This window comes from Anas platyrhynchos, chromosome 3 (genome assembly GCF_047663525.1).
Source record: "Anas platyrhynchos isolate ZD024472 breed Pekin duck chromosome 3, IASCAAS_PekinDuck_T2T, whole genome shotgun sequence".
In the NCBI taxonomy this organism is placed as follows: Eukaryota; Metazoa; Chordata; class Aves; order Anseriformes; family Anatidae; genus Anas; species Anas platyrhynchos.
This window is the reverse complement of record NC_092589.1, coordinates 27,466,670-27,715,955: the sequence shown is the minus strand read 5'-3', so window position 1 is coordinate 27,715,955 and position 249,286 is coordinate 27,466,670. Positions and strand designations below refer to the sequence as shown.

At 39.6% G+C, this 249,286-nt stretch overlaps 5 protein-coding genes and 1 long non-coding RNA gene across 17 annotated transcripts; 1 reads left to right on the top strand and 5 right to left on the bottom strand.

Moving 5' to 3' along the window:
• Positions 1-5,914: 5,914 nt before the first annotated feature.
• On the bottom strand, positions 5,915-66,335 carry MTR (5-methyltetrahydrofolate-homocysteine methyltransferase). 4 transcript variants are annotated; one of them, XM_038177013.2, is made up of 33 exons: positions 57,778-66,335; positions 47,788-47,999; positions 45,789-45,878; positions 44,838-44,907; positions 43,721-43,813; positions 43,523-43,629; positions 42,199-42,258; positions 41,739-41,833; positions 37,780-37,880; positions 37,382-37,443; positions 36,534-36,601; positions 35,403-35,479; positions 34,202-34,314; positions 33,012-33,152; positions 32,167-32,352; positions 31,420-31,599; positions 30,328-30,444; positions 30,072-30,212; positions 27,083-27,172; positions 26,275-26,427; positions 25,574-25,681; positions 20,999-21,099; positions 19,525-19,592; positions 18,552-18,672; positions 16,744-16,825; positions 15,895-15,993; positions 15,018-15,093; positions 13,077-13,232; positions 12,208-12,404; positions 9,639-9,839; positions 8,401-8,593; positions 7,484-7,596; positions 5,915-7,357 (listed from the first exon to the last, which is right to left on the bottom strand). In XM_038177013.2, the coding sequence occupies exons 2-33, from the start codon at positions 47,983-47,985 to the stop codon at positions 7,271-7,273; spliced, it is 3,744 nt and encodes a 1,247-aa protein (XP_038032941.2). In that variant the 5' UTR covers positions 47,986-47,999; positions 57,778-66,335; the 3' UTR covers positions 5,915-7,270. The 4 variants fall into 4 exon arrangements, with proteins under 4 accessions (XP_038032941.2, XP_027309568.3, XP_071891687.1 ...); XM_027453767.3 differs by lacking the exon at positions 57,778-66,335 and adding an exon at positions 52,420-52,657; XM_072035586.1 differs by lacking the exon at positions 57,778-66,335 and adding an exon at positions 52,214-52,343.
• Positions 66,336-67,439: 1,104 nt separating this feature from the next.
• Positions 67,440-134,653, bottom strand: ACTN2 (actinin alpha 2). Its single transcript, XM_005023594.6, has 21 exons — positions 134,203-134,653; positions 112,233-112,347; positions 111,302-111,421; positions 104,686-104,772; positions 103,521-103,608; positions 101,412-101,490; positions 97,955-98,036; positions 94,500-94,585; positions 92,949-93,041; positions 91,650-91,880; positions 90,409-90,556; positions 88,616-88,766; positions 82,914-83,022; positions 81,946-82,086; positions 81,400-81,582; positions 79,516-79,650; positions 78,881-79,060; positions 77,784-77,930; positions 70,397-70,462; positions 69,253-69,411; positions 67,440-67,855 (listed from the first exon to the last, which is right to left on the bottom strand). The coding sequence occupies exons 1-21, from the start codon at positions 134,335-134,337 to the stop codon at positions 67,697-67,699; spliced, it is 2,694 nt and encodes an 897-aa protein (XP_005023651.1). The 5' UTR covers positions 134,338-134,653; the 3' UTR covers positions 67,440-67,696.
• Positions 134,654-134,860: 207 nt separating this feature from the next.
• Positions 134,861-148,871, bottom strand: LOC106018338 (uncharacterized). 2 transcript variants are annotated; one of them, XR_011808123.1, is made up of 3 exons: positions 148,635-148,871; positions 147,362-147,524; positions 134,861-135,019 (listed from the first exon to the last, which is right to left on the bottom strand). It is a non-coding gene; the product is annotated as an uncharacterized lncRNA (long non-coding RNA). The 2 variants fall into 2 exon arrangements; XR_001192369.5 differs by having other exon boundaries at positions 147,362-147,465.
• Positions 148,872-148,883: 12 nt separating this feature from the next.
• Positions 148,884-186,455, top strand: HEATR1 (HEAT repeat containing 1). Of its 2 annotated transcripts, XM_038177009.2 has the most exons (45): positions 148,884-149,005; positions 149,147-149,315; positions 150,737-150,953; positions 151,913-152,054; positions 152,577-152,678; positions 153,262-153,402; positions 153,873-154,084; positions 155,293-155,426; positions 156,257-156,365; positions 156,740-156,850; positions 157,287-157,404; positions 158,578-158,685; positions 159,106-159,201; positions 160,295-160,383; positions 160,694-160,905; positions 161,178-161,299; positions 161,787-161,984; positions 163,174-163,360; positions 163,654-163,802; positions 165,917-166,109; positions 166,616-166,788; positions 167,616-167,783; positions 168,666-168,908; positions 169,634-169,765; positions 170,404-170,510; positions 171,514-171,657; positions 172,397-172,515; positions 172,807-172,928; positions 174,282-174,410; positions 174,857-175,087; positions 177,022-177,148; positions 177,989-178,155; positions 178,652-178,698; positions 179,152-179,275; positions 180,155-180,295; positions 180,510-180,799; positions 181,467-181,617; positions 181,931-182,089; positions 182,859-182,993; positions 183,209-183,313; positions 183,407-183,575; positions 184,308-184,462; positions 184,818-184,976; positions 185,718-185,826; positions 186,233-186,455. In XM_038177009.2, exons 2-45 carry the CDS (start codon positions 149,174-149,176, stop codon positions 186,319-186,321), a joined length of 6,477 nt encoding a protein of 2,158 aa, XP_038032937.2. In that variant the 5' UTR covers positions 148,884-149,005; positions 149,147-149,173; the 3' UTR covers positions 186,322-186,455. The 2 variants fall into 2 exon arrangements, with proteins under 2 accessions (XP_038032937.2, XP_038032938.2); XM_038177010.2 differs by lacking the exons at positions 148,884-149,005; positions 149,147-149,315; positions 150,737-150,953; ... (3 more) ...; positions 153,873-154,084; positions 155,293-155,426 and having other exon boundaries at positions 156,347-156,365; positions 156,754-156,850.
• A 725-nt stretch (positions 186,456-187,180) lies between these two features.
• LGALS8 (galectin 8) lies at positions 187,181-200,271 on the bottom strand. Of its 2 annotated transcripts, XM_027453768.3 has the most exons (10): positions 200,113-200,271; positions 197,758-197,895; positions 193,710-193,798; positions 192,785-192,995; positions 192,015-192,131; positions 190,596-190,652; positions 190,494-190,520; positions 189,350-189,438; positions 188,789-188,954; positions 187,181-188,437 (listed from the first exon to the last, which is right to left on the bottom strand). In XM_027453768.3, the coding sequence occupies exons 2-10, from the start codon at positions 197,797-197,799 to the stop codon at positions 188,288-188,290; spliced, it is 948 nt and encodes a 315-aa protein (XP_027309569.1). In that variant the 5' UTR covers positions 197,800-197,895; positions 200,113-200,271; the 3' UTR covers positions 187,181-188,287. The 2 variants fall into 2 exon arrangements, with proteins under 2 accessions (XP_027309569.1, XP_027309570.1); XM_027453769.3 differs by lacking the exon at positions 190,596-190,652.
• Positions 200,272-201,708: 1,437 nt separating this feature from the next.
• On the bottom strand, positions 201,709-227,166 carry EDARADD (EDAR associated via death domain). Of its 6 annotated transcripts, XM_072035587.1 has the most exons (7): positions 227,102-227,116; positions 226,972-227,006; positions 215,325-215,386; positions 213,543-213,582; positions 210,392-210,480; positions 207,325-207,370; positions 201,709-204,824 (listed from the first exon to the last, which is right to left on the bottom strand). In XM_072035587.1, exons 3-7 carry the CDS (start codon positions 215,325-215,327, stop codon positions 204,448-204,450), a joined length of 555 nt encoding a protein of 184 aa, XP_071891688.1. In that variant the 5' UTR covers positions 215,328-215,386; positions 226,972-227,006; positions 227,102-227,116; the 3' UTR covers positions 201,709-204,447. The 6 variants fall into 6 exon arrangements, with proteins under 6 accessions (XP_071891688.1, XP_038032947.1, XP_027309576.1 ...); XM_038177019.2 differs by having other exon boundaries at positions 215,325-215,383; positions 226,972-227,166; XM_027453775.3 differs by lacking the exons at positions 226,972-227,006; positions 227,102-227,116 and adding an exon at positions 224,209-224,335.
• Positions 227,167-249,286: the final 22,120 nt, after the last annotated feature.

The window sequence follows — 249,286 nt, the reverse complement described above, 5'->3', positions numbered from 1 at the left end:
ACGATGAGCAGACTGCCTAGTTGTAACAAAGTATACAGCCATTAAAAGTACCATGAGAAAATTAAATAACTTGCTTATAAGCAAGGCATATTTTACTTACAGATCAAGAGACAACAGTATAAAAGATGTGACAATACTGTGATTTTTCTGATATTCATAGAATTACATAAAATATATATTTAGGAGGAAATTTAGCAAAGAGAAGCTCCTTTTTCAAAAAGGCCAAGTGAAACTACGACAGCATACAGAAAGCATAATGCATCTTTCACATAAGTATCAAAGACGAAGTGCAAATATCTCACTAAAACAAATAGTGTTTTAAAATCACAAGAGGCTTGGAATCATTAAAATGTTTTTTGTAGCAATATGTTAACTGCTGGTATTTGCCTATCCTTGTCTGCTGAATCAGGCACCTTTACACGCTCAATCATTCAGACTGCAATACAGAATCAATACCCAGGCTGCTGATTTTGTTCAGCTATGTCCCTCAAATGTCCCTGAGATGGATGCTTACAATTGATCATACTGGACCCGTGACTGAAAAGCTCATCTCGTCTTGGCTTGATAGGGTACCATTTTCTGTCAGCCAAGTGTTTCAGAATGAAGCTAAAAATTACTTTCATAGTCCCAGCCATCTATCTCAATGAAGCTGAAGGAGGTTTAAAAGCACATTCTGTTAATCCTCAAGTGTTTTTGACATGATTTGAACACTGAATTTTCCCTCCAGATTATTGCATTAGGGCTGATCAAAGTTGTGTTTGAGCTAAGCAGCATTTTTTCCATGGACTTTAGTAGCAGCTGGATCAGACACTAGAACTGCTTCTAAGAGGCACTCACTTCAACTCCCAGGCAGTGATTATGACAGCAGACATATGCTAATCAAGAACTGAGAATAAAACAGTACCATAAAAACTCCTTTCACTCTACTCCCTCCTCCAACTTACTTGGAGCTGTAAGAAAATGCAGGCTAATTGAATCAGTTCATTGAGTGGTAAAAAATGCATCAGTAACTGGAGACTTTGTGAGGAAGAACAAGTATTTTAAAGCTCAAGAAATTGCAATGTTGATCTCCAGTGTGGTGCTTTAAAATCTTTTTGAAAAATAATGCTGGAAGTGCACATCAAAATCTTCAACAGAATCCATGTCAGACACTTCTTGGAGAATAACAAGAATATGGATGCGGCAGCAGGATTCTGTTGTGGGATAAACTATCAAAAGATGAGGCAAAGCATGAAAAAATGCTGCTGATCCAACAGCTGAAATTCTAAAATCTTATAGCCTTAGCTGACTGCTGCTTCCAGTTTTACAGCTTCTTCACCTAATGTTTAACTGAAGAAGTCAGCATTTAGTAAATACACAGTACACTCTTACATCATATTAAGTTCCCAGTGTCTTGCTTCAGTGCTTCTCAATTTATGTGTATAGACAGTACTGTAACAAATAAATTAAATTAATTCCTTTAAATTAATTCCTTTAGCTGCTCTGAGATTTGAGGAACAACATTTGAGGAAGAAGAACAAAATTTGATGAAGAAAGTTAAAATTAAAAAAAAAAAAAAAAATCAAATGCTTACATGTATTTCCTAAATGAAGTATGCAAAGATGATCACTGTTTTCTAAGCAGCAAACTTCTTGACTAATGAAGTTGTTCTGCAAAACCTTGGCTGAGTAACATTGTCAGATCAGGTGTTGATAATTAACTCTCATCTTGTGAGCCTTAGAGAATATATTTGCTATACAACAGTATTCTGAAGAAAGCCATCTCTTCAGTTACAGAAAAACTTATGAAAGCCAAAAATAGTAGTATAGTAATAGTAGCGAATAGCTACTGCAAAGCCTCGTTATAAAAGCCTGATTAAATGGAGAACCTTGTATCTAGCAAAGCATGAGCACTCCTAAGTAATGGTTTCTTGAAATAAAAACAGCTGAATACAGACAAGATTAAGACAACAGTTGAAAACACATCCTGATCAACGACAACAGCCACAGTATACAGTTTACCGATGTATCTCTAAAGAACAATTTACTAAGTAAATCTTGGCCATACAGTGCAGCTTTTTTTCCTCTTACCACCTGTACCACTACTGCCCTAATACAGGGAAAGATACATACGTATTTGTTCTCACAAGGTTGTAACAGAAACAAAAGTGTAGAAGGAGTCTACCAACCACAGAGAACTGACACCTTTTTAGACCTCACATTTTTACTCCACTTGTGAAGCTGTACCTAGATTTCCCCAGTTGATGGACAGATTGAAAGCAATGAAGTTGTCCACTTCCTGGGAAGAGAACACTTGGCAAGAACCTTGATGAAATTCAGCAACAAGAAAAAGTAATACGCTTTTTTTTTTTTAAAAAAAAAAAAAAAAAAAGGAAACACACATAGACAAGATATGCTGCTCACAGGACATCAGGGTGCTGAGTAACATCTTCACACCTGTATTGTGAGGTAGGAGAAGAGACAAAGAGTACAAACTAAGTACATGAAAATAATCAAATAAGAACAAAACATCCCATGAAGCTACACTCCCACACAGGAAAAAGAAAAAATGATCTGCAAACACCCTGAGTAAAGAAAACAACAAAAAATCCAAGATATATGGACATGTAGATCAGACCAATATTGCACTGAGGTCTACAAGCAGATACAGAGCTGATGCTCAATACTGCACTAAGATCTACAAGCAGATACAGAGCTGATGCAGAGTTTTAACATTTTTGAAATTCCTGGGAAAAGAAGGATGTTTGATTTTCCATGTACCACAACATTTTGCCAGACAGTGAACAGCAGCATTAGTTGAAAACAGTCAAAAACTTTCACCTAAGTAAGGATTCCAACAACTCCCAAGAGGTGGTTTTGTTGGTACTGGTGTGCTTGTTTGTTTTTTCATCTTTTTTCAACAGCTTGCATCTTACTCCTAGCAGTAAGTTGACTACAAGATAAGTATTGTTTCCTCCTTTTTCTCTCTCTCACACACACAAAAATGTAACTTATTAATCCTAAGCATGCATTAGATTAATGAAAACTTGTTAAGACTCTTCCTCAAATTGCATTTCTAGTATTCTGATAGTAGATATAAGGTATGGGCTATAGCCTTTATTTTCATTTAAAGTAAAATAAATACTGAGAACCTGTATTTTTAAGAAACATGTTTGCCATAACTCTGGCTCAACCTTCTATTCCCTATCTAGAGGAGTGCCTGTTCTTTTGAAATTAAATTATGCTCTGTGAATACTACCCCGCTAGCTTCTTTTGTTGCTTTGTTGTTTTGTTATAACATCAATAGATAAATAAATTCTTTTCACCTACCTTTTTAAAAAGCATTTGCTTATAATATCAACAGATAGATAAATAATTACCTGAAAAATTATCTGAAGAGTTCTCACCATTAAAATATTTTAAATGGCATTGGCTTTATTACTGTTGTGGATTTAAAAAAAAAAAAAAAAGTACTGGCAAAGAATGCAGTTAATATATTTTGGTTTTGCTACCTAGATGAAAGCAACCATGTAAATGAAGATGCAGCTAATATGTTGGAAATTGCATAACATCTTGTAGCCTTGCCCTTAGCCACTATAAATGGCTAACACACATAATACAAGGCCCCTGTAGGCACAGCTACTAGCCCCAATTATTATTTATATCCAGTGCTTGCCAGTCAGAAATTCCTCTTCCTGGGGCAGATAACCGGTTCAGACTTCAAAAGAGACTTATTTAAAACCTTTTACAATTCCATTTTGATGGAGCCTGCAGAGGACCCTGACTGAGAAAATACTGACATCCAGAGTAAGGGGGGTTGCTGGAGGGAAAAGCAGGAAAAGGATACTGATTTGACAACAAAGTAGAAAAGAACCGAGATAAGCCTGAACTTCCACACTGCCTCCGCGTACTTCATGCTCATTCTGTAGGAAGGGATGGCAGAGACCACCCTGGTGTGAGAACACACCCTGGTAGCCCGATCAGGAGCATTAGGGAGAGCCATACTGGTGCAATGGCAGTCAGGCAGCAATTCCTGAAAACAGGACCTTTAATTTCCCAGCTTCCAAGGTAGCTTCAGGTCAGCAAAGATAATTACTAGATTGCTTTTAAACATCCCAGTTCAAGCTGGATCAAAAATCCAAAATGCCAAGTTTGGTAATCTCAGCTGAGTTCTACTTGCACAGCTATTTTTATCAGGCATGTGGCATGGGCAAAAACCTCAGGATATTCAGCCATGGTGGTATTAATAGAACAAAAGAACATGGAGGCTTACTGCATTGGGTTTTCGGTTCTGTGTTTAGCTGGATGGTATACAAATTATGTGTGAAAGCAGGATAAACATGTTTTTATTCAGTTCACAGTATATTTCCATTTGAAAACTGGCACCTACACAGGCCTGACAATCAAATGAAATGACATTGCAGGGGGACTGAACAGGCTATGCCATGCCAAGGATATGATAATTGAGAGCATAGGAAAAATTTCTCTAGTGACTGAAAACATGTGCTGTGGCCTCTGTATGGAACAACGCTCCTGAAGTAATTAATGAAGCTATTTTTTTTCTTGCTCTTCAAATGCTTCTACAACACTATATCCATTTTTTTTATGACATGTTCATGCAAGTCAGCCAATGTTTCAAACAGTATTTCATAAAAGCCAGTCACAGGTATTAGTAAACTAGCCCCTTTCTGAAAAGCAAAACTTCTAAAAGTTAATATTCTGCCCTCAAAAGACTCACTACTACTCTCAGATTCTGGATACCACTTGTGTTTTAAGGACTTCAGACAAAAAATTAACTGAATACGTGAACCAAGGTTCACATTGTTTAACAAGGAAGCAGAAAACTCGAATTTCAACAGAAAGCAGTGGAAAATTCTCAAATACACAAAGTACCCTCACGCCCGCCCAGGTAAACTAAACTACAGAAACTGAAATCCAGTCTTCCCACAAGTAGCAGCAGCACTGAAATAGGTATCCATAATCTTACCATAGCTTTTCAATATAGTTTGATGTATGTGAACATCTTAACTGGTAGAACTATGAAACCTTTTCCTTTGTAATTTACCTTTGGTCTTCAGCTAAGACTGAAGATATGTCTTACTCAAAATGTCAAGTGACAATTTAAAGAAACCGTCCCAGTTAAAAACATTTGCACAACAACAAAGAATAATTATTCCAAATATTTTCTTAGAATGACACATTTTGCAGGCAAAGATAAAGATTTTACTCAGTGTATGACACCATGTGTGAAGGGACAAATTAACTGCATGCCATTTGAAACCCACTGCTTGTATGCAAGGTAACACACCACTGGGTTATACAGCAGTGCACCTATTTGCTCTGTCAGTTTAATTCCACTAAAGCTGTACTCACTCAGCTACCTGCAATTGATTTCAGGAAAACAAACAAACTCAAGCTGTACAAGTCAAACTCTGACCTCATTCACACATTCACAGTGTGAATTTCAGACTAATAAGGCACTCTTCTTCTAACTCTAAAGTGATAGAGAGGAGATATTCCAAACATAAAATTAAATGAACCAAAGGTACAAGTATGAAAAAGAAAGCAAAGAGTATTTCAGTTTTTACAGGCTACATACTTTAAGATCAGATTTTACTTTGTATTGCTTCTAGTATTTTGGCAGTCTAAAAGAGCATTCTACTGAGGAACAGCAATTCGGCAACAAGAATCAGCTGATGAACAGGACATATCTTAAACCCCATAATATGTAATGAGATTATTTTTCTTTTGTAAGTCATTAAAGGATAGGAGATTCTAAAGCATCTAACAACACACTTACTCAACTACTTTAAGCACCCTGTAAGAGCTTTTATACTTTTCGATTCTTAGTAAAATAATGCATATTAATTTTGGCTTTTTTTCAGATTACAGTCCATTCTATTGCCACTCAAAGAATTCAGAAAGGATAACACCACTGACAGCTTAACCTTTATTAAACTGTTGATACAAGATAATTCTTTTAGCATAAAGTCAGATGCCATTACAAAAATTATGTAACTATTAATGGATTACAGATAGAACATTGGTCTTTTCTTTACAATTAGAGACCAGAAAAACTGGATTTTCCTGACATAATATTTTAAGAAATTTGCATTTAAATAATACATGAGGCACTTTTAGGGGATTATGAACAGCTATGAACAATTAGCTCACTTAGATTTGGAAAATAAACCTACACTATTAACTGTTACTGATGGTAGTGTTGCTATTATTTGCTTTTAAAATCCAGGTTAAAATAAGCTTAAAGTTTGTACACTGGTCAGCTCCAAGCTTTCTGTCTCTCTGTTAATAGTAGCAGTTGTGCTTCTGTCATACTTTTCACATACAAAAGTTTAAATATTAATTAATCCTCACAATAAAACAGGGAGGAAGAAAGGTATTGTTACACTTTACACAGAAATGGACTAGAAATGGACTGTAGCCAGATGAAAGTAAGCATGAGTTTTCTAGGGGGACACATCTCATTTATGTTTTATCATAATACAGCATCCCTGATATTGTTCCACCACATTATATCTTTTGATAGTTTTAACTACAGTCATCATCACATAGTAAATTAAAGACCTGAGTTATTATTTAAAGAGAAAAACATTATGTACAAGCCCTAAATATGGAGCAGACAGTTGTTTATTTTTTTTTATAAAAAAGATCTGTTTGTACATTGGTTGTTCTTGGTCACTCAGTTTAAAATTTTTCCTGACTTCACAGAAAAAAAATTGCATCATATTTCTGTATGACCTTGACTTGCTAAAACACATTCAAATAACAGAAGACAAACTCTGTTCAACATGTCCACAGCCAATGGGACAAATACTAGGCCCTCATTTCAAAGCCTTCCTAAAGACAGGAGGGGTGTGCAACTTCCACATCTCACCCTATAACTAGTTGCTCAGCTAGAGTATTTGTGCAAAAAATACAAATAAAAGCATATTGCTATGATTAAGAGACCTGCAATGCATTCATGGTCCCAAGTACATGGCATACCTGAAATATATGTTCCTTGATCAAAAATTAGAAACAATCAGATGAAATACTGGATACTGGATGGCAGAAAACCTCTCAGTAGGATTTTCTTGTTGGATTTTAGTTCGTTTGGTTTGTTGGTTTGAGATTTTTTCTTTTCTTTTCTTTTTTTTTGATCAGACCAGTGACAAAAACAAACCATTTCCAACAAATACTAAGGGCAGCAATGTAAGGTAATAGATGCCACTTCATTATTCCTTCTAGCAAATGGACCATTAGAAGAAAATGCTTGCCGATGTCTCCCACAGTTATTCAGTATCATATCCCAGAATGGGTCCCAGCCATTTCTCCACCTCTGCCACGGACAATTTTTTTCTCAGTGCATAATCTTCAACCTGAGAAGAGACATGATGACAATTCATAAACTCCAGCTTTTACTGTTGACATAAAAAATTTGGATCATCTCATCACAAGTTGTTTTTGAATGCTATAACACTAGCATAATGGACAGTGCAAGTTACCTGATCTTTACATATCTTGCCAACAGCAAAATACTTGGATTTGGGATTGGAAAAGTAGAGGCCAGAAACTGCAGAAGCAGGTGTCATTGCTAGTGATTCAGTTAAACCAATTCCTGGAAAAGAGAATGAAAAAATGAAAGCATTCTTGTTCTCTGAACCAATAAGCTTGAATTCAAAGTCTTTTTTTTTGCTGGGCAACTTTAAGCAAAAACAAAAAAAAAGAAAACAAAAAACAAGAAGCTTTCAGATGAACTAAAATCATAAAACTATTTTTCATTTGTTATCTATTCCAAAGAAAATACATACAGCTTCAAATAAATTGCAGACTTTCATTACAGCATTACTGTAGAGCAACGGTATAGATTGTTTTCAAAAAAAAAAGTCTTGGACATTTTGGAAAATGGTTAACTAGAGCTTCTGAAGCACCAGAAAGTATTTTGGAATTGTGGAGCTAGAAGTGGAATGTCCAACACACAAAATATCAGAGAAAGACATATAATTTCTTTCTTTCTTACTTTTTTTTTTTTTTTTTAAAGTTACCATCTCAAGGTTTCTGTGGTCCAGGAAACAAATTGCTGAATTGGTTTTTATTTTATTTATATCTGGAATGTCTTCTTGCAGCCATAAGGATGGTAGAGTTTTTCTCTCAGTGTAGCAAAACTCTGTTTGCATGCAATCTGCTAATTAGGATTTTGCTAATTCCTTCAGCAAAAGCACTGGCAGTATTTTGAAATTTTTTTTCTTGAAAGAGGAAAAATAAAAACAACAATGAAAAGGCAAAGACAGCAATTCCCAGAACTACTTTAGTTCAATTTTTTATGCAGCTCTGCATACCCCAATTCATTGTTTTGTTGGCATTAAAATCATTAATTCACACAAATGCTGCTTAAGAATCTTATTAAGGTTGATCCAGTTACCTGTTGTTTCCTCGATGTTTGCAAGTTTCCACATGGTCAGTTTTTCTGTATGGTCAGGCTGGCTTGGATACCCAGGAGCAGGGCGAATTCCATCATATTTAATTCTGCGTAGGTCACAGAGATCTAGCTGCTCGGCACTACAGTAAGCCCAAAATTCCTTTCGAACCCTTTCATGAAGCTCCTCAGCAAATGCCTTGGGATATAGTGCAATTTTTATTATTTTTTTTAAGGGTCATCATAGCACAGTTGAGAAATTTGATTGCATTAAAATTCACATACAGTACTTATTTTTGTAATTCTGATGTTTTAATCTCTTATTGGTAGATGGCAGCGGTTTTTGATGATCCTCCTTTAAAATCCTATGTAAACAAAGAGGTAAGCTAGAGCAGTAACTAGAGAAGATAAAGTTAATTTAGTTATGGTACTGATACATCATTAGAGCACCAAAGACAATAGTCTTGATTATTTTTGGTATCTGCTCCAGGTCTAGCCGTGGAAGGCCACATCCTTCTGGCATCCGTGCTATTATCAGATGCAAATAAGGGCTACTGCTCTTTTTCAGCAGAGGATCTTCCTCCAACTGAAAGTAGGTGACAGTTGTTTTTTTGTTTGGTTGGTTTTGTTTTTTAATAAACCTACTTTTACAGCTAACACTACTTTGTCAGCAACAGTTGCCTTCAGGAGAAATTTCCACTTCAGTAAATATCTTTGGATGGCATCAAATAATAATTTCCACAACTCTTATGGGTTAAAATATACAACTAGAGCTAATCACATTTGCTCCAAAATTCCTGTAAATTTTATAGTGGTTACTGATGTGTGAACATGGAGGCAAGCAGATAGATGTAGCGTAGGACAAGGGACAGGACTGGTTGGTCTTACCTGGGTCAAAACTTGCATTCTCATGTAGATAAAGCAAGGTTTAAAAATAGTTTTAATAGTGTTGTTTTAAAATGTACTAAATTGTATTAAAATGTACTAAATTGTATTAAATCAAAACTCTCACACACAGCTCAGAGCTGCTTTTGCACTTGGTACATATGGACAGCAGACTCCCCACTGTCTCTGAAGAGGACTCACCTCTCAAGAGAGGTTCCGTAGAACCAGTTCACTTCCAGATTTAATGCAGAACATACATTAAAGGCAACAGTCTGAGCTTATGCTAAAACATGACACAGCAAGTTGTCAAACAAACTTTGTATACAGAAAATTTGCAAGAAAACGACAAAACCTCGTACCTCTGCCAACCGATCTCCAAGCGCCTTTACCATTATGATGTTGTACTCATCATCCTGTTTCCTATATTCATTGCACAACTCATCTACACCAAAGCAGGCCACAGCAAACAGGCCTAAGTAGTCACAAATGCCAGAATCCAGCGGTGCTATGAAATCAGAAAGACAGTAATACGGATCTGTGCAGGCAGAGTCTTTTTCAGCCTAAAATAAAAAGAGAAAATAATGCAATAAATCAGAACATTAAAAAAAAAAAGTGCACTCGATCTAAACCATCTTTTTTTCTTGATCTAAACCAAGACTATAGGGCTTGAGACGTTTCTGACAAACACCTATCTAGTCTTTGAGCCATGACAGCTTTCCTGTCCTTAAATTAGACAGAAAAAACATCTCTGTTCCTCTGAGGGTGTTTGGATCACTAAAAAAAAAACAAATGTCAAAGGAGAGAGATGCTGTGTTGAGCAGATATAGAGAGATGTTCTGGTTCTATTTACAGCTAGTGAGATTTAACAGCTTATTCTGCAATGTATTACAAAATAGGGAACAGTCTTGTGCCAGCCACTGGGGAAGAAGACAAATTTTCCATCTCTTACAGTCAGATTCTACATTTGTTAACAAAACTGCTGGTTGATAGTTTGCATCCCAATTATGCAAACTGCAGAATTCTTCAGCAACTCCCACTATGGAACGCCCATGAGAGTTTATAAACACTCACAGTTTCTTATCCTATAAACCATGTGCTCAGTAGTCCAGAAAAAAAAACATGTCTAGGTTTACGCTATCTACATACAAATTGAAACAAAATTCACCCATCATTACCAGTAAATTGAATCCCAAACAAGGTTCAAAGGGGTTTATAGGAAGTTAACACGGGGAGTAGAATATATTCCACTTGTAAATGTATCCAACTTACAAAGAAAGTTATTTCATGGCTATCACTTGGCTGAAAAATCCTCTCCTGGTTTTCTTATTCTGTGACACTGTTTCAGTGTTTAACAATGCTTTAAACTAATTTCCAACTGCAGTTTCATAAAAATTATAAATAAAAATACAAAAAAAAAAACAACAGAATTCCTGAAAAACAAAGATGTACGTTCAACAGTTTCTATAGATTACTAGATTACAGAAAGTACCATAAAACTGAAGAAATATTTTTCTGCCTATGTATATGACCTCTATATTAACATTAAGGTTCTTTTGTAATGATCATAGCTAAAGAAAACCCTAAACATATCTACAACTTTTAGGTTTTCATCACACGCTTAATGGTGCCAACATCATGGAGAGAACTCTGTGTTCTGAAAAGAAGGTTTTATATAACAAACAGAAGACAGTTATTCTCTTCTATTATGCTCTGGTGAAGCCTTTGCTGAATTACTATGTATGCTAGACTGAAAGACATGTAGCTAAAATAGAGTCCAAAAGAATGGTACCCACAATAATACTCTTAATCTTTGAGAAAAGCCTGACTAAATTGGGAACATATGAGGAAAAAAAGAATGAGGAAAATAACAGTGTTCCAATATGTAAAAAAAAAAAAAAAGGAAAAAAAAATCAAATAACACAGTCTTCTTGGGAAAGCATTGGGAAAAGGCCAGGAAAAGAAAGTGTAGTAAACTTGATTTACATGGGATATCAAAATGTTTAACTAGTTAGTAAGGCCCTGGAACAGCCCTCCTTGAACATTTGTGAAAACCGTTTATATAAATATCTGCCATAGGCTGTCTACTAGATCCACCTCCTTGCAATAGATTATCTATTCCAAAAGCTGGAATAAACTTAAAGCCATGTATTTCTTAGTACAATTTTGAAATATTGGCACAAGACTGTCCTCATAGAAGACTGTACTCCAGAAATTTAGGTATTTGTTAGATTTGTTTCTCCAATGTTTGATGACTGCGTACGTGAACTATAAAGACACCAAATTGGAATGTTCGGAAGAAGTAGTAGAATATGTTGAAAATGTTCGATCTATCAAAATAAATGCAAGCATATATATGATTTAAGCATAAACACTTAAAATAGTTATTCTTACAAGCAGAATTAGCAGTAAACTAATTCTAAACTGCCTCTTAATCGAGAGGAATTTTACGTAAGTTGCCAGAAACATTTATCTTCACTGAGCATTATTTTGCTAGTATTATAACTAAAGGTATTTTTAACCTTCAACACATCCAAGCAGAATGCCTCATTTAAAGCAGAATCCAGGGATATTATTAAAGAACTAAGGCTCATTAGATTCTAACTTAGTGCACAAAATTTGTGACGAAAACATACAGCACAGTGCTTTCAGATGGCTTAAGTATTAAAACGAGAACAGAAAACACACCATTACCTAAAGCTGTCAAATACATAAAACATTCTGTACCGCTGCAATACAAAATACTACAAATACTACAAGAACCTGGGTCATCACTAATAAAACCATGTTACTAGTGAAAGAAATGTCAGGATGACTGCAGACAGATTACAACACCTATTTTCTGCACAGATTTTATTAGGACGCTTGTGCTCTATTCTTGCAATTCAGAAAAAAAAAAGTCATTATTTAACAAGTGTTCTGTCATTGTACCTGTTGTCTCAGGCCATGAAATTTTGCTATCGGTTCCGAAGATCCCACTGCCTCTTCTACAGCATATAAATAGATATCATCTTGAACACTTTGAGCTGGCCAAAATCCAACCACACCCCTGGCTTGTAATTTCTTTTGATTGATCAACATTTTCAGCAGATTTTGAGCATCGTTATAAACTCTCTTTGCTTCTTCACCTATCAAAAAAAAAGAGAACCCTTTAGAAAAGACGTGCTTTCACAACCAGTTTAAACAGGTTTAAAAACTGCTGAAGATTGGTTCCTTTTCCAGGTAATTTTTTGATGACCGCAACAATGTGTCAGCTACAGCATAAACAATAGCAGTACAATTATGTGTATACCACTGTAAAAATATACATCTTAAAACAATTGTTTGAGCCAGCACCATTCCAGTAGAGGCAGAGGATGCAGAATGAAGTGAGCAACAGGGAAAATGTGTGTGCACCTCATTACCACAGTGCAGCCAATCCAGAACATTTATTTCTGTGTCACACCTGCAGTTTCATCACGTATTTCAACACCTACTAAAGTTCAGTATCAAAAAGAGACAGAGCCTTCTTGACATCTTCACCCTTAACAGGAACATGTGTTAATTGCTCTGTCACCATTTTCTGTCATTAAAATACTGCCCTGTATTTTGTAGGTGAATTCTAAATATGATTAAGCACTCTTTCTGCCTCACGTGCCAATATGCCAGTAAGTGTTGTTTTACACAAATGATTTCAGTGACATTTAAGTTTACATGTATTTTTACCACTCCTGTGTATATCAAACCATTCAGAATCTTAATGCAGCATGATAGGTCTGTTAAGATTATCTGCATGAAGTAAATGCAAATTCAATACTTACCTACAGTTTTATCATTAAAGACTTTAGGGAAACCCCGGTTGGGATACTTTCCCCTAAGTTGCCAGACATCAAAGAAAGGCTTCCAGTCAATGTATTCTACTAGCCTCTTCAGGTCATAATCTTCAAAGACTTTTGTACCAATGAATTTTGGTTTAACTGTAGGAATCAAAAGTACAATCTTTCATGAAGGAATTATTTAATATTGCTCTTATATGTGTAGCATAATTGATGCTGAGTAGCTTCCATCACTACAACTGAGCTCTTCCCAAGTAATTTTTAGTGCCCTATCCTTCCCAAGTCATACCATACTTTACAGTTATTACGTGGATTTTTTAAAAAGCATAAAAAGCCAAAACAAAAAATGCAAGGCCTTCTGTTCTTTCCTATAAATTAATCCTTACTCACTACTGGACTTCTTAGCATATTTCATCAGACAAAATACTCAATCTAAGACCATAACCAACCTATCCTCACCTACCAGATTTTATGGGCACATGCCATTCATAATTTTAAATCCCACTTTTTATACGCAAACATATTATGTCCTATGGTGTTGTAAATAGCTCTGTTGATTACTATGCAATTTGAAAGAGCTTTTGCAACCACCACACACTTGTTCAGATGCATAGACACAAGTGAAAGAGAGAGATGGATCTTTTATGATGTATCCACAAGCTTTGTACTTGTCTACGCTGTTCACTACTTCATAACGTGGCCTTTATCAAAACGAGCTACTGAAAATTAGCATCTTCTTGAGTCTTTGTACTGGTTTTCACTGGGATAAAGCTGATTTTCCTTGTAATGACCAATATGGTGCTATATTGTAGGTTTGTGACCAAAACAGTGTTGGCAACACATCCATGTTTTAGCTATTGCTGTACAGCACTTACAGGGCACCAAGGCCTTCTCTGTTTCTCACGCTGCCCTGCCAGAAAGTTGGCTGGGGTGCCCAAGAAGTTGGGAAGGACACAGCCAGGACAGCTGACCCTATATGACTAAACAAATTTTCCACAGTGTATGACATCAAGCTCAGTAATAAAAGTCGGGGTAATGAGGAAGGGGAGACATCCTGAATTATGGTGTTTGCAGTTGCAAGCAACTGTTCTATGTGATAAAACTCTACTTTCGTGGCAGTGGTTGAACATCTGCCTTCTGATGGGAAGCAGCAAATGAATTCTTTATTTGCTTTGCTTGCACACCATTTTTGCTTTACCTGTTAAATTGCCTTCATCTCAACCCACAAGTTTTCTCACTTTTATCCTTCAGATTCTCTTCCCCATCCCACTTGGTACAAGTGAGCAAGCAGCTGACTAGGTCTTAGCTGCCTACTAAGGGATTAACACACCCCTTGTAAACGAAGTGACAGAAAGCAGTCAACTGTTAATGCCACTACAGGATGCAACTTCTTGGGCAATGCCATTTGTAATTCTAGTGTTTAGTATTAAAAATAAAACTGGTAGAGAAACTGGTAGCGGGATGGACAGAAAATGATTTGTACCTCTTTTTCCTTTAAAATGTAAGGGGGAATTGAATACAAGTGCTGTGTCACAACTGGCATTGCCTGAGTGTGGTACATAATGTTTGCATATGAGCCAGTCCAACATTATTTTGGAAAGGGTGCATTAGATTCATATTTCATTGTATGGTATTATGGAAAATTCTGTTTTAGCTTTTTTTTTTTTTCCAACTTGTTATTAAGTCTTTTTGTTGGTTTTTTTTTTTGAATACTATGAAAAATATAAAGTTGAGACAGGACAGCAAGACTGAACAAAAAAAAATCTGCTCAAACAGACACAAGTTTATTCGAATTGTTACACTATTTCTAACACAGTGCTACTGAAGTCTGAAGTTTAATGAAGCTTTATCAATTTATGTATTATTCAACGTATATATAAAATAAATAAAAATTAAAGACACAGTAAAATCAACAACTAAACTGACCTGGTTTATGTCCTGATAACCAGTCATTATGGAAACCTTTTCTCCTAGCTTGCTGTAGAGACAAGTATCTTCTTTCCTGTATGAACATTAAGGTTACTTTTATAAAACCACTTACCTTTCGGACAAACTGTAACTATCATAGTGATCATACAGTTTTATTCAAAGATGTCTTCAGGTCAATTCTTACAAAAATGTATTTTCAGTTCCACCAACTCCCAGCTGAACTCACTGCAAACCTCACTGATCTCATCTTGGTTTACTGGTTCCCTATGCAAAAATGGTCTTAAACTTGCATGGACCAAGTGTTTCTGTTTCTTTACAAGACAACCTCAGAAGCATCAGACATGCTTCTACTAACAGCTTAATACTGTTAATTTGTGCCATCCATTTCTGCATTTCATTCCTTCCTTCTCTTCACTCTCCTAAAATTGCAGCCCCAGCTCTCTACTTTGACATTGCTCAGATCCCTAACCAAAACAACACAAACACAATAGGAAAATTTGGTAGTGAGAAATACTCAGAATACAGCATGGCATCACCAAAAGCAACCAGTGCTACTTCAGTTACCTTAGTGTATTTTCCTGTTTTAAGCTACTACCCTAGGAGCGCACCATTCTCCTTTAGACTGGTTAAACTGATGTGACTGCCAGCCCCAAGGAGATGTCCTAGATACCACTGACTGTCCATTGAGGACAATCCAGAATTTGCCAACTGTATGTTAGAGCCATGAAGAATTTTCCCTTACAGGCCAGAAAATTTTATTTCATAATCAACACAAGTATACCTCAAGGTCTTCATAAAGAGTTGAAACTCAGAGTTAGTAATAATACAAGTACTAGCCACTCCAAACAAGAAGCTAAATTAATTATATTTGTACCTTGAGAGACTCATAGTGTTCTTGTCTAATTTCTTCATATTCCTCTAATATTTCTTCAAAGAAATCATCTTTTACACTTTCATCTAAGAGCTGAGAGCACTGAAAAAAAGAAATGAGAATGCACTAAGTACATACTGTAAGATATTATAGTAATGACACAGTGAGAATTTCAGACTAAGCTATCTGTCTTTAATAATCTAGTTTCCATTAACCTTACACAATTACACTTGACAATACTAAATTGTCTTACCACTGAACTGCAAACTAGATTCAAAATATATTTAAGAGTATGATTATTAGCAAGAATAATGCCCTCCTACACAGTTAGCACTAGCAGAGCCCAGCATGAGGATACTCCAAGATCCTAGAGGCTGAAGTCAGAGAAATAACACAGCTTGCCCTACTTCTTTCCAGCATGTGTTTTCCCCACTAAGACTACTCATTTGTCTAATAGAAAGCATCTATTCCAAAAAACACCAGTCAGCCATTTCATAGTACTGTTTTCCTGTTGCCGTATCACTAACTGCAGCAATATACCCAAAACAGAGAGAACAGCAGATCACATCTAACTACACCACTCCTCATTTTAAAACATCTCAGAACTACAGTCAAGGACTCAGAGTGAATCATTCCACCATCACTAGAGAAATTGGCATGTAAATAAAGGTATCCAATGACAATAAGTGAATTAAGTTTGATGAGATAACCCAGCAGCAGCAAAAAATTTGCTGAAGTGACAGTAGTTTAGAAATTGGTCTTTGCAGTGCCTCTCCAGTTTTCTGCCATAATATCGAATCTTAAGAGGAAAGGATGAGAGGCGCAACAGAAAAGTAGGAAATTAGAACTTACAACCACAACACTCTTGGATGCATCCAGGACATGAATTACAGGTGCACTATATCGGGGGGCAATTTTAACAGCTGTGTGTGTTCTTAAATGAAAAAGAAAGAGATTGAGCATTTTACAACTGAATCAAAAACAAACAAAAAAATACAAAACGCACGGTGAAAAAAATCCTGACATAATGCATAATCCAGATCTTCAAAACAAGAAAGCATCCATCTGCTATGCAGGGATGATTAAGCACAGATTTTTAATAATAGGTATACAAACTCTTTACTTCAGAGTATCAGAATGCTTCATAAGTAATGTGCCAACTTACATTGTCTTGCCAGCTGACAAGTCATTAACTAGTTAGTCTGAATATCAAAAATTTCAAAGAGAATATTCCAAACTAAGCTAACAAAAACTGTAATTATATATATATATATATATATATATATATATATATATATATATATATCTTTTTTGCTTGTCTTTTCCCCTCCCACACCCTACCTTTTCGATCTGTGAATTAACGTTAATGTAATGCAGTGATGATTGCTTAAATTTCCATGATACTGTACTTCAGAACCAGAGGCTCTGTGTACTCACCTGAAGAAGGAATTCTGCCAGGTGTCAATAAATAGAATAAATTTGCAACTTCTAGGTCAGCCAATTCATTTGCATAAAAAACTCCCAATTAATTTAACATATACTCATATTCCAATCCTACTCATTGAAATACTCAGGATCATTTTTGTATAATAGTATTTATCTGTTCAAATTAAAGTTAGCAGTCCTGAACTGAGGCCTAAGTGCCTTTTTTTCCTTCAGGTGGTGTCAGATGTTTAAAACACTTGAACATCAAAGTTACTGATGACTATGCAACAGCTATGTAACCAACTGTCCTGGATTACCTTAATTTGTTGGTGCATTTCTGATCTTTAGTAAAAAAAAAAAGATACTGTATCTTTAACTTTGATAGGAGCAGACAAAAGAAACGGCATAGTCCTACAGTGGTACTGTATCCTTTTTTTTTCTTTTAATCTATTACCATAATAATACCATTACCATTATTTGTCAGCATTTGAATTTAACGATATAGTAATAACAGAAACATCATTATAGTAAGATAAGATGAAACTTCACTGTGTAGATTCTGTATTCAGAATCCAGCCTCTCTTTCAAAATCATCTAATTTTCCACCTTTCCAAGTATGTATGGTCTACTCATTACAAATGTCTTCCCATTTCAGAGAATAAATACAGATGTTTCTTCCTTACCAAGCTCTAACATACACAACCTTCAGAATGCACACAAAGTTAAACTTAAAACTGTGCAAGTAAAATTAAATATATATTACCAGTCCAATCTTCCATAAAGAATCCTTTTACTTGACGTATTTTGTAGAAGTTCTGTGCATCTGGGCATATGTACAAGTATATATTTATGCAGAGTTCGAATGAATAAAATTATTTCTGAATACAAGGTATGAATATATATAATAAAATTATTCCCATATCCAAAACAAAATTTCTGCTGCCAGCTACATTTATCTCTACAAATAAATTTTACAAAATTGTTTAACAATGTTAATTTGACAATAATTCTTAATCTGCAATGCCCTACAGACACGAAAATGATATGAAGAAAGGGCTTCCCTACGCCCTTCACTTAGAATAAAGTCCCAAACATTCACTCTCAAGTAAACACATACCAGTATACGTGTTGAGGGAAAAGGAGGGAAAAGGAAGGAAGAAATGGTCATAGGTTTCTCTGCCTAGTTAGCACTATTTTCATACACATTCCCCATCTTCCCAATGGATATATCTTACTTAGAAGTAGTTGCTCCTCCAATCAGCAAAGGAATCTTTATTGCCAATCTCTCCATTTCCTTGGCGACAAAAATCATTTCATCCAAAGAAGGGGTGATGAGACCAGACAGGCCAATTATATCTATTGCAAATTTACAAACATATACACAAAATGTTTAGTAAATCCATTCTAGCATTACATACAAATTATTACAGGAAGCATTTAATTTCTATCTTCACGCATCAGATAAAAAAAAAAGTGAAATAGAAAGCATGGTAATCTCTAACCTAGAAGCCAAGTTTTACTTAATTAGAAAGTAAAAGCTTTCTAAGAATGAAAGTTGATTCTGAATCCTCAGTTTAAGACATTTCTCAAACAGTCTTCACAGCTGCTGGACACCTACTGCTCTAGTTTCACAATAAATATACAATGCTTCTGATTAGCAAACTCTAAACCTCAGAAGATCAGCACAGAAATTATAACATTTGCTCTTCAAAACAGCAAATGCTTTCAAACTTCACCACCTCTGATCCATACAAATATTTTCCAAAATGCAATAGACTGTTTCACAGAAACTATAGCTTGGTTCAGAAAGAAAGTTCATTTTTTATTAGAACAATACATTTTGTTTTTCACACTCCTTGCTTTAGCAGGCTGAATGCCAAGTTCTTCTACTGATTTAAGATCCAACACAAAGTTAGTTAACCTTTCCAAGTTTCCATTTATCCATCTGTAAAACAAGTGCTAAAATATCTCTCCTGGAGTTGTCCTTTTAATGCAGATTTTCAGTTCCTTGGGCTAAGTTTCACAGAAGTGCTAAATACTAAATACTTGCTACTGTTAACACAAAAATTTTCATTTACTTTAAGGTAGTCTGACCAAACCACTGACAGCATAGAAATGCAATGAGTAGCCAAAAAAAAAAAAAAAAAAAAAAAGCAAGTGGGGTTTAAAATTAAATAAGCCAGGAGTACTAATGAAATCTCTCTATACCTGCTTTGTTCTCAACAGCAGCTCTCAATATCTTATCACATGGAGTCATGACTCCTAAATCAATAACTCTGTGAAAAGAAGTGAGATGACACAAGATTCTTTAAAAAAGTAGTCAAATAGTTCTGTTAAAGGGCAAACATATTGCTCTTACAATAAATGGCTAACCTAATATTGAAGTTAAAATTGAGATTGTGTTTCTCTCAAGACCTCGATTGGGAATTGCAATATAAGAAACACCTGTGGGTCTGGAAAAAATTTCAATACAGAGTTCCAGATGACACAGTTGATAAGAAAATTCAAGTGCAAGAGGGTGGTTTTGGTTTTGAGTAATTTTTTTTCATTTGAAGTCATTCAGGCAATACTAAAAGGTTTTGTGGATATCATACCTTATGTCAGGAACATAAACTGATTCACATCAAGTTTCTTTTGTCTTACTAAAGCCTGTATTTTATGAAATGAGACACTGCACTTCCCTTGCTAGTGCTCTATTCCTATTAGCCCTAGCCATTGTCAAGGTTGATTGGGTTTGTTTTTGTTTTTTTCCAAGTGAGCCATGCCAGCCTTCTGGCTTCATTCAGTCTCACTCATGACCATGGCGACAGAAAGCACCATGGCTTCAGTTCACTATGTTTAAAAAAAATAAAAGCTCAAGAAAGCAGATGAATGTACTACATATACACAACACTGGTACTGGCTTCAGCCATTTGTGTTTTTAAAACAAGAGACAATTTGGCTCTTTTTTAAAGAACAAGTTATAGACAAGTCAAAAACAAAACAAAATGAATGAGTGATAAGACAGTTCCAAAGCATTCAGTTCTGCACAACATTTGACAGACACTTGACAAAGGACTCATGGAAACGACCATTCATTCCAACACTGCTGTCAACCCTGCATTACGTATATTAGGACTTGAAAGCACTGACTTGTCTTGAAGTCCCAACTTTTGAAACACAGAATTAGGATTAGAATCTCATCTCTTAATTACGAAAACATACCACCGTGAGTTTAAAACCGTGTCGTTAACAAACAGCTTGAAAAACATACTAAGAGGTTCATCAGAACGTTACAAGACTTGCTTTTTCCCAACACACCGCAAAGCACACAGGCAGTCTTGCTTAATACAGTTATCCTGTGTGGTTTTTTCCAGGTATTAATCTTCTATGTTTAAGACATTAAACTTATATTTAACTAATATTACGTGCAAAAACTCATGCTCTGACCTATATTTCAGTTCAATTGTTTTCATCTCAGATGCCAGTTTATTAGGGCATTACAGAAAGACGTTATATTCCCTCTTGCCTCCACATTAGTAATAGGTGGTATGATCGGCATTTCCTACTACAACTAGGGTAACAGGCCAGTTCCCAGTAAATGCCCACCTCTATTATCACCACAGCTGCAGCCAGCCTAGTATATGAGTAAGTTAGCCTTAATACGGTTATGTTCCCAGCTACCTAGTTTTAGTCTCTTTACCTGAAGTTGTTGCAGCCCAGAACAACTCCCACAATGTTCTTGCCGATATCATGTACATCGCCTTTCACAGTTGCTAGTACTATTGTACCATTGTAAGGATCCTGAAAGTTGAGCAAATAGCACACAAGTTAAATTACTCAGAAGCCTCAGCATTCCCTAGGGATCAGCAGAGGTAATATATCCAATATTAAAAGCTATCTTAAAAGATGCAGGTAATAAAAATTCGCACAAGAAATACTCATGCAATTCAAGCGCACGCTATTTAAATACATTTAAAAAAAAAACAACAAAATCATGAAAAAAACACATCTGAATAGCACTCCGTGTAGTGCCATAACTGAACTCCTCTATTCCTCACCAATAAACAGTTTAAATATTTAGAACAATAGGGTAACGAAGGTTCACGATCACATGCCTGGTCATGCATCAAATGTAATCTTCCAATGCAACACTGAGAGGAATGACAGGAATTAGGAAAAGCAAAAGAGATTAATTTTTTATGCAACAAAAATAGCAAGGAACACATTTCAATGTGCTCATCAGGCTATTTTGGACTGCCCAAGCTGAACAAACAAGCTGGAAAAACAATCTTGAAGAAGGGAAGGTGCACCACCACAGACTGATCCTAGGTCAGACAGCATTCAGCCCTGACAAAGAGGCCCTGCCAGCAGCACAAAGGCCGATCTTCTCTACAGCAATTCTCCAGCAGGACAAGACCCTTCATGATAGGTTTTTAGTGGTGTCGTTAGTGTTGCCATTTGGAGCACCTCCATTTTATCACAATACCACATTTGAGTTGGTGCTTGATGAGACCCAAGTAACAGACTACTTGAATTGCACAGAATTTAATTCAAGTGGAAACCTGAGCACTTTCTGTTTTCAAACAACCACTTTTCCAGTCAGTATCTCATCTCCTTGGCAGATGGCAGAACTGGGGAAGAAGACTCTTCTACAAAGCATGTCATATTCATTGACACTATCAGGTAGCTCTCTACTTCATGACTCTACATTGCCTTCTGTAATTGCCATTTTCTGGGGGAAGAAATACCTTTACATATTACCAAGACTGATATCAGCATTTCCCATGGTCCTAATACATTTGTTAGGACCCTGGAAATTCTCACCAATGCTGCTGTTTACTAAACATTATTTACTATCCTCTGCCCAGTGTTCCTGTTTTACAAAAGACCAGGAAACCGAGAAAGCGAAAGGGATGCAAGTCAGCCATCCCTGTGCAATGAAAAATGTTGCATCTCAAAATAAATTTCTAGAATGTAAGAGAAAACTAGAAACATCAATGAAGGGCTAAGGGATGAAAAAAAGATCTGCCCCCAATAACAACTGATAATTTAACTATCAATTTATACATAAGCAAAAAAAAAAAGGGGGGGGGGGGGGGAGGATTTATACAGAAGAGGGAAAATGTGTGCTGAGCAGCAAACAACATGGGCCAGAGCACACAGTATTTTAAATAAACCCTATTTAGGGCACACTGTGATTTCAATTGTCTCAAGCAAGGAGGTCCTCAAGTTCTGGGCACACATCCAAAGGGCTTCTTTTTTTGATCTTGATAGAGATCCACAGCCACAGCTATTTATCCTCAAATGTAACTATCAACACTTCGCATTTTCTGGCAGTCTTGGACCAGAACTGTCTTGGAGGTTACAGTAGTCTGGGTAATATCAGACAGATCAGCTACCAGAGTCTGCAAATCATTTTCCTCTGACTCCACATCTAAATTTGGGGATAAATACAGCTGATTCTTCTCTCTCTCCAGTTTTCTCTGCAGTGACAAAAACATTCACAGAGGAAGACCAAACCCCTCCTCAACACAAGGTGGAGAAAGCAGAGGACAGAGGCCCTACTTTTTTCCCTCCTGCCCTCTTCAGGCTCACACAATACCTCACCATCATCTCTTGCTATATTTTTGAGGACCTCTCAGATTCCACTTCCCATTTTTTAGCCAGAGAACTAAGTACCACAGTAGGTCCTAATCCCCTGCCCATGGAGGCAATAGGGTAATGATTTTCACTGACTTCAAATATCCCCAGAACAAGCCAGAAGGTGCCAAGTACCAGCATTGTCATCTGCATTAAAATAAAGAACAGCACGAGCAGGAGAGAGATGACGCATAGAAAAGTGACTCATGACAGCAGAGAACAGATCTGCTTGATGTATTAGAGAGAAGACACCATCTTTACAACCAGAAAAGAGACTAGGCATTCTCCTTCCATTGAAAATAGTCAGGATTGATTATCAGGTCATTTTTCTTTATAAAATGCTAGTTGGATTCATTACATTCATGTTTGACAAGCATTCAGCAGATCCACAGCAAATGGGAAGATATACTGTAAAATGATTTTAACAGAGGAATTAGGAACCATTCAAAAATCCACAGAAAGAAAGACAAAGAAAACACATAAATATCCCCTATTCTCTAGACTCTGACTTTTTTTTTTTTTTGTGCTAAATACCAGATTATGATAAAAGGTATTGCCTCTGAGAACTCATGAACACAATGTGATGTTCCGCAGGACTAGAGAGGAGTTACTGCACACTAAACATAAATTTCATAGTCTGACAAAGTCGAGAGTGGAAGAAAAATATTTAACAATCAAAACTGAACCTATCACATAAATACAGTAAAGCAGAGATTAGTATTTGAAGAATGGATTTTGTTCATTTCTTCTGAACTCATTTCTACCACATACAATCTTGTTAGTACAGAAAAACAAGGGATGTCCTGTATCTTTGTGTTCCAATGCTCCTATCACATACTCCATTAATCAAATTTGGAAGAAATTACTTCAAGTATATGTACAGGTAGCTGATGAAACTTTTCTCACAGAGGAATTGCCACCAGTCGGTTGTCAAAAAGTAAACACCATAAAGAAATCTGAATCTGAAAATCGTTTGGTATTTTCAACAGCAACCTAAAATTACCTGCAATGTTATGCATTGGATAATATATGGATGGTATTAAGGGAGGGGAGAGACTATGTGGAAGAATAGAAGGATAGTAGGATTCAAGATCAACTTGACAAATTGAATAAGCATTTGAAAGCAGTAGGAATTCAGTAATAGGGCTGCCAAGCACAGCATATAGGAAAGAAAAAAAGAAAGAAAATGTAAAATGGGGAATAGTTGATAAAACAATGTAAATACAAGACTTATTACAGGACAAAAATGATCTTACAAGTCAATACGGAAACCAAAAGGCCCAGTGCTGCAGAATGTCAGATACTTGGACACTAATAAGGCCTCAGCTAGAACCAGGGCTGGCTGGATGCCCTCCTGAAGCTTCTCCATGTAGTAAGTCACTGGAAAAAGCTCTTAAATTTCAGAGGCAATATACTGTTATGCTTCAATACCATCACATTTTCTTCCTACCACAATCTAACTTAAGTATCTTTTCACTGAAATTTAAGCCCCATTTACTCCTGATAGAATGCAGAAAACTTTACCACTTTATTTTCTGCAGGTATGTCTAGAATATGAAAACTATATGGTATGTAAGTCTGAAGGCAAACAAATGCAACCAAACTCCCACACTTTCATTGCAGATTACATTGTCTACACTTCTGATCATTCTTAATGCTCTTTTCCGAGACCCTTTCATTAGTTCATGCATTTTCCTTGAGTACAACTTTCAAAATGGAATGCTGCTGACCCTTGTCCTATCAATGGGCTGAGTGCTGGATGGAGCGGAGAAATCACTGTGTATTACACACATTTATAAGTTCTAGGTTTTATGGGCTTTTTTTGTTTGTTTTGTTTCCCAGTCATAAGACACTGAAGATTTATATGCTATTCATAACAACCACAACCCTCTCTGGGAAGCTACTACCTACTCAGTTATGAACAGTCTTTTATTTGTGTCATTTGTATATTTCTGTTTCTATGTTATGTCTTGTGTATCTCCTGTACTGTAGTACAAGCGGTATTCAGAAACTGGGGGAAAAATTATGTATGAAAAGACCACTATATTCATATCCTGTTTTTCGTAAAACATTTGTCACCCACCACTTGGTCACAGCTACACATAAAATGAGAATACTATTCTATTATAACAAAAGGTCTTGCAACATATCTATTAAAAAAAAGAATTTGGTTTGTTTAGCTGGGAGAATGTTCAGGGGGAAGAGCTGGAAAAAGAGAAACACACTAAAAGGCTTTGAACATTCAAAAGTGAGTTCTAGAGTTTACCAAGGGCAAATGGCATCAGTTGGCATAATTTGCTACAATCCATGTTAAAAATGTTATAAATAAATAATACTACAATTAAATGTCTACAAAAGCACAAAAAGTTAAGTAACACCAGAATCAAGGGCCTACAAAAGCTTTTAGCATCATGAAACTTCTGACAACAGGTTAGGCACACACCAAGCAAAGTTTCACAAAACGCGTACTTCGTACATTTCAGACCAACTACAATATTAAGCCCAAATTGGCAGTTTCCATATGACTGGATCAACTTTTCAGCATAAAAGCTGAATAAATACCATTAGCAAAAAATAATTTCAATTTTTGTCACAGCATGTTACAAAAGAGTTACTGCATAAAGGACTGTCTTGCCTCTTGTTCTGTGCTGCCCTGTTCAGCTCTCTTTTCCTCTCTTTCTTTTTCCATATAGGGAATAAGGTGGCCAACTGCTTTCTTCATAACTCGAGCAGATTTTATCACCTGCACAGATAAACGGAGGAGGAAAGAAACAGCAATAAAGATCAGATATAGGAATAATCTAAAGTTCCTCATAGCTTTCTTTTAAACCCATTCAAACAATCAACAAAACTTAATTTGTAAACCCAGATCCCAGCTTTACGGGGCATTCTTTAGCAACAGACTGCTGGCCCTACTGGGCTAGTGGCCTACATACGACACTTGCTTTCACAATGCAGTCCTTTGGATCACTCACAACTGAATGAAAAGCTACTAACAGGCCCAGACTTAGAAGGTGCTACCCAGAGCAGCCTGATGGTAATCAAGTGAGTTTAGATTTTTTTTTTCTTCATTTGCTATTTTCATGCATCTAGATTTAAAACTACATTTCAAATAAAGCAAAAACACAGAGAGAAAGGAAAGAAATATATAAAACTATATAAAGAAATTCAAGTTCCAAAGTACAGAAGAAATGAGGCCACTTCCTAGCACTGTCAGAATCTTCACAATTCGAGAGCTGTATCTGAAAACGACAGACAACATAGAATGCTTTGGCTACATTTTGCAATGTTAGTTTTTGCCAAATCAGAAAGTACATCACGTCATGTTGTCTTTACCTGAGGCAGAAACATCTTCCCAGCACCAAAAAGATCACCAACAATTTTCATGCCATTCATCAAAGGTCCTTCAATTATATTTAGAGGCCTAGGATATTTTTCCTGATTTAATCTCGCTTCTTCTGTATCTGCAGTGACATACTTCTCAATGCCCTGGGGGGGGGGAAAGTAAAAGCTTTCATCTTTCTAAAAATACAACTTGTATTCTTATATTTAGTTGTCTTTATGCTGAAAAAAAATCACAATCAATATACACACAGATAACTTTAGATATTACTACTCTAAGAATACCTCTAATCTGTATTTAAAATAGGTTTTCTTGAGAAACAAAAAACCATAGTTTTACGGAACAAAGTTATTTAAATCAATAGTCCCCAGTATAAGTGGGTCTGTTTGTTTTTCAACTATGTCATAACAGAATTACGCATTTACACAAGGACAGCTCCCTCAGCACTAATGTTACCCAGTGCAATACCATTAAAAAACAAAATACAACACAAGAAAAAAAAAAACACCATACAATACACTGGAAAGTAAAAACAACATGAAGAAAATGTTCCACCAACACTACGAGAAAAAAATACTAAGGGTCAAAGACTTCATTCAGCTTAGGAAGCTTAAAGGAAAATCACCACAACTCTCTGTTAATATATTTAATTAATGTATTTAATTAGTAAAGTGTTCATTATTAATGTATTTTTAAAAAAGAATAGCAGCAGAGGAATTTTTAAGCCAAGGGTGTCTATTATAGTTTAAGAGCTGGAATTATACATCTGTTTGGGCAGGACAATTTTCTGCACAGATTCACCTTTATGAGAGCATATTCCAGCCTTTCCTCCACGGAGCTTTTGCGCCATTCATCAGTATGTATCACTTTCTTTCCTCCTTGGGCATGATTCTGAAAAGAAGAAGATAACCATAGGAGCTTGCCAACACAATTACAACTATGGGCTTTAGTTTCAGAAAAATTAAGATAATTAAGTACTGATTCACAAAATAATTTGAGATTATTCTAAAGGTTTTTGAGTGTGTTTTTTTTTATATATATACATGCAAATCACTTTGCAAACACATGCGATGTACTGCAGACACTTCATAGGTCTATATCACAGAGAGTACTTATTTCAGTTAAGACATAAACAAGAAAAAAGAGGGAGCAGTTCTAATAATTTTCACACTTAAAAATGATGAAATGACTAATCCTCAGGGTTTTACTTCTGGGAACATAATTTAAATTGATTTCTGGCCCACACACTACACTCGATTTTAAAATTCTAATTAATTTGGCGCTAATTCAGTTACTGCTGGAGTAGGTTATATTATTCCTTATCACAGATGTTTTCAGTCAGAAGGCCTATGGAACTACTGTTTGTCTTGCACACAGACAGGCTCAAACCCTCTCACATACTCTCTTTGCTGCATACTCCCCCATCTCCCTTCTCCTTTGCTATGAATGCAAAGGCCAAAAGACCTTCACAATGCAAGAAAGCTCACAAGCACCCACCCCAGGAAGGCTCATGGAAAAGTACACTATCCATTACTTGAACCACCACACTTCAGACAAGTCATTTATTTTTGTCCCTCAGTTATACCACGTAATCTAATGCCTTTCATTCCCAATGAACCTCCTATACCTTTGAGTACTCAACTGTACCTTTTAAAGATAAAGCTATGAGGAAAAAAGTCATGGAAACTAGATCTTACTCATTAGAACAGAAATCTGAACAAGTCTTCAATTATACGAATGTTAGCTAACTTCACAGCTTCTCATTACCATGCCTAACTCCACTTGTAGGTCTTGCTTGTAAAAAGACAATGAAAGAAGGAATGTGTTGACCACAGAGATGGTAGAGTTTATCTCTTCAGGTGCAATAAAAAGCCAACTGAACACATCCCTGAGCAACCTGCTCTTTCTGACTCTGCTCTGAGCAGGGGCATTGAACTAAAGGATCTCCAGAAGCCCCTTCCCACTTCAGCCCTTCTGTGAAAAGGTATGAAGTACTCCTGAACCTCTGGCCACAGTCTTCAGGAAGGGAACCATTCCAAACTGAAAAGAACCCATGGAACTATAAGGCAGTCAGTGCAGGGACCAGACCACAGTGGCAAACACTATATGCAGACCATTAAAAACAAGATGATTATATTGCATGCTGAGGATAAAAAAAAGACGAAAAAAAAAAAAAGGCTTTAGAAGTACAACTACCACTGCCATAAATGGGATGATGTTCAAGATTAAAAGACATATTCTATAGAGTGTGTATCTGCAAACTTCAGACAAAAATTTGTCTCCTAAATCCACAAAGATTAAGTTCTTCACTCTCCCAAAATACCTAGCATTCAAGCAACTGGCAAGGTACATTATTATCACCTGAAGGAACAAGGAGGGCACTTTAATAGAGGTGCAATACTTGAAATGGGACTGCACATTGTATGTTCCTTGTGCAGAATAAAATAAAAACAACTTATGAATTTACTGAATAATTAGTGCACTTTTGTAATAAAAGAAAGCCTTTAGGCAAAAGAACTTAGAGCCATTCCGTTTCACTAAATCAGAGAAAAATCTGAATAAATATTTTGAAATAGGCCTCCTTATGGAATACTATGCCTCATTAGCTGTAAGTGACCACCTATTTGGCCACTCAAATTTCTCCAGAGCTGAGATGAAACCCAGTCAGGATGCTTACTTTCAGTGAAACCCTGAAAGTTGCAGGTTTTGCTAGGATTTTAACTTTTAATAGAGCTTTTGAAAGTGTTCTGAATCAAGAGTCTCTTTTGAAAAGATTCCAATATTTGGAACATTAACAATGGCTACCCGAACTTCTAGACCTACGAGTCGATTCACATCTCAAATTTCATGCTCCACTTAGATTCACATTCTGCTTTCTGTGAAAACACTGCTTAAGTATTCCCTTTCTCTTGTAGTTCTTCTTCATGTAACTCTGTCTACCATAATGGTAAAACTCTTCTACAGACAAGATCTCTCACAGGTGAATTATGAGCACCATACAAAATAGCCTAAGCACAAGGGATAGGGAGAGTCTTCTAGCACTATTTTTCAACATGCTGCCCTTGTTCCTACATATCAGGCACCACCATAGCAGAAATACAGAAATAATACTACTACAAAATACAAAACAAGTGGATACTTGCACACTTAAACCTAAGAATCCATCTCACACTAAAGAGATTTTTGCTGCAGGTTCAGTTCAGAACAGGATTTAGCCAGTCATCTTATGGTTGATAACCTGGAAACCTTCAGGTGTGTATCCTGTGTCTTTTGCCACCACCACCGCAACAAGATTTCAAAAACATTTGACAGCAGATCCCCACTCTGACTTGAAATATGTAACCTGGAAGCCAGGAACTTCACCTTTTACATATACTCCAAGCAAGCTATCACCACGAGAGAGAGGGATCTACTTTTTGCCTCCCACAGCACAATTGCCTATTATGCTTCATCTCCAAGATTTGATTTGGTTGTTTGGGTTGGCCTATTCTCATTTTGTTTCTTTTACTTTTATTAAGAGAACCCCTATGCAACTTCTCCTGAAGCATCAGAACTCTGTTCCAGGATCTTCTGGGGCAGCTGCAAAACTGGACGGGTTCAATCCATTAGAGATCACATTTTATTCTGTATTAATAGCTAACTGCTTGTAGTATTATTAGTAACTTCCAACAGCCACCTTTAGATTGACACACGTGCATTTCATAGGCTGTTCCTCCCTATCATCAACAGGGAGGTGTTAAAGCCCAGGTGCTAAGCTAACAACTCTCCAAGTCTTAAAATTTGAAGTTACCTGAGCATAATGTAAAAGTTTCTCTGTCGCATCAGGATCTTTGTTCCAGATTAAATTCTCACATAGCTGTAGCAACTCCTTGTGGATATCATCATATACTGGCAGATTCCCAGCATTCACAATTCCCATGTCCATGCCATACTGGAAAAAACAAAACACAAAGACAACCACTATACAGGATCCCCTAAACAGGACTGTCAGATATGGCACTCCATTGGCCAAGCACAAACGTACAAAGGCCAAACACGTATCATACCTTAATTGCATGGTAAAGGAACACTCCATGCATTGCTTCACGAATGGCATCCATTCCTCGAAAGGAGAAAGACAGATTGGAAAGACCTCCACTTATCTTAGCTCCTGGCAGTGTTTCCTGTGAGGATTGCACACAAATTTTAGAAAAGGGCTTTCCAAAAAGAAAACTTAAGCAAAGCATTCAGCCCTGAGCAGTGATGAATTGGCTATACACCCTTTCTCTCCTTCTTATTCCACATCCTTCTAATTATTTAAATTCATGAAAAACAATTCAAAATTCTGTAGAAAAAGCTACAAATACAAGGAACGATGCATCCTAGATGTATGTAAACAACTACTATGGGTCCCATGGTCATTGGTCCTGTTCTAAACGTATAGGTCCTCCCCTCGCAGGATTCCAGATGTTCCCCCTGCAGATTCATTGTGGGCCTTCCATCCCCCAAATATGCCCCTCCTCTGGATACAGGAGCAACCTACCTGCCTGCTCCCATGACTCAGGAGCAGGCAGTAGCTGAGCTGCTAACCTCAAGAGTACATATTCCCATCCTAAAGTCCTGTGGTGATAAGATATCCAGTGCAGATGTTCAAGCCCCAGACTGCTACTAACAGAGCATCTCCAGATCAATTAAGTCGCCTTGTGAAATGCAACAGTACTACTTACTTAGCTGTATTCAGGTGATGCCCTTCATTGCTGCTCCTCCTTACAAGTATTTTAGCTAAATAAAAGGTCAGGTTATAGCACAAACCCAACCACAGTAACCAAAATTACGTTAATTTAAAAGGACAGCTTTCATAAGACTTCGAAGAGCTCCTTTTGGCCATAACACTGAATGTGACTGTTACCTCATTTAATTGATATAGTATATTTACATCAGAGTTAGCAGGTTGAAAAATATTTATACAACTACTCAAAGCTCTACTGGAAACACAGCAATACTGGGAAATGTCTGCACTTCAGAGGAAAAGTCCCCTTGATAATTTAAAAGGCCTATTATTTTACTGCAATGCTTTGTTGGTGGTGGTAGTCTTTGTTTGCTTTCCTTTTAAATAATCCCAATAAAATACTTGGAGTTAAAGTAAACTTACAACTCACTTTTATGACTTTAGTAGCATTGATAAAATTAATAGCATATAGGTTATGTTCTTCCATTCCAGTCCCTATGGTCAAAATATTAGGGTCGAATATTATATCATTTGGATTGAAGCACACTTTTTCCACAAGTAGGTGATAAGCTCTGGAACAGATTGCAATCTTGGTTTCTGTTTCTGTTGCCTGGTAAAGAAAAAGCATTCTGACGTGAAAGTTACACAAAAAATAAAGCCCCCAGAAATTATGTACAATTCCACCAAATCAAAACTGAGGAATCCCAGTCTGAACATCATGAATGATGAAAAAGATCATATGCAATAATTTTGTATTAAAAACACCACTTCCACCACACATGTACTCGGAGTTTTGATTCAACTCTAAAAATACTTTTGTTCCTCAACATTCCACCATCCTATGCAAAGTTTTAATATGCATTTTTTGAAAGAACTAAATGAATTCACAGAGGTTCCACTTACATGCAAAACTGTTTCTGGACTAAAAAAATATCTTTTATCAAGGAGGAAATAGTTCAACATGTCTGAATAGCAAGAGAGACACTCTCTTGTGCTAGCAGAGCTATACTTGGAGCAGAACTTGAATTCCTCACACATGAGAGCAGAACAAGGAATGATTACATATCAGGGTCAAAACTATTGCTAAGACTATATATAGACCTCTTTAAATCACCTGTGCCAATGAAACAAAGCATTACACTCTAGAAGAAAATGATCTCCTTTAACAAATGCTCACCTGACCCACTTCATCAAAAGCCATGACAACCACAGCTGCTCCATACAACTTAATTTTCCTTGCTTTCTCCAGAAAGTCTTCTTCACCTTCCTTCAGACTGATGCTGTTTACAATGCATTTTCCTTGGCAACACTTCAAACCTGCCTCAATCACTGAAAAATTTGAGGAATCAATGCATAATGGCACCTGTAAAGAACAGAGAAGTGAGCAGAGGGATACATACAAGTTATGAGTTAAACATTCCACATGTTGCTTGCCCACTTGGACATAAAAATGCAAACAACATTTAGCATTATTTATGAATAAAAAGCTTTCAGATGTTTTTCTGTAGATTCACTTTGCTTTAAACTCAAAACCTAGAACAAATTTAACTCAAAAGCTCCTATGGCAATTCCATTACATATCACAGAGACCTCTGTTTCTCCCCATACTATCTTGGATTTCTGGATGAGATGCTCACTTTCAGAGAATGCACTCTGCAGAACCATCTTTTAAAGACAGCCTATATCAACAGCAATTCTAAGTTTTGTCTTACTTAATACAGTTATGTACTGCCAATATACAGATATGGCTCATAACTGCTGCAAAAGGAACCTATATTCAGTTTTTCTAACCAATGAAAAAGAATAACAAAATTAGCTGAAATCAGTTACAGACTGTTAAAATCTCTGTTCCCTCCAACGGCCTTCTCTACTACAATACCTTTTCCCCATTAAGTAACATCTACATTTGCTTGTTAAGCATCTGAACTGGTTACTAAATAAATCAGTATCAAAATTTCTGAAAGGCAGTTTCCAACTCAATAAGGTGTTCCTTTTTGTGCTTTGGAAGGACTCAGTTACAACCTTTGCAATATCAGGTTCTGAAGAGATCAAGTTACAAAATCTGGTCATTGAGGCAGGACCATCCAGCATCCCATCATCCATATTGATGTCAAGAATCTGGGCCCCCATCTCCACTTGCATTTTGGCTACACTCAGGGCTTCCTAAAGAAGAGATTCAAAACAAACAAAAAAATCAGTCAGCAGAAAACATAGTCATTCTCACATAACATTTTACCTCTCCAAAATAACTGCGTAGCCCTACAAACCATCAAAATAAACATTTGAAAGTTCATAGGACAGTCCTTAAAAGCATATAGAAATGGTTCATGATGTATGGCAATGTACAAAAGTTGTTAGTACAGCACAACTGATAATTACTTTATTCACAAAAATATGACACCATAGATCTAGCATGACACTGATTTTTGACAGCTGGTCATACACATAAATAAAAGAGCTAAGATTTGCACAGTAACAAGGACTTGTGATTGCCATCATTACAGGAAAACAGTTTCTGTAATGGTATGAAATAAGGGTCTGGCGTCACAAGCTATGTGCTTTTATAACAGAGTACTTTATTTTTGGAAGTTGTTTGGTATTTTTTCCAGCTGCAGAATAATCACCAAGTACTAAGAAACTAAAGCTTTCCCTCCAGACCAAGTAATTATTTAACACCCATATCTGCTCACTTTCTCTTTTTTGTCCCTCTGTCAACTGACAAGACAAAAAAAAAGGTTTTAGTTGCTCATGGTTGCAAACAACCTGCCTCGCCTTTAAAGCTTTCTTTATTTGATAAGTCAATATAGGTCTTGCCTCATGACCTGCAAGTGTGGGTCCTCACAAAAGAGTCAGACTTCCTAACAAACAAAGGCTTTAATTTTGACTGCATCAACAGCAGAGTATGCTTCAGGACAGAATCTCAAGTAACTGAGAATCTCCTCCTAGATACAGCACAGATTAGGACAATTTCTAAACCACTATCCATTGTGTAACTTAATTTAAAATAAAAAGTCATGTTTCCTGTAACACCTATCAAAAAAGCCCTTGTGAAACTATAATTACACATTTATTAGGAGCTGTGAGAAAATAAGCTCTCTTTTTCTTACTCTTGTAGAATAGTGCTTTTTGCTAGCAAAACAAACTACTAACACAATGAAATGGAGCAATGAAAAAATAGCATTATCTGTTAAGATTATTGTTAAAAGGCATACTTCATAGTTGCCTGCCATGATGAGTTTAGCAAACTTCCTTGATCCTGCAACATTACAGCGTTCACCGATATTAACGAAGTTGGTATATGGCCCAATCCTGAATGGCTCCAGACCTTAAAAAGATTTTTTGAACATTTTTGTAAAAACAGAAAACAGAATAAAGCACTTTTAAAGTTGTGAAATAGAAGTCTCTATTACTTTATTACTCTACTTTAAGAATAGTGATTCTTCAGCACACCCAGTCGCTTGAGTAACTAGCAATGAGATGCAATGAAACAACTTCCAACACATGCCAAATGTTTTTATGCTTCCTCGGTAAGGGTCAATGATTGACCCAACTGGCAAAACATAACAACTAGATTTGTCCAACTAAAATGACACGAAGCTACAGTTCTCTACATATGTATGTGCAAGCACATACAAACCTTCTTCTCAATTTCCAACTATGTTATCTCATGACTACCACCACCAGAGAAAGAGCCCACTGACCTGACTAACAAACAAAGCATACCTGAGTTCTGAGAAACCAGCCAAGCAGGACCCTCAGGCAGCAGGCAACTCAGAGGCAAACGAACCTTATAGTAGAACAGAGTGGGCTACAGTATGAAATTATGAGTCAACCATGATTTAAATAGTGTATGCTAAACTGACTCAAGATAAGAAATACCAGCCAAAAAAGAAGGAACTGCTTTACTTGCAGACTTAAAGGAAGGCCTGACTTAATAACATACAGATCCAGACTTAGCTAAAACAAAAGATGTTCTAGATCTAGATGTGTTTCTGGAACACTATACCAGTACAACTGTATCCACACCTGAGGTAACGCAGGGCAGCTGTCTCAAAGCAGGTGAACAAACATCTCTTCCCAGCTCTGCCATCAATTGCAGTGAAATCACCTGATCCCTGTGCTTAACTCTCCCCCAGCGCAAAGTAAGGATAAAGATACTCAACCACTACAAAGTATTTGAGATTTGTTGAGTAAAATATGCTAGTTCTGTTATATTACACAAGATGTAAAAAAAGCGTTCCACTAATCCTTCAGCCAAACAAGATTTTGATAAACTTACACATTAATAAGCTTGCTGGATTCAGGTAGAACCAGAAACTCATAATACCATTCTGATCAGCAGAAAAGAGTAAATAAATTTATAACAGAAGACTGCGTGAGGTATAAAGCTCAACCTGTTACACTCTGTTTTACCTGATAGCAGCATATATCCTTCAGAGAGAGAAGGTGGAACACGAGGTTTACATGATCTCACAGCTTCAGCAATCTTCCTGTATTACAGAAAGAGCAAAGTAAAGAGGAAAGTTTTTGATCAAAATTAAATTACTCCGAACAAGATTCAAACGTAACATAGTAGACATACACCTACATAACCAATTTAGCCCCATAGCAGACAAGACTAGTTAGCACTTTGAGTGGCCAAAACCAAAACCATATTCCTAGAAGACTGTAGCTATTTGCAGGAACATACACGAATGAAGACTTATCAAATAGCGAATGCAAGATATTACGTAAATGGGATACTCGATGGATATGAGTACCAGTCCTCAGCCACACTGACTTACCATATTCCTAATTACCAAGCTGTGCAATTGCTGTTTGCAGCAAAAGAAAAAAACAAAGAGCAAGCATTGTTCTTTGCTGAGATGCTCTTCTCAGATGCTGGAATGACTCACAATGTTCGTGAGCTATTATCTTTCTCTTTGCTCCACTCACGAGTGACACATACTGTCCTCTCTACACGCTCACATACCACCTCTCCCCAGTTTGTATCACAATGAAAATAAACCATAAGGGCCCCTTCTCTTTTAAGCCTAGGTAAAAAAGGAAATTTTTTCCACTGACCTACTTCTACTGAGAAAGTTGCAAAACACTCCTTCAGGCCAGGACTAACAACAGCTGTATAGTGTTCCCAGATCTCTTGCTTAGACATTCCCCGAATGCACCTCCATACTTCTCTTTCTTCTACCATCAAAGGAAACTTTAAGTTTTACCTTGTTGCTAAGATTGCCAGAAAAGGGAAAAATGCAAAGAGTAAGGAAGCAGAGATGGCAAGTCTACTCTATCCAATGGTAAATAGGGAGAAATACTTCTGAAACAAACAATTTTGACAATATAACAGTATAGGCATAATCCTTGTTTGAACCAAGCCTCTACTTCAAGTTACACACAACTGTGAAAGCCGGGTTATTTCTACTCCATATGTTGCTGCTATTTTTGTTCCATCTTTTCAGAAAACTTTAAGATAAACCATGGAACATCGCTCCACAAAAGCAGCATATAATTTCCTTCCCAGTGCACTCTAAGTTTTAGCTCATTAGGTACCTGATATGTGCTGGTGTAGTACCACAACAACCTCCAACTACGTTGACCAAACCATCCAGTGCAAAACTCTGTAAAAGGGAGGGAAATAAAGTATTTCATTTTTTTAATAAAGCCACCTGAAATATATATTCTCTGTATGGTTAACAATTCAGGGCATCACAAGAAAAATAGTTTAAGAAGCAAGTACTATTTCTTCTCTTTAGGATTTGTTTTGAGATGTGGATACTTACCTAAGGCTGATCGGCAATTCCAAAACCTCATTTTGGGAAACTACATTTGAAACTGGCCTATTTTATACTAAAGCCCTAGATGAAAACCTGGATGAGTATCAAAGACCAGTCATACTGTAGTATAAAAGGGAATTAGCATCCAGCAGACACTGTGTTCTTGCTGATACAATACAACACCAGCCACACAGTTCTGTCTTGTACAGATCAAGTAGCACTTGGAAGAACACCTTGCACTGGAACACCACCAGCTTCAGCCATTCTACACAAACAACTCTAAAATCCCAGGGTCATAAAAACTGCTCAATTGTTTTATTTTATTTTTTTGGAACTATTTCCAAACAGGAAAATAACAATGTAAGAGTGTAAATTAGTAATATCCACAGATCAAGCTATAGAAAAGCTACCTAAGTGTAGGACACCAAAGTAAGGTTTTCAGAGTTTCTTAAGTAGCTTTTCCTAACGTGGTAACTCAAAAGCACTATCATTGAACATAATGTCTAAAACCAATCCAAATGACATGTAAAGCCACCTCAGCAAAAGAAACACAGTACTGTAACACATACAAGCAACGAGTTCCTGTATATGTCATGTGACACATTCACAAGAAATATTTCATACCTTTATGTGCTTGGCAGTCACTTCTGGAGTTTCATCATAACCACCAAAAGTATTAGGAAGACCTTGAAAAATAATTTTCCTTGTATTATGATTTGTTAAAGCCCACAAGAAGAGTTAAATTACATGAAAGTCAAAAAGTAGCTACATTTGGAAGAGGACTACAATGCCTCATCACCTTTGCAATCATTACTCAATACATTATTAATTACGCAAGAGAACATTCTGGGTTCACTGTCACAGAACACCAGTCACTTTCAGCAGTTTATAAAATGCTTAATCTCATGTTCATGTAGCAATAACCACCTTTTCAAGGTAGTTCAGCTCTTATTTCTGATGAGATGGAATGGTTATTATATTTCTTCTGCCCATAAGCATAGGAATACGCACACACAACACACCTGCATTAGGGTAACAGATGACATAGGCTTCTGTACATTTTCCAATTGTTTCAATGAATGGTCGCATTTCAACTGCTCCTAAAGCACAATTTAAGCCGATGCTGTAAAATATTTTTTAAGTTATTTTCAGATTAAAAACATCAGACAAAATGACACACAAAAAAACAGAAGAATCTTAGTGGTAGATAGATTAGTTAACTCCCACAGTTATCTGTAATACAATCAACCTGATCTCCCCTTTCTTTTATCACCATCAACAGAGCAAACCTGTGCTAAAGGATAACCCTCAGGGAGAAAAGTGCAAGGGGGACTGGACTGAACTGAATTGGGAGCAGAAAATCAAAATTTTGGTTCAAAATCCATGAGAAAATTCTGAAAAGCATTCTAAAAGCAACTGCAGCAACAACATAACTATTTCCTACATGCAAAAGAGAACACATGCAATGAGAATGACAGACTAAAAAGTAGCCTTGTTCTACAGGCAGAAGTAAGAAAAAGGTTAGAAGAGCAAGGATTACTTCAAGCCACTAACTCACGATTTTCGTTAAAAATTATACATAAATACGTCAACCTTGGAAGACACGGAACGCATTTCTCAAGACACCAAAAAGCAGCACTAAGTTTGGGCAACTGCTTTTGCTCAATATATCATCTCACACCGTTCTTTTCAGTGGTGCCCAGCGGGAGGATGAGAAACAATGGGCACAAACAGAAGCACAGGAAGTTCCATCTGAATGTGAGAGGGCACTTTACTGTGAGGGTGACAGAGCACTGGCACAGGCTACCCAGAGAGGTTCTGGAGTCTCCTCCTTTGGAAATATTCAAAACCCGCCTGGGTGTCATCCTGTGCAACGTGCACTGCTTGACCCTGCTTGGCAGGGGCATTGGACTAGGTGATCTTCAGAGGTCCCTTCCAACCTTGATCGTTCTGCGATTAGTGACCTAGACAGTACTATAACAGACGTCTTTCTGCATGAATAAACCTCTTACAATCTTACCACTATACAAGTTACAATCATGATTTCTTTCATTCAGCCACAGATAAGAAAAACGTAACTTCTACTTGAAATGTCTACATTGATTTTAAAAATGAAAATTTCCCTTCCACATAGCAGCACCTCGAGTACTGTGTTCAGTTTTGGGTCCCTCGCTACAAGAAGGACATGGAGGTGCTTGAGCAGGTCCAGAGAAGGGCGACGAAGCTGGTGAGGGGCCTGGAGAACAAGTCCTACGAGGAGCGGCTGAGGGAGCTGGGCTTGTTCAGCCTGGAGAAGAGGAGGCTCAGGGGCGACCTTATCGCTCTCTACAGATACCTTAAAGGAGGCTGTAGTGAGGTGGGGGTTGGCCTGTTCTCCCACGTGCCTGATGACAGGATGAGGAGGAATGGGCTAAAGTTGCGCCAGGGGAGTTTTAGGTTGGATCTTAGGAAGAACTTCTTTACCGAAAGGGTTGTTAGGCACTGGAACAGGCTGCCCAGGGAAGTGGTGGAGTCACCATCCCTGGAAGTCTTTAAAAGACGTTTAGATGTAGAGCTTAGGGATATGGTTTAGTGGGGACTGTTGGCGTTAGGTCAGAGGTTGGACTCGATGATCTTGAGGTCTCTTCCAACCTAGAAATTCTGTGATTCTGTGATTCTGTGATATAGGAGATCTTCCACATATGCCTCCTGATATCTCTGCACCGTTCTAAAACACGTCTTAGGAACACTGCAAAACTGAAAAGGTGTTCACAGTGCTGCTGGAAGATGTTTAAAAAAAAAAAAAAAAAAAAAAAAGATACCCCAGAAAGAGGAATAGACATTACTTCCCAACTAAGTGAGCCCAAGGCTGCCTCAGTGGTAGCTCAGGTAATGAAGTGTACACACGTCCACTCAGTTTTCCAGAGGTCAAAGCAATAAAGCCCTGCACAGGACTGGGAGCACAAAATCATTTTGACTTTTTCTGCCTCCAAGGAGCAGACAGGGGCTTGATAACTTCACAGGTAATAGCAGTAAATATTTGCAGCCTGATTCACTAGTGGGACAGAATGGCAAACGTTTGAAATCTGAAGGGCTCACAGCATGATCCAAAACCAGGGCCTTGAGTACCATACAGTCACATTTCTGCAACAAACAATACAGAAATTCTTTCTTCCAACAGCGTAAGTTTCTTTGGTCAGTTGTGGCCCTCAACCAGCCTGCCCATATGCTGTGACTACTGCCATAATGTAATAACCAGCACAACCTCATCTTGAGCACTGCCTCCCTCCCTGTCTCATTTCTTCACATAAGTCATGCATCCGATCCTGTGAAAGCTGAGACTGCAGAGTGCCCTTGGGACCTGAACAAACACAACACCAGGGCCCTGAACTCAAAATATGCCTTCTTAACACTACCACTGTAGAAGTAATCACAGATCTGAAATAATGCAAAGGAAACCCATTCCATATCTGAGCATCCTTTGCAGAAAGCTGCTGCGCACACATCCTGCAGCATTTACTAGGTACAGTTGACATATTTCTCAGCTACTACCATCAACTGGACGCAGAGTGCAGATGTTTTAGGTGGGCCCAAAACCAAACTGATTTAAGGACAACACACCACCCTAAACAGCACATACAAAACCCTAATGGAAACCAGGAAATGAGTATAACATTATCCCTAGGATACCACTACTGATCAGCTTTTTCCTCAACCCTGAAGTCACTGTATACCAATCTGGCAACAGAAGCAATTAAATGCAATCTGCTCCCACAACTAAGAGCCTTCTGCCACAGTGCTACGGAGTAGCCTTCGTGTACATGAGAAACAGGCCCTAAGCATTCAGACACATAAGATAGCTTTTATGAAATATGGTTTAATAAATTCTTAATTTCTGCTCCAGTGCCCTTCTCTCCTCTTCAGAGAGAAGAGAGTTACGAGCAAGCTTATCTGAGACAGACTCATGCCAAATACAGATCACTAGGCTGTAAGGCTGAGTGAAGGAGTCAACTACCACCCTGTTCCAAGAGGCTCCGTATGTTACTTCTGGAGCACCGTCTGGTCTGGGAAAGTGGAGCCTCAAGGGCAGTCAGAAAAGCTGTGAATGCAGTCTTCTGCTTTTGTATTACTGAGATGACAGATTGCACATTTTCACCAGAATTTTGTTGTAAAAACAAACAATGGCTCATCACAATGTGCATGTTAGCATGCACAGCTAACTGTGTATTAAATATTTTAAGTTAAAATATTTTAGGAAAAACATATATATTTCCAGTGTTATTTTTGTGCGAAGAAACAACCTGAAAGAAGTGGTGAAGAGGGAAGAGGAAATAAGGAGGAAGTAGAAAAGGGTACAGACACATAGAACAATAGAGGAATAGGGAATGGTATTCAAATTAACAGGCAAGACCTTGCACAATGACCAAAATCTGCTATAGTATGCATTTTCACATATCTTAATCTCATTTTTTTTCCTCCCTACTCTACAGAAAAGAACACAAGTAAACAGAGGCATCATGATCTCTCAAAATAACAACGCACATCTTTGAAAAAAAACACTCAGGAAACCTACGCAATTTGTAACAGCTCAGTAAAAAGAACACGGGGATGAAATCTTATTATTTGTTTGTTCAATTCACCCTGAAACATTTTGAGCTGACACTGCTTCCCTCTGAGAGATGTAAGCATACCAGGAATTAGGTCCTTGCAGAATCCGAGATAGTAAAAGATGTCAAACTACAGTTTCAGGTTTTTTTTAAAATGCTTTGTGATTTCAGGGCTATAGCAAACAAAACCCCAGAACTATTTTTATAGCTATGTTTTAAAAAACACATTTGGAAACATAATTTCTGCTAGGGGAACCATAACTGAACACATTAGCAATACATGTAACTAAACACAATCACAGTTAGTGTAACTTCCATTTTGCCATGAACAAGGGGTTAAAACAAAACAATCCCATTCTACAAATTACTTACTAGAGAAAGATACATTTCCTTACCAAAGTGGCTTACTGTGGGAAACACTAATGACAAATGCCTCTCCTGTCTGGCCTGAGAGGGTGCGCCCACTCTTATCTACAATGGTTCCAGAAACCTAAATATTAAATGAACGTGGAGAAAGGAACAGAATTAAATTAACAGTAAAAGCAAGAATTTAAAGGCTGAACTACTAAAAATCAAAACAAACGGACCTGTGGTACACTCAAAGCGATGAGACAAAACTCAAGCAGAGTTAGGCTTTAGTTTCAATAAGCTGAACACAGCTAAAGCTGATTTCATAAAGCTCTACACCTAAGCATTTCTCTACTCAAAATTGTGAAAAAAAATACTTTTCCAAAACATTGATTATTTTCATTTCAAGCTGAATTTCAAAAGGGCTTACTAAACTACCATCTCCATCGGGTTCACAATCTAGCTTAAGTATATGTAAAATATTAAATAATATATATATATACTTACAAATATGGGTCGGGGAGCATATTCTTCCTCAAACAACTTGTGGAGTGCAAAAAGAGCTGCCTACAGAAGTTAAAAAAAAAAAAAAAAAAAAAAAAAACAGCAGTTTTGGGGAGTTCTTTTTTATCTGGGTTTATTTTTATTTATTTTTATGGATGTTTATGCAAGTTGCTACCTCAAATTGCCTGCAAGATCTCACTACAGTCAAGATGTTTTCCTCTTACTTCTAATAGCTTCTAGATTTTCAAATGTGTTTTGGTAACAAATAGAAAAGTACCACCATGGGATAACCAAGTAAGACTTTTCTGAACTCCAAATCACATCAGCATGTACTTCTCCCTCCTGTCTGCCCCACAATCCCCATCCCAGACACAGTTATGTGTACTATACACGTTCACATCTCCTGCATCCGTCTAGACACACAGTGCAAAAAATTTTAACCACCACAAATTTTAACAGTAAGAACTGTTATCACAACCCTTGAAGGTCCTGAAAAATTCCTGCCTCCTTTGGGTAAGGATGTTGCATGTGAATATGAACTTTCCTCAGTACAATGTTAAGCCTATAAGATCCTAAAACAAAACTCCATGATGACTGATTAAATCTGCAAAGGATGAATCATGCCACCGCATGTGTTAATCAGCCTGTGGCAAAAGCTTGAAGAAATGCTATATGCAAATCCAGCCTGACTTTTCCACATAAAATTGCAAGACAGTTTTAAGTCCCCTAACAACTCCATCACTGCACTGAGCAATTTTGAGAAAAATAACAATGTTATCACAACCAGGTGAACTTTGGCATATTTCAATATTTTATGCCTCTTATTTTATCCTTCTAACCCTCTACTCCCAATTTTTCTTTTCTAAAGTTGATGACAAAGTGTTAGAGATCTCTCTAAATAAACACATTTTAACAGGACTGTCTCACAAGCCTTCCCACTCCCGCAATCAGATACACTGGACACTCCCTCCGGTGTGCACCAGAAGCATCCTTTGGACAGACATGCTTACACTGAAAATTAAAAACATCAGATGCATTTGGAGATGTTTTGCAATACAGCAGAGCTTCTGGGAATAAGAGGACAGCTGGCACAGACAGCCAGAGAGATATTAACAGTAAACACTAAAAGGCAAAAGGAAAACTCTGGAAAAGGCTGTTCGATAATTCAAACCATTTCCTTACTTTCTGCGTGTTAGCTGTTGACTGAACAGTCTTTTCACATATTTAATAAGCAGTAGCTAATATCTCTTTCAAATACAATGTTTAACTTGTTTAGGGTGGTATGCCAAATACTTATATAACTGATTTTTTTTTCTCGCAGTCTCACCTTGGCGTTGGCTGTATCAAATACGGTTTCTACTAACATGATATCAACTCCTCCATCCAACAGTCCTTTGGCTTGTTCTGTATAGGCTTCAACCAGTTCATCAAAAGCTATAAAACAGGAATGATATTAACTTCATGTGGAGCTCTCTCTTTCAATCTATCACCTAAGTTAAAGAACTTAATGGTTATCAATACTTACTTATGTTCCTGTAATCTGGTCTCTCCACAGAGGGTGACACAGAAAGTGTCCTGTTTGTTGGCCCCATGGATCCAGCAACATATCGCCTAATTCCTGTACCAACACGAGGTTGGGAGAAAAAAGAGGGAAAAAAAATATACCTTACTTCCAGTTTTACAATGACAGACAGCTTGATGTAAAAAAAAATAACAAACAAAAACCTCCAATGACACCAAGACATGCCTATCATTCAGGGATCAAGAGCTATCAAACTGTTCTCAAATTGGGAGTTTGATTACCACCTAAGATTACAGCACAGCTGACTTCTTTGTTTTAATTCTATATAACAAGATGTTCAATGCATACATATGAGACAGACAAACATCTATGAAAATGGCAATTGCAAGCTATTAACTCAATTTTTGAAAATAACCTTTGCCTCTGACATCAGAAGCTTCACTCAATTACTTTAAATGCATAGCATGGAATTATCCTGGCATTTTTCTCTAGATAAAATTAATATTTCAAATCTTACATTTTTACTGCATATGATGAATCACAACAGTAAGGTGTTCAACTGGACAGAAGAACTGCTAGCTCTAAATACATCTTAATATATTGGTAATAATGTACAGAGGACTTTGCTTGTCTTTGAAAGACAGCAGTAGAAATGAGCTATAATCCTTTCACATGAAGCCCTGAAGGGCTAAACATTTAGAGGTGATGGTCAGAAACTAAGCACTTTCCAGTGGTTCTTAAAGTTGAACCAGTTATACTAGGAGTAATTGGTAATCCGCATTCACATACAATCAGCTGTCCTAATTCTGTAGTACAAAGAGTTGAACCTTACAAACCTAAGTAACTTGTAAACTGCTGCATTTGTCTTCTCTAAAACAGATTTGGAAGATGTCTATCAGTTGCAGCATAAAACACCCAGGCACAGGATGGATGCAGAATGTGCTAAGGACCAGATCCTCGGAACATGCTGAGATTATCATGATATGAACAGTGATACAACATTGTTACTATGTCTAAAATGAAGGGTTTCCCTATCTGTAAGCTATGTCCATGCCTCTGGTTAGCAACATTCAAAGACTGTAGCACAACTGAACAAGAAATCAAAATAAAGACCGCTTACCTGTCTGAGAAGTTACATCATCTGCTGCTTTTCTAGCCACCTCTGCAGAGACTCTGTTTAATCGATATACCTAGAACAACATCAGAAAGTTACCAACAAACCCAGAGTTCAACACAGTGTAACACATCCTAAAAGAAACACAACACCTCCATTCCGAAGCCTGCAGTACACTCCGAAGGCTCCTAAGATGCACAAACACATACAAGTACTATTAGAAAGCCTCAAAAGGAACAGCTTTATACATCTCGGCAAAAGCATTACATGGCTGGTCTCATCCCACATATGCCTCAGCCTAAAGCTGCTAATCAGAACATTTAATTCTGTAAGGTACTAATTAAATCCTACTGAGTCAACAGAAGCTGGAGAACAGGACATTTTGAGGATAAAATTAACCTACTTTTAAACTCACTTTTTATTCTAGTAGCATATTTCCAAGTATTTTCTTTCACAAACCCCTCAAATTTTCCAAACACCACACAGCACAGAATAGGTATGATAAATGCAAACTTGAAAGCAATTCTACGTAACACCAGCACAATCCTATCCTGCTTGTGACAGACCTCCAGGCCATAAAGCCAACTACACAGATAGTAATGAGGACAAAAAAAAAAAAAAAAAAAAAAGCATTTCCTTTGTGGCTCTTGGTACATTGGAAGCACTGAAGCACAACAGAACTGAGAAGTTCTGTGAGTGTTCAGACAAAATCTAGGACAGACAATTATGGCCTGTGCTTCCATCAACAAGGGGTACGGCTGTCACACATAGCAAGCATAATTGTCTTCCTTCTATTGTCTGCTGCAGCAGAAATGAGCTATGACCCTATCACCTGGCTTGAGAGACAGAATGCAGTAAATAAACAGTCCCAAAAGACCCTGTGACTAAGTTAATCCTGTCTGCTAAGATGAAAATCTTTAATAACTTTTTAATGTGTAAATAGTTTAGAATTCTTACCAAATGCTCAAGGCCATAGTCAGCTTGTGCAACTCGGGTGCTGCTGAAAGTGTTCGTTTCAATGATGTCAGCACCTGACAGCAAGTATTCCTGCAAGACATAACAGAGAAAAAAAGATCTCCAAGACCTCCAGAAATGAGATTTGGAGTGCAGACAAAGGCAACCCAAATATTTTGTCTCACTCGGTTGAAGAAAATGTCACAAATCATCTCCTAATTCAAAGCACATCAGGTTCTGAAGTCCTTACTCAAAGTTTAAGGCACAGGATCAAAGCAATAGAAGCGTTCCATACAACCACCTTCTAGAGTTTTAGTGTCAGCCACACTTTCTATTAACAGGTGACATTTATTGAGTTCCTTCTGTCACTGACTTCAGCACTTGAAGCACATCCCAGATTTTGACACAGGGACATGGTAGGGAGTTGTCCAATTGGATCAGCAAGCAAGGGCTGCTGTGGACAGACTCAGAATAAGGCAGGAGTTAAACAACAACAGAGAATTACTAAACGTATATATTATAAAGGGAGCTGTATGGCACAAGAGCACACTAGGACAGAATGCAAGCTTAGAAGAATTATGCTTTGCACAGATCACATTTAAAGTTTAACTACTGGCCTAGATTCACAAAATAATCAAGTGTTCATCTCCAGTTTCCCACTGAAGTAAAGTGGAATCAATGCAAACTGAAATACTTTTGCATATTCTAGCCTGCATTTTATAACCTCTCTTAAGTGACACAAATATTATCCCTCCACACATTTGTGAAACACGCGCACATTTAAGGCATTAAAGAAGGTATACGGAAGTGGTTAGTGCCATTCTGAGTATTTGGCAGTCTTTATTTCAAAGCACTTAAAACTGGCCATTGTTGGACAGATGATAACAGGTTATCTCTGATTTGACTTAATGTATTCAATCTCAAGTCACATAACTATTAGTCCAATAATTCTGTAAAACTGAGCTGTTAAAACATCTTGTCAGATTAATAGTTCAAGCCCAGCAGCCTACATAAATTCTAAAGTTCACAATCACTACAGCTCAGTGGACAGTCTAGGGATTGCATTCCATCTACAAATATTTCTTCCTAAAATGCTTATAGGTGAAAGATGCTGATTTGTTTCAACTCATCTTTCTTAAAATCCAGTTAGTTAAAATCCATCCATTAACTGATGGTTAGAATATAAATATAAAAATTTAGAGTACATATGAAGTTTTACAAAAGTAAGCCAATTATTAGTCTAAGCAATGAAATACAAATCTTTTAAATAAATGACTGGGAAAATAAAAAAACACATATGTAAGGCTTCAACTGAATATCAACAAGTAGCAGTCTATTCTACTAATGTTCCCATTTTTACAGTTAAAACCTAGAAATATCTGGAACGCAATAACTAAAAGGTTTAAGTTTTGTTTTGCAAGATTTTGTTTATTTTTACATCTAATTGAAGTTATGAAAACAATAAAATCTGTTTACAAACTCCTCATGATCAACCCTAAACTGTTTTATTCTCTGGGCCACACATCAATGTTCTAGGGAATAAAACACAGAAGCATATATACTCATTAGGAAACATACTCATTCCCTAAGGGAAGGCAGCCTTCAGGCTGCCACATTTAACAGCTCTTCAATACGCAATTATAGAAACACACACCTAGAATTCAGATTTGTCCTACTTAGATGCATTGTAACTATTGGCTAAGGATGAAAAAAAGAATAAGGAAATAAGTCAGAATCTACAATTAATAGAAATGCAATGGGACATGTATCAAAAAGGAAATTAAAAGAACACTGCCTGGATGACATCAGAAACAAAGACATGAATGCTGTGCTTACGGAACCAGAACAGTCAAGTCTGTTCATTCTTATTCGCATGGCTACCTAGCATTTGCTTCCCTATCCCCAAAAGACTCAGGAGAGCCAGTAGTGCATGGAATAGAAGAGGGGAGCACAAAGACCAAATTCTCCTTCCTTTTGTCAAGAGACAGGCAGAACCACCTACCTTGTGTATGTCACAGATTATATCAGGCTGAGTTATGCTGAGAAGGTCGTTATTGCCTTTCAGAGGCTTGGAATGGTCTTTAAATTCATGCCCTCGGAAATCTTCTTCTGACAGGGCATGTTGCTGGATCATGGTACCCATGCCTCCATCCAAAATCATTATCCGCTCCTGCAGAACTGATTCAATTTCATCCTCCATGCTTTTCTGGGTATCTGCCATTAGAAAATAAACCCAATATTTAAGCAGCTTTGAAATTCTCCGTCTATACACTTGAGCAAGCTGAGATCTTCCTATTTAAGAAACAGAATAAAGTAACTAATCCTCTACTTAAATCAAACAGTAATTGGTTTACTTCACCTAGAGCTCCAACCACATAATGTCAGGTAACAGCTGCACCTGTCTAAACAGAACTAGACACAATTGGTCCTCTACCTAAGTAGTCACCTGCAGAAACAACAGTATCAGAAGTTCACAAGGACATACACAAAGCTCCTTATATGAACTACTTTCCAGCACTAACAAGTGTGATAATTTCCACTACAGTGACATGCAAACAACGATGCAGAACCGCCTCTTGGTACCAGACACTGTACTGCAAGTGGTACCCAAGTGCCAACCAGAAACTAGGGAACTCCATTTGCAAAAATCCTACTTTAATGACTTAATAAAGCAGAAGCAGACTGCTTTATAAACACACTGTGCACACAGCAATGATATGTAAAGAAATAAATCGAGCAAGCAAACTCAATTCTTCAGCTGAGTCACAAGTTCACTAAACAGCTATAGAACCTCTTCCTAGTTTTAGGATAGTAAATAATGATTTTGCACTTCTGCTAGTGACCAAATGCCAAGATACACCGCCAGGTAAGAGCCAGGCACTAGTCCCTTTTGTACAAAAGCAGCAAGATCTGCTCTGCAGCAACGCCAGAATAAAACTTACCAGGCAAATCACATGCTGATTATAAGATACCAGACAGGACATGTCTAACAATGACTGAAGTAGAAAACAATAGAAATTCCAGAGGTATTTTTAGTAACAAAGATGCAGTATTCTAGTGCCTTAAGATCTAAATGAAAGCCCAAGCCAAACAGAAAACAAAAATCCAAAACCATAATCCAAGATATTAAATGATAAAAGCCAACATATCTCCCTCTTGGAAAAGCAAGAGTACATAATCCTACTTTTCCTCTTTAGAGTGCATACACAATCATCTCTGACATATTAATATGAACATAGCAAAATAATTAAATACCTCCTCTTTTATCAAAACACCTGTCTACAAGAGTGGACCTCCAGTAATCTTTCTACAAGCATGCAGATGAGTGAGGTGGTATTCTTCATTTACCTTCAACTCAGCTAGTGCTTGCTCCCTGAGTAAATACCCGTTTTGCATTTTGGTTATACACTATTATTGTGAAAAAAAAAAAAATGAAGCACAAAAATGAACTTAAAAATCATTACAATTTACAGACAAAAGTATTTAATTATCATTGGGAACTTCTTATCTGATTTGACTTTTTGTTTCTGCATTCTTACCATGCCATGCAACTTGTTTTGACATCGTTATTATTAAAAAATAAAAATAAAATAAAAATAAAAATAAAAATAAAAAATAAAAATAAAAATAAAAATAAAAATAAAAATAAAAATAAAAATAAAAATAAAAATAAAAATAAAAATAAAAATAAAAATAAAAATAATGCTGTAGAGAAGATGAGGCCTAGGGTAAGGTGGTCAGGTATTACAAAGTTGTATTTATACCAACGCTCTGGAAGAACAGCTCTCAATCAGATTTAGCCTTCCAAACAAAAGAAGCCAAATAAAATTTCTAAATAAATTTTGCTCCACAACAAGTATGAAGCATTTGAAGGGAGATTAAAATAAAAAGGAAGAAAGTCACCCTCATTTCAAGTTGAGGGCTTTAGCATCAACAGGAAGGCTCAGCGGGTTCTTATACAAGAGCCTTAAACCTCCTCGTATTAAACCATCAAATTATTCACGAAAATAAAACCAATCCTTGAGCTAAAGCTTTTCAAAAGACCCAAATGCTAACCTTAAAGCATGCCTGCTCTGCAGACCGGCGTGAAGCATAACTCACAGGCTTTGAGCATACACACAGGCGAGAGCTGGCTCTAGCTCTAACGCAGCCCCGAGGTCACCACGTGGCACGGAGATCACCACAGCCAAGCCAGCAGCATCCTCTCACTACCGCTCCTGCTTCCCTCAGGCTTGTGACCCTTCTATTTACTCACTTTTCGCCCACGCTCACATCCGCACCCGGAAGCAAACATTCACTTACAGCCATCTGTTTGGTGTTAAACTCTGCACCTTGGGCAGCCTGCCTTGCTTTCTCTCCAGCTCACCTACTGGACGGGTGTCACCTCAAGGTCCCGTCCCACCCACAGCCACACAGCAGGTTTCTGCCTAACCTCCGCTCCCGAGGCCGCGGTGAGCCGTATCCTGAAGCAGCTTTCAGAATCTGTCCTTCTTCAGCAGCAGCTTGGTAAGGCTGCAGGAAATGGGGTGGGAATCATAAAGGTAGCTGCTAGTACCAGAAGCAGACTGCTGTATAAACACACTGTGCATCTCCATGTCCACCAAAATCCCTTTTCCTCATCCTTGCTAAGGGTAGCACGTGACTCTGCTTCCATGAGGAAGCCTACACCACTTTAAGGTATGCCCTGCCACACTGTCAATGCCGTTTTCGAGTTGGAAACAAAGACTGTAGACAAGTCCAGAGAACTCAGAAATCGGGCAGGCTCCATTCATAAAGCCATGCTAGAAGGCAATGAACTCTGTCCCTTGGAGAAAAGCAAGGCTGGGGACTGGGAGTCTGCAGTGCCAAACCAAGTACTGCCCTTCCCAGTCCACATTCGACTCCCTTAACTTCCCTCTCCAGAAGAAGCAGGATGCAAGAGTTTGCTACATAATACATGGAAAAAAAAAATGTTTGAAGAAATCCCTCAGCAGAGGAAATTAGGCCAGCTTTTTTTTTTTCTTCTGTTTACAAACTCTGTTCCTACCTCAACTTTTTAACAACAAAAGTTGATAAAAAAAATTAATTCATAAAGATCACTGGTGAGCCTTGGGAAACCAGGTCCCTCCTCCATTCAGATGAGTCCAGGAGAAAAATCATCTCCATAGCTCTAACAGAAATAGCAGCAATGCAACAGTGGTAACAGGGCCCAGGACAAATTAATTTTACACTCTACTGAAACAAAATATAGAAGATACAGAGCTCTTGGGCTGGGACTAGCTTAGCAGATCACACCAAGACAGAACAAAAGTGAACCCTTTTCGAAAGGGAATGCAGAATTAAAAAAAAAAAATCCTAATATCCTAATCCTTCTTCACTTCCCCAAAGTAAATGCTCTGGACTGAGATCATATGAGCAGGGGTATTACTAGCTGAGAAATGAGATCAGCTAAACCAAGTTCTAACATTTCTAAATGTTACAAGTAACTTGGCCCAGCACTCAAGATGCCCCTCTGTACAGCTGTCCAGCCTTACAGCCATTCAACAACCATAAACTCTACCATTTTCACTGTGGCAGCTCAACAGCTCAGAGGATGAAAACAAAAAGTATATCCATCTCCTTTTCCCAATCCAACCCACGTACAACCGTTAATGCATATAACGAGGGATAAATACGTGATCTCCTTCCCATACAAAACAGGACTTCAAAGCTTGCAATTTGATTTAAAAAAAAAAAAAAAAAAGTTTTCTGATGCTTGCATGCATTCTCAGGTTTATTTATTTATTTATTTTATTATTTTTATTTACGCGCTTCTGTTAAAAGTTTATTAGTACAAAATCATCTGGTCATATGAGGCCCTGGAAAGGAATAAAGGATTACAAACTGCTTCCAAAGCCTTTAATAAAGGATCAATCAAGCTTCAACAGTATTACACGCTGTATTTCACCACGTGCTTGTGAAAGAACACAAAACGAGGCACGACAAGGAGCGACTGGCACTCAAAACAGCCCACTTGCTGGGCTGGGCAGGCTCTGCCCCTCGCAGCAAGGGGGCCACTCCTCCTCGCACATGGCAGCCCAGCTCAGCAGCCTTGCCTGGCTCCAGCTGCAGGCACAACTTCCTCCATCACTCAGAAAAAAAAGAAATAGCGGGCAGTATGAAATCAAGCAGGCGTAGCAGCAACTATAAAGGATGCTCCTGCTATCAACGTGTCAGAGACAGCTGGTGATAGCCGTGTAATTTCTTGCTGTTTAATTAAACCTCGTGCGGCTGGGTGCTGCCTGGCAGCATGAGGAGTTTCAGGAAGCGCAGCAACAGGCGGGCCCTGGGCAGCACCCCCGCCACGCTGCGTTACCCTGCGGGTCCGAACAGAGCGGTACTGCACCTCAGGGACCGCGCTGCCCCTTCCCATACGTTCTGCGGTGTCGCGTCTCTTCAAGACCACTCACCCACGCCTCCCGCAGCTGAACGCTTTGATAACTGATAACGTGGCCGCCGAAACGCAGCCCAGCCCCAGGAGCAGCGTGCTCGGGCTCTGCGGCATGCCCTGCTGCTGATCGGGCCGGGGAGAGGCCCCCACCCACCTCGCCGCCACCGCTCCCCTCCCTCCTCCTCATCCTCCTGCCCCCCCCGCCCCGCCGCTCGCTGCCGTTACCCGGCGGCTCCGCGCCCGCCTGCCTGGGAGGCGCCATCTTGCCTCGGGGGCGGCCCCGCCGCCGCCCGGCGTCACCCCCCTGCTGCGCCAGCCCCGCCCCGAGCGGCCGCGGAGAGCGCGCGGCGCCGCCGTTATGGCCGTTGTGTTCGGCAGCCGGTCCGACGCCGGCCATGGCGTGAGAGTCACAGTGCAAAAGAATCACAGAACCGTGAGGGTTGGGAACGACCTCCGAGTGCATCTGGTCCAACCATCGCCAATCCCACCCCACTAACCATGTCCCTAAGCACTACATCCAACTTTTCCTTGAACACCCCTAGGGATGGTGACTCCACCACCTCCCTGGGCAACCCGTCCCAGTGCCTGACTGCTCTTTCTGAGAAGAAATGTCTCCTCATTGCCAACCTGAACCTCCCCTGGCGCAACTTGAGGCCATTCCCTCTAGTCCTGTCACTAGCTACCTGTGAGAAGAGGCAGGCCCCCAGCTCCTCACACCTTCCTTTCAGTTGCACAGAGCAATGCACCTGAGCCTCCTCCAGACTAAACAACCCCAGTTCCCTCAGCCAATCCTCACAGGACTTCAGATACTATGTGAAGATGCACAGGACACTTAATTCTGTGTTACTGGAAATAATTGAATTTGCTTCCCTCCTTCAGGCATCTGAGCCTTAGTTGCATGTAATAATTTTGAAGCCTTTTATTAGCTGAGAGTTATGTTGCTAAGCGTGCCATACTTAAAATGGACCCTGCATTTTCACTGGAAATTTTAAGGGAACTCAAAATTAATTAAGAGCCATTACTGTAGATGAATCCTCTAGGCTAAATGTTTACTCTTGAATTTTGGTTTGAGACAGAAAAGTAGTTGGTTACAACCCCTTTGAGTCCACTGTGATCTAGAAACCTATAATCAACTCTCACTTCAGCTGATACTGATGCAAGTATATATAAAAATGTATTTTATGATTAAATAATATGTCTAATTCAGCTTCAGAAGAAATACAGCCTACGAATCAACCAGAGTAATCCAACTTCTGTTGCAGAGGCCATGCTCTGGTTTTGAATGCAAGATGTCAATGGACAGCAGAGCTGGCCTCTTGGCGCACTGTTCCAGTGGTCAGCACAAGCTCTTGCTGCAAAAATATTTCCCAAAATTACAGTATATGTTGTTAATGATCTGGAAACTTACACACTTTGAAAGCCTAACATGAAAGGTGGAATACACTAAACATATGCAAAAGTCATTTAGTCCTAGAGACTGGTTAATTTTATCACTTTAACACCGAATTTGCATGTATTTTAGAGATGGGCAACATTTTAAGAACCATTCGTTAAGGGATATCAGTGCTGTGCATTTCCTTTTCAACTTTCTACAACTTCCAGCCTTTTTATCATGCCATACAAAGCTATGACTTTTTTCTCTGGCAACAATTCAGGTTAAAAAGCTCACTGTCTCCACAGTTGCTTTGTGGCGACAGATCTTTGCACCACAGATCAGCACGTCCTTGCGTGTGCTGATGCAGTTGTTTGTGTAACTGCGCTGCAAAGTAGGTCAGTGGAAAAAAAGAAGCTGAAGGTTTGAAGGTGCTTCTGAAAAGGATCATTTCACATTATCCCGTTTACTCTGCAGATTCACAACCAGTTGGAGCCAGTTGGACAGTGCGCTGCTGTGAAGAGGCGGTCCCAAATTCCACCCTGCTCCATCCTCATATTTCCATCCCTGTTCCTGTGCAGGCTCTAGCCCTCACCCAGAATTCTTCCTTAAAGGTCATTTTTCAGTGAAAACAGTTCTCTGGTCCAATTTGTCTGCAGCTGTATGGCCTCCAGAGCTGATGTAAGGTCAGTAGCAGGAAGAGAGGGCAGCAGCACCACAGCCTCAGATTGTTTTTAATTTGTTTTCGAAGCCTGAGCAACACAGACAACTGAGCGAACACAACCAAGGCAAGATATTCTCCAGAGGCTTGAGGAAAGAGCAGTGAGTGGCCAAGGGCAGTGATTACCGAGCCAGATTGCCCAACAAAGGAGCAGTAACAAGGAACTTTAGCCTTAATATGATTTACAGCATTTGTTAGGATATTTCGTGTCCCTTTTCTCAGCTTCATTTCAATGATTACTGTACGCACCAGTGTGAAGTACCTGCATGTGTCTGTATCTGCACACCTGCAGTTACAAAGATTTTTCTCAGCTGTTTCTCTGAGAAGTTCTAATATGCAGTGTGTTTGCAGGAAACCTTCAAAAACTTGCAGTAAGAATGCCCTTAAGCTTGAAGAGTGTTTTTCCTTTGTCTTATGGAATGTTTTTATTTTGTTTAATTAGGCTGTCAAAATACTGTTCCCTTTCTTACATTGAGAGTAACACCAAGAGTAATTTAGTCACTGGAATGATGGCATAAAGGAGAGGAGAACATCAAGGTGCAATCATTCCCATGCCTGAGAAACCTCGCATCCTATTCCAGTACATTCTTTTTGGGAGCTGGCCAGGAGCTCTGTGGGTGGTCAAATGAAACCTAAATTCTGTGTCTTCTTCTGAATTTATTGAGACTTGTAGTATTTGGTGGTAACCTATACACTGGTTTAGGAAGCTGCTTGTTCACCGGATGTGATCTAAGGAGTGCAGGGGCAACCATAATCCTAGCCATTATGTTCATTTTGCAAATTTAAGGATAGCAAAAACTAGATGTAACATTAAATGTTTGGTTTATAAAAGTGCTTAAGTTCTCAAATATTTTATCTTAAGTCAGTTCTGCACCAAAGCCCTAGTTTGCCTGATTTATTGGGATAAACTTTCAGCGTAGAAATACAAAATACAGTGTATGTCCTCCAAAAATAGCGTGCTACTGTAAAGTAAGCAACTTCTATGGATAGTCTGTAGAATACTTTTTTTCAAATGGGGAAACATTGTCACGTGCGTAGTGGTCACGTAGAAAATCCAGGTAATGAATAAGACTCAAATACAACAGCATAATACATAAAAATACATAACAGTTAGAACAGTTTGAGAGGTTGATGTATTTTGACAATCAGTAAGATTCATAAATCATCAGAGAAAAAATTTTGAAGCCATAGGTCAGGGTCCTAGAGCAAGTAGTAACATCATATAATCACGGCCTTTGTAGTGTCTTCTGAGAGCATGCTGATACCTGAAACATCACTTTTCCAGTCTGGCAAGTACATTCAAAATCTCCTTCATGTTACCTGTATTAAAAAGCCAAAATACTCTCCTAGCCATCCCAGCACCTATCTGCATGAAAGGAAATATTTTCACACATATCAATGATTAACTAAATGGAAAAGACTTGAAGTTACAATTACAAAGTTGTATTGCATCATGGCTTTTCACAAAAATTGCTTCCTATGCCATCTTGACACCAACAGTAGAAAAAAGGTAATGCTGTTGGGAGGTAGCACTCTTTAAGCATCTGTTTCGCACACAGTATCATACATGCAAGCATCTGTCAGCGTGCTGAGCATCCTGGTTTCTCACAGTTGTTAGAAGTAGTACTTCAATGAAGCTAACATCTTCCTGATTGCAACAGGATTGAGCTCAAAATTCAATATCCCTACCAAAATCCTTTATATTCTTATACTATTCTTATATTCTTTATTATTATTCTTATATTCTTTATATTCTTATTCTTATATTCTTATATAGATATACATGTATCCTTAGTAAAAATAAAATCTTTAAGTCAGGTCAAGTTTTGGTATTTCCAGTATACTTGAAGGTATTTTCAAATTACCATTTTCCCAACCTCATCCTGAACACAGCTAAACTCTTACTGATCTTTTAGAAACAAGCAGTGTTTGAAACAAAGCTTTTTTTTTTTTTTTTTTCCTCCAGTGCCAAGGATCTGATTCACCAGTTTGTTATTCTACTTACACACAGGTTTTCAAATTTTATACTTACCTTCTGTGTTGGTAAGATCAAACACTGATTCTCAGCATGCTCTTTTAGCATTTGAGCATGTATTTTAGATACCTCTATAATATTCATTAAAAAATATGCCTTTCATTCCTACATTATCTGCCTTTATTCCTATGACCTGTAGCTCCAATGAGCTATTCACATAATTAATTCTCATTTTAAAAAGTGGGATTATTTCTGTTAATAAAGAACAGTCATGCTTCACAGGATTATATCCAAGTGAAGCATTCAAACCAACATACAGAATTCAGAAAGCAAAACACGCTTAATCTGATTTCAGAGCACAGCTCTTGGCACTCTGTTCTGTAAAGTTACTTAAGACTTTTGCTATTTTGCTGCTGCTGGATTCGTGCCCTATTTTGGATGACTAAGTTACACTAGAGTTGTTTTTTATTTTTGGAATCTCCTCTGTGCTCAATAATTACAATTTCAATTTAATAATTAATTTCCTAGTCCCCACAACTTAGTGACTTTAGTGGCCCAAATAGAAATGATTTGCTGCATTTAGGTTAAGTTCTGATGTTAACATTCCTACTGCAAGATCAAAATATTACCAGAAATGAAAAGAAAGCCGATTGTTTCAAGACCAATTCTGTGCACACTACAAATGCCTATTAAATTTACACAGTTCAGAGGAATATCAACACATTTGTTCTGCTTACCATAGGACAGATTTTGGACTTCACTACTTTAAGAAAAGCACAAAGTCTCTATCACTCTGAAGACACTAGCATTCTGAATTGAATTGAATATAATCTTTTACATCTCTTTACAGAATCTGAGTTGATCAGGATGTATATAAATGCCTAAAAGGGCTGAAATGGAGGCATGAAGAGGACTGGGAGTTTAATAGGGGTGTAGCCTTACAGATTTTCCATGCTGCTGCGCAAAGCTGTGTTGACTGCTTTCAACTTGGTACAGGTTTCATATGATTATGAAATTTCGCAGCTATCTTAAAAGCTTCAGTATGCACCTTTCAGACATCCACATCAGGTCAATAGAAGAGAGAGACAGAACCACTGCAGGCTTACCAGCTGCCTCTTGCCAGCATGAAGGATGGGGGGAAAGGGCCAGCATGTACTTCGGGTCACATGCAACTAGATGCGTCACCTGCTGATCATTGAGCTTGGAGAGTTAGAAAGCATTTTGCTGTGGATGAGTGTGAGATTCTCAGCTTCTTTTTCCCCATTAGCATGGCCTGGTGAAGTCAGAACTGCACTGGCCCTGCCCAGTGCAGGATGAGACTTGCCCTGGATCGTTCTGGGCTGCTTATGGAAATGGGTTTCTGAAGGTAACTGCTGTTCCCTTACTTCCTAACAGAGCTTCCTCCCAACATTGCCAGACACCCTCAAACTACATGGCTAGCACAAGCCATTTATGAAGCCTTCCACTGAACAGACAGAGAGTATCTCAGGAGCCAGTCTGGGCTGCAGGACTCACCCTGTGAAGGGGAACTTCAAGGTCTTGGCGCCAGGGTAGGTTCAGCTGTAGACAGAAGCTGCAGTCACAGTTGCGGGTGGCAGCCAGCAGAGGTTAACTAAAGCCCTGTGTGCTCCAATGTCCAGTTAGCATCATGTCCGAGGGAGCAGGCACTCGCTGTGCTGCTTCCCTGTGCTGCACTGAAGTGATCACAGAAAATGGAGCAGGTTACAAGGGTTAATTGCTGAGCAGATGCAGGCTGTCAGGTAGCTCTGTGACAAGGTGCATGAGTAGAAAGCAAGTGAGTGTCAGGGAACAGGCAAGCAGGCTGCTCTGTCAGGGGAGGCAAGCCAGGAGCCAAGGGTGAGGGCAAGGCAAGCAGGAGCTGTAACCTCACAGGCAAGGACAAGGTCCTGCAGTACCCAAACAAAAAAGAAGCAGGTCCAGTGACCCTAGCAGGTTCAGCCAACAATCCAGTGAGCACGAGAGTGCCAGTCTGTAGTCATGAGACAGGGCCGAGGTCAAGCCAGGAAGTCTCAAAGACAAACAAGACACTGCATACACACAACATGGCTTAAGCAAGGAGCAAGGATGAGGACCTGAGCTTAAATACATGTCCAGGGCATGCATTTACCTCCAGCAGGCAGGAGGTAGAAGCCTGAGGTGTGGCTGTTCAGGGCAGCTGGAGCCTGCTAGTGTATTTAGGGCCAAACAGACTAGCATGGACATAGAGGCCCAAGCACTTGAGGGGGGCTAAGCACAAGCCCCAGGTGTACTCTGCTGCCTGTGCACCATAGATGGGATCACACTCAACCTGACAAGCGTGGTAGTTTGTGTTCAACAGCTTGAGATCATTGAAAATGCTTCTAATAAGGGGGACTGTGGGAAAGTTTGGCCACGTAGGAAAGACAACATGGGAAAGTTTGGCCGCATAGGAATGACAATGGAACAATAATAGCCAAGTAATGCGGCCACATGCATTCTGCACTGGTAGAGCAGACAAAGCACGGTGGGGCAGAAAGAAGGGACATCTGCATGCCATAAAAGATATGAGTGGCATTACAGAGCATTAGGAAGTGCTCCCAGCTCTCGGTCATGGCTCCATTTGAGTGAGAGCACAGCCTCTATTAATGTAGTTTTCTTTCATTGAACATCAAGCTTTTAAATATTTTCTGCAAGGGAATCCTGTGTAAAATACTTAGAAAGACCAGTGCCCTACTTGGCTTCCTCTGACTTAGGCAGACAAACAATCCTGCATGTTATCAACTGTTAAAAAAAGCACGTTTGTAGTCAATTCTCTTTAAAGGACTTTGAAACTGCACAGTTTATTCAATTGTTTTGAAGTCTAATTTGTTAGGTTTCAACATTTTATCCCTTTGTGAAAACTGCTTATGATCACAGACATAACAGTGACATTTGCTTTACCCTTTCTACAGGGGATCAGGATATCCTCTTACATCAAGGTGGTTTGATGCAATGCTATCCCCGTTCATCCCATGTGTTCAATTAACTCTAGGTAGGAGAGCAGAAACAGAGAGGAGAGCAGGAAGCTCATGAGGTCAGGATCAGGAAGATGAGTGACAAGGATTTGAGTCCCAGACATGAGCTAGAAAACAAGTTTAAGAAACCAGTTCTAGAAATATGAACCATTCTAAAGAACTGCTTTTGCTGGAAATACTAACAATGAATAAATATATATTTTAAAAATCAAAATCATAAATGAAAGAAATGAAGGAATACTCACTGGTAACATTTGTTCTAAATTGAATCCAAGCTTCAAAAATTAAATTGGGAGAAACAAGAAGCCTCTTGCATCTGCAAGCAGTAACCACAGCATGAACAAGTGACACTGACAGGGAACACTGCTCTAGGGCAAGACCTTCCTTTGTTATTTGATTGGTGATATGAATTTACATTAAAACAGGTGTGAGGGAGCAGCCAAGCACATACACTTGTCACCCTAAAGGCCTAATATTTACACCCGGTGGTTACGTACACCAGTCAGGTCTTGTTCTCTGGCTAGTTTTCCATGTGGCTGTAAAAGTTTTTTTTCTGTGGCCTGTGGTCTACAATAATTGCCTTTGATTTTTTTTTTCTTGACATCTCTTTTTGTCTGGTAAAACTAGAAGATTTACTTATGCATTTTAACACTTGAAAAGACTGCAATGTATTAAGCAGCCTAAGATCCCCTGACAACTCCTCATAAGTCTCTGTTAGCACTGTGACATCCCATCTAGCATTTCCTTTGTACATTTCCTGACTGTTCTTTAAAATAGGAGCAGTCTTTATACACTGTACAGCACCCCGTGTAATAGAGTTGCTGTTGATGACTTGAGCTCCTAAGTACCATCAGAGGACTACAAGAGAAAGTAGATCTGAGACTGCCCACAGTCTCACTGGGTTTTCTAGCACATGAAAATATTTTGTATTTCCCTCCCCTTCTCCCTTCTGTATGCACTTCTACTTGTATGCAGGCAAGTATATTGGGAGCATGTAGAGCCATCAGCAAGGTATAAGGAGGGTACAAACTGGCAGGTAGCATGAATCAGGCTCAATTCTCCTCCCCCCCTCTTTGCTGTGGAGAGCTAAACTACCTGCAAGCACCTGGATTTTGGTGTCAGAAAGTGCTGGTGGAATAGTTTCTGGCTTATGTCTTCATTTTCCACACGGTGCACTGATGTCTTTCCATCTATAGCTGGTGGCTGGCGAGGCATACTGACATTCCTGGCCAATGAAGGGTGTAATTTAGAGAGTACAGCAGTAGCAGATAAACCTAAGGATACTTTATAAAACCAAAGGGAATATTACCTCATTTATTGCCTTGGAACAAAACAAGAATGGCTGTGTTCTGATCAAGTAGAAATAAAGTGCCTCCCTTCAAAATCAGATTCAAGGAAACCTTGAGATCATTAAACTAGATTTAAGTTAATGTCTCCAGTCAGGAACATTTAAGCTCTAAAGGACAGCTGTTGGAAGTGGGGAAAGGGTGTTCAGAAAAAGTCTGGTGGCTGGGTTAGAAAGGAAAGCTCTCTGCAAATAGACAGTAAAAGCTTGCAGGAAGAATGATGCCTTTTCAGAAAAGGCAAACAACTGGCCTCTGATAAGGACAATCCTGTCTGTAGAGTAACACAGCAGTTAAATGCCACCATATAGAAAGTGGAAATTACTCTGAGTTAGGTGTTGACGTGAGGAGCTATTCAAAAGGATGCTGGCAAAATATTTATTCCTCTATAGCTATCCCAGTCAATTGTCCTCTGCAAATAGACACTGGGCCATCCATGTTCTTGCTCTGGCTTGGAGAAGCAATGTTTCTTATGAAAAGTCCAAGCTCCCAAATAAGAAGAGCCAAAGGGCAGTCAGCTGGGATCAGTCATAAAGGAATGTTTTTAGTTGTTCTTCCTGAAATAAAATGAGAAAGCAAGTTTCTTATTATTGATGGAAGAAAATGTCTGACATAAGCATAATCAATATATTTAATTTGGAGTGTTCACAAGGCCAGTGGGAGTGGATGACAGAAATGTAGATCGTTATGGGGAAGAATGAAAACTATAAAAAATGTTTTTTCATTAATTTCTTTTTACATTTGTGTTTTCCACAAGTATAAGTTTAACTTCTTACAAATGCATGTGCAACTATATTCAAATGAAAAATGGGAAAAAAAAAAAAAGAAATATAACACATGCTAAATAACATAACAATACCTGTATATTTATATATACATACATATATATATATATAACTATTAATGTTTCAGCCACGTCTTCCACAAGTCACTTCAGATAATTACACAGTTTTTGTTTCCAAGAGGCTGGACTGTTTTCTGGCCTTTACAGGTGCTCTCCAGCTTGCTGTGGAAATTAGGCTTTGTCACTTTCAGTTAGCAAATAACAAAGCTAAAAGTTATAACTGCCATGGACTGTTGTCTCTAGAAGATGAACAACCAACAGCAAGACTGTTATGCAACATGCTGCATGATATTAAATTCTGTATCTTTGGTTTAATCACAGTGTTAGTAGATAGGACCTCAGGCATTTCATGTCTGACAGCACTGTGTGTGTTACACCTACTCATGATGGTCACGCAGGCATACACCAGTCACCATGGGGTGTCTGGTTTTCAGTTAAATAATCAGGCTTGACTGGGCTAGGTTTCTGTGTTTTTTGATGGTGATGGTGGTGGGTTTTATCTCACAGGAGATAGGATTTCCTCTCTCTTGGATTATGTGAAGAAAACAGGATTATAAATTCTGACAGCGTAAATGTAATGAGATAAGTGAAAGCAAAGACTTTGAGGAAGAGTTTGTAAAAGATAAAAGCACAAACAGTAAACCTTTACTCCTTTTTTTTTTTTTTTCTAAAGAAACATATCCAATAGCCTGCTGAGAATTTATAGGAATAGCAGGTCCTCCTGAGAGAAAATATAGAAGAGTTCTCAGAGAAGATACTACTATAGCAGAAAACCAGAATAAATCTTTCCCATCAGTGTGTACTGTTCCACAAGTTCCTGACCCACAAATTACTGCTGGGAGAGTGCTCTGGGCACACATGGCACTGGGTTGCCTTGCTTCTACACACTTCCATTGTGCCTGCTATCAGTAACTGATGGAGCCAGGATAATAGTCTGAACAAGCTGTTTGATACAGTCATGCTATGTTTGATTGGTTTGGGTTTGGTTGGTTTTTAATGGTATTAATTTGACCTGCCTATATTAATGGCTAAGTTCCAGCCAAGGCAAGACTTGCTGGCAATTTATGCAAACATTTTTTTCCTGTGTTGTTGCCAGCAGACTAGCGAAAACCTGAGAGAGAACACCCTGAGTGTGGTGCCACTAGAGTTCCTCTATACCTGAGCTCCTGACACAAGGAGCATTTACTCAGTTTGAAGGCTGAAGCTAGGGAAAGCACATTTGAGAACCACTCCTCCTGAGGAAAGCACTTGAGAGCATCTTTCAATTTAAGCATTAAAAGATATCTTGTTGGGAAGAAAGTTTCCATGAATTGGGGCCAGATAGAACAGCCAGGTTTTTAAAACAAAACAGAGAAGAGTAAGCAGATGAGGGATGGAGGGGTGTTAAAATAGCCTCAGGACAGTCATCCAATATATTTCATTTCCAAGTAATTGAAGTAATACACCAATAATCAAGTTTGTGCAACACACTATTACAGATGCTAATGAAATTTCCAAAAGCCTAGCAAATTGGCAATTTATTTTGAAGATTGGAATATGAAATCCTAGTCAAGCTCACATGTGGAAATGACTGGACTTGTCTGTTAATGTAGTTATCCTGCTTTATGAGGGAAATGAGTGGTATTCCTAGTACTGTATCAATATTTGCTGTGTACACATAAACATTCATTTGTTGGAATAATAAAGAACTTCTAGTGAAAGCATGTGGTTGGGTCCCTAATTCCACAGGACTACAATCACTTCAAGATAATGTAAATACAGACTGCTGTTGGAAGGGATAATCTCTCCTTCTTAGTACACTGAATATATTCCTAGCCAGCACAGTAACCAGAACAGGGAACTGTTCTATTTATAAATAAATGGGATCATGGAAAAAGTGGAGATTGACTTGTCCTTTGTGGTGGCAGCCCACACCTTGGCTTAAAATTAGAAAGGAATCACATGTTTTAAAAAGAGAGAGCAAAATAAAATGAAATCCAGTTTAGGACAATCAGCTTTTCTATATTAAAATATTTGGTCTGAAACAAGTTGATTCCTATCAGAATATGCCAACAGCTGTCTGTGGCACAGACTTTATCCCGATGTAGCAGCTCCACAGATAAATTCCTTCATGAAACAGAAGGTAGACTGACACACAAGCAAGCAAGCGCACAGGTTGTTAAACATAAAACCTGGGGAAGAGGGCATGGGGAAGGAACAGATATTTCAGTTATTCTGAAACCTAGTGAATGTTTACAAAGAGAGAAACACCTTAGAGACCAGTAAGGTTAAAACAACACTAGCAATGGTCATACTGTAAAATTATAGGAGGTTTTGCATATTTGAGTATTTTTGGCATCTCAGGGGATATTTTTCTGTTTCTGAGTTTTTGGGGTGCTTTTTGTGCACTGTCCTGACATGTTCATACCACAACAGTGCTACCTCCTCTGGCACTCTCTCCAGAAGTAGCCAATGGGAAGATTTTTCATATATAAAATCCGACAAAATACAATTATCCAGACTGCTTAGTTTTCCCTGGTTAGAAATATGTTCATCAGGAATTGAAAGCCAAGGCATATTGTACTGAACTTTTACTGTGACAAACTTACAGCTGCTTCAAAGTCATTTTCTATTAGAACACAACCTGAGAGCCAGATCTTTTATTTAATCATTCTTACTTTGTGCTTAAGATATGGAAATGATACACATGCCTTCTTGTCTGACTGAGCTCATCCTTATTTCTAAGTATTTGTCATACAGATGATTCCCAGCATTCAGTGTCTATATTGAACCTTCATTGACTTTGTTCCTTACTTCTTTTGAAGAATGACCTCAGGTGTGTTCCTGTCTTCAAAGTCTAGAACTCCATCCTGCACCAAGATGTACAGTCCCACTGAAGAAGATGAGGATTTGGATTTGGCAAAGTTAAGCCATGAATGTTCTTCAAAGCAGTGTCACCTGATAGCTAAGTAATTAGCTCTCATCTAAGTATTACTGGAGATGTTTGTAAAAGCACAGCAAAAAATGCTGACACCACTATCATTGTTGGAGGCATGCTCGTAAGGCACTGTTCATGTACTAGCAACTATCAAGCATCTACTGCCTTACAGAATTACTCCAAACTACAAGTCATTTAAGCTGAACAAACAAACAAACAAACAAAAAAAAACCACCTGTGCTTACCATCCAAATCCAACTGCTAATATAAAGCATTTTCCTCCTTTGTCAAGAACGCTGCTGTTTCGGATAACTTCTACAGACACCAGGAACAACCTGAATGAAAGAGTATGGCCTTCTCCAAGAATGGAGTATGTTCTGATGGAAATACAAGCCACTAGCTGCTGCTCTCATTTAAGCCTTTTGTGGCCAGGAGGTAAGAAATAAACTTCTGGAAACTCTATTTATGAAGAAAGAAGGTATGAAGATAGCACAGAGCTGACAACACTGTTCTCAACCTGCATCAGCATCTTTGTGAAGAACAGAAAAACTGACTGAAGATGATCACTGGAAAATCAAGATAATTCTGGCAGGAAGATATTCAAAAATCTGTTGTATCTATCTTAAGTCACACAAGACTTCAGTTTTACAGTCATTAAAGCAACTTAAAACCTTATTTTCTTTCTGAATTTTACCTTAGCCTATAACCTTCATTCACATGATTGTCAAAATAATGCTGTACCTTCTCCTACTGAACCTTGATCTGACGCCCATGACTGGTGTATTCATTACCTTGGGCCCAATTACTACATGTTGTCATAAAAAAACTAGTTTGCTGCCAGAATGGAGTAGACAGAAAACATAATTGAAACCACTGATTTCCAATGTTAACAGACTGGTTATACAGACAAAATGCAAGTGCCAGTTACTAAAAATTGAGCCTTAGAGGAAAATGAAATGTCTCTAGCATGCCCATTGCCCTACAATTTGATCACAGAATATTTTAAGGACCTTTAAACACTGCTTCAGGATAAAATAACGCAGTTTATTTATTTATCTAGTTACCCTAGAAATAGGTGATGCTGGCAGAAAGAACTTGATGATTGTTTTTTGGTTTTATTTTTACATGAAATAAATTAATAAATATGGAATAACATTTTAGGCAAGTACGGATGGATAATTAATCCTTTCAGATGTCTGCCACTGGTTTTGTTTTTGCTCTAGAAATTAGAAACCTGATATGGGAATGGAAAAAGTACTTTACAGAAGTCTTCTTCTCATGGTGCTAAGAACATTATCTCTCACCCACTTTGATCAACAGAACATTTAGCTAAAGGATGAGTTTCAAAGTCTTTTTTATATTATCAGAAATAGGAAGGATATCACAATCAGACTCCTACCAGTAAAATTTAGCAGTTAGAGAGCATAAATGGCACCCAAAAGGATTGTGAAATGTAAACTGTCTTTGTGCCAATTTTTAGCATAATCTCGCCTGTAGCACTGAGATTTTGCTTTTGTGCTCTGCTTTCAAGTTCAGTGTCTTTCTTCTGGTTGCATTAAACTGTAACAATGAGAGATATAGAGATTTATTTAATAGGATTCAGCCTGCCCAGCAGTCATTTGGCTGGAAGTGAAATTGGTACACAAGGTGGAGGAGGAGAGTTATTTGTTGCCCATCTCCTCTGGGATTGTTTTGAAATTGCTCACACCACACGCACCTCACCTTGCAGGAAGCAAAGACCAATGAAAGCGTTATTGTGTACTTAACACCTGCTTTTTTGTGTAAGAGGAAAAAGAGAGATACAGAAAGGTTAAGGCCAACATTTTCAAAAGTATTAGTGTCCACATCTCATTGAAAACAATCTAAACTAAGAGTCTGATACGCTCTGGGCATGTGCCAGGTGACTCAAGTGGAAACACTGTCCCATTCACTCTGAGCTCCATGTCGCTTCATGAGGCTATACCTGCCCCTCCAGCACATAGCACCTGTTGTTCATGCAAACATAATGTACAGAAATGCATGACATTTTTTGAACTTTCCATAGACAAACCTCCTTTAATGTTCAGATATATTTCAAATTCTTAGAGGGAAACACTAGATGATTGTCAATGACAGAAGTCTCATAAGATTTTGAAAAGCAGACTTTATTTAATAGGCACATCGTTGCTTTAATAGCACTGGGCTGCAGAGCTCACTTCACCATTTGTAAATGGTTTTCTTTGATTACATTGCATTTCCTCAGTGACAGTAGGCTCAAGTAAAAAAGTTACTGCTTTTTTATTTTATTTCTCAAGATGGAAAAAAAAAAAACAGTAGAACAAACAGTTCCCAGACCAATACAGACCAAACTGCCTGTGAACCAGCAGAAGTCAAGACAAATTGTAATTTGAGCACGGAACAGTTAAAGCTGCAAGACAACCATGCTACATTTGCTCAGATAGGATTTTGCATTATTCAGGATGGAGATGAATGTTGCCCACTAATGTAACAAGGGACTGGCTTTCTTATACTGAGAAACAAACATTGTCCAACACAGACAAGAAAGAGGGTTTCAAAACAAAACAGTTCACATAAAATTAGCTTCCTTGTTATTTCTGATTATAAAAGTTGTACTCCCTCATCTGTAAAAGTTAAAGGCTTAAAAGTACTGCTAACATAACTCTAAACCTGCAATTTAATCAGCTTTTCAGCTTTTTTTCCCCTACATTACAATTCTTTGTGATATTGGAAAACCATCTCTAAGAGACAAAGGCATAGCATTCTGGATTGTTTTAGTAATTAAGTAGTTTACTTCTTTGATATATTTCTTCCCTGAAAAACTTCATTTTAATATGTTATTAAATTTCACCAGCAGAAGCATATAAAATCAGAAATCATAACAGGAAAATAGCATTGCTCTATGAAAGAAAAAAGCATGACTTTAACATAGTTTTATGAACATCGTAAAAGAAGCACAAAGGGCATTGAAACATTCTGAAAATGGAGAAATATTTTGTGAGTCTAAATAATTGGAAGTTTCAATGTTCTTAGGCCTTACATTCTATCTTCTTAAGGGATATTTCCAAAGTCAGTATCTTGCCTTTTTTTTTTTTTTTTTTTTTTTTAATATTTTCTAGCATTGTATAGGACAGACAACCTAAAACCAACAATGCAGTAATCTAGCGTGCTGCACACATTAATATACACTAGTTGCTTTAGTAATAGCACTTTACACTGAAGATACCTACTGCATTTGTAAAACTCATTTTTAAATCAGCTTGTCAAACCTTTTAAGAAGCAATCTGGGCAATCAGGTGGGTATTTTTTGTGTTTACTATGAATACAGCCAATTACAGAATCAGAGGTCACTCTCTCCATACAGTGCTGATGAAAATGAGGTGTAATCCAGAGCCCCAGGAACAGAACCTGGGCCAGTGTATGGAGGCATTCTCTTGATGCAGTACTGAGCCTGCTCAGGAGGCAGCTCTCGACGTAACTCATCTGCGAGGATGTAAGGCTGTGAGGGGGGAAACGATTGACAAATTCAGTATGTATTCTTCAAAGACATAAAATACATTCATTTTCTGTAACTGCAGCTAATACACTTGGATGTCCTGCTCATTTTCCTGAAAACAAATGTTCCCCTTGATAAACTCGACCCTTAATAATGAAGGAGATAATCCTACACCAACAAACTGATTAGGTTAAAATTCAGTCTCAGGATATGTACCTGTGCGTGTTAGTGACTGATCACTGTGCAGCAGTGGGTAGACGGCTACTGCTACAGGAGTTCATCCATGGGTAGCTAGTTCAATATCCCTAGAGTGCCTTACTGCCCCTCCTGCAGTGACAGGGCAGACACACTGTCAGCTAGATCCTGGTAGCTTCAGCATCCTAATATATTTATAATGAAAGATGCACTATTGCTATTAATGGCTTGCATTTGTGATATGAAGAATACACTCTGAAAACACTAATAGACTTGGCATTGTTTAAAATAGCAACATAAAGAAAATTGTATTTTCCTGAGACCTTGGCTTTCATCTTCCACATGAATTCCTACTGAGAACACGTCTGGAATTCAAAATGAGGTCCACAGTAACTGTGATGACTACTGCAAACATGTCCTGAGTTCAGAATGTGGTCCTTAATAACTGAGATCACAAAATCAATACAAACAGTCAGAATGAGAAAATCAATAGAGCGAGCTTGGGCAAATAGACCCGTACTGCTGTGATCTCTTCTTTCTCAATAGCACAGGATTGGTTTCCTGGCAGATGAGGCCCTGACTCCTCCAGAGGCTACTGTGTTGCCATTGTCCTCCCTTTCGTCTTCTTAACACAGCTCACTCACCAGTGGATCTGGCTGTTGGGAGGAGACAATTCCAAACTCAGGAGCTTCCTCCATGTACCCGTGGAGGAACAGAGGAAGCTTCCTCCTAGGATGGGGCAATGCCACATTGCATCACCCTGTTGCATGAGATGTCAGGTCACGACCTGGCTCACAACTGGGTGTAAGCTTGTGCAATTGACCCAGGCTGTGTTCCAGAGGGCCAAATTCTGCACTGAAACATCCAGACAACATCATGAAAGGCAGAATGAGTTTCCCTTTAATGAAGGCTGCTGTGTGGAAACAGCTTGATGTACAATATATCCAATATATGGACAAACTGTTTGCCTAAGATTTCATTCTCTAAGATGTCTATTTTTGTTATCTCTGTGTGACAATACAAGCCTTGAATTCTGCACACATTTCAGCTAAGAGTGTTGGTTCCATACGAGAAAAAAGGCAAGTGCCTTCTCTGAACTCTTATGAACTCAAAACAAAGCTTCATAATTACTGAAAAGCTTGTATAAGACTTTCAGTAAACAGGAGAGCTATTTAATCCTTACAGCCAGCAGCACAATGACTGACCTTATCTGAAGCCAGGATTCTGAAGGAAGCTATCACTTGCTCAGCTGTGTCTGTATCTGCCGTTTCTCTGGTCATGAAGTCAATGAAGGACTGGAAAGTAACAGTTCCTTGTCCATTGGGGTCAACCAGAGACATGATCCGGGCAAACTCAGCTTCACCCTTTCAGAGAATTAAAAAATAATAAAAAAAAAAAAAAAAAAGAAAAAGGTCACTGTAATATCAGTCTCTGAAATCCCATGAAGCCCATGTCCGCATGCCCAGTAGGGACCAGTGGTCATAGTCTTTAAAGCATTTTACTGACTTAGGAACACAAATGTCATAGTCAGTGAAATATGGGATCTTAAATGACTACCTCTCTTTTGTAGAACAGCCATGGTGCCTCTGAAAAAGATATTCTTTGTCCTAAATACATAGCACATACCTTTAAATTAGCTTTCTGTAACTTCCCCCCTGTGCCATTCTCTCTCAGTGCCTGTTAACCTTGTTTTAACCCTTCATTTTTCACCACCTCCTAAAACAAATAATAACCCCCTGATAATTTAGGTAGTGCACAGGAACGTGGAAAAATACCCCAAGAAGGTACATGCAGACTCACTAAACAAAGAACTGAGGGAAACAATTCTAAAAATGTCATGCCAAATACAGGAGAGTTCAACTTTGGCTGATTTTTTTTTTCCCCCACTAAAAAGAATAAACTGGTACGTATGGATGAAGGGATTTTTTATTTTTATTTTTTTGAAAAATGAGGGAAAAGAGTGCAACACTGAAACCTAGTTCATGAGAATAATAAGAGTGAAAAACATCAAACTTGTCCTTCCTCATGTAGATAAAAAATTTGATTTTACATAGAAAAGAAAGAAAAAATAAAGATTTAATGACTGTTAAATTCAACTTTGAAAATTTCCTTATTATTCAAAGAGCAATACAGCTGACCATAGAATATGGTTCTCAAGTGTCTAGTTTTACTTTTAACTTCCTTTTTAACCATGTGAAAACACAGAAAAAGCAAACAAACAAGGAACTAATATCTCTAGTGTAAATTATATTATTAGTATTCTGCCAGTCTAAATAAGGTTTAGTGTTGCTGGGTTAATGTCACAAGCTGTAAGCAAAATCAATTGCCATTGTTTCGTAAAATTCATACCAAATCATAACCCATTGAAATCAGGCAAGCTCTGAAATCATCGTGGTCCATCAGTCCATTCTTCCTCTATTGACCAAAACAATGTAAGGAACATAGGAAGGAAAGGTGTGAAGCATCCAAGGTCATTTTCAGTGATGATGAGTATAGACCATTGGGAAATTGGATCCAGTGTATGAACAGTATTCATTGATATTGCCCAAGCAGATCACCAGAATCATCAGCAGTTTTAGAGGAGGAAGAAGTAGCTAACATATTACACACAGGAAACAGACATTTTCACCACAAGGTGAAAGGTCAGGGGAGAGAGAAGGGAGAGGACAAAAATACAGAGGAGACAACCAGAGAAGACAAAGAAAAGAGCAAGGAGAAAAGTTTGTTACTAAACTAGTCAAAATGAGGAGATGCACAAGCTGCCTCCCTGATACACAAAGTCTTTTCAATTTTCTGCAAAGGACAGTGTAGTGACTAGAAGCATAGTTAAAAACAGACAAAATAGAGTATCACTGACTATTTAAAACACTCCACCTCCAAGGTACATGATAAGAGCTGCCTGCTGATATATAGGAAATAAATACATGGATTTTCCGTCTTCCGACTATTCTTCAAGCTCTAGACTACAACAAAGAGATGAGCGCACTGACTTAAAGGACGGCACTTGCAAAACTTAGAAGAAAGTCACCGGAAGACCTTGTATAGAAGGAGGTTGCTTATTTTACAGGCAACCACATGTGTCATTCCTGGCTCAGAGGTGAATAAACAGTAAAAGGCATGACAGTAATAAGGTAAAGAAATTTGTCCTCTGTTTTGTGGTATAATACAGTGGCTGCGAGAAGACTGATCATTCTGAACAAGGAGAGAGCAGTAGAGAGCTTGTGTTGAGTCTGAGGAAAGGAAAATGAGAAGTCTGGGTGCAAGAAGCATAGAAGTTTCCCACAGTTGTCTCATCAAGTGAAAGAAGCAACCTGAAAAATCTTTGAAAAATGCACAGTCCAAGAACTGTGGTTCCAAGGTATGCTGAGAGTCCTTCTAATCCAGCTGCCTTCCCAGGGGCAGAATCTTTTTACAGCATTGTGCTGAATACACTGGTGTTTAACTCCACAATTGGTAATTATTATATTGGCCTATCTGAAAACAAAACAATATCAGTTTCCTCTACCTGCAGATCATTTCCAACCTGTCCTAGACTGATGAGGCAGGCTTTAAATTCATCAGAGTGTAGATTGCCAGATTCATCCTAGCATCCCATCAAGGTCATGCATTTGGAAGGTGAAAGGAAAAAGGAAGAAATCACAGATCAGGTTAGTTGGTTAGTAAAGAACATTCCACTCTTTTATGAATAACCATATGTTTATACAAATTCATGGAAACATAACGTCAACTTATTGCAATGAATTACCTAAAATGTGTACAACGTTTTTAGTTTCATGCTTTAGTTTTTCACTTGGTACAAGAGGTCCTTATTTCAACTACAGTGTTCACAAATCCCTCTACAGGCGCTTTTTAACATTTATGCTGATACGATGGTTTTTATTCTGTTGTACTACCATTTGCTATCTCCTTTTTATATTGCTGTACAACAGTGTATCCAAGATTCAGTAAACAGATCACTGAATCTGTGCAAACACTTTTTCCCTGCGCAATCACTGTTACTTCTCTCTTGATCTGATAATATTACGTAACAACTGAACATGTGTTTCAAATGAAAGAGAGAACTACAAAACAATTGACTTTTCCCTAGATCCAAAAGAAATTATACATCTTATTTTCTGTTCTTTAATGATCTGTACAGTATACAGATCTATATATAAAAATTAATATAACAAGTATAATTCTAGCTCCTAATTCCATCACCACAAATTCTGTCATTGCTTTGAACCAATTAATTTTTCTATTTTGCAGGTCAAGAAATTTACACTAATTCTTAAAAACAGACTGGTTCTTCTCTTCCTTGTTGCTCATACAAAATGTGCCCTATCTGCCATGTACTTCAGATTGAGTTACCATGTGTATAACTACAGAGATGTTCCCAAGCTGAAAAATTTTGCCTTTATTGATTTGACAGATTGACAGCTTGCAGAAGATCCAAGGTTTTCTGTCTGCTTTTTACAGGGAGCGGGTTTGCCTGGTGGATGAATAACTTACTTTTGAAAATTTCTGTGTAGTTATGCATAACTGAAATTTTAAGAGTTTTAACAAATGCACTGAGCCTATTTAACCAATGAATAGGATTAAGTGATGGTTAACTTCATGACACCATGCATTTTTGACATATCATGCTGTGATTATACTGACTCCCTCTACATCAATCCCCACCAGCTCCACGAAGGGAAGATGAAAAATAACAGTGAGAAGTCAGTGATGAGAGATAAAGCAAAGCTACACATTTGGAACAGCATTTAGTTGAAAGCCACAACCACAGTGATTTTTCTTTTAACATCTCTATTTTATGGGATGATTCGTGCTATAAAGCATTCAAAATGTCTTGTTTTATCATTTGCTGAAAATGTTAATCTATGCTGACTTGAAACTCTGCAAACCCATCCTGAGGACAGGCAATGGGAGCAAGTCACACCAGGAGTGAAGTCAGCTCATTTTATCTTCTTTCTAAAGCCATAGAAATTACTGCGTAACTACCAACAAAATAATATAAAAATGGGGACTAAGAGCCAACTCCTGTTCCTCTTCCTCTCCCTCCCCCCCCCCCCCCCCCCCGGATTTGGTAGGGGAATATTAGATATTTAAGTACACTGGGGGTGTTCACCATATGTGTAAGCATCCTAACCAGCCATACATGGCAGCTGTAGTCATGCAACAAGTAGAAGAGGGCAGCCAGGAGTGAAAGGGAGGCTAGCATATCTACCAAAGCAACCATTTTCTCCAGGAATGCGGTAGTTGCACTGAAGCTCACATACAGCATCTGCCTTTGGGATTCCCCAATAGAAGTAGTCATGCCATGTGCAGGCTCTCACTTTCTTGTAGCTAATTTGTTTTAATCTTTATCATCTACAGCATAAAAAATAAACATCTTTGCCAAATACTGGAGTTGCATCAGATACAACGATATTTTGCAATTAAGTCATAAATCAAATCCATGTAATGGCTTGCTCAATGGAAAATGGTTCTTTGCATTGTTTACACACCAGCACTGAAATTATTTTTTTTAAGCATATAAATAATTGGCTCATTTATCTTTTCCTACAGATATTAAGCAAAACACTGAAACCTTCATTATTAGTCTCCAGAAAACTTTTCCTTCCCCTATATGACTTTTATGTGGACTTATATAAAAAAGTGTGCTTCTGAGTCAAAGAAATACATTCTTAAATATGTGCCTTGGTTTCCTGAGTGCTAATTGACATGATCATAGGGTTCATTTACTAGGGTGCTGTTGTTTTTCTGTTAGTGAAATATATCGTGGCAGGATGCTCTTGTTCTGCATGCAAAGCTCCTTCTTAAAACCTGTAGTTTGCACAAAAATCAACAATAGCATACATTAACATCCAGTAGGATATCGCTTGCAAAGCAGCTGCAGATCTTTTATCCCATACTTCATGATCTTACTTAGAATGTACCAAATATACTGAATCTGAAAAAGGAATCTGTATGAAAAGATTTGAAAACCAGTGACTGGCAACATGTCTATGTCAATGTCCCAATTTGCCTGCATACCATAATGCAGCTATTCACCATTTTAAACACTTCTAAACTGCTATGATTCAGACATGGTGTCCCATTTTCTCTTTTTTCCTCTATGCAATCACAGTGAGGAAGGAAATATACCAGCTTTGCTAAAGATTTACATTTATACCTACAACTAGGCTGTGCCTTCAGGCATAGCCTCCAGCAAGGAATAGTGGGTAAGGAGCAACATCCTCAGGAATAATGTCTTGGGTACCAGCATGCATACATGTCTGTTGGGAAGAGAAGCCCCTAGTAGGCTGCCCCTTGCCCCAAAAGAAATAGTGTATTTACCACCTCCCTTTAACAAGGATGACTTGTAATGCTTTTTGTGTTAGCATGGATGTGCTGGTGGATGCACTGAAAGAAATGCAAACTCTTCCCGCCCTTGTAATTCTTATATGCACTTATATCCACTTACTCAGTGCAATTTGGGAGTCTGAGCCATGTAGCCTCAAACAAAAGCTTGGAAAGTACGGAATAGTTTTCTTTCAAATATTTAAGGTGGAGAAGCCATTTAAAATAATAACTTAGCTCTCTTTCAAAGACCTAACAATGGTAGAATTAAGCTTCATAATTGATTACAAACTATACTTTTATGTATGTGTGTTTATATATATATGTGAGTGTGTGTGTGAGTGTGTGTGTGTGTGTGTGTGTATACACACATGCAAATATATATTATTCCTGGAGTGGAAGAAAGTTGTTAGGTTTATGTGTACCAAGACACATTCTTTAAAACGGAGAAGGGAGCTACTCTGCACATTAGTACTCTACTGACATCCTCAACATACCCTAAGAGTTAAACATTAAGATGTTTCTTAAACTGAAGAAATACCACAGAAGTCAGAGCTATAGCAGGCATAAATGATTCTGTTGTGCTTATGCATTTAAAGCCTACTGGTCAAGGGCAGCATTAATTTTTCAAATCTTTTTTGGCTATTCATCACTGTGAATTGCAGACTAATTCTTCCAGTGTATTTTTTATACTATGTCAGGCATTCAGGAATGCTCCTATGAGCAACAGAATTATTACATATATTGCTAAATGATTTTTTCCTTCTTACATGAAGAAGTCAGTACTTTTATGTTAGTGCCTATGTTCAGATGATCCAGTTTCCTCTTCATTTCTATTTAAGATAATCAAGACCATAAAAGAATACATTACTGCCCTCTCTATCTAACTTTCAAATTTAGAGTCTTCATTATTTAGTGTAGCCAGAAGTATCCCTGAAGCACCCTGGGTTGTCTTTGTTCACTGATGCTAAACATTCAAGTGTGCAAGGACAGGGAAGATATAAAAATGAAAAACAAGCCTGCCTCTCTCAAACATTTTTGTTCAATGTCTCCTTCTAGTCTGTGTAGATCAAGTCACATCTGCCCTTTAAATTCCAGTGTAATTTAATCAGTATAAGCTTCTGTTTTATCAGTGTTTCTGCTATCTGTCCCCTGCAGAAAGCCTGGCTTGAGAGCTGAGTGGTTTTAGATCTTACTGTTTTCCTTTCTTAAACTTGCATTATGCTTCTAAGAATGTAATTGCTGTACTGTGACTATACTGAAGTCCTCCTGGACTGATTTCCTATCTCTGATGGAAGGAGTGTGCTAAAGGGGGTATTTGCAAAATTGTTTTTCTCTTAATGTGATCCTTCCAGGCCTATTTTTAAGGCCTTTGAATTATATCTGATATTGGGACAGGTAGGGTGTGCAGATAAACTTGCAGTCCAGGCCCAGGATGTTGAGGTCCTAGAAGCTACTGGAGAATCCATCTCCTTTCACTTCTGACTCAGCTGCAACAGAAGCAAGGGCAGAAGGAGCACTGCCTTATATACTGCATTATATACTATGCATTATATAGAAGGAGCACTCATTATAACCTAAAGAAGTGGGCAGACACGGGTAGGCAATGATCTAGGAGCTGAGAGGCCCTTCTGTGTTGTACGTTATTGTCATGGCCCATCTCCAGCCTGCCTGTGGCTATGTGACACACAGGCCCTTCCAATGCCTTTGCTCTATTGGACCCTTTGGTATCTCAAAGTCCGTCTATTTCTGCAAAGCCTGAAGATCCCTAACACTAGGGCTGGTTGCTGTAGGAATTAGTGTCTTCCTTCAAGACCTTCTGGGGCACCAAGAGATGCCAAGAGTGGCTCCTCATTGACTGAACCAGCCTTGCTGCCAGCATGGCAGACAACTTACCTATGAACTACAAAGATATAAGAATGCTAGAAATGGCTATCCAGCGTAACATATACTAGGATTCAGTCACCTCACTTCCTTATCTTTAGGAAGCTGTCGTATCTTAACTACTCTGAAATACTTCCATGTAATTTATCCAAGCCTAGATAAATTCACTTTTAATAGCTCTAACTGCTCAGTCATCTGCTCTTGTCCATTGGAAAAGCCATTTAGTATGCTACTTCCCAAGCCAAGGAAGTTCTCTCTGCTTCTGTAGTGGTATCTTCTGCTTCCTCAGCAAATACAAAAAGGAATTATGCTGCAGTAGAATAACATTATACGGAAAGTAACATTTTCCATAAAATCTCTTCCTGATTCCTGTGTAGCTAGCCTTTTCTATACTTGTGTGTTCCTTCAAAAAACAGAGGCTTGGGAATTCTGCTTTTCATCCTAAACAGTTAAGTATATTCTAAAGAATACTTAGCAAACTATAACTGTCAGCATCCAATACGCATGAAGTATAATTCCAGGTATGGGTAACCATTCTGGATACAGTTGGACAAACAAGAGGTTAGTGAAATCAAGTAGCACTTTGGTAGAGCCTGAAATAATTTGAAAGAGCTGACACACAAAATAACAGAATAGAAATTAGGGGATAAGCAGAGTCTGATAACTACAGGAATTTATATTGAGATAAAGACAACAGCCTAGTCCTGCACTGCGGTAATCCGTTTGTTTTTTTTTTTGTCAGAATTTGAAACGTGAATTCAGTTTTGAAGGTGGGTACCTGTGAGTAGAGAGCCAGCAGATCTAATTCATGTACAGATGGTTCTCCAACCAGGAATGTGAAAACCCTCTCTGCATGTATATTGCTACTGTTTCTATAAGTAGATCTTTTTAATCCTCTATCCATGAGTACTACATAAATCATGGAAGGAGCTAAGTTTTTTCACAGAAGTGTCTTAATTCCTACTTTCTTATTCACCTCTGATTAAATAAATGAAATGCACAACCTGTTACTTCCCACTTACAGCCAGGAAAATAAAGGGTTTTCTTTGACAGCTATCTGTGCCCTAACTGTATTCCCCACAAATACACTTCTACAGCGACAAATTGCAATTCAAAGAAGAAAACATACTGTAATCAAGATTACAGCTATATTTAATGAGGTGGAAGCCATTGGCAAGTGCATACAACGTGCTGCACTGCCTTAAAATAAAAGGGCACATTATTTTCCATAACAGTGCATCCAGTCTTGCCTGTTATTTGAACAGATACTCAACAATACTACCAGAACTATAATTTTGCATTACATTTAAAGAGTATAAATCAATCTTTAAAGTGTCTATACAATGCTATAATTTCATAAGGCTGTAAATTATTTGTTAACTGATCTTTACTGCTGTTTTTCTTTAAAAAAAAAAAACTACTTTTACTGCATTCACAGATTTTTAAGAGGCTTACATATGGAATGGAAAGAAACTTGCTTTTGGGAACAATGACTATTGCTAAATGAGAAAAAGCAGGAGTACTGTACCCTGTCAAAATGATTGAATGATGCTCTGAAGTCATTCATTTGTTCTTGGGTGATACCCTTGGCATCTCTTGTGAGGATCTGAGTCTCAACCTCATTGATAGTTCGAGCAATGGTGGTAAGTAGGAGCTCCCATCCAACACGGATGTGCTACAATAGAGAGAATATGGGTTTATTAAAGAATAAAATATATTGTTCTAATGCTATGAAAAGTACACTAAGCAAAACAAAACAACAACAAAAAAAAAAAACAGCTCTAAATATTTCTGTGATACCTTTTACATACCACTAACTGTACATTACAACCAAGGACCATTAAAAATAAAAATGGCCTTCAGGAAAATATGGAACTGGTTTCTAAATAGGTACTTCTTTACTAAAAGTGCGTTTATTCTGGACTACAAGACTTGGACTTTGTTATTTTCCATAACCTGAGTTGGTCTGAGGTAGGTATTCAAACAGCACTGTTTCCAATATTACCAGTTTCAGCTATATTACTACATTCTGTAAATTAGTAAACTCACAGGTCACTTTACAAATATGAAAAGTTTTCTTTAAAACCGAGGAGTCTCCCATGTGTTCAACACTTGTCATTCTACACATCATCAGCATTGGGACCTTCACTGACAATCTGTAAATTCTCAAACCCTTCATGAGTTTGTCATAAAGAGAACATTGCTTTGTCATAGAAAAACAAAATGTAAAAACTACAACAAAAAACCTTCTGGTGTTTATCTGAAGAAAAACAAGACAAGTCATGATGAGCTAAATTTTAATTTTTAACTTTTTGCTTACATTAACTTAGAAGAGAAATCAAGCCAATAAGCCTTTATGTTTCACCTTTCTTAGGCCTAGGAAGGGCTCTTGGAAATATCTTATGCCTCAGTCATGGAAACAGCTCTCACTCAGCACTAGGCCATTCTCAGCCTAGTATGGGCAAGTGACAAAAAAACAGTGTTTTTTAAAATAAGTCTAATAAGATCATCAGAAAGTCTGCCAAATTCCATCCTCCATTATAGTCTCTTCAAATCAAGGAAGGCAGTTATATGATAGAAGAGGCCAAAATGAACTAACAAGTACAAAACGGAGTAAATGCCTACCTCCATAGTATAGTTGGTGTGCTTATTGTCAAACACCAAGGCTTCTTGTATAAGCTGATGATCTCCTTCCAGTTTGTCAATGTTGTGTTTATAGTTAATGATATTTTGTTCATATTGCTTCAGCTGATTCATCTGGTCCTCCAAAGGCCCTGTCATTTCAATAGAGCTGCGGGCAATTTCCTATCAAAAGAAAGAGAGACATCCCCCACCCCACAAAATATAAGTTTCAGATTTTCTGATTTGACTCACATTCATGCAAGTACATAATATTATCAGACTAAGAAGCAATAGTAATAAAACCTTCATACAAAGATGATAAACTTTACTTTTTCTTCTGAAATGTGCTACATTTATTTCTGAAATCAGTACTGAAGTTCCAGTGATCCCACTATCTTTGTTTTAAGAGCAGAAGCAAAATAGTTGGTAAGTGACAAATTTTTCAAAGCTACATGTCCTACTAACCATTAGGATACCACTTGTACAACCTTACGCTATCAAAAAACATCTTAACAGGTGCTAAATTGTTTGTGCTGGTAAACTGTCATGGAGATTGCTGATGTCCTGTGCATACAACAAAGACAATAAATGATATAACACTTTATTCATCAGCTTTTGCATGAGCATCTGACGCTCACCTCCATCTTGGTCTGGATCCATGGCCCAATGACATTGGCCTGAGCAGCAAACTGGCGACGTAGGCGCTCGTTGGCATGCTGGCGGGCTAATTCCTCCTGCAAGGATTGATCCCTCTGAGGCACCAGCTGCTTCACCTGTTACAATGGGAAAGCACTAAGTGTGAGTAGGCATGATTGAGTCCTTTTAAAACAAACGAGTTTACAGTTATTAATTTTTCTTATTAGTCTGAAGGTTGGTATCAAGATAAGCCAGAAAAATGATTACTGTTCTATTTACCCATTCTGTGCTAGTATAAGAAATTGCTACTATGGTCTTGGGCAGCATGACCAGAGAGACTAGCACACAGGGAGGAGAAATTCTCACCTCTGACTGGATTCAAGTTCAAGGCGATCATTTAACTTGAACTGTCACTAGAGCGGTTATTTTGATTTTTTCTGTAAACAGAGGTACTATTCAATTTCTATGTAATAGCTCTAAGAATAATCAGTGAAAAATATTTCATTCAAGCAGAGCCATTAGGATAGGTTAACACAACACATGCTCTGTCCCTCATGTATACCTGAAGGCATCTAATACACTGCAAATGCTTTTTTGGCTTATACTGGATTTCCCTGGGACATTCTGAATTCAGTCAATACCGCTGTTTTTTATAACCCACTGAGACTGTGTCCTTGTCCATGTAAGCTTATGTAATTGGTAAATTCATATATTCTAAACATTCATTCACCTTCAGCATATTATTTGTCTTTATTCCAAAGAAAATAAAGCTTAAGTGATTGCTGTAAGAGCCTCTCTTTAATCCCTCTCCAGTGTTTTTAAGGTAACAGCCAATTTCAATCTAGCTGGACAGAACATGGTCCCAAAGAAGCTAGATTTACAACTTTTGTGAGAAGCAGGAGCTGAATAGAAAAGACAGTGCTTATACTGAGAAAATGAAATGCAATTTCTGTTCTTCTGGAGGGCACACACTGGCCAGCCACCAGCTCTGTAAAAGCAACGTGTGCTTTTCTTGCCTCACCAAGAAGCCAAAATAAGTCATAGGTAATACTGAGTGATGGGAGCAGGGGATATTGTGAAATGAGCCTACCAAACATGAGAGAGCGTAAGATACTGTAGAAAGTTCCAAAGAATTTTAGAGTGGAGTAGTAATTAAAGTAGTAATTAAAAGGGCATAGTAGAGGGACACAGAGAATATGAACAGTCACATGCCAGTAGGAAAATATAAGTGGCACCAGAGGAGGAGTGAGGTATAGGATACAATTTATAGAAAGACAGATTAATTAACATTACTGATCACAGAGAAAGGATTTTATTTAAATACAGATCCAGACTGTGACAATTTCAAAATGAAACCTCTTAAAGTTCTGTTGTTGACTTAGAACAGAATAGAAATGGTCTCCAGAACTGGGCTCTTGTTCTCAGTGTAAGTATATGCCCATATGATTGAAGAAAAGAACTGTAATTCTGTGTCATAATTAATACAAAATCAGTGAAATATTTTGAAATATTTTATATTATGAAAGCTAACATAACCTTCTACTACTTCTTCCATCTCAACATCAGCTTTTCAAACGATCTATTCATTTTACTGTATCTAATAGATGCAAATTGTGTTTAATTGCATTTAATATGCTCCTAGTGTATTAGATAACCTAATTTTATGCTACCACCTCTTTCTGCTCTCCATATTATTAAATACATTTATGAAGAAATTTTTAATTTGTGCCAGTTCCACCAGTTTTTAACCAGTGATTGGCTCATTCTGGCATCTGATGAGCTAGGAAAAAAAATACAGATCTATTGTTAAGTTCTCTGAATATCCTCAGGATTCATAAACCAAAATACTATGTTACAATGTCCTTTATGCATTTAGTATACATTACCTTTTCCCACTTCGTACGAATCTCTTCCACAGTAACAGTGCTGTAAGGATTGCTTGCACTTATTCTCATGCTGTAACTCTGAATAACTTTTTCAACTTCATTCTGGATTGACAGTATGGCCTGTCTTTCACCATCTGCCTCTGGCAAAGTAGCTTTAAATTGATCATGTGCAGAGATTAAACTCTAAAATCAGAAACAGAGAGGGAGAGCATGAAAATAGTAATGTTTCTTCCAACATCAGGAGGATCTGCTGTAAATAAGCACAGCTCTTCCTCCAACTACCAAACACCCTGTCTGCATGTATCTGTAGATACATAATAGATACATTCATGAAAAAGCCTTCATTGACTTTATCAAGACTATTGTTTCTTTCATGATCTCAAGAGTGCTTTCATACCAATCAAGAAAGAACTTATAGTACAGCAGATGTCGCCTATCACAAAGAAAATGTCCAGACAGAATATTTTTGTTCTACTCTCCAAGAAAGAAAAACTTCCTTTCCTGCCTTTCCTATGACTGTAAGCCACAAACTAGACAATCATTTACCTGTATTTCCTCTATGCTATGAACAATAAACATGTCCTGTAGGTCTTCCATAGCACCTTCCATCCAGTTGTTGAAAGGAGCAGCTCTTTTGGCAAACTCCAGGTGAAGCTGATCAATTGTTTCAAGCAATTTCTCCGTCCTCTGTATAGGTTGGGAAAGATACATTCCTTTGTTACTAGAGCCAAGACCTAACTCTACACACACACACACACTCGCAAAGTCATGTCTCATCTTTTCAAAAGCAATTGATTATATCATTGACTGATTTCACCACTTATTTGAAAGTAATAGAACTAATTACATTAAAGATACTTTTCATATCAAACATTTAAAAGGGATGTATGCCTTTCAAGAGTAACATTAGATGACTTGTTTTTTCCCACCACTACTATTTTAAGTATTTTGTTACTGGACTCTATCTGCAAATCCATTAAAATCTGCTGATCTTGCTTTAGTAATTTCTTGTAAATATAGAAAGAAAGAGTTAGACATAGGTTTTCCACCTTTCCATGCATATGTGTGACTTCCCTTTTCTTAAGCAAAAAGGCTTTGGAAATACATGTATCTATTAGTGCTTTCAAATACCCACTACCAAAAAATTCACTGAGTGCTGATCACTATCCCATGTCTCACCTGATGAAGCTCCAAAAAGCATGAAAAGGTAAGTGCCTAATGTGTTTTGTTATCCTTGCTGGACATCAAATTCCCAAAGAGTGGTACTATAAACGACATGCCATTTGTTGCTGCTTTAGAACTGTCCTTGTCAGCTAAGCACTGTCAGATATGGTCTGAGCAATTCAAATTTATTTGGAAATGAAAACACAGCAAATTGAAATGGAGATCTGATGAAAGGGTTTACTGCGGTTTGGATTACAAAATGGATGCTCAGTGGTACTGTGTCCAGGTCACAAACAAATGGTTCCTTCCCCCACTCCCTCAGCTGAACTCCTAATCGTTATTTGGCTTACCTCCAGTGCCTCTCTCCGTTTCTGAGTAAGTGTTCCCAAGCTGTCCCATTGGTCACATATCTTTTGGCATCGATCATTGACACTTGCAGCATCATGGTAGTCCAGTTCACTAAGAAAGAATAAAGACAAAAGTCTGTGCAACTTTCTGAGAGACAAGAGGAGTTGCAATGTGCAGTCTTCCACTGGCCCTCAGTAATTTAACCCTCTTTTTTTGCAATATTTCTCCTCCAGGTAAGCAACTGATGCAGTATAGACAAGCGTGATCTAGACATTCAGTATTTCAAGAAGCACAGCATGGAAACAGGATTGACTTCCTTTGTTGTGAGAAAAATCAATTATCCATTTGTGATGTCCAGGTATTAAAGACAATTAAGGTTTGTAACGATCATTGTTTCAGCTTTTCTTGTTGCACAAGCACCTTGATCTCCTGAAGACCAGAATATTTCAGACTGAGGCTTTATCAAGTTCCTTGATACGTTTCAGGAACTTTATCAAGTTCCTGAAGATTGGAATGGTGTTAAGCTAAATGGCTTGAAATATATTAGTTTCATCTGAAAAAAATCCATACTAATACACTGTGAAATAATTTAACTGACAAACAGACTTCAGGTTGCATTCAAGGCATAATTCATCTCTAACATGGGCTACCCAGACATGGGGCACTGGGAACAGTTTTCATCCTTCTCTCCAGAAACTCCTCAAAGAGTTACACCCTAGAAATGGATGGTTCAGAACACAGGAATATCCAGACACAGGTATACTAGCAGTGCAAATCAGTTCACCCAAAAGGAATGTAGCAGTTAGCATTGCTCTTTCACCAGTTTAATATGCTTGTATTATCCTGACAGAAAATGACTTACTATACTGCCTGGAGTAACTTTTTAAGCCCTGTCCTGAGATTCTGCACCTAGTCTGTTTCAAACTGAGTTTTGGATCTCAATGACAGATAACCCCCTTGGTTCTGCTGCAGCCATAATAAAATGCATGTGTTTGGCACTTCAGAAGTTCACTTTTATCAGCCTATCATCATTCACTGAATTTAGCTCTTGGCTGCTCCTTGAGGACATTTTGCACAGTACTGAGCATTGCAGAGATTGTGATTATGTGACAGCATGGCAATATGAAGCTAAGATTTACTCTGAGGCTTGAACAAGACATTAAATGCAGATATAATTTGTTCCCTCCTTTTGAACATCTTTCTCTAGGCAATTGGCAAGAGGAATGTACAGATCACTTCCCTCCAGTAACTTTGGGAATCACAGAGGACAAAATGAGAACAGAGGTAGTTTTCCTCTGTGAAGATACACTGTAGGCCAGGGCCAGCACATCCTTCCTCCTCTAAGTTCAGTAGGAACAATATGCTTAGGGATAAAGCTGAGAAATATCTAAACCATTCTGTTTAAAAGAGGCTTCACATGTGCTGCTATCAATTGACATTGAAACTAAAAAATGGTAAAACAAGTAAAAATAAAATGCCATAAGAAAAAAAAAAAAAGACAAGGAAAGAAGAAGAAGAAAAACTAAAATTGTAAAGTAGAAGAAATGTTATGTATAAGGAGAAAGCTGCCAGAAAACCATAAAACACAATAACTCCTTAATTTGAAAACTTGATTCTTTCTTCCTTTGGAGCAAGCCTTTTTGTTACCCTTCAAGGGATGCAACAAAAGCCATCTATTTGTTAAGAAATTTTAAGTCAGGTGCATGGAGATTTGGATGAAACAGGCTAAGACATATTTATTGCTAAGACTTTTTGGCTGGACCTAATTTTTTTGCATTATAGAATATTGAGACTATTAGATGATATTCCTGTGTGAACTGTGAGCTCATTGGTAACACACTAAGTGGATGGGATGTGGAGATTTGTATTCTGGTCTCTTCTGGCATACTTAACCTAATATACCAGAATATGGACAAGATGTTTTTCTTGATACTCCCAGTCACATTACTGAGAGTACAGCAAGTTTTATTTTTGCTTCAATGGATCACTTAACTCCTTTTGTCGATTAGGATAAGGGCAGGTGTCCTTCCATGCAAGTGAGGGACTGATTGTACCAGCTCTGTTCAAAGTCCTGGAAGGTAATGTGCAACGTTCCTCCACCAGCTCTGCCAGGGAGGTTCAGTCATTCCCCATAAGATCTCTCCTATCCTATTTCTTCCTGGGATATGTGCTGTGGACAAATAGGTAGGAGAATAACATTATCAAAACAACTTTTAAAAAGGGCACCAGCGGGTAAAAAAAAAATCATAAGCTACATAATGCCACTGAGTGGCATTAGTCAGTTTAGCTCCACTGCCTTTCTGGGCATGCTGTAGTTTACTTCCAATAAGTGTATTATTATATGCATCAAAAAACACTGTTCTGTTTGAAGCAGGAGCAGAGGAAGAAATAACTTATAGAAGATTGTTTACATGGAAATATGACACAGGCTTCCATTTCTTGTCATGTTAATTTTTGTGTCTCTTTCAACACCGAAGGTATGAAGAGACTGGATTTCATATTCTGTAAAAAGAAGTTTTGCTTATCAAGCATAAACAAAGCACTGCTGCACGTGTTACAGAACTACTGAAAACGGTCATTTCTATTTGTTCAGTAATTTGAAATCTACAGTGTTTGGAATTTAAAAATCCTGAAGCTGTTCTTATTTATCTTACAACTAATTCAGTCTTATATTTAATGAATTCAAAATTTAGTCAGATTTTGTCCTGATCCAGAGAAGCATTTATGTATGAGCTCACTTCAGGAATAGTGATAGTGTCACAAAAATAACCTGCTGAGCAACACGCTTTAGCACTGCTTTAGAACCAGGCTCATGTTAATCATGTACGTAAGCACAATTTGAGCCCAGGTTTCCAGAAGCAAAAAGATACTCCAAATCAGTATGCACTCCAGACAGTGGTCCTCTTGGCTGAAAATAAGTTGCTATACTAGAAGTCCTGGATATGCAAGAAACTGCATTCCAAAAATTTTATCTTGATGATTGAAAATGTTGAAACAAGCACACAGGACCATAAGTGAATTCAGCACTTCGTATTTTAGCTTATTCCAGTTCTGTTTAGCATTCGTTATGTCATAAATGGGAAATCCCATTTTAGAAATCCCTGACTCTTTTTCCAGTTTCATATTGAGTGCCAACCAACTCATGTCATGCTTCACTGCCAGGGATTTCCATGTCTATACCGTCTAGAATACAACAGTCCTGCAGCAGCTTCCTGGCTGCAATCTCCTGCTTGTATAGGCACAAATGCTTTATCACACCAATCAACAATCTTTTAGCAACTTTAGCTCATGGTGGACTTTGTTGCTGCCGCAGGAAATACCGGACAGGAAACTGTAACTGGTACAGTTCAAGGTCACACAGCAATTGTTCTACTTGGAAATAGCGATGTTAGACAGCCATGAGATGTCTAAAACAAAACATGGAGGTGTCCTGACTTGGAATTTAGGCACGGATGATGAGGATTCCTCATCAGTGGATCCAGTGAACAACAACAAAAAAAAAAGATACCCACATTGACTTCAATAAGCTTTGGATCATGTGCCAATGAATCTTTCTTAGCATTCAAACACTGCTTAATCTTTCAATGAAAAAATATGACTGGAGAAAGAAAAAAGTGTTTTGCTCCTTCATTTCAATGGCTGTCTGAAGAACTACGGATAAATACTTAAAATCAACACTTAAATAGAAGCTTCCCATTTGCTTGCAGCTAATAATAAAATGTGACATTTGTAACCTTTCATGCACTGCTCTCCAGGGGCACTAAGACTTACTGAGCTATTGAGTCTCAGTGAAAAAACAGGCACTGATAGCCCCATTGTACAGATAACAGGAGAAGTCCAAGTAGAGCATCTCTAAAAGCAATGGGTTTTCAGCACCTTTGCCGTCCAGGCCACAAATATCTTGTTTAACTTCACACAGCAAATTACTGAAACAACTGAGAGGAGACAACCCTAAAATAGACAGGATACAGTGTTCACTGGCCTCAACAGAGGTAAAGGACACAGGGTTCAAAATGCTAGTAAGCAGATGCTGTGCTATGTATACTACATTCCCAAGGTTTCTTAACACTTGCAAAGTTGATGCTGAATTAACAATGATTAGGCATTTCTCCAGTGCAGAAGGACATTAAATTCTGTAGTATAGAAAGAACAAATAACTACAACAGAGATCAGGGTGTGTCAGAAGGTGTTTCATAAACTGACATACTCAGTGAAATCAGCATCTTCTGCGTTTTTCAGACTTCTTTCATACTAAAAGACAGCATTTCCTCTATCCCCTGTACTTATTTTTCCTCCCTTAAACAATCTTGAAAAATAACTTTTTTTTCCTCTAAATCCATTTTAATTATGCATTTAGTGAAAGTGCTGCTGCTACCAGGTATGAACTACATTTTTAGATAGCACTTCAATTTTTTAATTGTTAATGAATGCGGAGCTGTTTATTAGTTACGGTCCTTTACAAAATAAAAAGAGGACATGCTTTTAACACTTGCTTTTTGAGTAGTAGATGTTTTGCCTGTTCAAGAAGTCGAGAAACTGAAACTTGGAGGCTTGAAGCCAAGAGCAGGAATCTGGGAATTTTGATGCTGGCTCCTCTTTCAACAGCTAACGCACATGTGTTCCCGTTGGCTTTGCATTTTTATACTGTGGGTGAGCAATGAATTTAATTATGTTCCAAACGCTGAGATAGGAGTAGTGCCACTGTTTTACAGTACAAAACTACTGCAATTAACTGCGTAAGATCATAAAAATCGAATGTACACATGTTGGTGTATACACCAAAATGACTTTACCAGAACAGGGACATCTGTATATAACATTACAGTACTGTCAGTATGGGCAGATCTTTGCTGACAAAACTGCTTCACTTAGGTGCATTAACAGCCTTCCCGCAAAGAAAAGCAAACTCTACCAGTAAAGATGGAGTCTAGCCAGAGTAACTACACCAACATTCAAGACTTCTGTTGCCATAAGGGTGTCTGTCAGGCAGGCCCCTTGCCTACCTAGCTGATGTCAACAATAATTAAATGTGTTGTTCTCAGTTTTATGTTTTCTTGGGACACAGTATGCTGAGTGTGCAAGTATTAGTCCTGTAGCTAAGCTGCTGGAACTGTGGGTGAAAACTGCACTTGTACAGAAGAGGTTGTGTGCTTGGTTGCTTGTATGATGCTGGAGTATACTAGAATAACGAATCTTCAGAAAATTCAGTGTATGACCCACTACTACTGCTATATAAAAGATAATTTAGGGATGTGAAGCCTTTTTAAAGGACAGATATACCTATGGGAAAATATCAGATCTCAACATGAAGATGCCCGATTGGTAATTTAGGTAAAACGAAATTATTTTCTAAGCTAAAAAACTCAACCAGTACCTCTCAGCAAACCATATGAACTGCAAAATAGACACCTCCAGCATTCCCATCAACACACAATGGACTCATCAGCAGAGCTAATGCTAAAAAATTACTGTTAAGTCAATTTCAAAATGACTGTTTTCAAATACTTTAGTCAGTTGAATATCTATATTTGGCTGGGGGTACGGGAGAGATGAGGGAAAGGTCTCAGGGACCGGCACAGATAATATACTTATGAAGCTATCTCTGGAATTCTTACGTTGGTACCTATGACACTATCAAATTCATTGGAAAGAGTTTATCGCAAAGTTAAATGTCAGCAGCTGCAAGCCTTTAAATGGAACATACTTCAGCTCCTGGGCAATGGCAGCGATCTGTTCCACCCTGTCCTGGTGAGCAGCCAAATCACTCTCAAAAGCTTCATGTTTCCTTAACATGGCACGGACTTCTGTCAGAGAAGCAGATTCATAATCCTTCTGAAGTAAGATCTGCTCTTTGCCTGAAAGAGAAAATTAAAATATTAGTGTTTCTTTGTTTTGTTTTTTTTGAAAGAATTTATTGGTTAGAACAGTTGCAAATTTAGTCAACTTTTTTCACTGAGGATCATCAAAATTACATGTATAAGATGAAATCCCAGCCCAACAGAAATAAGTGGCAACTCTTCAGCAGAATGGTGTTAATTAGGAATTAATATTTTTAAAGATCTCTCAGTAATTCCTTGATTCTTGCACAGGATGATTATACTTATCTAAAATAGTTAGTATTACATTACTCAAGAAACTGTCATAAAATGGTATATTAGCAAAAAAAAAAAAAAAAAAAAAAAAAGGGCTCTAAACAGTTCTGATAAGTCTTTTAAAGCACGTTACTGACCTATGAAACCAAAAATCACACTGCTATGTTCAGCTTCACTCTTACCAATGAAATGTTACTCTTTTTTGTGTTCTGCTTTCAATGCATTATTTGTTTCAGCACTTTCCAACCAAAATTAAGATGCGTGGCTGTCTTTCGAATCAATTATTGAATTTTAAATGGAAAATGCCAGCCTAGTTACAAAAAGCTAGAAAAACTGAAATACTGGTCTCCAGTAGCTCCTGGATTGGACAACTGAATCTATACAGCCTCTACAATTGTAGCTCACCACACAAAATTACACAGCTCTGCAGATTCTAGAGCCAGAAGGAGCGGCTGTTTCACATGCTACATACCAGCTTATGTGAAGTTTTCCCTGTATAACAACCATAACATGTCACCATGAGTAGATGATCAGAAAATAGGCTCTCAGGGCTGACAAGCACTATAGTTTCCTTTCTAGTATCTGCTTGGTAGCAGACACTGTTGTGTATGCTTCCAGCAACTGTGTTATTGGATGGACTCTGTTTTACTTTCACAGTGTGTGTGAAAAGATTCCGGCTGGAAGAAGTCAGAAGCATGGCAGAAGCAGGAAAACTGTTGTCAGGGCAAACAACAGGATGGTAGAGTATATCTACGTGTAATGGGTTTCACAGAGCTTTACACGGGTGTTATAAAATAGATGGTACTGTAGCTGTTACAACTACACGTAACATTAGGCTACCGTTAAAAAACAGAACTATAAACAGGGTGTAATCTGGGGTATGGAACAAAGCAAAAATGAGTCCATTATCATGTAGTTCATGTGGGCTATTCAAAACCATCATGATGGTCAAATGATGACCAACTCATAATAACTCTTATTAATTTCACATTTAACAAGCCATAGATAACAATTTATTTTTGAGTTTAAACTGGAAAACTGAATTTCTGTCCTCACTGCAATCCTGTCTGAATCACTGGTGCACAAATACAAAGGAATGCATTAACAGTTCCGGCCTTGATTCAACTCTGGATATTTTTGTTAAGTTTGACTGTTTACCTTGGTGGAAAATAACATGATTTTTATATTCACATTTCATTAGCAACATGCCTACAAGTTAGGACCATGACTGAATGTAACACAACCTGAAATTTTGTCTGTTATTATTTTAGTTTTCTAAACTAAAACTTATAAAAAACTTAAAACACAAAAACCTATGCCAGTTTTTAGCTGGCAAATATTCAGCATTGACAGTTCAACCTTGAACATTAAAATATCAAAAATGTTAAAAACCGTATCTGCTCACCATATGCCCATTGTTCATGAGTGGAAGCCTTCTGTCTAAATTTCTCAGCCAAGTGTTCAAGTCTTTCCAGTCTTCGTATTTCATTCAGCAGCCACTCTTCATAGCCTTTCTCAGCTTGTTCAAGTCTCTGCCAAGCGCCGGCAATATCCTGTACAGAGAATACATGGGAGGGATAGAATGAAACTATTATATTTCTAAGCAAATTTCCAGATTTCTGATTCGCTCACAATTTTGCTCCAAAAAGAGAAGTTTCTATGTCCAGATTTTGCCAAATCACGGAATCATAGAAAATATTAGTTGTCAGGCAGCTCTGGAAATCAAGTTTTCCAAACAACTGCTCCTCACAAAGCATCCTGGTCAAGTAGGTCCATGGAAGGACCCTCTATACAAATGGCTTTCAAGTATAACTATTTGTCTTTGTGACACATTGCTTTTACCTTCCATTTTACAAAGTACTTGTCCTTTTATGAGGTACATAATCTGTTTTGTTATTGTCAGCTTCTGAGAGCAAAGCACATTTATTTTGATAACAATTAGTATCATGAGGATTTGATACATATTTTATTTGGAATACAAATTCGTTTCATTTTCTGTGGTGCACAAAGTTCTTTGAGCTTTCTTAGAAACCCAAAGGCATGAGTAGGAAACTGAAGTGACAGGCCCCTTATTTTCTGAGTAAGGGGTGTGGACAATGGCAGTCAATCTTTGCAGGTCATGCAACATCTGTTTATTGAATCTGACCAACCAAAACACAGTGTTAGAACACAGTACATGAACAGGTTTGCTGTATTCCACAGGAAAAATTCTGACCCACAGTCAGACTATTCTTGTCTTCACAGGCATTAGAAAAATATAAAATTGAATTTTAAAAAGTATAAAAAATCTGAAATGTTTATTAGGCAATAGCTGTTTCTGTAAGTCTCATACGAAAAATATCTGTGAAACCAGAGTGTGTTTTGTTTAAGTAAACAAATATTCTCACAGAAAGCTCTGTATTGCTCCTTGTCTCAAGACAATTTGCTACCAGCATAAGTCTTCAAAGAGTGAGGAGGAGCATACTTAAGGGAAAGGATGATTTCAGAATGAAAGGGAATGTGTTAAAGAGTGGTTTGATATTGAGAAAGTGGAATAAACTGAAGTTGCTGAGGATGACTTAAAATAGCAATTCAACCTTCATATTGAAATTTTTGTGAGAATATTGATAAAAAGGAGAATGGAATATTAATGCCTTTTTTACTTACTGAAACCATTTTTCCCTCTGATGGCATGAAAGCTGGTCGATTGCTGATTCTCAATTTTGTCTGCAGGGTGTTGAAGTTGATCTCCAGTTGACATTTCTCTTGGACTTTGGGAGGTTTGTGTTTGCGGCGGTAGTCCCGGAAATCTTCTAATTTCTTCTGCATTGCCTGCATTGTTTTTTCTGGAGTCCTGTTTTCCAGCCAAGGAATTGTCCGGCGAATCCATTCTAAAAGCTTTCAAACCAACACAAACAATTGAAATAAAGGTAATGGAAGAGCAACCAAAACAAGATAAAATTGAACGCACAAATCTCAATTGTGTTTGCTCCATCTTATTATTATTGGGTTCAGTTGGTATCAGTGCCTTAATGGCAAGTCACAAGGTTTTCAAAACTGAACAATATTGTGAGATAACTTCTTAAAAACAAAACAAACTCCAAACCTAAATTTTCTCAGATATTATAAATATTCCTGGAAAGCCCTGATTTTCACAAATATGAACATGCATGTAAGATGACTCTAGCTAATTAGGACCCATGTTAGGCAACATCCCTGGCCACTTTCAAAAAGGTATTAATTGGTCTTGATGTCTCAAGTAGTCACAGTTGAGAATGGAGATTAGGATAGATGCCAGTCCAGCAACTCAGGTCATATAAAAATCTTTACACAGAATTCCGTTAGTACCCATCTAGCACTACTGTCTTTGTGTCTACGATCTCAGTATGTTTTGCAGGTTGTGCATTTGTAAAGACAAAGAGGCTCTCACGTGCACATTAGATATCTGCATTTTTGACTCAACAAATTCGCCATATACCAAGAAAAGATAAGGAAGACCTGATTCAAAAAGTCTGCAGTATACTTTGTGAAGCAAAGCCATTTCACCTATGTTTTGAAAAAACAACAAATTTCTGGTAATAGTCAGGAACAATGCAAGCAGTGTGCCCCTTTGTTTATTAATCTGCTACCTGTGTTCACGGGTACTTTGTGAATACCCTGAGACACCCTGTCCAAACGCAGCTTTCAGCACACATTCAGCAGGCTTGTTCAGAATAAGAGGATCCTGTGTTTTCTATATGTGGTCAAGAATGAGCTACCCTTGGAGATTACAGAGACAGCAAGTCTAGTTCTAAGGCAGTCTGATGAAAAGTCCTCAGAACACCCCCTTCTGGGCACAGTAACAAGAGTGAATGACTTGCTAGAGGTTATACAGTAAGTCTGTGGCAAAGGAGTGACCTGACCCTTTCAGCTTTCAGTATTTCATGAATAAAATTATCGCCAAGTTACAGACAAAGCAGTCTTTACCTCACTTGCTAGTCTCTCATACTCTTCCATCAACCTCTCATTTTCTTGATTCACGGCAAGCACCTTACAGATCCGGTTTGCTGCAGTCTCAGCCTATAAAACAGAGCAAATAAACAGGATGTACTCATAAACATTCTGAGAAAGGTACAAGTTTGGAGAAAGAAAGAGAATGTGTCTGCTGCAAATAAAAGTCACGTTGTTTTATAGTTGTTGATTTGTGCTCCTAGGTTACTCAGATACACCTTTACCCTCCTGTTCTCACAGATTCCAATGGCCTCAGTGAGGCATAGATTGGCACAGAAGTCACTTTGTCAAACAATTAAACCTTACAAGGGGTAATTTCACAATGCCATTATAGTTTTCTAATAAATCTTTTATTTTCAAAAGCAATTTAGCCCATTCTTAAAGTTATCTTATTAGGTTAATTCTTTTAATCACGCTCAAAAGGTATTAGGTTTGTTAGCCACACTGTAAAGATACTCCTGTGATTCAGGAGTATGGTCCTAAACCATCTGTATCTGCACATCACATGCACACATATTCTTGAAAATATATACAGCTTAACCACTCATAGCAAATCTTTTCTTGGATCCCGCCAAACTTATTTGTGAAGGCACTGTAGCTCTGCATGTTTAAAATTGATATTAATAGTTTGACATGATAGATTTATATGTCCCTACAAATGTGAGTCTGAAACACACCCAGTCAACTAAAAATTCATGTTACAGATAGTATTTGGAACTCCCTCTTTTGCATTAATAGCAAAACTTGCACACCCAGAAGGAAGAGTGCACAACAGCATAGCTGTGTTGTGATAAGCTGTATGGGGCCTACTAGGTGGGAAGGAAAATTGAATTCTGAGGATGAAGGAAAAATCAACTACTTTAAGACGTTTTTTCTTCCCCACAAAAGTTGGGTTCTGTCCATTTAGAGGCTTGAAATGTAAGAAGCAAAGCAGTAGAAAGTGCCTTGTTTATGAGAATACCATCCTGTGTGACAGATCTCCTGCTGATGTTCTTGCCTCTTATACTAATACTTTGATCCACAAATAATTCTGCTGGTTTCTATGGGAGCCAGGTGCAAATACTACTTTGGACGACTTCTGTGCCTCTCTACATCTTTAAGCAACTTTGAAAATTCAGCCCTAAATTGCCAGTCAGCATTAGTAGTGTCTAGAATCACCTCAATCTCCAGAAGTCATTGCTCTTTTATGCAGCAAAAGCATAAGGTGTTGTTGTAGCAACAAACAATTCTTTTTCACAATATCTTCAAATACAATTTTTCTGAAATAGTCTTTACAATCACCAAATAGACACCCAACATTAGAATCATTAAGTCCTATTACAATAAACAAGTTCAACTTGCTACAACATTTAACTAAAATAGGTTCAAGTGTTGATTAAAAACAAGTATTAGTACTCAAGTAATACTTGCAATTGTTAATTAAAACAGCAAAGTACTAAATTAGTGTTTGCTTGTTTTGTAATATAAACTAGCAGAAATGTGAAACAATCAAAAACACAGCAACCTGAAGGGACAGTTGATTAATACCTGCTCTGCTCCAGCAAAAGCATGGTAGAAGCAGGACACATATGTCATGATAGCTCTCTCATCGGGTTTGGGAGTGTTCACAATATCTACAAGGTCGGGGAGAAATGAAAATAAAAAAAAAAAAAAAAGAGATACGAGGAGTAGAAAACAGGATAAATAAATAAAAGCACAACATAGTTGTCACTGCGATTGTTTTTTTGTCCATGTTTTCTTGTCTCTGTACTCTAGGAACTATATAAAGCTGAAATAAATAGTGTTAGATTGATGGGTGTTGACAGAAAAAAAAAATCCATACACTAGAAATTCCACATAAGCTCTTACAAAGATGTGAATTTTTTCTAATAAGTCTGATCTTGCACTGTCATGAAGAGAATTACTTTAGTTTTAAACAGACTACCTGTATAAGAACTAGCATGCAAATCTCTGATGATTTAGAATTCATTTTTTTTGATTAGCACACAGGAAAGGCGCTTTTTTTTTTTTTTTTGATTAACACACAAGAATGGCAGGCTAGATTTTGATCTGAGGAGATTCTCTGGAAGTTGCACATGTATCAATTTTAAATTTTAACATTATATATCAATAATCTTTATATTACTAATGCCTAAAGTATGTCCATTTCTATGATCTGCCTTGCTTTTTCTACTATTACTTCTTTTCATTAGAACGTGATTTCAGAGCTCTTCTGAGATGTCTGTGTATTTTACTGCTTTGCACAGTAGAAATGTTGTATGTCACTGATTGTACTTACCATTAAGCATTTAACATTTAAAAAAAACAATCCTGAAAGCATAAGAGAAGGATTCATTTTCTGAGCATCTGTTTTGACAATTTTGACAACTGTAACAGGAATAATATCCAGCAGGGAGAAAAAGATGGTATTCTGCTATTAAAACTGCTTTTTCACTGTGAGCTAGATTTCATCTTGCATTTTAAAGGTACTTCTAATCAATACAAAAAAGTTCAATCAAAGGACATTCAATCATGTCCTACCAAGATCAGTAACCAGTTGTCAAAAACCTACTGGATATTATTAATAAACACACAAAAAGATGAGACAGGAAGTTTTGCGTCTACAAAACAAGTGGAAAGACTACTACTACTGGCTCTACAGAGACAGTGCCTCGAAGAGAAAATCAGGCAACAGGAAATGAGCTCAGCTCTAAGATGCTGTTCTAGTAACTAGTGAGGAAAAGATCAGAAGAGGAAAAACTGCTGAAAGAAACAACAACACAGAAGGTGAAGGATGAGATCTGATCCATCTACAACCTCACCTTCTGAGCACCAGCAAATGCATGGTAGTAACAGGAAACATAAGTCATAATGGTTCTTTCATCAGGTCTGGTTGTGTTTACTACATCTGTGTAGAGAGAAGAGGGTTTACTGCTCAGCAATTCTCATAAGGTACTTCCATCAGTTTATGCTGATGATGTCACCTCAGTGCTGCAAGGATTAAAAATAAATATACCACCATTCAGTTTGCATCAGTTTACTGGTATCAGTGCAAAGATACATAAGCTTTAGGTATCAAAAATGGAGAAGATAATAGTCTCCCAAAATGGTAAAACATCTTAAGATGGAGACTGTACAGAAAGGTATTACCATGTTCTGGTTGATAGAAACTTCCAGAGCTGATGGTGCGGCTGGCAGATCTACTGGGTTCAGTTTTACTGTTAGTCCAGAACAACTTCATCTAAATCACTACAATCAATCCGAGTTAAACACAGCCACTGACAATCACAAAGTAAGAGTATATACTGCTTATATTAGCAGAAAGTCCTTTTGATTGTCAGAGTACTGACGAATACTGGAAAACTGTAGAACTCCTGTAGTCCAGAAATACATTTTGTGCTAAGAATAGTTTGGACAGTAACAGTTCTGCAATCCCTGAGCCAGTCCATTTTGTTAATAGTAGAAATCACAGAACAGTTTGACTTGGTTGACTGATAACTTTGACCCTACTACAGCAGGAAAGATTAAAAGTATAGAGAGGGTATGATTGAAGTGCAAGTGTATTGTAAACAGATCTTTCTGAATACTTGACAGACAAAAGCAGAAAAAGTTGTTTTCATAGCAGTCATGGTTGAGTGATGAATAACGCTAGTGCAAGCTACAAAGATGCCTGCCAACATGGGAGTGGGAAGATATTGGTGTGAAAAGACCTGGGAATTAGATGATGACTTTTAATATTAAAAGTGAGATTTTCTAACTTCAGGACCAATATATTTACTGATTTTGAATCTCCATGACATAGTTCTGAACAAAACTTGGCATTTCCACTGAAAACACAAGAAAAAAAAAAAAAAGTGATGGCAAATATACAGAGTGTGTTAGAAGAAGCAAGATTTCATTCCCCCTCTCCTGCTAAGACAAGAATAGAAAGATGAGGGCTAGAATATGCATGAAATCTTAAGGCAGGGGGGAGGTTTCTTACATGGTATATGAAGAGAAAAATGAGTGAAAGAAGAACGATATATGTTCAATAGTGAGGAGAAAGCATCTCTGTTTATTCCTTGCACAATGTTTCATAGTAAGATAATTAAATGGTGCTTGAAAGGGTAATTGCAATTCAAAAAATTGAAACAGTTAGTTTTGAAACATGAAGGTGAAACCAAGAAAAACATTCAATTAAGAGGATACAACTTGGATTTTCAAAATCATCCTGTATTGGTCTAACCTTCCTACCAAAGACTTCAAGGGAAGTGGACAAGATGAGTTTGCATGCTTTGGATAGCCATTGCTCTACTGATGTGCCACCAGACGTGAGTCTGTATATGTGGAGAAGAATACCTTGAACTAGGGTATGTAAATTCCAGTATTTTGGCATCAGTTCTGCCTATTGTACAAAAGGTTGGTTATCTTGAAGAAATATTTCCTTCTGATTTGTGAACAGACTCTGAAGATTATTGGAAAAACCAAACACGAAATCATTTGTTAAAATGGATCCCTGCAAAAGGTTTATAATTAAACAAACAGAATGCTTCCCTCAACCTAGCTCTTTCATAAACGGCATGTTATTAGTAGTGTATTTTGAATTGTACTTCTATTTCTTTGTGGCCCTCTCATTTTAACATTTAAAAAAGTGAACATGCTTTAAGCTGCTAACAGATGTATTTTACTTTATTAAACTTAATTTTTAACTTCTTATAGGCAAAGATTATCTTTCGATCATCTATTTGAACTTCAGTTGTCATACTGGGGCCATGTGCTAAGGTTAGGGTCCAAAGTGATAGCAAATACGAACAGTAACAAAGAATAAGGAATGAAGATAGAGCAGAATTATCCAATACATGGGAAACAAGAAGGAAAAATTGTTTAAAAACAAAGTGGAAAGAAGTTACTCCATGACAATTCATGTGGAAGGAATGCTGAAAATTTGCTAGACACAAAACAACAGAATTTTTACTGTCTCCTGATGATGAGTGATACAAACTTCAGTATAATATGACTCTCACCTTCTGCATCCAACATCTTTGGGATATCCAAATGTTTTTCAGCGATTTCCATGGCAAGGTTGATATTTCCTATGGGGTCATCCTGAATTAAAGAAGAAAATATTACTAGTCAAAAATGTATTTTTTTCTTTGAAGCAAGACTACTACAGTAGGTACATTAAACTTACTCTGATTTTCCCAACTATAAACTGGAGTCACATCTACTGTTCTTCAAATAGCAGTGGGGTATGTGAACTTTCGGTATACCTAGTGCTCTACTTTCAAATAAAAACAATAAGCCACTAGGACTCTGCTGCAAACACATTCGGGGGGGGGGGAGGGAACATAGATAAAATATGCAGTGTACACTCATAAAAGGCTAATTCTGAATGAAGTACTGCAGTAATACATACAGTCAAGGCCACTGATTCAGTAGGCTATAGACCATTCATTACAAAGTTAGTCCTGCACACTTTTATACTTAGTAAACCTTATATTACAGTGATATGAATTCACTGAGCTAACAAGTTCTCTGTTTGTTGGGTGAATGCATGAGGAGAGGAAAGCACAGGCACAGTTAACCAGAAGGCTCAAAACCTCCCACTTTTGACTTGGAGAGCCAAATATGTAAGACTTCTGTTTGGTGAAATTTAGAGCTGGTGAAAATTAAGAGTTTCCTCTTGTTTTGAGATTTTGGATTTTGTTTTTTTGAAGGAAAAAAAAAAGGCAGCAGTATACAAAATTCAGACAAACAGCGCATATTTCATTTCATATGCCATAGACAGCTGTTGCTGACAATGGAAGAGCATGTCAGATTAGGGCTGCTCTTAAATCAGCCTTCTAATATCAGCTTGCAATGAAAACGCCCTATGGGAAATGGCTGTTTGTGCCATTAATGCTTCTTATTTTCAAGTATTCACAAACTGCTAAATGATGGTAGCCATCACGAACAAAGCCAATGCATACAGAGACTGCCCACGAAAACAGGGTAGAAGAGAAAAGTTGGAGAAGCAAGAGGGGACTGAAAAAAGTTACCAGGTTTTCTCCAGGGAACTTCCAGGGCTTCTGTTTGAATGCAAAGACATGCTCCGACATGCTCATTGTCTCAGACATGCTTCTTTTGTTACTTTGAAATGAACTTAGTAAGATTACTCACTACGGAATGAGAGCAAGTACTTAAGTTTCACAGAAGACTGTTCTCCACATGCATATATAGGTAAGGTATCATAAGTATTAATACCCTTACAATTTGGTTAAAATAGAATACAAAGTCTCTAAACTTAAGTTCTCACTTTATCATCATTTAGCAGTTTTGTGCATTGTTGACAGTAAGAGGAACTTAAAACGTGGACAATACCTAAAATCCATTAATTTATTTTTGCTACCATTACACCATGTGTAATATAACATTTACTAAATGTGTACACAAAACCTCCTACTTAAATTAAATGGGAGAAAAATATACTAAATCTAAGCAAGATCTAGTGACTTGGTTAAATCACTTTGCTTACAAATGAGTGATGTGGACTTCCTATTTGTTTGCTTGGTACTAAGTCCATAAGTAACAGTGCTCCACTGGTAAACGATTTTATTTAAATCAGTATTTAAATAGGCATTATTTACAACATCTTCTGGAGATCCCCATCACCCGTCCTTTTAAACAAAACTACAAGCCACAGTAACTAAAAATGTCTGCTACAGCTAGAGAAATACCTCATCTAACTTGTCATAGTCAAGAAGATCAGGCCTGTGTCTATGAATAAGGGCGCTGAAAGCAAGGCCATCTTTCCAGCTACAAATTCACACAGAGCACATTGGTGAGAAAAAGAAAAGACACCATGCATGAGATAAGAAATCAAGAAACAAGACACCAAGACAGCTGTTAATGTAACCAAAATGAATAGTCAATCAAACACAGACAGGTCAGAAAAGCATGATCTATTTTAAGACTTTTCTACATGTGCTTTACGTGCCACAGCTCAGCCTCAATTTGAAACCTGACCTGTTCTATTTTGGAAACCTCTAAGAGGGAAATAGTAATGCTGAAGCATATCTGCTTACGTGCTATTCCCTTCTCTTAGTGCTCATGTATAGACTGGTTATACCATGAAGGTTTTTTTTTTGCGTGTGTGTGTGTGTGAGTATATATACATGTATATATATTTTTTATTAGTGTGCCACTTTTCAAAGTGCAAACTCAATTAGACTAACTTCTGTTTGGGCCATACTTGAGCACACAGACAGGTATGTTAGTTATTCTGTCAATCTGTTCATCCATAGGAAAGGCTGTATATAGAGAATAACCTGGTGTTGACAGTTCGTATTTTGTCCTTTTGTTCATATCTGCAGATGTCTTAACAACAGCCTAAATTAGTTGGTTTAGGAATAAGTTTATTTAGTTTTCATCACAACTTGGGGGTCTCCAGTATAAATTTAACATATATACAAAGCAAAGGTTTCAAATCTTCTCATTTCATTCTGTCATCTTTTTCTTTACCACAGGCTTTTTGATAACAACCGATTCCACTAGTAAAATCAATTTGTAATGGAGGGGAATGGAATGGAAAATACTGTCCATGATTTACCAATCTCTCTCATCAATGAAAAGTTGTCACTCAACAAATTAAAACCATGGTTACTTGATTAAGTTTCACTGGGGTTTATGAGAGACCTCAAGATACATTCATTCCAGAGGAATAAAAAATGCACGGTATGCATGTGTTGAGAGAGAGATGAAACATTCCACTTTCCTTCCAGGTTTTATTCTTCAGTAACAGTTAACGGTAGCCAGAAATTCTAAGATTGTTCATGTTCCGCATTACTTTCCCTGAAATCCAAGCAGCGGGTATCTTTTAGAACACATACATTTTACCAGGTACAAAAATGGTTTTGTAATCCCCATGTGGTGCCACCTAAGGAAGTTACGACATCAATTTGATTGGCACTTGACTGCAAGTATAGGTAGAAATATAATGAAATACCAAAGTAAGAATTGGTAAATATTTTCTATGTAAGCCTAATAATTACATACTCCTAATTACCAAGGACAGTCTTTGTTCTAAAAAATATTAGGATTAATAATCTTGTCATTGTTTACTGTTCTGCGGTCTATGTAGTCCTTTACACCAGACATAAAACAGGATGGACCGTTTTATGTCTATGTATTGTTTGTGAATGGAGAATTCCATTGCATCTGATTTTACATCCATATTGTGCAGCATAAAAGACTTCATCAACTGCCTGGCTGCTGAGGAATGGGTTATTTGCAATTAAATGCTTAAGTCATTATAGTAGGAAGGAAAGGACACAGGGCAGTCACAGGATCCTTTCCTCCACATAACATTTTTTGGAGGGAGCACAGAAAGCCTGTTAGAATTAGTATGCACTCCTCAGCTTGTCTTATAGAAAACATGCTAAGCAAACCACAAGTGGACCAAATCACTGCAGGACAGCATGCTGTACCATCCAGACTGATGACCTTATTTAGCTTGGAGTAGTCAATAAGATCAGGTCGGTGTCTGTGGATAAGTGCACATAATCCAAGGCCATCTTTCCAGCTTTACAACAAAAAATAGAATGGAAAAGAAGTCGTTAATAAAGTCATGGCATTTTATAGTTTGGTTCTTGCTCAAGGCTTAAAATCAAGCAGGAACCCTCCTGTTAAATCCTGACAATTATGTTCTGTCAACTTTCATCCCTCTAAGCTTTTGTTACTATACTCTTTCTCCTGTAGTATGTAACTTATTCTAAGGTACATACATGTTTAAAGATTCCATAATACTTTCTAGGCAATGTACATTATGTACAACAGACCCTGATTTGAATTGCTTAATTTGTGCAATGCTCCAGGATAGCTTGAATCATACATTCAAGAAAGTGCATGATTTCCTATCATTCCATGTTTGTGAAAAAAAATAAAAGAATAAGCCTGCAATACTTGAATTTACTTAAGTAATTGACTTTTTCTTTGTTATTTCAGACAATTCTAATGACACAACTACATCATGCTCATAGAAGTATGAAGTCACAAATCAGCTTAGTTTACTTAGAACACTTCATACATACGACAGGTCAGACCTGAGCTCTGACACTTGAGTGTGACTTCTTGTCTTCTACCTTTCAAGGCAAGAACAGGAAACAAATGGATCTGTGAATGTCATCTATTTGAAAAGATTATGATAGGTTCCTTTCAGCCAGAATCAATTATTCTTAAAGATACTTTATGAAAACAGATCACTGGGTTTGAGGTCATATCCTGTGCAGTAATTGTATGATAATAAGGGTGTTAGACTGTTAGAATCCCTGTCATTGAGATGTCTGGGTAAATCATTCAAATAACAGAACCATCTCCAATAAAAAATGTAACTGAGCAGAATTTATATATATTGTGTAATATTCATTCAGAATGTAAAACTGAATCAAAATGAACACCAAAATAGCAAGAAGCATTTTCCATAAGGTGTAGACTAAAATGGTCTGGACAGCCCATTTTAAAGTAGATCTATAAAAGCCAATAAACCCTAACATCAATCAAAGTATTTCTGTTCAAGATGTTTTTTTCCATACCATGTATCAGAACCAGCATATGTATTGATAAACATTAAAATTCTGACACTGAGATTTATACTATTCCCTGTGTCCATATAAACCTGTCCTGAAATACACCAGCTACACTATATATATGCTATATTTAAGGAAAGTAACACATTACAAACTTCAGGTCACTTAAAGGCAAGAGACTGTAAGTCAAACAGTTCTTTTTATCTGTATGTGTGAACTGCATCTTCTCTACCACTATATGTGCTTTAGGTGTTTCACATAAAGAATGAATTCAGAACATCAAAACATTGCAATACAGAGCTCCTGTAAGTACTACAAGGGCTTCAGGGAAGGCAAAATCCCATGGCTGAACAGTGCAAATGGCAAGTCATGTAGTTTAATGAGATTGATCACCCACAGAGCTATAGGAACTAGCTGGGAGAAATGCCAAAAGCGGGCAGCCTGCATATGGCCTAGAGCATCCTTTATAGGTCTTACTAAAGGCACAGAACCACAGGGCAAGAGCTTCACTAAATTTTCCAGCTTAGGTAATGATCCTGATTCTGAAAATGAGCATGTTTAAAGTGCTACTGTGGTGTACGGAGTATATTTTTGGCCCTTTATTTATAATTATGTTACAAAATAATAAAGACTGATTCATCATAGTGAGATATCTGCAAGCTTAACACATTGGTATTTTGCCAAGAACAGTCTATAACTACAGTGCCTCTCAACTGAAAGCAATTTTTTGCCAAGTCCCTATGCTTAGATATCCCCATATACCAAGGACCTCTAATAGTATTATATATTAATTCTGTGTGGAGTAGCAATTTTTTTCTTTTAAGTAGCAACTACGTAAACAATGGTAAATAATGCAGAAGACTAACCCAAGTAAGACTCTGAAGACAGATCATAAGAATTTGAAAAAAGCCTAGGTTAGCAGTGAAGAGGGAAATTCTGCTGTCAAATCTACCTACACAACTGTGGGAAAAATTTTGATCTAACATACTTTAGAAAGCTTCTACCCTGTGAAATAATGGAAGTTTACCTAAGATGGAAGTTCTGAATGTTCACATTTCTGTAAGGAGCAGTTTTTCTTTGACACCACAGCAGCAGGCCTTCCTTGGCAGAGGTCTCTGTAAGACACCAGGGAGTTAAAACGAAAAATGTTAAAAGTGCTCAAGTAATTCTTTTCTTGTCATCTTAAATGTGGTCAGCCATCTGAAACTGGTTAGCATAAGCTAACATTTAATCCTAAAAGATAGCCATGAAAGTGAAGTAATGGGGCTCCATTAGGACACAGACATCAGCTCAACTGGAACAACTCAGATGTAGTTCCATTCTGCACATTTTTATCCGGGACATTAGAAGTTTAAGAAATTACATTAGTGGGACAACAGAATGTATACTTGGGGAATAATACTGAATACAAATGAAACAGAACTAAACATAAAAGATTTTGTTGGTGCTTACATGGAATACACTTGTGGTCTCAGTCCATTTGCTTATTGGGAGGTATAAATGCTGAAGAAATGCCTTCATTATTTGCACCCTGTAGGCATCCGAGTGCCTAAGTAAAGGACTGAAAAGATCAAAAAGACCAAACCACTAGGTCCACAGTTAATGTTTCACAGATTATGGGCAGGACAGCATGAAAATCTTGATTTGGCTCTATTGTTGTTGCAAATTGAGATTAGTTCCTAGAATTCTAGACTTTTCTCAGCCTAGACTAGATTTAAAGAGTATTGTAACTGCAATGCACTTTTTGAAGCCAGTATCCAAGCGAAAATTAAGGAAAAAAAATCTGAAGCAGTGAGAAAAGAGAAGTGATAGAAAGAAGAGGCATGTAAACAGATAATATTTAGGAAGAAGGATAGAAACGGAAAGACTAGAAAAGTATGTTGGAAATAGGACAACCATACAGGGTACATCATAGTTTCAGGCTACTGATACTCAGGAGCACAGTCATGTTTCTATCTCTATAACTGAAGGACATGCCTAGAACTTCTCCGTTTATAAAGCTGGCTTGAGGTCTCTGTCAGGAATTAGATTTTCCCTCCAGAAATGGATTTTGGCACAAGGTAGTGAACTTGCAGTATTGCTTTCTGTGAAAAAATTACTTCTTAATACATTCATCTCACTTGTATACAATCTACATAAAAATGTCTTTAAACAAATTTCTTAATTACTTAACATAGTTGAATTACTCTTACCTTCCACTGAAATATCCTGAATAGCAAAGCGAAGGATGATAGTCCAGATCATACCCAGTGTCATTTTCACATTGCCATCAACAATTTCTAAGGTGAAAAAATACATAACAGTATTTTTAAGAGAAAACAGAAAACACATTCTAACCATATATTTGTATAAACAATACATTGTATCTAATAAATACATTACATTTCTACAATAACTTGTTATTTACAATAATTCATTATTTACACAGAGTTTACTTGGGTTCATTTTTCAACAAATTGATGCTTCTGCTACCCAGGCAGTAGAACTGAAGATTACTGAGATTAAGGTCTGTTTAGCTCTTCCATGCTAAAAGGCTATTCTCCAGCTAGTTGTTAACTGTCTCAAAAATTTACCTTCTGGACTGACTTTTGTTGACATTGCCTGAGGGAAACTATATATTTAAAGTTTGAATAATATCAGCCTTGCTGCTCCCAAATATGAAAGGATTGGGGAAAAAATGCTTTTATACTAAATTGTAAGAAACTACAGGATATTAGCAGTTTTAAGTTGGAATTGAGAATTTATCAAGGAGATGTAGGAATTTTTAAATGACTTGGAAATCTACAACAGGTTACTTTTTTATTTTTTTCTTTCTTTTTTTTTTTTTTTTAAATAAATCAACATTCAAAAGTCCCTTTTCCCTTTTGAGAGTTCCACACTTGGTGCCAACATGGGCTAGATATGAAGAACAGCTCAAGACACAGCACTTCCTGAGACTAAGCAACATGGCTTCCCGCCAAGCAGTTCAAAAACATGACCAAGAGGTTGTACATGTCCTACAGCTTTGATGCCTGTGCATGTTTATGCATCATTAATACAGAACGAGGTTTTTCACCTCTGGGTTTTCAATTCATTTCAAGACTGCTTGAGTCTACGTACAACACAAAGTGCCATATACTTCACATATACAGGCAAGCCTCTTCCAAAGCCAATTCAGTGCTCCTACATTGTCTGTAATACTAGCAGTGATACCGCTTCAACACCAGAAAATATACTGCCAGAGGACTTGGGTGTTGTGATAAAGTTAAAACAATCTGCAAAGTAGGGTGAGAGATTCAGAAGAACATGGTAAGACTATAAAGAAGGTCCAGCACTAGAAGGGGAGGAGGTGGGAGGATGAGAGAGGGGAACTGCAGGCTGCCTTTCCAGTCACCTCACACCAAATGAGCAGCGGGACAGGGAAGGCACCAGCTGCTCTCCCACTTGAAAGTCACCTCCAGCCCCCCTCAAGAAATGGAGCAGCTGTGGCTGCCTGTGGGCCCACTGGTGTTCTCCTGGGGAGAACAGAAAGGGAGGGAGCAGAAAGAATTTCCTCAATTTAACATCAAATGCCAAAGGAGGTGCCAGCAGGAAATGGATTCACTCTGCTACTTTAAAGTTGCCTGAATCCAGGGGCAACTTTTACAGAACAAGGCAGCTGCTAGCCCCAGGACTTGAGATACATGCTAATTTGCAGTAGTATGCGACACAAGCTGTCATTTGAACCTATGGAATTAACAAGTGTGGTAGGAGGTATCTCACCCGTTGCTACTCTATACTAACATTGTGAGTGTGATAACCCAACTTTATAGATGAATGGCTATTTTTCTGCATTCCCCTTTGTATTCTACGTCCATTTTACATAATTCTTACCTCACTTTGTCTTCCATGCATTATTACTATCTCATTTGTCCTGAAATACCTGAAGTGTCTTTAAATCCCACAACTTACATTTTTCAGCTAAAGACCACCAAGTGGCAATTAGGGCATGTAGCTACTTCTTTCCCCTCTCATCTTCACAGTCATGTATTTCATTGCATTTTGATCAGCTGTAGATGTCTCAGAAGTATATACAGTACAGAAGAATTTTTTGAAATGTAAAATAGATGAATTTAAATACTCAGTAGGCATTGCTGATTGTCAGACAATCAATTCATGGATTTGCATAATCACTACATTGTTGTTTTGATATACATATCCAAATTTACATACACAAAGTAAAAAAAAACAAGAGAGGGAACTTTCAATGTTGTGCATGAAGAGAGTTTTCAAGCTCTTTGCCAGCTTTGATCTGTCATCATCTACCACTAAAATAAGATTAAAAAAAAAAAGTATAGAAGACAAGGAAAAATATCTAAACAGAAGGAAAACAAAGTTTCTAAATGCTGAAAAATATCAGTGGTGAAAAATTCCTGATTCATTCCTATGATTTTCCTCTACAGGCCAATAGAAGATTTCTTGATTATTTTTTTTGATCATTTCTGTTTGATCTAGCAGAAATACATGTATAGTTCCTACATGTCACATAGGCAAAGCTACAGCTGACCTATGAAAACAGGAAAGAAGAGAAGAGGACAAAGATGACACAGTAAAAAACTACCAAGGGATAAAACTAAGCAAATAAATGTGGCAAGGTCCCAGTGTTTTGACTGTGATTTTATTTTTTTTTAATTCTTCTTTGCTGTTAGGGTGTACTTTATTTATTTATTTATTTGTTCTAACATTTTTGTAGCAGATTTACAGATCATTTGGTCTTCAGTATCTCTCCCCCTCCCCAAAAAAGCAAGCCAGAACTGTTTCCTCCTAACAGCATATTTATCTTGTATGGTATTCCATATCTTAGCTCTTTGCATTCAGGATGCGATTACCTTGCAAATGGAGTCATTGCATTTTTATTTATTGGGAAAACATCTAACTCGTGGACTATGAATGGCTCATAAGGATTACTTTCATGTCTTTAGCTTTAGCTTCTTGACTCTCTAGCCCCATTTCTATCACCAATGGAGAGTGATGCTCTTCCACAGTACTGATCAGAGTAGTTAAATTGGGCTTCTGCTCCGTATCACAGTTAAAGGTGGTCACCTCTCCCTGTCCATTTCACAAACTACCCAAGGAAGTCAGCCTTCAGAACACTAACAATGGCTTGTAAAGAATATTACTGGTGCCTTAAAAATATTAAATTGAACTTTGTGCTGATGTCCCTCAGGAATCACTATTTCATCTTTGTTTTGAGGCCCCATTTTAAATGGCAGTTGGACCCTTTGAGACTACATGCTCTTCACCACACAGTATTTCAGATAATAACACGTGATCTTGACCAGGTTTAGATACAAAACTTTCATGCTTTGCAAATTAAAAAGTATTCCAAGTACCCATGTAACTCAGAGAATGCCAAAACAGATGGGTGCAAAAAAGCCCACATGGCCCATTCTAACACATACAGACAGAAAATTAAGGGGTTAAGGATGTTGATAACAATACACTCTTAGGAAGCCTGCGCTCTCCCTCCTTGCTGGCATACATTTCCATCTTCATATGATAACGACTATCCAGTCAACAATGCTGAAAAATGCAACAAAATTAAGAAGAGGTGAAGCGTGTTTTAAATCCCTATCAGGTTACTGTTCCAGGCCCCAGGACTGCTACAATAACAGTTGTCAGCCCAAGTGGTGTTAGGGTAGGGCTGAGAAGTGTGGGAGGAGGTATGCAGGACAAAGGGGCACAGGGACTTTTTAAACAGGTACTGGTGCCAGAGGTCCTACACTGTGAAATTATATCCAGTCAAAGTAATATTACATCGCTGCATCAGCACAGCGTTATGCCTTAGATAACTGTAATAGAGGGAATGTGGTAAACTTAACAGGGCACTAAGCATGTCTGGGCATAGCTGGACTTCTGTTCAGCCTGTTTAGAGTAGGAGGGGAAGGCACACGAATCTATCTGCTCCTGCCCACATGGATGTAATCTAATGTGTGTTAGTAGCCATACTTGAGATAGTGCTATGTCTTACAATGACAGGTTCCTCTATGCTTGTAAACTATGATAGTAACTGGGTATTTTCTCCCGTGCTTCCATCCAAGATTTTAAAATATTTTTTAAACACTAATGAAGGAAGGTTTACTCCTAATCCCCTCATTTTACAGATCAAGAATTCCAGAAACAGACAATAAAAGCCTGCAGCCCAGCCAAGAACACCCCCTTAATCTTCTCACTTACTATGGCCTGTGGTTATATGCAGCAAGCAATATTGAGGGCATGGATGGGCATCACCTTCCAGCAACAGGCTGAGCACCTGTAATAGATTACTGCCTCTTGTCACTGCCTCCCTTCCAGAGGGAATTACTTATTTTGACAGAGCATCTAAGTTCACTGCAGTTGCTGCCAAGGGGAGCAGCAGAGTTAGCTTAAACTGTTTTAATGACCGATCTGAGATACCCCAGGTGTTTTGCCTTCAGATGATACAAGAAGTGCTCACAAGCTGCCCTCTACTCTGAACGCCCTGCCAGTGATAAACAGCAATAAACAGAGCAAAATGAGGGAGATGGAAGTGCAGAGGGTTGGCCTGCTCCTTTCAGCAGCAGGTATGACCTGTTGTATCTCAGCTTAAATGCTCCAACCTTGCCTGAGGAACCTAGGAGTGAAAACACTTGCCCATTCTGCAAATTGAGATCAGAAAGAATGACCTCTCTGTCCCACAAGATCCTCCTTTTGCTACACTCTTGTTTTCTGACAGAAAGGGTTGGAGTCCCAGCATGACAGCACAGTAACTACCATTCATTTGCTCGAGACTGTGTACTCTCAGTATTTCTGCACCAGCTATCAGACAGGCTCCCATACGTTTGATCTTCATTTCCACACACAAACTGTCTCTCCAGTACCCTCTGCTGTCTGCCTAATGCCATGTCGCTCTCAGAATACCCTTTAATTGCAGAGGGTTTCAGGGCAGTGGCATATTTTTCCATCCTGCTTCATTTAATTGAGCAAAGGGCCCAGCTGCCCCTCATTGTCTGTACAACTGATGGAGGGGCAGGGAACTCTGAGACTCAGTAGAGCTCTTCTGAGATCTGAAGTGCCTTTGGGACTCGCCTTATCTCCTGTCCCCTGTACTAATTTCTGCTGGGACACAGTCAATTTTCTGTATTTGTGATGAAAATAGTGTTAATAACACACCGATGTTTTAGTTGTTGCAGATCAGCGCTTACACAGAATCAAGGTCTTCTCTGATCCTCACACTGCCCAGGAAGCAAGTAGGCTGAGGATGCACAAGAAGCTGGGAGGAGACACAGCCAGGACAGCTGACCCCAACTGACCAAAGGGATATTCTACACCATGTGGTATCATGCTCAGCAATAAAAGCTAGGGGGAAAAGCAGAGGAAGGGAGGACATTCAGAGTTATGGTGTTTGTCTTCCCAACTAACTGTTATGAGTGATGAAGTCCTGATTTCCTGGAAATGGCTAAACATCTGCCTGCCGATGGGAATTAGGGAATTAATTCCTTGTTTTGCTTTGCTTTCACATGCAGCTTTTACTTTACCTTTTAAACTGTCTTTATCGCACCTCACAAATTTTCTCACTGTTATCTTTCTTATTCCCTTTCCCATCCCACTAGTTGGGAGTGAATGACTGTGGGGCTTGGCTACCTACAGGGTTTAAACCACAACACCCACTAATAATATATTCCAAAAAAAAAAGAAAAGAAAGGTCCCCGTTATGTGCCTATAGATAGAAGGATGGATTTGGACTCAGATGGCCCACCCACTTCAGTCTCATATGAATTAAGAGTGAGTCCAAACATGTTCTGCCCAGAGAACATTGATTTCTTTTGGAGTTTGGAGTTCTAGATCTAGAGCCATAATGTATTTGGTGAATTATACCTGAGGAAGCAACTAGACTAGGTTAAACTGCTGTAGAATCACCAAACACTGATGGTTTTTTTTTTTCCGTTATTTCTACAGATACCCCTATCCCATCTAATAAACCCTCCTCCAGCCACAGTTACAATCAGCTTCCTAAGATGAAGGTTTGAAAGCCAGAATAAGCCTGGGGAAAACAGACAGCAGGAAGAAAAGGCTCATAAATTTATCTAAAAAGGCCTAGAAATGTGAATAGAACACAGCTCGTGCTTCTCACTGTGATACTGAGGTTACAGCCAGTGTTTTGCTCTAAGGTCACATAAGAGGTTGCCCCCAGAATGGACAGAAAATAATTGAAGCTATGAAGTCAACAGTAGTTGAATATTGTGCTAGCCCCATCACTCTTTTATATTGCAATGGATGTTCAAAGCATTGTACAAATATCTCAATAAACCAGATAGTTCTAGACAGACTTTTGTCCTTTTTATACCATCATTTGAATCTCATGGGAAACATAGGTTTACTTGCAGTGAGAGCCTTTCTTTTGCTCAGTCTACATTTATCAGCATTTAATTAGCCAAATACATGTTTTTATTTTACTGCCTGAAAAACTGAACAACAACAACAAAGTAATAACCTTATTAAATAACATCCCAACCCACTTTCTTCATGTGTTCAGTCTCTCCCCAGCTGGCATAATTTCTTTTGATCACTCCCTTAACTCTGCATCTGAATGTTAGAAGCACAGCTGCCATGCGCAGTCAGTCTCATAACAAAATGGAGGTAGGTCCAAGCCACCTGGCAGTGATATCAGCCTTCGTCTTGTCTGAAAAATATCTCTTAAAGGTAAAAAAAGATCCCAGATTGGATAAAGCATATCCTAGAATCCAACCTGATTTCTAACATTTATTTTTAATACCTAGAACTTAAGTCAGGTGTACCATCTCTGAGGTTGTAATAAGCTCTGATACATACCTTCTGCACCAATTGACACCAGTTTCACTCCTTTGCTAGCGATATAATCCAGAGCTTTGTTGACGTTAGCAATTTTATGGAAGCGCATCTTCCCTCTGTCCGGTTTCGGTAGTCTTTCCCCTACAGGATAACAAATTTATTATGTTTATTGTTTTATACACCTGACTACACACACTCAAGTATCATAACACAAGAGTGAATGTGCCCTGTACACTGTCTAAAAGTTAGCATTTATTTTAGCAGGTATTTTTCCGAAAGAATGTCAAATGGCTTTGAACAAAACCCTGAAGGGAAAATTCAAATATCAAAGCACCTTACTTACATCTTTCTGATAAAATAGTAAAACCAGAGTAAAATTTTTATGCTTGGCCTAAATAACTGGAAGATCTGTGAGTGCTTCCTGCTTCTAGACTTGTGGTTCACTGCTATTGTCCACTTTAGAGTACCTGAATATTAAGAAGGTGGGATATTCTCATCACCATTACCTGCTGAACTGTAATGAGAAGCTGGATTCAGGGGCATTTGGGGTGTACTTTGGGGACCGCCCCTCTGAACAACAGAGAAAAAAAAAGTAAAGCAAAACTTTTATACAAAAAGTGAAATAAAGTAGATCTGTAACCTACTTTACTTGTTAGAGGACTGAGACTAGGTCCTCACAGTTTATGGTTGGTCCAACAGCACTGTGATATAAGTGATACACTGATACACTGTGAAGCCCTAGAACACAAGCACAGAACCCTAGAGCAGAAAACTTGGTAGATAAGGAAAAAGCAGAGTTATTTTTTTACTCCCTTTTGTTTTAGTGTGTCTCATCTCTCATTTTTAAACCCACTTATAGTTTATGTTCACTATTATAAATTGTTAACAAATACTGTTCTTTTAAGAATGTTTCAGTTAGCATGCTATAAATACATAGCAAACTTTAACCAACCTGAGATAACTTCCAAGAGCAGCATCAGTTTGAGGCCATTCCTGAAGTCCTCCTCAATGTTCTCAATCTGTGTGCCTGCTTTCCTGAGGTGGGAATTGCACCAGGCTGTAAATGTCTGTAATAGCAATTAAACAAACAAACAAACTTATCAACATGGCTTTTTCCCCAAAAAACTTCTAAGCCATCTGAGCAAATGCTGCATCAGTGACTGCCACAGCTGCCTAACAAATGTGGATGCTCTTTTTTGAAACAGACAGATGAAGATACTTAAGTTCATAGAGTAAAAATGGTCATAAATGCAACCATGAGCATTTCTCTCCCAGTGGAGAACAACCAAGTCTGCTTTTACTTGTAAAGATGAAAAGCAGAAGTAAATTAATTGATCTACAAAGATCGTATGCACATAAACTTTTGCATGAATGAAATCATAACAGGGATCATTATAAAATTTAGTAGTTAAAATTCATCTGTTTTCAAATATTTGTTATACCTCAACCTTCTGGAAAATTCTCCTTGCTTTTCAGTGAGTGTTAAAAGATATAAAGCAAGTTCATATTTACTAGGTATTTAACTCTAGGTATAAAATAAGGCCACACATTTTAGTGTTAGACTTCAGATACTTAAAACTGTCAGATATTTGGAATTCCCTTTCTTTTGCTATTTCAAATGTGTAATAGTTTTAAGATCTTTTAATGTAACAAGTTTAACAACTAAAATATATCCTAAATCCTCATTTTCATTGTAAAATTTCCTTTGGCTTTCTTTTTTCTCCCCTGCTGCTTAGATTATTTAACTTTTCATCTCTCAATGACAGAACAGGAAAGGACAACAGATGAAGGCATAAACTTTTCTTGGATCTATGTCATGTAAATATTGGACAAATTTCATACTTTCAGAAGATACAGATTGAATTTTCAGAAATGGTCTGTTCTTAAAAATGCAACATTCTGTCAGAGAATCAAATTTTGATTGTTGTAGGCTTTGATTCAATTTATGTAAAGAATTCCTGCATTTTGCTCGTCTTTGTCTCAGAGCTCCTGAAGTGATAAAGAACAGCTTGCAGGACATTTGAATTATTCTGGTACCTGCAGCTTAATCTCTGAATATTTTTTTCTTCAGTATCCTTATCTTTACGCCACTTAGAGGATCAGTTGTGACCAAAATGCAGATTTTTTCCCCCAGTGTGATGGAAAATATGGTCACTTTGTGTGGCACTGAGTTATGGACATAATACAGAGCATACTGGGGATGTGGCCAATCGTAACAGAGGTGTGGCTGCAGAGTGCCATTTCAAAATATCCCCAGTAAGCCTTTTGGGATCACCATGACAGAAGAATGAACACAACTGCACATCTAACTGCAGGAGGGAAAGAATTGATTGTCACAGTTGGTGCAGAAAAATAAGTGTATTTATCAGAAGCTAAAAGTTGAAAGAAGCACTTCCTCTCATCCTAGAAAACAGCAGCAAACTTTCTTTTTAACTTCATTGAACTTTGCTTTTTTTTTTTTTTTTTTATCAACTTTTCCTGTCCAACTGAAAGAAAGAAGCAAGAAGCTCTATGGATCTGGGGAAATTGTGCAGTGAAATAGCAAATTCTAGATACTGAAAAAAAGAGGAGAGAGAAGACTACTGGAAGTGGTTCTACGCAGTGGTCCTGTTGACCTGCAGAGGATGAGTTGCAGGCAGTGGCATAAGAAAGTAGCTCTGTGTGCAGACATAGATAAGTTCAGCTGCAGCATCTCTGCAAATAAAACTATTTTAATAAAGGGATGTTAGCTTGAAAAGCAGCCATTCAGGAAGAAAAAACATAGCTCATTTTAAAATAACTAGCTTCCCTGAACTCATGGGAGACCCGAAACTGAAGCGTGCTATGCATCACAACAGAGATACTAGGCACTTCCACCCTCAGGGCTGGATATGACGGAGTCTTAGGATGGTATTCAGTTTGGATCATTATAGGGCTAGGATCTAGTTTCTAAGACTAATTTGTCTGCCTTGAGCTGTATCTTGTTCTACTGATACGTATCTAAAAGGCTTAACACCCTAAGTCATTTGCAAATACTATAAATTATAACAAGCATTCTTTGAAGGAACAATATTATTGTAATATGTGAAAAAGAGCTGAAAGCACTCAAGGGCAAATGTACATGAGCTTTAAACAATAATTTGGCAATAAATATTAGAAAGCTGAACCAGTAAATGAATGAGCCTTTCATGAATTGCTTAAGTGATGGACATGCACTTATCCGCAGATGCTATTGCCATTTGTAGAACCGTTCCAAGCACACAATGCTAAACTGAATGGGGAATTTGGAAGAAAACCACAGGCGTTTCCATCTCTTCTTTGAGACTTTTATAGTGAACATTTTGAACTTGTACCACTCAAGTAAATGAGTTTTCCCTGTTTTTCATTTCATTCAGAGTTTAATGGCAATGATCCCACCAGTTAAGTGGTCTTAAAATATGAATCTGATTCCTACTGTGAAAGACTTAATTCACACTTTCTTAAGAAGAAATGGAATCAGGCAATTCTTAGCTCATATATGGATATATAAATACATGCATAAAAGCAAAGTAGAATCTTGTCCACCTCTAATCTCACTGCAGTCTTTTGCTACTTTGTACTTTGCTACTATAGCAGTCAATTCAACTTCCTGGATTCCACACTGATAGATACAGAACACAAGTTTTATACAAAAATCCCAAGGTTTTCCCATAATTTAAATACTTTCTCTTGAAGATAGACATTTTTATGGCACTGAATTTGCTGAGAGACAAAGAGAGTTACAAAAGCTCACTGAATCTTGATGGAAAAACTAGAAACATCCTTGATGTTCCAGCACTCAGTGCTGCTCTCTAATCACCAGATAATTCTTCCCCTCTGATCTGCACACCTTCTTTCCTCAATATTGTTAATTTTATGAAGACACTAAGCAACCAACGTTGCTATGATACAAATAAGATGCTACTATTGCTGAGTCAAGTTAATCTCAAAAAAGTTTGATGTCAGTCACTTGATTTATGGGCTGCCTTTTTATATCTGCAGGTTATTTACAATTATTTCCAGCAATATTGGCGTTTACCATTGGAACTGCAGCATTCTGACTGATAAACTTGGAGTTACCTGCCATGCCTCCATTCATGAGGAAAATTAAGTTCTGCTGAAGCACTCTACTCTGCATGGATTCTTTATTTAGATTTTTTGTGTTTAGGTAGTCTAAATTTTATCTTCTATATGTAGAATAAGAGTTTTAGATCTTCTATCTAAAAGACAGTTTCTCCTGGTTTTCTGTTTTATCAATGCATTTCTGTTCATGAAATGTTGCTATCACTTTCTGAGAGCTGTCTTGTGCCTCACACAAAGTGTAACTGCAGGACATACTCCTCCGAATGTAGCTTCATAATTTGGGGCCTTCCAAATTGGCTTACTTTCCTAGGACTAAACATGGTTATAGGAATGCTACTTTAGGAACTGTATACTATTTGTTTCAGTGGACTCACTGATATGTTAAAGCTAATGCAAAATTTCACTTGTAAATTTTAACACTTTCCACAACTCACATTTTATTTAACACCCCATCCTTCCATTCTCATTGTGATACCACTTGTTCAAAGCCTAAATTCTCACTGCTTGGTTTTAACTAAACATTTCTATTAATAGCCATTATGAAACAATTCAAAGCACGTGTAAGTTCTGGAGATCAAGATACAGCCAGCATACAGTACCATGTAAATTTGTAATCCACTGGGATTTAAAAGCTATTAAATGACTTAGACAAAGCAAATTCCTTTTTCTGGTGAACTGTACAGCACATTTCAGAGTATCAGATTGCTCAGAGAAATAAGGCAGGACTGAAGGCACCAAGTTGAATACCAAGAGTGATAAGTACCTAGAAAGCTAGACATTTCTTTTTAGAATTTATTTACCATAGGTGACTCTACAAAAGACACAACAAATAAACAAACCCTCTCCTTTCCACATCTATTACTACTAGAGAAATTTGGCTGACATTCTTGGATAAATGCATCGGAGGTAGAGAGGCAGGAAGGCAAATAATGTGCAGTCCCCCAGGTACATTTCTCTTAATGCACTATAACTCTGTCATGGGTATATTTTGGAAAAGCTAACTCCAGAAAATGGAGTACAGTTTATGTTCTATGCCCAACTATCCTCACTGTGAAGACCACCAATATCATGTTCTCCATAATCTGGATTCATAGAACTCTGACTGTAAGAATGTATTTGAGAAAAACAAACTCACCTGTTAATTTCCTCAGGCCACTTAATTTTACGAGCCCTTGACAACTAGAATTGTAATCAAGGACAATTGATTGTCCTTGATAGCCCTAAGATGTCCCAAGATAGCCCTAATTAACTATCAGTTGGCTGCAGCTAATGACAAGAAATAACAGGACATGCCTGCTCTGCAATACAACTATTTGCTATACATGTACAATGAAGGACATGCTTTGACAGAAAAAGTGATACCTCTGAAAGCTCAACAGTCCTACACTCCTGAGAAAGTCCACGTGCTTTCTATGTGGGCATAATGGCAATTACTTTTGATACTGCTTCAAAGACAGGAAATCAGGAAGATACTATTACAAGTTTCATATGTGCCAGTGATAAAGATTACTGAATAAAAGATATTGATTATTGGATAAAGAATATTGAGCCAGCACTATTTACCACCCTCTCCAGTACTGTTACCCATGAGTGGTGCATAAGACAGCATATGCTGAAAGTAAAAGGTAAATTTCTAGCTCAGCACTGACTGTGAGTCTAAAATGTACATCACCAAAACAACCATATAACTTTCATGGGGATGTGCACAGGAGGTACCCTCCACAAGTTCAGGAAGATTTATTTACTTGCACTCAAAAGAGAAATTGCTAAGTGAATCTGGCCCAAAAAAAGGGTTGGAGGCTCACGTCATATTTAGTACACACATCTCATAACAAAGCTTAATACTACCTTTCACTCTTTCTAACTCAAATAAATTTGTCTGCTCTAATATTTACATGTTTTAAAACTAATAATGATTTCTTCATGTCTGCTTGTCTGACTCCTACCAGAAAGGCTACCGGCCTGAATAAGTCATCTGGGTTTTGTGTGTCTAGCCTTTCTGCAACACCTTCATAAGAATATATAGAAAAATCCAACCTATGAAACTTCTGAAAAAGACTGAATCAACGGGAAACGTAATAATTCCTGTATCTGTTAAATGAAGAAGAAGCACGACTCATTTTAAGGGAACCTTAAATTCTAATACCCAAAGCAGGAGACCACATCTGGCAAAAATTAATTTCAATTGTAAGCATTCAATATATCTGTGTGTATATACGTGTGTACGTGTGCTGTCCTGTATTATCTCAGTCTAACAGGGTTGTTTCTTAAAACTCTTTTCTACAGCCCTTGTCCTAGAGTATTTTTCCTCTCTTCTTGCACTAGCTGGGGGGCTTCATTACTTCCAGCCTAAATGGGATGCAGTGATTCACCCTGTAGTTATATGGAACATTACTGTCCTCTGAGTACATGGCAAGGGTGTTAAAGACAGCTCTGTCAGAACATTCCCTCAGACAAGACTGAGGTTTCCCCTTGAAGAACTGCCCATCTGTCTGTCACTCATGTTTTAAAATGTAAGTCATGATCCTGCAACATGATCTCCTAGCTCCTGTGTCCACACGGCATTCTAATGACTTCAGGATCAGGGATCCCTGGGCTTGGGATAGTCTGTGCTGGCCCTCATTCTGTTAACTATTTAATTCTGTTCCCAAAAGAGGAAAATGAAGGTGCAAAACAGCAGAAAATCATACAGCCTTGATACACCGGCTTGATGTAAACCAATGACTACATATGGCATCTGCTTTATGTTCCTAAAACATCTAGAACAGCTGCGCTATTTATATTTAGTGCACAAGTATATTTTTATGAACTGAAAATAAAATCTTACCTCTTTCTTGGTTTGAATTACTATTAACTGTCCCCTTATTTTTATTTCCCACTGCAACAGAAGCCCAAATGCATTGGTGCATGTTAGTAAAATAACCAGAGTGACTACAACAGGAGAGATGGTTCACCAAACTTGTCAATCACAGTACTCTTGGTAGGTAAAGTGTGGTTTTAGCACTAAACACACCAGAGCACAGCAACAACCTAAATGAAGTACAGTGAAGAACGACATCAAGGATAAGGTGGGGGAAATGTTTAGCGTGTTCCAAAAGTTCATTAAAAGGAAACCCTCAAACCATAGGTGGTATGTCATAGCCAAATTCCCAGAAACAATAGAGAGCATATCATGGAGCCATTTCACAAAGGAAGTTAGTAGAAGCTCCACCACTAGGCGCCCAAATCTGAAGTTGGGGAAAGCCCTCCCTGCTTCAGCACCTCCCTTTGTACAGCTGAACAGATGGCACCAGAGATTATATGCTGGTGTACTCTCCACTACCAGTGGATCAGCTCCAGATACTAAAAGGGACATCACCCCAGCTCCTTGATTTTCTCATTCATAGCAGACATTGTCAAAGGGATGCCTTCATCACACAGAAGACAGCGCAAGACATGAGGGTATTCTTCAGCATTTTGTTTGCATGGAACAGCCTGGGGAAACCTCAGTCCTTACAAAGCAGGTGGCCTAATCCTGTGTGAGTCTAGGGTTTCCTGTAAAATATGTGACCCCCTCCCAGCACTGAATGACTGCATGTCTGTTTTACAGTGCTTGTTATTAAAAAATAAAAACAAATAAACAAACAGAGCAAGTAAATATCCCTTCAAGAATAATTTGGCAAGGCTGAACCTTGAGAAACATTAAGAAGATTGAACTTTTTGTTACAAAGAGATACTACATCTTTCTTGCAGAGGGGACAAGAGAAAGGTTAAGTCGCCCCAGTGGTACAAACAGAAGAAAACTCATGAGGTACAAGATGTAAGGGAAATTCAGTATGGGTTGCTGCATGCACTGTCCTCATATCATCCTTTCTTCTGAATGGAAAACCAGGAAGGATGAAAGTAAAGAAGACGAGGTTTCATGAGGCCTCTGCAGGAGGCAAAACAGCTAAAATATTCCAAGGTTTAATAGGAACAGGCAGAAAATACCTTCACTAGATTACCTGAGATGGCTGGAAAAGACAGAGCTTTGAGGCACATAAGCCTTAACATGCGAGACAGAAGCATTAGTCTTAAACATGAGAATTTAGATAAGTCTTCAGAGAATTCATGATTTCACCAGACCGTTGGTATAATGCTACTGATGCTCTATTTCCTGCAGGAAGCTCCTTCCTTTTTAATTGCTGTTGATGAAACCATTTATTTAAGTTTTACAGCAGGAGGCACCTAAATGTTCCAAGCATGTGACTTTTCAAACTACACACAACACCATAGAGTTGCCCACTTGTGTATTTTTATTTTTAGCGAGTCTGAGAGAAGTTTACTACTACTAGTGGTGAGTAATGGCTCACTATTAATCTGTCATGAACCATTACTCTTCCATGCTTTATTTGCTCATTTAGATGACAGAAGAGAGCGTATGCTTATGATGTTTGAATATGACAGCAAAATGCTGGGTCTGTTAGCATGCCTTACGACATGACTACAGTTCAAACTAATCAACAAATACATGAAATGAATTGAAGAAATCTGGATGCAGATTAACAAGAGGTCTGAAGTAGTCCTCCAGTAATAATAAGTGCAAAAACCAGGGTGGAGAACTACTGGCAGGACAGTAACATTGAAGAAAATGATCTGGGAATAAAAGCGGATCGCTACCAGACCGGATTCAAAAGTGTCACAATGTTACAAAAGGCAAATGCAATACTGGAATGTCTAAACAGGGGAATGGTGTATCAATATATTATATTTAGGTTTATATGTATTTAGGTTTCCAACCTAAATGATTCTATGATTCTTTTGATATCTGCAGTATTTCTTCCACTCTGTTCAGTGCTGGAGAGGGATTAGCTAGAATACTGTCCCCTCTTTTGGGCACAAAACTCAAGAAGAACATGGACCAGTTGGAGAGAAGCCACCAAACAGTCATGAAAGTCATCAAATTGTAGAAAGCCTAACATATGAGAAATATAGAACCATTGGGACAGTTTAATCATGATAAGTTTGTAATGAGACTAATACTTGTCTCAACCATTTACAAAATCACAACAGATAGAAGATCAGTTCTCTATGTTCACTGAAGGTAGCAAGGAGCTATGAGCTTAAACAAGAATGAGGAACATTTAGATCACTTTTTAACTCTATGAGCAGTAAAGCACTGGAAGAGATTGGCTGGGGAAACGTGTAATCCTTCTTCTTGGAGATCAACAAGAACAAGTTGAATAAATGTGTCAAGAACAGTATGAGCATATTTGCTTCTGTCTGAAAGTGAAGGAATGGACTAAATGCCTTCTCAAATTCTCCCAGTCATATTTTCTATGGTGTTCATGGAAGATTCCCATCGTAACTGACATCTACACTACAGCCTTGAAAAGAAATAATTGGCAAGACTATTTTTCCTTCCAGATCCTGTGGTAGAGAGGCCCTAAAACTTATATATACACATTACCCAAAGACTGCAATATAACTCATTCAGCAGAAGATTTGACAGTTAGCTGTAAACCTTGTTTCTGTCAGGGTGTTCTTTCTGCCGTGATCCTCCCTTCCCTCTCCTATTTTATGACCCCGTAATTTCCCTTAGGAAAGAGAAATAGAACACTAGGGAAGCTTTGCCAGGGATATTGGAGGAAAAGACAGTAGAAGGATGAAGACAGAGGATAATAAAGAAACAAAGCTGAAGAAATGTAACAGGACAGCAAGAAAGTAGATTCAAATTCAGTAGGCAGGAGAGTGTTCACAGAAAGTTAAACACAATGCAAATTAAAATGAAAGTGGATGCATTGGCATGTTCTATGTCATTGCAAACGTGTACATATATTTCTCAAGATCTGTATTTTTAATCCTGGGGAATATATTTTGACACTTGTGCTTTCTTCCCAGCCTTGCCACACCCTTTAAGTCATTTAAGACAGGAATTTTTAAAAACATGTATTGGTCTAAATAGAAAGTGTTATATGATCCATGATTCCTCATGTGGGACCAAAAGCCACTTAACAGCAATAGGAACAGATGTTAGCCATACCTGGATACTTTTAAGTATCCCACATCTGCATTCAAGGATAAAAAATTCACTGTAGTTTTTGAGGTGCTCAAATACTACCCTGAAAAAAAAGCCCAATAAAGAAATAATAGAAAATTTAGAAAGTTGAAAAAGCTACAAATGTCTTGTAAAGAACTGTGAGTTAAGCAAGATCAGAACCTATCGCGAACACATGGAGAACAACACAAAATATTTACCAACAACTTCAGCATCTGTTCTCAGTCATCCAAATTTAATTATATATTAAAAAAAAAAATCAAAGCCAGCTGTTTTGCATAAACTAATTACCTGCTACTGTAAATCTAGTTGCATGCCAGATATTTTTCCCTCCTTAAACTCAGTGAATTATGAAATGTACCGGCTGTTTAGGTATGGAGAAAATAAAACGCCCAGGGAACCGTTAAGAATAGCAATGACTGTGAATAACCTCAAAGATGCAATTTGAGAACTCATTTTTACAAATAGAAATTGTTTTATCTTTCACCTCTAGAACGAAAAGTCACTGCCCAAAACTGGTCACTAATAAGACCAGTTTTGGACATCCCTTATGAAGCTGCCATTTCTGGTGGTATAAGTGATGGGGACACCTGTCTGCTTGAGAGCTAAACTGGGACTACAACTCATCTCATAGACACTATGCATGTGTTAGCAACCTTGTCACTTATTCACCTGGCCTGGTTTCAAAACAGTGACCTAAAAGTGAAAGGTTCCCCCCAGCCATGCAATTGCAACCAATAAATTAAAAGTCCATCTTCAGGACAAGACTATTTTTCATCATGTGTTGGGGTGTAGGAGCTAATAGAATATTGTATGTAGACAGCTTTGCAATACTGAAAGACTTTTAATTAATGTTTTCACCACCTTGCTAAGTAGTGACAAAGGGCAGGGGTTTTACAGGCAGCTTTCTCTTGGAGGGGAATAACTGTTTTTGCAGTTCAGTTTGTTTATTCACATCATATGCATGAATCTTTTAAAAAAAGAAAGATGGTCACAAATTCTATTCAGGTGACACCCTCTTTGATAAGCCTTTGTCCACAAGTCACATCCTACTGTCCTATAGCAGCTTTATATAATTTATTCTTGCTAGATAGCCTAAGAGGGAGCAAATCCCTTTCTGTTTTGCAATGATCTTAGCTTTCCATCTTCCCTCCTACTTCATTAACAATATGTATCATGTAATTTACAGTTACATACTACTTTCCTAATGACTCTGTTCTCTCTGCCTTCTATGTAAAGCAACAGCTTTGTTAGTATAAGATAATATCTCCTGTTGACCCTTGTCAAATGGAATTAATACCTCAGTATTTTTTGGATTACATACCATTATTTGATGCATTAAAATGCTCGAGGTACAAGATTAGCACTACAGAATAGAAAATAAATGGTATAATCTGTGAAGATCTCAAATTACTAACAGATATCTGAGTTACACTGTTCCCATATTAAGTTGCTTTCTCTAATCAGAGTGAAATGAAAGTCAGTGAGTAAAGACACTGAAAAATTCAGCGTTTCAGTCCTTATTCATCCAAAGCTTTTCGTACTTCTTTCAAGTAGTCAAACCTCTGTATGCCTCTGTCCAAAATCCTTACATGACAGTAAAGGTAAAATGTAAACATCCCCACAGACTGAGAGTTCCAATTGCAGCATTAAGAGGGCTCTGTTCACCCCTAATACTGGTCGTGCAATGTCTTACAGTCCTACGTACATTTTGAAAATTTAAAATACTGTAGTAAGTGAAAGAACTTTTACTTCACAAGCCTCAAAAATCAAATCCCATTGAAATAATAGCTGTGAAGCAAGCACATTCTGAACCACAGAATTAAGCAAGAGTAAAACAAGACAAAAAAGCACAAAAGGACTAATGGAACAGCACAAGTGGAAATTTTTGTATAATCTACTTTTGGCTAGTGGATTTATTTTTTTTTTCATATATTGATATTGTATTTCCATTGGAGAAAAAAATTACATACGTGATCTCTTTCAGTAGGCCGTACTGTTCTAGCATTTAATAATCAACAAAACATGGTAATTTTTTTTATATGCAACACTACCGCATTTTTCACCTCAAAATGTCCCCTAATGAAATTAGTAGAAATAGAGAAGCATTACCCATAAAGATCTATGCCTTGATAAAGACATGGTACTCACACTCAGCCTGACCAGGAGTGTTCAGAATCCCAGCTGAACCTGAGGACAGTATTTTTCTGTAATTTTGTAGTCTAACCTTAGAGCATGCAAGCCAGTCCCTGTTCCAATACACTGCACTTTGCAGAGCTTGAATTTACACTATAAAAACAAGTAATTCTACATTGCAAGTTGGAGTAGTACAGCTATACTAGCTAGTATCTTACACAGTACTCGTGATCACAAAGTGCTTTACACCATGAAGCTCTTTGCAACCCATAGCTCCAAACAAACCAGTTCAGAATCAACTGTCAAAGCACTCTATCTCTCAGTACACTGCAACATGCTGAGTGCAGCAAAGAAATATTGTACCACTTTTTTATAAAAGCTTTAATAGACTATCACCCATGCAATAAAGATTGCAACTTTGAATTTATATAAAAATATATATTTATATCTCAAAAACTGCTGTCCATCAGGAGAAAAGGAATTCACAGTGAAAATGCCAACAGGCTTGAAGGGAAGTGTTTCAGCAATGATAAAAAGGTTGAAGACAGCCAATTTTCTGGGGTTTATCTCCCCCTATATTCTTTTTCCAACTGTATGACTGGTCGCATCTTTGCTATCAGAGAATAAAAGCATAATCTCTGTTACATTTGCCACTACCGGCAAATTTAAAAAATGGAATATAGGTAATCCAAAAAGCGTCACAACTACTGTGATGGATCTGCAAGGGACAAAACTACAGGCGAAGCACATGCCTTTTATATTGCTTGAAGCTTTCTCTGAAGTATATTAAGCAATGAAAACACATCACCACTGCCCTATCAGTGCAAACGAGCCTTCTTATGAGACTGTATTTCCCATTCTCCATTCAAGTCTCAGGTCCTTCTTCTACCATCTGTGCCCTATAGTCCTCCCAGTTTCTTAAAGATTTCCTGAACTGTCACAGATAGTGCTGGCTAACATTTTTATTTCATTAGACACATATTTAAATGATCAAACGCAATCTAGAATGAGATGAAAGAAACATTCTCACATTATAGTATGGAAGGAAGTAAAGGTACGTCCTCTGGAAATAGAAGGATTAATTAAAGTAGGCTAATCCAGGATTTAGTTGACTGGATTTCCAAATGTCTTTCCCTTGCTTTCTCTGTTGATTTTCTTCACTATGCTATCTTTATCCATTAATTATATACCATGTTGCCAGGTGAGTAAGTAAATCATAAATAAATCCATCAGAAATTGGTCAACACAGTCAATTTGAGGGGGATGAAAGTATGTTCTTATACAATTTATCAGCTTTCTTTAGAGCATTTCCATAAACACAAAAATGTCTTCTGTATTTTTGATGAAATTAAAACAGATTCTGAAAGGTTTTCAATTGCACACACATCTTTGTTTTAAGGCCCTGACACCAAAATAGGATGGAGAAAAGTCACAGTCAGACCCCAAGATATTTACACAGTAAATTATGTCTCTGCACTGTCTTATGTGGCAGAGTTGAAGACCACCAGAATGAATTTCACTTTTAGCCTACACTAAAGTCTCAGTTGACACTCTTACAGAGGAAGAAAAACCTCGTGCTTTAATTCCCAATTACACAATGAAAAGCTCCTCTCTAGCCTGTGTGCCAAGTTACTAGACACTAGAACCACACTGGGACTTGTGCTTGGTCATGGAAGTGAAGGTCACAGGCTACAGGAAAGCAAGCAACCTTCAGCCTCACATAGTGTTTAGTTTGTTTTTTAATACCTATGCCAGCTACATGATATGTGCATGATACATAATACATGTATATACATGTATGGCTATAACTGCTTGTGAGGCTGCCCTGCAAACTACATTACTGAAATGATTTGTCTTTAAAAAGTGGTGAGAACCAGGGGAATAGGGTTACTTCAAATTATTTCAATGATATAGCAGGATATAGAAGATCATTGCACCAACAAACAGAAGAGACTTTAAGTCCACAGAAAAGAGTAGTGTCAAGGGTGGACAGCTGCTTCACCAAAGAAAATGCATGGTGGAACTACACCCCAGAGTACAGCTGGAAACAGATTTGGACTACAGATATTGTTCGTAAACTAAAGAACCTCATTTAGGTGAAACAACACCCCAAAGCTACACAATCATGTATGTAATTTTTTATTTGCATTTAATGCAACAGAGTACCAGTTTTCTTTTAGTCTCATATGCACGCATGCAATGTCGTAATTCTTGCTGCAGCGAAAAGCAAATTTGCAACCGAGATTACATGTGAGTTTTAAAAAAATAAATCCCTTAAGGCTAAGCCTTTCTGGGAGTGCCAAAATAGCGGAATGACTTTCAGAGGTGCAAAATAAGACTGCAGTTCCTTCTGACGTCATTGGAAATGCCTGGGTGTTCAACACCTATAAAAATATGAGCGTTTCCTTAGATGCTTAAGGAGTAATCACGGGTGTTATTTTTAGACTAGGGTAGTCACTTTCTGCAGGCTCCTGCTATGGTAGTGGAGAGAAGCAACAATGTTCTAGCAAGCAGTTCAGAGTAGAAGCCATGTGCTCTGAGTTAGGTTCTGCTAGTCATTATCAATGTAATGGATGGCTGGACTGCTTTTGCTTACAGTTTCTGTGGGTTTTGTTTGTTTGTTTGATGCATTTGTTTTTTTAAAGAAAGAAACACAACGGGTATTACATTTCAAGTTGAAGAGATTCTGACAGTTAAGAGCAGGTGGGAAGAAGCATTTGAAGTAAACAGAATATCTTATTCACACATAGTACAATTAACACTTAATACTTTACTTCTTTAAAGCCTCCACACAAGTAATACAACCTTATTTTGGAGATATATGGACCAAGCGATATGCCCTTATAACTCAGAAGCAGGGAAAATTGGGAGTGGCAGCACCCATTTTTGCACTAAGAACATAAAATCAGGACTACTTTTGTCACCTGGGTACATGTGTGGGAATTCAAGGTCCAAATGTATAAACAAAATAACCATCATTAGGTAGACAACTGGTAGCTTCTGCTTCCCCCTGGATAGGCCCTCTGAAGAATGAAATGTATTTCTACAAGCTACTATTTCAAGTAAGCACTTTCATAAAAGGTGAACATTGTATTTCAAAGTCTTCCACCTCTACTTTTGTTCCAGCATTTACAATAACAGAGGAAAATCGTTATTGCAATAGCACCTGCCCTGTTATCCTCTCACACCAGTGGTTTGAGGATTACGAGGACCACGCTATCTCAGTTTGTATTGAAGAGGTACTTGTAGTGCCTGCAGGAAGAGCTCCTAAAGAACATGTATGGAAACAGTCACAGAGGATTATCATTACTTCATATTTGCAGGTTAAATGATGTGGAAAGAACTGACTTCTATTCTTTAAAGATATGTCTAATTTTATTAGATAGAAAAAAGAGCATTGTATAGCACTGGTGAAGATTATGATCACCTCCATGCTTCAGTCTCTCAACATGTGGTATATTTAAATCCACCAAATCCAGTAATATTACAAGAACAAATGTCACACACTGTTATGAGAGTGAAATGGAGTGCCCAATGTGAGTACATTTTCCTACTGGTATCAGCTGAAAGGAAAAATATATAGCCACGTAAGACATATTCACTCAGCAATATTTCACTACTCACAACAGAGGAACAGCACGTCAGTTATACATTGTTCATCTGGGCATTAAGAGCTCAGAAAATATTTTATTCAGCAGTAAAACTATCCAAAATGACTCAACTTTGCCAACTATATAAACGCTTTTATATTTGTTTGCTTGCAAGTACATAAAATAACGTTCAGGTGGGACCTCTTTTTACTTGGACAAAGCTAAGCAGCACAAATTCTTACCTAATTCTATATCACTTTCACAAGTGAAACATCACCGATAATGTCCACCTGCATTTAGATGCATATTCAAATGCATTCTCCCATGAGCAGGCTCTGTAGTATGATTTCTGAAACGCTACCAATATCTATATAGTTCTCACAAGTAAAGAAAATCCTGTTGTTCAGCCTCACTGAAATTAAATCAGTGCAATACAGAAATGACTACCTAAACATCAGTACACAGGTCTGAATTTGTGCAACAGTGATTAAATTTACGTTAGGCATTTGGTACCTGATTTTTCCATTGCTGTGATGAAACCCCTTTGTCTTACTTGTAAGACAGTGGACATGCTCTGGTGGAGGATTTTGAACTGTATTGCCCCATTGGCAAACAGCAGACAAAGTTCAGCTTGCAAAGCTGTCTTAGTTTGAGGGCTGAGAACCCTCAGTGTCTTCCTAGCAAATACCTCCTGTATCTCACACAGCTCTCCAATGACCTAAACACAGATCCAGAGCAAAAGATGCAGACCTTCCTCCTCCAAGAGATTATTGCAAAGTCCACCGCTTAACACACAGCTTTCCTCTAGCCCTTAAGCACCTTGGTTGCAGCTTATGGAAACCCACTTAGATCCACACTTTCTTCCAATCCTTATTGTCTTACTAATAGGATCAGGGTATCTGCAGACATTTCACCATACAAATTTCAGGGGAAGCTGCGCTGCATATCTGAGTGTATGTAGGAAGGTGGTAGGATTTGTTTCATGTTAAAAAATGTTTCTTATCAGACAGGAAAAGAGTTGGGGTTGCTCAGCCTAGAGAAGAGAAGGCGTTGGGGAGACCTTATAAAAGCCCTCCCCTACAACACAGATGGAGAAGGACCAGGGACCGTAGAGATAGGACAAGGGGGAATGGCTTCAAAATGAAAAAGGGTAGATTTAGATTAGAATAAATTCTTTAGAAATAGGAATAAATAGATTAAATAGGAATAAATTCTTTACTATACTTTACTATGAGGGTAATACTTTATACTATACTTTACTATGAGGGTGGTAAGGCCCTGGAACAGGCTGCCCAGAGAAGCTCTGTGTGCCCCATCCCTGGAAGTGTTTAAGGCCAGATTGACTGGGGCTTTGGGCAACCTGCTCTGGTGGGAGGTGTCCCTGCCCATGGCACAAGGTTGGAACCAGGTGATCTTTAAGGTCCCTTCCAACTCAAACCATTCAGTGGTTCTGTTCTTCTACGACTTCTTTTCAGAACCATACAGTTCTGTTTCTGGCAGATATAGACAAATGGGTGTCAACACTGAGGAGGCTGTTTGAGTTTAAATAGAAAAAAATGGAGTAATATTTTGATTCCTCACGTTTGGTATTGATAAAGAAACCCTTCCCATTCTAAAAATCTACCTCCATAATCATTTCTTAATATGTGAATTTCATAATAGCTTTACTTGCATTTTCCTTCATATATAAGCACCACCTTATTCAAGTCCCTCTCAGCTGCATGCTTCATTGATAGTTTGCAAGATCGAATATGAAGCACCTTGACAAAATATGATCATTCCACTATCCTTTCAGCATGCTCTTCTCAAACACCATTCCATGCAAGTAACATCAGCAAGAGGAATTTAACATGTTACTATTTTAACTAGCACTAATCTCTAAGAGGCCAATCATACAGAGCAAGGGGTAAACTCATCCTATATTTCTACACAGAGTCCGTCTACCCTCATTGCAACTCTCCATAGGACTAGAGACACTGAAAATTTGTATCCTTCTGTTGCATCAGTGCCAAATATTGTGGGCAATTATAACTGTAGGATATGCTGAAAAAATCAAGACACACTGATAGCAAAAATGGAGTCTGTCCATTGACTACCAAGTTGTGAGTCAGACCCCATATGGGGCCATCTACCACTGAGAAGGTCACTTAAAGAGCGCCCAGGATTTAAAAGGAGACAACAAATGTTCTGTGCACGTGTGTGTTCTTAATATTAGAGTTTTGGGCACTCGTTTAAAAAGAAAGTTCTTGATGCAAATGGAGGAGAAGCATTTGGCCTTGGAGTGCTGAAATAGTGTTACAAAAAGGCATACACTCTGCACCTATACTGGCAAATAGCATTTGGAAACACTTCATACTTCTACAGAAGACAGCTAAAATGCTGACTGAATACTAAGAAAAAATAAAGTAGTCTAAAAAGGCAAAATTGTTTGCTATTCTAACTTTAAGTATCAATAGAAAATTCTGCATTTCAACCTGCAGAAATTGTAAGACACCTACATCACGTTAATTCTTTGGAAAAAAGTTAAGGAAAGCAGAGAACTGCAGGATTGGACTCAGCATATCGTCTTTTATCCACAAAATAAAACTCTGCTTCCAACACCAGTACACGGTAGATATTCTTCCAAACAAATGAAATCTGCAGCTGAAATTAGTTCTGAAGCTACTCAATCCAGTGTCCCAGTCTTCCTAATAAATATTCAACTGGGATTCCACACAGGTAAAAAGTGCCACCTCACTGAAAAACCTCAAAAGATGGACTATGTCTATGACTATGTGCTATGAAACTTTAATCCCAAGGCTAATTATTTGAGGAAAGAATTTAGTACAGTCTGAAAAAAAATAAAAAATAAAAAAAAATATAAAAAACACTGATTATTTCCATAGAATCTAAAAAAAAAAAAAAAATCCAGGCTGGATTACCCTCTACACACTGTAGATATTGCCATATTCTCCATGGCAATTATTTCAGCCCAGAGCCTGTAAATCCATGAGGAGTGGTTCTAGAGTACTGAACTTTCCTAGTGGCATCCAGCCTCTCCTGCCAATGTTTTTATGCCTCACATTTCTTTTTCATTCATTCAAGCTTGATCATTTCTCTCCTATTCCTGTTTGAAGAATGAAAACATTTGCCTCTACTAGTTATCCGTCTTCTCATTCACCAGTAGACTTTCCTTCAGGAAGAGGTTTCTGATAAGAAACGTATTTAGATTCCATCCATAGAAGACCACATAGACTTCAGAGTGAATCCGGGACACTGACTGTAACTCTATTTATAGACACTGAAGTCAGACTGAACACAAGGTCAATTTCTCTTTGAGGCTACAGTGAACCTCTCTAATCAGCTGAACTTAATGAAGTTGTGCCAACACAAGGCAAAGAAGCATTTTGTCCATAATACATAGTCCTGGGTCTCTTCTTCCAAAGAATTTGCCATAGTTGTGGCTTCTAAATGCATACAGATATATATATATATAGGTGGGGTTTTTTTGGTGTGTTTTTTTTTTGGGGGGGGAGTTGGTGGTTTTTTTCAAGGAGAACAGGAGTTGTATTGCCAGCCAAAGGAGGTAAAGCAGGTAAATCCTTATAGGTCACACTGAAAATGTAAATGAAAGAAAAAGTACTGTTTAACAACCACTCACTAGTTGGCAGCTCAGACATGCTGCAAACAATACAGTATATTTGCATTTTAAGTACAGTTGTTCTAGGTTTCCAAAGCTAAGGGATATTGTATTTCCCTATGTTAAAGTTATACTGAAATACAGGTTAGTGACAATTAAAAGGGTTGCAGAATTTGTCACTTTTTTTTTTTTTTTTTTTTTTTTGCAAAGTAAGAGAGAAATATAACATGGAGAGAAGAAAGAACATTTTAAGTCTTCCACTAGGAGATAACAGTATTTTTAATTCCAGTCCAGCACAGTAGGGACTGAAAGACCAGTCTGACATACCATAAAGCCAACTACTTCTATCAGTTGTTTAGAAATCACTACTCTTGTCCTCTTTTTTTAACCAGTAGGAAAGCTGGTTAAAAAGGCGTAAGGAGGTTAACTGACTTAGTCTAAGGTTACAGAGTCAAGAAGACCATCCCACCACCTCTGGCCAGTCATACTTAACTTTCTGATTTCTGTGTAGTACTGAAGAAACAAGGGGCCACTAGCAAAGATTTTTCCACTGCTGTTTATGCACACATGGCCAGTGGAAGTGTACTGGGTCAAGCAGTAGGCTTCAGAAGTTTCCAGTCTCATAGTTTCCATCCACATGCTCAAAAGGCTGTAGTTCTCTAATTAGTTCCTACTGAAGGTAGCACATCCATCCAAAACACAATGAAGACAAACTACTTTTTTTGTTTAGTCTTTCATTAAAATTTGCTATCTAAAGTTTCCAACCATATGATCTTAATTTTTTAGTAATAGCGTCTAATGCAGCAAATGGTCAAATTGCTGTATTATCTTCATTTCTTGATTTGACACAGGCTAATTATTACCCTAACCAAAGTATTTTATTTGGTGTTAACATTCAGAGAGACAAAGCTAAGCTACTAGTGAGCCTTCTTTCATATAAGTATACTTCATATTTATTCTGACACCTGCAGCCACCAAGGAGACTGGATTACAGCAGACCATAATACTTTATGAACCATGGTTATAATTAGGTGTCACATCCATTGTAATCCTATGGACGTCATCATGTGTTACCAGCATCTGTTGACAGATCTCATACCAGGCATATCACTGAAATGGCAAGTCTGGAGAGGGCAGCCCACAATAGAAACAATGGCATTTATTTTTGGTGTGTTCCAAGACTGTCTAATAGAAAATATACGCTGCCAACTGCCAGGGCTCCACTGAGATCACTTTTCTATATTATATTACCAGTTTGAACAGAGATCAGTGCCCATGTATCTGCAATCTTTTCCCAATAAATAAGATAATAAAGAACATAATTTCTGCAACTGTCTTTAGAAAAAGAAGCCTTGAAATCTTAAAAAGTTTATCAGGACCTTTACATGAGACTACTTATTTTTCACATCATAGTAAATTCAGACTCCTTTCAAAGGCAAGGAATGAGGATCCCCCTCCTAAATTTTACTTATACGTGGCAACAATTATTAAAAACAAGCACTGGGGACAAGCAACATAAAGCAGCAAAGGCACTATCTCTCTCTCTATTCTATGAAGGAAAGCTTTCATTTGTCAATGGGGAAAGGAGACTTTCTGCTGAAGCACTGCGTTTGGAGAAATGGAGACAAAGACTTTGCAGTAGGGTCTTATATCAACTACTCCCTGCTCTTCTGTAAAAGTCAAGAGATTTACTGCAAACAAAAGAAAGCCTACAGAATTCAAATTCTCTTATTATTTATCTGCATTCTAGGAAAATTACATTAGAATACTGACTACCCTGTAACCTGTCCATTATTTATTTTGAAAATGCAGCATTCTCTGAAACGCTGGACAATTGAATCCTCATTACATATAATCACAATGCGTTACTGCTGAGCAATTTCAAAAGATTAAAACTGACATCACTTTCATCCTCAGTTATAAAATATAAAAATAAATACAAATTCACCATCTAAAGAGTGTAAAAGTAAAATGGACATCACTGTTGATGTATAATAATTGGTGAGGAGTTGCAACAGCTGGTAGATCAAGAAAAATGAACTTCAACCTAGCCCTGAACTTTTCACACTATACTTGTACACCAGAATCTAAATAGGTGTGAATACAGGAAAATGAAATGCACAAACTCAAAGCAGGAGGAAAGCTGCAAGTGAAAGCTGAGAGGAAAATATTGGCTCTGCCAATTTTAATGGAAAAGCAAACACATTGGCAACCAACAATTCTAACAGCTCTTACTTCTATGGTCATATAGAATCCATGACTGTAACAGTGGGACATATTGTCTTCACATATAATTTTTGCAACTGTATTTTCTTGATTTCTGGATTTGACATGGGCTAAATATTACTGTAACCAAATTCCACAGAACTTTTTAACTTCTACTTAAATTTCTGGAGTGAGCTGCTCACCTATAGCAAAAACACATACCACCTTAGTTCAGAGCTCTGTTTCGCTCTCTCCCTCCCTCCCTTTTTTTCTTTCTTGCAACCAGCGGATAACCTTTTAATCCCAGATCTGTCAACTGTGACTTCAACATCACCTTTCACATTAGAAAGTACTAAATCCTTTATTGTATTTCACATCTCTCTTCCACGTGCTGTTTAAAACTCAGTCTCCTGAAATTAGATCTTTCTGAAATTACTGGAGTATCAAACCATTGACAAGAATATTGATAGAGTTATAATCTGTGCCTATGCTCAGAAATAGGGCATAGGTAGTGCTTGGTGACATAATAGTTTTCCTATACCTAAAAGATGAGAAGTCTTTCTTCTACAATAATGTATTCCAAGGAGTTTACAGATCTGTTTTTTACCCAGAAAGTGAATGGCATGTGATTAACCTAGCCCATTAAATACACTTATCCATACCTATCCTGAATAAATTTCTAGGCAATATCTTCTTTGTAAGATAAGTCAGTTGCATTCAAGAGTAAGTTCTAATAGGAGCTGAGCAGCCAGATCACAGTTTTGAAAGTGATCTCTCAGTCTCTCTCAGAAATACTACAAGAAAACTTCTATTTGCACAAATTTGAACAATTTCATGAAGCACGCTGGCTACAATTGCAATTTACTCTTTTTGAGAAGCAATCAGGCACATACATCAATTCAGAAACTGCTTTCTGAAAGGAAGACCCAGGAAGTACAGTTAAAAATCACTGGAATCTCTATCAACAACTAATATGTAAATGTAGAGGTACTGACAAAATATTGCTAGTACAGTGTTAAAAAGACACGTCTGACTCTTGTTAATCAGTGTCATCTTACACGTTTCAATTCCGAATCCAAAAATGGTGTGCTTTTTCCTCAAAATATGATATAATATATAACATATATGCTTTATACAATGGAAAATACACACTCTCTTCTAAAATAAGAAGCCCTTACTGCACAACCCTGCAATTCCAAATGTAGCATGGCTACATGAGAGGCCATAACTCCACAGAGATGCACATATACAGACACACACGACTTTATTTCCAGACCTTCCTTTGCTGTTTCTCCCATGCTGGGTCCAGGAGCAGGTCCCTGTCCCATTCTTCTTCTTGGGTCATGTACTCATCTTCTTCATAGTTGTAGGTATACTGCATGTTTGTTTCTATCTGGTTCATGCTGTTCATTCTACCCAGGGATCAGCTCCAACTGCTGTGGCTTCTACTACAGTTAAATACAGATATATTAAAGTTTAGTTTAGTCGCTGATGGGTTGTAGGCAGCAGTGTTGATTTTTTTTTTCTTTCTTTTCCAAGGAGACAGGGTGTGAATAGCGATGAGTCTTGCCGAGAGCAGAGGCTGAAACTGCCAGGTAGGCACTGACCGGTGGTGCCCTTCCTTCCTTCCTCCCTTCCCTCTTTCTCCCTCTCCTCCTTCCCTTCCCTCCCTCGCTCTCTGTGCTGCAGCTCCCTGCGGCTGACCCCCCGGAGAAGCCCGGCGCTGCCCATGGCCGCGGGTTATTATCGCCGCGGGGCTGTCACATGGCCCCGCCGGCTGCCCCCCCCCCCTCCCTCCTCCCTCCCGCAGGCACCGAGGGGGCAGCGAGAGGGGAGGGCGGGCCGGGGAGCTCGCCAGCGAAAGCGCTCTGACCAAAAAGATACCGCCCGCCCGCCTGCCTAAGGAGAGTTTTTTAAAATCTACTTACTTGTATTTCTTGTATGTGTGGTTTGTTAACGTAGCACAACGTGGTTTGTCATCCGTCCGTGGGGACCCTTCGGTCACTTGTCACTGTCCTCTTCAGATTAAGGGCACCAGAGCCAACGCAGAAAAGGACACCCGGGAGATGAGACAATGGCACTGGAGAGCAGGTCTGGAGTTCAAGGAGAAAGCATGCATCACAACTGAGAAAAGCAACGTGGCTTCTTTTTTTTTTTTTTTTTTTTTTTTTTTGTCCAGGAAACATGCCTGGTGCACCTCAAAAGCAGACACCTAGAAGGGCACAGCAAGGTCTGGTCTGCAGAACCACTGACTTTAAAATGTGTGACAGCAACCACACACCTGGGCTTTGCACAAGGTGAAATCTGACAAGATAGCACTGGGATCAGGCATATTGGCAACCATATTCCCTATCTCCTGTGTCATTTTATGTCAGTTGTCCTAGCGACAATGTTTCCCCAGGAACTGGCAAGTTTATTGTGTTCAGCTAGGCTGTCAGTAATGCCTGCACCCATCGGCCAAGGTCATCCGCCCTACGGGTGTCCATACCGGATACAATTTCAACCTTACAAAGAAAAAATGCTCACCAAAGCTGAGCTTTCAGAAGCCATGGCTAAGCCAGACACGAGAGAGAACTGTGTTCAGTAAAAGCAACTACATGTGCCTAAACCGATGTGAATGAATAATCAGGATAAGTAACAGCTAGAGAGCCTATGTCCTACACTCAATTCTACTAATTAAAGCTCTGCTTTCTGCCTGGTTGCCTTCTATCCTGCAAGTCCATGACATATAGATGACCACACATACAGTTCATATCTACCCATCAGTTCAAAAAAAAAAATCATAAATGTAACACGAGGATGGAAAATTTGAATTCAGAAGAGGTTTCTAGCACAAATGTTTCATGCAGTCAAATCAAGCTTAGCTTCCTAAATTTGATCGACCTACCACAAGATAAATAGTCTAAAAATGAAAACCCAGGTCTAAGAAGCAAAATCAGAAACACATGCTTTTCACCTGCTCAATACAAATATTCTCAGGGTTGCTATAGTATTTCCATTTAAAATGATACAAATGGTGATGAATGCTGAGCACAGATGAACACTTTCTTAGGAAGCTCTCAGCCCATGTCTAAAATAGTGATTATAGGCACATAATTATGCCTATGCTGATGTAATTTGTGTGTTTTATTCACTTCCTGGCCCTCATCATATAACATTGGTCAGACTGCCTGGGTCATGAAATAAAAACTGAGGCATTGTGATGACAATATCTGATGACACTGCAGATTAATGCTGGAATCAGATCCATGCCTAGATTTCTAGAAATCAAAGGAAAATCTACCCTCATTTTCTAAGATTTTGAAAGAAGGATGTATTTTTTTTTCTTAAATTATAACTGAATTTGCTCAAAATTGGTCACTGCTGAAACATTATGTCCATTTTTTCATGTTTCATGTAATTAGGAACTAACACACAGAACCACAGAATCTCTATGACATTCTAAGAGAACAAAAAAACAGAAAAAAAAAAAAACACTCAAGTTGATTCCAAACAGGAATAAACTCATTTTTTTATGTGAGGAGCAAATATTTCAAAATCCACTTTTTATGTTATGTTAGTTCAATTTAGATGAAAAAATATTTCAGAATGAAAGAAGTTAACATTTTTTCATATTGAAAATGTCAAAACAATGGGCTTCAACCTTACCAATGTGCATTTTGAGAGAGAAGAGCTTTTTAACTGTGAAACAGGAAGCTAAATGTAACATCCTGATTTTAAAAGAACTGTCTATTTTGATGGTATCTGACCTGTTTTAGGTTCTCTAAATAACTGCTTACTGACCCTTAATCAGACAGCATGAGTAGGCAGGGAAGATATTTATAGATGAAGCATTAGGAGGAGTATCTGGTATTTTGTTTACTACTTTAATTTAATTTTATAAACGAACTGTGCAGATGGTAATGAGAAGCATATGAATGGAGGGCTATAGTGGAAAGAGAGCCAAAATGGAATTGTGACGACAAATCTGAAGTGCAAAGAGAGCTGACTCTTCCAGATCACCTAGAAAAAAGGAAAGCTGAGCCCAGCAGAGCAGTATGAGTCAAGCAGACATGGAGGGGCAGCAGTGTGCTCAATCAGCTTATTCCCACATCAGAGGTAGGTTAAGACTAACCCCACTAAAGCTGGCAGAGTAGCACAGCTAGAAACTGTGTGTCCTTAAGAAGAGAGGAAATAAAATGAAAACTGAAATATACAAGCTGAGCAGAAGTCCTAAGAAGAGAAAGAGGAAGAAACAAGGTGACCCACATACATATAGAACTTTAAGCTGATCTCGCAGGTGTATTTGAGCAAGAAATAACACTGAATATTTACAATATTTTAAGACAAAAAGAATATTCACGTTTTTCAAACATATTAAAAGAAATAATGTGGTTCTGGAAGATCAAAAGAAATAGTGCAGAATAGTCAACTTTTTATCTTTTATTTGACAAGAGGTATGCAATTGTAGTTCATGCTAACATAAATGTCAGTAAAGGCTTACCCACGAGAATGCTTAACCCCCAAACAATACCATGACCACAAGATATGATTTGCACTTTCCACATAAGAGGAGCACCAAGAAAGCCAGAACTTTCCAAATAGGAGCAGCAGGTCTGTGAGTGAACTCATTCGGTATTTCTTATCACAGTTCCAGCTTACCAAGGATCTTTGAAACTAATATAATCTAAGCAAAAGCCTCCTGGCACATATTGCTTTGAGCTCCTTGAGAAACACAGGGCTTTTCTAACTACCTTTAGTTAGCACTGTTCTCACTTCTGTGTCAGCCTTTATCACCTTTTTTAATTGAACAGAAATTATCTCATGGTTTATTTTTAACACCCATTTGCTCCCCAAAAACCTGTCATATCATTCTTTCAAGAAATCACCCCTCCATATCTTCACTGTTCATCAGACTTCTGATTCCTTTGACCTATTTCTTATTCTTTCCTCTTGAACTCTCAGAAAATCCAACTTTTTAATAGAACTTCAAAAATGCTGAAAATTTCAGTGATGTTTCTCCAGATTATTCTTCTATTTGAACTTGGAGATTTAGAATAAGAAATAAGCCAGATTTCTCTACTTAAATAATCATCTGTGAAATAATCAGCTGATGTGGAAGTGATCACCATTAGTCTTCACTTTTAACATTTCTGTATAGGAACACAACAGACCACCATCTGCCAAAATTGTCTCAGAAAGGCCACAGGAAAATAAAGGACCTTATGAGAGCTCCATAAATCAGCAGACTTTAAGCAATCACCTTTCCATATGCACAGCTTGTTCATCTGTGAAAAAGAACAGGAGGATGATTTTTCAGGGAAGAAGTCAATGAAACCAAAAAATTCAAAGTGACTGTTCGCTTACTTAAACTGCTAACAGAAGCTTAAGAGGGATCAAAAAGCTCTTTTATTTTCAAAGCATGCCATAACTCTCTCAGAATGTCACTTTGCTTGCAGCAGGTATCCATTACTTTAAAGCTTAACCAGAAAATGTACTGCAGACCATTAAGATTGGGCCAAAATGTTGGATTCTGTTAAAAATGATGTATGAATTTCCCAAATAAATCTAAACAGAAAAGGACAAGTGTTATAAGATGTGTTTATTTATGGGAGTTTGGGAGAAACAAGCCTTTTTTTCTCCATTGCAATAAACACAAGCCTCTTTCATTTCAGAAAAAAAAAAAAAAAAAAAAAAAGTTACTGTTCATTCACGTGTCTTTACATATTTAATTTAAATTCACTTCCTGTTCCTGGAATGAACGCATACAGAAGGAAGGGAGGGAAGAGAGCAAAGAAACATACATACAGGAACCAAAATTCTGATTCTGCCTGAGTTAAGGCAAAGCAGCACTGTGAGCACAGAGTGTATTAGCTCTCCCACATCTTGCACCAAGAGACACAGGCTTTGACTCTGAAAAAATCCAATATTAACTACACAAACAGTAAGTATGTACTATATAAATGTATTTTAAAAGTATGCTCCTTCAAGTGACAGGTTTGGAAACACAAATGGAGAAAGAGATAAAAAATGCATTGCTGACTTCATAGAAACAACTGCCATCGTCAAAAGATCTCAACGTGCTTCATCAACTATATATAGAAACAACTTACTCTGCCCCTGAAATTCAGCCATGGATGAAGTGTAGCAAGAAGCATTTATAGGACAGACAAATACTACCAAAGCATAGCTTGGGCTTCAGGACTATGGAGAAAATGCTGACTACACTGAGATCACTGGCTGTTGCCAACCCTTTGTGCAGAAGGAAAATCACGGGACTGAGACACTGGGTGATCCACACCAACTGAAGATGCCCTATGTAACCTTCAGCAAGTCACTTCAAGTAAATTTTTCCTAAAAAGCTAGGTGTTGACCCATTAGACTGTTCTCAGTGATATAAAGAGAAACAAGCTTATTGTGCTGCACCCTTCCATCTCTAAAACATAGTCAAAGTTTCCTTTGGTTTTCAATGTCCACCTAGAACAGAGATTGTTTGGAGCAGAGGCCTTCTATCTCTAAAAGCCTTGATCAGCCCACAGAATAATTAAAATTACAGCGTGCTTTACCTACTCCACCTCCATCTCTGTCTCACAGGTCTGTGTGTAGCCTGCAAACATGCCTGGCAGTATACTAGTACGCCAGGCTTGCTCAGGCATTCAGGGTCCCTCATACTCTGGAGGGGATGTCCCTATCATTCCTAGGGCCATGCCTGCAGCCTTGTAGTCTGCAGAGCAGATGGTCCTGGTTCTCAGGAAACACTAGGTTAGCAGGAAACATTTAAAATCTGGTCTCTGCCACAGTATCACTACACTAGTATGCAGTAATGTGCTACATAATAGCAATCATAAACTAAGATGTGAGCACAGAAAGATACAGCAGGGCAGTGGGCAAACCCTCTAGCAATGGCTGCTGCCACACTGCACTTACTCAAGATCACACCTTTTGAGAATAAGAGCCCTCAGCCCTTAAATTCCCACACATCTCTATTAAATACTTCAGAAAACAACATGATACCTGAACTTCCTAATCTTTTCAGCTTGCTTCTTGAGGACACATCTGTTGTTTAATGGTTCTTGTCTGAATAGGTGCAACTCATAGAAACAGAATAAATTGTGAGCTACAAAATCATAAGTTTTGACAGACTGTTTGCAAAGATTAAAAAATGTAACATCATATGAAAAACTGGGAAATGTATATGGCAATTTATAAGCACACTGCAGCCAGCCTGTTAGCAGACTGAAGTTGTAGAGCAATATGCAGTTACAACGTAATACACACGGTAACAGGTGGGGAAACTACAAATAGTGCTGGCATAGGATTGGAAAAAATGGTGAAACAGAGCCAGGATTTTAAAAATGGTTCAGTGATGAGAGTGTAAGGAGCAGGACTGTGAGTATAGCATGGCCTATTACAAACCCTCAGAAGAGCCGTCATGTGTTCTCAGAACCCTGGCTGTGCTTCTGTTTTATGTTGGCTTAGCCTTATCACACAAAGATACAAAGCAAGGAAGAAACTGGGGGCCTAAGGCAATGCTAAAGCCCGCAACTGGCTACACAGTTTGTACTTCATGAATAGAAACAGCTGGAAAAAAAATTAGTCAGCCTGTGTGACCCATGACTGATTTACTTCAGACTTTTTTTTTTCTTTTTTTTTAATCTTTTTTCTAAACGTAACATTATTCAGCAATAGTTTTGGTCACAGTAAGAAAGGAGAACACAGATGTATGCATGAGATAAGGAATACAGAGACAACATGCCTTTATTTATCTAAAAACAAAGGCTGTTAACTAAGTCAGAGTTTCCAGACAACAGTTATCTAGGGGGCACAGAGAAGACCTGGCAGGTTTTAAATCACTGAGGTATGAGGTAGAGATTATGGGCACAGGATATGGGCACTAGATATCAGACATTGCTGTGTTCTAATCTCAGCATTTGTGCAGATTCACTGAATGACCTTAGAGAAGTTTAATTCTCTGTGCCCTCATTTCTCCTTCCAGATACACCAACATAATTTTATTAACATCTATGAAATTAAAATAATACACTCAAGAAGACAACTTGTTCGAACAAATTGCTAGTCTGTAAAAATTAGTACTAACTACTTATTGTTCATTCTACAGGAGTGACACAAAGGTCAGTAAAAGGGGAAAATTCAGCCCTGTATAAGGCAACATTGGACTCAACCTGAATTACTGTCAAACAGAGACAACACAGTCTTTTTGCAACACACATTGTGCAAGTTTTTCTTTTCCAGAACTCGTCCTGGCATCCTGTCCAACAAAGCTTTTCTCTGACACTTAAGGTATATTAAGAATCAGCACGGAGAAAATGAGCAGTGTTCCTGCTGTGCCTGACGTTAAAGCAAGGCCTGTGTTTTCCAATTCCTGTTCCGAAGACAATTGTTCTTTTTCCAGCTATGATCTCTCTCACTAACTTTGGCCATATTCTCATCTCAGGAGCAATGGGTATCAGTTTTGGACAACATACTTTCCAGTACAAGACTGGTTGTTCTTGAAATCTACCAGCAACAATCCACTCATGCTGATGACTCTTGTCTATTCTCAATGTCTGGATGAGGATGAGTCACTTGTTTCTTTGGCTCATCTCTCTCCCTGTGAAAGTTCAGGTCACCGTATGTAAAGAAAAAGTATTTGCATGCTTCTTCACTTTGAAGACAGTTCATTTATAGGATAAATGTAGCAGAGTTGTGGTAATATGTGATCTAGATCTCTGTTGTGCCCTGTAGTTAGATCTAAAATAGCTGTTAACTTCCTGAACTTCTTAACTGAACTGAAACTGCTTTTTTTCCCAACTCAGATGCTGTTCTGGGTATTTTCCCAGTTCATATGATAATAGTTAATACAGGCAGAGTCAGAAACTAGAACAAAGATGAGCCCTATAGGCTGTAAGGCTCCACACGTATTTGTAGTACGAATTCTGGAATACGTTGTTTTAGTTGAGAAAGGCTGAACACATCTTCCTCTGGCCTCTTTACCCCTGATGAAAGCATTCAGCAAAAAGCTGATTTTGCAGTTCATGGATGGATTGAACTGCATGGATCAAAGTTCATCCATGAAACAGATGTATTCAAATATACCTCGGGCTTCTGTAGGGGAAACCACTGAGTCGTGAATGAGCTTCTAGAACACCAAGAAACTTTTTCATTCATTCCTCATGGCTCAGCAACCCCCCTTATACCTCCTTCATAGGTCACCCTGCTACACAGATGATCTATGGAAAATGAGACTGGTGGGACAAAACAAGCCCTGTAAACCCAGGGGCTGATTTTGTACTGGTAAGTAGTGGAAGTCAGGAGTCATAGAATGCACTTTCAATTGCAGGAGAAAACGTTTAAAGCAATGCATAATGGAAATACCAGGCAAATGTAGGACTCTACAACTGGGAGCATGTACCTCACTTTTCTTTCTGTAGACCAATAATTATAACAATAAAGTGTAAGGATACATATGAAAATTGAATACCCTATGGATTTAGAATACTCAAAGTAGAAATACAGTGATAACCAGAGATGAAAATAATTTATTTTATATTTGGGAAACATGCTTCAACTGCATGCAACAGACCTCTACTGAATAAAAAAAGAGAAATCATAATGCTGTGGAACTCTGCTTATGCAACACAGTAAACAAAGCAGTATTTCTGGAGAAAAGGAGTTTGTGACTATGCAATTAAAGCTTGCATTGTGAAACTTACAAAGCGGATGAATTAAGATTGCTTAGAAAACTTCAATTCTGCCATAGCCCACAATTAATTGACTTGTAATCTTATTTATTTATTTTTAGTTTGTTTTAAGACATCTGTTCTATAACTGATTATAAATACTTTATAAATTAAGAAATTAAAAATAAATTCTGAATTGGAAGACAGCTCATACAAAATGTTAACAAAAGTAATAAAGGTTTCCAGTGCACCTTGACAATAATAAAACCATTACAGCTTCTGCTCAAGAAACATTATGTTCCACACACTAAAAGATAAAAGCTTTCTGTTTACATTCCTCAAAGGCAGGGGAAGTTAATCCAGATTCACTACAACAGGCCAACAACAAGAGTTGTTCTGTTTCTTTGCATCTTAGACCTGTCTGTTGTGGATTCACACACAACAGTCTTGAAATCTTTTACATTGACACAGACAGACTAGACACATTTGGAAGTTGAAATTAGTCATAAATTGTTTAAAATGCTTTGCTCCCCCTCTATAGACTGAAGCAAGGCACATACATCACCGAACTGTTGCAATTAGTAGGTATTACAAACCAAAAGGGTCCTATCACAGGTAAAGTATGAAGGTAAGATTCTGAAGTAGAACCTCTTCTATACAGTATTTGAGAGCATCACAGCAGGAACTGCTTTGTCTCTGGTTGCCAGGCTTAATTCAAAGAGGTGTATCAGCAACAGTGTCAGAATCACCTGATTCTCAGAGCCACACACTCCCCTTCACTAGATGTTCAATGCCAGGCTGTCTTCCTACCCCCTAAGTGCCTCTCAAGCTTTCTGCAGAAATAGTACCCTCCTCTCAGTGTGTCCAAGGAATCACCTCTGATGTCACTGGATCTCCAAGTCTCTCTCAAGTAGTTCCTCTGCAAAGAGCTCTCTTCAGTGGAATACACAATACACGCAGAATGCTAGAGAGCAAGAAACGCACTGGAGAAAACACTCATAGAATCATAGAATCATAGAATATCCTGAGTTGGAAGGGACCCTTAAGGATCATCAAGTCCAACTCTTGACACCGCACAGGTCTACCCAAAAGTTCAGACCATGTGACTAAGTGCACAGTCCAATCTCTTCTTAAATTCAGTCAGGCTCGGTGCAGTGACCACTTCCCTGGGGAGCCTGTTCCAGTGTGCAACCACCCTCTCTGTGAAGAACTTCCTCCTGATGTCAAGCCTAAACTTCCCCTGCTTCAGCTTAACCCCGTTCCCGCGGGTCCTGTCGCTAGTGTTAATGGAGAAAAGGTCTCCTGCCTCTCGACACCCCCTTACGAGGAAGTTGTAGACTGCGATAAGGTCTCCCCTCAGCCTCCTCTTCTCCAGGCTGAACAGGCCCAGTGCCCTCAGCCGTTCCTCGTAACTGACATAACCTTCCACCAGTAACAGTTACTAGCTGTTATCAAGAACATTTCTATTTGTCAAGTCTATTTTGTGGAAGGGAGCACCAAGGCTTTACATCATCTCAAGACAACAAGGCCACTATTTTAGGTCTGACAGCATGGCATCTCTAGCAAGTTCCCAGATTTAGAGATCTAGGCTTATCAGTAAAACTCGGTTGCATGCCCTTGCCACCTAAATCAAATGCACTATTTTTTCAAAGAACAGTTAGTTTTCTCTCCACCAGGGATCCCCAAAGCACATAATAGCATGAACAGTTTCCAAGGCACAATGAAAGCAAATATAAAACCCAAACATATTTTAAAACTGTACTGAAATGCAATGAAATTTTAAGGTTTTTTTGTTTTTGTTTTTTTTTTTTGTGATTGTGATATACTTTGTATAATGCAGTATCACAAGAACACACTTTTTAATATTCCTTAGATACTATAGTATTAATCTCTCTCATATATATATATTCATGCATATGTTTAAAGGAAGTTGTTCAGTTGTTCCCAGTGTTCATAATGCCACTGAGCTAGGCATTACATGAACACGTAATTCATTCCTATGTAAAGAGATGTAAAATAAATTTTAGAAAATAAATAAAAAACATGTAATTGAATATAAGCACACAGCAAAATCAGCAGATGCATCTTCCACCTTCTGCCATTGAACATGAATCATATTGGCTTTTGACATTATCATCTAAAATTGCAAGCTCATTCTAGTTTAAACCACATATTCCACCAGGTATGAAAAAGGCATGACTGGCAGTGACTGAGGTAAATGAAGAAATGAAAGTGGCACTAGCTTCAAGGGCCAGCCTGAGAACAGGCTTAAAGGTATTTAGTGTGTCTGGACAGGAACAACACCATTTCTCCTTCAGGGAGAAAGATGTGATTCATCTCAGCATTTTAAAAAAATAAAACCACACAACCAAAAGAACAGCAACTGGCTGGCCTGCCAAGTAAATAGCAATTTGAACAGCTGCAGGTCAGGAATGGGTAGCTGCACCATATGAGATCTGCTGTTATTCCTACACTTGCCATTTGCTTGAATAACAGAGGCAACAGAGAGAGGAGATAGCCAGACAGCATACTGCAGTAAGAAAAGCACTCTGCATTAAGAAGCATGCTTCTTATCGATCACATTTTCCTTCTTCCAACCTTCAGTTAAGTTTCTCTTTCATCATTTATAGCTCTGCTATGAAAGATGAGGCACGTCTAGTACCCAGCAGTCCCCTTATTGCCTATTACATCCAAGTCCCAAAAAGCCACACTCCCATTACCAAGTTTTCCTGACACATTAAACACCACAACTCACAAGTACCACAGAGTAGCTCCATGGCACCTACTCTCTCCGTAGATTGTCTAGCAAAGGCATCTTTTCATAACAGTAAGCAGCTAATGTATACACAAAGAATACCTTTTCTCAGCCTAATAAATATCAAATCATGGCAAAGAACTATCATAGTCACAGCAATCATGAGAGGCAGTTGCCTATTTTTCACTGCAACAATTGAGCGTTCATTGAAATCCAACTTTGTGATTTTTTTACAATACACAAATACCAAAAATATAATAATCCACCGGTAGTTCAGCAATAGAAGAATTTTCCTTTTTTTTTTTTTTTTGTGATCTCTACTATCCCTGATGTTTTAGGAATAAACTAGGTCTATCATGTATGAATACAGAGTTATGAAGACAGCCCTTGCCTACTGTTTTCAAGCCAATGCTTTCTCTGCATGTGCCTAGCTGAAGCACCTTTTTTTTTTTATTATGATTATTTATTTATGGTTTATTTCTTCTTCTCTAGAATAAATATTTAAAAGCTTCCTTTACAATAATTTTTGATTAGAAGCACAGAGTTTGTAGTACCGTGTCATAAAACCTTTAATACAGTAAAGTCCCCAAAATAGCCCCTTCTCCACCCCATCCAGAGGGTTTCTATTTATTTTTAGATCTGGAATGCAGCTACACATGAGAATTTATGGCTGGGGGAAGCTGCAATAGATTTTCCAAGAAAAGCCAGGGAAACACGATACTGACTGCCACAGTGGTCAGTAAGTCGATGATGTGCTTGATATAGTGCCTAGCAAGCAAGTTTCTCCCAGCCATTCAGTTCAACTGAAAAATTATTTTCCTTTCAGTCCTGTTTCACCTATTAGTACTGCCATTTTCTGCAACCTCAAGCACCATTGAATTATGCTTGTTTCTGCCTCCAGTTCCACCCGCTGCACTCTTGTAGAACTCCACTGTCCTCATGAGTTACTCCTGAGTTTCCCTAAAGTAAGCATAAAAGGTAAGTCTGTAGCTGAGGAGTAGAAGATAGGGAAGATAAATCTCAACTTTCTAGTTTTATGTATTTGCATTCCTAGATGGTACAGTAACTCCAATCTCTTTGTTTCTAACAAAAGCCAAGCCAAGAGAATAATGGACTCAAGGCCTATCAGGGTATACGCTGCAGAAAGGCACTGTCTGATCATTGCATAACAAAGTCCAGATGCGAAGGGTGACTGCTGCATTTTTACAGAGAGCAGAAAGAAATTAAAATAGAGAAAAATAAATTACTAGAGCCCTAAAGTATGCAATAAAGCACTGTTCTTCCCTTCTTCCTGACAATTACAGGAACTCCATAAAATCAGAGACCACAGATCTGCCTATAAATGATAATCTCCAAAAAGGAGCAGATATGTATATGAATTTAGAACAAAGATGTACATTGGCTCAGAGTAGCAAGTTTAACTGCACAGCCTCCAAAATCACAAAACATTAGCACACCTCCTGAAACCCACAGCAAAACAAAAGGCATCTCCTGACAACAAGCTTACATTGGCTTAGAAAATATCCAATCCACTTCTAGAATATGGATTCATTTACAGCTCTGCATACATATACCCCCACTGACCACACACATTTGTTAACACCTACTTCTGCTTCAAAAGCTGGAGAACTCGATACTTACTGTAAGGACATTAAAGACTCCTGTGACTACTCTAGAAAAGTTTTAATATTACTTCATCATGTTGTAATCAGATTGTATTTTGGATGTCAAGTATTTTCACATTCCCTATTACCAATGGCATGGGGAAATGTCAGTAAACTTACCAAGATTATTAGCAAGCAATAGCAAAGTGGATGAACAGTGGCTCTCTTCCAACTCCTTCAAAACCGTTTTAATAAATGATCCAAAATCATGGTGGATCATCAGATTACAGGAGATGGTGTAAGAAGGAAAAAGAATCATCTTAGGAAATGAATTAATAAACTCTTGAGAATAATACAAACACGGGCCAAGCCCATAACTTTGCATGTCAACTGTACAGGTGATACTCAATTCCTTACCTTCATTTTGATACATTACTATTGTATTCTACTGAACAGTTCTTGTTTTGCATCAGAAGTGATTCTCTTCTCCACTTTCGCTCAAACTCCTCCCTGTCTGTGGCCTACATAAGAAACCAAACCAGCTGATGCATTCTAGGAGCGCACCTAGCAGGAAGTTAGCCTACAGGGCAGAACAAGATCCAGTCGGCGTAAAACCTCTGAAATGTATATAGTGTGGACAGCAGTTCCTCAGCACCATTTCTCTCCACAATTTTCTTTCTACTGGGATGCATTACTTACTGAGGTAGATATAGCTCTCTCTGCATCATTTTTTTCCCAAATATAAATTAGTATGTGAAAATTTATGTTCTAAGACTCAAAAACCTTCAGCAGACAATCCAATGTGTGCCAAACTCGGCTTAAAAGCAACCATCAACAGAGACAACCCTAGCTGCAGTATGGCCACAAGAATTCCACCTACACAGAGTAGCAATGTGACAATGCAGGCACTGGGAATCTGAAGGGACTGGATGAAACAGGCTTGATTTTAAGTTCAGAAAAGCATCACTTTGCAGTTCAGTGTACATCTCCAGAGCTTAATGCACATAAATAGAAATTGGAACAAGTCTCTGAGATAGTCAGCTTCACCACTGAGGAATTACAGTGCTAGCTAAGCATAGCTCTTAACAGGCATTCTGTTCTTGTATTTTTCCTATGGAACAGGTTTTTGAAATTAAATCAAAACCAAGTATTTTTCCTTCTCTAGAAAGATACTTCTTGCAGCTCTCTACAAGAAGAATACAGTGGGATAGGAAATCTGGAAACCTGAACACAGTTCAGTATTTGCAACTTCCAGTTTATCTCTCTGGCTAGTTATTAGCAATTATTTTGCTATATAATGACTGATTTTAATTAGGTAACTATAATATAGTACTTTTTTTAGAAACTGGTTTCTGGCCTTTGGAAAGTCTACATATTTTAATAACATTTGATATTTTTAGATATAGAAACATGCATATTTGTAGCAGTTAGAACTATACTAAAAATAAGGTTGCAAAAGGCTTCATGAAGGAAAAAAGATGCACAAAAGTCATGGGGAATTTGAACAAGTGCAATAAATTGGCATCTTGGTTTGCTTCACCCGTAGCAAGCTCATTTGCTAGATGGTCAGAATCTAGGCATTAGAACAATCAGAAAAATAGGAGTAATCCTCTAAATCAGTACAATCCTCCAAATACCTTAACGCTGTTTTAATCGCAGTGGTATCAACCTTTAACAGCTAAGCAATTACCTTTACAACCAAATACCGTTAGAAGTAACACAAAAATACGCAGTTAATACCCTCTCACTGACAAAGCACCAGCAAATATAACCAGGCACAAAACCAGATATCCAACTTCGTTTCCTCTCCCTGCTCCTACAAAGGTGTTCATACATTTAATCTAATAAAAGCATACAGTCTTGCTGAAATCACTAGACACTTGTAATGGATAAATTTAAGCACGTCAATAATTCTCTGCAAAGCTAAACCTACACCCACGGGTCACCCCCTCCCGTGGCCAGGCGGGCGGGGGGCGGGGCTTCCTCTTCCGCTGCCGCCGCTGGTTCCGGGTTAGCGGCGCGCGGTGCTGCGCACGTGGGGGCCCGGCGGCGCGCGGCCAGGTGGGCGCGGGGCGGCGGGACCGGGCTGGGGGGGGGGGGGGGGGGGGAAAAGGGGGCGGCGTCTCCATGGTAACCGCGGCCGTTACGGGGCCGTTACGGGGCCGTTACGAGCCGCGGCCTGCCGCCGTTGCTTCCCGTTAGGTGTCCGCGGAGGGGAGCGGCCTCGCCATGACGTCCCTGGCCGAGCAGCTGCGGCGGCTCGCCCTGCCGCAGAGCGACCCCAGCCTCCTGAGCCGCGCCGAGGCGGCGTCGCTGCTGTTCGACTGCAAGGAGGCGGCTGCCGTCGACAGGGACACCTTCTTCGCCATCGGTGAGCTGGGGGCTTCGCGCGGCCGTCGTGGTAAAATTCGGTTATCCGGGCGGGCGGTGAGGGCGTGTCCTGAGCCACGGAGGTGCCGAAGGAGTCGCTCAGGGTGTAGCTCAGGTGGTCAGTGTAGGGGGATGCTTGGAGCAGGTGGTGTTGAGGGGCTTTTCCAACCGTAATGGCTCTGTGATCCTCCAGGTAGCAGCAGAATTGCAGGATGGGTCGTGCTGGAGCACGTCTCAGGGCCCACGAGGTGACTGGGGACAGTCAGCGTGGCGGTACCACAGATCAGACACACCTGCCTGGTGCGATTGCCTGCTGTGGTGGTACAGCAAGGAGCGAGCGGTGCACGCCATTTATCTAGCCTTAGCAAGAGCTGTGGTGTCACAGGTACACCTGGTGGCTTGAGGGGCATGATATCCCTCTTCACTCAGTGCTTGTTAGGTGACTTCTATAAGACTGTCCAGTTTTGCCTCCATCCCCAGCATAAGATGTTCGTCAAACTTGGGTGAGTTCATTGCAGAGGACACAAGGTACTAAAGGGCTGGAGAACTTGCCTGAAAAGGGGAGGAAGGATGATGTGGGTTAAGTGTAGAGAAGAGAAGACTTTCATGGGTCTGCTTGCAGCCTGCAAATACCTATCAGGAGATGTTAATAAGATGGGTCATGTTCTTCAGAGAAATGCATGGCAGGAGAACAGGAGACAGTAAGTGTAAGTTACAACAGCAGAGATTCAGTGTGGGCGTATCGAAAAGCCTTTTCATCACATCCAGCAGTTTAACAGGAGACTGCCCTCCATCCTTCTGAAAATCACAACTGGATAATTCCATGGGCTACCTGGACTGATAACGGAGCTAGTATTGCTTTGAGCAGGGTGTTAGACTAGAGATCTCCCAAGGTCCCTTGCAACCTGAATTAATCTATGATTTCATGAAAATGTACTGACACCCTACTCTTTGGTAACATTATGACCTGTCCTTATGTAAGAGGATAGCAGTCCTAATGAAAAGTTTTAACTCTTAGTTATCCTCAAAGTAGTCGGACTACTGACCTAGATGATCGTAGGTCATCGTAGGTCCCTTCCAATTGGAATTACTGTCATCCTATCCTGTCCTTCCATTGTGCATCTCAGAGTCTGGCTCCATCTCCTTGATAACCTATGCTATGCCATTAAGTAGATGCTGACAGCAGTAAGATTTCCTTTTGGTGATCTCATCTCATTTCAACCCAGTTCTCAGCCTTTACTTTGTATGTCATTTTGTAGTCCTCAGACCATCGTCATGGTCCTCTGCTGGATTCACATTTGTACATCAGTGTTTTCCTTTAAGTGAAGAGCTCAAAATTGTACCCAGTGCCAGTGAGGACGTAGCTGGATAGGACTGGTGATTACAGCTGTTGCATTTAAAGCATTTTTTTTTTCCCTGCAGGATGCACTGGATTAGAAGAGTTGATGGGGATCGATCCTTCTTTTGAAGTGTTCCAGTCCAGCTTGTTTAGTCCCATGTCCAAAGGCCTGGAACGCAGCGTTCAGAGTAAAGCAGTAAATCAGCAGCTGAATCAGAATATTTCATTGTTCCTCATTCACCTGTCCCCCTACTTTATGCTTAAGCCAGCACAAAAGTGCCTTGAATGGCTTATTCACAGGTAATCCACTGAATATCATACATGTATAGATAAGGCTTCTAGAAATGCAAGAAATTTCTTTCCTTATAAGAATAATTTTTATAATTATACCAAGTCTTTCTGGAACAAAGGTTGAAAGGTTAAAATTATATATTTATATTTATAAAGATATCAATTTGGGCTTAGATTTTATGGGGCTGTGCATTATATGTACCAATTAGATTTTGGTCTTTTGAGAAATTTCTCTGAAAAATTTCAGTATACCATGATGATCTGTATAAATGTAATTATTTGTTTGCCAGGATTTCACTAAATTTGTACAGCTCTAACCATCTTACAGAGGACCTGGAGAGGCTTTTCTGTAATATGTTTTGAGATAATGTGCTGTGTAAAATAGCAAACTGTCAATATAAACTGTGAACTGTAAAACATGCCCTTGTTTTATAACAAGAGCTAAGTAGCCTTATTACAAGGTAATGTAAGAAGGTGTGAAGAAAAAATGAACCAAGTATTTTCAATAAGTGCTCTTGTCCTTATATAAATTGACCTATCCAGATACAGAAAGTGTAATGTTTCATATCATGAAACAGTGAGTGGGCAGTTGCTGTTGATACAACATTTTAATCGTGATTTCTTTTTAATATATTGTACAGAAATTTGTACTACATTATTGTAGATTTTGATTTAATATTAACAGTCTGTACAAAAGAAACTAAAGTTCTAGTTTATGTCAACTAGGGACCTAAAATCATTGAGTGAGAGGTAAAAAATTGTTCCTTTCCTGTCTTCCTACATATGGCTAGTGGCCTTTTGTTGGATTCTGGATGGGAAGCGGACCATATGTCTGCCTCAGTGTGATAGTCTTCTCTGGTCTTGCTTAAGAGGAAGCAAACCAGGTGTTCTGAGAAGAACATGGCTGAGTCTTTGTTTTGACCTTCAAGTAAATTTTTAACTGTATGTATTTATTTGTTTCTACTTAGATTTCACATCCACCTCTACAATCAAGATAGTTTGATTGGTTGTGTTCTGCCATATCATGAGACTAAACTATTTGTGAGAGTTATTCAGCTTTTAAATATAAAAAGCCCAACTCATAAATGGCACTGGCTGGATCCAATAAGGGTAAAGTACTTAACAGATGCAAGTTGGGAGCAACATGAGGAACTTTATTAATAATATCCTGACTCTGTTAGTAGATCTCTGAATATGGTCCACCTGTTCGTGTGGTTGCTTGTAGGATTGTACAGAAAGATCTAATTGCAAGAATGGAGCTTGAACTCCCACCTGTTGTTTCTGCTGTCTTTCTTTAAATACAACGATAAAAAGCTTCAATCATAATTACTTTTGTTTTGACAAAGTTAGTGTCAAAGTGTGTGCTTTTAAGGTCTAAGTATTTGCAACTGCTAGGAAGTATGTAAATTACTAAAATATTTGTTTATTTTAATATACATTATATGTAATGCTATTCAGCATCTGTCTTAATGTAAAAATTCCAGAGGTGTATGGGTTTCTATTACTTATTTTCAATTTCAATGGTGTTAACCAACTGGTAGGCTTAATTTAAAGAGGTAAATGCTAATATTTACTTTGGGAGCTTTGCTTTACCCTAGAGTGTGCTAATTTTACTCTCTTCACCATGGAAAGAAACCTGGCGTCCCGCTGGCAAGGGGTACTCTCATTACACACTGCTACAAAGACCTGGATTTCATGGATTTCATCTGCAGACTGGTGGCAAAATCAGTGAAGGTTGTTTTTTTCATTCTAGAACGTTAGTGTTGTCACTTGTTTGTTCCCATCTTTGTGTATGTACAGTATTATGCCATTTACTAATATTTTGATTCATATATCATATAGTAAAAGGACTCATTTACTGGCAAGCCATATGAACATGTCTTATTATTTACAGAGATTATAATTTGTAAAAATTCAGGTGAGAAGTAGCAGAGAACCACTAAGCCAGGACAAAACAGTTTGGCACTACTGTATTACTTAAAGATACTGTGCTGTTTAAAAGTACTTCATTGTCTTAATTGCTTTTATAAACTCATTTGTCCTACTGGTTTGTAACTTTGAATTTTGATATCTCTTTTGGGGATTGTCATGGATGTTTTAAATGTATGCTTTCAAATATTAATGAGAATTTAAAAGGGGAAGGGGACAGTAAACTCTGGCAAAGTTATCTGCTGGGGGAGGTGATGCCTTTGGTTGCATCAGCAGGAGTTAGTGGAACTTGCATGCTGGATTTCTGAGATCTTACTCTTTTTTGGGAAACGATATGAGTGTTTCCACTTTTTCAGATATCTCAACAACTTGATCTTCTCTTATCCAGGTCTTTTCCGAGTTACCTGGCAACTCTGCTCAGTTGAGAGTTCTTCTTGCATTTTATGCTTCCACCATAGTATCAGCTCTTGGAGCCGCAGAGAATATAACAGACAGCATGGTCTCCATGCTGCTCCCTTATATCCAAAAGGTACCTGAAGTTTTATTTTCCTACTTGTGTGATGAACTGTACTGTGTTCTGCCATCATGCTTTCTGCAGCTAACTGTTGGGAGGGTTTGAAGCATTAGGCACATGAAGGTTCATGACTAATAATGCTTTCTCATGCCTTTAAAGAGCACTTTTAAGAACTTTATTTCCTGCTCTGCATGAAGAATGAAACTGTGAGAAATAGATACACAATTTGACTGAGCCTCTTTGGTTTAGAAACTTAGTGTGCTAAACAATGAGGAAATGGAGTTAGAGTAATCAACCTGCTTTAGTATTACCTCTTTGCGCCAGCATGTGGGATCACTGCTCTGTTAAAAAGCAGAGAAGTTAACACCTAGAGAAAAAATATAGTGTAATTGTATGGATGTCAGGATGAAAATGATATGTATGTTAATTTACTTTTTTTTTTTAATTTGCCTATGTCAAAATTACAACTTTTTCTCTTTTCCTAGGGCTTGAAATCCTCTATACAGGATTACAGAGCTGCAACATACATGATAATCTGCCAGATGACAGTAAAAGTGACAGTGGAGACCTCTTTGGTGCATTCCTTGATGTTGCAGATAAGCAAAACATTATCTAAAGTGCCCTCATTAGCCAGGGAAGGGGTAGCATGTTTGAACCTACTTCTACAAACTCAGAAAGGAGACAATCTTGGGAAAAAGTAAGTCTACATGAACTGAGTTTCCTCCTTTTAAAAGCTCAAGCTGCACTTTGATAGTATGAATGTTTTCATCCTTCTCATTAAAAGGAAACCTCTCTATCAGAATTGTTGATAGTGTGTCAAAGGGTTCAGAGGTTTATTTGGCTTGCTTTGAAAATTTTTGTGGCCGCTACAGCTGAGGAGTCTCAGTCGTACGAGTTTGTCATCATTTGGTCCCCCTCCTGCCACTTTCCTCAGTAAGGGATTGCTGTCCATGTGCAAAACTGAAGCCTGTCAGAAAGAGACTTCCTTGAAGGTGGGAGTCTTGGAAAAGAAATTAGCATAATAATGGTAGTGCAAATTTGGAGTTATTTAAAGAGCTTGGAAAAAAAGTAGTTTTGCCCCTTCCATGGAAGAACTTTTAAGTTCATATCATTTTACAGCTGAAGTGCTTCTATAGCACTACTGCTTTGGTCCTAGAAGTCTTGTATTCTTCTGGATGTCCATGTGGTATTTCATTTCTTTCAGTCTTGTTTGCTCTGTAACAGTTGGTGCTGTTGCATGCAGCTGAACATGGTGATTGGAATCCTGCATGCTACAAGGAGTTTGGTTGCTGGTAGAAAAATTAACATGGGTATTCCAGTAGAATAAGTCTCTACTGGGATAAACACAGCAATTACCTTCCAGATATTTGGAAGCAGTCTTTGAAGAGGAAAACAGCTGAAAAACAAAGGTGCAGGAAACTAAGAACAGGCATGCTTCCTGTATCATGCTGCATCCAGGCAGGTGGATATAAAGGGAGACAAGATGAGAGGAACTTATTAGTAGGAAGCAATTTACTTCTCTCTGAGGATCTCCTGTCATTAATCTTGTACTTCTCTTCCCTTCTTTTCACTCTATGCAATGTGAGGATCTCTCTTCATGCAATCTATACAATTACTTTATCTCGTACAACCAACTTCTCAAAAGCATAGAGATATTCACTGTGCCTTTGCAGCAGCTGTGCTCAGTGTGACTGGCAACTCTGTTTTCTTCTTGGGCGTTAAATGCGCCAGTAGAACTGGCAACAAGAAAGTGGTATCCTTTCAGTCTTTGCAGCATTTACTTATATTGAGGCTGTTACCCAGTACTGAAAATTGAATCCTTAGGATGTTTTGCAAGTATTGGTAACCCAGATGAGCTTACGTTTGTTTTTTTTGTTCCTTTTTTTTCCCTGTTCTGTTGTGCAGGCCGTTTAATTATCTGTGCGACAACCCAGAACTGGTAACACTTTTGCAAGGCCTTTCAGAAGGCTATGATATCTCTCCTCTTCTGCGTTACTTGTTGCCTCACCTTGTTTGCAGTATCATGAAATATGATGCAGGTAAGTTGGCACATATATTTAAAACTTCGAGTCTTATAGACAGCGAGCTATGCTAAATGTCTTAGCTGTGCTGTTTTCATTTTGTTTCTGCTCTTAAAACTGTACCAATACACATGAAGATGTGGTTGAGCTTCAGTGTGTGTTGCTTTTTGTTTTTCAATGTTCTATGGAGGATGCTATTTTAGGCATTGTTATACCTATGTCACTTTGATTTAGATGTTGATTTTCAATATGCAGCAGTAACTTAATTTTGATACACTACATTTCTTACTCTTAGAGAAGTACTGTAATATTGCAAAGTCCATGATTCGAGTCCATACATAAATCAATTTTAGGTAGATTACATGTAATGCATATGTAGTTTAAGTGGTAGGGATCTGTGTTTACCCAGTAAATTAAATGTGCCTGGAAATGTTCGTGGATAATGAGGCTGACTGGTATGCAGCAGTCTGTGTCTGTACCATCAAGTCTGCTTGTGCTGCGGACTGTTTTAACTGCCAAATCATGGTTGGGAAAGCTCTTTAGTTGAAAGCGTCAAGATTGACACCAAGGAGTGCTCTAGCAAGTTGCGGTAGTGGTAGCAGATCTGGAACACTCCATAGCATACTTGAATTTATTGACAGCAATGCAGCCTTTGGCACTTCAATGACGTTGGTGTAACACATTGCTGGAAGCACACTGAGAGTGTTTGTGGGTTATCAGTGAACATCGTTGTCTTCAAGTTGTGTGCTTGGCTCATCAGATGATGCTGCCTAGCTACTAGTTTTAGTCAGGATGGGAGGTTATGTTCAAGCTATTGTTCATCTGCTATTATTACTCATTCTTCTTAGAGGAACAAGAAGAATCTGAGGAGAGAGAGGATCATATTTACATCAGACATCTTGAAGCTATTCTTCAGACTATACCACTGGAAAAGGATTTAGATCACCTATTGGCTTCGTGAGTTAACATAGATCTGTTTTTGTTTTTTCTGCAGTACTTCAGTCATTTCTGGTTTAATAACAATGAATTGCTGACAATCCTGACAATACTGTTACCATTATATGAGCATCCCTTTTAGTGTCATGTTTATTTGGGTTTACAAATTAACTCCAAACTTAGGTATTGAAACTGAAATGTTCACTAATCCGAAAGAGTCACAATTTTAGCACTTGTGGGAATATTTATGGGACAGAGTGAAACATAAGGCCAGGAGCAAATCTGCAATAAGTAATGCATATTAATTCTATCCTGTTCAGCAGTATGTTTTATAACATTTATGAAAACTGGTTTGACCTAAAAATGGTGGCTTTTTCTTTTATTTGTAATTTTAGCAAATTTCTTGAAGGGTTTATCTCCTATGGTTCAGAGATTGAATCTAATCCCACAAAAATGGATGCAATCAATCAAAAGCTGCTTCCTCTTATCAGACTTCTTGAGAGAAAGTAAGTTCCATTTTCCTTTGACATATATACAGCCTGTAGGCTGATGAGGTCAGCTATGATCTTGGTTTATTGCGTGTCATAACCACAATAATCTTGCTGAAAAAATACAGTAGAAGTAACTGACTCTTAATTTTTGTCTAAATTTTATTTTGCTGATCTAACTTTGTTTTGTCAATACTGTCATACCTGGGCACGGGCCTACTGGCTTTGCATGGCTTCTTGCTGTTTAACGTTACCTTTTCTGCTCATTATTTACCCTAGTGGGCTGCATGTCATCTGAGTTAAGACATAAAGACTGATGGCCTTTGCAAAGCTTCTTCAAATACCTGTTCAGAAAAGTGCATTCAGCTTCCTTGTATTTCCTTGTATTTCTCTCGGAAATACTTGCTCTTCTATAATGCTCTGTGGAAAATGTTGGAGTTTTGTCTGTTGGCAGGTATCCTAAAGCATTAGATGCTGTGTTGGAGGAGCATCTGGAAGGTGCTACAGATCAAGCTGACCAAAATCTTTTTCATCAATTTATTTCTCTGTCACAAAGCTGTGGCAAATACAAGGTAGGTAGAAGCTTAATTCCTGATCCTAGTTCTTACCTGGTTATACTAACAGAAGGTTGATGTGCCAAAGGTCTGCTCTCTATTCCTTCCTCTCCCTCTACCCCCTCCACCCCCCCCCCCCCAAAAAAAAAAAAAAGAAACACTTAAGTGCAACGATGAGTTGATTAAAAATGTGCTAAAACCAGAAGCTATCAGATCTTTTAAGTTCATGTTTATTATGAGCAGTCACGGGTGTGAGTTTTTCTCATCATTAAAATTTACATGCTTCCACCTGCACATGATTGCTCTTATGGTAACTTTTTTCCTTATGAACATGGCCAGTGCACAGAGTGTACTGTTTGATAACAATGTGGTGCTGCCCAGCAAGGTCTGATCTTACTTAAAGAGCTTGTCAGTGCCATGCAAGTCTGTTTGGGGTAAGCTGACAAACATTAACAGAGTTAAGAGAAGGCTGTTGTGTTGTTTTTATGAATGCTACAGTCAGTAAGGTGGAAGAATATAGCGTTCAGAGTTCTGCACAGTTTCTGAAGAGTAAGTCAAACTCAGAGAAACAGAATAAGCACTAGTGCGACAAATTAGTTTAAGGATTTTTTGAGTTATTTTATATCACTAAGAGATGGTTAGTATTGTGAGAGAGACTGAAATCACTTAGGAAAAGATGGTAACCTATATAATGAAGAACTTTTTGAATTTTTGTACTGATTTCCTGAAGGCATGGATTCTGTGACTGAGTAGCAAGTGAGTTAAGAGAGGAACAGAAAAAAGGCATGCAGAATGAAGCCATGTGACTTTCTTCTAGCCTTTAATGTTCAAAAGATAAGTGCAGGCAATTGTACTGGCAGGGGTACCTTTTTAACAGTTTCTATCTGTGGTCTGTCACATTGACATTGTCACCAGAGCTTTCTCAGAATCCTTAGATAAGTGTAATGTTTTTCTAGGACAGAAAGGTATCTGTGCTTTACTGTACTTTTCAAGTTGTGTTCCAAAAACTGTCTGCCAAAGTGAGGAAGAACAAATTTGAAACTGTTATACAACATCTTTGTCCTGCTGTTGACACTTTTTTGGTCAAGGTTTCTCATCTGAAAAAATGCTGAAAGAATCTCTTCCAGTACCCTGACATATACTTAAAGTATTTTTAACATGTGGTGAGTGACTCTGAAATCTGTATTTCAGTTTCTGGAAGACTCTGATACCTCCCTTCTGCTTAGTTTGAATCATCCTCAGCCAGCTGTACGAGTCCTGGCTCTTCAGCATTTGAAAGATGTTATCAAAACATCAAAGGTTTGTGTCCTGAATCTCTCACTTACAGAATGTACTTAGCATATGAAATCTTCTAAAAGCTGTTTGACAGAAATATCATTTGAAGATAAGTGATACGTAAAACTATTCAGAAATGTCATTCTGACAGTTTTTCATAGTGATTTCAGAAGGCTCCTGTCAGCATTGCAGCATTGTCCCTTGTTCTGGAGTCTGGATGTAGTTCTTTTTTACTAAGCTGCTTGTAGACTAAAACCAAATCTAGGTTAATGGTTATTTTTATTTTTACTTTTATTATTGAAAGTTAGACTGTTATTTGTGGTTCAATTTCAATAATGTTACCACTTGTACTAGGATTCAAATATTTCATTATAGCCTATAAATTGTGCTAACAACCTTTTTTTTTTTTTTTGTTCCGTTTCTTTTTTCTCTGATTTTCTTCAGGAAGGCTTTGATCAGTCTTTCATAGAAGAATCAATTTTTGAGCGCCTCAAGGATGACAACAGAGATGTCGTGATGTCTGCTTTCAGTGCTTTGGAGGTAGGTGTATTTATTTTGATAAGTCAGGTGAGGTTTTTATCTGGTTCTGAATATGTGTCTGGAATGTATTCTTTTTAATTGCTTTTCTACTTATCTCTTTGGTATATAGCTTTTGTCCTTTATTGTTCTTCTTATACTCCTCTCTTTGTTGTATGGTTTTGTTGGCTTTTGTCCTTTAACAGGATGAAGTAGCACAAATTAGGAGTCTATTGTTTACCTATCACAGGTACCCCTCTTCTGCAACTTTCTGTTTCCTCATCTTTCCCAAAGTGTCTGTAGTTAGCCTGATTTTATTTATGTTGTTTAGTAGATACTAAAGCATATTTTAAGCTTTGATTATAAAGTGTGCCTTCTGATTATCCTGTATATATCTCTGTAAAAATGATAGCCATGTAATCTGCCTTTTGTGTGGAAAATGGTGCAATGACAAGTCATTACACTAGTGAGAAGTGCTCAGCTGAGTTTTTCCATATGGGAGTCATTTGATCAGTTCATAGTAGCCAAGTTCTAAACGCCAGCTCGGGTTTATTGGATGGGACTCTGGTATGCATTGTACTGATTGTTTCCAACTAGGGTAACAGTCTGTCTTCATTGCTTCTGCTAGTAGTAGTGGAGAATATTATTAGCAGTAATATAATTGGTCTTGTGTGTTCATTCATTCTCAATCACTAAAAGATAGCAATCGAAGCATTTGAGTGATTATCTTTAAACTTCAGTGTCTTTTGTTGATGTGCCTTTTATTTTTGTAATACAGATGCTGCATAAAGTGAAAGCAATTGTTACTCAATTACCAAGTGTTTTGCTTTTTGTGTGTTTATCGGTTTTACAAAGTATTTCTGCATTCAATAAATTCCTTGTACTTTAGATTTCAAGAGAGCACGCTGGGCAGTCTTATAACATTTGTTTACCCCAATGATATTTTTATTGTGTAATCATCAACAAAATGATGATTATTTAGTTATTATTAAGAGTTCAATTAGTGTTGTTTGATCCATGTTTCTTCTTGATATAATAAATACATTTTCCACTGTGAAGAGTAATTTATTTTTTTATCTTATTATACTTACATTTCTCTCTCTTGATTAATTTCCAGATTTTCAGGAAACAAGTCAATCCAGAAGTAGTGGTATCAAGTCTTTTGAATATTTTCCAGAGAGCTGATCTCTCAAAGGATGGAAAGTGGTATGTTTCTGTCTTTTTTTTCAGACTACTTTGTCTCTGCATAAATGAAATTCAAAAGTAACTTCCAATAATACTTTAAAAACTATTTTTTCACTTTAAATACTTTTTCTTAGGTTGTATATATATGCTGAGTTATAAGAGAAATTTTCATTATTTGTGTACCATTTCTGGTGAGTTCCCTATTTGTTCTCAATGCTACTTGAATTCTGGAGGGAAAAAAGTAAACCATGGAAAATGGAGAAAAAAACAAAGACATGTAGCAGACATGCTAGAGCAATGATTTATCAAGATCACTTTTTTTCTTTTTTAGGTACAAGGTTCTGGAGCGAGCAGTAGAGATTTTAGTCAAAGAAGAGGTTTTGAAAGAGAAAAAGGAACTACTGGATGAAGTGGTAATGCAGTTGTTACCGTTTATGGTAATCACTAATGCCAATTCAAAATCTTCAGAATGGAAAATGGCCATTTGTCTGTCAGAATCTGATCTCTGCTCCTTACACCCTTTACTGAAAGGCTGGCCAGAAGGTAATGTATTAATTGTACCTAATTTGATGACAATAAGTTATGACAATGTAGCACTTCATGCTTACTGAACCTTAACAGTAATCGAGAGAGTGGCTGTCATTAATAAGCTATTATACTAAGAGCACAAATAAAATTGTTTAAAAAGCTCTTTGAAAGAATAAAGTTGTATAGTATTTTACCGACTGTTTATAAATATTACTGAGCAGCCAGTGAGATTTGTATACCTGTGTTCTCTGATTTACTCTTTTTTTTTTTTTTTTCCATTGGAATAGCTCTTCAAGCAGCAATTAAGTCTAGCAAGCCTGCAGAACTGATTGGAGCGATTAACAAGGAAATGATTCTGTTGTTTTCTAAAAACATGACTTCAGGGGACCCTTCCTTATTATTGCAAACAGTATGTGCGCCACGTTTCTCTAACCTTAATTTCCAAGTGGTAATTAGTAAAGATGTTCAACTTCATATGTGTTGTTCATAGTATTATTATGTCATTATCAAGCTGCTACGGAAAGTATGCATATTGCATCTAAGAAAAAAAAAAACAGTACAAGAGAGATAAAAGACATTTCTGTTTTAATATAAGGAAAAGAAGAAGTGAAGCCATTACCTATTTGTAGAAATTATTGTTGTAACCAAATTGCAGGAATTTTAGGTTTCCTGGAACAAAAAAAAATAAATAAAAGTACCTATGGATAGTTCATCGACACAGATGCGTGTGTGTTCCTAGGTTCCAAAGGGTACCATTACAGCAGACAGTAATGTGTTACCAATGATAGCAAGTAATAAGGATTTAATTAGACATGCAAATAAACGCTATATAGTCATAGCTAAGTCTCACTATCTCACAGACTTTTTGTTGTTTTTCATGCCCTTCCATTTCCAAGGTTGATGATCTGATACTTGTTGCTGAAAAAGAATCTGACAACGTGAAACAGAAAGTAACTGCTCATATAATTGGTTCTGTGCTTGTTCAGTGCTGCTGCGGTTCACAGATGAAGGAAAGTTATTTTTCAGTGGCTATCAGAGTCTTCCGATTCTTGGATGAAAAAATACGAAATCTCAAAGCTTGTCATCCTGCAGAGGTGAGATATAAACAGTTAGGAGAGGGCATTTTCTTTGTAATGGAGAAATGTCTTCCATCAGAGGAACAGGCAGCTTACAAGCCTTGAGGAGGACTGAAAATCTTACCTTTGTTTCTTTTCAAAGCCGTGTAGTTGGCAACAGTAATCAAAGTTGCCGTTAAGAATTTCTCTTTTATTTTACCGCTCTGGTGAGTCTATGTTAAAAAAAATTAAGAACTGCAGTGCTTTAGCCTAACACCCCACCAAGTAATTCAGTGTTGTCAGTACTTTGAGCTTGGCACCAAGTTTGGGGCATTTTTGCCAGCTACCTTGTGGCATCATGTGTTATTGTTGAGCTTAGGAATGCCATATTTTTCAGTTGTTGAGTAAAAAGTTTGGTGACTTGTTCAATATGGGAAAGAAGGACATACAGCTGAGTATAAAAAAGAGCTTATATTAATTTCAGCTTCATCCAAGTCTTTGGAACAATATTGAAAGTGTTGCTCCTTGGTATATTGCACAGCTCCATAAGCAGTTGTATTGACATTTGTTGGGAGATGTCACAGGTACAAGGAGGAGCCATCAGGCAGGAATGATGTTCAGAAGAGTATTTCTGCATCTTTCTGCTTTTTTTGTTTTGCTTTATTTTTAAGCATATTTCCCATATAGGTTTGTTGTTCTTATTGTTGTTTGTTTATTTAACAACATTAAGAGTTCATTTTTTTTCTTGTGTAAGAAACCTAGGTGAGCAGGGCTGTATTTACTTGTGTGCACCTCCTCGCATACATCTGTAGCAATACATGGTAATTGGCTATTCTTACCTCAGATGATTCCATCAAAGGGTTTTTATATATAAAAGTATCTGAAAGATATGGATTATGTTTCCTAAACAGAGCTAGATGAAAGGATGAAACTGAACGTCCACAGAATGCTCTAACTCTTCATCTCTTTGAAGAAATATTTTAGGTGGAATTTTATTGTACCCTTTTGTTACTTTGCTTATGTATACTCTTAATCATGGCTTTAAGAGCAATTATAAATTTTTAAACTGCAGATGCAAGTTTAAATGTAAAATGAGAATTGTAATTCACTTCATAATGATACCTGTTTTGAGGTTAGGAATGTAATATTGCTGAACTTTAGTGCTAGATTCTGTCTTCAATTGGATGAGATTATGACACTGTATGTTTCAATAAATTTTTGTTCACAGGAAACTCCCTCAAATTGGTCTATTGAAACAACACAGGAAAGTTTGGGGCTTGTTATGGACTTGTTAACTGCATATATAGAAAAGCTCGATAATGACCAGACTGTTGATGCAGAGGAGTCTGCTATGTTTGTGTTTTTATTGAAAAGTTTTATTCATCACCTAAAACCTCCTCCATCCTTTCCAAAAGGTGGGTGTTAATGTTTTGAATTTAATCTATTATACAACAATTTGAAGTTAAGGAAAGCGGGGAGTTTTCGTGTGTTTGTTTGCATGCTTTAGAGGTTTTTGGAAACAAGCAAACCTTGCTGTCCTAATCTTCTTCCACTGTTGATATTGTGTGGAGATCTGTAAAGATGTCTTGTGACCATGAAATCAGTAAAATGTATTGCCTTACTTCAAATAAAGGTGTTTATTTTCTTTTTGTTCCTGAAGTTTTTCATATGTATCCACTGTGACTGATTTATAACTTTTTTTTCTTAGAACAAACTTGGTGGAATCCTGAATCTTTGAATCAAGATTGCCAAAACTACCTGCACCTCCTTTTGGGGCTATTTGACCTTCTTGTCTGTGGAGCTAGTGAGGGAGGCAATGTTGTTCAGTACAGAGCATTGATGAATCTCTTACTTAAGGTATTATTTTCATACTTATTTTCTTAATTATTGTTCTGAGTTACTATTCATCTGCTAACGAGCAAGCTCCTCAGCAGAGCAACATTTCACAGGAAGAGTAATGAAAAACTTGGAAGTACAGGAAATATATGGAAGAATTCTCAAAATACTCACCTAAGCATCCGTTCACACAAGTCTTTGTTTGGGCTTTTCTGTGCATGTGAACGGAATGACAGATTATTAGCTGTATTTTTGTTCTCTTCAAAAGGTGGCTATTTTTTTGCACCGCTCTACTGTGTGTCATATTAGTTGGGCCAGGGGAGTTTTAGGTTAGATGTTAGGAAGAACTTCTTTACTGAAAGGGTTGTTAGGCACTGGAACAGGCTGCCCAGGGAGGTGGTGGAGTCACCATCCCTGGAAGTCTTCAAAAGACGTTTAGATGTAGAGCTTAGGGATATGGTTTAGTGGGGACTGTTACTGTTGGGTTAGAGGTTGGACTCGATGATCTTGAGGTCTCTTCCAACCTAGAAATTCTGTGATTCTGTGAAATATTATGCAGAAATACAAAATTTTAGAGAAAGGTGAGAAAAACTGAGTATTGATCATGGAATACTGGTTGTGCCTCTGCTAGTGCTATGAGCAAACATGAGGTTAAGCTTCAACTGGTTAGTTGACGTTAACTGAATATGGTAGGAAACTAGAGTAAAAATCAATAAACGTTGAGGCAAATCAATAAAAGTTGAGGCAAAGCTAGAGCTTCTGGCACTACCTGGGAGCAAAGCAAACGGTTACTCTGAAATTTGTTAGCTTTTAAGATAAAAAAATTAAAGAACTTCTGGAACACAGTGCATGTTTAGAAGAGAGATGAATGAAAAGGTGGTAGGAGAGACTACAGAAAGTTTGTGGGATGAGGTTAGTGATGTCTTTAGTACTTTTAGTAATAATTTGCTTCTTTCATTTCTGAAGTACTGCTTATCTCTGATTTTGAGGGTGTTTAGTTTGAAAAAGATAAGAATTATTAATTATTTTTGCCTGCTCCAGAGTAGTTAATATAACTAGAAGCTAGATCTTGGTGGAATCCTAGAAAAGAGAGTAGGGTAGAGTATATCATAAGCTCTCTCATTTGTTCCTGCAAGCTGTGTTCAGTCTTCAGGATGCTGAGTGGGCACTCCTGTTTGATGAATAGAGATCTCTTAGGATTCTGAAGAGCATTTTACAGACAGAAAAAGTGCTACCTTTTGCCAGACCGTATGGTAAATAAGTGATTGTTAATTGATTTGGGAGACTATTAGAAGATAATGTAACTGCTTCAAAATCAGAAATTATCCTCGTTGAACTTCAGACAGGAGCAAGGCTGAGATAATTGGATGTAGATGTGTGAAAAACTGAATTGAATCTTGTGGAGCAACTACTTGTTGAAGAGGTAGGGGGATGGAGACAGGAGTGGGGAGATTATCTGGCCTGTATCTGAGATGGTCAGTGATCCGTGTGTGATTCAGGGTTTGTTTATTTTGGTTTGTGCTCTATTATTGTAAGGTCTATACATCAAATCCAGGACAAATTCTAAAAAGAACATTTAGTGTGAATATTCAACACAGAAAGCTGTGCCACACAGTGAAGTTAAATGCTCAGTCCTAAGACAGTAGCTGATAGAATTCTGAAAAATCTTTCAGTTTATACAACTGATGAAAAAGCCAGGCATTACTTCCTTAGAGCACTTCTAATATAAACATGACTGCCACTCAAAAGAGAAGATGAAAGTTCTTAACTTTGCTCTATTTTGCATGTAACTATTTTCATGCTCAGTTAACACATTATAAAAATGTTCATACGGATGTGGATTTGGTCTGCAATGAAGGAAACATAGACTTTATTTGTGTACCTATAGACTACGTGTTGTCTGTTCAACTAAATAAGCAGTTTGTCAAGAAAATGGACTTTTTTACATATGCAAGTATTGTCATCAGAATAAGCTCGGTAATGTTTTCTTCCCAAAAGAACACTGTTTCTGACTCTAGTTTTCTCCTGTGTGCTTCTTTGGTTTGGGTGGTTTATCTGATGTGAGTAGTAGTTTGCCAAATCAAGGCTGTCCTGACCAACTGTTCTTTTTTTTTTCTCTTTTATTTACATGTAAGGTACATGTAAAGGATTCAGAAGTTCTCTTCAAATTCTTTTCAATTTTATGGACGTACAGCTTTAACCTTTCAAATCATCTGAATTATGAAGTCAATGCAATGCTGCAGACTCGAGCTTTATATATTGGCTATGCAGTGCTTGTATCTCAGACATACCAAAAGAAGAAACAGCTACTATCACCACCATCTCCAGGTGAAGTAAAATCTATTCATCTCTTAACTTGAGGTTTAATGACAGTATGTTTTAATTTCATATCATTTTTCTCTATTTCATACCATGGAGGGGTATCTCTAATAATTTATGTTTAGCTGTACTAGGCTGAGATAGATCTTCTTGCTGATTCACTGCTGCAGTTGGTAGCCCAATTTTGGAAGCAGTTGAAACAGCTTTTATTGTTGTACTTTTTTTTTTTTTTTTTAATCTTAAAGGTGTTAAAAACCAAGGTCCTATGCTGAATAAGTCAGTTATAGCACCTTTCTTTCTGTGCATTATAAACATGTGGAAGGGCAACAGTGAAGGAATTCAGAGTCACAAATATGTGAGGTTCATGTTGTCTTTGTGTAGTCTAGATGTTTATAGTGAAAAGAGATGACTTTTAAATTCTAAATTAATTTTGATGCCTCCTCAGGACATATACAGTAAAATTCTGACCATGGAATTCTGTTGTCTTTTCCTCCTTTCCCTCACTCTTTTTACAGTGGTGATATCTCTGCTCATTAATTTGGGTAGTCCTGTGAGCGAAGTTCGAAGGGCTGCTCTCAATTGCTTCCGCTCCTTGAGCGGGGTGAAGGACTCTTTATTTCACCCTATTTTTCAGCATCTGGTGCAAAAGACAGAAGAGATCATATCTGACCCTGCATACATAACACAGGTATTTGTGCTGTTAAGGTGTGCTTTGATACAAGTTCTGTTAGCTGCTGTGAGCTGTGATGTAAGGTAATTGGGTTAGGGAGTACTTAAATAAACCGGACATGCTTATGTCCATGGGGCCAGATGGGTTGACCCACAGTGCTGAGGGAGCTGGCTCATGGCACAGCAAGGCCATTCTTAATTATCATAAGAAGAAAAAAAAAAAAGGTCACAGCAATTAGGAGATGTTCCCCAAACCTGAAAGCAAGCAAATATCACTCCTATCTTCAGGAAGTGTGAGAAGGATGAGGCAGAAAACTACAGAATGGTCAGCCTCACATCGGTCCCTAGGAAGGTGGTGGGGAGCAGCGAGCATTGATTTATGAAGGGGGAAATAGTGTTTGACCAACCTGATAGCCTTTTATGATAAAGAGAAGAGCTTTGTAGACAAAGAGAAAACAGTGGATGTTTACCTTGACTTTAGAAAGGCTTTTGACACTGTCCCACGTAACATTCTCATAGACAAGGGAGGTACACTGAAAAATGGCTGAACAGCCAGCATGGGATGTTGTGATCTGTGGCACAATGTCCCCTGGGAGGCAGGTCCCTAGCAGGATTCCCCAGCTGTCAATACTGGGACCAGTACTGTTCAGTGCCATCATTAATGATCTGGATGATTGAACAGAGTGTACCCACAGCAAATCTGAGATACCAACTCATGGTTTATTTGCAGGTAAAGAATTCAGTTTATATCTGGATTGCATTATTACAAAAGCATTGAATAAATGTTGTTTTAAGGCACTTTTACTGTAGGGAAAGAACTTTATTTTCACTTTGTTACTGAACTAGATCATGGCAACCCTATTTGAGGAGCTTGAGACACAACCAAAACAGAAATCCCAGAAGAAAAAAATGTCAGAAGCTTTGGAAAGCATACTTGATTGTGTACAAAACCCTCTTTGCCCATCATATGTCGCAAGAAGCTTAATGAAAATTCTTCACGAAGTCCATGGTGAGGTGAGTCCAGCCATTATAGTTTTACACTTGTTCTGTCAGTATTGCACTTAAATGAAAAGCAGAAATCATGTCATTTAATAGTAATGCTGTTAAGTAACTTCATAATTTAGAGATTGTTAAGCATTAAGTTTACACTTCGATAGTAAGCAGTCATGCTGCAAAATATGATTTAATGAAACACAAAATATTTTCATACTCCATCCAGGAATGTATGGGATATTGCGCTGGAGTTGTTAAGGAAACTCCTTAAGGTTACTGAAAAGCTTCAGAAGAAGGTTCTTCCAGAAGAAATTGATTGTCTTGGCTAGGTATCTGTGAATAGAGTTTTCTGTACAGAATTGTAACATAATAGGAAGTACTGCTTATTTAAGTAGTTTTATATGTACATATTAACCTCATTTTATCCTAGTATACTCAGAATTCCTATTCTCTGAGTGATGGAAAATACGTGAGTTTATTGTTCAAAAAATGAATGAAGTTAAGAGTTTTTGTGTTTTTTTCAGTTGTATGTTTCTTGAAAGGATTGTACGTTGTATAGAGGATGAGTGTTCTTGCCCTGTGCTCAGGTTTTGTAGGAGACAGTAGTCATAAATAATTTTATTTTTTTTAAAAAAAAAAAGCCTTCCTTACTTTAAAAACATGAAATACTACCTATCCATCAATGGAGAAATAGAACAGTAGCTGATGAGGAGGTACTTGTGGTAACATGACAGTAAGTCTTGTATTTTTCTTCTTTAATAGCTGTTGCATAAAGTATAGTGGGAAATGTGGTACTAGCGAGGGAACAGATGTTGCAGTAAAATGAAGCTGCACTACTGGAAGCTTGTTAAAACAAGAATGAATAAAAAGCAAACTGTTCTTACAAATTTTCTCTGTTTGCAGATGATTCTTTCTCACCTCTTGCCTGCACTAGACCGGTTGCTTGAGAAGGTCTCAAAGGAACCTGAGACAATGTTAAAAGATGAAGCTGTTTTCCTGCATCTCATACTTGGGAAGTTTAATGAACATTCAGCAACTCTCTTGTGCAAGAATCAGCAGAGTTTGGATTTATTTATTAAAAGTCTACATGCCGCCAAGAAAATCTATGAAGAAATTCCACCTTTCCAAATTACAGCACTTGGGCAGGTATGGTTTTCTAAAAGATTTTTAATTTGTTTTTGTGCTTACAGCAAATAGCAATGTGTAGAATTGTGTATGAAAGGAGTCCGTAGTTTTTGCCTTTCCTTTCATTACAATTTTTCAAGGTCTCCACAGAATCTTTGAAACAGCTAAACAGGCTACAAACCTCTCTTAAACTTCTTAAACTTCCCGGAAGGAGAAGTCGCTGCTTGCTTCTTATCATTGTATTTGCATGCAGGTAGATACCTGTGTGATTGCCTGCAGGTACTGCTGTTCCACTGTTCTTTTCTTTGTTAGTTGTTCAGGATCTTTACTTTCTGCTTTTCTTCTGAGGAAAATATGTTAAGAAAATACGGTAGGTGACAAATAGTTTCATTTGAAGAAGGCTACAAATTCATGCTTTCTAATAGTCCAATACTTTAAAATTAAATAAATAAATAAAAGTCTAGCAACAGGAGGTATGCTCTCACCATCAGGCAAGGCATTTAGAAAAATTTTAGCAACCAATATGTCTGATGGCTATTTCAGAAGTATGTTCTTTATATCTAAGGATTTTAGCTGTATCCAAATATCTAGTTAGTATGTACATTTTTACTATGTATGTTCATGTACATTTGTATGTTTGTCTGGGTGTGTCATACATAATCTGACATATACCCAATGTCAATTTCTTGTGATTTTATTACCTTCTTAGAGTAAACATCTCTCTCCTTTCTTTTTCCCCTTTGTAGATTACTAAACCATTCTTTGCAGCTGTGTCAGATGGGATGGTGCAACAGAAGCTATTAAAAGCATTGTTTGACTTACTGCTAAACTGTAAGAACCCACTTTGTGCTCAGACAATTAGCAGTGTGTTTAAAGGGGTAAGTGGCAAACTCCAGAACACAGAAATATGTTCAAATGTTTTGCAGTGGTAGCATGCTGCTACACTGATTATTTATGTTCATTGTTTGTAAGTAAGGAATTAGAAACTATTTGTCATATAGTTGCGTTAGTGGCATAAAAAGTTAAATGGCTGCACCTTCTAAAAGAAGGTGTTTCTGTAGAAGCTATGCATCAGTTATTTGTTATTCTGTTAATGAATTCAGTAAAGGTCATTTCTTTCTGCTACACTGGTTTCGATTTTCTGGGTAAAAACTGTTTTTGTTTTGTTTTTTTTAAACTGTTATTAGAAGACTTTTCCTGAAATACAAAAACTGTTTTTGTTTTGTTTTTTTAAACTGTTATTAGAAGACTTTTCCTGAAATACATTCATTGTAGCTGTCATATAGCAATTTATTATTTTACTTGCACTTGAAATCACTTCCTCATTTTATTTGCTGCAAGAAGTACATTTAGGACAGGCATTCAGAAATTAAGCTGATAAGACTTAAATAGATGGATTGTACACCCATATGTGCATGAAAGGGATGTGTTTAAAAAAAAAAACAGCTGGAAGGGTCATAGATGTGTGGCGTGACACATTGTTCATGTATAATTGAAGTATTGTTTTTTGTTTCAGATTTCAGTGTGTGCTGAGCAGATTGTCACAGAACTCGAGCCACCTGAGAAAACCAGAAATCTGACCACCGTTCAGCAAACTAGAAGGCAGAAAATGCAGCAACAGAAGTAAAATAACTAGAAATATAAAAATATTTTCTGTACAGTTTGAAAACACCTTTCATTTAGTACATTTCATAATTGGTATTGAAAGCACGACTATCTTTTTCTTAATTTTCTGTGTTTTAAAATAACTGAGCTATTTTCAGCAGCAGAAAACCAACCCATGTTGCTGTTTTAGAACAGATTAGTCCTAATTAAAAAAAAAAAAATCCTCTTATAGAACTTCTGATGTTGGCATTTGCTTTTGGTTTTGTAGGTATTAAACTTTATTGGTAAAAAAAAAAAAAAATCATATGGACAGATTACTGTACATATGGCTAACCTAACGATGTACTTCCAAGTGTTGCTGTTAGTCAGCTGAAATAAGGCATTTTCTTTTAGTTAAAATGGAAATACAACTGAATTTTCAAGTCTTCATCTTGTTTCTTCTCCCTGTTCTCATAAGGAAGAAGCTGTTACATACACTGTACTTTTTTTTTTTTTTTTAATCATCAGCTGTTGGACACTGTTGAAACAGACCTTTTTTAATGACTCATTAGATTGATCCATCAGAGTTTATGTACACACATACGCAGACATGCGTCCACTGCCCTCATACTCAGTGGTTAGACAAATAGTAGTTCAGAAGGTGCAAGTTTCCTGAATGACAAGCAGATCAGAATTTTGGCAATTATTTAATAATAGTCGTTTGTTTTTTTTCCTCACAGCGGTCTGCTTCGTCATGTAGACATCGTATACACAGAAGTTGTGCTATGCTTGCTTATTTTTTCGAGTTCAGTCTGGTTTTAATTTAATTGTTTAAAATGTTTTGCTGTTTCAATCAAAAGTCCACGTATTGCCACCTCCCAGGAGAAGCAGTAAAGGATATTATTTGAAAGAAATACTTTTTTTTTCTTTTTTACTTACATATCTGTTCCCTGAAACACTGTAATATTTACTGTAGTATTTTATTTGCAATTGTATATCCTGATCGTATATCCTGATTATATGTCCTGTCTTACCTTTCTAGAAAGCCACAAGATGCAGAATTGGCACCAGAAACAAGCCACTTCAGCTGGCAGAGGGTTATGCTCATTCTGGAATTACTGCAGCATAAGAAGAAACTTAAACGTCCACAGGCACTTGTGCCTGCACTTTTTAACCTGCTGAGCCGGTAATTTTGCCTCTCTAAAACATGAGTCTTTGAGCACGCTCTTCTGCATCAGATATTGTAAAGCATTAAAATGTGGGCTGCTTTCTCTCTGCTTCATTTCCAGGTTCTGTAGCTTGTTTTTTTGTTTTTTCCTCTACTTCTTTTAGGTAAATCAGATATATATCAGATATATATATATATATATATTTGTATCAGGTTTATAAATCTGATATAATTAGATTTATATCAGATATAAATAGAAAGGGAATGGGAGGTAAAACAATGTGGTGAGCTCCTTGAGATGGTTATCTGTTATCTAGCTTTTTATGTGAAGACTTTGTTTCTCAGGTTCTTGGGAGTGTTAAGAAGGATGACACCTGTGATAAAACTGACACAAATGACAGGACTTATCTTTTGTAGAACTATTATAAAATACTTTGAGCTTTAAAATTCCTCCCAAAACATTGTAGAACTGCCTTCAGCCACTGGAACTGAGAGAAGTATTGTTCTTCACGTCAGCCCTATATCCAGGCAGTTACTAAAGGTTGTTTTGTGTGTTGTTCGTTTGTTTGTTTTTGCTTATGTCTTTGTGTAGACTGGCAATCATATGTCAGGGAATCATCTGATACTCCTTATAGCACTTTGATAAATGTCTTTTATTAGACAAACTGATGTGTTTGAAACCAAAAAAGAAGAGAGACTTATAAAGGAAAGCATTTACCTTCTTTTTCAATCTCTAAATTTCTTCCTGAATGTATAGGTGTCTGGAACCTCAGGCATCAGAAGAAGAAAATATGGAATATACAAAGCAGTTGATCCTCAGCTGCCTGCTAAACGTCTGTCAGAAATTGTCTTCAGATGGTAGCAAAGTACCAGCAGGTAAAAATTGCAGACTTATTTCTTGGTACTCTCACCAGTACAGTCTCTAGCTTTTTTCTTTTTTGAGTCTGCATTGTGTTGTAGAGAGATAGCTTACCCCGTAGTGGCTCGTCCTACTAATTGTGGGATTTTGTTGTTGTTTGTGTGTTGGTTTTTTGTTTTGTTTTGTTTTGTTTTTTTGTTAGATCCTTTAGGTATGGTCTGCAAATTGAAGCCATTGGTTGAGTGTACTCAAGTTTGTTCCTACATAATTTACCATTAGGGTGTATATTAACTTTTTTTTGCTTGCAGATGTCCTTGATAAAGAAAAATTCAATGTGGAACTGATAGTTCAGTGCATCAGGGTATCTAAAATGCCCCAGACACATCATCATGCACTGCTTCTCCTTGGTGCTGTTGCTGGCATGTTTCCTGTAAGTAGTGCCTGAAGATACAGAGCTTTTCTATTGGAAGAACTTTCCTAAAAGGAGCAAGAGGCAAAATTTACAAGTTTTCTGATGTTTTAGGGTCTTCTACTTCGTTTTAAAACAAACTTCTGTATTGATAGTTTGGTCATGTATCATTTATGAGTTGCAATGAAGAGGGTTAGAAATGGAAAGAGCTTTCTAACAACAGCTCTGCCTCACCTTTACATTCTCTGTTCTGGTTCTGGTACGTTATTTCTTCTTTCTCTTCCTTTTCTATGAAGGAGAGAGCATCCAACCTAGTAATACATATATTCTTATAAGTTTGTATCTCATACAATGAGAAATGTACTTGATGATGCAACCAGGTTTGCTCTGATTTTAATTGACCATAAGCAGGTCTTCTCTTCTATGGATTGAAATTTGACAGTACTCTTTGAAGTACAATTCTTTTGCTCTGGAATTGTGAAAGCAGCAAAATGTACACAAATGTATCAAACTTAATTTGCATCTTTATCTTTACCTGAGTGCTTTCTCCACACATTTGGAGTGCTACTTTTTCCCCCAGAGTCAAAAGAGATGTTCTTGACAAACTTTTGGAGGGTTTGAGTTCAGCTTTTTTATTTTGGTGATTGTTTTTCTTTGTCACCATCTTACTACTATCACCTACTATAGAGCTAAGCCTTTATTACACATTAATATTCACTGTGGCAGGATTTTCAATTTCAGTATAAAGACAAATACTTGGTAAAAGTCTTATCTTTCTCTTTATATCTATAACACTGCTTTAGGTCACTAAACCTAAATGACAAACGTAGCCATATCTGGGACAAAATCTAGGAATCTAATTCTTGAGCTAAGTGACACCACTAATTCAGCACTCTCAAAGTAATATTGTGATTACAATCTAGCCAAAAAAGGCCAAAATGTTAATATCAGCACTGCTGCTTTCTATTGTATCACTGTACATGTTTCAGAAATATAAAGCAGGGGGGCTGTGTAAGAGCTGGAAATCTCCCAAAGGCTGGTTTTGCTTGTCATACTACTGTAGCACTGGGTTGAAGAGTGCAGAGCATATGATGAAACTCAACTGTCAGTTTCCACTCTTCAGTTATTTGCTTGGAAGTCAATCTCATTCTCTAAATAGTATTTAGAACTGTAACAATAACATATAGTGTCCCTTAAGACTACTTGATATGTTAAAAATAAGTTTAGTGGCAATTTTGGGAACATAGCAATGATTCTCATTTCCTTATATAGGAATCTAGTGATGTTTGTGGCAGTGAGAGATGCCTTAAGGTACAATGTACTGCGCAACTCTGTTTGAAAATCAAACTTATCTCATCTGTCTTTTTATTCCAGGATAAAGTTCTCCATAACATTATGCCCATTTTTACATTCATGGGAGCAAACGTCTTGCGTCTGGATGATACTTACACATTTCAAGTAATAAATAAGACAGTGCAGATGGTTATTCCTGCTCTTATACAGGTAAATTTGTCTATACAATGAAAAGCAGTAGAGTAAATGGTTTGGAATATTGGTAATAGAATATGTTTGTATCCAATTCTAGGATTACTTTTAAGTAGCTAGATAATAAATGATATGTAATACATATGTTAACAAACTACTCATCCAATCGACTGAATTTATCAAAACTACTGCTTTTTTTAATCGTACAAGCAACTGCACTTCGTAAAAGGTTTAGGAAGACAGTGCCACAGCTGTACCTAAAGAGGATCTAAAACATACTTTGTGTTCTAGTTTTTCACCATAGAGACAGCAGGCAAGTTCAATACTATAACAAAATTTCTTTCAGTTTATACTTGTGGCAATACTGGTATCAGACAAACAGCACTTTCTCTCACCTGCTGGATTTACAGGAAAGAACTTGTTTGTGATAATCTGTTTGAACTGCTGTACCTGTACTTAAATAGGCTGAAGACAGCGACTTGTCAGAGTCCTCGGGAAGTGTGGAAGAGGTGGTGATAAAAATCATTCGTGTGTTTGTGGATGCCTTGCCCCATGTGCCGGAGCACCGCCGCCTGCCCATCCTGACCCAGCTGATAACCACAGTGGGAGGAGACAGGTTCCTCTGGGTTCTCCTGGTGTTGCTATTTGAGCAGTACGTCACCAAAACTGTGACTGCGACATCAAGCACAGACAAGGTTAGACTAGTGGGGTTGACCTTTTCCTCAAAGACCAATCTCCTCCTTTCTGTTCATAGTCATTCCTTTAAGAAGGTGCAAGATAAGGCCTTATTTTACTCTAAAAGAAGTAGTGAGCTCTGAGCTTGTACTTGAGCAGAACCTGATGGTGATGTTGACTACATTTTGCGTGGCAGATACAAAATATTTTTGTCCTTGAGCCTGGACATACTGTCAGATCATATTGTACGGCAGTACTTGACTTGAAAAGCTGATAGTCAAATTATGTAGTTCTTTAAAAAAACATTTAACTGTGTTGAAACATAATTTTGGTCTTCCAATTATCAAGGTAAGAATTCTCTTATGCCAGAAATATGTAGAAGTTGTTGCTTTAGTGTTGGCAGGCCCTGGCATTAGGTGAAAACATTGCTTATAGGTAAAACAAAAGGGATTACTAAAAGAACACAGGTGAGAAGATATGGTCTTTGCTATAATCTCTTGCTCGAGCTGCAGAAATCAGTGTTTCTATGCCTGCCTTGTAAAGCACTAGGAGCCCTGTGGTCAACTGAGTCAGCATGGTGAGCTGGAGGCTTTGGTTGGTTTAGGGCTGTGCCTTTGGACAAGCGCCAGAGCAGATCCAAGGAAAGCAGCAATTTAGGTTCAGCCCTCTTGGCAAATAGCAGTCATGGGGGCACAGTTCTGGGCCAGAAGGCAAGCATGTCCCATGCAGCCTCCTTGCAGCAGTGAGTAACAGACAGGTTTCACCCTGGCCAGGAGCCTGGAGCAGCCTCCTAGCAGCTGAGGCGCCTTGCTTCTTCATTGGGCTTCATTTTCTAGTTACAGCCTTTCAGTCAAGTCTAAAATCATTCAAGGCCTTTCTTTGTGAGTATTCCTGTATATAATGATTTCTCATTACAATCAGGATTGACATGTAATGCTGTTTTGTGAGGTTGAGCCCCAAACGCTACGCTGTTTCTAGGTGGCTCCAGTCTTCTAAGTTAGCTGCCAGGAAGTTCTCTGATGTTTGTGCTGGAAGCCCTTTGTCTTTGGATCCATTTTACTTTTGTATGTCTGTCTAAAGTTTGGATGTGATTTAAAGTTTAAGTGGTATATATCATTTTCACCACTTGATAAGATGAGGGGCAATGGCCCCAAGTTGCACCAGGGGAGGTTTAGGTTGGATATTAGGAAAAATTTCTTTACTGAAAGAAATTGTTGTGCAGCATTGGAACAGGCTGCCTAGGGAATTGGTTGAGTCACCATCCCCAGAGGTCTTCAGGGAACATGTAGATGTAGAACTTAGTAGCATGGCTTACTGGTGGACTTGTCAGTACTAGGTTAAAGCTTGGACTAGATGATCTTAGAGGTCTTTTCCAACTTGCATGATTCTATGTATGGAAAGATAATCCCCCCCAAACTCTTCACAAATTACTGCTTTTCTGATTGATTAGAGGACATTTTTTATGTTAAATGTATGAAAGCTGCTAAAAATGTGGGAAAGAGCTAATTTCATGATACGGATAAGTATTTTTGAGCACTCTTACTTTTGTCTTATTTGACAAACTTAGTATGGGATACCTCTCAGGTGTGCCAGTCCTGGCCATCCTGTAGGATATCTTGAGTTATTCTTTTCATCAGGGTATGAAATGGCTAGAGACACCCCTAATGAAATATGGATTATTTCACCATTACATCACTAGCTGAGGTTTAGGGCAAATAGCCTGTGCCAGAAGGTGAGGTTATTCCTGATGCTGTTTAGTAGATGGAGTGAGATGATATTTTCTCTCCCCACCCTCAGGAACTCTTAGATTCTCTCTGAGGCTTGCTGCTGTTGCCCCAGTGCTAACCCTGGCAGTATGCAGCCCCCCATGGCATGTTCACAAACTGACTGAGGAGTTTGAGGTCTTATTTTAATTCTTGAAATAAACGTTTCTCTCCTTTTAAACTATAAACAGGATGCTGTGCTGGAAGCAGACACAGAATTTTGGATTTCCATCTGTTGCGAATTTAATATACATTCACAGTTCCAGAGCATGATGAAAATAATCCACTACTTGACAGAGCTGCCAGAGAACAAAGAAGGTAACTGCAAAACAGAACAGCAAAAGTACATGAACCTCCCTTTACTCCTCTAGAAAGAAACTAGGGGATACAGAATTGCCCTAATGATTTATTCCCCCCTGCCTTTTATAAAATGGTTAAGATATGTGATTACTTCTTTTTTGATGTACATTAATTATAGATTGGAGTGCTTAGAATCAAACAGCACTCCTCATTTAGAAGGTCCATTGAATCATTTAATTGAAATAAATAGCAGATGAGATGACAGGGACTATCTGTTGGGGGAGTTGTTTGTATTTTGTTTGCTTTTGTTTTTTAAGGTTTCTTTTTTTTTTTTTCTTCTACATTGTAGTGAAGCATTAACTAATTAATATGTTTTAATACTTTTCCAGTCTGTTATTTCAAAGAGCATTGAGAAGGAGGGTGTGGCTGGTTGTTTCTTTTCAAGAAAGGACTAGGTGGATTTGGTGTTTGAATAAATTTTCTTAGCCAGGAAGAGCCTGGTAGTGACAGTGAAAGCACTTCTTCCAAATATGTCACACAGTGTCTGTGGTCCTTCCTCTCAAGTCTTTCATGTTTGTAGCCAGTGTGCTATAGCTTTAGCTTCATGAAGATTCTTAACATAAAAACTGATCAGAAGCAAGGGCAGTGAAATGGCACTGCTGTTTTTGAGGCTATTGAAACAGAAAAATTCTTTGGTTTTTTGGTTGGTTTTTTTTGGAACTTTGACATTATTTTGGATACAGCAGAATGATTGTCCTCGATAGCCACTTGACTGTAATTACACTTTTTCTGTAATCAGAAATCAAATGTCTTTTTTTCACGTCTGCAAATTATTTGTTTTGGGAATGTTTTCAACAGATGATCCTGGCCCAAAAAAATCAAGAACGTGCAAGACAAAGCTGAAAAATCAGGATGGGCAGCTTTTTAATGTGGAGTCTCACTCAGGCAAACAACTTCGACATTTCAAGTTCTTGTCAGTCTCCTTCATGTCACAACTTTTAACTTCTCAGAGTTTGGTGAAAAAGGTAATTACACTTAAACTGATCAGATTAAGTAACTGTGCCATATGTAATAGATGAGGTTTAATTTGCTTTTTAGTATGATTTTATACTCAAAGAGGATGAAAGAATGTGCCATCCAGTGTATCTTGCTGACACCTTTATTTACACAGCTTTGAAACCTTCTAGTAATGTTGATTATTTTATAATAGTGCCTTTCCAGATAGACTTAGTTTGTGCAATTGATGGTTAGGTAAAAAAGAGAAATTCAGGTCCCAGTGAATTCCCACTGGCTGTTAACTCCAAAAAAAAAAAATAATAATAATGTTAAAAATCTGGCTGTGGATCTAGCTGGAAGTGGTTTCCAATATTTTTGACTGAACATCATCCACCAATATAAAATGTTCGTTTGCTACTGTGACTGTACTGCATAAGAGTCTCAGATTTTCTTCTATAACAATGCTAAATTGCAAATGTGAGGAAAATTTTCACAGTTAGCATTTTTATTCTCTTTCTAAACCAGATAGTTGAATGTGAAGAAACAGAAGAGCTACAGAAGTTGGAACAGAGGTATGCTTTATATCTGCTCCACTCCTATTTCTAGCCTTTATTGTAACCGGGAAATATTTTTTTTTGTAAGTGTAGTCCCATCAGAGTATTTTTTTTTTTCCCAGATGTTTTCCAAGGATACTTTTAATATCCTCAGCAATGAGCAGTATTTATTATATGCAAGTTACTTTTTTTACTTGGTCATAAATATGTTGCTGTTATGATGAAATCTTTAAAATTATTCTAGATTTTTTAGCAAAATATATTGCTTCAATTGTGGGGAAATATATATATATAAGTGTGTGTGTGTGTGTGTGTGTGTGTATATATATGTATATATATAATCTCTCTAGTAGGTGTTTCATTTTCCTTTTTTGTTGCTGTTTTGTTTGTGAAATGCTATGCATTGTAGGAACCAAGTTAACTACTTTAGTGTCCTTGTTACGTACTAAAAGATTCTTGCTTCCTGTCTAGGCTACTAGAAGACGTTCTTCACTATATAAACACTGTGGCATCCTCAGTGGAAGGAAATGCAGACAAGCCAACAGCCAAATTTTGGAGGGTTCTTCTTGGCAAGTCCTATGAAATGATGGATAAAGTAGGTCTCATTGGCACTCTTGTTAGCAGTGGTACATTCCTGCTTTATTTATTAATGCAATCAATAACCAATGTAGGATTTATTTTTTTTCTGAATTATTCTTTATTGATTAATTAATCTTTATTAATTATTCTTTACCTGCTGCCTCTTTGTTTGAGTTCTTCTAGCACTTTCAACAACTACATCTAACAGCTTAGACAGAACAAGCAGAAAAAAAAAGTCTGAAATGCTTTTTTCCTCTCATGTGTGTTCTACCATGTAGTGGAGAACAGTGGCTTTTGGCAGCATTGCTCCATGTTAAATCATTTTATGAGTTCACTAATGCTTATGGAGCTGCTATGTATTTCTATATGGAATTTAGATGGAGAAAAATCGTTATGATTTTCTTTCTGATCTTTTTCTGATCAGAAGTGTACTTGCAGAATTGGATTGACTGTCTAGTAACATCAGTGGTGCTGTGAATCATAAGTCTTTTCAGTCTCTGTATGGACAGGTGGTATTATTTCTTTTGCCTGTGAAGCACATTCCAGTTTTCATGTTGTTTTTGCACAAGGCACCATTGTAAGTATTTTAAGGGAAGGAAGGATAACTAACCAGTGTAGACATGAGAAAAATGAAATTGCTGAGAAAATACTGAAACTAGTGGGTATTGGTTGGTTAGCAGCCAGCAAACATACATTAAGTACTATAACTGGAACCTCCTTTGGATTTTTTTGCCTGCCTCAGATACAGCATGGCTGGCCTATCCTCTCTTCTTTGATCCTGAAACCCATGGGGAAAGCTGAGAGGAGTTCTGCCTGTCTTTATGGTGTTGTTAATGCTGTGTTTTGTGGTGGTGTTAAGCCTTTATGGTGTTGTTTTATTTGTGATCTCTTGCAGGTCAACGCCTTATTGCCAACAGAAACCTTCATCCCTGTAATTAGGGGACTCATGACAAATCAGCTGCCATCTGTGAGACGTAAAGCAATGGATCTTTTGAACAATAAGGTACAGCAGCGCACGAGGTGGCAGAAGAGCCAGGTGAGGCTAAGTCATTAAACTCCGTTCTTTAGTAGAAATAAAGAGAGAGATTGATGTAGAAGTGGTTTGCTCTGTGTAGGAATGTCAAGTATCAGTGTCCTCTGTCAGGCAGCTTTTGAGAGAGGTGGTTAGATGTAGGCTGCCTGCCCAGTTACCTTGCAGAGTCTGGGTTTCTAATTGTGTCCTTCAAGCGTTTGTTCTTTTGTCCTCCCAGATCCGGCAGCTCTTGGAGCTAGTTCCTGAGCTCATCGCAATTGTGCAGTGCAAAAGAAAGGAAGAGGAGGAGGAGCAAGCCATCAACAGGCAAACTGCTTTGTTCAGCCTCAAACTACTCTGCAAAGGTTTTGGCACAGAAAATCCCATGCCATTTGTACCCGTTCTGAAAACTGCCATTGATCTGATTTCTTCAGAGAAGGAGGAAAAGAATGTGATGGGAAGTGCTTTCCTCTGCATAGCTGAGGTCACCTGTACGCTGAAGGCCCAAGCAATCCCTCAGCTCCCAAGGTATCGTTGGATTCTTTTTGATAGAATCAGCAGCAGGAGAAAGTAATTATAATGAAAGGCATTACTGAAAGAAGGAATGCTGATGAAGGCTAAGTGGGCAGTCTGACCATTTTTTTTTTGTGTGTGTAGACAAGAATCGAGGTGTTTGTAGTGCTTCAAGTGCTATAGAACTGAGAAGCTAGTCGGCAAATTGCAGGAGACTTTTATAATTGGTACAGGTCATTATGGAACTGTGCGCTGCCCTGAAGGGAGATGTAGTCCTTATGGCTATAGAAAGTCAGACTTTTTTTCTTTTTACTGTAGAGTAGATTGTAGTTAAAAACATGAGAACCAGTACAGTTGGAAACACAGCATGATGCATTCTTCTATTCTGCCTATTCAGAAAGAATTCATGTATCTAACCTGTTGCTTTTAAGACTGTTTTATCTAATTACAAATATAAATTTCTTATCGTCATTAAATCTTTCATCTAAATCTGTTCTTCATTATCCCTGGAAAAAAAATACAGCAGAGAAGCCCAGAATACTGAGTTTTCCCAAGTACACATGTAAAAATTCATGTGAAAATAGTCCCTGCAGGCCTAAAGGCAGGATTTTATGTGACTCGAAATGTTCCTCCAAATAATCGGTGGTTTCACCTCTCCATATTTTTGCTTGCTTATTCACAGGCTGATGCCAGCACTATTGAAGACTTTAAAAAATAAGAAGGAGCTCATCTCCAATGAGATTTACTTGTTAAGTGCCGTGACTGCTCTGCTGAAGGTTGCAGAAACATTACCACACTTCCTTAGTCCTTATCTCATGGATTGTTTGCTGCAGGTGAGCCATCTGACTCCTGCAGATACGAAGGACTCCTACAGAATCTGCCCAGTGCAACAGCCCTAGTAGGGCAATTCTGACCTTCTGCCACTGATGTGGGCGTTTTTTCAGGGTTTGCTCTTCTGAAGACAGTGAAGCTCTGCACACAGACATCCTACTGTAATGTGTCCCAAGTGGTACAAACAGCAAAATTCCAGTCTGACATTTGTAACAGACAACTATTGTAAAATTTATAATAATAATAATAATTCTTGAGTTAGGCAACTAAAACAACTTAAAGAACTTACTTTTTTTTTTCTGGATTTCCTGATAGGTTGTCCGCCTGGAGAGGATTGTGGTTGAATTTGGTCCTTCTTCCCAGATAAATGTACGCGTAACATCATTGAAAAGTATCCTAGCTACAAAGCTTGCTCCCAGAATACTCGTGCCTGCAGTTACTAAGTGCTACAGTGAAGTGGCAAATAACCGAAAGGTGAGAATTGTTTCATTCATTTGCATTGTAACTACAAATACGCTTTTCTTTTGTGGTGGGTTGACCCTGTCTGGCAGGTAAGCCCCCAACCGGTCACTTGCTCACCTTCCTGTTGTGGGATGGGGGAAAAAATTGAAAGTGAGAAGAAAAAAAAAAAAAGGGGGGTTAAAAATAAAAAAATAAAGGAGGTTAATAGAGAAGGAAGAAAAAAAAAGCAGTACAGAAACAGTCACTTGCCCCCAGCAGAGAGATGTCTGGTCAGTCTCCAAGAAATGGCTGCCTTGGAGAAACTCTCCCCTCGTTTTATTGCTGAGTGTGATGTTACATGGTACGAAATACTGTTTTGGTCAGTTTGGGTCAACTGACCCAGCTGTGTCCCCTCCCAGCCTCTTGCCCACCTCCACCCTATTTACTAGGGCAGCGGAGTGAGAAACAGAGAACATCTTGACACTGTACAATCACTGTTTAGCAACAGCTAAAACACTGGTGCATTATCAGCACTTTTTTGATCACAAATCTAAAACACAGCATCATATGGACTGCTGTCCATTAACTCCATCCCAGCCATGACCAGTACAATCTTCAACTATCTATGTTTTCTTTTATACTGCAAAAGTGAGTCAGGAAAACGTACAGGAAAAAGTTCAGTTATTCTCTAGTATTTTCACAAGTAAATGTGAGAAGTGCAAAATCAGGTTCCCTTGTCAAGTTTCTCAGTTACTGTCAGTGTCACGGTTGTCTTTGTCTTGCTTTGCTTTTGTTCTGGCAGAACTGTGTGGGTCCCCTGATGAACATCCTGAAGGAGCACATTGTCGTTATGGAGAAGGATCACCTCATCTCCCATCAGTCTGAGCTGACAGCATTTTTCATGACAGCCCTGGACTTCCGCACAGAGCATGCCCAGGTAGCGTGTTTAGGGCAACAAACAGGCGGCTCAACTTCTCATGCTAATTCTATCAGTTATTTTTTGGGTATCAAATATTCTGTCCTGAAATTGTTCAAGGGGGTAGAAAATATTATGGTTAGGTACTTAGCCTGAAACAGAGAGAACTAAAACTTGCTTTGGAAGCTCAGATTCTTACATTTCAAATTTAGAATCACGTTTTTTAATTTTTACAGGATGATTTGGAGGAAGTTGGTAAGACAGAGACATACATTATTGACTGTCTAATAAGTATGGTTATGAAACTTTCTGAGGCTTCCTTCAGACCCCTCTTCTTCAAGGTAAGAAATTTAATGGTAATTCATCTGCATCAGCATCTTTGTATTCTCCAGTGCGCACACACAGGAACGAGCTAATTTGCATTTCACTTTCAGCTCTTTGATTGGTCCAAAACAGAGAGTACCCTAAAAGATAGGCTCCTGACATTCCATCGGTTAGCAGACTGCATTGCAGACAAGCTCAAGGGTCTCTTCACCCTGTTTGCTGGTCACTTAGTGAAGCCATTTGCTGAGACACTGAACCAGCTCAATGTTTCAAAAACTGGTAAGTTTTAAGTTACTAACTACAGAGAAGCGTTGACAGGCTAATTACAACTGCTGAAAGTTTCATCTTACAGCAATGTATTTCACAGCACATACCCCTCACTGCTCTCTCTCTTCTTTCTCTCATAAATAAGACATCTTTCTTATTCTGATGGAACCAAGGGATAATTTCCATCCATAGGCTCTGGACTGCCAGTACAAAGCTGAGACCACATGAAAACTTCCAGTGTCAGTCCTTGTGAGTTCCATGAGACTGAAATTGTGTGGAAAGAAGGTGACTTGCTTCTGGCAGTTGCCTGTCCTTACATATTTTTTTCATTCACTGACTTACCTTATGTGCCAACCTACTACTACCTGATGCATTCAGACTCTGCTTTCTTGGCAAAAACAGATACTACTTCTTTTGTATGGGAACTACTTCCCTATTGTATTTGTAGTGAGCTGCACAAATTCTTCATAGCCACAGGGATAGCCGTGAACTTTCTGATAGCCTGTGACTATTCCCTTTTATCCCCAGCTGATTGTGAATTGCAGCAGCGTACTGGCTAGGGCATTAGCTAAAAGTCAGATAACATACAGCATCTACTTTATTACTCTGGCTGATAACTACATAATTGATGTGCAGTACATCCCTCAGCTGTATTCACAACTAACAGCATTTCTAGCTTTTGGAGAAGTTGAGTATTTCCCATTTTTATAAACTTTGTGTTTTTCCTCCTGTATTGATACACAGATGAAGCTTTCTTTGATTCTGAGAACAGCACCGAAAAGAGCTGCTTACTGTTGCAGTTTACCATGGACTGTCTGCATAAGCTCTTCCTGTATGACACCCAGAAGTTCCTGAGTAAGGAAAGAGCAGAAACCTTGATGATGCCTCTGGTTGATCAGGTATTGACAAACATAGAAAAGCAATTCATATCAAATATTTTTTCCATATGAGGATTTATTTTAAAACTATCAATCCTCTCCTTTCACAGAAAGGGGAGAATTAATTCATTCTTTCAGCTACAGACAGTATTAACTGCTTCACCTGACACTTTAGTTTACTTATTCTTTTATCATCTTTCTAAACTTCTTTACTCCACAAGGTTCATGCACATTACTCAACTCGTGCAGACCACTGCCCTCCCACTAATGCTCTTTGACCCATCTCCTGAGTACCTGAAAGCCTATGCTAGAAGCAGCATTTTTGGCTGGGTTTATCTGATCCTGGATCTGTCTGACAAGCATTTTGTTTCCACAGCTAGAAAATATGCTTGGAGGAGATGAGAAGTTCCAGGAAAGAGTGACAGCACACCTGGTACCCTGCCTAGCGCAGTTTTCAGTGGCTATGGCAGATGATTCTCTTTGGAAACCACTGAACTACCACATCCTGCTGAAAATGAGGCATACCTCTTCTAAGGTTGGGAGTTAATACAATCTGAACTGTTTTTTCTTTGTTGCATTAGAAAATGTTAAGTGTCCCAAAAACAGAAGTGGATTAGCCAACTCACTGTTAAAATACTAGCTTCTAAAGTTAGGCTACTAGACCACTGATGTTTTACTACTCTACCACCAAGTTCCCGAGATGCATCAGTCTGTTTTTCCTCTAAGCCATTAATTTTCTACAAGTAGATGTCTTCCATACTGTCGATTTTATTTTTGTGTTTGTTTTAGATTTGGTAGCTGTTTGAATAAGAGCTAACCTGCTTGTAGGTAAAGAAAAGGGTGCTTTAGAAAGTGTAAGATAGTTACTTATCAAACTTCAGACCTATTTAATGTATAGAGCTTTGTCATGACCTATTTGACTGGTTACAAGTATTCAGGGGGAGTATATTTTTAAAGTAACTTAATATCTGGATTAAGGTAGAGTAAAATATAAAAAAAAGTTAGTTGCAAGAAGCAGGTTATGTTGCTAGCAGTTAGCTGATAGAACAGTCTTTAAATTCCCTTTCCAATGCCACTCTGTTCCACTGTTTCAGCAGGACTTAACCCAGTACGAGTAAAAAAAAAAAAAAAAAAAAAAAAAAACTCCCCCTGAACATTTTGCTTCAGTAAGGAAAGCTAGTTTAAAAGTTACGCGTGTTTTAGGAGATAGAAAGAAGTTTGGGACATTTGACTGTTTCCTTACACAGACTCTTTTGTTTTTCTTCTTTTGTTTTAGGTCCGCTTTGCAGCTCTGCTTGCTTTGCTAGAAGTTGCAGAGAAACTCAAGGAGAACTACCTGGTCCTGCTACCAGAATCTATTCCATTCTTAGCTGAGCTTATGGAAGGTAATACTCTAAAATGGTCTTAGTGAAGGCAGACAAATGCCTATAAGCTAAAAGAACAAAGGCCACATAATTCAAAGATTCAGACAATATAATTGTTATAAATAATAAGAATTCATGTATGATAGCTTCAGCTGTGCAGGATGGAAACTGAAATGGGTTGTATCCAAATCCCTCCTAATGTTCACCTAAATGATGGTAGCTTCTTTACTGTTCCATCCTGTGCGCACCCTCCCAGGCTGCATATTTTAGATCAGTGGTACAGTATAAATAACTTGTGTAAGTCCTGAGTTGATGACAAAGGATTTTTGAACAATAATTTCATACCTGGCATTTGAAGACAGTTCCAGCCTTGAGGATATCTTTGTAATAACTATTTATTTACTTCCTGCTTTGTTTCTTTTTCTAGATGAATGTGAAGAAGTTGAACAACAGTGTCAGAAAACAATTCAGCAACTGGAAGTCATTTTGGGAGAACCACTCCAAAGCTACTTCTAAGTTTATCCCCTTTGTACTCATATGTTGTCTGAATTGCTTTAACTACATCCATGCCATGCATTACAGGCAAATTGTCATACTAATTTTTATCAGATTTAAGATCTTAATTTTTTTTATTAAAAATATTGTGTAAATCTGGCTTTATCATTTCTGGATCAGCTGGAAACTGGGGTTCACTTTATGCCATCACTTGATGGCATAAAACTTTCCTTAACTTGCTTTTCTCTGAACATTACAAATGAAGCGAGCTAAACTCAAGTTCTGATAGCTGAGCACAGAGTGACAACATGAAAGACTGCCCACTAACCCTGCTGTGCTGGGTTTCTGCAGTTCCTGTCTTAGTATAGAGGGTGTGCTGCTACAACATAAACGTGATACTTACTGGATGCATGCACAGCAATCCTGAGAATGTGTTTTTCTGTTATTTTTATGCACGTGAGAAATGAAGTCATTAAAGATTCTGAAAAGGAAGTAGCTACAAGACAGTCTTGAAAGAAGACAACTATATTCAGGTCAAACAATGTCCACATGAGAACACCTTGCTCAGCTTTTAGGTAAAGGCAAGGATGCCCAGATGGTAAAATTGCCATAACAAAGTAGGAGCTGCCTCCAGGCTCCTCTGTTAAAAAGAATCAGCCAACTGCATTTATCGTTAGGAGATATGCACAGCACAACAGCAACATGCCGTACGCGTGGCACCACCAAGGCCTAGGCCTACCTGGCTTAACTGCAGTTCGCTAACTCCTTAATGGGGAAATGGTCCTCTAATCAGGTTCACCTTGGAGATACTTACTATTCTGCAAGTATGATGAGACAAAATAGGCCAAAAAAAAGCAACTTAGCTACACTTAGAGAAAAGCATGGTTCATAAACATGTTTATTTATGCTTTTTATACGTTTAACATGGTAGTTAAACAGGCTTTTAGGGTACATCTTATCCTTGAAACTGCTTTGCTCTTTTAGCAGCTGTTAAGGTAAATAGGAACAGCCCTTGGGCATGTAGTAACAGCCAGTAGCAACTTATTTTTAAAAAAATAAGAGTACATAAAAATTAAGACTGACAGTTGTAAAGAAAACTGATGGAATACAAACGACTTTTTTCAAATAGCATTTGAATACAAGACCGAAAAACAACTCATTCACTATTCTACTGACCAGAAGCCAAGTCTCAGCTCAGCTGAAACCATGCCTGGAATACCTGGGTTCACATGTTTTAAAACGGAAGCTAGACACATCTGCTTCAGTCCCTGAGCAATCTCATCACAGCTGGGAGCCAGTTCAGATCAAATAAACTTTCAAAAGTTCTCCCAATCAGAACTAGCTAAATCGCTTCCATTTGTTTTACTTTGGAGAACTAAAAGCTAGAAGTACTGCCAAATGTTTGATTTAAGCCATCTATAAGCAGGAGTTGACATAACTGTGAGTGTCACAGAAGGTATGACTGCAGCAGCAGCCTAAGTAGAATCAATTTCCTCCTTGCCTCTCATGAGAACTGATGGCTCAACTGTCTGCTTATCACTAATATAAATTAAGAAGCAGAACAGAGTACTTCATAATTCTATTTTCTATGACTGATCAATATCCCTTTAGGGGTGGATAATCATATCTTCATATCCTACTTCACTCTAGTTTCTACTTTACTTAATGTATATTATTAAGGAATGACTAGTAGTAGTTAATCATACTGAGCACAATTGTTAAGACAGTATGATGCAGTATTTTCATATTGCTAGGTTCAGTAATACATGTGATTTATCTGAGCACACTGATTTAACTTGCCAAGATACTGTAAACTATTGGAGGAGTTAGTTAATCTCACAGCAGCTCTGGTACTCACCCAACTCAAGAGAGGCTGATACAGAAGCCCACATAGATAAAGGCAGGCTCAGCACAAGTCAGCACCAGTTTGTACTTGACAGAAAAGCTGTCACTGGAATATATTTAATCCTTTTAGTACTAATTAGAACTACCAGCTCCTCACATCTAACAATTGAACATCTCCTGTGACTTCCAGCAGGTCGATCTTTTCCAGTTGTTTAAAACGATGCTTGTATTCCAGAATGTGAACGCCATTAACAGCAACTTTGAACTGGTGGGCATCACAGAATATGATCAGCTGAAAAAAGAGAAGAGGAACAGTTAAGTTCCTAGCTTGAACTTGGGTGAGCCCTGCTTCTGTTACAAAAAGTCCTTTGTGCAAAAGGAGCATTTTAAAAAAACGTGGAACTTCATCCTACGCTGAAATCTTGCAACTACTTATAAGAAAACAGGAATAGACGGCTGTCATTAAAACCAAGTCAGATCTTTGCTTCCTATGGTCCTATTTAACCCTAACATTCTCAAAACGTGGAAATGCAAGAACGGCACTCTTACTTAAACAGTATTAGCAACATAACATTTAAGCGCTAACACAAACTCTTGTTTTGGCAGAATTCTAAGTCTGATGCTGTGTTTCAGTTAATCTTACCTCAAAATACATCCCTGGACTGAAAGGGAAATTGGTAACTTCCTTTTCTTCTTCTCCCCAGCTGTCACAAAGGTAAGAGTTTCTCACAAAAACTTTATTCTTCATTCGGGGATTCAGATGTAGTGCTATGTCCTTTGACTCACTTGATTTCAGATTTATTGCAAAGCTGGAAGATATTTTTTAAAACTTTACTACTCCAACAGTTTATAAACATGATCAAGTATTCCGTGCTATTTACCAAGACTTTAGCCAATTGTGGTTGCAAGCCATGCACAATGGAAATCCAGAACAGACATGCAACCTTGTGAAGGATGCAGATTAAGCAGGAAAGACAATCAGGTTTTATCTTGATTTTTCTCAGTGGAGCTGTTCAAAAGAACAGCCCTTTCTAAAACAGCATCCTGCGGGTTCCTAAGAAAACCACACTAGTTTCAGATGATTCCAGATGCTAAGTTGCGAGTAAGGATACACTGAGGCAATGGAAAAGCCTACAAATTCTCAAAAGCAGCTCAGTTAATAGCAAAATAAAACAAAACAAAATAAAAAATCACTAACACTTACCTCTTTGGGTTTTTATTCATTTCTCCTTTAATAGCAATGGTGCATCCCGGACGAAGTGCAGAATCAAGTTTCCCAATGTAAGGAACACCCTATACAAGTTCATCAGCAGTGAAAAACTTGACTGTGATTTACTTTTTTCAACATACAAGCTGAGCTTTATTATGGCAAGAAGAAATTTGGCCTACAGTTTCCAGTTTGCACTCACAGCTCAGCTTTTTTCTACCAATACAATCTGGGATAGTGAATCTGGGTGATAGTGAATCCCAATACAATCTGGGATACAGTTTCAACTGTAGTGAAAAGGTTATATGGAGATGAACGTATCAATGTCATTTTTTTTTTTTTTTTAACTAGAAACTTGGGTTCAAAATAAGCAGTATTTACTGCTATTTCTGCCACTATACATGCCTTAATCCAGAGTCATGCCACTTGTAAGCACCAAAAGTGTCTTGAGGAAACCTAAGCTTGATCTGGCACCACACACTCCACTGTACAACTTAATGCATTTGAGAGTTGCCAACTGGTTTGAGTAAATGTATTATAAGCAGCATGAAACTCTGCACTGATTTAAATTTGCATCACACAGTCGTTCAGGTACAGACACACTGACCTCTCCTCTCCGATAGCTTGTTATGCTTTAAAAAATAAGACTCACACTAGATGAAGTACACACAGTGTAAGCATGGCTCCATCACCATGAGGAAGACATAGCCAGACAAGTTCTAAGATACACCCATTAACATAAGGCCACCTGGCTTAATACAACTGCAGAATGCTTTTAACACAAGCTTGTTTTGCAGGTAAAGTCATGAAAACTAAGCATGCTTATTTGAACAAATAAGCATCACATCTTATTTTGATGTGATTTGGTCCTTTAAAGCTTCAGGTACCCCACTTTTTATTCCTCTGTTCATGGCTGTGGATGCCGTGTTTATCTCTTTGGGTTTTCTGTATCCCTTAACAAATAGCCTCATGTTTACTAGCAGCAGGAAAGAGGATTGATCTCTACAAAACCTCACTGCTGATCATTTCCCAGTAGATTCTCAAGTCCTATGTACTGTGCATATTTTTTCCTCAATAACTGAGAAGTTTTTATTTCTTTTTTTTTTTCCACATTTGCTGTAAGTCTACCTGAGATACTTACAAATTGTGAACCATCTGGCATCTCCCCCTAGAAAAGAAAACAAACATAATTAACTAGTTTTTCAGACAACCGGGAGACTCAGTCTTCTACAAACATACGTACATTTTCTGTGCTTATCTTTGTTATTCCTAGAGATGATGGCTGTGAGCCTTGTACAGACTGCAGAAAAAGAGATATTTAGAGATATAAAGAGATATTTAGATGTCATTGCTAGCACCACAGAACATAAAGGTGTGTTAGAAACGTAACAGATCTGTGCTGCTTTGAAGTGTAAATTGTTAACATGGAAACCTAGGGCTATGGTGAAGAAAAAGACAGCCAAACCCCTACAAACCAAGGAAAAGTCCTGAAAATCAATTGCTGAAAGACAAATTGAGTTTTCCAAACACTACCTCATTACAGTTTGAATCTTTATCTTACAGTTGGAGCACTCTTAACCCTTAGCATCTGAGGACATCCACTCAGCTTTCCTCACCAGGGTAAGAGCATCAGCAGGGCAGGTCACCCAGAGATGGGGCAGAGGGGGAGCTTAGGATTCTAGGCAGCCGCCTGCATCCCTGTCCCTTCCTGCTGTGTACCGTATGAACAACATGGCCATGCGCAGATAAAATTCCTGCCTCGCTCTGGCAGACTGTATCTTCATCTTGTTTATTTCAATATAACCTCCCTCTTCCTCCTCAGATAACCTCCCTCTTCCTCCTCAGAAGAGTACACACTGGAAGTAAAGACAAAAAAAGAAACAACCACCCTACTCCCCTCCTTTCTTCCCCAGAGGATTCAGCATCTGCAACCAGAGACTAAAGCAAGTCTCCTTTGTTTTGTGTTTGGGACAGAAATCAACCTATGGCACCTCCTTGCCCCCAAGCAATTCCTGAAGTCAGTCCTCCACAACAGGACTCAGATAGCTTTGAAGCACCATTCCTCCAGCAACATATCCAAGGCCAAGTGACAGGGCCCATAAAAAGTCTGTACACATGCTTTACAAACAATCAGTAAGTAGACACATCTTTAAAGCTTGGACCCTATTTAGTCCAGGCCCAGATCTCCACCTTCCTTCAAAACAGTTTATTAGTCTGCTGCTCTGAGTCCAACCTGATGTTTAGCAGCAGGAGACCCGAGCTTTGCCCACAGCGTAGTGATGACTGAGCAGAGGAGACAGAATATAGTACAGAAGCAGGTAGGCTGCCTCAGTGACTGGCAGGAAGGAAGAAGAGTCAAGGGACAAGAGAAGGGACAAGTCATTTGCGTTCTGTACCTCCCTGGTTATTTACCACCTTTCATTTCTGCTCTCTCACCCTTTCACATCAGAAGGCTCTCACCCTCTGCATGGGGAGAAAACAAACTGTTCAATTCCTCTCTATTGGTTTACTTTCTCCAGCAGAGCTAGGAGCTGAGAGGAAGGAGTGGGGAGGAAGTGTCTTGTTACCGAAGTTAGACTGTGTAGATGCCTTTTTTTTTTTAATTGTAGTTTAGCAAGACAAAGAAATGGAATCTTGACAGCCAGCTGTCTATAAAACTTACGTTAGAAACAAACTCTATACTTTTGATGTGCACTTTGCCATATATTCCCAGAGTATCTATTCTTTGAAGGCTAATTCTGTGGTTGTAGAGCAGCAAGTGCTTCTTGTTTACAGTCACCTAAAGAGACGGAAAAAAATAGGAAAATGACATTAAACACCATCCATGTATCAAACTGTATGCATGCAGCTGGTTTACGGTGCTTTGTTACAGGAGCTGGGAATGTCCTGGAAACTTCAGAGCAACTAAGTTCAGATCATCTACATGTATGAATCAGCTTCTTTCCATTACTGTGAGGGAGATGTATTTGATTTATTTACCTTTCACACCCTTTTTTTTTATTATTCTCTGACTGCTTATGAATGTGGTTTTACCAACCTAACAGAATCTGTTATTGCAGTCTAACAGAGCAAGAGAAGTACATCGCACTTGTTTCCTCCAAGAGGGAGGAAATACTGTCCTACACTACTCACAAAACAGGTTTACTGTTACGGTCAGCCCTTGCAGTTAAGAATGGGAAGGTGGAATAGCCATAAGCTGTGCCAGACAGTTACTTGTCTACTCATGCAGCTTTGAAGGGAACCATACAAAATGAGAGGTCTGATCTTCTTATCACCTATTTAAAAAAGCTTGTAATCTTTTGTGTAATCAGACTGTACCAACCAAACAGAAACTACGACTTCCAATTATACTGTATGTATGCAAAATGCCTCACATTTATTGGTCTGACAACTGGCCAATAAGGCCCCTTGAGTTGAACAACGCAAACTCACCTGGAATTTATCCTTTAAAATCATGATGGCAACCTCAAATGACTTCCCTTTTTCAAAAGGCATCTCATAGGTGATCTCTTCCCAGCCCCATTTTTCCCTCTCCAGTGTGTTGCAAACAATGCAGCCAGACCTTTTGAAGCGAGGGTTGAAATGAAAGGCCACATCAGCTCGAGGCTTTATACTACTGCCACACTGTAAATCCACCTGGAACCTAAACATAAAAAATAAGACAAACCACACTCAGCTCAGTCTGTCAAGAAATGACCTACAAGTTCAATACACTTGTGTTTTACTGCTGAACCCCAGAGCATGCAGATGGAATGAGCTATTGGATAAGGAAAAAAATATATTCATCCAACTTCTGTGTATTTATGAAAAGTTTTCACAATTTGCAATGAATTACAGTATTTACTCAATGCTTATCAATCATATCACTTGAGCTCCCCACTTACTACCTTCACCACCTTCCCTCCCATCTTCTTCAGCACAATAACTGAATGCACCTTGGGCCACATCAGGAAGTCAGGGAACAGAACCTAGATACTTGGTATGAGCACTAGTTCACACCTCCTCACCCCAGGTGTAAGCTAATTCCTTCAAGTGAGACATTTAGTTATCACTTTTGTTAGTCTCAGGTAACCTCCTCAGATAAACAGATATATGCTATGACAAGGAAAAAATGCCAAAGCAGGCAAAGCAAAAACAGAGGAAAGAGGATCAGCAGAAAGCAAAAATCAGTTTATCCTCCAGTGTTCATCGCAGAACTTTCATTAATCACTTAATTCGCTGTATTCACTGTGACACAATCACAAGGATTTAAGTGAAGCCTTTGTTTACTATCCCAAATAGGTTCCCTAGAAACAGTTTGTTCATTACATGCTTGTTCACCTGGTGACATTTCAAGAAGTGATACTGTAGTTACTACCTGTCTGCATCATCAGGAACGCTCCCATGTATCACAATCAGCTCTCCAGGTACGAGGCCACCAAGAATTGTCCCAACATACGGAATGACCTAGAAGAAGGAAAAAAAAGATAGAAATAACATTTTGTGATGGAGGCAAAATATATAGCTTTTAAAATCATATTCTAATATTCAATTAAGTGGTGCACTAGCATATTAAAAGAAAGACAACTAGCACCTCATTTAAAAGAAACGCTAGAAATGCATTAAATACCTGCCACAACAGAAAGATAAAAAACAGATTTTCATCATTGCAGACCAAGCTTCTCAGATAAAATTAAAATAAATAGTTACAGCCTTCATTCTAGCTCTAAAAAGAATAATGACAATATTTTATTGCCTCACTTTTAATAAGAGGAGATTCACTTCAAACCAGGCCATTGCCAAGTGAATGACAACAGTCAGCCCTTTGCTGGTAGCCGGAGGAACCTTCCACTAGATTTTAACACCAAACTAGAGCAGCCATCTTTTTGCTCGTTCTTACTCCCTTGTGAAAAACAGCGATGGGGGAAAAAAAAAAAAAAAAAAAAAAAAAAAAAAAAGCAACTATGGCAGAGAGCAGAGTTGCATCTGAATACGAACAGCACAACATACACTACAAAATATCCTAATGAGCTGGGAACAGCAAGGTGCACTGAACTAGCTCTGCTCAGGGGTCATAGTCTTTAGGATACCAGCAGCACACAGTCTATCTCAAAGCCTACCCTATTTCCTCATCCTTATCAATAGCTTGGGAAGGTCACACGTGTACATTATGCTGAACTGAAATGGCAACATGGTAGTAGTTGTTAAACCAGTTATGGGGACACGTCAGCTAAAATAAAAGCCTCAAACACCCCAAAATGGCTCCACAGCGAAGGTTTAGACATGCTGACGGGAGCCCTACCTTGACCACCAGCTGGAGCACCCAGAATTTATGGGAGGAAAGGGAGCACCATGACAGAAAACCGTGGAAGATGACAGGAGACTTTTCTGAGAGGAAAGCTCTAAGACTGCATTCTTTCCATCCAAAAGGACACATTTAATAGAAAAGAATGTTGACCACCCATTCTTGAGAAGCTCAGACATGGAATCTGCATGGCCATAATAGAGCAGTTCCTGGGTGTAATACTACAGGCTTAACGAGGTTCTGTCATCATAGGACATGCCTGTCATTTCTTCATGTTTCAAGATTCTTGCCAATTTTTCCTCACCCGTTAAGAGCAATGCCTGCAATACCACAGGATCTATCATCATCCCAGTGTTCTTACAAACCTCCCAAAGTTTCCTTTGAAGCCAACTGGACAACATCAACACAGTTTGGGATGTCTCAAAGATCAAGTTGCTTCCAAAATCTGGCAGTTTTCATAAATGAGACAACAGATTACAGAGAAGAGGGCTGTGATAACACAACTTTCATCCACCTCGCTGGGTAGCTGACAGCTGTCCCATCAGACAGGGCATCACATTTCTTGCCAGATGGATTTGTGGAATAATTGCTGGAGGTGACTTGTTGAGACTGTGTGTCCACATCCTAAGAGAAGGTTCAGCACTGAGGAAAATTCCAGGGTGGGGTGCAGCAGATATGCGAAGAATCTGTTCCATGATGCTCCCCCTGGCAACACAGCCTGCAACCTTAGGCATTGGCAATGCCAGGGGAGCTTGGCGTGCTGACTCTGAGAGAAACAGCAAGGAGGCTGGAGTGGAGTGAAGAAAGACACCATGGCCAGGCTCTCTGCTGTCACCACAGGGAGGGGGAACTGGATGGTACGATGGAACTGACAGATTGCACAGCCAACCCTGAGCTGAACTGATAACCAAATCACGTCCTCTGGGTGACCTTTGCTCATTATAATCCTATTATAGTGCCAAAACACACTTCCATCCCAAAGGTTACCTGCCTCCAAGGTGCAACCACCTCTCACTAAGCATATGCTCTGAATCTCCCTAAGACTATAACATTAAAGCAAAAGAGAAAATTTTATACCAATCACAACGTAGACACATGTGACTAGTGTCACTCAAGCTCCACCTACAAGTAAGAAAATGGCATAAAAATGGCTTGAGAGGAACAATGTTAGGGAAGACAGCATCACAGACAAGTCAGGAGGACATCGCTGACCTCTGGGATCAGTTGATGGGCTGAACCTCTCTTCCTCACCCCGCAGGGATGCCTAGTTGGTAATACCCTCAGTTATACTCAGTGCTTCCCCAGATAACCTAACACTCTCTATGGAGTTGTTTCACAAGTTACCTTATATGTAGTTGGTTGCGTTACTCACATCCTTGGTATTTGCATGTGCTTTGCAAACTGTGTATTTATCACCTGCAATCCAAAAGAACCTGTACTCCTGTTGCTTCAATAAATGCCACCAGTCATTAATCTACCAGACTGAAGGTGTAACGTGCTATTTTGGCATCCATGATCATGGTAATTCAGCATACTGAATGTCACCAGGCTTATAGTGCTGAATTGGGCATCACTCAGAATCTAAGCCCAGCCATCCCCAGCCCCTCTGATATCTGAGTGCAAGCTGGAATGTGAAGGGGTTTAGGTCCTGTCAAACTTCTTTACTTGTTAATGCAACAGGGTTGAGTAAAAGGCATAAAGGGGAAAGCAGGATTTTCTGGATGATTCAAAACAGTCCATTAGTGAAGAAATACACCTAAGATAAGAATTCATTAAAAAAGCTCTTCGGTTTTGCAACTTAAGGAATGATTTGTTCAAACAGTGAAATAGTCACAGCGCTACTAAGCGCATCTGGTGGCTTCACACAGGTACACATTCAGCCAAACAGCACGTCTGAAGCTAGAGCTCAGTGAGCATCACACATGCAACAGCTCACACAGTCCATCAGTGACAGAACCAGCCAGTTAAAGAGACTTTGTACAAACAGCAAAGTAGTATGACCCATATATATGAAGAACAGACAATTAGGTCCTGTTTCAAGTTTGCTGTTATGGGCACAGTCCATTTTGTTGATCTCCCCGCTTGCACTACAAACCCCTTCCCACTTCTTTCCCTTCAGCTTGTTCAGAAGAAGCAGAGGAGGTTTGGAGACACCTTGGTGTCTCTAGCTCAACGCCTTCCTCAAAGCAAGGTCAGCTAGAGAGGGCTGCTCAGGACCTTGCCCAAAGGCTGTCCGGAGATCATCTGCACAATCTGTCCCACCTCTGTCTCCACATTCCAATCCCAAATGATCACTCTTATTTCCATCCTAGGCTCTTGACCACTAAGCCCTAGTTTTATCCCTCTGAATTCTCCAGCCTGGTCTTGTTACCCACTACACTCATCAGTCCCCTGGCAGGCATCCAGTTCTGATGAAGTCTTCCTCTTTTCCTTACACTTAGAATTTCACCTATACACTTCCTAAACCTCCTCTTCACACCTCCTTTCCACCTCCGCCAAAATCCCCATCTGTAACTTCCATCCTCCCCTTGCTTTTGCAATTCAGTCCTTCCAGAGTGATCATGATGAACTAGTTCATCTGGACTTGATGATGACCTTTTACAACATAAGTGATTGTGTGATTCTTGTAAGGAAGGCTGAATCTACGCCCCCATCATCCGTTAAGTCTGTCCACTTTGCAAGCAACGAGCAAGCAGCAGGACTGAACAATCAGACACTCTGAGGGCACTGGACTGTATCAATGACAAGCTATAACAGACATGGAAGTTCTGTGCAGGTGTGTGGTACAGTACTCTCCACAGAGATTCTTTGCAGACTTTGGTATTTCTGACAGAACATTAAAATGCTATCTCCTGTAGACTCAAAAGAACTACATTTTTAAAGAGACAGTGAAAAGTATGCTGGCTTGATGCCACTGTCCCAGAGCATGAGAATACTAGAGAAATACGAGAGAATATCAGAGCCGTCCCTGAGGTTCTTCCTCAAATACCTGAGCAACACCAACAGCTCTCAGTAACACACCTCACTGTACAAAAGAGCAGGAGCGTTTGCTAACTACTGGCATAAAACAGCAAAATCCCATTTCCTGAGGGAGAAGTTGTTGACATAGTTGCAGAGTTACCGGGTTAATGATTGTCTTCTGCGGCCCATCCAAGGACATCATCTTCCCTCCTCCAGTTTAAGTCTGTCAGTCCTGCGGCAATCACTGTCAGAGTGTATTTAGAGGTCCGCTGATCTGGCTGCACCAAAGCAGGAATCCCTTTGAAAAGCCAAAACTTTTAATTAGAAAGAAACAAAGTGACACTACAGGAAGTAAAACCCTCCAAGGTATAATGTTAAAATCTATAAAGAAAAATGCAACTGTATTTCCAAGAAATTTGATGGAGTTTCCAAATATCAAAGTTAGAAGCTTTGTTAAAGACAAAACATGCTACCCTAGGAAGGGACAGTGCACATAAATACACGTTTTTATCAGCTGCTTCCTGATCATGTATATTGAGGCAGAACCCCACGTAAATACCATTATTGCACAGGGCAACACTGATAACTCAGTGACCGTCAACTGTCCGTTTGCAGCTGACACCTGCCTGTAGACTGCGAAAAGACACAAAGCACAAACACATTTTCCTGAAGTAAACAGCCATTTCTCTTTCTTTTACCAATTCCTGTGCTATTCCCAGGTTGCTCAAGGGCAACCAGCCCTAGTGGCTGAACTGGCTTTTTCCAGTTTTATCTTACATACAGATAAGAGATACCAGCCAAAGACACAGCAGGGAAGCACAGAGTGTTTTCTGCTTCTTCCTCCAACACACACAATCCCTGAACTCCACAAATAACTACAGAAGTCTACAAAACCTGCATTAAATGCACAGAACTAATAAGGAAAAAAAAAAAAAAAAAAAAAAAACATTTTATGAGTATATCCAGCTACACTGTAATTTCTTCATCAAGTCTTCTAACAAAGTGACCAAAATTCATGGGCCAATTCCAAAACTGCTAGGCAATTATTTCTTGCATATTCTGGAGAAATACCTTATGGTAGCAAGCCAACTGGGTGGTGAAAAGTGGCAGGCAAAAAAAAAAAGACAAAGGAGATGTTTTTAGTATTGTCGTTGTGTGAAAATTGCTAGCCACATAAAAAGTAAATAAAAAGTCTGTGCTCTATTCCACAGAGACCTGGGATGAACCTTCTGCAATGATTCAGCAGCGCAGACCACTGCAACATCTGGCTAATCCTGTGGGAGACTTGGGCCAGTAATTCTCCTTATGATCAGGGTCTAGAGTGCATTTAGGAGAACACAAGGTGTTATACGCCCAGCGTACACCATGCAAATGTTTTTGCACCTTTTGATATGCCCCATGGGATACCATCGTCAATTCACAACAGGAATGTGCCAAGGCAGGCAACTTCCAATATTTTAGTTTTTAAAATTAGGAACTCAGGATCACAATAAGCAAGAATTCTGACTACAGCATTGACAAGTCTAATAGCAGACCAGAGAAACAAAACCCAGACCTACAGTCCTGCGCCCTGCAGCCTGCGTACCAAGCTTCCCCTGGTGCGTGACTGCGATCGGCACCTTACCAAACGAGGGTATGGGACAGGACCATATCTAGGATCTAGCAGGACACGCCTGAGCTCTTCTGCCCACCCTTTTTGCTCCTGGCAGACCAGGGGCACTGTGGCAAAGCAATTTGTTTGTATGTTTTATGGAAAGGGTCGCAGTAATGAGGGGAGTCAGGCTGCGTTTGGCCACGCAGGTTTTGGGTAAGGAAGCACAGGGCTCTGCTGTAACTTTCTGTTGCAGAACCGCTGTCAGCGAACGTGAGGGGGTCTGATTTTTTGAGCTGTCCTTTGGGGATCCAGGAGTTGGACTCGATGGTCCTTGTGGGTCCCTTCCAAGTTGGGTATGCTGTAATGCTATGATGCCAAATTTTAAGTCTGCAACACTAAGATACGGTTCCTCAACTACGTGTTAAGAATCGAAACAGCTGTGTATTACTGCCCTGATACCTCACACGCTGCACAGTTCAGGAAAAGGAAATAAATAAATAAATAAATAAGAAACAGCAAGGGCGGCAGCTTTTACGCTATCGCTCTATGACCCACAGAAAACGCCTTCCTCTAGAGAAGCCCGTGGGGACTTGATAACTGGGGCTGGATCCCGTCCTACAGCAGACATGGCTTCCGGAGGGGAGGGGGGCAAAGAAGCGAGCAGGGCACCGCCGGGCGGCTGCGGGCAGCGAAACCCAACCCAGCCGCGCCCCGCGCCGCCGTCCCCGGGCTGCAGCCCCCGGAGCCGCGGGGCGACCCGCAGCAGCCGCCCCGGCACCCAAACCCCAAACCCCGGCCGCTTCCGCCTCGGGGAGCCCCGGCGAGCCCCGTCCCCACCACCACGGCCGGACAGACGGACAAACAGACGGACAGACGCGGGGGGAACCCCAGCCCTCAGCCCACCCCTGGCGCCCGACTCACCCGGCGCCTAGCAGCGAGCTGACGCCACCGCGCTGCCACCGGCCGCGGCCGCCATTTCGCGCCCGCCCCGCGGAGTCACCGCCCCAACGGCCCGGCCCAACGGCTTTAACGCCTTCCGCCCGCTCCCAGCGCCCGGCCGCGGCGGGGCGGGGGCGGCTGTGAGGGCGGCGGTCAGGTGGGTGCTCGGGCACGACAGCCGTGCCGCGGCACAGCCACCTGCTGGGAGGGCACATCGGGCTGTCAAGATATGAAGGACTCGTTCATAAAGGGCTCCTGTAAAAGATGGCTTGGGGAAAGGCGCCTTTCAGTCACACGGGGCTCCGAGGGAAGACCGAGAACCAGTGGCTGTAATCGCTAGCAAAAAGCCTGCTATTAAAGCCTGCTGTTATTACTGTCCAGAACTGACGCCTTACAAGCTGTCTGAAATGTTGTGAATTCACTTCTCCTTCAAGGGCGGAAGGCCATGATATGCTGTAAAAAAAATACAGTAGTAGGCTGATCTTTAAATTAGTATAAACACCATGAATTTGCTTTGACCTTGCTTACACAACTCTGTTGTGAGTTAACTTTCAACTCTGTCTGACCACACGTCAATAGCATTACCCTCAGGTACACTACCATAAGGCCCAATTTACATTTTTTCCACTTGCTTACAGCTTGTCTTGCATCTGTGGGAGGCAGTCAGCCTGAGACAGGGAAAAAGGTCTCTGGCACTCAGTTCCCAGCCTGCTGCTCAGTAGCACTTCAGGAATAAGCGAGTTTTGAGTTTCTGTACAAATGCTTCCATGCAGGTGCCCTGGGCCACACTGACTACCCTGCCCTTTATAGTGGGCTTCTAAAGGACAGCCCCAAACTCGTAAAAGGCAGCTGGATACTGTCAGTCCGATTTTTCAGGGATGCCCCATATATAGTTGGCCTCACAGCAAAACTAAATGCTCCTGGAGCAGAGGACTGTAGCAATGCTGCTGAAGAACAGTCAGTAAGCTCTCTCTTAGATAAAGCTGCAGAAACTAAGGACTATAGTAGTTTGGACATCTTCATGAAGCTAAAATGGGTGGAAAAGTCCACTGATTATCCTGCAGGCACAGAGATGGCAGCCAAAAAATGGCAATCCCTGAAAGAACAGCAGGTCTAACATGGGAATAGAAGAAATATAATGGAACAAAACTGATAGTCTAGCAGAACTTTTACGATGCCCACGTGATTCTCTAACCTTTGTTATCAGATTAATTATTAACTCAGGAAGAGTCCACCCAGTGTAGGTTCTACACCTCTGTGTAGTTCATAACTCTATTACGAGTTTTCTAGATAAATGGCATTGTTCATCGTCTTATCACAATATATTCTTCTTTTTCCCATATGAAAAATAAGTGCATCTTCCTTTCTTCAACAGCACTATCTGCTGCAATCATTGGTGCTCTAAGAAGCTATGGATCTTGCATATGAGATATTCTTATACAGCACAACTAATTGACAATTAGTTGTTCTAAGTAGTAGATAGTTAAGGCAGTTGTTCTAAGTAGTTCCAAGGTGGCTGGTGAGAAGGAAAACAGCTGTTTTCCTAGCTGCAAGGAATAAAAACAAATACAGTAAAACTGAAAATGGATAATCTATATTTCTTCTAAATATAGTGTACATTAAATCAGAAGATATAAGAATACTTAAATTGAACACTTAGAACCTGGTATCTTGTAAATAGATACAGAACTAAAATAAAAAAATGTGTACACCTCAACTCATGCCATACAAAAAGGAAAAAAATATTTCAAGTATACAAATTAGTAATCCAGTGTGTAATGAAGATTAAGGCTAACATTTTCAACCTTCAGTGCTGAATTTACATGGAAACCACATATGAACTCTCAAAAGCAGCTTTGTTTTTATGACGAATCGTTGGAACTGATATTGATTTTTCAAGAGCTTCAGGGGATAAGAATTCTTTTCCATTAAACAACAGTGTTTCTTCAAAACCTTAAAAATCTTAGCCAGAAAACAGGAAAAGGGGTATTTCAGCAGGACTTTTTGATTCAGAAATGCCACTGCATCGTTTTGTGTTCCCATTGTGAGTCGTCATGTGAGGGCTCCAGCCAGGCTTCTTGCTGGACTGGATTTACCACAGCAAAGCATACTGCACTACCACACACGTACAGCTATGGTGTGTTACAGTAGAGAAAAGCTGTTGGAACACATACCAGCACTCATCACTCAGAAGAACAACTTAACACACAGACACACGATCCTCAATCATGCATGTGGTAGGCCCAAGCTATGGGGATTATGCTGGACAAGCTGCACATGAGCTATTTGCACGTACACAGTGGATGCCTCTGTATGAGCTGAAAATAGCAGAGAGCCCAGCCACAGCAATACCCCTCAAAGCTGATTCCAAAGCCCCTAACTAAAGATAGAAAATGAGATACAAAAGTTTGAGTTCACAGACCTCTATCAGGAAACCTCTGTTCACAGAAGAAGAATGTGAGATATTTGAACTGCAGCTCCTACATGAATGAGCAATACAACTTCCGCCTTAAAGTATGACTAGAAAACTTACTGTTCTGAAGAGCTGCAGCTTTTCTGAGGGAAGATTTTAAAAAGTTGATAAAATTCCAGTCTTCTACAAGGTTTAAAAAATAATAAATAATCAAACCTCAAATTTAGGGCACTTACTTCACTTTGAAACTACACCTTCAGTTTCCTGAACTCATTGCAATAAAGCTAATTCGTATCATCCCCAGCACTAGCGCCTGAAATTGAAAATGTTAGTCTTTACATTTAGCTCTGCTGTAACCACATCCCTCACTATCTACAGTATAATATTAGCATAGGTCCCTTTTCACTCTCTTATAGAAATTCAAAATGCAACCTTACTTAGACTTCCCTTGGCTTTGCTACCAATTCTTAATTGGTCATTTCTACTTGAGAGAAGTAAGCAGTGCATCAACCTGTACCTCCCTCATTCTAGTTTTGCCCAACATCTTGAAACACTGTTCACCATTGCTTTGGTATCTACACCTATGAAAATATTAGTATTGTCTACTTTATACAACCTATGATATAACTGATTTTTCAGGAGTTTTTTTTTTTTTTTAAAAAAAAGACATTAGAAAACAGAAGAACAGTAGGAAGACAAAACAGTTTCTAAAAATATTTTGAATGTAAACAGTGTAATTCAGAGTATCAAAATCCCTTGAGATACATCAGTCTAAACCCAGAGTGCTTTAATAACCATCCACATAGGCTGTAGGTGAATCCACCTGTCAATTTCCCACTAGAGTGGCTTTAATCAGTACATAAACTTGTGCTAGTTTCATGCAAGTGTGCAACTACTTTGGTATAGGACAGAAAGTAGGTCAGCCCACAGGAGGACTCTGAAGAAACCACAGTTCAAAAACAGGAAAGTTATATTCAAAACTAAGGATATGCTGTTGGTGAGGCATTTTTCTGTCACCTCACACTGCAAAACGAGAGACATTTGAGACAAACAGATAAGAATACTCGAAGTTTCTTCAAAACTATGAAAACTAATTTTAAATGTCAAATATTTTAATTGTGTTTTGTTTTCTTCTTCTTCTGTGGTTGTTGTTTGTGTTTTTTAATCCCTAAATTTATGGTCTGGAAAGTCTCTCTGAATCGCATTTCTTCATAGCAAATATATGCCCTATAATGTATGAGTATACATTTACTTCAATGTCTAGTCTTGTTCGTAAAAGAGATCCAAAACTTAATTTTACCACCTGAATGTGATGTTCAAACATTGAATTAATTCAAATATGCAAATCCAAACTGCTACTTGGAACACTAAGGTGTTCCTGTGCCAAAAACAGTGTCATAAAGCTTACAAAAAGAGGGGAAAAAAACAACAACAACAACAAAAAAGAACAAAAAAAAAAAAAAAAAAAAAAAAAAAAAAAAAAAACAGAAAAAAAAACCACACCCTCTCATCTTCTAACAGGTAAAACACACAAAAGTTGTGGAAGGACTGCCAGAAAGGCAGACTTGCCTTCTAATTGGGGCTTCCCCAATAGCAACAACACACAACTGACATGGTTTGCCACTGCTGCAGTAAAACCGGTGGTCTAGGTTTTTCATTCTTCTGTTCCTTAGGAAGCATTTGCAGATTCAAGAACACAATCTGCATTATTCCATCCACTTCTGAAAGGTTATCTTTGCAGCCCTGAGGGCACAGACCATACGTATGTGTATACAGTACATAAAGCTTACACGGTATACAAACTGTCCATACAGTTTCTGCCTCTCTCTCACAAGGGAAGCTTCCCATCTACTGGTGGCAGCTAGTCCCAACATTTCACAAGCAGTGACTAAACCTTCTTTGACCTACAAGTCATTCTGGTAATTTCTGTTTCCTCTCTTGGGCCATTCCTCCTCCACCCATTTCAGCAGCACTTTCACAACATCAATTCTCTTATAAAATTTACAGAGCTCAATCAGCTGCTCCACAGTCCTGTCGCTATTCCGTAGCAAGAACTCCAGGGTAGGACTCTGGGGCTTCTGTTCAAGGAAACACAATTCATCATAAGTCATCCCCCACTTGCTTGCTAAGTTTCTCCAGTTTTTCACAGTTGGATGGCAGGGATCCAGCTTTAGTCTCACTGTGTACAACAAGTCCTCATCATTGAGCATGTCGCTGATGGTTGGTGCACGAAATAAGCACAAGGAGCAGGTGCCATTTTCTTTGCAGCTTTTCTTGAGATCTGCAGTTAAAACCATTACATGAAGAGAAGTGAGGATTTGTTGCTGTGGTTTTACCAAGAACAAATGTAAAAGCACAAATGTTTGAAGAGCATTACGTTTCACAGAATCATTTCTGAAAATGTCAGAATAGTGGCATATTAATGCCCTTCCTTATGAAATTAACTTTCTAAAACTTCTCTTGGCTATGTTCATGGGCTATAATCAAAAGGACACTATTTTTGGAAGCATCATATTTATCCTCTTACAGAAAAGATGTGCAGTTCCTTCTAGTGTAAGCTGGGATATTCCATTTTTCTTTTTTGGGAACTACCGTGCATCCTTCAATCTGCCATAACCCCTACATACATCACCAAGAGGAGTATGTGCACATTACGTGCATCTCGTATAGATAATGTTGCAGGATCAGTTTCTGAGCTGCTGCTTTCATAACAATATGAAATATGTACACCAGGAGAATCTTTACACAACTACAAAGTAGAAGTATTTTGTTTTCCTTTGCTTTGTAAGGGCTCTTAGAATAAAAGTTGCCCCTGTTATATCAAGCAAGTCTATTTTAAATGTACATTATAGAAGGAAGTAAAGAGCATACTCCTCCACATGTAGAAAAATAAGATTATCGAGTTGCTTGAAGTCGGTGGTGATACGTTCCAAACTCTACATGAAATATCAAAAACTGCCATTTAGAGGTTTCCTCCACACAGTATCTGCCCAGTGCCGAGAACAATACCGTACCATCAGATTGTACTATGTATTATGTATTAATAACCTGTAAAAGCATATAGAAAACAGTTCTAGCTATGGTTCCAGTTAAATACTAACACCTTTAGCACTGCAGTAAGTCTAGAGCGTTGTTTCAGCATTTCGGCTACGGATATGACACTAAACAGCACTTATTGAAGGCAGGAAGAATTTGATTTGTCCAAAGAGTAATGGATAAAGGATGCAGCCTAGAAGCACTTCCTAAAACTTTTGCCCTCTGGCCTCATTGTAGAGCATGAAATAGGGAAGTAAGTATAATCTTATTTAGGATGAAACTCTCTGAAAAAGGAAAGCTCCAACAATAAAACTGATATAAATGAAAGATTGGTTAGAAACAATCAGAGTGTTTTGGTGTCAAATGACTGTGAATAAATAAATCAGTGACTCTGATGTAGAAATGCTGGATCAGTGCCAGCTCAAGGGACCTGAACTGTATCCCTAGGAAAGGGCAAATCTGGCAGTCAGTGCCACCTACTCTTACAGACAACAGCATATGTTATTATCTTTTTTTTTTTTTCCATTTGCAGTAATTATTGTAAGATTGTGTGTAAATTCCAGAAAGACCTTCAGAAAGCGACTTTTTATGCTGAATACTGGTGCTGATGAAAGCAACTGAGCTGAATGTAGCTTCTGCGTGCACTTTGTTTGTTTGTTTGTTTCTAAGGGAAGAACAGGCTACTGTTATTTTTGTAATGCTGCTCATCAGCTTGCTTTCTGAAGTAGGCCAAAGAAAACTTCTTAAGTTTTCAACAAGTTAGGACATGCCGCAACAACACTGCTGCAGACAAATAACTCCATACAAACGCTTAGATTCCCTTTTAAAGGGAAGCGTGTTCTGGTAACATCTTTGCTCTCAGGTAACATCTTTGCTCACAGGCCTCACAGCTGTCCTCTAAGAAATGTATATATTAGGCATTCTGCTCTTCTTGTGCACTCTAAACTCTTGCTGAAGTGAGACAAAACTTGCTCGCTTCACTCATAGCAGGATTTACTTACACCAACGAGGCAAAATGAATGTAATCCAAAGTTCTGGCTGAGCTCAAAGGGCAGGAGAACGCCCTGTCTAATTTCATTTTATTTTGCTTTGCAAGGATGCCAGAGTATGTTTTATCCTCCAACAGAAGAAAGGAAGAAAGGGTAAAGAAAGCAAAGGGCTCAACTATAGGTAAACAAAATTAAACCAACCTGCTTCTTGTAGATACCTGCTTCTGATACTTGCTGTACTAGATTATCGATAGGGTTATACAGAATCCTGGTTTTCTAAGATGCTTTGCATTTGGTTAAAATGATGACCTACCTACCTAATTGCATTATCTTAATGTTACATGACACGAGAACCTTCTTAACCAAATGTTGATTTACAGTTCTTCGCTGTTAAATCAACTGGGGTGTATATTGGCCACCACCCTTCAGTCTGCCTCCAGCTGAGCTGAAACCCCTATGGGATAAGCCCCCACAGCCAGCTTCTGCTCTCTCCAAATAGCTGTTTACAGATTTCTTTCCAAAGTGGATGTACTAGATGCATTTGGACAGCCTAACTTACGTATTTTGTATGGTTTGCATTATTGATCATCACCACCTTTAAAACAGAGGTAGCTGTAAATGACACTGGTAATGAAACGAGCACAAGCATTGATTATCCAGGAAATTCTAAGTTATGATGAATAGCAGTTTTTAATAAAGTTCTCTCAAAGAAAATATAGGAATAAAATATGTAGAAAAGTAAAGCTGATATATTACCTGAAAGTGATTCATCAGTATGGTTTTGCGTGTCTTTGTTTTCTGGCTACAAAGCAGAGAATAAATATAAATCAAAACAACATATTCGAACATCAGGATAACTATTTGGCTAATTTATAAGTGGCAGGAGATTACTTAGAAAAATCCCAAGCTACCTGTCAGACAGGGAACATATCTGGTATGAGAAATTACAGACAATCTGCAGACTTTTCAGGCAGCATTTTTATGATTTTGTCTCACAAAACAGCCTGGATTGTTTTATCTACTGAAGAATGTCATCCTTATTAATCATATGCTATGGGGTTACATCTTTTGAACAATATGCTCCTACTCCCTCTTTCCTCCTGTCCACATTTTTCACTTTTGTTTAGTTTTCCTTATTTGACTGTTGTTAACACCAATTACAGCCCTTGCTGTTTGAAAAATTATAGTCTGGGCACTTACCAATTCTTACAAGGTGACCTTGCTGCACAGAGTCATGAAATACTACTCATACTGTACACTTGAAAAATAGCTTTTTTTTTTTTTTGCTGACATACGTACAAAGCTGTTCAATAATTCATGTAGTTTGATTAAAAAGATTTAAAAGTTTTATAACAAGAAACCTGAGACCTTTGCCTGTAACATGCAACAGTAAGGGAATGCTTCATTGATCTTGTATAAGTGGAGAAGCTCTTTAACAAACTTCTTTACATATATAGAATTTTTTTCTGGACAGCAGGTGGGCTTGAACATTTCTGCTGGCTCACATCTAACAGTCCTCCTGTTTGAAGCAAACATTCCCTCAGGGGCTTTTTGTCCACAAATTAAACACAGCAAAAATACTCAGCAGCTTGAGACTGCAACACACGTTTTAACACTTCAGTTCTTCTATATAGAAACCAACATCTAAAAACTGGAAGGCCAGCACCTTGATCCTAGGACTGTAGGAAACTGCAGCTGCCCGTACTTAAACTATGCGGGTGTGGAACCAGATGAAATAGCTTTCTTCTATTGAGGATTTAAAGATGAAAGCAGAAGGGGATTTTCCCCTTAGATAACTGCAATAAAGCATTTTGATTTTTGTATTGCATCATTCTTTCAAAACTATCACAGCAAGCTTCTTAGCGTTTTGCAAGCTGGGCATGCAAACACAAGACCACTGTGTAACACCAGTCTATTCCTACCTACTAAATCTTCTGTACTAAGAAATCCACTAAGAATATAGGTAATTTCAGCTGATGTAGAGAAACATACACATATACAGAATCCAATGATCAAGAAGGCATGTTATCCCCAAAATATTTAAAGACTTTGTCAGGAAAGGAAAAACGTGCATGTTGTTTTCAGCATTTCTCTTCCCTGGAAACTGCAAGGACATGTGTACAACATCAAATCATCCCACAATGACTGATTTCTGCTCAGAAGAGATCTGAGGTTGCACATGTTGCTTGCTACAGCATCATCCTTGCCATTATCTTCTAGAAGTCTGCTTTTCCAGTGACACCACATAAGCTTTCCATGGCCAGAGGTTTTTAAATTTATGATCTTGGCCTTTTTGCCACGTGAGCACCCAAAGTTCAAGAAAAATTTGATACGAAAATCCCAATTATAGCCATTGTCTCCATTTCCTCTAATTCTTTAAAAGTAGAACAGTATTGAGTCTTGAGGAGCAAATCCCCATAAAGGTAAGTTACTGGGAGAACAAGCAGTTGCCCATCACAGATCAGCCTTCTCAGCTCTCTGTTTAAAGAGGAACAAACAAAAACAAAGGGAAAAAAAAAAAGGAAAAGTGGTAGGTATTTTTCACTTAGTTTACGATAGCTCAGTTGCTGTTCTGAGCTTCAAGAACTTTTTCCAGACTATGAATTCATGCAGGTTCCAAGTTCATGGTGAAAGCTAATACCTAAATGCCTCTTGGAGATGTCATTATACTCATGTCTCATGACAAAAATAACAGGAGTGGCTAGTACTGCAGCAAGTACAAAGAAATACTTTGGATACTTACCTGTGCCATTCTTATGTTTCCAAAACTGGTATTTGTACTGATCAGTTACTATCCACTTTTGTCACGCCAAATGCACTCAGGTTTACTCATGATTATTATCTTGTAATATAATTGCAATAAGACCATGTATTGTCACTGTCCATACAATGAAAGTATTAGGCTAGAGTATTTTTTGCCTACAATTAAAACTCAATCAACTTCTACAGGCTTAATCAAAGCTATAAGCCTATGTACAGTCTGAAGGTAAGCAGAATTTTTTCCAGCTCTGTAGAACTATTAATAGCCTAGTATGCTGAATTATCTTTATAGTAACTCTAAGTGGGCAACAAATGCTCTCTTCTTGATGATGGGAATGAAACAGTTACCTCCATCATCTGTGAAATGCATACCAAACCCATGTTTGTTTGATGAAAGTCAGCTGGGACTCTGGCATAAGGAACTCCTTTTAATTCTTCTTCTCGCTGGGCATTGCTCATTCATTTCTCTTCTCCAAGTTTTCTGCTCAACCCAAAGAGAATCAATTTGAAATTCAGCAAATAACATTCACCTGAAAGATGGTAACCATGGAGCATCACGGTAACCACGGGGGTCACTCAGCACTGCCTACCCTATGGCAACGTAAGACTTTACAATCTGTGGAGGTTATTTCCACTACGGATAGAGCAGTGTCCCAAAGTCAGAGCAGAACAATCAAATGCCTCCCTAGGACAAGACACAAGGAGTCCAAAACACAGGATTCAGCCTCCTTTACTTATTCTCTGCTCTGGCTCTATTTTCAGCAGGGAAGAGGGAGAGCATGCAAGACAAAGCCTTAACTCTGCCTTGGCTCTTCTTCAGAGCATCTATATGCTAATGAAAGCCTAGTTAAACTACAAAGCAAACATTAATAATTATTTAGCCTTTCTTTTACTTTTCTCCTCAAAAGCTCATTTCATTGAACTCCGGAAAAAGGAGCCTATTTCTGGTCAATTTTACTGAGTAATTCCATGCGCTCCACATACAGTCTGAAAACATATTCATTTGTTAACATTTAATTAACAGCAATAACTTAGTTTACATACATATATCATTTTTTCTTACCTGTTGGACTAGGCCAGTATCTGATGTAAGACTCCTGATGTTCACAGATGCGATTTCCAGTGTCACTTGATCTGTGAGGTATTCCTCATCTAAGACAAAGATTATGAAAAACTCGTCTTCCAACCAAATACAAACTTAAATAGTATGACTATCAAACATCCATTATATGTGTCCAGCACACAAAATTTAATTCCACATCATGATCAGTCACTAGGAGATGCAGGATCAAAAAGCCCAAACCAGTAAATTGGCAGTGACCACAAGAGTCACGCAGTCCATGACTGTGTGAAGAAAAACAACCCTTGCAGAGATCAAAAAATTAGGCAAGAGTATTAGGCTATAAGCCTAGTGTATTAGTGTTTAAAAAACAATCGCCATGCTGTATTTTGAGGCAAGAGTTATATTCTTTCAGAAAGCTGACCAGGAATAGTACCAAGAGAATATTAACTGAGCCAATACATCAAAGCAGACTTAAGAAGACTTCCAAGTCAGTATCATCCTTTTTGCTTTGCTTTTCTCATCACCAGTGTAATGATCACTGTTGAAATATGCACTACATAAACGTTATTTTTTCTTCTGCCCCTTTGTGAATTAGGCTCATCATACTTATCCCTACTACGCAGGAGTTTCCTGAAACACTAAAATAATCTGTTTCAAAGTGCATTTATCACCTGCCTTGGTAGTCCATTGAAAAACACAACATTCCTCAATACTACACAAACTGATTACCTTTCAAGCTTCACTTCAGCCCTCAAATTGGGATACAAGGGATGCATAAACCTTCTATGAACCTCATGAAAACATATACTTTCACTCTCTGTGATTAATAAGGGCCTCGTTATCAAACCATCTGCACAAATCCCATGGGTCAGGTGCTGACTAACCATTAACAGGAGCTTGAAAGAGGTTATATTCTACACATATCTTAATTCTCCATAGTGGAGACTGCATCTGTATACATTTCTTCTTGCTGTTTAAGAGGTATGATCTCATGGAAGTACTGCTATTACTTTTATGAATTGTCAGGTAACAGAAAGAAGATGTATTTCCTTATCTCACTCAAGAAATTCATCTGAATCAAAGAAGTCAACCTTACACTTGTGAGAAAAAAAAAAAGAAACACTGGTTCTCCTCTTTTTTTTCTTTTATACGACTGTTGAAATTAAAAGCCAAATAGCATTCCACTGCCAGCAGGGTAAATGTTTAATAAGCACCACCTTTTTTCTTCTCAACCATAGGTCTAGAGAGAAGGAACAAAATTCCCCAAAAGGCTGGTTGAAGAAGCTAACTATTGGCATCAAAATTCCACTTTGTTTGTGTGGAAACACTACGTGCCAAATTTGTTCAGGATTTGAGTGGAAGAAGAATTATAGTCAAAGCATAACATAAACATTAAGCCTAATTCTGCAAGATGAGAAGGTCACTCAACTCACCTTTAATTCATCATCAGTAGAGGGTGCTAAGACCTTGGGTAAGTTTGGTCCCCAAATGGTCCCTTGACTGAGTAAAAAAGGAACAAAACTGTCCCCCCCACTCCTCAAGGCCAACGTACTGTTTATTCAACCATTAAATGTGAAGCAAACAGGATTTTGTGTTACACAGAATCAAGCCTGCACATCTGTGATATTTTTTAGCACACAGGCTAATATTTCTCAGTCTTTATTCTTATAGAAATAGTTATGAAAATACTTTCTCATTGAGCAAACTGAGAAAGAATCACTGATACTACTATATAGCACTGATGTCATACAAGTTTCAAAATTCATGGTAAAGAAGACATACTTTGAAAAATAAAGTCAAGAAAAAAAAATAATTAAGGAAAAATAGATTCCGGAAATGAACAGAGTGTTAAGAGGTATTTTTAACACTTCCTACTCTAAAGAGGAAATATCAAGCTATATTAGTACTCACATCTATTTAAGCTATGTTAGTATTTACATCTCTTTACACTTGGCAAGAGCGTAAATTAAAAAACTATAAATACACCAAGTCCATCTCCTTCCTACAAAAAGCACTGAAGTTTCCACTCCCTTTCAGCTTTCCTTTTTAAATTAGATGCATTTACAACACACAATGTTGGATTTTAAACAAGTATGGCAATATTAGAAATTTAGAAATTTATCTAATTAATTCTGAGGGGGACCTAATGTCATGGTGGAATTAAGAATATGTCACGGAAAAGAAGATTACAGAGAAATTTATTTAATGTTAGTGAAAAGTTTTGAAGGAACAAACCACACCTAACTGCAATTAAACAGGAAGTAGCTTATAATTTCAAATTAGTTTTCATCCCACATTCTACTTCTCCACTGAGCTCTTTGAGATGCTTGTTTTCTCTGACTGGCTCCCTTAAGACCCCAAAATAGCCCTCTAACCTTTCTTTAACCCCAATGGTATATTGCCCACGCTTCTCAGCAGTTTCCATTGTGACTAGCTTCTGCCTTGTTTCTTGTGTCTGCCCCAGCACAGACGTGCTGTGCAATGAAGTATGCAGAACACTTCAGCTGCACAGTGATCAGTAAATGCGATCCAGCCAATGGCAAAGACAGGGATAACAAAAAACAACACATCACGTGTCAAGGAATCTATAAAAGGGATATTGACACAGTCTAAAGTATTTGACTTGAGCGCAATACAGAACCTGCACAGGATGTGAAGGTTCCAGACTGGATGGTATTCATACCTGCTGCTCAAGGTAAAAAGTGGCATAAAGAGTTAACTGGTTATAGGGCTGGGGATGCAATTGGAAGCAAGAGAACTGCAAGGTATTTCTGGATTACATTTCCAATAATCTGAAGGCACTGGTAATCTCTTCAAAGCCATGTTTTAACATTATTGTATCTCTACCCTCTGTTCTCTGAACACCGTGTTTTTGGTGGCACCACTATATTTTCCTTGCATGTTGAATCCCGATCTTCTTAAGATAGTTGTGACTTTTAGATCACAACCAAGTGGGGCAGAAAAATTCAGAACCTATAATATATACCCCGCTAATCTTAAAATATAGAAGATGACACATTACATTTAGAATATAAATGTCTAGGAAAAAATAAGAGTATTTCAATCCTCTGGATAACACTGATGATGTTAGTGTGTATAACAACACAGATCTACGACACATAACCTAAAAGACAAAATTCATACTGCTTACCTTTAGGTACTCCTGTGTCTTGGACAGGATACTTTTCAGTCTGTCACAAAAAGGCAAGAGACACAAATGTTTGTTACCTTGAATGTAATTCTGCTGCAGAAACAGCATATAAAAACTGCATAATTATAGTTGCATCTCTAAAATTGCTACTAGCTGATCTATCTACAGTCAGATGGAGTAATGTGCTTCTTATGCAGAAATTGAGATACTACCACTGCTACTGATCACTGCATGCAAAAGTACTAGCTTTCAGGTTTGCTACAGTATTTTTAAAGGTATTACAGTTCAGTGAAGAAGCAGAGATTGGAAAAGGAGTTTTGCATTTAAGCAACAAGATAGCAATCTAGGAAAGATAATGCAAATGAAGAGTAACAGAGACTATTTCAAAAGCTCTTTAACAGATATAAACCTCTATTAAAATGTTACTGCACTGAAGGAAAAAGAATCTCATTCCCTTCTGCTCTAAAATTAGAAAGATTATTAAGATGCAAAAGAAAACTATTGTTTCTGAGTCTAAGGAGATAGCTACTGATTTCCAGGCATCTGTTATAACTTGCTACTAAGCCTAAAATCCACCTCCTTCCCTGTGACCCCTATCTTTACATAAAAATAGGTGAAACGTTTCATAGAACTTGATAACCAAGCATTCAGATTAAAGACATATTAATTTAAGGGGGTAGGGATAAACAAACTTTCATCTGTTTTCAAACTTTTCCCCACCTTTTAAATATTCCCCTTAACAAAAATAAAATAAAAATAAAAAAACAGCTTTAACTTAGTCAACCCACAAAACTGGTCACAAAAGCCTGTATATTTTGCAAAAGCTTGCTAATACACATCCATGCACACAGACTGCAATAATGGATCCCAGGGAAGGATCAGCATTTAAAGCACCAGTGAAATTTTCAAAGTTTCTTGCTGATTCCCTGCTGAAAAGCTTCAAAATGAGAAGAAAGCACCAAGGGAAAGCAATAGCTTGTTCAGTCATCAACCATAAAATAAACCAGAACATTTGAATCTGTTTATATAACTCCATTAGAGAACAGTCTTCTCTTGGGTACACAGCGCTGTTACTCAGAGGAAGTAATCCATAGCAACTTCAGAAAGAACTCCTCTTACAAAACTTTTCAGAATTTCATACTTTTCAGAATTTCATACTCCCTTTACCTGATGTAGTCCTTGTTCCAGCATAACATTGCTGGAACGACAGCTTATAATGCGACAAAGGTTTGTCATAAATGGTGTTACTATGCAAGCAAGCACTAGGGAGCACTGTTTGGTCTCTCCCTAGATTTACCCATGTCTGCTGTAAGGCACCAGCTTTTGGTTTAATCTTTCCATCACCTGAACTCATCAGACAAAATAGGTACAGGAAGGAATAACAGCTTAATACAATTTACATTTTAAGCCTTAGCTGGGTTTTCTTCCAATCCATATAGACAGAAGAAGGCCAGCACCAGTCTTTCTCTTCTTTTATTAAATGAAAAAAATGGTAGTCATAGCCTCTCTAAAGGCTAACCAATGGACAGCTCAGCTCATACCACCAAACTCAGCTCATACACCTATTCCCATTTTTTTAATTCACATTTTAAATGTACAGGGTTAGTAAGTTAACACAATTATACAGGTAAGCAAAACCCTATATATATATATATATATATATATATATATATATACACACATACACATGGTTAGAGTTTCTTAAATATTTTACTAATTTCTGCATTGCAAAACTGTAGAGAACTATAATGATTTTAACTTTGTTAGAGCAGAAACACATACCATTGTTATGGAAAGAGTGCTTGGATCTGTATCCTCTACTGGCTCTTTTGCTCCGTGATCTGCTGGAAATAAGTAAGATTTATCAATGCATAATCCTCAAAATATTTCTGTCTGGAAATTCATATTTTGCTTATTTGTCTGACCAAGGCAAAGCATAGCTACACTGCCATTACACGCATTATGTCAAGCTTCATTTACACAAGAAAACATGACAAAGTAGAAAACGTCACACATACTAACACAGGGATGAGAAACTACGTGCAACAGGGAAATCCAACTCAAAGCTAACAAAAGATAGACTGAAATGAAAATTCCAAATTATTTTTAGTAAAAATAAATAAATAATTCACAAGGCAATTCAGCAGTAAAGAGTTAAACCCAACAAATCTGCTAAAAGGTAAGTTTCATTCTCCAAGTGGTAGCACTCCATTTTTTTCCTTAAAGGGATAATTCAAACAGTAAACATATCCACTGCCCCATTTGAGGTAAACATCAATTATTTTTATACAATTGAATCATAAACTTCAATTATATTAACATCAAAAGCATATAAAAATAAATCTTCAAAGCACTTGCAGGTGAATCATTAACTGTCAACCCCTCTACACTGATGTCTAAATTGACAAATAATAGCGAAATAGTGACCAAAAGCACAGAGAGAACCTGAAACAAATCTCATACACAAGCCAGGATTCACAACAGCACTCCTTCATTTAGCACCTTCATCTCCTTCCCTTACAGAAGATCTGTTCTGTTGCTAAGTATCATGTTTTCAAAAACTATGAAAAGCATTTTAAGTAATGTAATAGGATTTTCACTCAATTTTTGTCACTCTCACTCCTATACTCACCACAGTGCTTTCAGCCTCAACCAGAAAGATGTGTTTTAGGTCAACATTCAGTGATCATCTTTTTCATCTCACAAACACAGAAATTAAAATGCACAGTATAAACACTGAGCCCCCAAATAGCACTGAAGTTACACAGACCCTATTTTAACTCAAATTTAGCAGTTCCACAAGTCTAGAGCACATCCTCTGCACACAAGTGTTAAACATTTTTAAAAGCCATTTTTAAAAGGCATCTATTAAATCTCCTATGAGCACGCTGCAGCACAAAGTTTAGCATGCAAAACACATGCAGAAGAGGAAACCAAACCAAACCAAAATGCCATACTCCTATCACACATGCCCTGTTACGGATTAAGTCCCTGCTCCAGCAGCATGGCATCAACACATCGCTCTGCATGAAGCCTGCCCTGATGGCAGGGGCCAGCACAAACAGCCATAAGCTTCCCACGTTGAATGTAGGGAGGGTGAGAGTCAGACTGGGACAGGAGTCGGACAATAAGCTGAAGTAAGGTGCTGCTGGAGTTGGGCCAAAAGCAGAGGATTCAGGTGGGAACTGTGTGCTGGGGAGCTGTGGAGGAAGCTAAGGAAAAGAGAACAGCTGAGAGACCCACCCTGAAAAGGGGAATGGAAAAAGGCATGGGGGCATGGAGAGCCAAGCAAAGCCAAAGACATCCGAAGTCTCACTGTTCCTTCTACTGTCTGTGAAGACCCAACAAGTCCCTTATCATCAGTTTACTCTGGAGGCTTCACAGCTAGCTATTCCTTACAAGTTTTTGGATGAAATTAAAAAGAAAAAAAAAAAAAGCCTGTAATCAAAAAACACTTTCTTTTGCCCTCATAATTTAAGGGGAACCTTAATGTAGATGGAAGCAGACTCCCCGAAAGGTCAATGCCCTGGTGAACCTCAGTGGCTCCTGTAACTACAGAAAGCTTCCTTCCCTATCTGCCATTGCACCTCTGAGATACAGCCAAGGTAGACTGCAACACCACTAAATATTACTTTCCACGATTCAGAGGGAAGCACTGAGCGAATGGGTGAAGGTTTGAGAATACAGGGCTTTGGAATGAGGCCCTGGCAGACCCTAGGGTGACCCTACAAGAGGTGATAAGGTGCTGGGTGGTGCCTTTAACTCCTGCTTCCTAGGGCTCACTCAGAAACACACCAAGTGCAAAACTAACTTGCACCTTTCTTGCTTATCCATCTTGGAAAATATTTTAAAAACTGTATTGCTTTCCCTATGACTCAATTCCTTCCCTCTTGTTTTTCTAGCTCTTTATGAAGAACTCCAAGTTCCCTGTTTTTTTTTAGGTTGCAGAGCACTACCAGTTTCCAACATTTTCTACAGGTGGCATGAACACGTATGAGGATTTGTACCTACGAATAAATGCTCTGTATGCTGGCTGCAGGTGAGTCACCACGGTCTTGTTGACCACTGGTAGTTGGTGGATAATTAGAGAACCACAGACTTAATGTTTAATTGTGAGTAAGGCAATTAAAATGCCGTGTCCCCTCTCTCCTTCCCACACTTATCTCCAACAGTAGTCTGCAACTCATTTCATACAGCTAGATGCAGGTGCACAGAACAGCAGGGAGGAAAGTTCTCTGTTTATCTCAAATGTAAAACATCCATGGTTTTGCATGTCGAAAAGCTGACAAGAAATACAGATTATCAGCTGACTGTATCAGCAGGCCACCTGATTTCAGTTACCTTGACAACTTAATAACGTCATTTTCTGGGATCCTTCAAAAAAATCACTATCACCATTCTCCCCGCTGACAGCATTCAGCCACTGGTGTGCATTTACCTTCCCACAATTCACACGTAAATCAACCCAGATGCACACAGGTCAGGTTCAGGGGTTGCTCCCAGCACCTGATGCCAGCTGCACAGCAGCTGTCGAGGCTCTTCTGCCCGAGCCCGTCCAGCACAAGCAGCCTACAACGGGAGCAGCCAGCTTGTGCCCGTCAGCACGGTTTGTTCAGTACTGCTACCCTAACAGGGACGCAGCGCTGTGCACTGAGAGTGGTGTGAACAGCGTGTCAGTTTTATTCACACACCTGCAAATTTCCAACCCTATGTCTGCTCTTTGTCTGCACATGGGAAGGAAGCCTGAAGGCAAGTTTCTGAGACCCTAGAGCAGAAAGAGGCTCACAAAGCACCACATAGTGGATACAACATTCCCCTGCTACGTTTTTTTTCCTGCAATGTAACCTGGACACCACCAGCAGCGAGCGAAGAACTTCAGGCCTACCTTCGTTCTGTAAGCCAACCATACCCAAGGAAGATTTCTTCCGCACCAACACAGGACATACACATCCGAAGTACAACTCAAACAAAGTGATCACCCCAGATTGAGATGAGCTCTTTGATTAAACACAAATCAACAACCGCGTTTTGACAGCAAGCACGTTAATTTCAGATTTGAGTAAGAAGAGGAAAGACAGCAAGTCATATTAGAATATTCAGTTCTCTGAAAAAAATCCAAAGCGTGCGCAGCAAGCTTGTAAGCTGGAGCGTTTTTGTTTACCCGTAACTACTCAAAACTCTGCTGCAGCATGAGCGGACAGGTAAGTTAAAATGGGCAGGCCTGAGAAAAGGCATGAGACACCTGAGAGATGGCACTCCAAATTGCAAGTGCCATTAGCCATGCAAGTTAAGAAGCGTTGCCTTGCTAACCACCCACTTTGGGATCTCAAAAAAAAAAAAAAAAAAAAAAAGAGAGAGAGAGAGAAAGATAAAGAAAGGCTTTTTAAGGCGCTGCTAGCAAGCCCTACTAACACCCTAAACGCCGGCGCAGGCTTGACAAGACAAGTTGCACTCAATCACACCAGCGCGGCCCATGAGAAATTATTCCCGAGCTTAATGAGCGTGCGTGGGGGGAAGGGAGCAGCCGACAGCCCCTCGGCTTTTTGCTTTTTCAATCCCCGCCGGGCCGGGCTCCCCTCGGGGCTGCGGAGCGCGGCGGTGCCCGGCTCTGGGCACGGCACGGCACGGCCCGAGCCTCGCTCCGCGGCCCGCAGCGCCCGCGGCGACGCCGAGCGGCCGCAGGGGCAGGGAGCGGCCGCGGGGGGGCCGCCGGCGCCCGCCCCAGCCCGCCCCGCTCCCGTCCCGTCCGCGCCGTCGCTGCTCACCCGGCGGCAGCGGGTCCCGCGGCGCGGCCATGGGGGCGCAGCACGAGGAGCGAGCGGCGCCCGCCGACGTGCCCGGAACCGCCGCCCCGCGCCGCGCCGCCCCCTTCCTGCCGCAGGTAGGCGCCGGGCGGCCCGGGAGGCGCTCGGAGGAGGAGCGGGGCGACCCCGGCTCGCCGGGACGGGGCCGAGGAGCCCCGGCACAGAGCGCGCCGGGTCGGGCGGGCAGCCGGAGGCCGGCCTCTTGCCCCGCGGGCGCCTCCGATACCCGGCTGATGCCCAGTGCTTTGATGGCAGCGCTTTAGGTCCCCACCGCCACCGCTGCCACATGCTCTCGCTTAGGGCTTCACTACGCTTACAGTAATACAAATTGCTTAAGTGGGGTCCATGCATAAAATTAGGTTCTAAGAAAGATCACGTAGTTCAATACTGTGCAATGCACACAAAATAAACCAGCAAATCTGACCGCATTGGTCAGCATGCCATTATGCAGGCTACTTGTGCATCCTAGCTACCTTCCTGTTATCAGGGAGGTCACTTCACAGGTGAATCACAGAACCATCAGGGTTGGAAGAGCCCTCCAAGCTCACCTGGTCCAACCATCACCCAACCACCAATCCCACCCCACTAACCGTGTCCCCAAGCACCACGGCCAGCCTTTCCTTGAACACCCCCAGGGACAGTGACGCCACCACCTCCCTGTGCAACCCGTCCCAGTGCCTGACTGCTCCTTCTGACAGAAATGTCTCCTCACTTCCAACCTGAACCTCCCCTGACGCAACTCGAGGCCATTCCCTCTGGTCCTGTCACTGGTTACCTGTGAGAAGAGGCCTGCCCCCAGCTCCCCACACCTTCCTTTCAGGTACCTGCAGAGAGCAATGAGGTCTCCCCTCAGCCTCCTCTTCTCCAGACTAAACACCCCCAGTTCCCTCAGCCGCTCCTCACAGGATTTGTGCTCCAGGCCCTTCACCAGTTTTGTTGCTCTTTTCTGGACATTCTCCAGGGCCTCAATGTTCTTGTAGTGAGGGGCCAAAACTGAACACAGTACTCAAGGTGCAGCCTCAATAGAGCAGAATTTCACCTCTGGCAACCAGCTTATGCTGGAGGAACTACAAGTAGCCTTCATTGGGAAAGCATTGCAAATTGAGTGTTCCTGCACAGTTCATTTTCTATCTCATGCATTTTACAAACAAACAAACAAAAAAAAGTCATAATGATTAAGTTGCTCTTATATTCAGAATATAAATTAAAACAGCAGCTCATTCTGCTCTCTGGATTTTTGCTAATACCTGGAATTTTTGTTTTCAATAATTCTGTTAATTGTGAAATCGTGAATTCTCAGGAAATAAGTTTTTTGTGAGGATAACTTTTATGGCCTGACATAAATGGAGTTTTTGCCTTTGAGTCTTACACATATGCAATCACATACAAATCTTTCTCTGCATATAGATACCCTAATTTGCAAAGTAGAGCTAACAGATCACTAACGATTCTGTCATCCATAATAGGTAAAAAAACACCAGAGAAACTTTTTTTGTTAGGTCTAGCATTTGAGTCTGGCTGTTCACTGTACGGATTGACTGACTGCTGTTAATACTGAAACTCATTCCCAAAGGGAGGCATTTCTTATGTTGAAAGGGTAACCCTGAGCCTAATTAGAAATAAAATTGTTGATTCTGTATGTCGCCCTGGATTTCCTTAGAGAGGCAATGTTTTTGGTGATGGATAATTAGTTTGACACTGAGCAGAAAAAGTGTTCCTACCAACAGGGATCTGGAGAAATGCTGGAGTAACAATTGGAGCCGCTCCTGAAATTGTAAGCAATGACAAATCCACAGCAGAGCTAAGAATTCCCTGGGTTTTAAACTTGTCAAGCTTAGGCCTCAACAAAATGAGTGCCATATCTGCCCTGATGACCTGCATATATATATTGTCGCTGTGTGCTGTTTGAAGACCTCTGGTCTTAACCCCAGAAACAGATATGGTCTGTGACTACTAACACAATCCAGGAATATGTGTATAAACTATATAAAAATGTATCCATTAACATCGTTCAAAATATCCCTAGGGTAGTGTTGTTACATAGGCAGCTGTAAACTAGGAAAACGTGTTAATGATTGGTGTGAGGTGTTAAGCCAGGTTTTACCAACAACGTGGCACATATATAGTTATAACTTACACCCTGAAATTCCCACATTAGTATTCAGGAATGATTTTATTAAACGATAACAGAATAATTCTATCAGAAAAACACCTGTACAAGCAGACAAAACTGTCTAATGCTGTTAAAAATCATGTGTGTGGTGGTGGGTTTTTTTTTTTTTAAGTGTATCTGTAAATTAGGTTAGCTTTTCAATTAGATTTTTTTTAAAGTTATTTGTAAAGCACTCTTGAAAATAATGGAATATGGTAATAGAGGCCAATATTCTAGACAACATTACTGCCTCAAAATCATAATTTAACATTTTTTACTTAGTACTTAAGGAAGATTCTGCAATTACATGTAAATATCTCTAATGCACTGTCAACAGTACAGATTCATTTGGCTGTTACATGCCTGTTCTTGTATCATACTTTAATGAGATACACCAAGATCTTTGCTACTTAACTAAATGACCAGTCAAGAAAAACAGAAAATATTTTTAAAAAACAAATACAGCCATATCACACACAAAAAAAAAAAAAAAAAAAAAAAAAAAAAAAAAAAAAAAAAGTAAGATAACTATAAGCAATAGCATTCTCTAAAACAGTGGATTAGCTCTCTAACCAAATTTTTGTATTAAGGACAACCACCTATATCTTATCTTGCTGCAACCCTGTAAGCTGCTAAATTCAGTGCAATTAATGATAATGTAAAGAGTTCAGGGTTTTGTAAATTTAAACTCAAACATGAAATGAATATCCCTAAATTGTTTTTACAAACCAAGGCTACACATGCCTCTCATCCCTTCCCCAGCCCTAAAGCAAACAAAACTTTGATGAGGACAAAACTTTTCCCAAAGGTCTTCAAATCATCTGGTAATGTAACAGATTGCCAGTTCGCTTAGTGTTTGAAATAACAACTCACATTCACAAAGGGGTTTCTTGTCTTCTGAGCACAAGATTGCAGATGAAGTTTTTTTTCCACCCATGGAGAATATATTCCTGTCCAGTAAAATATTACTGCTAACTCCCCCCGAAAATGTTCAAAAACTTTCTTCTAACTGATCCTCAATGTATTTATTTATTTATTGCCACACCACTGACATAATGAAACAATAATCTTCCCCTCACTGAGAGGGGTTGCTAATAATGATGTTAGCTGTGGGCCTGCCAGTACTGTGAGGCAACCTTCTTTACTCTTCTTCATTTGCTTTGTACATGTCAAGAATCTTTAAGGGAGTTTTTATTAAGTAGCATACTTCTGTTTCAACATAAACTCCTCAGCTCTAGCGTATTTCAGTAGAGTTAGGAAACGTATCCTGGCATTTTCTTTCCCAGGTATCCCTCTATAGCTTTCAATTGTCAGCAGCTTCAATATGTTGCTACACCAGTTTGTTAAAACTCTCAGGCTGTTTTGGAGTAGGAATAATTAACCAGCAGCTAAAAAGTTAAAATTACTTCCTTTGCCAGTGATTATATTGGTCTGTTCTTTTACAGTTGCACAGGAATGTCACAATTTAGACATCTATTTGACAGCAACAGCACTATATGGAGGGAAGATAAGAAATGACGTACCTAGACCACCTTATGTAAGCCCACAGATAATCTGTTTGCCTTACAGGCCTGCACAATACAGGAATGTTCCCACCACTCCGGGGGCTGTGTTGCATCCAAGTCAAACACAAGCCACAGAAACAGTCAAACTTTGCTTTCTCTGGATGAAAATATTGAAAGTGAGCGTAACATGACTGGCTTAGGCTGCAGCTTACCCCCTCTGAAGGGGCATGAGCTTCCTGCCTGGCTGCTCTGTTTTTACGGAACATACAATAATTTAGTTGACACCCATGCCTCACCATCAGGTTTGTTGACAGATAAGCACGCACACAAAGTGCATAAATCTTGGGGTGTTTTTGGAAACCAGATTACTTACGTTCATCTGCACCTGCTATATTCAGAAGTTTGACATAGTCAGTAGAGTCATCTCTTTACTTCTTCAGAAATGACAGGTACTACAAGAATGACAATAAGCCACCAGAGACTACGTTACATCTACACTTTTGACTGAGGTGATGCTGTCATACATAACAAAAGCACTCTGTAAGCATTCAGCAGTAATACATACATAAGAAACATAGGAATCAAGATGCAGGTGCATAGCTAAGATGTAGTTAATTTTTCCATCACCTACAAAAAACTTTTTTTAAGCATGCTCCCCGTTTATACTTTGCTATTTTTTATTTTTATTTAATTCCTTTTTTTCCCCTTTTTCTTATACTTATTGTGAAGATACTGCTATATGCTATTTTTGTATTAGGAATTTCCCTTTTTATCACTGTATTGCATTGGACCTACACTGTGTTGTCCATTTACAGGCTGTAGTCCTCACATTTCTCTTGCTTATCTAGACATCCATGGATACTTTGAAAAATTATTTGCAACAGACACCAGTAGGTGAGAACATGATATAGAATCACAGAACGGTTTGGGTTGGAAGGGACCTTAAAGACCACCTGGTTCCAGCCCCCTGTCACGGGCAGGAACACCTCCCACCAGACCAGGTTACCCAAACCCCCATCCAGCCTGGCCTTGAACACCTCCAGGGATGGGGAATCTGCAGCTTCTCTGCAAAGGGATATAAAAACTTGTAGTAGGCCTAATGACACAGCTGGAAAAAAAAACAGGTTTTCAGGTGTACAGCTGTAGTGGTCCTAATGGACCACAGAACTCATGTGCCCCACATCTTGTCTGCTTTTTGTACTTACATCAGATGTTTTACCAGAAGTTGTTGCCTTACTGTATCCTCAGATCTTCATAGTTAGCCTACCGTAAGATACTCCATTGCCCAACGGATGCTGCACTCTCACTGCTGGTGTTTGCCAGACTTGAACAGGAATTTGTGACGTATTGATTCCTCTGGTTTACTTTTGCTAATTTTAGAAATGAGTCATTCAAATGTTAATTTGGAAAAATAAATAAGTAAAGGCAAAAGTTTCAAGGGCAAAAAATTTCCAGAAAGCCGTGTGTCAGGTTACTGAAATCTAGTTCACGTACTTGGCAAAGCAGCTGTGATTTGCCCAGCTTCTCATAAGGTGAATTGCGCCTGTTCACTCACTTAAGTCTAATAATTTCTAAGATATGCTTTTGCATGGCAGATGACCACACACAAATTCTGTGTACAACCAGAGTGCATGAGCTCAATTCCGACAAATAAAATCTGACCAAAAGGGACCAAGTGAACTAACAGAAAAAAAGTGGCCAAACTCCATCAGTACCAGTTCCCACTGTGCCCTCCCTGAAAACCATAAGCAAGCTTGGCCAGGGAGGCCGTGTAATTGCAGATCTGTTGCATCCATTATAAGGCTTCCTGTTACTCTCTGTGTACCCAGATCTCTGTTCACTCTAGAGAACTATGTTGTGATGGAGAAGAGGTGACTGATGTATGTTATTTAACTCTTATTTACTACTACAGAGTAACATTTTCAGTTCCTGTATTTTTCGCAGACAGAAAGAAAATAGTAGAGCTTGCAAAGAAAACATTTTTACCAGCAATGCATGTTGTGAAATCACAGAAGATGCTTGTTCTTATGCTAAGCAACACACATGTGCCTTGAAAAATTAAATATATAGTCCAGACTCTCTTCATGAACCCAGCATGCTATAAGCTATTTGGATAGAAGGCATGATTAACCGTCTCCCCAGCAAGGCCTGTTCTCAGCCCCTGCTAAAATACTGTAACATCACGGCAAGTTTCTTTAAAGGAAAGGAGCTTAGCACAGATGCCCAGTTTTGTAACATTGTTTGCAATCATAATACCATTTCTCCTGCAGATGTTTCCTGAAACTGATTTCACAAAAAAATTCTGTTAGGATTTTTTTCCATGCTTCATTACTCTACCAAAATAACATTCAAAGGTTGAAATCGACACAAAAACAGAAGAAGAATATACGTTAGAGTTTAGAAAATAGTAGTAAGCAAAATTCAGCTGATACAGTAAATACATATGCAAATAAGGATTTTTTTTGTCTTAAAATTACTCTGTAAGGAATTCATTTTGTTTTTGTCTTACAATTACTCTTTGTACACTTCTACAGCCAACGCTTTATGCTGCTGATACTGCAGTCAAAAACAAAACTGTTCAACGCAACTTTCAACGCAACTGTTTAACGCAACTTTCAACGCAAGCAGGACTGTTGGAGGTGAATAAATAAAGTATTTTCTGTAACTCACATAAAATGTTCAGAACTAACAACCGACTGAACACTGAGTTGGAAAATATGGGAGTTTACATCTAATTTGTATAGTCCTACATATAGTGCAGGTGTGTGGCAGTTGCAAGAGCTTGGTACTTCTAAGGTGTTTTTTTTTTTTCCTGTTTTATTACTTATTATTAAAACTGTGCCTATAAAACCTATAAAATGAAAACCTATACAGTGAATTCACCTGGATCTACCAAACAGAAACCGTACCTTTGTGAGAAATACAAACTACTTGCAATAAGTCATGGAGTAGCAACAGTGTGAGCCAGTTGTGGCCATGTAAACATCACCATTAGCTCTTCTGCCATTTTTTCCTCAAATATCTAGCAAATATATTGGCCCACTGTTGCTGAAAGTAGGCAGAGATTATAATTTTATTCTTCCCAAATTATATGTTACATCTTGTCTCAGTGACCAAACTATAAAACTACTGCCTACTTCATTTCACGTTCTCTGGAATTCATAACTATCAGACCTTCACTTTTTCAACACATTTTCAGCAATGCAAAAAGCTGTGACATACTGGTACTTAAGGATAAAGATAATGGAAAACTATTTTGAATTTGTAATTAAATGTAAATAACCACAGCCAATTTAAAAACTTGCTCACAAAAATAGTTTCCCTGACCTTAATGCTTGTCTCCATACTCCAGGAAAGGAATATTCCCCTTTAATAGAGTGAATATGAGACAAACCTGGGTTAACGGATAGATGAAAAATAGAATCCTAGTTCCAGCACATGAAATGCACATGAAATCAGGGGAATACTCATGTTTCTCCACAAAAATACAAACTTTTACGAGCCTGCAAGTGAACTACAGCCATGCAGATAACTGTTGGGAACCAAAGGTTGATTGTTTCTGAGCTTTTTTTTTTTTTTTTTTAAAAAAAAAAAAGCACTTAAAAGGAACTGAAAAGAAGCAGCAGTAAGTTTTAGATCAGTTCCCATACCTATTGGCAAAGCAAAGCTTCACAAATTCAACTGATGCAATATAAGAGCTTTCAACCCCTCAGCTGCCAACCACTATGCCCTAAGGAACCAGTAAATACTTAATAAATAATAAAATAGAATTAGCTGATCTATCAGATCTATCAGTAAGCAGACACTGGAAGGGATGGTCCTACCCTCTCTTTCTCTCTGGATGTGTGACCTGGCCTCTTCCCCTGATCAGATTGAGTGATGGAGCAGCCATAATGTGTGTCAGCTCAGCGGGCTGCTCTGGCAGAAAACTATCCATAAAAAATAAATAAATAAAACAGTTCAAGTACCTTGTGAATTGATTTACCATGCAGCTTCAGGATTGCTATGGGATGGGGAACAAGGAAGAGAGGGAGTTAGAGGACCGCCTCTTGAGGCCACTCAGGATTTCCTTAGCCCAGCTGTGAGGTAAACCTGCACCTGGAAGGTCCTGTGGGCTTCCACTTCCTTTCACCTTACTCTGCTTAGCAGGACAAAAGCAGCCGGCCACATTTGTATGATTTTGTCCCCTTTCTCCAAAGCCCCCTCTCCTGTGTTGCCCCACACGATGATGTCTCCAACACACCGCAGGTGTTGAGGAGAAATATTTCTTCTCTGATAGCACGAGGGCTATCAGAGGGGGGCAGCAAAGGGGGGGTGGGGGGGTACCGCATCCCCGGCCCCTGGGAACTTGACCCCGAAGCCAGGGCCAGACGCCGGGGTGCTGCAGGGCAGGGCGGGGGGGGGTGGAAACGTCGGGCCCCCCCCCCGGCCCTGCCCCCCCCCGGAGGGGTCTGGCAGCAGAACAAAGGCGGCGGCCGGGAGGCGGCGCGGGGGGGCCCCGAGGGGCTTCCCACGGGGGCGAGGGAGGGGGCTCGGGAGCCCCCGGCCCATCCCCGGGCCGCGGGGTCGCTGTGGTGGGGGCTGGGGGGGGGGTCCCAGAGTCCCCCCCCCCCGGTCCCTCCCCCTCAGGTCCCTCCTACCCAAGCCCCGCCCCTCCAGTCAAGCCCCGCCCCAAATTCCAATCGATGACGTCACCGCCCAAGAACCCCCCCCCTTACCGACTTGCAACCGGCAGCGGGGGGGGGCTCGTCTCAGATCGGCGTCATCTCAACCCCTGAGCCCTCCTCTCAACCCAACCCAACCCCTGAGCCCTTCTCCCAACCCCTGAGCCCTTCAGGTCGTATTTGGGGAGGGAGGGAGCGGCTGATGTGGAACTCGATCACCCGCCCGAGCACAAGCACCACGCAGACACCAATTCTTATCAAGAAGATTTATTCCTTATTTATTCCTTCTCCGGCTCTTCCGTCCCCTTCCGCCGCAGGAACTCACTTCGGTACCGCTGTCCGGCACGGGGTCACGGAGCTCCGGAGCTGGCGCCTGGCTGTGGGATGAGCCTTCTGCTGCGGCTGCCGTGGAGGGGAGAACTCCTCTCCTAAAGTCCTGCAGCTCCCTCAGCAGCCTGAGGCACTGCTCCTTGTCCCCAAAGACATACACGTCGTTTCCCAGAGCCAGAGGAAACTTGAGTTCAGGGCACTCGTCTGGACCCTCCGTGGGTTGGCAGCCGTGGCGAGGTGAACGGCTTTTCAGTTCGGGTGATTCTTGCCCCAGGGACTGCGGGATGAAGGACACGTGCCGTGCTCCCGATTCTTCGCTCCCATCTACAGAGCCCTCGTCCGAGGAAAGGCAGCACCCAGGGATGTCGAGGGTGACACCTGACGTCGAGGAACTTGCGTAGATGATGGTTGACTTTTCCGAAGCGTCAGAGCCGTCTTCGTGGTTCGTGACGTTCCGGGCCTGTGCTGTGGGAGCTGTCGTCGCCTGGGGCAGTTCTGAGACGATCCAGTTGGAATTTTTTCTTTTCTCCAGTTCGAGTCCTTGCGAGAGCAGCTCACATTGCTGCCTTTGCTGCTGACACCGCTGCTCGGACTGTGTCAGCTGCGCTCGTAACGCTTGCAGCTCTTCCTCATGTGCCCTTTGTTGCTCTGCCCAAGCCTTCTGCCAATGCTTCACCTCCTCCTCTTTCTTCTGCAGCATCAGCTTTGTTTCCTCTAGCTCCGTCTCCCGTTGTTGCATTATTTTGGCCAGTTGAGTCGTGTTCTGAAATTCACAACTGACATACTGCAGGACTTTTACGAGCTGTTTAGCATTTCGCTGCTCTGACACTTGCAGGACTTCCTGCTTCAGAGCAGCGTTTTCAGCCTCAACCTCCTTTATCCTCTCATTCTGCTTGCGGAGCTGAGAGTTTTCCTGGTCGCGTGTGGCTTTTTCTTTCAGCATCTGTGCCAGATGCTCTTTGAGCTCCTCGCTCCTGTTCTTCAGCCGAGAGCGTTCCAGGTCCCGTTTCTTCTGCAGCTGAAGCTTCTCCATCGCCTCCTTTTCAATCAGCTGCTGGTCGACCTGCTCCGTCTTTGCAGCAGCATTTTCAGATCTTGAGGCAAACTCTTTCAGCTGCCTGACTCTTTCCCTCACCTCCTTGGTCAGGAGGCCCACCACGCTGATGTCCTCGATGAGCCTCCGTGCCGTCTCCCTGGCTCCCAGCAGGGAGCCCTCGTCCTCCGGAAGGCAGGCCTCCTCCTGAAGGAGCCCGCATCGCCTCCCCGGCTCCTGCAGGGCGTTGAGCAGTTTGGCTTTCTGCTCCAGAAGCTGTCCGCCTCCGCTGCCGGGGGGGCAGGGCTCTTGCTGCCCTGAGACCTGAACCCCCACGTGGCGCTGGGCCGCGGCCTTGTCCCCGTCGTGGGAGGCAGGCGCCCTGCACTCGGCCTTCTTCACCACCTCCTTGTAGAAGAGCCTTCTCTGCAGGCTCAGCTTCTTCTTCAGGGCCAGGATCTGGGCGGCGGCGTCCCGCTGCCGCTGGAGCAGCTCCTGCTCCCGGCGCCGCTCGGCCTCCTTCTCCTGCAGCAGCTGCCGGAGCTCCGCCGCCCGCTGCCTCCGGCTCTGCTCCTCGAGCTGCTGCAGCTCCCGCGCCCGCTCCTGCTCCCATTTGGAGCGTAGCTGCTGGGCCAGGAGCTGCCGCTCCTGCTCTGCCCTCTTCTTCATCTCACGGGCCTCGGTGTTGAGGCGCCGTTGCAGCTCCTGGGAGCGGAGACGCTCGGCCTGCAGCTGGGCCCGCAGCGCCTCCAGCTCCTGCCTGTGCTCCTGGTGCTGCACAGGGCCCCGACGGGATGAGGGCTGACCACGAGCCACGGGCCCCTGGCCATCACCACCGCCGGTCATGGTTTCAATAACCACTACTAATAACTAATAACTAATAATAATACTAATAACCACTACTAATAACCACTACTACTAACTGGCAATAATAACCAGAAATAACTGGAACTCGGTGAACGGTCACCAAACGCTGCCAGCAATCGCCACCAGCAATCGCACGGCCTGGGCCTGAGAGGGACAGCAGGCTCTGAGCCCCCAGCAAACACCAGCACCGCACAGCAGCAGAGGCAATCCCTACTGCTGGCCCTGTGGGCGCGAGCGGGGCCTTATATGCTGTGCCCTGGCTGTGACGTTATAAGGGAGGGATGACGTCGTAAAGGCAGGATGCCGCCACATGACCTTCTATGGCGCGTCTGCGCCCCAACGCCCCTGTTATAAATGGCTCAGGATTCAAATTAGGATTAAATAAAAAAATTGGATTTATTAAAAGAATATAAAGGAATAGAGGTAAGCAAACAGCGCTGGGTGCACCGGGAGTCTCTGCTCCACCAGGACGCACACCAGTTACATCAAGCAGCTGATTTTTATGCACCTAGACTAATACATATTCATTACTACTTCTAAAAAAATAGATTATTATAACTAGCTTCCGGGGTCCAGTCCCTCCTACTGGAGCATGCGCATCAGTCTCCTCTGGGGGTCTCTAGGGGTCTTTCATGCTGAAGGCTCGTAGTCTTCCTCTCACCCTTTGTACTTACTCGGCACTATTCCAAGTTTATGGAACACTCTCTGTACACTCTCCACAGGTCTTGTCTCCCAACCGTCCTTCAGCTTCTTTTTTCTTCCTCTTAATCTCTTGGCCCCCCTGGCCAGATACCAAGGATCTCATAACAGTCACTAGTTGTTACCAGTTGTTCTGAAACTCCCAGACATCAAACACAAACAGCTTTCTTATTTGACGCTTCACGAGTAATTAAAACATTCTTCCCCAGCCATTCACAGACACATCTATAGCAGTGTTAAGTTAATCTCGAAGAAGACAGGAAAAAAGGCTGTAACTGTTAGAAATAGAAGTCCGGAATAACAAAAGCAAACAGGTTCACAAATTTAAGGAGTGTTTTCTGAAGACGTGATAAATTGACTAGAATGAGGGGGAGACTGGGACACACTGCATCTGTGGTTCAAGAACTAAATTGCCAGTGCAGGGCCCAGAGGCAGACAGGATTCAAACAGAATTATTCTTTATGGACACAAATTTATGGACACGAATTGGAATTGTTAAAACATTCCTCACAATCCCTTATCTTCTTTTTAATATCCCCAATTCGTGTCTCTTCTGTTATTAATAACTGGATTTCATCAGTTTGTTCTTGGAGGGTCCAATCCTTAAGCATCATAATTGACATATTCCCTTCCTTTTTTAAAGAAGTTATTACCAATGTACTATTTATCACCCGGCGTATTGATAATGTAAAACAAGGTATCATACAAGGTACAAATAATAACGTCATTACACCACATAACAATAAAAATAACACTCTTTTAACCCATGGTCCACCAGGCAGCCATGAAAATAAATCCCATTCCATATCCTTCCAGGTTTGTGTTTGCTCGCTCACCTCCCCCCTCTCCTTCTCTGGGATGGGAGAGAGAAATGGGAAAGTGAAGCCTGTGAGTTGAGATAACAAGAAAATAATAATAATAATAATAATAACAATAATAATGATGATAATATTACTACTAGTAATAATGTATACGAAACAAGTGATGCACAATGCAATTGCTCACCACCTGCTGTCCGATGCCCAACCCAACCCCGAGCAGTCCGGCCCTCCTCCCAGCCTGCCTGCTGGCAGGACAGTGAGAAGCTGAATTTGGCTTGGTCCTTGGCTTGGTGTAAACACTGCTCTGTAACAATTAAAAACAATTAAAACATCAGCATATTATTAACATTCTTCTCATCCTAAACCAGAACATAACATTCTATCAGCTACTAGGAAGAAACACCCTTTTTATCAATCTTTAAACAGCAATTACTAAAGCTAAATTTTCCACAGACTTCTCCTTCTTGTGCTAGTAAATAATCCAAAGTTAGGCTATTTTGATACAAAGCAGTTCTCATCACTTATAACTATTTCTATTACAGCTAATAACCTAATTATTCTATTAAGTATATATACTGGGGTCCTATAGTCCCACGATCTGTCTGCTGCCCACGTATCTGGATCATAATAGGCAAACACCTTCAGGGTTGATTCAGGCTTGTGTTACCATTCGGCCTGTCAGGGTGATCCAGCTCCTGGAAAACGAATCACAATTTTATATAGGTTAAAAAAAAGGGTCTGATGTTATTTTCTCAGGACAACCTGACCTTAGTGTGGGAGAAGTCCAGTCGAGGCCCTCTCACTCGGCAGTCAATACCCATAGGGGTTGCTTCCCTCGGTAGACCATACACACCGCAGTGGAGGGTCCTGCCCTGGTCTTGCCTTCTCCCTTTCCTCCCTTCAGGCTTGTCCCCTTTATTTGGCATCCTTAATTCATGCAGAGCCTGCAGAGCCTCGTTGCCAGAATATTAGTTCTTCCTTAGCTTGAGTTTCAGTTTCCCAGGAGTGGACTCAACCCTCCAAGTTTCAGTAGTTACTGGTCCTTTTATTCTGGATGCATGGGTCCCTTTCTGCAGTTCTCACAGCTGTTTCAGTAGTCAGTAAAACAAGGTACAGTCCCTCACACCGAGGGTTCAGTGATTCTTCCCTCCCGTGGCTGCTTGTTGAAACACTTTCTTTTTTATCTTCTGACAAGTTAAATAACAGTTATCTAATTTGCTTCGCCGTATGGCCCTTTTCAGGTTCCCGTAGCAGGATTCATCTGATAGCCTTTCAGGTTGATACAGATTTGACTACAGATACCAGGGTTTTGGCATTCATCACTATCTCCACAGTTTCCCAGCTGGACAGTCACATTCATTTTTGTTGCATTCCTTCAGGGGCTCATCACCCCAGTCCTTGCAATCTCTCTGCTGGTTACACACTTTATTGATATCTATGCACACAAAGTCAGATTCAGTACACATCTTCTTCACACAAGCACTCTCATCACTGCCATCTGAGCAGTCTTCACATTTTACTCTAGCACCGTTGGCAGCAGTGCACAGTCAGGCGAAGGCGAGCAGCAGGCAGAGCACCCCGCACCGTCACCTGTGTCACTTATACTACTCCTATTACCCATGCTGTTAGTGTCAGTGGCATCCTCCTTGTACCGTTTCTGTCTTTGTCTCCCCCCTTTTCTTTTTGTCACTGGCCATTCACCACAAATGGATGAGACACATGATTACTAGTTAGGAAAGAGAGTGTAACGTCTGCTATACGGCTGCAGGCAGTGCCAGCTGCAGCCTTAGGTTTGTGAAAGAGCCTGCCGGTGGCCATTTGGCAGTGTGATCTGCGTCTCTGCACTCCTGCCCTGCGATAGAGCTAAGTCGTCATTAGTAATAGTTATAACACCGATCTGGGGACGAATAGTCTTTTGTGCATTGCAAGATAAACCTTTTATAAAAAGAATGCCAGAGTGAAGCAGCACAGCCGCTGCTGCCGCTGCCTCCGTGGTTATGTCAGACAGGCTGCAGGGTCCTGATGTCCGTCCCTCTGCTCTGTGCCAACTCGCCTCACGGTGAGGGTCAGCTACCGGTGTCCACTGACGCCTCTGGTCTCCCGTAGCAACTCGATCTCGGATGTTCTGCAATTACTTCAATTTCCCCGCGTTTTGCAGCTTCTGTCAGGTCTATTCTGTGTCTCTCAGAGCCGTCCGTGGCTCTGCAGCATCTCTCAGGGCTCTCTCCGTCCAGCGGTAGTCCCTCCGTAGTGTCTCGGGCCTCCCAGCGCCGCTCCGGTCTCTCGGCGCCGCTCCGGTCTCTCGGCCTGTTCAGGTCTCAGCGAGTCCAGGTCTCGGCCTGTGCGGGCCTCATATGTTGCAGGAAGCATGTCATGTCATGCTCCTGCCTTTTTCTTGTCACAGTCAAAACATTTAAGAGCAAAAATAGGATACACAAGATACACAAGATACACCGGGCCCATATATTAGGCACCACCACTCAAAACTTGGATAAAACAGCACTTCTTTTCAGTCTGTCAAGCGCTTCGTTCGTCTCTGCCCACTCCCCTTGCGGAGAGTACGGAACAACGGATCGGAACTCTGCACTCGCTTTGCAGCAACGCTGCGTCTCACTCACACAGCACACTCGCACACGGAGGCCTCCAGCACATCTCATTCATACCACAGGAATATAATTTAGAATGATAACCAACCAAATAAGTATTGTCTCTGACTGTGTTCTTCGTGAAGTGACTTGTAACACTTTGTTTCAAACCCTTACATTTACACAAATACTTTCAACACAAAATACATACATAAAAACACATACAATTATTAACACTCCAGTTAGTATCCCTCCAGCAGCTGAAAACATACCGTTTGTCTGCAGTTTCAGGAGATCTTTGCTCCTGCGGTGAGCAGCTGAGAGTGGAGTCCCCTCCGAGCAAAACGCTCAGGGTGCACCTAGGGGCGTCCACGCTGCAGCCGATCCCGCAGCCGAGCAGAGTGTCTCCTGCCTGGCTCACCAAAATGACTCTCAGAAAGCTGACTCCACAATCAGTAAGATTGTAAAGTAGGTATGTTTACTCAGTTCCGTGCAGCACGGGGCGGGTAGTCCCACCAAAGTCGTGCAGGCCTAACGTGACAAATTGCTTTAGTAAAAAGTTACATATACATAAACATTCCTATACATATACATAACCTGTCCCTTTATGAACAGTCCTCCTTATTTTAGACCCCTTGATTAAAGTCTGAACCATGAGGTTGTTTTTGATCTGATTCTCAGGGCCCGAGAGGCTCCTGTTATCTGGAGGTATAAGCGCAGCACAGCACAGTAGCACATATTCATTCTTAATCAATTGCTCTCTAATTTCTAATTCCAATGTTTCAGCTTGCTCTTTTCTGGATCCACGGGTATTCTACTATTAATGTTCAAAGCCTGACAGACCCCGTCCTCCGTGGATCAAAATACATGGGGTCTTAAGGGTTCCTTTGGTCATTCTATCATAAAATACTGGATCATTTTCAATTTACTCTTTAATTTTCTGGGGCCCCTATTGTTCCAATTTCTAATCATTATTCATAATGGACTTTTTGGTCATATATCTGGTAATTTGCTCCCTTTCTGGTTCTTGGTCTTCACACACCCCTGACGTCATAAAGGAATGATGACGTCATATGACCTTAGCTGGCGGGTCTGTGCCCCAACGCCCCCGGCAACAGCCTCAGCACCAGGGGCGCGGAGGAGGGAGGTGAGGGGCTGGGAACCCGTGCAGGCATCACGCAGCCGGCAGCGGTGGCCGGTTCGGAGCTGCTCCTTTACTGAGCGCGTCCACAGGGACCTGATGCCCTCCGTCTTTCCCGTTTATTACTAAATAAAGGTCTGTTCCAGCGCACGTCCTTTCACCTTCCTCTGCTTAGCAGGACGAAAGCAGCCGGCCACATTTGTATGATTTTGTCCCCTTTCTCCAAAGCCCCCTCTCCTGTGTTGCCCCACGCGATGATGTCTCTGATTAAGGAGGTATTGGGGAGGCATTGGGGAGGCAAGGACAATCCCCAGACATGGACCGTATATCTCGAAACAAGACACTGGAACTCATGATAAGGAAGCGGCAGACGGACAGAGAAACAAATGTAAGGACTATAAATCTCAAAATTGGACATTGGAATTCATTATAAAGATACAACAAACGGAAGAATTGGCAACAACCAGCTCTCACAATTAAGAAACGTGCCAATTCAGCAGATTCCTGACCAAAGGTGAAAAGTACACTGTGAGGAAGACTCGGGGTCTTCCTCCCAAAGACCCCTGCCCACAATTCTTGGGAGGCTCTACGCAGGCGCAAGGTGCCAAAAGGCTAATTAGCATGAGAAGCGAGGGAAGGCGGGGATAGGTAATGCATATGTATAGGCGCTTGTAGAATATTGATAGATTGATGGTATAAATTCAAGACTGCTTTCCGCTTTGGGTATGCACGATAGGTGGAGAGATCCCCCGTGCATCCAGCGCTGCAATAAAGAATATACCACTTAAAGGAATTTTGGCTTCGATCTTTGAATCACTTGTGGTGGTTTTACTCAGGTGGGCAGCCAAGCTCCACCACAACCGCTCTCTCACTCCCCCTCTCCTCAGAAGGAGGGGGAGAAAATACAACACAGAGAACTCGAGGTTTGAGATGAGAAAGGTTTAATTAAAGGGAAAGGGAATGGGAAGGAGAAACAGATACAAAAGAAACAATCAGTCCGCGCGGAAGCACAGAGAGAGAGAAAAAAAATTACTCTCTACTTCCCATCAGCGAGCGGTGTTCGGCCACGTCCTGGGAAGCAGGGCCTCAAACGCGTAGCGGTTGTTCAGGAGGAACAGCCCCCTCCCCCACGAGAGCCCCCCCTTTTATTGCTGAGTGTGACATCAGGTGTTATGGAATATCCCTTTGGTTGGTTTAGGTCAGCTGCCCCGGCAATGTCCCCTCCCCATCACTTGCCCACCCCCACCCTGCTGGCTCTTGGGGGCTTAGGAGTCCTGATGCTGTGCCAGCACTACGCAGCAATAGACACAACACTGGAGTGATATCAGTGCTGTTCCAGCTACGAGTGCAGAGCACAGCACTGTGCGGGCTGCTGCAGGGAAAAGGTGACTCCAGCTCAGACAGACCCAACACAACTTCCACCCCTTATTCCATAACATTTGTGTCACAATCAGGTACAGTTTAGTATATAGATGTTCTCATCACCATTGTTTTCTGTCCATTGAAGCATTTTTATGTCTGTACTTCTCTTTATTCTATAGGTCTTTTCCCAAAATGCTCATAAAAACTGTTGATGGTTTCAGCTTCATCTGTTAAAGTGGTCACTCAGGACATGCGAAGTTGGTTTTCTTGACACGAGCACCAGCTTAGCTCACATCACTGTTGCACTTGCCCGGTTCCTTGCAAAGTTGACCTGTCATTGGTTCTGCAGTGTCCTCCTACAACACATAACTTGGATAACAGATTAATTTTCTCCCAGTGTTAAATCTCCTTGTGGCACACACTTGATATCCCCATCTTTCTGCATTACCCACCAGGTATACCCTGGTCCTTGGGCAAAGACAATCCCACGAGTGGGTTTGCCTTTTCCCATGGCAGGGGCAACCCACACTGCCTTCCCCATCCACTTCCCCACATGCACTACAGGGACTTTAGCTTCTCCCACAGTGTGTAGGGGTTTTGTTTTAGCAGGACCAGGACGGCTTTCAGACCCCCTGTTGTTAACTAGCCAAGTGGCCTCTGGTAGATTTATATCCCAATGTTTCCATGTCCCAGCACCCAATGCTCGCAGCATAGTTTTTAACAGTCCATTGTACCTCTCAACCTTCCCAGAGGCTTGTGGGTGATAAGGGATGTGGTACACCCATTCAATGCCATGTCTCTTGGCCCAGGAAGTGATCAAATTATTTCGGAAGTGACTCCCATTGTCGGACTCAATTCTTTCTGGTGTACCATGTCGCCACAACACTTGTCTTTCCAGGCCCAAGATAGTGTTTCGGGCCGTGGCATGGTTTACTGGATATGTTTCCAGCCACCCAGTAGTTGCTTCTACCATGGTGAGTATGTAACGTTTACCTTGGCGGGTTTGTGGAAGTGGTCCGATGTAGTCAATCTGCCAGGCCTCACCATAACGAAATCCAAGCCATCTCCCTCTATTCCAGGGAGACTTTACCCTCATGGCTCGTTTGATTGCAGCACAGGTCTCACACTGATGGGTAACCTGTGTGATGGCCTCAATGGTCAGGTCCACCCCTCGATCACGAGCCCATCTGTAAGTGGCATCCCTCCCCAGATGTCCTGATGTTTCATGGGCCCATCGAGCTACAAACAGCTCACCCTTACGTCCCCAGTCCAGGTCCACCTGAGCTATTTCAATTTTTGAAGCTCTGTCTACTTCTTCATTGTTCTGATGTTCTTCGGTAGCACGATTCTTAGGCATATGGGCATCTACATGACGTACCTTTACAGCCAGGTTTTCTACCCGAGCAGCAATATCTTGCCACAGGGTAGCAGCCCAGATAGGTTTACCTCTGCGCTGCCAGTTGTTCTGTTTCCATTGTTGCAGCCACCCCCACAGCGCATTTGCCACCATCCATGAGTCAGTATAGAGATATAGTACCGGCCCCTTTTCTCTTTCAGCAATTTCTAGGGCCAGTTGTATAGCTTTCACTTCTGCATACTGACTCGACTCACCTTCCCCTTCCATGGCCTCCACAACTTGTCGTGTGGGACTCCACACAGCAGCTTTCCACTTCCGATGGCTCCCTACCACACGGCAGGATCCGTCAGTAAACAACGCATACTGCTTTCTGTCTTCTGGCAACTCATTGTATGGTGGTGCCTCTTCAGGACGAGTTACTTCTTCTGTTGGTGCTCCGAAATCCCTGCCCTCTGGCCAGTCCATAATCTCTTCCAGGATTCCTGGGCGGTTGGGTTTTCCCATTCGAGCCCGCTGTGTAATTAACGCTACCCATTTACTCCACGTAGCATCGGTTGCATGATGTGTAGTGGGGATTTTCTCTTTGAACATCCAATGTAACACAGGTAGCCGTGGGGCCAAGAGAAGTTGTGCTTCTGTACCAACAACTTCTGAAGCGGCTCGAATCCCCTCATATGCTGTTAATATTTCCTTTTCAGTTGGGGTGTAATTGGCTTCTGATCCTCGATAGCCCCGGCTCCAGAACCCCAAAGGTCGGCCTCGAGTTTCTCCTGGGGTCTTCTGCCAGAGGCTCCAGGTGAGCCCATGCTCCCCAGCTGCAGTGTACAGTATGTTTTGCACAGCTGGTCCAGTACGGACAGGCCCAAGGGCTACTGCACGAGCTATTTCTTGTTTGAGTTGTTCAAAGGCCTGTTGTTGCTCAGGGCCCCACTCAAACGAGTTCCTCTTCCGAGTTACTCGATATAGAGGACTCACAAGCTGACTATAACCGGGCACATGCATTCTCCAAAATCCCACAAGACCTAGGAAAGCTTGTGTTTCTTTTTTGCTAGTTGGCGGAGACATAACTGTTATTTTGTTGATCACATCCGTTGGAATGTGGCGACGTCCATCCTGCCATTTTACCCCCAAGAACTGGATTTCCTGTGCAGGTCCTTTGACCTTATTCTGTTTAATGGCAAAGCCAGCTTTCAAGAGAATTTGAATTATTTTCTTCCCTTTCTCAAAAACTTCTTCTGCTGTATTACCCCATACAATGATATCATCGATGTACTGCAGGTGTTCAGGAGCGTTCCCCTGTTCCAGTGTTGTCTGGATCAGTCCATGGCAAATGGTAGGGCTGTGTTTCCACCCCTGGGGCAGTCGATTCCAAGTATACTGAATGCCCCTCCAAGTGAAAGCAAATTGTGGCCTGCATGCTGCTGCTAGAGGGATAGAGAAAAATGCATTAGCAATATCGATTGTAGCATACCACTTGGCTGCCTTTGACTCTAGTTCGTACTGGAGTTCTAGCATGTCTGGCACTGCTGCACTTAGTGGTGGTGTGACTTCATTCAGGCCCCGATAGTCCACTGTTAGCCTCCACTCGCCATTGGACTTTCGCACTGGCCATATAGGACTGTTAAAAGGTGAATGAGTCTTGCTGATCACTCCTTGGCTCTCCAGATGGTGAACTAACTCATGGATAGGAATCAGGGAGTCTCGGTTGGTGCGATATTGCCGCCGGTGCACAGTTGTAGTCGCAATTGGCACTTGCTGTTCCTCAATCCTCAGCAGTCCTACAGCAGAAGGGTCTTGTGAGAGACCAGGCAGGGTAGACAGCTGCTTAATCTTCTCTGTGCTCAAGGCAGCTATGCCAAAAGCCCACCGGTACCCTTTTGGATCCTTGAAGTATCCTTTCCTGAGGTAGTCTATGCCGAGGATGCACGGAGCCTCTGGGCCAGTCACGATGGGGTGCTTTTGCCACTCCTTCCCAGTTAGACTCACTTCAGCTTCCAATATGGTTAGCTCTTGGGATCCCCCCGTCACTCCAGAGATAGAGATGGGTTCTGCCCCTTGGTGGCCTGATGGCATTAGGGTACACTGTGCGCCTGTGTCCACTAAAGCTTTATATTTTTGCGGTTCCGGTGTGCCAGGCCATCGAATCCACACAGTCCAGTAAATCCGGTTGTCCCTCTCCTCTACCTGGCCAGAGGCAGGGCCCCACTAGTCTTGGTCGGAGTATCTATCAATTAATTCTTCCAAATGTGAAGCAGAAGTCTCTTCGTCAGGGTCAGGAGTAATACTATTCCTTCTACTGCCTCTGGGGGACTGTTCAACAGAAACTGGAGCAGCAATCCTCTTAGGGGCCCTCTTTGTTGCTGCTGTATCTTTCCGTAGTTCACGTACCCGAGCAGCTAGGGCCGAGGTCGGTTCACCATCCCACTTCCTCATATCTTCCCCATGGTCACGTAAATAAAACCACAAGGTACCTCGCGGTGTGCGTCCTGGATTCTCCCTTGTTTGAGCCGGGGACTGCTGGCGCTTGATGGCCGAAAGATTTTTTTGTTTAGGTGAGGACGAAGCTATGTGTTCATCTAGCCGTTGGGACAGTTTCTCCACAGCTGAAATGCAGCCCCGTACTGGGGCAGAGAGATTTTCTTCATATTTATGAAGTTGATTGGACACGGTGTCCACAGTTGGCCCCATCCCCTCATCCCAACCCATTACTGCCAGTGTGCTGGCATGTGTTAGGGGTGCCGCCCGTACAAACTTCCGCCACATGGATGTTGTGCATTGAACTTCATCGGGGTCTGTAGGTGTCTGGACATTATTTAAATCACTATAAATCATCTCCAGCACAGCTAATTCCCGCAGCTGCTGGAGGCCCTGATCCATAGTGGTCCATTTGTTTACTTGGTAGACAATATCCTCTTTATGGGGATACCTTTCTTTCACAGCTGTTAGGATTCGCCTCCAGAGGCTGATAACTTGTGCCTCTCTTCCAATTACTCTATCAATGAGCCGTTCTCTGGAAAGGGATCCCAGCTGCTTGGCTTCATTGCCTTCTAGCTGTTGGGTATTGGCCCCACTATCCCAGCATCGAAGCAGCCAGGTGAGGATGTGCTCACCTGGATGGCGACTGAAGTCTTTTCGTAGTTCTCGCAGCTCACTCAAGGATAGAGACCGAGTAGTTTCTGATTCATCTATGATTTCAGTCTCTCCTTTGTGATGTTGCCATGATAACGCTGCTTTAGAGCTGCTTGCCTTTTCTTCTTCTCCCTCATCTGTAGGAGGAGCTTCTTCCCGTACTAAACGACCTGATCTCCGTTTCCACTGTTTCGTCTTTACTACAGGGGCGACTGATACCATAGATGGTCGGTCCTCTAGGGTGGTCACAGTTTGTGCTGTCTCATCATCAAATTCAAGAACCTCCCTATTCCCTTGAGGGTGCTGGGCAATGTTAATTGATATTTGATAGGCGTAAGCCAGACCCCAGCAGAGTGCAGCAATCTGGTGGAGTTCTCTAGTATTGCCAGGGTCAGGGCATACGTCTTTCAAACACTGTACCAGTTTTCTTGGGTTTTGTACTTGTTCAGGGGTGAAATTTAGAACCATTGGAGGAGAAAACCGTGATAGGTACCTGCCCAAATCCCCCCACACACCTTGCCACCCACAACTTTGTCTGGGGACAGGTCCTTGGATAATATTCTTAATAAATTGCTTTACCTTGGGGAAGGAGACAAACACAAGACCTAGTAATAGGAGGATAATATCTGACCACGGGTATCCAAGATACTGAAAGGCTGCTGTAATTAGCCCACAGGGAGAAAAGTAGAAGGCACCACACCCGATATTATTCACTGATTGACTGCTAGGGGCAAAAAAGAAGGCGCTGTAATTCTTAATATTTTCAATAAGATAATCTCCAGGAGACCAGGAGGATAACCATGCCGGGCCTGAATACCAAACAAAACTGAAGGCCACTATGTTACAGCACGACACGATAAAGAAAACAAGCACAGACTTCAACACTTTCTCCGATCGGATGTAAAGGAAAAAAGAAAACAGAGAGTAGGCTACATACAACATATCCACACAGAAAAGTATTGCCAGAAAACCGAACATTATGACTATCGATATGTTAGTTGTAAATACTTCAATCAATGCTATTGTTATCTCAACCCTCGAGCCCCACGTTGGGCGCCAAAAAGGACTGTGGTGGTTTTACTCAGGTGGGCAGCCAAGCTCCACCACAACCGCTCTCTCACTCCCCCTCTCCTCAGAAGGAGGGGGAGAAAATACAACACAGAGAACTCGAGGTTTGAGATGAGAAAGGTTTAATTAAAGGGAAAGGGAATGGGAAGGAGAAACAGATACAAAAGAAACAATCAGTCCGCGCGGAAGCACAGAGAGAGAGAAAAAAAATTACTCTCTACTTCCCATCAGCGAGCGGTGTTCGGCCACGTCCTGGGAAGCAGGGCCTCAAACGCGTAGCGGTTGTTCAGGAGGAACAGCCCCCTCCCCCACGAGATCACTGCTCATGTCCCGCAGCCTGAAGGAGATGCCAGCACAGACGCGCTTTGAACCAGGACATTTATTGGGGTAAATCCAGGAACGAGGGGCAGTGGCCTCCCACCGTGTGCTAAGTGGGGGGTGGGAAGGGCCCCTCCACAGCCCCATTCTGCGCAGGGGAGCACGGCCAGGTACACACAAACAGGGACTGCTACTTGCAGGCACAGGGAGAGATTCCCAGGGGACCACGACGCCGGGGGGAGGGGGGCGGCACAGGGAAATCCTGGGGGGGGGATGTGGGGGCTGGGCAGAGTCTCGCTGCTCTCAGGAACCTCCCTGGGGCGGGGGGGGCATCCCTAAACTCCCCTGCATGGGGGGGGGGCACGAGGCGGTGACCCCACTGCAAACCTCAGCCCGGGGGGGGCAGCAAAGGGGGGGTGGGGGGGGTACCGCATCCCCGGCCCCTGGGAACTTGACCCCGAAGCCAGGGCCAGACGCCGGGGTGCTGCAGGGCAGGGCGGGGGGGGTGGAAACGTCGGGCCCCCCCCCCGGCCCTGCCCCCCCCGGAGGGGTCTGGCAGCAGAACAAAGGCGGCGGCCGGGAGGCGGCGCGGGGGGGCCCCGAGGGGCTTCCCACGGGGGCGAGGGAGGGGGCTCGGGAGCCCCCGGCCCATCCCCGGGCCGCGGGGTCGCTGTGGTGGGGGCTGGGGGGGGGGTCCCAGAGTCCCCCCCCCCCGGCCCCTCCCCCTCAGGTCCCTCCTACCCAAGCCCCGCCTCTCCAGTCAAGCCCCGCCCCAAATTCCACTCGATGACGTCACCGCCCAAGCACCCCCCCCCCTTACCGACTTTCCAACCGGCAGCGGGGGGGGGCTCGTCTCAGATCGGCGTCATCTCAACCCCTGAGCCCTCCTCTCAACCCAACCCAACCCCTGAGCCCTTCTCCCAACCCCTGAGCCCTTCAGGTCGTATTTGGGGAGGGAGGGAGCGGCTGATGTGGAACTCGACCACCCGCCCGAGCACAAGCACCACGCAGACACCAATTCTTATCAAGAAGATTTATTCCTTATTTATTCCTTCTCCGGCTCTTCCGTCCCCTTCCGCCGCAGGAACTCACTTCGGTACCGCTGTCCGGCACGGGGTCACGGAGCTCCGGAGCTGGCGCCTGGCTGTGGGATGAGCCTTCTGCTGCGGCTGCCGTGGAGGGGAGAACTCCTCTCCTAAAGTCCTGCAGCTCCCTCAGCAGCCTGAGGCACTGCTCCTTGTCCCCAAAGACATACACGTCGTTTCCCAGAGCCAGAGGAAACTTGAGTTCAGGGCACTCGTCTGGACCCTCCGTGGGTTGGCAGCCGTGGCGAGGTGAACGGCTTTTCAGTTCGGGTGATTCTTGCCCCAGGGACTGCGGGATGAAGGACACGTGCCGTGCTCCCGATTCTTCGCTCCCATCTACAGAGCCCTCGTCCGAGGAAAGGCAGCACCCAGGGATGTCGAGGGTGACACCTGACGTCGAGGAACTTGCGTAGATGATGGTTGACTTTTCCGAAGCGTCAGAGCCGTCTTCGTGGTTCGTGAGGTTCCGGGCCTGTGCTGTGGGAGCTGTCGTCGCCTGGGGCAGTTCTGAGACGATCCAGTTGGAATTTTTTCTTTTCTCCAGTTCGAGTCCTTGCGAGAGCAGCTCACATTGCTGCCTTTGCTGCTGACACCGCTGCTCGGACTGTGTCAGCTGCGCTCGTAACGCTTGCAGCTCTTCCTCATGTGCCCTTTGTTGCTCTGCCCAAGCCTTCTGCCAATGCTTCACCTCCTCCTCTTTCTTCTGCAGCATCAGCTTTGTTTCCTCTAGCTCCGTCTCCCGTTGTTGCATTATTTTGGCCAGTTGACTCGTGTTCTGAAATTCACAACTGACATACTGCAGGACTTTTACGAGCTGTTTAGCATTTCGCTGCTCTGACACTTGCAGGACTTCCTGCTTCAGAGCAGCGTTTTCAGCCTCAACCTCCTTTATCCTCTCATTCTGCTTGCGGAGCTGAGAGTTTTCCTGGTCGCGTGTGGCTTTTTCTTTCAGCATCTGTGCCAGATGCTCTTTGAGCTCCTCGCTCCTGTTCTTCAGCCGAGAGCGTTCCAGGTCCCGTTTCTTCTGCAGCTGAAGCTTCTCCATCGCCTCCTTTTCAATCAGCTGCTGGTCGACCTGCTCCGTCTTTGCAGCAGCATTTTCAGATCTTGAGGCAAACTCTTTCAGCTGCCTGACTCTTTCCCTCACCTCCTTGGTCAGGAGGCCCACCACGCTGATGTCCTCGATGAGCCTCCGTGCCGTCTCCCTGGCTCCCAGCAGGGAGCCCTCGTCCTCCGGAAGGCAGGCCTCCTCCTGAAGGAGCCCGCATCGCCTCCCCGGCTCCTGCAGGGCGTTGAGCAGTTTGGCTTTCTGCTCCAGAAGCTGTCCGCCTCCGCTGCCGGGGGGGCAGGGCTCTTGCTGCCCTGAGACCTGAACCCCCACGTGGCGCTGGGCCGCGGCCTTGTCCCCGTCGTGGGAGGCAGGCGCCCTGCACTCGGCCTTCTTCACCACCTCCTTGTAGAAGAGCCTTCTCTGCAGGCTCAGCTTCTTCTTCAGGGCCAGGATCTGGGCGGCGGCGTCCCGCTGCCGCTGGAGCAGCTCCTGCTCCCGGCGCCGCTCGGCCTCCTTCTCCTGCAGCAGCTGCCGGAGCTCCGCCGCCCGCTGCCTCCGGCTCTGCTCCTCGAGCTGCTGCAGCTCCCGCGCCCGCTCCTGCTCCCATTTGGAGCGTAGCTGCTGGGCCAGGAGCTGCCGCTCCTGCTCTGCCCTCTTCTTCATCTCACGGGCCTCGGTGTTGAGGCGCCGTTGCAGCTCCTGGGAGCGGAGACGCTCGGCCTGCAGCTGGGCCCGCAGCGCCTCCAGCTCCTGCCTGTGCTCCTGGTGCTGCACAGGGCCCCGACGGGATGAGGGCTGACCACGAGCCACGGGCCCCTGGCCATCACCACCGCCGGTCATGGTTTCAATAACCACTACTAATAACTAATAACTAATAATAATACTAATAACCACTACTAATAACCACTACTACTAACTGGCAATAATAACCAGAAATAACTGGAACTCGGTGAACGGTCACCAAACGCTGCCAGCAATCGCCACCAGCAATCGCACGGCCTGGGCCTGAGAGGGACAGCAGGCTCTGAGCCCCCAGCAAACACCAGCACCGCACAGCAGCAGAGGCAATCCCTACTGCTGGCCCTGTGGGCGCGAGCGGGGCCTTATATGCTGTGCCCTGGCTGTGACGTTATAAGGGAGGGATGACGTCGTAAAGGCAGGATGCCGCCACATGACCTTCTATGGCGCGTCTGCGCCCCAACGCCCCTGTTATAAATGGCTCAGGATTCAAATTAGGATTAAATAAAAAAATTGGATTTATTAAAAGAATATAAAGGAATAGAGGTAAGCAAACAGCGCTGGGTGCACCGGGAGTCTCTGCTCCACCAGGACGCACACCAGTTACATCAAGCAGCTGATTTTTATGCACCTAGACTAATACATATTCATTACTACTTCTAAAAAAATAGATTATTATAACTAGCTTCCGGGGTCCAGTCCCTCCTACTGGAGCATGCGCATCAGTCTCCTCTGGGGGTCTCTAGGGGTCTTTCATGCTGAAGGCTCGTAGTCTTCCTCTCACCCTTTGTACTTACTCGGCACTATTCCAAGTTTATGGAACACTCTCTGTACACTCTCCACAGGTCTTGTCTCCCAACCGTCCTTCAGCTTCTTTTTTCTTCCTCTTAATCTCTTGGCCCCCCTGGCCAGATACCAAGGATCTCATAACAGTCACTAGTTGTTACCAGTTGTTCTGAAACTCCCAGACATCAAACACAAACAGCTTTCTTATTTGACGCTTCACGAGTAATTAAAACATTCTTCCCCAGCCATTCACAGACACATCTATAGCAGTGTTAAGTTAATCTCGAAGAAGACAGGAAAAAAGGCTGTAACTGTTAGAAATAGAAGTCCGGAATAACAAAAGCAAACAGGTTCACAAATTTAAGGAGTGTTTTCTGAAGACGTGATAAATTGACTAGAATGAGGGGGAGACTGGGACACACTGCATCTGTGGTTCAAGAACTAAATTGCCAGTGCAGGGCCCAGAGGCAGACAGGATTCAAACAGAATTATTCTTTATGGACACAAATTTATGGACACGAATTGGAATTGTTAAAACATTCCTCACAATCCCTTATCTTCTTTTTAATATCCCCAATTCGTGTCTCTTCTGTTATTAATAACTGGATTTCATCAGTTTGTTCTTGGAGGGTCCAATCCTTAAGCATCATAATTGACATATTCCCTTCCTTTTTTAAAGAAGTTATTACCAATGTACTATTTATCACCCGGCGTATTGATAATGTAAAACAAGGTATCATACAAGGTACAAATAATAACGTCATTACACCACATAACAATAAAAATAACACTCTTTTAACCCATGGTCCACCAGGCAGCCATGAAAATAAATCCCATTCCATATCCTTCCAGGTTTGTGTTTGCTCGCTCACCTCCCCCCTCTCCTTCTCTGGGATGGGAGAGAGAAATGGGAAAGTGAAGCCTGTGAGTTGAGATAACAAGAAAATAATAATAATAATAATAATAACAATAATAATGATGATAATATTACTACTAGTAATAATGTATACGAAACAAGTGATGCACAATGCAATTGCTCACCACCTGCTGTCCGATGCCCAACCCAACCCCGAGCAGTCCGGCCCTCCTCCCAGCCTGCCTGCTGGCAGGACAGGGAGAAGCTGAATTTGGCTTGGTCCTTGGCTTGGTGTAAACACTGCTCTGTAACAATTAAAAACAATTAAAACATCAGCATATTATTAACATTCTTCTCATCCTAAACCAGAACATAACATTCTATCAGCTACTAGGAAGAAACACCCTTTTTATCAATCTTTAAACAGCAATTACTAAAGCTAAATTTTCCACAGACTTCTCCTTCTTGTGCTAGTAAATAATCCAAAGTTAGGCTATTTTGATACAAAGCAGTTCTCATCACTTATAACTATTTCTATTACAGCTAATAACCTAATTATTCTATTAAGTATATATACTGGGGTCCTATAGTCCCACGATCTGTCTGCTGCCCACGTATCTGGATCATAATAGGCAAACACCTTCAGGGTTGATTCAGGCTTGTGTTACCATTCGGCCTGTCAGGGTGATCCAGCTCCTGGAAAACGAATCACAATTTTATATAGGTTAAAAAAAAGGGTCTGATGTTATTTTCTCAGGACAACCTGACCTTAGTGTGGGAGAAGTCCAGTCGAGGCCCTCTCACTCGGCAGTCAATACCCATAGGGGTTGCTTCCCTCGGTAGACCATACACACCGCAGTGGAGGGTCCTGCCCTGGTCTTGCCTTCTCCCTTTCCTCCCTTCAGGCTTGTCCCCTTTATTTGGCATCCTTAATTCATGCAGAGCCTGCAGAGCCTCGTTGCCAGAATATTAGTTCTTCCTTAGCTTGAGTTTCAGTTTCCCAGGAGTGGACTCAACCCTCCAAGTTTCAGTAGTTACTGGTCCTTTTATTCTGGATGCATGGGTCCCTTTCTGCAGTTCTCACAGCTGTTTCAGTAGTCAGTAAAACAAGGTACAGTCCCTCACACCGAGGGTTCAGTGATTCTTCCCTCCCGTGGCTGCTTGTTGAAACACTTTCTTTTTTATCTTCTGACAAGTTAAATAACAGTTATCTAATTTGCTTCGCCGTATGGCCCTTTTCAGGTTCCCGTAGCAGGATTCATCTGATAGCCTTTCAGGTTGATACAGATTTGACTACAGATACCAGGGTTTTGGCATTCATCACTATCTCCACAGTTTCCCAGCTGGACAGTCACATTCATTTTTGTTGCATTCCTTCAGGGGCTCATCACCCCAGTCCTTGCAATCTCTCTGCTGGTTACACACTTTATTGATATCTATGCACACAAAGTCAGATTCAGTACACATCTTCTTCACACAAGCACTCTCATCACTGCCATCTGAGCAGTCTTCACATTTTACTCTAGCACCGTTGGCAGCAGTGCACAGTCAGGCGAAGGCGAGCAGCAGGCAGAGCACCCCGCACCGTCACCTGTGTCACTTATACTACTCCTATTACCCATGCTGTTAGTGTCAGTGGCATCCTCCTTGTACCGTTTCTGTCTTTGTCTCCCCCCTTTTCTTTTTGTCACTGGCCATTCACCACAAATGGATGAGACACATGATTACTAGTTAGGAAAGAGAGTGTAACGTCTGCTATACGGCTGCAGGCAGTGCCAGCTGCAGCCTTAGGTTTGTGAAAGAGCCTGCCGGTGGCCATTTGGCAGTGTGATCTGCGTCTCTGCACTCCTGCCCTGCGATAGAGCTAAGTCGTCATTAGTAATAGTTATAACACCGATCTGGGGACGAATAGTCTTTTGTGCATTGCAAGATAAACCTTTTATAAAAAGAATGCCAGAGTGAAGCAGCACAGCCGCTGCTGCCGCTGCCTCCGTGGTTATGTCAGACAGGCTGCAGGGTCCTGATGTCCGTCCCTCTGCTCTGTGCCAACTCGCCTCACGGTGAGGGTCAGCTACCGGTGTCCACTGACGCCTCTGGTCTCCCGTAGCAACTCGATCTCGGATGTTCTGCAATTACTTCAATTTCCCCGCGTTTTGCAGCTTCTGTCAGGTCTATTCTGTGTCTCTCAGAGCCGTCCGTGGCTCTGCAGCATCTCTCAGGGCTCTCTCCGTCCAGCGGTAGTCCCTCCGTAGTGTCTCGGGCCTCCCAGCGCCGCTCCGGTCTCTCGGCGCCGCTCCGGTCTCTCGGCCTGTTCAGGTCTCAGCGAGTCCAGGTCTCGGCCTGTGCGGGCCTCATATGTTGCAGGAAGCATGTCATGTCATGCTCCTGCCTTT

What these genes read in the sequence shown, in the direction of transcription:
- MTR (XM_027453767.3), bottom strand. Translation starts at nt 52,657, where the DNA reads ATGCACTCGGAGGTCGTTCCCAACCCTCACGGTTCTGTGATTCTTTTG. An exon ending in CATCTGTTACCCTAATGCAG is followed by an intron (nt 37,444 to 37,779) that starts GTGTGTTGTGTG and finishes TTATTTTTCAAG; the next exon opens with GTCTTCCTAATACTTTTGGT. An exon ending in ACTACACCAGCACATATCAG is followed by an intron (nt 35,480 to 36,533) that starts GTACCTAATGAG and finishes TCTGTAATACAG; the next exon opens with GAAGATTGCTGAAGCTGTGA.
- ACTN2 (XM_005023594.6), bottom strand. Translation starts at nt 134,337, where the DNA reads ATGAACAGCATGAACCAGATAGAAACAAACATGCAGTATACCTACAAC. An exon ending in AACGGAGAGAGGCACTGGAG is followed by an intron (nt 82,087 to 82,913) that starts GTAAGCCAAATA and finishes CAACCTATACAG; the next exon opens with AGGACGGAGAAATTGCTTGA. An exon ending in TTCGTACGAAGTGGGAAAAG is followed by an intron (nt 79,651 to 81,399) that starts GTAATGTATACT and finishes CCATTGTAACAG; the next exon opens with GTGAAGCAGCTGGTGCCTCA.
- HEATR1 (XM_038177009.2), top strand. Translation starts at nt 149,174, where the DNA reads ATGACGTCCCTGGCCGAGCAGCTGCGGCGGCTCGCCCTGCCGCAGAGC. An exon ending in TATCATGAAATATGATGCAG is followed by an intron (nt 155,427 to 156,256) that starts GTAAGTTGGCAC and finishes CATTCTTCTTAG; the next exon opens with AGGAACAAGAAGAATCTGAG. An exon ending in CTACAGAAGTTGGAACAGAG is followed by an intron (nt 178,699 to 179,151) that starts GTATGCTTTATA and finishes CTTCCTGTCTAG; the next exon opens with GCTACTAGAAGACGTTCTTC.
- LGALS8 (XM_027453768.3), bottom strand. Translation starts at nt 197,799, where the DNA reads ATGATGTCCTTGGATGGGCCGCAGAAGACAATCATTAACCCG. An exon ending in GTATAGAGTTTGTTTCTAAC is followed by an intron (nt 190,653 to 192,014) that starts GTAAGTTTTATA and finishes CTTTTTCTGCAG; the next exon opens with TCTGTACAAGGCTCACAGCC. An exon ending in CAAAGATAAGCACAGAAAAT is followed by an intron (nt 190,521 to 190,595) that starts GTACGTATGTTT and finishes TTTCTTTTCTAG; the next exon opens with GGGGAGATGCCAGATGGTTC.
- EDARADD (XM_027453770.3), bottom strand. Translation starts at nt 219,338, where the DNA reads ATGGCCGCGCCGCGGGACCCGCTGCCGCCGG. An exon ending in GCACTCTTTCCATAACAATG is followed by an intron (nt 213,583 to 215,324) that starts GTATGTGTTTCT and finishes TTTTTGTGACAG; the next exon opens with ACTGAAAAGTATCCTGTCCA. An exon ending in TACTGATGAATCACTTTCAG is followed by an intron (nt 204,825 to 207,324) that starts GTAATATATCAG and finishes TTTTAACTGCAG; the next exon opens with ATCTCAAGAAAAGCTGCAAA.